Source organism: Globicephala melas, chromosome 2 (genome assembly GCF_963455315.2).
Source record: "Globicephala melas chromosome 2, mGloMel1.2, whole genome shotgun sequence".
Taxonomy (NCBI): domain Eukaryota; kingdom Metazoa; phylum Chordata; class Mammalia; order Artiodactyla; family Delphinidae; genus Globicephala; species Globicephala melas.
In genome coordinates this window covers 10,889,870-11,095,441 of record NC_083315.2, presented here as the reverse complement: position 1 = coordinate 11,095,441, position 205,572 = coordinate 10,889,870, and the positions used below count along the sequence as shown (strand labels likewise).

Here is a 205,572-nt window from a genome sequence, read left to right as displayed (position 1 = left end):
AACAGCATATATGACTTCAGCTAGAAAAGTTAAATATTATCTGTGTATACGAGTGAAGTTAGGCCAATGGAAACATTTACAAGAGATCCCTGCCAGACACGGCCAAAAAGAGAGGGGTAATGTATAGAGTAGGTAAATTTATTTTTGGCGGTACGCGGGCCTCTCACTGTTGTGGCCTCTCCCGTTGCGGAGCACAGGCTCCGGACGCGCAGTCTCAGCAGCCATGGCTCACGGGCCCAGCCGCTCCGCGGCATGTGGGATCCTCCCCGACCGGGGCGCGAACCCGTGTCCCCTTTATCAGCAGGCGGACTCTCAACCACTGCGCCACCAGGGAAGCCCTAGAGTAGGTAAATTTTTAAAAGTCAGAACCAGGGACTTCCCCGGCCGTCCAGTGATTAGGACTCTGCGCTCCCACCGCAGGGGGCACAAGTTCAATCCCTGGTCAGGGAACTAAGATCCTGCGTGCCGCACGGCAGCAAAAAATTAAATAAGTACATAAATAAATGTCAGAACCAATTAAGCCAGTTATAAATGGATGGCATTTAAATATATATATTAGAATAAGTTTCAAGCCATGCAAAGTTCACCAAAACAATTTTTATTTCCAGTGTTTAATTGGGTATGCACACAGGCATGACACAGGTTTGGATCCATTAAGTCCTCATGCAGAATTATATTCTCCTCCATAAAGAAGCCAGTTCCAGCCAGGTCACTATCTACACACCTATGTTACAACATTTATATCAAATCTGGTATCTGAAGAAAAGATACACATATAATATGTTCATTTAAGTTACGTATTTTACAGAAAGATTAAAAATTCAAGTCACACAAAACTCAAAAACTGTATTAAAAGTTTGAATAGAAAACTCAGAGATCCACCTGGAATGACTAGAGAATGGAAGTTCTGTATCTACCTGTGTTAAAACTGGTAAATGTGATGAAATTTGTTACCAATAAAACGCATTTGTTTACTCAGTGTAAGTTATCTAATTTTAACAACATGGCACCCTAAAAACCAAATGTATTTTTATGATGAGGCACTTTTGTTAGTGATGAAACCAAAAGAACACGTTGGCTGCATACTAATGCCAGCTATTTTCTTCAGTAATGTTGGGTGTACGCACTATGGGGTGAGTCGCAACAAATAACCTTGCTCATTTGTATACAACTATCCAATATATTTTTAAATATATATATATGTTCTTCTGGCTGTAGTAATGCACTGTAAAGCTATTTCACAGTGCAAAGTGATGAAACCAGCCCAAATGAAGGCTGCATAATAACAATTCTGGTACAAGAAAATATTTACAGAGTTATGGAACGTGTAACAGTAGCTTTTATTCGCTGGAGTGGACGTGCCCCCAGTTTAAAGACAGGGATGGAACTGTGCTTTGTTGCCTGGGGTTTCGGACAGTTGATGAGGTTGGGCCGTCGCTGCAGAACTGGCGTTTTGGCTCGTGTTCTGGAAGCTTTCTCCATTGATTTGGTCAGGTGGCTGTGGTGGTGTGGAAAGAGGGGGCCTGTTAGTTGAAGCCAGGGTGCTGGGAGAACTGTCTGCATCGGACCAAGAAGACAGGGCTGGGTCCGTGGTGGGTATTTCTAATGTGCTCAGGCTCTGGGGCTGGGGGTCCCCCGCGTCCCCTCTGCTCAGGTCAGCCGTACTGGTGCGTAGCCGCTCCCTGGCCAGCCAGTCTGAGATGGACAGGTCCTGGGCTGAGCATTTGGGCTTCAACCGTGTCACAGCTGAAAGTTCGGATTCTCTGTCCCCACTCTGCTCCTGCGCTTTCCAGAAATTCAAAACACTGATTTCAGTAGCATCCCTGTGCCCTCCCAGCGTGTGTCTGCGTTTGATGTTTTTCCTTTTGGCAGGATCCGCGTTGGTTTTTTGATTTCCTACTCCAAACATGTCATCTGCCGGTGCTTTGGGCCTCAGTTTTAACCGATCAGCTATTTTCGTTTTCCAGGTGGGCTCCTGTTTCTCGGATTCGCTTCTGGCTGGTGGTGTCAGTAAACTCCCCGTTGATTTTCCTTTTTTCATCACCTCGAACACTTTCGTGATGGAAGGGGCTTCTTTCTCATTCTTGGCATCTCCTAGAGCCGCGCTGTCTGACTTGAATCTGGCGGATTTTTTCCTGGACAGAGTGTCACACTCAATCAGCTTATGGGAACTGAAGAGCTGTCTCCGGCTCTCTAAACTCGGTGTTAAACTCCCCTCCGTACAGCTGACTTCACTGCCTTCGGAGTCCCGCCGGCTCGTCTTCGTGGCCTCGTGCAGTTTTCCACGGAGGAGCCTCTCGGAGGCCAGCGCGGCGGGGAAGACGGGGAAGTCGCTCTCGCTGTCCGTCTCCACCGGCCGCCCCTCGCTGACCAGCTCGCTTCTCTCGTCGTCGGCGTCGTCGCCCCTGCTCTCGGCCACCGACTGCACTTCGGGGCTCAGCCGGCTGGAGTCGAGGCCGGTCACGGAGGGGGCGGGCGACGTCGCCGAGCAGTCGGCGGTGATGGTGCCGACACTGACCAGAAACTCGCCGACTCTGGGTTCGGGGCTGGTGGATTTCTTGGTGGAAAACCTCGCCAGAGCGCCGGAATCGGGCCCCGTCTCGTCCGGGTGGGAGGCCTTCTGGGCCGCGAGGGCTCTGGGGCCCTCTTTCAGGATGGCCAGGCGACAGCTCGGGGTGGGCGACCTGCTCTGCTTGGCGCCCTGGGGGGCCGGGGGCTCTGCGCTCTCCCCCCGCAGGGCTCGCTGATCAGCTCTGGTCGCGCTGCCGTCCTTCTTCGCGTGATTTTCTTTGCAAGCCACAGTCCTTTGTTTCCTGCCCGGTGTCTCGCTCTCTTTTTTGGACTCTTCTTTAATATCGTTGTGACCCTGCTCTGCATTTTCTTTCTTAAAAAACACATTGTCCAGTTCGTCTTCCGAGCTGCTGGGCTGTGCTTTTTCTTTTGGTTTCTTCCTCTTGCGACTGGCGGCCGCGAAGATGGACGACACAAGCAGGTCCCTGCTATACTGATCTTTTCCGGATCCCCAAGAACCCTGGGGAGCAGAGACACGAGACTTTGAACATAAGAACGTTATTGAGTTCACTTTCTGAAAAGGTCCCCCCCACCCCGCACCAATATTTCTTTTGCTTTTTTTCTTTTTTTGTGTGATTTCCATTGCTTTGGTGATTATTTTTTATTTTATTTTTTAACTGAAATATAGTTGATTTACAATGTTGTGCCCATCTGTGCTGTACAGCAAAGTGACTCGGTTATACACATAGAGACATTCTTTTTTTTCACATTCTTTTCCATGATGGCTTAGCACAGGAGATTGAATATAGTTCCCTGTGCTGTACAGCAGGACCTTGTTGTTTATCCATCCTCTATATAACATTGAATCGTTTGCATCCGCTCATCCCAAACTCCCACTCCTTCCCTCCCCCTCCCCCAAGTATTTCTTAACCACTAAAGCTAAATAATAACAGGGTGTAGTTTTTACACCCCCTTTTAACTTGTACCTAAGACAACTTCTTATTTTTAATCTGTCCCATTTCTTGCCTGGTGGTATTTATCTGCCATGTCACAGCTGACATACACCTGTCTTTCAGGGACACCTTCTGTGCTTGGGGCCCTCTCACACTCCTATTCTTCTTGACTTCCCTCATCTACAGACCGTCCCTGCTTCTGCTACCCTCAGAGGGTCCTCAGGTTCCTTCCTCTGGAACACGGGTCTCATAAAGAGTCAATATTCTGACTGAGTAGAATATAATATTCTGACATTGGTTAAAATTTTATGACTAACTTCAATCTTCCAATTACAGCTATCACATGATACAGATACTGTATCAGATAAGCTGATTAAGATAAGGGAGCTCCTGGGTTCTCATTAGTTCAGGCAGGCTCGATCTGCAGAGACTGGCCTTAGGTAAATCAAGTTGGCACTGTCTTCACTGATCTCAAGTAACAACCAAATCATGAAGTTCAAAAAACATAAGGTCAATTAAAGATCTGAAATCCTTACCATAGAAACACTGCAGTGCCCTGTACTGAGAAAGTGGCAGTGCGGCCAATTGGCTTTGTCAGCTACGCCTAATAGGTTCTTGATGATGACTGTTTAAGTGTTCATAATGTACCTACAGGCTAAGTAAATTCAGGCCGGGGAGGGCGCGGTGTCAATAAACACTAGCTGGTGTAACACACACCATTTAAGTCAAGCAGGCAGGCAGGAAGTATGCAGAGTAACAGAAACTGAGTGATAGTTTCTCTGTTGTCATAAAAATCTTAGACAAGCTAGAACTACTATACTGAAGACTTGAAAATTACAGTAAAAATTCAGGCTTTTGTATTAAAAAGGATTCACCAAAATGAAATCACAGATTGATGGAACTTTGTTTTTATAAGTTATAAAGGATTTTATAATTATACAGGACCTTTCTAAGGGTTATTGACATTTAACACATTCTGTTGAAGACCGTAGGGGATGATGGCTGTGACTGAGCTCTGAATTAGAAGACCTGGTGTTCCTTCCCTAGCTTGATGTGTATGACACTGAGCAAGTGATTCACTTTTAAACACCTCAACTTCATTGTTGATTTAAGTGAGAAGAAATTAGATTATACTATCTTTAAGATTCCCAATGGTTCCCTTCAAAATTCAATGTTTCTGTGATCACTATGTGTTGGAGCAAATGACTATATTATTTTACAAGTGAAAAAAATTGTTACAAAGGATTATATCATTTGGACATCCATTATATTATAGGTGTAATACAAACACCACCATAATTTACTTAAGATGAAGAGACTGCTATAACCACAGGTTAAGAATATGCATCTAGTAAGAGGAAAGGAGGGAATTGCAAACAGGTATGAAATCTAAAACCTAAAAATCTAAATCTAAAATCTTATATTCTGGCAAAAAGAGGTGGGAAACTGTTCCAAAGTAAAGAAGTCTAAGGAGACATGACAACATAACGCAAGGGGCGATCCTTGAGTGCATCCTATATACAGGAAAAGAAAAAACAACACACATTATTGGGACAACTGGCGAAATTTGTGTAAAAACTGTACATTAGAAATAATAATGCATTGTACTCATGTGAACTACCAGAATACAATAATTATGCTGTCATTACATAGAAGAATCCCCTCGTTCTTCGGAGATGCACACTGAAGCATTTAGGGGCAAAGTGTTACCACGTCTATAAGTTAACTCTCAAAGGACGCAGAAAAAAAAAATTACATATATATCAAGATTTACCAACTGATAAATCTAGGGCAAAAGGTTTGGGTGCTATTTTACAATTTTTCAAAATGAAAAGTTGGGGTAAAAAGATGGTAAAAATCACAATATAAGTGACAGCAAATGACAGATCATTCAATATTTTATGATATTTTCTGCAAGAAATTCAATTCTAATTTAGTCATATGTGATCCCATTATGTTTAGAAATGATATGTAATGATATGTATGTCTCATTTCCAAATAGAACATCTGAACAAATTTATTGACAATTCTACTTGCTACAGTCTCAGAGGAGCAAAGCTGGCACAAACTGAATTAATGAAGGACTTTCGAACTGAATGTCTTAAAAACTACTAAAAAGTGTACTCTGGTGGTGGTGTCAACAGAACACAAATTATGTAAACAAAAATTGATTATAAAAACAAAATCAGGGACTTCCCCGGTAGTGCGGTGGTTAAGAATCCGCCTGCCAATGCAGGGGAACACGGGTTCGAGCCCTGGTCCAGGAAGATCCCACATGCCGCAGTGCAACTAAGCCCATGCGCCACAACTGCTGAGCCTGCGCTCTAGAGCCCCCGAGCCACAACTACTGAGGCCCGTGTGCCTAGAGGCCGTGCTCTGCAATGAGAAGCCACCACAATGAGAAGCCCGTGCACCACAACGAAGAGTAGCCCCCGCTCGCAGCAACTAGAGAAAGCCCGCAAGCAGCAACGAAGATCCAGTGCAGCCATAAATAAATAAATAAATTTATTAAAAACAAAACAAACAAAAAAAAACAAAATGAGTGATCTTGTTGAAAAGAAGGCAAGAATATATATTTTCATAAAAAATGTATAATAATAATAAAGTCTATATTACTACTGAAATGTTTACAGAATGAAATAGAATGTTTGGGATTTGCTTCCAAATAGTCCCGAGGGACTTCCTTGGTGGTCCAGTAGTTAAGACTCTGAGCTTCTACTGTAGGGGACACGGGTCCCATCCCTGGTAGGGGAACTAAGATCCCACCTGCTGCGAGGTCAAAAAAAAGACCAAGAAAACCAAAAGTCACGAAGAGGAGGAAAGTGGGCGGGCGCAGATGAGACAAACTTGGCCATGTGTTAATTGTTGAGCGTGGATAATAAGGGCTCATTATATTATTCTCTCTGCTTTTGCATATGTTAGAAAATTTTCACATTAAGAATGAGGGGGTAAATGCCTACTTCTTTGAATTATGCTAAACTACACTGAGATAAATCCAACACCCCACCTCACCATCCAGTATTCCTCTATCATATTCTATTTTAAGCATTCATTTTTCCCTTTATAAGACTCTGCTGGTCTGTCATCAGACACAGACACGGGTGCATCTGCATACCAAGCCACAAAGCAATTCCCCTCTGAAATATTCCAAACTGTACAAAACAATTTACCTTAGATTTTGTTGAGTCACTAGTAGCTGAATCTGTGAGAAGTTAAAAGAAAACATGGTCAGTATTGGTCAGATTCTTTACTGCTTTCAACAAACAATGCAAAACTTATGGAAAAGACAGGCACAGAACAAAATGTGAAAGCAAAACTCAAAAACAAGAGAACACAGTGGATAGTCAGAGCTCACAAAGATGCAGGCTGCACCACAGAAAGCCACCGCCATGAAAGGATGCTGTGAATTGTAGGCAGAATCAGCTCAATGATAGGGATGGCAAAGGAGCCCTGTACTAAACGAAACAGAAACACTAGTGTTTATTAAATGTGCTAAGCGTTCAGTCTAGCAATAAAGCAGCTTGAAGACCTTTGGAAGAACTGCACTATGTACCACATCCTGTATCTGAAACTGATACACAATGTAGAACGTTTAGGATTGTTGGCTGCCCTCGCTACAAATTGAGATGCTCAGACTCAGTGTATTTATGTTGATTTTTGTCAGACTGTCAATGTTAAATTTTAGAAGCATATACTGTGTGCGTAAGGATGCATTAGGATAACCCTGCTTCTAGGTCACTTTGACGTTACGTTAAATCATGCTGATCTCTGTGCTTTGGACCCCGGTTTCACATCTGTGCAGTCAGGGATCCTTTAGACTAGTTAAATTGCTACCAGTTTTCCAATTATTTATTAACAAATGCTATTATGGAAATGGAAAAATGGAAAGCATCATTTTACTGTCTGGCAAAAAACTCAGATTATACAAGTATAAAGAGGGTAGGAAGGGGCTAGCACTCTTCAGGACAACACCAATTTGGAAATTTCTCTTTCAACTTCAGGGAAATGGATTTTCAGAATTAATGAGCTGAGCCCCATGCCACGCCCCTTTCAACACATGGCTCAATGCTTTATGACTTTAAGAACTGGTAGACCATACCATGCTATTTCTCCTCACGGTCTGCTTCAGAAATAACAAGAAACAGCAGAAAAACCTTTAAGAAAGTAGTAGTGATCTGTTTACAATAATCGTAAGCGAAAATGTACACCACAGATCAACTCGGTTTGCATTTACAGGAATCGGGGGTTTCTGCAGACAAGGCAGCTACAGTGTGGACAGCAGTCCTCCTTCTTCCTACAGTTCCAGCTGTCCATCAGGGACACCACAGAATCCACTAGCGACATGACCGTGTGATAGACTCCTCCCATCTCGCCTGTGCAACATCAGTATAGATTTGCCTGTGTCAGTAAGTGCTGGAAAGAAAACCCTTTAGGACTAAAACAAGAACTAGAGACAAAGGGAGAACATGGTGTAAAACATGCTAGGTTAGTGCAACAGTTTGGCAGGAGAAAATTTGCATCGAAAGAGCCTATTAGAACTGATACTTCACCGAACATGAGGGTGGCAATAGAAGACAGAAGAAAATGTCAAAGAAATTGACTTTTACGGTGACCTCTGTAGTGACAAGATAATATACTGCATTTATGGGAATGGTGCCCACGAGCATTTTACGTATTTAATTGGCTGCCTTTTCAACAGAACGTCCAGCTCAAGAGTAAGAACTACTCATACAGTCTAGACCATACTTTCTGCCATCACAGCAACCACATACTCAGTAGCGTGTATCTGTTTTACCTTGTGATGACTATTACATGGAAACTGTGAATTAAAAAAAAAAGAACAAAACAGTGGTTTGCATGCTCATTTTCCCTCATATTTCCTTTCTGACAAGCATTACAACTCCATGCACTGCCAATGGCATTACAGTCACTGGAAGATAATTCAGATCAATCAGAAGAGGAAGATTACATTATTTTTATTAGTGGAAAGGGAAAAAAAGAAGAGGAAAAGGAAAAAAAATCATAGTGAATTGTTACTTATGATTGATTTGCTCTTTCATGTTATAAGAATTTAGCTTTTAACCTAGAGATCAATACTGCCCAGGCAAGAGTTACCTGATACATCTCCAGGGGAGACGCCTGTCCTTCCAATGTTGGTGAGTAAATGATCTATGTTTGGCACTGGCTGGGAGTCTACTGTGTTTTCCTCCTGCACTGTTGTCTATGGTTAATAAACAAAGATCTCTTCATCATCTCTTCAAAGATACTTTCTTTAAAATTCAAACAACATTTAGTAAAAGACACATTACTGAGTGGAGGACATATGCTTAATTTTTTACATTATTTGCATATAATTAATTACCAAATAAGTATCATACTTGGATTTTCATTAGATCAGAAACTGAGGCGCTATAGACCTGCTTTCGGGGTGCAAAGCAGACAATAGCATACAAAGCAGGAAGGTGACACAGTTGTAGGATCAGGATCTTTTGTGTCCCAAATGAGAAGAACAGAGTACAAACGCTGACGGACAATACTTACAAGAGGTTCTTCAGCACCTTCTTCTGTGAAAAACCAGTCATGCTAAAATTTAAAATAAAAAAGGTGAAAAAGAGAAATTAAATAACCCCCTACAGAGATCTATATTTTGGAGGATAGCACAGAAAAAAAGGTAATTCTCTTAGGAAAAAAAAAAAAAAAGTATAACCAAATTCTGCCCTACCAACTATCAGCTGCTCATGAAAAAGAATGTTCTCGATGAGCCGAAGCCTGGACTTACGTGCTGGATAAGCGTCTCTACGATCTTGTACTGGTCTGGCATGTGAGTGACCATGTGCGTCATGTTATCTTCAGAGGTCCTCACGAGAGTTGGACCAAACACTATGGCTAGGTTTCTGGGTTCCATCTGCAACAGAGGATGATATTAGAAAATATCACAACTTTTCTTAAGAAAGTAGGCTTAAATTCCCATTGCATGTTTGGCATTTTACTTCTGAAAGACTCTTTTGATGAAAAATAATTCAAAGAATGGTTGACTGATGTGTGTAAAAAAAAATAATGCTTTTTCTTGCTTTAATGACAACATACAATACTTAATTGGCATTTGTTTTTTCCAGGAAGTCTTTGATTGAAAACAATTGATCTGGTTCAAAACTAGTATTACGGGAATTCCCTGGCAGTCCAGTGGTTAGGGCTCCACACTTCCACGGCAGGGGGTACAGGTTCCATCCCTGGTCAGGGAACTAAGATCCCACAAGCCGTGCACCTCAGCCAAAAATAAGTATTAATAAAGCTGGATCAACTGACAAAAATATTAAAATCAAAGGGAATAAAACTTGCAAAAGAATAGGGAAAACCTCTCCCCTCAAAAACTGAACAAATGGAAAGAGATACATAAAAATTTCCAAATTTGCCTGAGTAGTACATTAAGATCATGAATATGTAAAAACTAATGTCTGAAAATATTCTTTTGATAAAAATTTTACTTCAACCAAGACTTCCAAAGCTTGTTGCTTATCCTTGTACCAATGAACACCTCAGTATTACATGCCTATATGTTTTTATGTTTCCTTCCATGATAGTTTGTATTCCTGTTTAAGTACCTGATTGTCAAAGGTGTGAACCTTTTGTTTTTCTTTGTTATATCTTTTAAGTATCTGGTGTAATTTTTTGACCTTAGGATTTGATTAAAATATTAAATAACCAATCCCAAAAACATACTAGAGGGTAAAAAACCATTGTGGAACTCAAAAAAAAAAAAAACCAAACTGGTCTTGGGATCCACACCAAAAATTTAGTTTCCATCCATCACCAGACAGTTGATCCCCCTTACCCTTTCACCCTCCCCTGCACCCCTGCCCCTTCCCCTCTGGTAACCACTACTCTGTTCTCTGTATCTATGTGTTGTTTTTGTTTGGTTTGTTCATTTATTTTGTGTGTGTGTGTTTTTTTTTTTACTCCATGTGAGTAAAATCATACAATATTCATCCAAAAGATATTTCTTTAAACCAATCAGGAAAAGCTACACGTGAACAGACTACTAGATAATACGATGGAATAATAAATTTTGTTGTGTTTGATAAAGGTAATATGGTGGTATGAAAACAAAACCAAAACAATTTATCTGCTAAATCTAAATGAAACAAAACAAAAAAAGAAAATGTCTGTTGTTTTTCACTGTATACCATTTGATACATTTTCACTGTTGTTTGTGCAAATATTGCCCATTCAAAATATTAATATACAGTTGAAAAATAGAAGAAGTAAAATTTCTGACTTTTTCATTTTTCTTGCTGGATAAACATAAAAGAAAATGTCTTGAAAAAACAACAATTCATATTTTGGGGACCTTTTGCTTTTAAGAGTGATCTTTAGCGGGACGTGATCACCAGTATGATGTATTTTAGAGCTTCTGTTTAATTATAACCTATTTTTGACTATTTCGCATGAAGCAGTGAAGTACATCTTTTCAACTAAAGCCACTGAAAGTACATCTCTTCAACAAACAGTTTACACACCTTATTTTTTTCTGAATTTTCTGCCACTGTCTTCAGATGAGCCGAAAGAAACTTGAGTGTTTCATAATGATGTTCGGGCAAATCATGAATCTGAAACATATTATTTTCATGATGGATTTAAATGCTGAACTTTTGTTGTACCTCCAAAAATATAAAATAATACCTACTAGTCTTTTTAATGTTTTCAGACGATCTAGAGGATCTTCCTTACGATTGGCTTCAATAAAGTCGGCATATTTATCTGACAACAGTAAGAACAAAAAAAAACAAATTCATCTTAAATTGTTTAGGTGAGCTGTAATCTAGTTTCCCTTTAAGGTTCAATTTCAAACCACAATTAAAAAGAAAAAAATAGTAGGGAAGACCCCAAATAGCCTTTGAAATGTTGTCCTAAAACTACTATAGGGGCTTCCCTGGTGGCGCAGTGGTTAAGAATTCACCTGCCAATGCAGGGGACATGGGTTCGAGCCCTGGTCCTGGAAGATCCCACAGGCCACGGAGCAACCAAGCCTGCGGGCCACAGCTACTGAGCCTGCGCTCTAGAGCCCATGAGCCACAACTACTAAGCCCGTGTGCCACAACTACTGAAGCCCACGTGCCTAGAGCCCGTGCTCTGCAACAAGAGAAGCCACCGCAATGAGAAGCCCGCGCACCGCAACAAAGAGTAGCCCCCGCTCGCCGCACCTAGAGAAAGCCTGCGCAGCAATGAAGACCCAACGCAGCCATAAATAAATTTATAAAAAATAAAATAAAATAAAACTACCATAGTTTTTAATGATTCCTCTAGGCCTTATCAAACAAAGGAAATTCCCTAAAATGTGAGTTCTCTGAGGGTACAGCCTGTATTGACACAGTCTGTCCACTTTCTCTCCCCGCACTGCAACATCTACTACAAGGTCTTATCTAAGTCAAATAGTTGGCTTGGCTGAAAAAATTCTTTTCTACTAATTGTACCTTATTATGCCTGAAGGCTTTTCACTGAGAACAATAATAACATATTTTCAACTCAGCTGTAAACATGAATGAACAGGATAATATATATTTTTACTGAACTTTAACAACGTTTTATAAACTGTTTTTCACTGCAATGTATCAGGAGGAAAAAAAAATCCAAATGACAAAAAATAGGACATGATTGTGCTTTGTATACAAGTAAGAACTAAACAAAACCTCCTGTTTCTTTTGATAAAAATATTTTCCCCTGGTTCCATTTAATATGCTGTGGTTTCCCAACAATGTAATGTTCAACTGTTGCATCAGTGTCTTTGGTGGGGTTAACTCACCATTTGTGAAAAGTGGTTCAGGGAGTTTTCTGAAGAAGGATTTTAGTAAACTGCTTATCACATTCAAATCTCGCCATTTCTAGGTATGCAAAATAAAAATACCGTATTTTTGTAGTCAATACCACAAAGGAAAAAAACACAGACCAGTTATTCAAATAGAAATACACAAACTTACATCGTCTTGTATATCAATATCAGCCATTCCCTTGTTGAGTTCCTCTTGCATACTTGAGATGGCTGCATTGTTTCCAGGAACTCTATAAATACCTGTATATTCAAGACCTCTTTCTTCAACTAATTTGCAACATATGTCAACTATTAATGGAATATACTGCAAAACAAGAAATAAACATTTTATTTAACACAGCATGAATGTTTATCTTCAGTTAGTAGATACATATCGTAGCTACAAGGCCCTTTTCATCCAAAAGGAAACAGTATATAAATTGTTGTTATTTGATACAGAGAAAATAAAGAATAGAAACACTGGAGAACTGGGAAGAGACAAAACCAGCAAGAGATAGTTGAGTCAGTGGAAAGAGAATGAATAGGTCAAGACTGAAAGAGGAGGCCCCACAGGGAGATAATAGTCTAAAGAAGAAACAAGAGCTAGTAGGGAGAATGTGGCAACAGTTCAGTTGAATAAAAGAAGGGGGACGGGGAAGAGGAGGGGGAAAGAATAACATCCATCCACTCATGATATGAATCCTAACGTGGGCATTGTAAACACGCACACACACGCGCGCACACACACACACACACGCGCACATGCACATTTACATTTATCATACTTTCTTAATCAGATTCTTGTTCCCATCCTTCTTTTAAAATGCTGAAAACAGAAACACACACGACTTGAAAATGACTTCTTACCGATAGTTTCAGATACATTCTTAGCCGTTGAATAATTATTCTATTTCAGAGTCAACACATTAGAAAAAAGCATTATAGATAAAATTACTCCATACACCCGTACAGGTCAGACATGCTTAGAGAAACTAAGGTCTGTTAAGAAGAGGAAAATACTCAACAGATGGACAGATACCCCCTGTGACCTGCACGGCTGTGTACTCGGGTCCTGTTATGACGACGGCTGAATTAATGGCTTTAGGAAATCTGGCGGGCTGGTGTCTTACCCGATTAGTATGAGCTGGTGGGCAGTCATCCAGTCTGACCCCGAACGTTCCTGTAGCAGTAGGCTTTTTTTCAAATGTCTTTCTCATAATACTTGGAATGCCTTTTCTCCATGTGCCTTTGTCTTTTGGGGGACTAGTGTCATCTTTTGATCGTTATTCAAAAGAAAATGACATGAAAAGAAAATAGAAACAAGAGTGTTTAAATCATGACTTTAAAGATCCTTTATCAATATTTATATAAATCAGAGTCCTGTACTATAAATAACATATCCTTTATGTATCAAACATATTCTATTCTATTCTCTTCCTGATATAGCACTCCTTTCAACCCTCCATATAATTTAGTACAAATCAATTCTGCTTCTTCACCCTTTGACAATCTGTACCATGATTTTCTTTAAAACAGTCAAGACAATAGAATTAATGTGACATCTTTACAGTGAGATTTTAGCAAAAGGAAACATAATGGTTTTATTTAAAAACGAAAGCATCTGGATCCTCTGCATTTATCAAATTGGTACTTTTTGACATAGATGTATGTGTTGTATTTTCCTTCACTTGATCTTTATTATAAGAACTGGTGTGTTGGGCTTCCCTGGTGGCGCAGTGGTTGAGAGTCCACCTGCCGATGCAGGGGACACGGGTTCGTGCCCTGGTCCGGCAAGATCCCACATGCCGTGGAGCGGCTGGGCCCGTGAGCCATGGCCGCTGAGCCTGCGCGTCCGGAGCCTGTGCTCCGCGACTGGAGAGGCCGCAACAGTGAGAGGTCCGCGTACCGCAAAAAAAAAAAAAAAGAACTGGTGTCTTGGACCCCAGCTTAAGGGAAAGGCCCCACCAGCCTGGACCAGGCCCCCAGTGATCTCTGGGTTAGCTCACCCTGAGCTGAGGTCCGCAGAAAAGGCACAGAAAAACATGAAAACACCTTTAAAATCTCAATTTTATTTAAAAAAAAAAAAAAAATTTTTTTTTTTTTTACTTAAGTATAGTTGATTTACTACAAACCCAATTTTAAATCCTAAATTTATCTAGGAATGCGGATATCAGTACCTTTACTGAGAAGCTTCCTTTCTGACTCCTCCTTGGGGGAGTGTGGACTCTGAGTCCGAGGCTCTGCTTTAGCACCAAGCAGGGTCTGCCGGATGCTGAGACTCTGGCGAGGGGTCTTTGGCAACTGCTCTGCTTTGCTGCTGAAAGAAAGGAACGTTTCTGACCAAGTACGGATTTTACGTCCCAGTTAACCTGCAGGCATGGTGGGATTCTCACCTCATCAGACTGTTGTATTCTTTTATTCTTCGACTAATCAGATCCCTGTTAGTAACTCCAGTGTCCTACAGAATAAATAGAAGGTAAAATTAGAAAGTCAATTCTCAACTCCCTAAATAAGGATCCTACTCTTTCTGGGGGGCAGGGGGGAGCTCTACACTGTACTACTTTGCTTATTCAATACAGACTCCATGGAGTTGTTTTAAAAGCTCTATTCAAATCATGACCTAACTTCACTAAGTGACAAACGTTCAAGGGCCTCTGCCACCGCCAAGAGTTTCCTGTTTACTTTCTGTACCCCAGCAACACCTGGACTAGTACCAGCAAGTAGCCAGTGTTCAAACTTACTGAACTGATCTGCCGTTTTTAATAAATGACTGGGAAGCAGTGAGCCAGTTTTTTCTCTCACTAATACCAGAAAGAATGATCAGCGTTTCAAAATAATACAGTTGGATAAAAGATGGAATACTGCCAAAATGTGTTAATGATTAATTGATAGGAACAGTGAGACTGAGGGTCAATTAGTATCAGAAGTGACAGTTATATTATCAGAAGAAAAAAGCTCAAACCTGGTTTTATTAACCTCAACAGGTTAACCTCAATAATATGCTACATGGAAAACTCAGAGTTGACCACAAGGAGATGATTTTTTTTTTCCCCTATTGGTTCCAATTATAAATTGACATGTGTTCGCAAGTATTTTTTTTACTTGTCTCGTTTTGGTCATAGTGAACGTTACAATTTACAAAGAATACAGACTTTATAAATTCTCGAATTCAAACAGATTCTTCTCATTTACCAACTGAAAGAGGATATGGTTAAGATCTAGAATAAGACTGCTTGACAATTCTGAGCTATGTGACCCTGGGGAAATTACTTAACTTCTCTTTGCCACAAAGTTCCCTTGTTTGAAACATGGTGATGATAATAAGAAGACACATTCATATGGCTGCTGAAATTAACTGACATAAAATGCTTAAAAGAGTGACTGCCATATGGTATATGCTCGGTGAATTATTACTTTCTTAGCTCTAAAACTTGGTGAAAACACCCGTGTCTCAGAATCAGATGGTAGTGATGATGCTATAATGGCTGACACGAAGTACATGTTCATGACCTACCAGGCACTGGGGTGCGTTCTTCATAAGCATCACTTCATTCAATTTCTAAAAAAGCCCTATGTCTCAAAGATGAAGTCATCTACTGCCCAGCAGGACACCTGGCATAGAGCAGGGGCTGATCAAACAGGAACTCCTTTGAACTGCTACTTAAAGCTGAAATCTACACCCAAGTTGTGATTCTCCCTGTTTACTTTGCCAAAACTCAGGTCTGATGTCTCTTTATAGCGGTGGTTGTAGAAAAAGGGCTGTATTGATATGGATCTGGTATTCGTTGTTCACAACAAACAAGGTAGAGTGTAAACTGTCAGACGAGAAAAAGTACAGGCGTTTTCCTATGTTCTAAGTTTTCATGACTTGAATTGGATATAATGGAAATGACAGAATTCGAGAACATAATTTGCATAACTTCATGGTTAATGTAGGTGTCCCTGCATACTGTATGGGAAAGTAGGGGGAAAGAACCTTGTGGGGTTTTTTTTTTGTCAAAACAACGGGCACGTAAATGAGAATAACGTCTAAGAAAAACTGCTGATGATATGAAAAAGGCACCCTTGAGCAAAATCTAGACTTAATCATTGCTGAATCTGCTCTGTAAAGTTTACAGTTATGTACACTTAAAAAAAAAATCTTGGGCTTCCCTGGTGGCGTGGTGGTTGAGAGTCCACCTGCCGATGCTGGGGACACGGGTTCATGCCCTGGTCCGGGAAGATACCACATGCTGCGGAGCGGCTGGGCCCGTGAGCCATGGCCGCTGAGCCTGCGCGTCCGGAGCCTGTGCTCTGCAACGGGAGAGGCCACGACAGTGAGAGGCCCGTGTACCGCAAAAAAAAAAAAAAAAAAAAAAAAAACTTCACTTAAAAAAAAAATCTTCACTACTGAAAGTTCTGCTGTAAAAAATAACTTGATGGTTGTGAGTCAGAAACTCTCTTTATTAAAAAGAAAAAGTGGCTTATAACATGATTTCTGATACTACAAGTTTTCTTAGAAACCAATTACTGTATTACAGTAGGCTATATTATATTCTTGCCTGCATAATTTCATTAACAAGAATCATGCTATCAGGGTCTCTGCATTTACACAGCAATTTGTTTGGAGATGCATTTTCGCTGTAACTTAAGCCCACAACAACGCTGGTTTTGACACAAAGAAACAGATCTGGAATTATTCAGTCACAAAGGTAATGACCAGGACTAGGAACCTAGGTCTCTGCTCAGTGCTTCACTGCTTCTGAGAAGGTATGCAGAATGTATGAATAATCTGCTTTTCTAGGTCAGTAATGGTGATTTTCCCAATAAGTGAAAATAATATAATATAGGTACACTTGAGTTTTCCTTTTTTTTTGGCAGCACCGTGTGGATGGTGGAATCTTAGTTCCTCAAACAGGGATCGAACCTGTGCCCTTGGCAGTGGAAGCACAGAGTCCTAACCACTGAACTGCCAGGGAAGTCCCTGAATTTTCCTTCTGATCAACTATTTTTTTCTTTAATTAATTTATTTCATTTATTTATTTTTGGATGAGTTGCGTCTTCATTGCTGCGTGGGGGCTTTCTCTAGTTGCTGCGAACGTGGGCTACTCTTCGTTGTGGTGCAGAACCTTCTCGCTACGGTGGCTTCTCTTGCTGTGGAGCACAGGCTCTAGGCACACGGGTTCAGTAGTTGTGGCTCGCGGGCTCTAGAGCGCAGACTCAGTAGCTGTGGTGCACGGGCCTGAGTTGCTCCGCGGCATGTGGGATCTTCCCGGACCAGGGCTCGAACCCGTGTCCCCTGCATTGGCAGGCGGATTCTTAACCACTGAGCCACCAGGGAAGCCCTGATCAACTATTTTTAAGTGAAGATAGCACGTTATGATTTTTTTTAAATGATGTATCAGATTCTTTCAGTCTCCTTTAAAAAGAAAATGTTGCGACAGCGTCGGTTTTATCAATGTCGTTTTGGACACTAACCTCCTCATTTAAGTTGCTGCTCTCCTGGATGCTCTTGATCCAGGCTAGCATGTCGTCCCTGTCTTCAGCCTGAAACAGGCACTCGCAGTCGGACGTGGTGAGTCGAAAGACATTTTTCCTCTTGGTCTCGCTGTAAGAGATGTCTATTAAGCAAGCGTTAACACTGATGGGCTGCTCTTCTTCAGACGGAGTCGTCTGTTCTCGTTTATCTTTGTACAGGTACAGCGAATGGCCCCGAAGTACAACATACATCTGCTTCCATGGTCGAATACTTCCACCAACTCGCTGGAGAACATGAGACAGATCAGGCATACTCAACACTTGGCTAAATCTTAGTGAAAGGACAGATGCATCTAGCAACACTGTTAACACGCTTAAATGTATACCCAATGTGGCAGGTGCCTGCTTTACGTCAATATGTATTTGTTAGGGCAGGAAAGACAAAAAGTGTGGAACGTAAACCAAGTTGGGTAATGTATTCCTATCACAATCAAGGGCAATGAAATCTCAACTTTAATTGGGTTGAGAAAATAAAATGAATAAAGTTAATTAGGATAAAGCGAGTGTAGCAAAATATATAAAAAATGCTAAGGGAATAGAAAATAAGGAAAAAGGTCAGTCAGAAAAATCCTCTGAGTGAAAGCAAGGCTTAAGACAAGTCTTAGATCATGCAAATGACAAACACTGAAAAAACTAATCCCCAAAGGATATGCAGACGTAATGAATTTAGTTAACAAAACTGATCAACTTTATATGGTCAAGCAACAACATGCAAGATGGGTTTTCTAAAAAAAATTTGATACTCTTTTGACAGTATTAAAGTTTTCTTATAAATTAAGCTACACAAATATTGTACAAAATTTTCTGGTGAAGTTTTTCTTATATTGTTATCTACTTAATGAAGCATATATTGATATTGATATTCATTTAAATACCTCTATATTTATAAAATAAGGGGAAACAATAAAATTATTATAAAGGCAACTTGAAACTCTGCAAGCCAGAAGGAAGTGGCAGGACATGTTTAAAGTGATGAAAGGGAAAAACCTACAACCAAGATTACTCTACTCAGCAAGGATCTCATTCAGATTTGACGGAAAAATTAAAACCTTTACAGACAAGCAGAAGTTAAGAGAATTCGGCACCACCAAACCATCTCTACAACAAATGCTAAAGGAACTTCTCTAGGCAGGAAACACAAGAGAAGGCAAAGACTTACAATAACAAACCCAAAACAATTAAGAAAATGGTAATAGGAACATACATATCGATAACTACCTTAAATGTAAATGGATTAAATGCTCCAACTAAAAGACATAGACTGGCTGAATGAATACAAAAACAATATCCGTATATATGTTGTGTACAAGAGACCCACTTCAGACCTAGGTACACATACAGACTGAAAGTGAGGGGGTGGAAAAAGATATTCCATGCAAATAGAAATCAAAAGAAAGCTGGAGTAGCAACTCTCATATCAGACAAAATACACTTTAAAATAAAGAGTATTACAAGAAACAAAGAAGGATACTACATGCTGATCAGGGGATCTATCCAAGAATACTATATAACAATTATAAATATTTATGCACGCAACATAGGAGCACCTATATACGTAAGGCAAATGCTAACAGCCATAAAAGGGGAAATTGACAGTAACACAATCATAGTAGGGGACTTTAACACCCCACTTTCACCAATGGACAGATCATTCAAAATGAAAAAAATTAAGGAAACAAAAGCTTTAAATGATACATTAAACAAGATGGACTTAATTGGTATTTACAGGACATTCCATCCAAAAACAGCAGATTATACTTTTTTTCTCCAGTGCTCATGGAACATTCTTGGGTCACAAATCAAGCCTTGGTAAATTTAAGAAAATTGAAATCGTACCAAGAATCTGTTCCAACCACAACGCTATGAGACTAGATATCAATTACAGGAAAAAATCTGTAAAAAATACAAACACACAGAGGCTAAAAAATACACCACTATATAACCAAGAGATCACTGAAGAAATCAAAAAATACCTAAAAACAAATGAAAATGAAAACACGAGGACCCAAAACCTATGGGACGCAGCAAAAGCAGTCCTAAGAGTGAAGTTTATAGCAATACAATCTTACCTCAAGAAACAAGAAACAGCTCAAATAAAAAACCTAACCTTACACCTAAAGGAATGAGAGAAAGAAGAACAAAAAAACTGCATAGTTAGCAGAAGAAAAGAAATCATAAAGATCAAATCAGAAATAAATGAAAAAGAAATGAAGGAAATGATAGCAAATATCAATAAAACTAAAAGCTGGTTCTTTGAGAAGATAAACAAAACTGAAAAACCATTAGCCAGACTCATCAAGAAAAACAGGGAGAAGACTCAAATCACCAGAATTAGAAATGATAAAGCAGAATTAACAACTGACACTGCAGAAATACAAAGGATCATGAGAGATTACTACAAACAACTATATGCCAATAAAATGGACAACCTGGAAGAAATGGACAACTTCTTAAAAAAGCACAACCATCCGAGACTGAACCAGGAAAAAGTAGAAAATATGAACAGACGAATCACAAGCACTGAAATTGAACTGTGATTAAAAATCTTCCAACAAACAAAAGCCCAGGACCAGATGGCTTCACAGGCAAATTCTATCAAAGATTTAGAGAAGAGCTAACACCTATCCTTCTCAGACTATTCCAAAATATAGCAGAAGGAGGAACACTGCCGAACTCATTCTATGAGGCCACCATCACCCTGATACCAAAACCAAAGATGTCACAAAAAAAGAAAACTACAGGCCAATATCACCGATGAACATAGATGCAAAAATCCTCAGCAAAATACTAGCAAACAGAATCCAACAGCCCATTAAAAGGATCATACACCATGATCAAACGGAGTTTATCCCAGGGATGCAAGGATTCTTCAATATATGCAAATCAATGTGATAAACAATATTAACAGATTGAAGGAGAAAAACCATATGATCATCTCAATAGATGCAGAAAGAACTTCTGACAAAATTCAACATCCATTTATGATTTAAAAAAACCCTCCAGAAAGCAGGCATAGAGGGAACTTACCTCAACATAATAAAGGCTATATATGACAAACCCATAGCCAACATCGTTCTCGATGTTGAAACACCGAAACCATTTCCACTAAGATCAGGAACAAGACAAGGTTGCCCACTCTCACCACTATTATTCAACATAGTTTTGGAAGTTTTAGCCACAGCAATAAGAGAAGAAAAAGAAATAAAAGGAATCCAAATCGGAAAAGAAGAAGTAAAGCTGTCACTGTTTGCAGATGACATGATACTATATATAGAGAATCCTAAAGACTCTACCAGAAAACTACTAGAGCTAATCAATGAATTTGGTAAAGTTGCAGGATACAAGATTAATGCACAGAAGTCTCTTGCATTCCTATACACCAATGATGAAAAATCTGAAAGAGATATCAAGGAAACACTCCCATTTACCATTGAAAAAATAATAATAAAATATCTAGGAATAAACCTACCTAAGGAGACAAAAGACCTGTATGTAGAAAACTGTAAGACACTGATGAAAGAAATTAAAGATGATACAAACAGATGGAGAGATATACCATATTCTTGGATTGGAAGAATCAACATTGTGAAAATGACTACAGTACCCAAAGCAATCTACAGATTCAATGCAATCCCTATCAAACTACCAATGGCATTTTCCCCAGAACTAGAACAAAAAATTTCGCAATTTGTATGGAAACACGAAAGACACCGAATAGCCAAAGCAATTTTGTGAAGGAAAAACGGAGCTGGAGGAATCAGGCTCCCTGACTTCAGACTATACTACAAAGCTACAGTAATCAAGACAGTATGGTACTGCCACAAAAACAGAAATATAGATCAATGGAACAGGATAGAAAGCCCAGAGATAAACCCACGCACATATGGTCACCTTATCTTTGATAAAGGATGCAAGAATATACAATGGGGAAAAGACAGCCTCTTCAATAAGTGGTGCTGGGAAAACTGGACAGCTACATGAAAAGAATGAAATTAAAACAGTCCCTAATACCATACACAAAAATAAACTCAAAATGTATTAAAGACCTAAATGTAAGGCCAGACACTATAAAATTCTTAGAGGAAAACATAGGCAGAACACTCCATGACATAAATCACAGCAAGATCCTTTTTGATCCACCTCCTAGAGAAATGGAAATAAAAACAAAAATAAACAAATGGGACCTAATGAAACTTAAGCGCTTTTGCACAGCAAAGGGAACCATAAACAAGATGAAAAGAGAATCCTCAGAATGGGAGAAAATATTTACAAACGAAGCCACTGACAACAGATTCATCTCCAAAATATACAAGCAGCTCAATATCAAAAAACACAAACAACCCAGTCCAAAAATGGGCAGAAGACCTAACTAGACATTTCTCCAGAGAAGATATACAGATTGTCAACAAACACATGAAAGGATGCTCAATATCACTAATTATTAGAGAAATGCAAATCAAAACTACAATGAGGTTTCACCTCACACCAGTCAGAATGGTCATCAAAAAATCTACAAACAATAAATGCTGGAGAGGGTGTGGAGAAAAGGGAACCCTCTTGCACTGTTGGTGGGAATGTAAATTGATACAGCCACTGTGGAAAACAGTATGGAGGTTCCTTAAAAAACTACAAATAGAACTACCATATGACCCAGCAATCCCACTACTGGGCATATACCCTGAGGAGACCATAATTCAAAAAGAGTCATGTACCACAATGTTCACTGCAGCTCTATTTACAATAGCCAGGACATGGAAGTAACCTAAGTGTCCACTGACAGATGAATGGATGAAGAAGATGTGGCACATATATACAGTGGAATATTATTCAGCCATAAAAAGAAATGAAACTGAGTTATTTGTAGTGAGGTGGACGTACCTAGAGACTGTCATACAGAGTGAAGCAAGTCTTGAAGAGAAAAACAAATACTGTATGCTAACACATATATCTGGAATCTTAAAAAAAAAAAAAAGTGGTTCTGATGAATGGACTTGAGGACATGAGGAGGGGGAAGGGTAAGCTGGGACAAAGTGTGAGAGTGGAATGGACATAGATACACTACCAAATGTAAAATAGATAGCTAGTGGGAAGCAGCCGCATAGCACAGGGACATCAGCTCGGTGCTTTGTGACCACCTAGAGGGGGGGATAGGGAGCGTGGGAGGGAGATGCAAGAGGGAGGAGATATGGGGATATATGTACATGTATAACTGATTTACTATGTTATACAGCAGAAACTAACACACCATTGTAAAGGAATTATACTCCAATAAAGATGTTAAAAAAAAAAACAACTCAAAAAAAATAAATAAATAAAGGCAACTTGAGTAAACTGGGAGATACTGAATAAAAATTTTTAAATTATTAATATGGAGAACTGCTGGTCCCTAAAGTACTACTCTGTAATAATCCATGGGTAATAAACTACTTAATAAGAAAATCAGAGTTCCTTCTTAAATACTCCCATGTCTCTTTTACACTGATAAGACGCAAAACAACATATTCCATATGTAATTGATATAAAGGATGAAAAAGGTATAAAATTAAATCTCTGATTAGAATTTGTAAAAATAACTTTTCCTTTATGTAGAGAAAGATGCTTATAAACGTTTTCCACGCTTTATTCTGGCTATTTTACCGTTTTATGTATAGAGACTTAATGCTTTACTTTTCAGGGCCTGCATTTCACACGCTCACAGTAGCTGAGAAAACACACTACCTTGCCCCTATCAGTGACAAGTGGCCTGAAATGAAGCCACCCTTCCTTGGCAGCATCGCTGAAAACCTCTGAGGAAGAATCTTTCCGGGATCCAGAATCTTCTGATGACTTTTGGCTGTCTGTGATCTATAGAAAAGGCCAAAGAAAACATAGCAAATGTCAGCTTTTTTCTTTATAAGTATTTGCATGTTGAAATTGTTTTGCTGAAAAAGACTTTTACTAAATCTTCGAAATGAAAGGCTGTTTTTGAAAAACCCTAACTTTATCAATTACATTAGAAAAATTTCTGGTTTTGCTTTTTTAAAAAAATGGGTATTGACCACCATCATTTTTAAAGTCCCCTGAAGGAATTTTTTTAACCACTAAAAAATAATAGAAATAGTATAATTTACCTACTCTCAAGAGCTCACATTTAGTGGGAAAAGGCGAAGAAGAAAGAAAAATAAAACAAGAAAATGATCAGATTGTGATTAGTGCCATTCGGAGAATGAAACAGGGAGATGCAATAAGGAACAACAGAGCAGCAGCTATTAACTGGTGGTGCTGAGGTGAGACCTCTCTGCAGAAAGAACATGTGAGATGAAATTTGGAGAAAACATTTTAAAAAGAGGCAACCACGAAAGATCAGGGGAAAGAAAAATTCAGGGAGAATATATAGCTACTGAATGTACATTCATTGTTATCATTTTTTTTTTTGGCCACATCAAGGCATGTGGGATCTTAGCTCCCCAACCAGGGATTGAACCCGTGACCCCTGCAATGGAAGCGCAGAGTCCTAACCAATGGACCCTGAGGGCATTCCCTCACTGTTATCATTTTAAATGTTCACTTTTCCACGGAAGTAAGAGAAACAGCTAGTTATAGATTGTTCAGGGTACTTCAGGCTGTGGCAAGAGTGTGCGGGAGGCCATGAAGTGATGAATCAGAGGAGTAACATCATCTGATCATACAGCTCAAAGGTTGCTCTGCTTGCTATCTGGAGAACGGATTTGAAAGGGACAACCATGAAAGGAGGTGGTACTGTGGGAATCCAGGTGAGGGACGGTGGCAGCTGGGACTAAAGTAGCGAAAGTGAAGACAGAGAGGAAGGTATAGGTTCAGGGTATGTTCTGGAGGTAGAGCGGACGGTACTTGAAAGGGAAAAGAAAAAACAAGCTTCATTCCTAGACCTGGTGCTTGAACAAGTGGGTAAATTGAAACGGACTTAGACAGATGAGGGAAAAGGAGGGATACACATGTCTGGGGGGGTCGGTCCCTGAGATCTACTTAGTCATGGAAACCTTGAACTGCTTGTTAAACATCCAAATGGTGATGGTGCAGGGCAAGAGCCCACATGAGCCTCAGTATGGGGAAGAGGTCAAGGCTGGCAATATACACTCGGGGAGATCTCTGGGTAGGAGCACCAAGGAAATGACGGTAGGTGGAGAGGAAAGGGGAGTCAGAACCAGCTCTAGACTTTCCAACATTTTAAATATTACACAGAGGCAGAAATGGAAACCAGCAGAAGAAGGTGTTTCGGGAAGTAAGTGGGAAATTACGTTGGATACTCCTGAAAGGTCAAGTAAGTGAAAAACCCAAGCAGCCAGTTGTTCTGGAACCTGAGTGTCACTGGTAACCTTGGCCTGAACAGTGTCATTCTGATGCGTGTGGGGTGAGAAAGACGTGATGTGGGAAAGTAGAAACTACCAACAATTTTTTTCCCAAAGAATTTTGCTATGAAAAATGGAAGAGTAAATCGGAGCAGTAAACAGAGGGGGATGTGGATTCGAGGAAGGTTTTTCTTTTAAATACAGGAAATCACAGAACATGCTTCTATGTGATGGTGACTGAGCCAATGGAAAGAGTGATTATGCAGAAGAGACAGGGGTCTTGAGAAAGTGAAAAGTGATGGAATCCAAAGCAGAAACCTGGGTGTTTGTGCTTAATAGGATAATGTGCCACGTAAAAAGATACTTATTAAGATAAGAGTAAGGAAGGCAGAAAGTGTGGGTATAAATGAAGGTCCTGGTATTTTTGGAGAAGGTAAAATAAGGAAATTCCTGTCTAACAGCTTTTATTGTTTCACTGAGGGAAGGATAGACAAGAGAGGACAGGGCGGATCGTATTGGGGGGAATTGGGGGGAGGCAGGAAATAATAATGTTGAGGATAGAAAAAAAAACATACTGCTGGGCAGTTAAATATTTGTCCGTAAACTTACAAAATAAGAAAAATCAGCACAATGTGTGTAAACTGCTGTATATTTGATGAATACGTTTAGAAATCACAACTTAGAGTGATATTTTCCAAATGCACTTGAAAGTTATAGAATAGGAGATTATGATATTTAAATATGAAATACCTAATGGATAAAAGAAATAATTCTCTATGAAGAGCTAAAGTAAATTCAGGTAAATAGAAACATTTATCATTTACCGATATTTTAAAAATACTGAATACCTACCTTGATTCCCTTCAGGCTAGATACATGCTTAAAGGACCTGTTGGAAAAGAAGTCTATCAATATTTGCAGTAAATGCATAAAAATACCTTAAAGATGTAAAAGTAGTTTGACTATTACAACTACCCTTTCATTAATAAGCTGACATTTCATCGTTACCATGTTAAATGATCAGAGTTTGATGCAAATGAGGAAAAACAGCTAGTTTTATAAGTACCTAAACTTTATAAGTACTTAAACTTTCTATTCCATGATAGAAGTTTTCTTAAACTGTAAGTTAAAACCATCTCTGAATAAAAGGTGAGATTTTCTTATCCTTTTTTTTTTTTGTATCAAGGAAAAAGCTACTCAGACTAAACACTGGCCGTTATGTTATTATTTACCCACAGGTGTGATGCTCTATTAAGGATTTCCACACTGTCAATAATGACTGGTCAGTGGTCACCATCAGCGGTCAGATAGAGACAGGCACTTCCACACTTGTCCAGCTTGTGGACACGGCGGCAGCAAGTGCATTGTCAGGGCTGGTCATGGCCGCCACTCTTCCCTCTGACCATATTCTGGATGTTTCCGTACAGAGAACAGCAGCTGACACTGAATAAGCTTAGGGCTTCAGAGGACAGGTCCACATTAATTATTCAAAAACAATTTAACCTTATGGGACAAAGTTGTTTTCTTGTTGTTTTAATTCAAAGTTCATTAAGGAACTTAGGATTTTAAGGTGTGATCGAAGATGGCGCTGTCCTCTCCTCTCAGAGCCCCCCACCCCCCAAAAAGGCAACCAGAAATAGATACGCAAACTCATCTTCGACAACATCAGGAGACGCCTGTAATCTGAACTACAGCATATGAAGAAGTGGGGTTAAATGCAGTGAAGTAAAAAGTGGATACGGGGAGAGGGGGCGCCAGTGCTTACACGTCTCCAACAAAACTGCAGAGCACTGTTTTCTGAGAGATCAAAACCAAGCTTTCCTTGTTGGAACAACAGGAAAGGGGGTACCAGTGACAGGAGCCTCACTGATCACCATGGGGCATCAGGGGAGGTGAGGATGAAGGAGGAAACACACGGTCCTGCCATCTTTGCAGGAAGCACTGTGTAGCTGGGGTAAGGTGAAGGCGACTCTGAAATGTGGCTGTTTACTGATACCTTTTAATGAGGGAGAGTAAAGGCTAAAACGGCTCACACATCCCACTCTGCATCATTAGAAAAATCCCTGCTAGCCACTGCCACTGCCCTTGGCCACACCTCACACAGACTCCCCTCAGGCAGCTGGTTCAGGAGGAATAAATTGGAAAGCAACTGACAATAGATATTAAAGTAAAAAATACACATACCCTTTGAAGTAACAATCCTTTTTCCAACTGTACTCACATATATGCTAAATGAACTATGTACAAATATAGGCACCGAAGGATTATTTGTTGTAGCATAAGATTTGATCAACCTAAACGTCTGTTAGAATACAGAACACCAGTTAAATATATTATGGTATAACTACTCAGTGGAAAATTAAACAATCATGAAAAAGAATAAGCCAGGCATACATGCACTGAATGCTCTCCAAGATCAGTGTGTAGAGCACCTATCATTTGTTTATAAAAACAATTAGCACACAAACGCATACAAGCGTACGTAAATGTGTGTATGACTTTATGCACAGAATAGCTCTGGAATTATATAAAAGAAAATGATGGCACAGTTATGTCTGAGAGTAGAACTGGGTGACTGAAGGCCTAGAGCAGAAGTAATTATTTAATATATATATTTTTATATGTATTTTTGTATTATGTTTGTGTATTACTGATTTTTAAACATTAATTTTTTAAAAAATTCAATTGAATGTATTATCATGTCACAACTTTGATTTTTTTTTTTTTTTCGGTACGCAGGCCTCTCACTGTTGTGGCCTCTCCCATTGCGGAGCACAGGCTCCGGACGCGCAGGCTCAGCGGCCATGGCTCACGGGCCCAGCCGCTCCGCGGCATGTGGGATCCTCCCAGACCGGGGCACGAACCCGTGTCCCCTGCATCGGCAGGCGGACTCTCAACCACTGCGCCACCAGGAAAGCCCGCAACTTTGATTTTTTATTTGCATTTCTAATGTCATAAAGTTAGAAAATATAAAAGACATCAGTAAATTCAGTATTTACATGTCAAGGCCATACTGAGCAGCCACTAACAAGTATTTAAGATAACACGCTTGAGACTTACAGTTTTGCATCTTCTCTGTAATCATCCAGGCCCTCATCGTATGATTTTGATCGTTCTGTCTTTGAGCTGGGCTGGGCATCCAGGCTGGGAGGTCCAACAGATTCTGCAATCAAAACCCAACATTTACACATGTGCACGTGGTTTCCAGATTCTTTTTAAATGGCGAGGAGATCAGGGGGTGTCACAGTATTTTAAATGGAAAACTGAGAACATAAGACAGTTCACATAACCGCTCCTTGAAACGTACCCTGGTCATGAGAGAGCTGACGTCGAATTAAAGGAGCTGACGTTGTGAGGCTGGGAGGGGCCGCTGCTATGGAGGGTACCTGGGAGGTGGAAGCAGAGATGACCGCAGAGGCGGGGATGTGTGGGATATCGTGATCGATGCTGGGGCTAGTAGGCTCATCTGTAAGGTGAGAGGAAATAGGTATCGTCAGTAATGATACAATAATACAACAGTGATCAGTATTCATTATTGAAAGAACCACCGGGAATGTGTCACAGTTACTTGGCTGCATGTCTACAGGTTCATGGGTCAGACAAGTTAACCAGAGGTTGCAAGATTTCATGGCTTTGTGTGTATGTGAGAGGCGCATGTGTATGAAAGATGACCCAGCTTGCCAGCTGACAAATGCTGGAAGTACTAATTTCAAGGAATCCAACATTTACCTTAGAAGAAATTAATAACTATTAGGCACCGATGTCATAAATCCATCTTCGGACGATTTATTTTAGCACACAGAATAAGCCAGCTGTTAGGAATGGGAAGACCGAGCAGGGGAGGGGGCAAAGGACTTGTCTTGCTGGACTTCGTGGAAGCCACTTAATTCCTCAGGGTATTAAATTCATTCCCTATAAAGAAATTGGACTAGGATTATCAGGGTCACTTCTAGCTCAAGGGGACTACAACAATAAATCCACAAAAGGGATAAAAGTATCTGTTTAATTTATGTAAGAATATGAAATACTCTGGGGCTTTCATAAGCCAAGGAATTTTTAGGGGGCTTTTGAGGTTTGCATTTATTTTAAAAACTGACAGATCTGGCTGACAGTGTAGTTACTATTGGATCTCTTTTCAACACTAAAGGAAGTAGCTGAAAATCCAGAAAGTCTGCTTTAGGGATACAATTCTATAATTTTTATAAGTGTGAAGTTTAAAAAATTTTTATTTCCCTAAGGAAATAAGCATAGTATTCTATAAGGTGTGCTACAGATCAATTTGAAATATTTTGGGATAAAAGCCAACTACCAAAAGGAAGATAAATGAACATCTAAAATTATTCTGTGGTGAGCAGTTTCGTTAAACTTGGAACACAGAAATTTATCTAGTAAGAAGATGCCAATTCAAACTTGGGGAATCTGAGCTAAGAAGAGGGAATATTAAATGCAGAATTATTATTTAGTCACCCAATCACCCAGTCCCAACCCTTTTGGGTAAATTTCAGATAGCTAAACTTACCTACAGAGACACTGTAATCAAGCTATATCCTACAAAACTTCTAAATTGGTTTAAAATGCCAGGGCCAGCATGGCTGCACCAATCAAATTCAATTTTAGTTAGGCTAATCCTAATTAAGTACACACATACTGGCCAATTTTAGGGTGAGAAGAACAAGAAGTAGTAAAAGTACAGCAAAAAAGAGGGGAGAAGGAATTTGAGAGGAACTCGATGCGGGTAATACAGCTGGTTTCTTTATATTAATAGTTATGAGTAGTAAAAAGAAAGATAGAAAATCAGGATTGGAGAATACACCTTAATACCTGCTACTATAGAACAAATTACTTAGGAACTCATTACTCGTTTTGTGTTTACTTGTGAAAGATGTTGAAATTTATTTTCAGGACTTACTATGAAGCTTTACAAGAGCATGTATGTGTGGGAGTGGCCATAAACAAATTACTGCTAATGACCAATATTCCTAATTAAAAAAAAAAGTCGTTTATTTTCTTCATTTTTCTAAGTCTTTGTGACCCCAAAGGAATATTAGATATTAAATGTGTAACGAAATGTTGGAAAATTTTCCTTCTGCAAGACGTTTCGTTAGCTCTGTATTACACAGATAACTAAGTAAATAAATTGGCTCCATTCTGTGATATTTTGGGAATAAAGCCAAGGCACCTATTTACTTACTTACTTATTTATTTTGCATTGGTTATAATGTTTTCAAGTAACAAAAATAACTATTAAATTCACAGACTATTAAAGACCCTGTAAGGTGACGATACAACAGCAAGCCTTAATTCTTTGCTTTTCTTCCTTTTAATTTAAATGTTCCATAAAATAGCATAGAGTATAGACCAACATTCTCCAAAGTGTGTTTTATGGTATACTAAACTGAAATACTCTAAATGAAAGAAAGGATTCATGGTCAAATACTTCTAAGACAAATTGTACTACATCCTGTCTAGAAAATTCACGACATATAGGAGCATGTTAACGATGCTGAGAGTTCTATGGTGAAGACAGACAAAACTTGTTTAACTTTCAAAACCCAGCATTTCTCAATTTATTTGACCACTGATCTTTGTTTTTCTCCCTTTATCAAATGGAATTAGTGTTCCTAGAAAATACTTTGAGAAACATTGCAAATAGTCTCTTTTAGTCCATTTCAATGCTGAAGTCATCCCAGTAAAGCACATATTTTTAAAAATAGCTAGATTGGGGCTTCCCTGGTGGCTCAGTGGTTGAGAGTCCGCCTGCCAATGCAGGGGACACGGGTTCGTGCCCCGGTCCGGGAGGATCCCACATGCTGCGGAGTGGCTGGGCCCGTGAGCCATGGCCGCTGAGCCTGTGCTCCGCAACGGGAGAGGCCGTAACAGTGAGAGGCCCGCGTACCGCAAAAAAAAAAAAGCTAGATTGGAAAGACAAATACCCATTGGTCAGATAAAACTCTGAAGCTCAATAATAAAAGGATTTCAATATTAAATTTTGGAACTTAAGAACACTTACATCCATAGACAGCATTTACATCTGAACAGTAAAATCAATACTGTGTTCATATCTCCATTCTGTATTCTACCCTATTCCGCTGGTACTGTTCAAATGACATACCAGAGTAACCATATGCAATATATTAAAGTCCTGGGAGGCATACAGGAAATAAATGGATTATAAAGACACTTCTATGCTGGGGGACTTTTAAGTCATGATTCATAAAACAGAAGATGTCATCCAGTAGGAACTAAGGCGACTCTAATAAGTACTTAAAGTAGAATGTGATCAGAACAAATTAGTATTTTTATTTTTAATAAACAAACAAAATGGTCTATTTTAATAATTATTCTAAATCTTTATGTATATAGAATAGATTTTTGTTTTATATTTTAGCCAAACTTCTCTTTAAAAGCATAATTCACCTTTTGATTTATTCCTGTACCTAGAAATATTAACAGATATAACTAGCGAACTTATTATTACTCCAATATAATTTCATTATATTATTCTTACTAAGTAGGAAGAAAGTATAATGCCATTATTCTGGTAACATCTCACAGGCCTGGGAAATACAGCCATGGGTTGTAGGGCTTTGTATGTTTAAAAAAAAAAATCATAAAATCATAATTTCTATAAAATATCTATCATTTCCATCTACAATGGAAATCTACTACTCTTTGAGGCCGGCCTTAAGGGTACAGATACAAATATGAGCACAATTTAGGTTGAGAGTCCCTGCAATGTTTACAACTTGAATACGCCACATTTATAAAATATAAGTTATGTGGGACTGTTTTAAAAAACTGATTCTGACAGTGTCACCTGACAGTCCAAGAGCTCAATGGCTTTAAAAAGTTTCTCTAGAAGAGAAAAAGTCTGAAACAGTACTGACAGAGAATACAATATATTACAAAATTATGGCAAACTCTTCCTGAACCTATGGGGTAACAGGTTGAGTGAGAGTATGGCCTTGGCCTCAAAGCAAGCCTTGCATCACACACCTCCAGAGGGCGCTGTTCACAACGCATTCTGTATAAATGGTGCCCTCTGGAGTTGTGCTCTGCAATGAGGCTGAATCAGGGAAGTCTCTATTGCATACTGACTGTGTGACTTTGGGGAAGTTATTTAACCTCTCAATAGCTTAAATTTCTCATTTATTAAATGAAGAGAATACGAAGGACATATATGATGATCCTGTTAGCATATGATATCTTAGAGCTGCACAGTAATCATGATGAAAATTTGTTTTGTTTTGCTACACATTTAACCATCAAATCAAAATTATCATTCACCTATTATTTCGACAAATATTGAGTGCCTTCTCTATGCCAGGCATGAAGGACACAGAAGTGAACAAAAGATCTAAAATCCTGGCTCTCACGTAGCTCATGTTTTAGCTCTGCAGAGAAACATGTAATAAACAAAAAATACAAATGCCAAGTGGAAACAAGCGGTATAAAGATAAATAAAGTAGCTTAAGGAGATAGAGAATGTCAGGCTCTGTGTGTATTTTAGATAGGCTGGTCTGGAAAGGCTGCTTTGATAAGGTAGTATCTGAGCAGAGGCCCAAATGTACTGAGAGCGCGCGAGTCTTGTGAATATCTCTGGAATGCACTCCAAGGCTTGGAACTGGTGCCAGGGCGCTGAAGCAGGGTGTGCTTGGCGCGTTTCAGGACTGCTAGGAGGCTGGCGTGTGTGAAGACAGCGTGCACAGGAAGACGGGAGGTAGGGGTGAGAGGTGGAGTAGGGTTGTGACCCAGATCACAGAGGGCCTTGTCCACCTCAGTCGGGTTCTGGGTTCTATTCTGAGTAACACGGGAAGTAAAAAAGGGTTCTGATCAGGAGTGAAATGATCCTATTTATATTTTTAAAAACACACTGGCTGCTTTGTGGATAATATACCTGGGGCATGTGAGCAGACTAAAGCCTCAGTCAACATGATAGGTGTTCTGGATCAGGGCACATGCTTGTAATTTAAGTAATTTCCCCCCATCTAGTCGAGGATTGATTCTAAGACAAAGTAATGTGACAACAAAGAGGTCTTTTCAGTTGGCCCACAAGTTAAAATTTACAAAGAAATAAGCTTTAGAAAGTAAAAAGCACTGTTTAAATGAAAGGTTGATTACTAGCGGTCAAAGCGGTTCCACTTGGCTTTTGTTTCAGCTGAATCAACAACTAAGCACAATCTGGTTTGCTGATGGGTCTCCTGACCCCACCCCAGACGGTGGGGATTTGTCTCATTAAAATCAAAATGAAAGGGCTTCCCTGGTGGCGCAGTGGTTGAGAGTCCGCCTGCCGATGCAGGGGACGCGGGTTCGTGCCACGGAGTGGCTGGGCCCGTGAGCCATGGCCGCTGAGCCTGCGCGTCCGGAGCCTGTGCTCCGCAACGGGGGAGGCCGCAACAGTGAGAGGCCCGCGTACCGCAAAAAAAAAAAAATTAAAAATGAGTACTGAGTATGTAAAGTTTAAAAACAAAACAGGAAAATGGATACTAGAAATAATTTTTGAGAGTAAAAGCTTATGGCTCTGGTTTTAAAAGAGTGTAGAAAATGTGGAACAAGTGTTTTAAGATCACAGTGTAAAACTCCTGTACCTGTTGAACTAGAAATACTTTGCTGAAAAGATGTGTTAATTATGTGACGTACTAGCCAATGACCATTAAGTGAGCTCACCTATAAATGGGATGGAAGCCAAGGAATCACCGGGTGGACTGGTACTTGAGGCCTTCCTCTCCTCCATTCTTTTTATATGGACCTCGCGGCGAGCATCATTAGGTAGCCAGCAAGTGGTGTCTGAACCGGGCTCTTGGTCATTCACTGCCAAGATGTAAGACTGATGCCTTAAAGGCTGCGGCGTTTGGCGACCACATGGAGGTTTTTCTCTTAGGATGACAGTTTCTTTATTATCTACAGCATTTGATTGCTGAATTTCAGCCTCTTGTAAATTTAAATCTTGATTCCTTTGAGTGACGGATAATTCCAAATCTGGAGTGCCAGCGTTCTCACTCATCGGAGGGGCGGGCTTAACAGAAGCTCCGGATAGAGAGAGGGGCTTCCCAGTGTCCACTTGGTGATCGCGGGCACTTTCAGTCCTTAACCATGTCTGCTGATTCAAGAGACTGTTTTGATGCAAGTGATTTACTGGTCTTTGGTCTTTGATGGAAACAAACGAGTTCTGGCTGGAGGGTGGTTTTGTGACGTGCGTAGGTGCTTTCAGAGAATTATTTCGGACTTTCACAAGAGGTGACCTGTCTTGTGAAATACCTCGAGGCTGGGACATTCCGCAGGTAGTTTGAAAATTTCTGTTGGGCTGCAGTGGTTTCAGATCTGCTGGAATTCTTTTAAACTGAGACACCAATTCCACCCCTCTGCCACTCACTCGCCTGTTGTCAGAATTCACAACACTTGGAGCCACTGTAAAATTGGAACCTCGGAAAGATTTGTGAATTTCTTGCTGCCTATGCCTTTCATAAATACCTCGCCGATCATCCTGCTTGGTAAATCCACTCCACTTGTAAGTCTGCTTTCGTTCTCCCTTTACATCGGGTGGTGGGCATTCAGAATGGACGTTTTCTAAGGTTTCACCCTGTCCCTGGATAAAATCCCACGAGCGAGTTCTATGGTTACTAAAACTAATAGAAGGAGATGTCAGCGCTCCTTGAGATGCACTCCTTGGACAGTACTTCATTAACACAGAGTCCTCCAGCCTCTCCTGAGACACGCTGCGTTGCCGGATCTGAACGGACTGGGGCACTCGGTCCTGAGAGGTGCTCCGACGTCGTATCTGCAAGGCAGCGCGGTTCAGTACCACCTGGTTATAATCTGTTGTGCTCTGCGAGGCTGCTCTTAAACTATCTAACCTTTCTTGAATTGTCCGACAACCCATGTGCAACCGCCGGTTATCAATATACTCTTTGTAAGTTTTATAGTTTTTCCAGTCTATGTGCTGATGGGAGTTTGGAGAATAGTGATTGACAGATACGGGAGGAGAATCCACAGCTGGAGACCTGCTGCTTGCCAGTCCTTCTGAGTGTCCACTGTAATGGCCTGATTTAAGTAAAATGCCAGAAGGTTCCAACGACCTGGAGCCGGTCTGATGGATTAGATGGGACGTGGGAATCGAGGATGGTGGCGATGTGGTTCTTGATGCTGTTTTGAAAGAGGTCTGCTCGTTCCTGCCGTACCTCACTTCCTCAGTTCTGTGGGAGGGAACCGTGTGGTTGCTTCTACTAGGTAACAAATCTATAACCTTCTCAGAAGGTACAATGACGGTCCTTACGCTTTCACTGCAGACACACACTGCCGTGTTTGACTTGGCCACCTCTGGTGGTGACGGAGGCACTTGTATTTCCATCCTGTAGGCCCTGCCGGGCTGCGTCAATACTGGGGGACTGGTCTGCGGTTTGCTCGTGGAGGAGTCTGGAGGAGCTGTTTCAGGGGGCGGCACCGGGGCGGGAGGGGCAGGTGGCAGCCAGGGGTAGCAGACTGGTGGAGGTTCAGGTATGTTGCGGGCATTGCCGCTGTAGGCTTCGTTGCCCTTCAGGTAGGCATCTTGAGAATACGCCTACATGAAGATGAGAGAAAGGGGTCACTTCAGAGTCATCAAAGGAACACTTGTTTCCATTCTTGCGATGCACTATGTTATTTTACGGTGCCCTGCTCTTGGGTGGCATTCACTAAAGCATGCAGGCAAACACAGTGTAAGGGTACTCCACAAATTCAGAAAAGGGCTAGTCTCTCAGAAATCAAATAAATTGTAGAATTTGCAAAAAATATAAATTACAACTGCTTATTTTCTCAATAGACCTGAAACGCAGCAAACTCCGCCCTGCCCTCGCCACCATTAATTAGATACGGACGTCTTGCTTCTAAAAATTTCCCCTTTCGAGTTTTATGATTTTTTTCCCCAGCAGTTGGCAGGTTAAATGGCTGCCTAATAAATCTCAGCAAAACAAGACTCTGATCTTTTGCCAGAGTGAAGGTGAAAATATTTAAAATCTTCACCAAATACATCTTCACTTTAGGCACTGCTGCTATCATAAATATTACATTGAACACTGTCTTGCCAAGTAATGATTACTGAGTCGCTAAAAATAATCCATTTTGATAAATTAAATCCTCCAACAGCCAGGAGAAATAGAGAATATGCACACTTAAGAAATTAAGTACATATTAAAGGCGTAAAATATGAAAAAAGGGAATTCATCTTCCTGGTATATAATTTATATTTTTTTATTTTACGGTAATGCAAAATTGTATCGTACAAATTTATTTGGTCTCTTTTACCTGTTATAAGGAGACATTTCTCTATTACTAACAGGCAGGCATGCAGCTCCAATTATTTTTTATCAATTATTCACGAAATTATCTAGGAATGTTTTTTACAACTTAAAAATAACAAATTAAGTAACAAGACTCTATAAAACAGAGCTAACCGATATAATTCAGGACTATGTCCAACAGCTGAGACAGTTAGGTGTGGTGTCATGTTACACACCCTCCCCTAATCCAAACAAGCTTAATTCAAGACTATCATCACATCCTCTCTTTGCATTAGACAGCTTGCAAAGCTCAGGTGCAGCCACAAACATAACATAACAGCAAAGTACTAGGAGAAGAGAGAGTGTGAGATAATTAAAAAAATACAGATGCAGATAGATGTTATGTTTTAACACCAATTATGCACAGGATACGAAAGAAAACCAAACATAAAAGGAAAGAAAGAAAGAAAATAATATATCACAAACACATTCTGCAGATTAGTAAGATTAACACCACGGAGAGATTCCTCTAAGCAAACTTACAGTTTTAATAGATTGGCTTATTACAAATCTCTACAAAACATGATTTATAAAGCAAGGAAATGGCTTCTGTGCAGTTCTTACCAGAGCTGTGACATCCTTTGTAAATTGTAGCTAGCAGAAAATAGGAAAACATAGTAGAAGCTGCTTACTGATATAAAGACAGAATCATGTTGTCATATTGATGCTGGAGAACAGCAACCTAAAAATACATCTATACTGATTCCTCTGGAAGGTACCAAGAGAAGTAAAGGGCAGTGAGGCATAAAGAGTAACTTCAGTATCCTTCTGAGCATCTTTTTCTCACGCTTTTATCTGGTTCTTATTTGATCTGTCTACCATTCTCGAAAACAAAATACATCTGGTGACATGCATTCCTAACAGATATTTTCTTCAATATGCACTGCTGTCTGATAATGTGCCACAAAGCTTCCCTTCCACAACAGCAACATTGATGCCTCTCATTTCCCCTGAGTTTCTTCCATCTCTGCTTCCAGATGACAAAACGAATGCTCTATTATGCATTTAAAATAGTACAACCTCCTCCTTCCCCTGTAAATCAGAGCATAACCACAAGCTGTCAGCTGACTGCAGCTGCCTGTACACTAGGATTTGGAACGAAAGAATGGCTGTTTTATCAAATGGGTTTCCCTCAAAAATTAAGATCTTCCAATGCTGTACCTTTTGGCCTATTTTATTAAGCTTATGAAAATAGCTACTGGATGGACATAAAAAATATTACTTCCAGAGTAATTCTTTTTAACTTCTAAAGAATATTATAGAACCTAAACCAGGATGCAGTGAGAAATGAAAGCCCAGTAGCTAAAAAAAACATGCATGCCATAATATTTCTAAGGTATGAACACAGTCAGTCAAAATACACATTTTGGCTATGTGCCACTGACATAACAAGCTTATCTTTTTAATGCTGATTGTAGTAGCGCCAGCACTGTTCCGTGACAGGAAACCTGTGTGTGGATGAGTGGACTCGCTGGTACAGTATTGTTAGAGCGTGTTTGTGCAATTTTATTAAGCATCACCTGAAAGGGGTGGTGTATTCCTTATGCCTGATGATGTAGGGGAAGTTTGGCTGGTGGGCTTCATGACTTCTCAAGACCTCTACTACGTTAATGTACGCTGTAAAACTTGACGTGAAATTACAAACTTATTTGGCCACGGAACCCATTTTTTTCCCGGGGTTTTAACACAATTAGAACTTCTGCTGGGAAATGCTGTTCTAGAACTAATAATTTAAAGATACCTCCTTTATTCAAATTTGGGGAGGAATATTATCTTTTAGTAATAAAAGTATATGACCAGAGCTATTAAATACTTGAAAAGGTATTTGACATACTTTAGATATTGCTAAGATTCCTAAATAGTCTATATTCATGGGTCCCCACTTCTGGGTAAAATCATGGCAAAGGGGTCCTTAAATATACACACGTGGACCACGCGTTAACAGTGGACGGACTAAACAGAATACCTTACACATACAGTACTACTGTCTAATGCAAGCAGATATGGTTGAGATAAAGTATGAATTCATTCAGTAGTAGTACTGAATTTCCTCACATATCCTCTCAGTTCAAGGACACTAAAAGAGCTTGTTTGTTTATCTATCTATTTAAAAGTTTCTCATTCTCATAAAGTTTGAGAACCAATACCATTCAATTAACATCCATGGGGAAATCAGCAGTGCTCCAAAGGCCACTGTCGCTTGGTATGTGTTCCAGGTAAGTCATGGGAATAAACTTCTACGGCTATGCTGAGAGGTGCGGTGCAGACACAAATTATCTCCAGAGTAAGCGTAGGCATGTAAATTAGGAATAGATGATATGACAATTTTAAGGAGTCCCCTTCTCCCAGGATGCCTTTAAGTGTTCCTCTAGAAAACAAACTGCCTACAGAGGAAAGCCTTAGACGGGGCTCGCGCAAACACTGGGGTGGATTACGATATTCAACTCTTTGAGAAGAACGTGGAACCCATTAATGAGGTTTTACACTCTGAAAACAGAATTTTAAACTCCATAAGTTGCTCATAGCTGTGACTGTGGCGTGCTTTCTCTTGAGTCAGAAAGTACTCAGTCTTTCACTGAGACACCATGGTCAGACATTTCAATGGTTTAATTACCCCCTGGGAATCTCTGAATTGTCAATAGGCACCAATTAAACAATACAAAATATCACTTAAGGTAATTTTTATATAATGATGTCAATTTATATTCTTTTATAATGACATCAAAATCATCCTGTATCAATAAGTTTGCCTGAAATGGCGTGGCCCAGAAATTTTTGAAACCAATGTCATAAGAATTGCATATTTGGCTCATAATAATTTTTATTTTTACGTTTAAGTCCAAATGGATACTTCAGAGTATCGAGTTGGCCGAAAAGTTCATTTGGTTAATGAATACGCTGTTGAATAAAGTTCTTGGTGAAAATGAAAAAATGTGTCATTTTTACTTAAAACTGAACGAACTTTTTAGCCAACCCAATATATATCCGGAAGTTTTGATGGAATTAGACAACACTCAGATTTTTCCCGACTGATTAGCACTTGGGAATTCAATAGGATATGACAAAAAAATCCTTAGCCAATTTTTTTTTTCATTAGGCCTTTTATATATCACTCTACATTTTTTCTTGAATTTCCTTTACCCTGTATTAAAGTTTTATATCTTATAGTAGCTTAGTAGTTTAAAAATTAATATTTTAAAATTCAAGCCACACCTAATGAAAACGAAATAGTAGCAGCCCCGTCATGCCTACAGATCCAAAATGTTCTTTAAACGGGGGGGGGGGGGGGGGGGGGGGGGGGGGGGAGGAGAGGGGAGTAAGGAAAGACGCCTCACGGAAGTCTTCATTTGGAATTAGAATTGTAAAGAGCATTTAAATAAAATGTAATGTTAACAGTCTGGATCTTGACTATATGTATTAGTGCCTAACAGTAGCTAAATAGTCTAAAAATAATCTTTCAGTTCAGTTTTAGTAGACTTGCATCAAAATCACTATTACCATACCTATTACTATTGCGATAGTATTACTATTACTGTACCATATTTACTGTCTAGTAAACAGGAAAAACAAACAAAAAAGTGCAGAATAAATAAGCTAGTAAGATTAAAATTCCTGCCTACCAGTTTGCGTTCACAGGCTGACCTGTTAATTTTATACCATTACTTATGATAAAAGCAAAAGTAACTACATATCTGTTTGGATAATTTTAAAACACACGTCAGACATGCCACAGTGGGACGTGGGAGAAGCGGATGTTGTGGATACTTTATACCTTTCTAAATTATTTGAAACTTTTCTAACAAGCAAGTACTATTCTTATAATTATTTAAAATACTTTTTTAAAAAAATAGAAGTAACTGCTTCAAACTTGCAAAATATGAAAGAACCCTCCAGAATTCCTGTTCTCGCTTCCCTACTCTAAAGCAAGATTACCTTGATCCACACATGACAAATGGATACCTAATTTTAAATAGAACAGTATACTGATTGTGGAACATAATAAATAATTATTTTGAAAGTAATTCTAATAAATCTAAAGAAAAATTGGGGTTAAATTACATTTTTCAATTTATATCGCACATTCATGGAGTGGTAACTAGGGCAATGGACACAGATCTCAGAGATGAGTTTGCCTAGCAGCTCTGACCCTGACCGGCAGTGTGAAAGTAACAGCCACTGACACTCTTCATCTGGACCCAACGACAGTATGGGACTGTGGTTTAGTTTCAAGTACAGGCTACATACAGTCTCAGGCCTAACTGGGTTCAAGTCCTAGTGCCATCACTTTCTTCCCTGTTACACGAGAAAAGCTGTTTAACCTGGCTGTTAAAACACAAAGTAGGGGCTTCCCTGGTGGCGCAGTGGTTGAGAGTCCACCTGCCGATGCAGGGCACACGGGTTCGTGCCCCGGTCTGGGAAGATCCCACATGCCGCGGAGCGGCTGGGCCCCGTGAGCCATGGCCGCTGAGCCTGCGCGTCCGGAGCCTGTGCTCCGCAACGGGAGAGGCCACAACAGTGAGAGGCCTGCGTACCGCAAAAAAAAAAAAAAAGAAGGCTCCAAATACCCTCGTCAAACATCAGACACACCCGAGGATCTCCACAGCCATCAGAACTGATCTACTTAAAACTGAATTTTGAGTCCATGGATCTAAAGGCTTAACGAAGTACCTTGAAGTCTGCACAGAAAAGAACACCCAGCTCTAGCGCTGAGAGCTACCATGGGTCCATTGAGGACATATTTTTTTCAGTCAGCGTCACTGTTTAGGTGACTTGACAGGTGGTGGCTATTTCATTCACTCTCAGTGTCTGAGAGGGCAACAAAATCGTTTTGTCTTTTTACAAATGCAACAGGAAGTGCTTTTTATTTTGTAGTATCACCTTAAAAATATGAACTTGTCTAAGTCTATGATCATGGTCTAAAATATAAGACCACCAAATGACTCAAATGAATACAATACTATTCTATTGTTAGTTTAAAATGTATGTCACTGTACATACATTTTACAATGTATGAAAATGTATGTTAGTTTAAAAAATGAGGTTGCCAAGTACAGGAGTGCTATTACCAGCACTAGTTTAATAACATAATAAATAATTCTTAATTTTACTTCATGTTTTTCAACCTCATGTCACTGTCTTCTGTGAATTATGAGATTTATTATTATATACCTGTCCTTACATGACGTAAGTTTTGAACCAAATTAAATTTTCTATGCCACCTCTCAAAGATGAGCTGAATACCTCTAGAACAACTTGATCTATACATCACTTGAGGAGCAAACGCTCATGGACACCCAATCCTGCCGTGACCCAGGCAAATATATAAAAACTGAGACAGGCTTTCTCTTGGGTAAATGATGTTTATAGTAGCTGTAAAAATGTTCATGTTTATGTTTTCTTTACAATGAATATTCAACCTCACAGGGACAAATACATCTTTAAAAGCATATATTTTAAGTAACAGATTTAAGACCAACATAAATACTTCTGAAGGCCCCTTATAGAACATTTTCATTCTAGAATCTGTTAGAGAGAAGTATTTCCACATATGGTTTTTTAAATCCCAGATTCTCTTTGGGTTTTATAATAGATTTTTAAAATGCCACTTGTAGATATCCCAGCTAAAAGCATTGATGTGGAAAAGAAGTCACTGCATTTCAGTGTCCTTCAGGGAACAACAGAGAGTCTGCATTAACTATATATACTCCTTCAATTTCCTAACGCAAATGTGAATGAAGACTGGGTTTAAAAGTGAGGTTTTCTTTTATCATCAAGGATATGGGCTTTTAATTTCTTATGATTAAAATAACTCAACAAGTTTTAAAGATGAATTTTCTGTTACAATATATCAGGATCCTGAGGAACCTTGAAGATCTGTGTGCTCAGGTCACCCCAGTGAACCAACTTCTCCCTGTGTTGCAACACTTTGTATTTTCCCTTTATCTTAAATAAAACACAAGGAAATTAATTAACCTAATTTCCCATTGATCACATCCTTAGAACATGATTCCTTGCACTCTTGCTCCCCTGCATCACCCACACAGCAGGCTAGGATGGCAATTCTGTGCCTCATTCCTGGGAATTTATACAACGTTTCACTGTTCTCAACGTTTATAGAACGTTTCACTGTTCTCAACAGTGTCCAACCGGTGCCTTCACCTTGGCAAGCAAAGAGACTACTGAAGATGAGATGTCAGTTCTGTTTTGGAAGTGCCCTCTGTCTCTGAGTCAGGAGAATGCAAGGGTTCAAGGTAAAGTTCGCCCTACCGTGTGGGCATCACCTCCTGGTCCTTTGCATAAGTGGAGCCCTACAGGAGGACCCCCCTATTTATTTTCAGTCTAGTGACTTCACTGCCTTCCATGGTTGTCTGTTGTTCTCTCACTGTGCTGAATGATCAGGGGAGGACTCTACAACTAGTGCTGCTTGACTGAGAAAACCACCACAGATGGTTGCAACTTCCTTGTTGAGACACTCAACCCCAACAGAACTGTGCATTTAAGAAGGGTAATAACCTGTTGTCGGTAAACATGCCATTTTGAAATAAAATCAGTATGCCTTGAAAACACAAGGCTGATCTCCATGGATTTTGGTTAATTATATTTTATGTGTAAGTGAATAAACTGAATCACTAGGATTGGCTTTAGTGATTTTTTTGTAAAAAAAAAAATGTTTACAGAAGATTATTTAGGACTTTTGTTGAGCTAAGTTCAAATGAACGCCTTACAAGTGAAAAACATTCCGATTTCCATTCCTACCACAAGGATTCCATCAGTTCTGAGTAATAAAACAACAGCAACAACAGCTATTCACTAAAAGGAATTAAAAAAACAACAACAACAACAATCTTCAGCAGCCACTGCTATTTCCTAGCTCTAACTGTTTTATTCTGCTGAACTACAAAATCAACTGAGGGAAAGTATTATTTTCCTGAATGAAATTTATTTTATCATCTTTTTACCCTCAGCAATATCTAAGCTTAATAAAGGAGTTAAGTACTCCAGTTAATTTGTTTTCTTTCTCAAGAGGAGAAAGATATTTTAAGATAAATGCTAAAGATTTTCAACTATATAGTTTCACTCCCTCTCTAAGATGCTAACCTATTTTTCCCTTAAGGTGCAGACTCTATTCATTGTGAACATTACTTCTAATGGAATGAATGGATACTGTTAAGAAAACTGCTCGGTAAGTTAATTTACAGACAGTAACGCTTATTGGAAAATTAATAAATGGCTTTCATAAAATTTCTGACCTCATAGTTTAAAAAAAAAAAAATCTAATTCCTGGGGATATGTACTTGCACCCTGAGGCTTGGCTTTTGGTTGAAGGAGTATCTAGAATGCAACATTTGGGCAAACAAACTCTTTTGGAATCTCATTCCAAATGACAACAATAAGAGTTTACTGCGGAATCAATAAAATATTCTCATGTTGCTTAATTGTAAAAAATGGACAATAGTCTCTCTCTCCCTTTGTTTTGGTTTTTTGGTAAAATGTAGAGAAAAACAGAGCGTTTGAGTTTTTTTTCCCTAGAGTCTTTTAAAAAATGTTTAATCCACCTCCATCTTTAAAGAATTTTTATTAACATTCATGACTATAAAACAATCCACATATTTGAATAAATAAAACTCACCACTTGGAGAATGTCTTCATCTTTTGGCATAACACTAAGTTCCAATGTGGTATCGCTGAAATTGAATAGACACATACTATTTTAGGGGAGGCAGAAGTATACAAGAAAGACATAAAGGAAAAAGAGTTAACTCACAAGTATTTTTTAAATTGCTTATGAGTTTAATATGGGGGTTTTAAAAATCTTTACATTTCAAATCCGAATCATTAAAATGAAAAGAAGTCATTTATATATATAGGCTAATTATGTACAAAAGAGGGCACCCTGCCGTATGTTTGAGCTATTCATAATCAGTCATGTGTTCTTTATAACATGTTTCTAATTTAAAAACATGAAGTATATTACTTATATTGAATACTCCTGGAACAAAACTCATCAATATATAATTGTGTATTATTTTCTTTCAGGTCACAGAACAAATTACAAATTTTTACCACCAATTCTCTGTTTATCAAGTTAAAAATACATTAACATAAAAATAATCAGAGAACCCTCAAATTTAACATTTTAGGCAATATTAAACATCCTAATTTTGAAATATTCCCTCTTGGCCTCAAATGGGAAGGAAATCAGAGTTCACCATCACAACCATCAAAATGACTCATTTTTTAAAAACCATATAGCATCTCAACAATTTACTTTCTTCTCCGTGATTTAATTTTAGAGCCTTTACAGGAATAGCTCAAAGTCTCATTTTATTTTGGTACTGTAAGTGTTCTGTTAAAAATAACAGAGAAGTTTCTCTAGGTTTAAAACAGTTCAAAGGGATAAATTATACCAAGTCCTGTGATCTGGAATTAACACTTAGATACGGCAAGAACACTGCTATCCCCAGCAAGTGCTTCAGTATCTACCCTAACAATATCAGATAGATTTTCCCCCAATACAATCAAGAGATTAAGAAACAAACAACAACAAAAACAAAAAACCCCAAATCTAATCATTTACTGGTGTCTCTATTCGAACCCTTATTTTTAGGTTCATAAATGCTGAGAGAAGAGTAAAACAATTAGAACCACAGGTTCAAATAAATTCTACGAAGAAAATATGTAGGTACTTGTATTTCAACATTTAGAGTTGGTAGAAAATACATACTGATGCTTAGATAAATTCTTCTGCAAGGATACATTTTTACATTAATACACTGCAGAATCTCAATGGCTTTGTGCTGCATTAATCCATTTGCTACCAACTGCAGACAAAAGGAACACAATTTTTTAAAAGAAAAATAAGATCATGAAAAAACAGTATTTATTTTTCAAATTGCTTTATTGGTTGAAAAATTAAGACTGTCATTCCAAAGTGTTATTATTATTCTGAAAGATGAACTGCACCAGTAACAAAAAAAACAAACAAACAAAAAATTAATGTGGATTTTGAGGAAAACAAAGATTAAGTTATGGTTGTTTGGAAAAATAGTACTTTTAAAGAAGACATGTTAACAAATACACTAAAAAACCCTTAAACTACAGGCTGACAAAACATACTGGTATATTTATCATGATCTAAATTATTTGCAGTAAAAGAAAATTTGGGTACATCTCCCCACTGCCTCCAGGGAGGCTTTCAATTCTTCACCAGTGCCCAGGTCTCCTCAATATTTAAGATCAAATAGGGCTCACTGTCAGGAACACCTAGAATCCAACAGTAAGGAGAATACTCTGAGATCAATAAATCATGATCACATCACTAACTGTAAAAGTGACAACATATTAGGGCATTCGTGTACATAAGTTAGATTATAGCATGAACAGCTTTAGACGTGGTTAGAGGAGCTTGATAGAATTCTTCAGAAAATAATGAACCTCAATTTAATTACAGACAGGTGAGTATGGCTAATATAAAGCAACAGATCATCCAAAAGTTACTGTATTTGAATCTGGGAAGAACCCCTTGTGGTGATGAGCTGGAAATCAGATCCCAGAGTCATGGCTTATGCTTGACAGAAATTTAATACAGCAACCTCTTTGGCTTTCGATTTCCTTATTTGTAATTAAAAAAAAAAATTCTAGGTGTGTGATAGAGAGAAAGAGTAGGACTAAATTATTTTTGCAATCAGTCGCTCTATAAATATTTATTTACCTTTAGAACTCAAAATCCTATTCTGTAGAATGTAGGCAAACGGATTAAAGGACGATTTCTTGCTGTCTTTGTTAAAACAAATGAATCTGAGCCAAGAATATCATTCAGTAAAAGGTATTTAAGATAAGTTATCCTTAGTGGTTTTAAAATAAATTATATATGCATTTATATATATATTTATTATAAACAAATTAGAAATTTGATTATCACTTCAAATAAAAGTAGGAAACTTAATGGTAAATCTAAAACGTATGCCTCTCAGGCTCTAAAGGATTTTAATTACAAATCTGATAAACTTGCCAAAACAAAGCCACCAAATACGCCATCCTCAGATAGTTTGTGCTTGGCAACTTTCAAATGCATTTTCCACTTTAAGGGAAAGTTTCAGATTTCCACAGCACATCAATTTCTTATAGGAATACAATATTGCATTAAACCTACTAGTTTCAGTGATTTATAAAACCCATCTTTGGCCAAAATTAATCCTATTTCAAGACTCTTACCTGTTCTGGATTAAAGCGATTACTTGGGAATAGGTCTTTCCAATAACACTTTCTCCATTGACTTTTATAATTCGATCACCTTCAAAGAGAAATTAAATAACACATGAGGAATTCCTTTAAAAAGTCACTTGTGAGTACTTTTGAAAAACTTCTTGAGTAATATACTTATTTTTAATATATCCTTGCTCGTTTTTTAAAGTGTCTTTTTACAAAAATGAACCTAAATTTTAATATATCTAGCTACTTATGAAATATAACTATATTTTAAATAAGAGTCCAGCCATCAATGAATTTAGAAACCTCAAGAAGTATAATCACCAAGTGACCACAATTATACTATTTATGCCCCTATCATTTGTTTTCTGAGTTGTAAAACTACTATTTATTCCTCCATTTACCCTGTCCTTTCTAATAGAGAAACACTGTTTAACAGCCTTAGACAATTATTTTTGTTATCTCAGTGGTCTCTAATTTTAGTCCAACTGATTTTCTTTGTTGTATTCTCTCAGTCTATTTAGTTTATTGATTAGTGCTACACTGCAGAACTTAAACATGGCTATGGACATGGTTTTGACTTTATATCTATTAACTTGTTCTTCATTTTAATGGGGAAAAGGATGTTTGGTTACTCAGAAAAATCAGTAGAGCAGAAAGGAAAATAATGAGAGAAAGGACAGAGGAAAACAGGAAAAAACGTATTTTTTGTGGGCTTTGCACAGTCCCTCAACTTCATCTTCCCAACCCTGGAAAGCTTAGAATATGAGAGATGATACATTCTAGCTAATAGAATGTTATGTGTTCACTGATGTACATTTTATATATACTAATGATATTGAAATTTGGCTTACTTTAACTATGACAAAAAAGATAATTAACAAGTTAACAATGCATTCTAATAAATCTTACCAGCGACACCCACTATTTACATGTGTAGCTGCAAAGATAACATTTTATTCAAAAGGCAGTAAAAGATAGTTTTTCACTAATTCCCTTTTTAAATTATTTCATGTTTAGAAACAAGAGAAAAGGGTAACTGTTTTAGTGTGTGCATTAATCTAAACTAAATCCTACTTAGTTTTTTTAATTAAAGTCACAAAATATTTCAGAACAGCTACCAGACCACATCCACTGACAGCTGCAGATGAAGCTGGGCTTGCATTGCACTGGAGACTTAAACTACTCTTTGTGGTGGACGAATTCATTCACCTCTAGCAGGTCTGGCTCTTCCAGAACTTGGAGCTCCAAGATGATTTCATTTACTTCAATGAACATCTCCTTCATTTGCTATTTTATTAACCTTTGTCAAAATTAAATGTACGCAAAAGAGGTTAAGAGGGCCTCTGAGGGTCCATTATCTGAGTGGTAACTAAAAGTGTCCACAATGTATCAATTACGGTATTTCTGCCCACCCATCCATTTGGGTATCAAAAAACATATAACTAACTAGGTCTCAAAAACAGTAATAACTGATAGGAAGAAAAAGGAAGAAACATACAGTAGGAGACAGAAGGAAAAACATGGAAAATGAAATGTGGTAAAAATGAAGTAGAAAAGAAATGAAAAGGTAGGTTTAAGTAAGACTATCGAGCACCTGTGCACAATCCAGCTTCAAAAGCAGGTCCTCCCTCCTTAACCTGTTTGACGAAGATGGTATCCATGGGCTCCAAGCGGTTTCTTTGTTTTCCTGAGCGGAAGAAAAGAGCCAAGGCATAATTTTACCTCAAGATATTTTCTTAAAATAGCAAAATAAAAAATGATATTTAATTGAGACAGTGAAGCAAAGATTTTTTAAATGAAATGTTAGACACGTATCTTAAATCTGGATGCTAAAGTCATCATTAAGAGGGTTCCAAGAACTCCAACATTTATTTTTCTTCTTCCATAACACAACCACCACAATAGCAACGATTTCCATTTACTGGGAGCATTCTGTATGTAAATTATCACACTAAATATTACACATACCTGAGAGCTAATTTCCATAACAAGTAAGTATTTCTACCACCATCGAATAAAAGAGGACACCGAGGCTCAGAGAGACTAAGTAAATTCTCTTAAGGTCACACAGCTAGATTACACAGGCGGTATTCAACTCCACTGCTTTTTAACACTGCATCGTGTTAAGCACTAAGTCACAATCCTAAATAAGACAGTTCTTTCCCTTCAGGGACTCTGGAGGGAGAAAGACATATGAACAAAGAATGGTACTACAGGGGCTTCCCTGGTGGCGCAGTGGTTGAGAGTCCGCCTGCCGATGCAGGGGACACGGGTTCGTGCCCCGGTCTGGGAAGATCCCACATGCCGCGGAGCGGCTGGGCCCGTGAGCCATGGCCGCTGAGCCTGCGCCTCCGGAGCCTGAGCTCCGCAGCGGGAGAGGCCACAACAGTGAGAGGCCCGTGTACCGCAAAAAAAAAAAAAAAAAAGAGAGAGAGATACAACATACAGTCATGGCAATGAGGAGCTCGTGATCAAATCTGAAAGCCAGCACTTCACAAACTGCTATCCATGGATCATCTGCATTAACAGCTCAGGGGTTTGAAAAAAATCAGTGTTTCGGGGTCCAATCAGAAATCTGCTTTGTCAAGAAGTTTCCCAGATGATCCTTCTACACACTAACATTGGAGAACAACTGACAGTTTCAATACATAGAAGTCAAAGGAAGAGTCACAGGTGAGAGGACATTTAAACTAAGCGACAAGCACCAAGGTAAGTACTGAGAGGGGACAAACAGGTAGACAGTGGTTCTCGGAGTGTGATCACCAGACCAGCAGCATTAACACAACCAGGGAATGTGCTGGAAATGCAAATTCACGGACCCCCCACCCCAGATCTACTGAATCAGAAACCCTCATGTGACCGTGATGCATACTCAAGATGGAAAATCAATGAACCAGAAGACGCAGCCCTGACCCTTAAAGAAGAATATAACTGAGAAAATAAGGCGTATATATGTATGGAGTTCTTTCATCATACTTGTTAGACTGTGGCGCTGGGCAGAATATGACTGTCAAATACAAAGAATCCATAATTATTGTCATATAAAACCAAATTTTTAACCAGGTATATCACAAAGGTGGCTCAAAAGAAGTAGAAACCAATAAAGGAACGTCTATCAGCAACTCCCCTTACATATTTAGCTGTTTACTCTGAAAGACATCCTCTAAAAGTAGTGAATGGCTAACTCTGCTTAAAATGCAACAGGGCACAGAGGAAAACTGCTCATGTTTTAGACACCAGGAGACAGGGATCCAAATCCTTGCTGTGCCACTGGATAGGCCAGGTGCAGGTAAATAAACGTTTTTACTTAAAAGAAATGATTGCTTGTTCTTTTATAGTACAGAGACATGTTTTTGCATTCTTGAAGGGTTTCTATGAAGACTCAATAAGATAACATGCAAAAGCGCTCAGCATAGCTTGTAACTGGAGCAATTCCTTGGTAGATGTGTATTTCCACTCTCCATGGTGCTTAGCTGAAGACTAGTCTCATATTCTTACGTTTTCAAGCATGAAAAATTTGCAAGGTTGTAAAAATATACCTGCAAAGTATCTATCATCCAATTTTCAAAAATATATATCAGCTCTCTTCCCAAGGAAACTCTATACAGCTCTCTAAGTTCAGAAGACGTGAAAATATTATAAATCCTTTGGTCACTTCTGATTGGCTATGACAGACAGCCCTGACTGCTTTCTCCATGAGGTTTTGGAGGAAACAGAGAACTAATGCTAGTTAAATCCCTACTGTAAGGAAGAATGTCCTCATTCTTAAGAGATGTTTGCCGAAATACTTAGGGACTGATTGTAATCTTATATTATCATATTTTATTATTATATTATTACATTTCCAGTATTATGATAATGATATCTGCAACTTAATTTTCAAATGGCTTCAGAGAAAAAAATAAGCCAAGATATCCAAACACCCAGACACATGTATGGATGGACAGATAAAGCAAATATATACTCAACATTAAGTTAATTGTTGAATCCAGATGGATAAGGTATTTGCTGTACTTTGAAAATCATAATACAAAATTTGGGAAAACTTTCTGTATGTGCCAGGCTTTATTTTTCTTCGCAGAACTTGTCATCCGCTACTTAAAGTTACATGTTTATTTGCTTTCATGCTGGTTGGTTGTCTCTTCCACTAAAATGAAGAGCAGGGATTTTTGCCACGTTCACGGATGCTCACAGCACCCAGAACAATGTGTGGCACAGAACAGGCATTCGATAAAGCATTATGCAATAAATGAACACATTTATTATTTAATTCTTACATCAAGCTGTCAAGAAAGTCGTTATGATTTTAAGACTGTCACTATACTGAGGAGGAAACAGACTAAGTAACTTATGAAGAGGGAGAGTAGGGATTTGAATCGAGATCCAAATCCAAACATGGTGTGTTCCCTCCTGCTTCAAATGTAACCCAACTACTTATTCAGTTGTCAAGCTTTACCAAATACAAGGAGACAGTCCACTTACAACTAGTTTGAAAGGGAAAAGAAGGTTTCTTTCAATGTAAGTCACTTAAAATGCAAATACTTAATGCCAATCCAGCTGGTAATCAGGCTAGGTCCTTATGCAGCCAACTCAACATTTACAACAGTTGGTATTTAAGGAAAACCATCTATTTTTTCTAGGCTAGAGATCTGAAGGTTTAATAAGTTTTGCTGTGCCAAGTCACTGCTTTCATGGAAAGATTTATATAATTAAAGAGAGGACGAATTTTTCTTTTTTAATTCGGTACGCGGGCCTCTCACTGCTGTGGCCTCTCCCGTTGCGGAGCACAGGCTCCGGACGCGCAGGCTCAGCGGCCATGGCTCATGAGCCCAGCCGCTCCGCGGCATGTGGGATCTTCCCGGACCGGGGCACGAACCCACGTGCCCTGCATCGGCAGGCGGACTCTCAACCACTGCGCCACCAGGGAAGCCCCGAGGACGCTTTTTTTTTTTTTTAATTAATGTCTTCTAGTCCACTATGTCCCAAACGTGATTATACCGTACTTATATTTAAAAATACAAAATGTAAATGAGCATTAATGAATTCTACAAAATAATAAAAAGCTGGCGGGGTAGCAACGTAGTGACTTCTGAAAGTTCTGATAGGCACTTTCACTCACACAGAATAAATTGTAGTCCAAAATAATTTGGTTTTGATTTCTATAAAGGAAATACTAACTTTGCAATGACTACCATTATAAAATCAGAGAGACTTTGCCACAAATTGACAAATCCTTCAATACACTGTGCCTGAAAATACATGAAGATGGAATAGACTAAAAGAAGGGCCAGTCTTACAGCAAGCACTACCACATCTGCTGAGAGCTGTACTTTGATTCTTCTTGTTCACTTTCCTTTCTGGACTGTCTCCAAAATTCTGACTTGCTATTACTACTGTGGATTTTAACCAATTCCTTCTGGACAACAGAAAAATGTCCCATAGGTGTCCTTTAATTACAGGCAGGTTTAACTAAGAAATATCCCTCTCTTCAATTTCTATATTCCTTGACTCTAAGTCTTGTGTTAAACACGTGGTTCAGTAATTTTAAGAGTGTCATCTCTTTAATATATGCTCTCTGTAATTCCACTGGAACTGGAAAATCACAAGCATCAAATTTAAAGTGTGTGTTATTCAATCTCTTACGTCTTTAGTTTTTTACAGTCGGTTTCTAGATATGCAGAACAAAGAGTCCGATCCCGAATTGTAATTAATCAGGAACAAGTATTCCCTGCTTCCCTGTAGGACCATTTGGCAGAGCCAGGTGGCTTCCCTGGCAATTCTTAGTAAAAAGCCTCTTTCAATTCTACATGCGTATTTTATAATTTCTCAACTTTTTGAGAACACATAGGATGTGTTTCAAAGAACTGCTAAAGACCTTATTCAAGTATTATTCCCCTGACCTTATCAAAAGAAAAGGGAAATGTGTCTTTCTAGCACACACATGTAATTAAATCGTTCTGTATTTGAGAAAAGGAAGAAGACAATGACCTTACATGAATGAGAATGGCTAAAATTAGCAGGTACTGAAAAGGTCCCACTTTGTGCTATTTAGCATACAATTAGTAAAGACTTAAATAAGAAGCTATAAAAAGCATACATGAATTTGCCTGAAGTTGAATGTTACACTTCGAAATCAGAGAGAATGTACATACTTTTACATTATAGTAAACATAATCAGCTGAGGAAAAATAACTCAACTAAAAGAAATAATAATATATAGGTAGTAGCTGCCATCCAAACACTGGATGAACATCCAGGTGGATATGCTTTTTATTCTCCATTCCTAGTATAAGGCAGTGGTTAACAGCTTGAGCCCTACGACCAGATTACCTGGTTTAAAATCCCAGCTCTACCACTTACTTTCCAAGTAGGGTTACTGGATTTTGCAAAAATGACTGACTATGAGAAATTCAAATTTAATTGGGCACCCTGTAGTTTATCTGGCAACCCTACCCCCAAGTGATGTTAGACAAATGATTTATTTGTACCCCAGTTAACTCAGCTGAAAAATGAGGATGATGACAATTTATTTTTACCTGGCAGGGCTATTGTGAGGATTAGAAGAGAGAATCCACTGAAATACTTATATGATGCCTAATACAAGTAGGTATTTAATCAATGTTGTTACTATGCTAATCTGATGATAAAGCTTTAGAAAGTTTACATAGAGATCAGGGATGAATGAGGCCACACTGCTTGTGCTTGATTAAATACTGGTCCAAAGAGTAACAATACAGACTCAACTGGCATATTGGGGGGAGTTGAAGAGTACAAACCGAAGAACACCAAAGAACAGAAGGAAGAAGTAAGAGACTATACTAACAAATTTCCAGTAACTGACACAAACAACTCATCTGTCTTCAAAGAGACTGGCGTCTAAAAGCCAGAGTGCTCTAATGACCCTCTTCTTGGGAGAATGCTAAAATCCAAATCACTTGCAACATTTAAATTGTTTCAAAATTTGAAATATGAAGTATACAAAGCAAGCAGCCTAAAGCAAACAGATTATTTTCAGAAGTAATATTCTTAGAACTATACCAGTTAGAAACGAGACACAGAGAATGAAGATACACAGAGAAATAATAGGTATAGATCAGGGAATCCTATAGTTAGTTCTAGGGACAAGAGAAATGTATCTATCAGAGTTAAAAAAAAATTATACTTTAAACAAAGAAATACCATCTTACGTTTTCACCAAAAGCAAAGCAGCAGAAAATAATGGCTATCACTCAGATTGAGATTTTTAAAAATTTTTCCTTCTCTCTCACAGTTCTCATAGATGCTACCGAACAACTTTTTTAATGGAACCAAATCTCTGTTTTTATAATGACAGTTTTTTTAAGTATTCTTTTTACTGATTTCTTTGTTGTAAAAAAAAGAAAGAAGACAAAAACAAAGAAACCCTCTATCTATCTCTACACTAGAAAAGGCTGTTGAAATTAAACTGTGCTTCATATGAAAGTTAAAGTTAGATAAGCCTCGGAAGACGTGTGCTCTCCACAAAGGCGGAAAGCTATAGAGGTCACATAATGGAGTTTTTTTTTTTTTTTTGCAGTACGCGGGACTCTCACTGCTGTGGCCTCTCCTGTTGCGGAGCACAGGCTCCGGACGCGCAGGCTCAGCGGCCATGGCTCACGGGCCCAGCCGCTCCTGGGCATGTGGGATCTTCCCGGACTGGGGCACGAACCCGTGTCCCCTGCATCGGCAGGCAGACTCTCAACCTCTGCGCCACCAGGGAAGCCCCATAATGGAGTATTAAAGCTCCAGGCATTCATTATTTAAAGAAAATCAATTAAATAGCTTATTGAAATTAATATCTATTTTTCAGACCCAAAATAATTGAAACCACAATGTAGATTGAGACAGACAGATATCAAAGTTAAATCTGAATAATAAAAAATGATCTTTGTTTCTCTTTGCTGGGTCACAGATTGACACAGAAAAAACAGGGCATGGAGAAGCATTTATTGAGCAAAAGTTAGGAATTATGGATCTATTAAGGCAAAAAACAAACAGAGGGAGTGATAAATAGCAAATTCAGGCTAGTAGTTACCTCTGGGGGAAGAGAATAGAAAAGGAGTGGTATGGAAGGGCCTTAACCATATTTATAATCATTCATGTCTTAGTGAGAGAGAAATGGAGGAGGGGGGTGTTAAAATGCTAGGATGACAAGGACAGGTGGCCAGCATTTGGAAGTCACATTTCTTCCCTTTATTTTCTGTTTGCCTGAAATATTTCATAGCTGTTTTTTTTTTTCATTGTTGAAAACAGGCTTCTAAAAAAAGAAAGAAAAGAAAAGAAAACAGGCTTCTAATTTTTATTTTAGGGCTTTGGTTTGCTAACAGCATACAAAACTATCTTAAGAGCCTAAGAGAGGCATTGTCTCACATCAAAAACCCGTATGTATTATATGAAAAATACTGATACATCCTATATGAAAATTAAGTACAATCCAATTTAAGAAGACTGCCATGGCAGATTATTGGGTCCCTTTCCCCTTCGGTAAGGGCAGAAGCACTAAGGAAAAAAAAAATGCATTCCAGCTTTTTAAACCTAGGTGGTCCCAAATTTCCACTTACGATGCTCTCATTTCCAGAGTGATGGCTAGTACTTTGAAACTATACTCCCAAGCCTCCAATCTGTAGCTCCAACAATTCTTATGAGCTCCAAACCCCAAACTCCAATAGTCTCTAGACAACGTCAGCAGAATGTCACCTGTCAGGTCTCAATCACATTTCATCCATTATAAGCAAACACACACTCACTACTCAACCTCATCTTTAAGTAACATCAAATGGAACAAAGTGAAGTTAAGAAAATCTGCTAAGTATTAAAAAGCAGATCATGTTCTAACTTAATCATGACAAACTTCCTTTCAGCCCACACCTGTCTCATGTTTTTGGTTTACTTTTTAGTGTGGTAAATGCCTGGCATATACAAAAATAGAGAAAAAAAGTAGCATAACCCCCCCCTGAACATAATTTAAATAATTATTAAAAATCTCTCATCTTGTCTCATTTACACTCACATTTTTTTCCTAAAGTTATTTTAGTGTAAATCCCAGGTATCACGTCAATTCATTTACAAATACTTCAAATAGTTCAGTGTGCATCACTAACAAATCAGGACTTTACTTCTTCTTCAAGGAAAGAAAACAAAATCTGTTCACAGTTCTCCATATTATGCAGTATTTTGCACAATCTGGATCATATAAACTGACAACAAACCCAAGCCTTCCTTCTACTTTCTTCTATCTTCCTAAAAGCCTACTTAACATTAATGAAAAGCAGTATTTCATGACACAGGAACGGTAGCACCAAAAGCTATGAAATAAATTTAGAAAAGGTCTCACGTGTAAAACCACAATAGAATCCTAAAATTAAGTTCTAGAACAACTTTCCCACTCCTAATGGAATGCTCTGCCTATCTATTCAAATTCAGTGAGGTCACCTATGCAAGAGAACATCACTACATGAAAATCTCTGGCACACAGAACAGTGTCTGGCATATAGTGGATGCTCTAGAAATATTACTGCTGATTGATTCAAATTAAAGTCCTAGTAAATGCCAACAGCAAGACTGCCCAAAACCAACTTGGAGACATGTTTCAGGAACAAAGCTATTATTGTACTGCAACTGATCTATAGGATTTCCCTGAAATAGAAGGAAAATGCTGCCACTTAATAGTAATTTGAGTACAATACCACTAGGTGTCAGACGTGAACCAAAATTTGCTGGCATTATGAACCACCTAGGCAAGAAAGACTCTGGAGGATGTTATTCATTCAACAAATATTTAGTGAGCTTGGACAACGTGCCAGGAGCCTATCACTCTACAACGAACAAAACAGTCCTGGGATCTGTCTTCTGGAGTATCTGAAGTTCATGCAGCATCGTCTTTTTCTCTCTCTGAAAGTTTCAGGAATTTCACAAAGTATGTATCACGTGTAGATTCAGAGCCGTTATTCCAGTTGTTCTAGATTTTAAGTTCTCTGCAAAGCCGGAAAAATGTGTTGCAGTGTGCTAACCACGGGCAACTATCTTTCCATGTCTGACCTTACCACTGCCCGACCCCATAACTGATTAAACCTGCCCCTCATCTTTCTCCAAACCCTTTAGTCCTCTCTGGTCTCCAAGACTATCAGTCTCCCTCAGAAAACACTTTCTTATAAGTTTACCCACAGATCAATATTACAACCAAATTCACCAGTAACCTCCACTTCCTTTCCCCCTTGACCTTTCAAAGCATTCCACTTGCCAATGTCCAGCCATGGACAATTCCAACCAGACCCTCCCTCCGCTCTTGTTCTTGGCCTGCAGTGTCAAGTGAGTAAAACTGCGTGACCCACTGATTTAGAGTTTCCAAGTTCAGCTAAGTGCTTGACATTACTCACTAAAGTCTGTTGCTTGTATTTTAATCTCTGTTCCCTCAAGGCTGCAGTTTCAAACTTCTAACACCCTTCTTGGACTTGTTCTGCCATCTGGATTTGTTCACACTATTTAGATAACCTTCTTTCTTACTTTACTGTCTTTCAACTGCTGAATCCTCATCTTTTTCTTTTTTAAATCTTTGTCTATCCTTACTTTCCTTTGCTCTTTCTCAGTTGAGGATTTAGTTACCAGCTTTCTTCAGGACCTTGTTCCCCAAATGGTCTCTTCTCAAGTGTAAAACCAATCTCTCTTCTTCTCTCCAGATCTCACAACACACAAAAGCTTCCCAAACTTAAGAGAACAACAAAACTTCTCCCTACCCTGCCACATAGCTTTCACCTCTCATTCCCCATCCTTTCATTTTCATACTTCTTGAAGAATAATCTATACTCACCTACTCTCATTTCTTTACTTCTAATTCAGGGTTTCTCAGACATTGACAAGTATCCTCTGGGGGACAGCATGCATCCCCCCCTCCCCACTGTTCCCTGTTCTAATTTATGTCACAGCCCACTGACGCACCGGATCCACTCTGCCCACCACACTGAAACTATTCTTGGTAACTTTACCAATTTGCTACTTGTCAGGGCAGGTCCAACAGTATCTTATTTTTTCTTTTTTCAATATTTATTTATTTGGCCGTGCCGGGTCTTAGTTGTAGCATGCGGGATCTAGTTCCCAGAGGAGGGATCGAATCCAGGACCCCTGCATTGGGAGCACAGGGTCTTAACCACTGGACCACCAGGGATCTCCCCCAACAGTATCGTTTTAGTCTCTACCCTAACGAATTCTCTAGGGCAAATGCAAGTTATCCACCCTCCCCTAAAAATGATCGCCTCTTAATTAGCAAGCCACCAACTCCTCCTGGCTGTCCTTATACCTTCCAAACTTATTTTCAGATTTCCTTTCTGATTCTCCTTTCTCTGACCAGCTCTTAGATGTTGTCTTTCCTAGAGTTCTATCTTTATGCTGTGTGTCTTCATGCTCTCCGTGTATGATTTTATTGATGCCTAGGGCTTAGTTATAGCATATATAATGATGACTTCCAAGTTTATTTTCAACCCTACCTCTCCCTATGAGCTCCATACCCAAATTTTCAACTAGGTACTGAACATTCTACCAGCATCAGAAACATAACTTATCCCAGACTGAAATCATTTCCCCGGGGGAATGAGGTGGGTGTGTTTCACTTCCGTATCCCTCAGTCAATGATACTTCCATCCATCCACTCATTCATGCCAGGAAAGCCAAGCATAATCCTCCACAAGACATCTTTAACTGGTGACATACAATCTACCCCACGTCCTACTACCAAATCTGGGCAAAAAACAACTTCTAAATACCTCCGAAATCTGTTCTCGAAGGCTGTTTTTTCCTTTGTCCTGATAAAATCCTATTCAGCACAAAGTACACCCCATCTGAGAAACCCTTCCCTGGTGGTCAGATGACTTGCCATGCTGTGATCCTGCCACAGTTGTGCAGACCTCTGTTTCTGCACTTATGTAATTATTTTACACCTTCATCTTCCACCATCCTATATAAAGATTCATCAAATGCATATAGGCCAGGAATTGTTCTGGGTTTAAAGAAAAAAAAGTAATAAAATAAAGTTGGGAATTTCCTGGTGGTCCAGGGGTTAGGGCTCCGCGCTCCCACTGCAGGGCGCATGGGTTCAATCCCTGGTCGGGGACTAAGATCCCGCACGCCGCGTGGCCATAAATATATACATACAAATCATTTTTAAAAGTACAAAAAAATAAAAATAAGGTTCCTGCTCGACAATCCACCTGAGGCAGAAAAATGTTCAATGAGAAAAAAGCAGCATGAGAGATGGTGAAAAGTGTGACAGACAATAATAAGCGGAGTGCGAAGGGAAGGGAGAGGGAGAGGCAGGGATGTGATACTATTTTTAGGAAATGGTCAGGGAAGTCCTCTCTAGCAGGTGACATCTGAATCACTATCTAAAGGAAATGAGATTACAGGCTATATTGCTCCCTTCCCAACAATTAGTTTAGTGACTGACTCTTGGAAGTGACTCAACAAATGTCTGCTAAGAGAATGAATAAACAACAGGAAATATATTTCTAGACTTAACGCATCTAGCATTCATAGGCAAATACTTCTATTGCAGCTCTACACCAGAGATGAAAAATTATCTGTTAAATTTTGAAAGCAGGGACCATCACAATTAAATTCACTTTTTATTAACTGGATCTATGAATCATGTATTTTGAGTATAGACTAACTGGAGAGCAACCAGGAAGAAAATGAGCCTATTCAGCTAAGTGGTGTCTGTGATCACGGTCTTAAGTTATGGAGCAGCTAAGAAAAGACAGCTCAAAATCACGTAATTACAGGTCATCTCTGGAGCAACAGTTTCTATAGAGAAGTGATTTCTAGGGCAGTCTAGAACATTAATACTCCAACCAGGTACTTTCCTGGACTTTCACCTTTATAGCCCTATTGTTCAGTATCCCAATTAGTTCTCTAAAATCCTAGATCGCCTATTTCCTAAAGGTTTTAGAACCATTAAAGAGATTTTTTAATCGCCTTTACCCTCTTGGCTGCCAAACTACCTTCATGCAATGTCTCACAAAGCCTGAAAATCTACTCCAAAAATTGGATTTCTGACAATACCTACTTTAATGCAATCAAATTCCCTTCATTTTAGATTTCTGTAAGTATGATTTCCTGGGACCTTTAGAGTGAAGTTAGATTTTTTTTTTAAACCTCTCATCTAACTTTACCAGTGTCCCAGTTTATTTTACAAATTCCTACTAAGGTCCAGGATTACCGTGTTTTTGTTATTAGTGTTCCAGCTTACACACTTAGCAACTGTGTGAAATAAGATTTCTAAATTTAAAAAGTGTCACCGAGACTTTGTGTTCAAGGGGGACTGATGGGAGCAAGGTGAAAGAAAAATAGGAAGGAAGTAGAGAGACAATAATTCCTCAACAGCTGAGGTCAGATACTAACATGCTGACTTTTGCAGCTTCGGGAACAGTCATTTGGGAATAGCACCAAGTGAAGGTGGTACTAGGGCGGTACCCCCCTTTACTCAATACATTTACTCAACAAACATTTGTGCTCCTACTATGTACCATGAACTTAGCAGGCACTGAAAATTCAACAATGAAAGACAGTGTCCACCCTTAGTGATCTTTGTTCTTAAAGTAACACATAAAAACATTTTTTAATAAACGTAATGACTAGTTTGGGTATGTAGGAAAATTTTACTTCGAACATTCTACTGCCCAACTCTTGATAAAAGACAGAATCCCCCTTCTTATTTTTCTATTTTCTGTTATCAGATCTGTATTACTATCATCACCTCCCAGGAACAGGTATATTAGGAAGTAGGAAGTTTTCACTTGTTTACTACAATCACTCAGATTAACTGTGTCCAAAATATGAGTAGGGATTTCCCAGGAGAAAATCAGGGAAAGAGCCTACCTGCATCTTTCACTAGTTGTGAAACAGCACTCTACTCCCTCTTGTACAAAACATCCTTTCAAACGTTTGGAAACTACTGAACATACTGAAAGCTATCACTTTCTCCCCCGTGTGTATATATATCTATATATCTGTATCTATATCTATATATGTCCTTGTCATCACTGTCCTTTACATCTGGCACTCCACAGTGTTTTGCTTTGTCCTATTTACTCAGAAGACCCTGAAGCCCTCCTTTCCCGTGTTTCCTACCTGTCAAATGAAGAGAAACAAAATAAATATATTGAGTTAACCTGTTGCTAGCAACATATAACATAAAAATCACTTATTATCTTTGTGTGTGTACACGTGTATGCAAGTTTATACATGTGTGTATATATTTTTACAGTAGGAAACATTGCCCATAATAGCAGACTACAAATAACTTGGTAATTTTATTATAACTATGTTGATAGAATAAAGTTATTTTAATAAGACAAATACATGGGCAGCAAACCATTCACTGAAGTATCCATATATTAGCAAAGTGAGTGAGTACAGGGAATACATCACTTATAATTGCGCCATAGTGTATACGCATACGAAGTCCAGCTACTAGAAAACTACCTGCCAGGACTTCCCTGGCTGTCCAGTGGTTAAGACTCCATGCTTCCACTGCAGGGGGTGCGGGTTCAATCCCCGGTAGGGGAACTAAGACCCCACATGCCACACGGTGTGGCCAAAAAAACAACAAAGAACAAAAAAAGAAAATTACCTCCCAAAATTACTACTAATATAATATATTTCCAGGTTAGAACTTCCATCTTAAGGGCTTCTGCACTCAGCAGGCAGAGGAAAAAGCCCAAGTCTTGTCCAGTTAGGAATCTGTCAGGAGACTTTCCCCACACTGAAGAGTAAGGGTTAACTGGAAAGAATGTTCCCACCAGCCCAGAGGCTACCTCAGTTTTAACTAAGCAGAGCAGGGGGTAAGGGAAGGGAAACCGATCTCTAAGAAGTAGCTAGAGGCCGAACTTCACATAGATTTATAGGCTAAATCAAGTAATAGCCTGGATCTGGATAAAGCAAACAACAATCTTTTATCCTAGATCTCAAAAAATCTTCAGTAATGATATTTGAAGGTCAATAAACACAAAATAGTCAAACATCCACAAAAAACACAAAATACTCAAGCATCCACAAATAATAATAATAACAGCAACAACAACAAAAAAAAACTCCAAAAACACAACACCCTCTGAGCTAGAACCACCAGGAAAAAAAAGAGAGAAAGAGATCCACAAAGGCTTCTGATAATGGAATCACCAGACAGAGATTACAAAACAACTTTGCTTATCATGTCTGAAGAAGTTTTTAAAATAAGCCTAAAAATGGTAAAGAGGAAACTATAGGAAGTGATCAAGCATATTTGGTGCACTACCCTAAAGAACTTCTAATAATTAAAATGTAAAATGCAAACAGCTAAAAAGAAAATTATTGAATATACATAGGGAGAAATTACCTGGAATGCAGACACACACATGCACACACACAGAGAAGAAACAGAAAATTCAGGAGCCATGGGGGGTAGAGTAAGAAAATCTAACATATGTTTGATTGGAGCCCCAGAAGAAGAGAGCATTGGGTTACAGGAGGACACAGGTAATATGTGATGAGATGCTGGCTGAAAATTTCCTAGACTGATGATAGACATCCATCTACAGACACAAGAAGCTCAATGAATCCCAAACAAGAAAAATAAAAATATATCCTCACCTAGACTCATCATTACAAAATGGCTAAACATCAAAGATATAGAGAAAAATCTTATTTATTTATTTATTTAGGCTGCACTGGGTCTTAGTTGTGGCACATGGGATCTTTGTTGTGGCATATTTAGTTGTGGCAATGCGGGATCTTTAGTTGTGGCATGCTGATTCTTAGTTGTGGCATGCATGTGGGAACTTAGTTCCCCGACCAGGGATTAAACCTGGGCCCCCTGCATTGGGAGCGTGGATTCTTACCCACTGGACCACCAGTGAAGCCCCTATAGAGAAAATCTTAAAAGCAGATATAAAAAAAATTTGCGTTCAAAAAATCAATAAACCAAAATAGGAGAATGAAGTCCAGGGAGCCCCATGTTTTGCACTGCTTTTCGCCTTGAGGCAAATTCTGCTTCCAAAGTAAAGGCTGAGACTGAGAAGCTGTTCACGGCCTCCCTCAGTCTCCAAGGGTCAGGGACACAAACATGGACGTTGGGGTCCAGCAAGGAAGAGGGCCCTGGAAAACACTATATGCTTTCAATTGGGCCTCCCAAGGAGTACAACATGTGAGTAGGGCTGCAAAGGCAGAAGCCCAGCCCTGTTCTGCCAAAGAGAACACAGATGACTGCCAGCCCCAGCCTGGACCCACCATCACGTTCACACTTGCCACTCCCCCGCCCTCCGAAGCAGGACTCCTCTAAGGGGCAGTGTTGGTCTGGGGACTCCTCTCTGGCCCAGCACCTTCTGAGAACTGTGCTGCAGTCAGGGCCTTCCTACCAAATCCTCTTTTCCTCTCTTCTTTCACAGGCGTCAGACCCGTATCACAGTCTTAAGTCTTCCCCGTCCTTTCCTGCTCCTTTCTGCAGGCCTTTCCCCCAATAAATCTCTGCCGTGTCTAATCCTGTCTTGCCACCATTTCTGTCTTTGTGTCTGCTTCTCAGGGAACCCAAACTGACACTCCAAATATCAAAAGGACCAAAGTCCACCTTTATGTGAAGCAATCCTTGAACAGAGATGCAAAAATTCTAAATAAAACAGAAAGCCAAAACTTGTAACATATAAAAAGTACATACATTAGGAACAATCTTGGTTTAGTTCTGTAATGCAAAGTTGGTTTAACATTTAAAAAATAAATCAATATAATTCACTATATTGAGACTAAAGGGGAAAAAAAATCAAATGTTTATTCCAAAAGATGCAGAAAAATTCAAAACTCATTCATGGGAGAGATACACCACATTCGCAGATTGAAAGATTCAATACCTCAAATATTTTCAAATATTCAACACTGTAAATAATATAAAACCAATCAAAATTCCAGAAGAATTTGTTTGTGTGTGTGTGTGTGTTACTGTAAATGGACAAGAAAAGCCAATCCAATCTTGAAAACAAAATTGGAAGACTTACTCTACCTAATAGCAACACATTATATAACTACAGTAATTAAGATCACAGTTTTGCAGCAAAGAAAGTGACCAATGGAATAGAACGGAGTTCAGCAAACTTTTCTGTAAAGGGCCAGATGGTAAATATTTTAGCCTTTGCAGGACTCATACAGTCTCTGTCGCATATTCTTTTTTTTTTAAACAACCCTTTAAAAATATAGAACTATTCTTAGTTTGGAAGCTGTACAAAAATGAGCCACATGAGCCACATGCCGACCCCTGGAATAGAATATGGTCCAGAAACAGACCAAAACATATATAAACACTGTATGATCAAGGTGGTATTACAGAGCAGTAGAAAAAATAGACTTTCCACTAAATAGTGCCAGGCCAAATGCATATCAGTATGGGGAAAAATTAACCTTGATCCCATACCACATATAAAAATAATCAATTACAAGTGAATTGTAGATTTAATTGTGAATGACAAAACCGTACAGCATCTCGAAAGATAACACAGGAGAATATCTTCGTGACCGTGGAGTAGAAAAAAATTTCTTCAATAGCACTCAAAGTTTTAACCATAAAAGAAAAGACTGATAATTTGGACTACATTAAAATTAGGAACTTCCCTTTATCAAAATTACTAATAAGAAATTGAAAGGCAAGTCACAGCTGAATATCTGCTAAATATATAACTAATAAAATCTTCATCAAAAATATTTAGACTCCTACATATGAATTATTTTAAAAAGCACTGATAGCTAATAATCAAACAAAAGGTAATCGACTTCATCAGTGTCAAGAAAGTTTAAATTAACCCACTCCACTACACACTCACTAGAACGGATAAAATTAAAAAGACTGACAGGGCTTCCCTGGTGGCGCAGTGGTTGAGAGTCCGCCTGCCGATGCAGGGGACACGGGTTCGTGCCCCAGTCCGGGAAGATCCCACATGCCCAGGAGCGGCTGGGCCCGTGAGCCATGGCCACTGAGCCTGCGCGTCAGGAGCCTGTGCTCTGCAACGGGAGAGGCCACAACAGTGAGAGGCCCGCGTACCGCAAAAAAAAAAAAAAAAAAAGACTGACAAATGCCAAGTGTTAGTGATGATATGGAGCAAGTGGAATTCTCATACCCTGTTAGTGGCTGTGTAAATCGGTATAATCACTTTGGAAAACTTTTTAGCAGTATCTACTAAATGTGATTGTATGCATACCTATGAGTCAGTAATGCCATCCCTAGATATATATACCCACCAGAAATGAGGACATTTGTGTACAAAGTACGTGTAGTAAGATGGCTCACAGTTGCACTGTTTGAAATAGGTAAACACTGGAAAAAATCTAAATGTCCATCAACAGTAGACTGAATAAATTGCATATGTTCTTTTTGTTTTAAATCAACTTTATTATAATTTACCTAAGATAAAATGTACCCATTTAAGTACACAGTTCCTAAGTTGGACAAATGTACACACCCATGCAACCACCACCACAATCAAGATATAGAAGATTTCCATCAAGCCCAAAACTTCCCTTGTGCCTCTTCCTAGTCAATTCAGGCAACCACACATTTGTTTAGATTTGTCTTTCCTGGAGTTTCACATAAATGGAATCAGACAGTATGTACTCTTTTTGCACTTGGCTTCTTCACTAATCAAAATGAGTTTGACAGGAAAAGCGTGAGCAATAAACATAGACAAATTAGATTTCATCAAAAGTTAAAATTTTGTGCATCAAAGGACATTATCAAGAAAATAAAAAGACAACCTACAGAATGAGAGAGGATCTATGCAAATCATGTATCTGATAAGGGCCTAGTATCTAGAATATATAAAGAATACTTCCAACTCAAAAACAAAAAGACAAACAGCCCAATTAAAAAAATGGGCAATAGATTTGAACAGACATCTCTCCAAAGAAGATATAAAAATGGCCAACGAGCCCATGAAAATGCTCAACATCATTAGTTATTAAGGCAATGCAAAGCAAACCAAAATGAAACACCACTTCATACTCGATAGGTTGGTTATAATAACAAAAATGGAAAATAACACGTGTTGGTGAGGATGTAGAGGAACTGGGGTCCTCATATATTGCTGATGGGAATGTAAAAATGGTGCAGGTACTACGGAAAACCGTTTAGCGGTTCCCCAAAATGTTAAACATAGAATCACCATATGACCCAGCAATTCCACTCCTAGGTATATACCACAAAGAATTTAAAATAGGAATGCAAACAAACACTTGCACATGCATGTTCATAGCAGCACTAATCACAACGGTCAAAAGGTGGAAACAGCCCAAATGTCCATCAGTGGATGAATGGATAAACAAACTGTGGTATATACCTACAATGTAATATTATTCAGCCATAAAGAGGAATGGAGTACTGATATATGTGACACACAGACAAACCTCAAAAACATTACACTAAGTGGAAGAAGCCATATGAAAAAGGTTGCATATTGTATGATTCCATTTATATGAAATATCTAGAATAGGTTAAATCCATGGGGACAGAAAACAGATTGGTGGTTGCCAGGGACCTGGGGGAGGGGAGAACAGTGAATGACTGCTTACTGGACATGGGTTTTCTTTTGGGGTGACGGAATGTTTTGGAACTAGATAGAGGTGGCAGATGCACACTGCATACATGTTCTTTAATTCTCTACTAAATGTCACTGAATTGGTCACTTTAAAAGAGTGAATTTTGGGGCTTCCCTGGTGGCACAGTGGTTGAGAGTCCGCCTGCCGATGCAGGGGACACGTGTTTGTGCCCCGGTCCGGGAAGATCCCACATGCCGCGGAGCGGCTGGGCCCGTGAGCCATGGCCGCTGAGCCTGCGCGTACAGAGCCAGTGCTCCGCAACGGGAGAGGCCACATCAGTGAGAGGCCCGCGTACCGCAAAAAAAAAAAAAAAAAAAAAAAAAAGGGTGAATTTTATGTTAGGTGAATTCCACCTCAAGAAAATAAATGCTTTTGAGACTGATCCAAGATGCCCTGTGTAGTCCATTATATGGATATACCACAATTTGGTCATCAATTCATATGTTGATTAATATTTAGGTCGACTCAATCCAGTGCTTATTTAATATGAATAATTTGAACATTTCTGTACAAATATTCTTGCAGGCATGTTTCATTTATCTTGGGTAAATACCTATAAGTGCTCTTATCATTTCACAAAAATAAGTAAAAAAAAACAAAACAAAACAAAAACAAAAAAAGTGTTGTCAGTCATAATACAACTGAATCAAAGATGAAAACCAACTGCAGACATTAAAGCAACGATGCTTTATCCTTAAGCCCAGCAGATTTAAGCCAACAGTACATATTCAATTATGAAGATAAAGAAGAAAACTAAAGAGTAAGTATGATATGCTAATTCTATGTTAACAAAATTATACCTGAATTTTGAATCAGTGATTTTTTTACTTTTCTGTTTTTTTTTGGCTGCATTGGGTCTTCATTGTGTGCACAGGCTTTCTCTAGTTGCAGCGAGAGGGGGCTACTCTTCGTTGTGGTGCACAGGCTTCTCATTGCGGTGGCTTCTCTTGTTGTGGAGCACGGGCTCTAGGTGCACGGGCTTCAGTAGTTGTGGCTCGCGGGCTTAGTTGCTCTGTGGTATGTGGGATCTTCCTGGACCAGGGCTCGAATCCATGTCCCCTGCATTGGCAAGCGGATTCTTAACCACTGCACCACCAGGGAAGTCCCTCAGTGATTTTTTTAATACTGCTTGACTTTCAAGGGAACAGAACCCTCTTTCTTTCACATTTTCAAGAATGAATTATGTGAGAGTAAAGTTCTTTCTGAGAAGCTGGGGTGGGAATTGAGAGAAAACTCTAGAATCAAACTGTCCAACTCTACCACTTGCTAGTTAGACACTTTGTGCCTCAATTTCCTCATCTTAAAAGTGGAGATGAGGGCTTCCCTGGTGGCACAGTGGTTGAGAGCCCGCCTGACAATGCAGGGGACACGGGTTCGTGCCCGGGTCCCGGAAGATCCCACATGCCACGGAGCGGCTGGGCCCGTGAGCCATTGCCGCTGAGACTGCGCGTCCAGAGCCTGTGCTCCGCAACGAGAGAGGCCACAACAGTGAGAGGCCCGCGTACCGCAAAAAAAAAAAAAAAAAAAAGATGATAATAATATCCACCCCCAGAAAGTTGTTGTGATGATTAAATGAGTTAATCCATGCAGAGTCTTAGAACAGCACCTGGCACATTGTAAGTTAGCTGCTTCCGCCACCCGGTCACTACCACCATCATCACCATCACCACCATCATCGTCCTCATCACCACAATCACAGCCATCATCACCATCACCATCATCACCCCATCACCATCATCATCACCCCATCACCATCACCCCGTCACCACCATCACCAGCATCATCTTCATCATCATCATCTCCCCATCACCAGCATCACCACCACCATCATCTTCATCATCATCATCATCATCATCATCACCACCACCATCATCATTTCTACTTTGTAAAATATCTTCAAGACAGTTTAAGACACCTGTGGTTGTTCAACTGAACAGCACTAGAAGTTAATAAAAATATGCAGCTAATTAGTATATTTACCTAACTACCAGAGAAACTCAAAGCTCAAATAATTTACCTGTCAATACAGTTAAAAATGGATCCTAAGGGGTTCAGTTAATGTGCCTTCCCAAAGACATCATGAGATCTGTGAAGCCCACTCGGTTAGTATTGCTACATTTCAAAAGTAACATGAACACAATTCTGACACCCTACCACCACACCACAGACCACAGACCTACCCATAATAAGAATTTCTTCTTCCAACCAATTTTCAGGTCCATAATTTAGCGTTATATTATCCTGAGGGAATAGGTTTTCAATCTATTAATGGAAATCAATGGCATAAAATATACTCAATTTTCTCAGCTCTACAGAATTTAGATCTTCATTAAACTGAAGAACATTTGATCTCTAAACATAGTGAGTGCTGTTCATTAAACGATGAACTAGGCCAATTACATTTCTCTCTTAGGGAATTTGGAATTATTATGATGAGAGAGGAAGGAAGGAAGAAGATACAGTTAGGGTTGTTCCTTCTACAGAGGTCAGCATATGAGACAATCATGTATAATCAAAATTATCTGTGAACATCATTTAAACCATCCTGTAAGTAGCAGAGTTTAGGCCCTTGGAGGATCATATGCCAAGATTTTGTTGCTGTTGTCTGTGTTGTTACTCTGCATTTAGTTACTTTCCAGGTCCTAATTCTGGTGTCTGGGGCACCCTGGGTATCCTACAGCACTTGACTTTGAATTTGGAGATGTCTTATTTGTTTCTTAGAATTAACACATCTTTCCTAAGGTGGCCTGGCAGGGGCGGGGGGTTCTATGTCTTGCCACTAAACTATCCTTCAGTAGAAAACTCTAACACGGACTACAGAGCCGTTTGTCAGAAGTGACCGCAATCACAAAATACAAATTTTTACTACTGAGAAAGTATACAGAATTCCCAGATACTTTTTTTTCCTACTATTAACATGCTTGAATATACAGTTTAATGCCAAAGTAGAAATCCACCAGTTATCGAGCATCTAACAAAATGACATACACACTTTAGAATACTGGAAGTGTCCCTACAACTAAGCTGAGGTAGACTTTTTCTCATAGAATAAGTAAAGGAGAAATAATGGTAATTACAAACCTTCTATTATTCTTATTTTGATTATTTATGAATTTATGATTTAAGGGACAACAGGACGTCAGCAAGATGGCAATTATCCGCCAGCATTATTATCACCAAGAAGTATTTTTCTACCTTGATGGCCTTTCTCTTGTAAACAGTATTTGCATTATAGCGCAGAAAACTAACCAACAAGAAAGAAAAATAACTTTTAAAACACAAGAGAGGACACATATATACAAGATATGAGAAATAATATATAACAGAATGGAAAAGCTGGGTAAAGAGAATAATCGGAAAAGTGACTGGCAAGAGACTCCACTGAGGTACCAAAGGAAAGAACACCAAACAAGACCTTTCAACCGTTCCACAGAATTCTGGCAACACAGCAGGATCTCTTAGGAGCTTGAATAAAATTCTGGGAATTCTTTTCTCTCCAGTGATTCTAGGCTCTGACTCGGATCATTATACCGGAGGTTGGGATTCTATTTCATTAAACAAAATTCATATAAAAGGATCTCGTAATCTCAGTACGCTTGAAAATAAGTCTGAAAAGGAAATGAGACTATAAAATAAATATCGAAACATTCAGGTGAGTCAAAATAACAGATTACGTGTCATCTGTCTCTAAATAGGTTGTATTTTTTAAACGGATCTATAAATAATTGTTCACAAGTCAGAACACATTTTTCACATAGAATATGTTCTGACGGATGATCTGATCAGTTTATCTGAAATGGTATTATGAGTACTAAACGTAAGCTAAGTAGGCCTCTGTAGACCAGCCTGTGACTCCCACTGCCAACTGGGATGACGAAAGCAAGCCTGGCCCAGGGAGGCAAAAGGACACAGAGAACTAGGAACTCTTTAAACTCATTTAACTTTCCAGGTCCACTGCCAGCCAGCTATTCAGAGTCCAGTAACAAGTGGTGGGTGCTCCTATAAGATGTCTGGGGCCTCTGAACTTGGTGTTTCCCTGACTTTGTTGTGAATTCTTTGTCTTTAAGTGTTCACAAATATGGAACAGGCTTCCTTGTTTTTTGGTTTTTTTTTTTTCGCTTTTTGGCCGCGCCATGCAGCATGTGGGATCTTAGTTCCCCGACCAGGGATCGAACCTGCACTCCCTGCATTGGGAGTCCTAACCACTGGGCCGCTAGGGAAGTCCCCCATGCTTCCTTGTTTTTAACTTTCTCAATGCGGAGACATTTCACAGAGTTAATTTCCTAGCATAGTAAATATACCCTATATTTATCTACTAATTCTTGACCCTATGTAAGTCAAACTATTTTTTTAAGTCAACAGATATAAAATCGCACAGTTTAAAGAAGATGGGCTTCAGAGTTATACATGCCTGATTTGGAAGTCCAGCTCTGTGACTTAGCTGTGTGATCTTGGGCAAGTTACTTTACGTCTTTTTCAGCCTCAGTTTCCTCGTCTACAAAATGGGAATACTGTCTCACACCTCACAGCATTACAGTGAGGATTAAACAGCATAATAACACATATTATGATTCCTACTATAGATTAAGTCCTCAATCAGATATTAATTTCTACCACCCTCAAAAAATTAAAAATCAGGGCTTCCCTGGTGGCACAGTGGTTGAGAGTCCGCCTGCCGATGCAGGGGACACGGGTTCGTGCCCCGGTCTGGGAAGATCACACGTGCTGCCAAGCGGCTGGGCCCGTGAGCCATGGCCGCTGAGCCTGCGCGTCCGGAGCCTGTGCTCCGCAACGGGAGAGGCCACAACAGTGAGAGGCCCGCGTACCGCAAAAAAAAAAAAAAAAAAAAAAATTAAAAATCAAGTAGTTCTCCTTTCAGGTATATTACAAACATATCATAAAATTATTTCTTTAGGTATTCTCATATCTTTTTATAGTGTTCTTCTTAGGAAGAAAACCATACAGATGTTCTGAACTTTATAAATAATCTTACTTTGATGGACCTGCTTCGTAAGAGGTAAGGTGCTTGAATTTGTATTTTTCTTATTTTAAAACCTTAGTTACATTGTGTTTATTTTAATTCTTCTATTGGCCTTTTAAATTAAATTGTTAAACTAGCTTATAATTATTTTCTCCCTCAATCTGTTGGATTCCTAATGATAAGATTATTACATTTCAATTATTTACATTCTTTGATTTTTTTTCTTTTAGCTATTTTATCTTCTAGTTATTAACATACTGATTGACTCTATATTTTCTTAAACTAACATTTTTCTTACTCATGATTACTCCTTCATTGACAACATGCAATGCCAGTAGAATGGCCAGATAATTTAACCTCAAACTATAGCGGTAACTCAATTCAGATCAAAATTCAGTTGTGAGGTATAATAATCATGAAAGATCACTGGATATGTAGTCCTTAATATCCATTCTTCTAAATGGTCCGAGTATTGTCACCAGATCAAGCCAGACTCTTGGGGACCTGTACAGTCGGGCCATTGTTTTGGCATCCATCACTATAACCCAAGGTTTCTCAACACTGGCACTATTAACATTTGGGCCGGATAATTCTTTGGGGTGGCGGGGGTGGGAAGGGGGGTGTCCTGTGCATTGTAGGATTCTTACCAGCATCTCTGGCCTCTCCCTGCTAGATGCCAGCAGCACACTCTCCCCCCACCCTAACTGCGACAACCAACACTGCCATGTGTTCCCTGGGGAGCAAATCTGTCCCCAGTTGAGAAGTTCTTTACACTAAATTGGACCGTGGGGTTTTGAAACAGCTTACATTGAGAAATCTCTTTAAAAATAGTCATATAAAGGGATGGTACTGAGGATGTTACCTACTATATTATTCTTTGTTTCCATTAGGAGGAACCATAGGAGAAATGTGTCTCAGACCTCAGGGCAAACCAGATGTTGTTTTCTTATGGATAATGTGAATCCTTGGCTAATCCTTAAATAATAATCCATCCTTCCTTCCTCCTTCCCTCCCTTCCTCCCTTCCCCTCCCCCTCCCTTCCTTCCTTCTCTCCTTCTTTCTTTCTCTCGCTCTCTCTCTCTTTCTTTTTTTCTTGCCATTGGAAAAGCTCAGAAGCAAATTTATAGCCCATTTTTGATAACAGTGTAGGATCTGCAGCACACATTTATGTGGACTAAACCTCTCAAATGTCAGTTTAATTCATTTTTCCCCCATGAACGTTTTAATCTTATTTTTATCTTACTATAATACATGCATGTGTACACAAACACTTTTTTGAATGAGATTAAGTATAAATTAATAAATAAAATGGTATTTAAACTGTAATTTTTCCCAGCAGATGACACCCTTTAGTCTCACTTTATCATGCCTCTCCAAATCTCCTTCTATTAGATCTAGATCTTCCAAGTTTTCCCTTACAAATGTTTAAGTCTATTATCTCCAGTCAAAGCATATAATGAAATGTCACTTCAGTGAATGGATATGTCAGAAATATAATCATCTGCAGAATAAAGTTTTATAACTAAGTCCCTCTACATTTATTAGCAGTATATCTCTCCCAGTAGAAACTAGAACATGACAGGCATGAAATTCTAGGCGCTGTGTGTCTGGTAGGTAGTCCAGGCATCAGTACATCACTCTGTAGGATGATGGGGAGACAGAGGACCCACGTCTTCTTTTCTCTTGCCTATCGTGGTTTTGTCAGTCTTCCCTTTCCCCACTAAGGCCAAGTAACATTTGGAATCCATCCTGAGCCCTGGTGCACGACAGATGGTGACCTTGTGCAAGGAGTGGCCCATCTTGCACAACGGTGACAACTATGAAGGGTCCTACCTCACCCTACACACTCATTACTTTTGATAGTGCTGAAAGAAACCATTTTCCTCTCAGTTTAACCCTTAACATAATCATTCCAAGACCTCAAATCAGAGATGGGTATCATAAAGGTTCATCAACAGGTGAGTGGATAAACAATTTATGGTCTATGCAAGCAAGGGAAAAAACCACTCAGCAAAATAAGTAGTACTATTAGTACCTACACTTACAAAGTGGTGAATCTAAAAACTACTACGCCAAAGAAGACGGGCTGAGAAGACGTATCTTTGAAAGATACAAAGAGTACACATTGTATTATTCCATTTATAAGCAATTCTAGAGGAGGCAAAACTCATCTATAGTGACAGAAAGCAGCTCAGCGATTGTCTAGGGCCAGCAGAGTGCTGACAGCAAAGCCATACAAGGGAACTTTATGGAATGACTCAAAGGTTCTTTTTGATATCACATCTTGATTGGAATGGTGGTTTCCCATTACATATTTATCACAACAAAACCTGAAGTATAACAGTACACTTAAATTACGTGCAAATGGGTACTCTTGCTAAAAATGCATCACTTCAAACTAATAATAAGAAAACATCAAGACAAAACCAAACTGAAAGACATTCAAAATAACTGATCAGTGCTACTCAAAATTATCAAGCCCGTGAATTACAAGGAAAGACTGAGGCACTGTCACAGACTAGAAGAACCAAGGGGGTGTGACAAATGAATGCAATGTGAACTCCGGGAACAGAAAAGGGGAAAAATCCAAATAAATCCTGCAGTTTAGATAGGAGTGCCTTAATTTTGTTAACTGTACCATAGTTACGTTTTTAACACTAGGGGAAGTTGAATGAAAGATATATGGAAACTTTTCACTATTTTTACAACTTTTTAAACATCTAAAATTATATAGAAATGTTTTCTAGATGGGTGCTTTTTATTGTGTATAAATTTTAATTCATTGAAGTTCATACAAGATTGAAACAAAAATAAATGGCAGTTTTTAAGAAATAACCCCATCCCCAGCCTTTAAGTTCATTAAATATGTTTAAATCAAGAGTAAGACTAACTACAAGAACCAAAATACTCTACTTCTCAATATTTGAACCAATAAATCTAGCAGATAAAACACACACTAAAAGAATCACTAAATTTAAAAGATTACTAATTGAATAAAAAATCTCAGAATTACTTCCCTCAGAATCATGATACGTTCCCCCACATAATCACTAATATATAAATGACAATAAAATCGTCACACAAATTATGGTGACACAATGGAATCCATAAAATTTTGAAGTCTACGGTAAAAACGTTTAATTTCTATGACTCTCACATCTAAGGACTGTTGTTATATATTTGGACTCCAAAAACTATATCATCTCATTGAATATTACTTAAAGACTGGAAGGGCATGGGTAAAAAAACATTCAGAGAAAAATTAAACCTTTTATAACATACCTCCTCTGTTGCCATTTTCTTCATCCTACAAAATAAAAATATATATATTCATATATGAATAATGTTTGTAACTGGTAAAATCACAGTGAGGCTCAATTCAAGTCAAACTGCCCTCCCCAAAATGTGCCAATTACAGTCTCACAAACAGTGCCTCTTGCCAGAAGGAGGAAGCTGTCACACACAGAGATGCGAAGGCTGTAGGTAAAGCCAATTTATGAGGACAACAGAAGCTTCTGACATACTGAGTGTAAGATGTCTAAAACGGACATCCGCGGAGAGCTGTCAGAAGTAAACAGCTGTACAGAGAGGGCCAGGCTGGTCATCACTTATGTACTATACATCGAAAAATGGGCCTTTAAAGGCTATTACAGGACCCAGAACTGTCTTTGGATACATTGGCTCCAAATTGGTATATATTTAAAACCTTGAGCTTTATCTATTTGGTTGCTTTCATTGCTACCAGGCTGTCTTGCTGCCATGTTATCTACCTCTAGCTGGGAAATTAGAAAAGCAACTTTGAAAAACTAGCATAAAAATACATTTATTCAAATATTTGTTGAGCCTCTACCATACAAAAACTACAATGTACTGCAGAAAGAAAAACAGAGATTTAGTGAAGGGCTGATAATTTGTTATACAATTTTTGACCTTTATTTTGGCTGCCCAAATACATGGTTTTTTCCTGGTTATATGCTCTGTTCTGAGACTGCCAAGGTTGCCAGATACATAATAAAGACGTTGTATTAGCTGCACATTTTCTGAAAGCTCTACAATATTAATTTTTATATACTCCTTTGAAGTGAATGATCAAATTTTTATAACTGAAAAGATTTCAATAAATATTATCCATGTAAAAGGTACAAGACAGACCTATTTGCAAGAACATCTGTGTTAAATAACAGCATTAATAGCTGAGGTTTAATGAGCAATTATTGTCTGCCAATTCCTGTACTAACTGTTTTATATGTATTATATCACTTAACACAGCCACAGTGAGAAAAGTGCTGTCACTGTCTATTAGGAGACTAACCCAAGGTCACAAAGCTAACAAGGGCAGAGATGGGACTCAAACCCAGGCCCTTTTGACTCCAAAGATTGTGTTAGCAGCTACACTGTGCCTCTAAAATTTCTAGAAATATTTTCCGATTATAACAATAATAATAATGCATTTGAAATCCGTGTTTAGTAAAATCATCTTATAAAAACTGTACTATCTACATCATCATGATCCAAAGCTCTTCTTCAAAACAAAACCAAAAGACAAAAAATAAAATTCAGTCTTAATATGTAATTAACGCAAGGGACTTAAATTTTCAACTACTCTCACATGTGACCTAACACCTAAGTTTTACTATTTAAGACATTTAAATATAAAGGCGATTCTTAGGGAATCCAGTTCAACTGTTTTATACATTTCAGGAACACCAAACTGGTCAATTTTAATTCTAAAGATAGAAATTATTCAATTCTTAAAAACTCTTTAGTACTTTTAAAAGCTTATCTTATAAGACATTTTCCTAGATAGAAATATTTAAGAAAGATATAATAAAAAAAGTGTGGCCTCCAGAAGCAATTTGACACTATGTTTTACAAGACAGCCCAAGATTCACAGATATTTAGAATTAGAAAGGATTTTCTAATCTTCTAGTACAATCCCCTCGAATTAGAATGGAAATCTAGAAGCCAAAAGAAGTTAAGTGGCTTGGCCAAAGTCTTCGAAGTCTTCTGAATGCCATTATTTGCATTACACTGTTGAACAACAGTTAAGCATCAGGCATTCACGTTGGCCAAGTTCAAATCCTAGGTCCACCACTTACTCATTATATGACTCAGACCAGTTTCCATATCTATTATATGAGGTTAATAATAAACTGATATAATGCTCATAAAGAATACAGAACAAGTACTCAGGATGTCAGCTGCCATTATAATGATTCCATCCGCTGCTTATTAGACCATGTTCCTATATGTTGAAACATATTAGTGTAATGCACTCTAGTGAGAAGCTGTGTTTTTAAATTCTGACTTGCCATCATATTACCTATCTGAAAGTTAAGTATCAGTCTAATTCTAATAATTTTTTATAACTGTCCAAATATTTTAACGAACTATAATATTTCCTCTGCATGCTCAGCCTAGAAAGCTCAACCACCTTTCTAGATATTAGAAAAACAGCTACACATTAGAAAAAGTAGAGTGAAGTTTAGAATTAGAAGTTCTAGTAAAAAAGATTTGGAGTTCATAATCAGTATGACCTTTCAGAGGAGATTAAAGTGTTTGTTCTAGAAGGTAAAAAATATCTAAAAGATGGAAAAGAATATAATAAAAATGCAGATATGACACGATTCTTTTAAGATAGAAAGAAGGCAGGATGAGAGGAAGACAAGAAGGAGACAGGATTTGCCTTGTGTTCTACTTTAATTACTTCTCTTACCTTATATGAAAATTGAATTGCAGACTCTGGGGGATAAACAATAAAATGCCTTAATGTAAAACCAAAGCCTTGGGATGTTCTTTTCAACATAACTGTTTTGGGACCTGGCCAGGAGAATGTTTCATCTTCGGATGGTGATACAGTTTCACTTTGTTCTTTTCCATCTTTACTTTTTGATACCTAAAATGAAAGATGTTTAAAAGTTAACTATGTAACACAATATACTTCATCATTTGGGGAAAAATTTATGTGTAAAAATGTAATACCTGAGTGCAGAAAGGAACTTACTGGAGAACAAGAACCATATTCTGATGCATGAACTATACATGGTACAACAAATCATGCGGATTACCAAAAACTCAATTTTTTTCCTCCAGTGGGATGCTATGAAAAGTTAATCAGAAGCAAGAAAGAACTCTGGGAAATGAGAAATATAATGGCTAAAATTTTAAATGCAATAGATGGAATGAAAGACAACACAAAATCTCACAGAGCACTAAGGACTAAGAAACAGAAACTATGAAAGAAGAGACATGAAACTGTTGCAAGTAAGAACACTAAACATGTTATCAGTCCAATGGCAGCAAAGGATATTAGAAAATAAGAGCTAAGGCTTCAGGTTCTGAGCGTAAATTCGGTACCCACATAGATAATCCTTCCAATATCCTGGCTTTCCAGTTCTCTGCTATCTCTCTCCAACTCTTGGCTTTTATCTGCTCATGAGTAAAAACCCTCTGCAATCTCAGATCAAGGAGCCCACCCTGCATCCCGCTCACATGCCAACCCTTACGATTCTTCCATCTGAAGCTGACCCTACACCCGTCCCTCACTGCCCCATGTCCTCAGCTCTCTCTTAAACCAGCTTCAGTTCACTCCTTTGCCTTTCCCTCACTTCCTCAAAGTCACCTGAGAAGACCTCACCCTGGATAAATCAACATGACCTACTCTGGACCTGCATGCACTCACGTGGCCAAACATGGGTGGAGAAAAACAGAAAATTAAGCCGACGGCTTTCCCTCTAAGTTCATGACCGCTAACCTCAAGCGAGCCTTCAGTGTTGTCTGTCCATTTCTCTCCAGTCCATTCATCCAAGACGACCATTTCATCCCTTCTCCCCCGCCCTCACTTGGGGCTGATGACCTTGCTTTCATTACACCGAAAACACACAAGCAAGACAGTGAGAGCTTAGTCGCTGGCCACATCTCCCCGCCTACCTGCAACTGTGCCACGTTCCCGTTTCCCTCCTGTGACAACGGCTGCACTGCCCATTGTTCTAAGGCCCCAGCACTTATGGACTAGATCCTATTCTCTCTTCCTAGACAAAGACATGGTCCCAGCGATTCTCCCCTTGCTCTTTTACATCATGTTTTCTCTTCACGACATCATTCCCATTGGTGCATGTGTACATTTTCTAAGTTCTTTAATCTTAAAACAACAACACAAATCCTCTCTTGACCACAGCCCTCGCCAGCTTCCACTTTGTCTTTCTGCCTATCTTTACAGGAAAACCTCTTGAAAGTTGTCTACTCTGCTATATCTCCAATTATTTTTCTCCCATTTGTCTCTTAAATCCCCTTAAATCAGGCTGTTGCCTCCCTAATTCCCAGAAACTGCTCTTGTCAAGGTCCCCAAAAACTTCTATGTCTCTGAATTGAATGATCAATTCTCAGCCCTCGTCTTCTGTGACCACTCCTGCCTGGAAAACTTCCCCACGTGACTTCCCACACCGAATCTCCTCCTAACTGCCGGGATTCTGCTCAGTCTTCTTCGCTACCTCATCAACTGCTCCACTTCTGAATTTTGGAATACCTAGGACTCAGCCATGGACCCTTCTACCTCTGCTCTGGCTTTCGGTGATTTCCCCAATTTTTATCTCTAGCCCAGACATCTCCCCAATCTAACAGGCATCTCAAACTTAACCTGTCTACCTTGCTGCTAAGATTTTGTATGAAATTACAATTCCAAGTTCATCTCAGCAGTTTTGAAATGTCACCTTTATCAAACGACAAATACTTGAATGTGCTTGATTCCATTACGTTTTTTATTATGCTCCTCTAGTGAATCTTATCTATTCTTCCACAATGATTTGCTTAACATGAAGGTATTTAAACTTAAAAATGCTCCTGGGAGCAATTTTTCAAGAGACTTCTAAATCCTGAACATTTTCATCATTCGTCAATATTTGGGTTGTTACTAGTTAGCTATTTTATCAATTTCATGTTCTTTTCCATTTGGGAAGACACTAGATAGTAACATTTCCCAGCCAAACCTGCAATAGGGGAGGCTGTGATCAAGTGCTATCCAACAGAATGGAAGTATTATAAATATACAAAAATGAACAGTATTTCTACACACTGACAATAGGCACTTGGAAACTGAGATGTTTAAAATATACCATTTAAAATGTGAAAAACTAGGACCTCCCTGGTGGTCCAGTGGTAAAGAACCTGCCTTATAATGCAGGGGACGCGGGTTCGATCCCTGATCAGGGAACTAAGATTCCACATGCCGCAGGGCAACTAAGCCCACATGCCACAACTACTGAGCCCACGTGCTCTGGACCCCACGTGCCACAACTAGAGAGAGAAAACCCAGATGCCACAACTAGAGAGAAATCTGGGCACCGCAACAAAGAGCCCACGTGCTACAACTAAAGACCCGATGCAGCCAAAAATAAATTAAATAAATAAATAATATTTTTTTAAAAAAATAAATAAATAAAATGTGAAATACTTAGGTATAAATATGACAAAAAATTTGCCAGACCTGTACATTATAACTCCAAAACACTGCGGAGAGATTTAAAGAAAATCTAAATAAATGGAGAGATACACCATGTTCATGGTTCAGAAGACTCAGTATTGTTACAATATCAACCCTCCCCAAATTGATCTATAGATTCAATGAAATCCCAGTCAAAATCCCAGGAGATTTTTGTGTAGCGTTGATAAGCTGTTTCTAAAATTCACTTTGAAATGAAAAGGACCTAAACAACCAAAACAACTTTGAAAAAGCAGAATAAAATTGGAGGACTTACAAGACTTCATATAAAGCTACAGTAATCAAGACTCTGAGCCACCGATGGAGACGCTGTACATTTGAAGCTCATTTATCGTAAACGCATTTGAGTTTATTCCCCCTTCTAAAACTTGGAGATTTTAAGGGGGAGGGGGAGTAACACCAAACATCAACATGGCGGACTCAAGCCGAGTCTCAAATAACTGCAAAAGCAGTCACATACTCAGGTAGAATTTGTAGCATGAAAGTTGCTATTCTAGGCTTAACTATCCAAGTAGTGTAGCCTAAGCTTTAGGCAGTGACTGGATCCTCCTTTTGAGATCCAAATGAGAGAATTATTTGTATATGCACGCAAGTTCATTCCCTCCGTGTGTGTGTGTGTGTGTGTGTGTGTGTGTGTGTGTCTCTCTCTCTAAGTTTCTCTGCATCCTCGAGGGCATTTGGTATTGTCATTATTTTTTCTCTTAGCCACTGTGATAGATGTGTGGTGATATCTTGTTGTGGTAATATTTGCATTTCCCTACTGGCCAATGATGAACATCTTTTCCTGTGCTCAGTTGCCATCTCCTTGTGTAATTTTAAAGCACAAAAGAATCTAAGCTATGAGCAATATAAGTGAACCTTTTCCTGTTACATATGAGGAAACTGAGGCCTGGATTATTTAAGTGATTTGTCTAAGATTATTGTTGGCTAGTATCAGGGCAAGAATTAAAATCATGGTTAAATTAAGATCATGGTTTCCTGAATCTGAGGCTAGAATATTTCCCCTGTGTCACATTACTTTTCGTCATCTCTTCTACTGTGCAGTCTGCATAGACTTTTCCCTCCAATAGGTCTTTGATCTAATCTATTATTTTTAAATTTTATTTTTCTGCAGGACTCTAATTTTACTTTACAAACACTTTACATGTATTAAATTTATTTCTAATGTATTATTATGACTTGGCCTCACAGCTCCCAAACATATTCAACTTTTCTTTCCTTTTCCTTTGAACCATATAGATAAGGCTCTTGGATCCCGGTGTCATGCTTCAAGTTTCTGTGTTGAGCCTGTTCTGTCTTGTTCTACTGAGTTCTTTACAAAAATGGAGAAAATGGGATGAAGAGTAAGCAATTTCTTTTTCGCTCCCTGCAAACTAAGATTTCTTGAGGCAACAAAGCTTCGTTGTCTCAATTATTTCAGCCTCCCAAGAACATCACATTGAATCCTCTTTAGTTTCCTTACCTTTTCCCTACAGGAAAGAAGGGTTACAATTCTTTCTACATAAAAAGAGAAGATGAAAAGAAATACACATATGTGCCTTTCTCCCTCCTTCTCTTCCTTACCCACAGAGGCTTTTGATCTGTTGGATTTTATAACAAGGGCAAACTGCAGGCACACAGTGAAGGACACAGCAGTCAGATTTCTCCACTTGAGAAGACCCTTAAAACGTTATCTCTACACGTGTCTCACCTTCCCACCATGAGCACCAATTCATGTACCAACAGCCTCAGCGTGCGAGAAGCCAAGAAGTGGCTGGAACCATAGCAGTCACATTCCTGTGCACTAAGAACTGACATCTGATTCCCTGAAAAGACTTCATAACAAGGTCACCTGCTTGAATAATAACTGAAGGTTAAAAGAAACCGAAATAAAGATAAAAACTAGATATAACAACCAGGCAAAGCAAAGAGGACAAAAGTATAGGCGAAAATGCTAATCATATAACAATAAAGGTAATTAAAACCTCACAGAAGGGAATGCACACTGGCACGACAGAGCCCTTTGGGATAATGGAAATGTTCTAAAAGTGGATTGTAATGAAAGTTTCACTACTGTATAAATTTACTACAAGCCACTGAAATGTCACTTAACAACAGGTGACTTTTATGGTTTGTAAATTACACTTCAACAAAAATGCTTTAAAAAAAAAAAAGTGGCGCAGGTAAAAAGTACAAAGTCTAAATGTTTGCCAGAGGTGAAAGACGCAGGGCTGTCATGAAAGCAAACACAAGAGAGTTAAGAAACAATCCCTGTATACACAGTAACTATATAACCCCTAAGCTATCTTTTGTAATTACTTGTACCTTAAGTAGAATGGGATGGCTTCCTAGTATATTCCAGGAATCATTCACGATAAAGCATAAGAAAGTATTATGTTCATCCGAGAAGATCCTAACATTGACTCCATCATATTTCTAAGTTTATAAGCCCTACTCCTATGGGTTACTTGAAAATGTTTTGCTATTTTTTTTAAAATCTTACCACTTATAATATTAGTAGTACCAGTTGCTTAAAGTAAGATTTTTCTGCCTTATTTTAGGGCCATTCTTTCTCGCGGTGATGATTTGAATATGTGAGTCCTTTTCCTTTTTTATAGTTGAATTACTGAACTCTTCTAGTTATGACTGTTATCTGGGCTTGATGTTTTTTCTTTCATTACATGGGGAGATGGCACACACAGGGGGGAAGAGCATGGACTCTGAGCCAGAGTCCCTGGGCCTGGGTCCTTGATTTCTCACCAGCTGTGTGCCTTGGGCATTTGGACCTCGGTTATTCATCTTCCATACGAGGGTGGTAATAATAGTGCCTACCTCATAAGCTTCTCATGAAGATTAAATGAGTTACAGTTTGTAAAGTGTTTAAAACAGTACATCACACATAGCAAGTACTCTTTTAACTGTTTTTCTAAAACCACAGGGGTCACCAATACATAAAGGCTTATCTCAAAAGTGTATTACACAATAACACTTTTCACATACTCAGGAGAATACTGTGTAAAACATAGTTTTGTCTGAAGGGGAAAACAAAATCTTGAATAGCCACAAAACTTCCTAGATTTTTATGTACCACAAGAAGTCGGATGGAGATATGGGTTCACTGTGGTTGAGTAACTTGTCAAAACAGCTAGTAAGTGATAGAGCCAACCTACTCTTTCCATTCTATGCCATGAGTGGAGAGGAAACACCATGTGGTTTACATATTTGGACACTGCCTATCTTTAAGCTTCTGTCTCCACAGTCCTAACGCCACAGAGAGTTAATCTCACAGCAAATTATTCCTCACATACTGACTTTCTGTCATGAGACAGAAAGTCTCTACAAATTTTCAGCATGAGGAGATCTTGTGTGTTTAATTAAATAGCTTGTTTGTTGAATTCCAATTGAGTTAAAAGAATCTTGAATAAAGCTCTTTATATGCTACATACACCTGGCAACTCTTGACTTGGAGCTTCTGTTGACGGGGAGTCTCTTTCTTAAAAAGTAAAAAAAAAAAAAAAATTTTTTTTTTTTTTTTTGCCAATCCAGGTTGATAACAATCGAAACTACTTTGATGTTGAATATCTAGATGTGTCTAGATGTACTTTTCTAAGAATTAATTCTAGTTCTCAGTAGATATTTTAATATTTAAGAGATGAAAGATGATGGCCAAAGAAATTCTAACACTTTCATGACTTGAAGTTAAAAGATCTAGATGACGTTGGTCCAAAATATTTCAATTAAATGCTTGGGCTTAATTTTTAAACATATAACTCTTAAGTTTTAAGTGTATTATTTCCTCAGACATTCATTTATACTATCTTTCATGTAAGTTGATTGGTCATATGGGTCCTTGCTGCTGCTGTTACCTCTGTAGGTTTCATTTATGGATTGTTTTGAAACAGCTGGTATTTTCCTATGTGATTTCCTTCCCTATTCAAGGTTCTGGTTTCTAATGGAATTTTTATCTAGACAGTACTGTTCTCTCTTCTCTCTCTCTCTCTGATTTACTTTCAGATCCCACCATGTCAAAGACATGAGGTCTTAATTCCACAATTTTAGAACTTCACTCTCATAGAAGATAGGTATTTTAAAATCTGAAGTAAATGAAAAAAATTGGAAAGAATGGTGTAAACTTTCTAGAAATGTTTTATAAATAGCTTAGTTTTGACTACTACTATGACTTTGGAAAGTTATCTCTAATTTTCTTCTGACTATAATCTGTCAATATTATCAGTCTCACAAAATGGTAAAAATCAGAACGTACTTCTCTTCATAAATTATCCATTCAGACCCATTTTCTGGGCATATTCTTGCAGTTGTCTTACTAGTAGTGATGATGGGATTAGATTATACTTACTTCTGTCCCTTGGACCTCCTGTGACTAACAATAAATGTCTTCATGATATTAGAGGAAAGTCTGAGCTTGTTTCCTAAAATAGAGAAATCACTTTCAAGATGACACATTAATGACAATCCTCACTTGTCATTTTTATAACTTTCCATATAATTTGAAAGAATTCATCTTTATTACTGATTCCAGAAGTAAATATGACTGAATCTCACTGGCATATTGTCTGCATTCATTCTTTCATCTTTAATAGCTTCTGACATTACTTCCTAATTCTGTTATCAAAAATATTCACCAGGGCTTCCCTGGTGGCACAGTGGTTGAGAGTCCGCCTGCCGATGCAGGGGACACGGGTTTGTGCCCCGGTCCGGGAAGATCCCACAGGCTGCGGAGCGGCTGGGCCCGTGAGCCATGGCTGCTGGGCCTGTGTCCGGAGCCTGTGCTCCGCAACGGGAGAGGCCACAACAGTGAGAGGCCCGCGTACCGCAAAAAAAAAAAAAAAAAAAATCACTAAAGTAAGAGAATCTGGGAATGTGATTAGCTGTTTACCAGAAAGAGGAGGAAAAGGGTTGATGAACAGCTAGCCAATCTCTGCTGTGGTTCATTGATGTTCACTGGTGTATAAAATTTCATTGTGAATATACCACATTTTATCTATTACATGATCCTCTAAAAGGAAATAGGGTTTTTCCCAGTTATTCTGCTATTACAGAAAAAAAAAAAAAAGTTGCTAAGAGCATCTCCTGTTTATAAAGACATCCTTCACACCATAGTTTCTTAAGGTATTTACACAGTAGTCACATGGTTTCTTTATGGTATTTACATATGTTTACATATCATTTAGATGGTTTCTTTAATGTGTTTACCTGGTACAGGATAGATGTTTATAGTATAATAACAGACGGTGGCTTAACATAGTTAAGTGTCAAACGTCTAATTCAGAAACTTGACCTGCACCATCATCACAAGCGGCCACTACACATCATCTATCCCATCATCCTTCTCCATCAAAAGGGGCACATGGTTAGGAGACCACCCGCCTTCGCACGTGCAGAGACTGTCAATGTCCCACTCTCAAAGTTTCACGGGTACTCCCCTAGTGCTATCCTTGGGGATAACAAAAAAGAATCTTTCATTTTTTTTAAATGGTTTATACATTGCAGGGTTGTTTCCTAAAGGAGAGGGAGCCTACATTCTACTTTATGTAAGGGGAATATTTCCACTTCAAAATACATCGCTATACCAAAACCTCTCTAATTATTAACCATAATTAAATATGAGGATAAAAGTTCAGCTAGCATCCAGCGAGCGTCTACTGAGTATGACCCACGTGTTCCATCAGAATTGCCGTATTGAACTATTGTGACATCTCTGATAGGCATCTATTTACATTTTTTTTTAAATGAGGCTCAAAAAAGTGAAGTGACTTTCCCATAGTCATCAAACATACAGCTCCAATTCTAGAGATCTTTTATCTAAAAAACAGCTCTTTACCCAAAAATGTATAAGAACTCAGTCTGATTCTTAGATATTCCAATGAAATTTTTACTTACTTTTCTGGGACTATGTTTTTCAGAAAAAGAATGTTTTCTAAGCCTTTTAATACTAATGACTTCTAAACAATATTTTGTTTTTTAAACAGTGTTCATCAGTCCATTTATTATTAGCAAATAAAACTAAGTACACATGAAACTTACTCAAGTATTTATTTCAATAAAGTACTCTTAACATTATGTGGCAGACTTAACTCCACACAGAAGAATCTGTACGGAAGAATGATCTGCTGTATATCTCAAGCATTTTTTTAAATGAAGTCTTAAATAACTTAGATTTTGCAGAAACAACAATTCCAAACTAAATTCCTATGAAAAAACAAAACTCCCAGAAGTTTATCAGTTTGTTGAACATCTGAGCATATTAGAGATGGGTCTGTAACAAATAATGACTGATATCTGGATGGCCAAAACTATTTAAATCTGCTTTACATAAACTTTTATTTACCTTTTTTCTTTCCTTTTTTCCTTTTTTTTTTTTTTTTTTTTGTAAAGGAGCATAGAATAGAATGACTAAATGAAATACACATCTAAAATGAAAAAAAAAATTTTTTTAATGTAACTTTAGCCATTCAAGTACTTCCCCAACAAACCATGTAGCAGCACTATATTAATGAGTTTTAACATTTCTGCTTAATTGCTTTTTTCTTGCCTATATTTTAATAAATATGAAACTTCCTACAGGCAGGAAGAGAGCCAAATAATAGAAAGAAAGAAATAAGCTATTAAATACACATTTAAGAGTACAGTGGTGGCCAACCCCATTCAGCACACACCCAAAACAACAATTGAGCATTACATCACTATAGATACTTGCAGCCTAACACGATTTATACTAGCACAAGCATCTTGTCCCTATGCTCAAAGCCTAACTAGCTATACTGAGCATTTATAATCTATTTCTAAGCATGTCTACTAGAATCAGGGAACACAGTCTTAGTTACTTTCCTCATTCGCTGCTAACGAGCCAGAAAGTATCTGCTAATCACAAAAATGCAGTGATAGAATGACCATGTAGTGCAACAACAACAAAACTTCTTCTAAAAACTTAATACTATACTGATAGAATAGTCTTCTTAAATATAAAGTTCCTAAAATCTCATTCCATGCCAAAGATTCTCAAGTTATAAAGATATTAAATTTCCAAAATATTTTTCTGCAAAGGATTTCTGAAGAAATTACTTTACTAACCTAAAGTTTAGTTAAGTCTCTCATTAACAAATATTCTCTACTAGCAGAGAAGGACACTGAAGAAAAGATATTATTCCAAAATCAATCAGGAAAACCCGTGAGAATTCTCATACCCTCTACTGGGAGTACAATCTTTCTGTAAACGCTCTTGGTAACATTTATCAGTTTATCAATTTTATACCTTTTAACCTAGTAACTAATGAAATAATAAGAGACATGGTGAAGATCCATTTTACAACATGTTCATTCCAAGGTATAATAAACTCAACTTGGAAACTATATCAAAGTCCAACAAGAGCAACAAAAAGGAAGAGTTAAGTAGATTATGATACAGCTGAAATATGAAAAAATTTTAATGACATGGGGAAATGCCCAAAATATAATATTGAGGGAAAAAATAAGATTAAAATATCACAGTATGACTAAAGTTGTTTTAATCTCACACACACACACACACACACACACACACACACACACACACACAGAGTTTGGAATAAGAGGCCAGGTTTTTTTCCCTAAACAAGTCATTGATTTTCTGTAAGGAACATGCATGGATGCTAACTTTTCACATCAGCCGGTAATGCTGTGCAGCCCATCCCTTGCTGACAAGTTGTGCTTTGAAAACTTCATCTGTGCTAACGGAATAATCCACTCCTTTCTTGGTGCCAAAGTGCCTTATGGCAGAAGTCCCCAACCAGTGCACTGCAGTACTCAGAGGCAGTCTCCCAGGACCTGCATCTCACAGAGCACCTTTCGTGTAGGGCGTACCCTACCACATTACAATTACTTGTTTATACATCTATCTTTTCAATCTTAGAGCAGCTTCCTGGGGAGAAAGGAGAATAATGGCTTATTTCAGTGCCCACCACAAATCCTGACAGAAAGTAGGGCACAAAAAAGAAATTAAATTTAAATGAATTAAACAAGTAAAGTTTACATAAAACAAGGATAACAGAAAACAAAACGATGACTTTAAAACTTTGTTGGGGAATTACTCCTGTTTACCTACTTCCCCATTTTTCTCATTTGAGACAGTAAGTACATATAGGTCTAAAAGACATAAACTCAAATACAGATGTCTATTTTTACACATATTTTCTTGTAAAGAGGCTCTATGACCAGATAATAGAGCTGTTTTGAGAAGCTACTTATTTTCTGATATGAACAAAATTTTGTTTACTCTGAATCAGAGAACAGATTGTATTTTTAGGTTAAAAACAATCACCTCCCTATCCTTTGAGCAGACAGGAATCTCCAAATTAAGAGGCAAGCTTGAATTTCAGTTCATCCTAGCTACCAATGAAATAATGCAGTCCCCTCTGAGCATGCCTGGAGGCTAGAGGAGATATGGGTACAGAAGGTCAGACCCGTATCACGTGGTTTCACTATTTTGTTTGAAGCACTGTAATGACCTAGAGTATCATCTTGCTAAATGTACATACAAATAAGTTTTCTGAATCTATGTTGATTTTAGATGATCAAAGACACTACACTGGCAACCAATGTTAATAGTTGCCTCAAGTTCACTAGACTGAACTACGGGAAAATTTCACACAATTTTATATAGCTAAGATGGAAACGTGCAGATAATGTAATGCAACTTAATCATTCACCATTTTATAGAACACTGAGTCTCCAAGAGGTTAAGTAACTTGCCAAAAGTTACAAGTTACTGGCAATCCAAACTATTCATTAGGGTCCAATTGAAGGACAGAGCAGGCAGAGAGTACTACTCCAATGGATCAGGAGCAAATGGGAAAATAATTCATAAAAGATGCTGAAATGGTTTTTGAAATGTGTAAAAAATAGGTCTCTCTATGTCAGCTGGGGTGAAGGCACCCCATACCACATGAATTATTCATTTACCCACAAGCTCTCGATGAATGTAGAGAGCTAGGGAGTGAATGAATCACAGTCTGATACTTCCAGGAGAGCAAGGGCATCCTGGTACATAAGGCCAGCTCTGTCCTACTGGAAACTTGCCCTAGTGAACAGGAAGAAGGTGGGAAGCTAAAAGGGAGTCACATAGACCGTACTTAGAATTACTACATCTCGGAAATAGGATATTCTCCCCCCACCTTTTCCTTACCTTTTGCTGAAAGATAGCTTAAAACAGAAACTCAATATACAGAATATCAAATATACAGAGTTGCTCTGTCTGGGGAGGGGCAGGAGAGTTTGTACAGAAACCTGCTCCATTTTGCTAGTTTCCCAGAAGCCCTAACAGTCTGTTAAGGAGTTTAAAAATCAGAGATGTAGTTCAACCAACTCACTTTAAAAATACAAAAAACGGAGGTCCAGAGAGACTCGCTGATGGTCTCATAGCTAATTAGTGACACAGCTTAGGCTAGAACCTAAATTTCCAATCTCCTGATCCTGGAACTTTCCCACTATACTACACCACGACCAGATTGTTTCAGCAATTTGAGGATCATAGCTTCTGGGTCATGCACCCTTAGTTTTTTCCTTTATAATTGATATTTATCAGATACATATTTTCATTAAAGACAAATTAGAAAATAAAGCTAAGCAAAAAAAAACCAATAGTAATTTAACTTACCTACCTTTACCCCTCTAAAGAAAAGTGATGCCAATATTTTGGTGTATATATATCTTTTCAGACTTTTTCATATGTGAATATATACAAATACACACTTTAGAAAAATGCTCTTCTAATCTATTTATTTTTATTTAATACATTATGAATGTCTTTCCATGTTAATATAACATATATCTACACGTTATTTTTAAAGACTGCATGGTATTTCACCATACAAATAGATCAAATTTTAGTTATTCATTTTTGTCTGTGTCATTTAGGAATGCACACTGTTGTTTAAAATTTTTTTATACTACTACTACTACTGTTATTATTGTTGTTATTGTTACTACTATTACTACAACTACCTGTAGACCAATCTCCATGAAAAACCATGAATAGGTCATTAGGATAAATTCCTAAGAATGGAGTTGCTGGATCAAATCATCACGTTCTGTTTCTTTGTCTTATAGTTTTATATACAAAGTGTCAAAGGGCCATCAATAAAATGGGGAACCAAGTCACAAACCTACGGACAGCACAGCAGACTACTTAACTATGGATATATATTCTAGCCAACACTGGGTAGTTATTTTTTAATCTTTTCCAATATGCTAAGATGAAAATGGTTCTTATTATTTTTTTGTTTCTTTCATTAGTAATGAAGCTAAACATCTTTGCATGTAACATCCAATTCTTAAAGACCTATAATATAAATAATATAGAAAAGAATATACAGATATTCAGCTTAGTCTCCAGCTTAAGAAGGATAGTCTCCAGCTGAAGAGTGAATTACAAAAGAACATGTCACTGGAGTTCAGAACACAGTTCTCGTACAAAATGAGGGTTGACAGCAATGCCTTGAAACACAGTAGTAGAAACCAAAGCAAAATCCCTGGGAACTCGAAACGGAGCTTAAAATACACAGGAACCCAGGGGTGATGACCCAGGGAAGCAGACCCCAGATCTCAGAGAGGAGAGAAGCTCCCCAAGGAAGGAGGGTCAAACCAGCTCATGTTCAGATTATTCTGAGCACTGAGATGCACCCTAACTGCAGGACACCAGGCACCAGAGCAGGTCCAGCTTTGGATTGCCAGGTCCAGCCAAGGCAGATGACGTGAAGCGAGCTAACTGCATCCACGGTTCTTGGGGGGAAGACTGGGCTTGGAAGTGGAGCGACTTGGCTGCCATCCAACTGCTAACGTGGTAATGTACCGCCTTGTGCCCTTTCAGGTGCATCGCAGTTTCTAGGTCGAACTCAACTGTGTCTTCTTTATTTCAAAAACCCTGCTAAGTAAAAGTTTCCAAATGCAGGAGGTACTTGTTTCATAATTTGTTCATGAAAAGTCATGATTAAATATCAAGAAGTATCTTGTACACATTTTACAGGCACTGGTGGAGCTTACTATTTAAAAGAACGCTGGGATAAGGCCTTTTGGAAGGCTTTAAGTTGTTTAAATTGGAAGCAAGTGTTTAAATTGGAAGCAATAAATTGTTTTAATCACTCCGTAATTTATGTCCCATAAATACAATTGCCTTTCAATGGAACGTTTTTCTGGAAACTATATTATAAAATGAATCACTTGAGTAGATAATACTTTTACATAGAAAAAATGCTTTAATTGGCTAAAACACAGAAATGATTTAACAATACATCAGAAAAGCAAAGATATAACAATTAGAAACCTCTCAAATCATTTACAAATGCAAACTGTCACAATTTTTAAATAAGCATAATTATACCAGCTGGATATTATATAAGGAGGAGCTTAAAGTATTATAAAGTACATGCAGCACTCATAAAAATACAAATCCAATATACCGTAAATTCTACTAAAAGTTTATAAGGCAGAAATAAGAACCATTAATCATTCAGATCAGCCTGAACAGCCCAAAGGGAATTCTATATTAAAAGAAGGGCTTTCTACACTCCTTTACATTCTTTTGCTTTGGCTACAGTGCAAGTAGTTTATGGTTGAGTTGGATGCCACGGGGCATTTCTTTAAAAATCTTTATATTCAAGTAGATATTGTCATTGCAGAAAGTATTTAATAAGTAGTTCTTAAGGACATGTGGAAGATGAAGTTGCATGAAGGACACTAACTTGCTTTGGTCACTCAGACGATTCAAAGAAACTGAAAATTAGATGACATTATTCCTCTTCTAATGTATTGCTAACACTGTACCCAAAGAAATTAGGTAACTTATCCAAGTTCTTACAACTAGTGATGATGGGCAAAAGATCTGAACACTTTACAAAAGAAGAAATCCAAGTGGCCAATAAGTTTAAGAACAGATGCTCAAACTCATTACTCGTGAGGCAAATGCAAACCAAAACCATAATAAGATACTACGACACATACGCCAAAATGGCTAAAAGAAATATTTTTTAACTGGCAAACAATGACTGGCAAGGATGTAGAGTAACAAGAGTTCTCAAATACTGCTGATGAGAATATAAATTGGTATAACCACTTTGAAAAGCTGCTTGGTAGCATCTGTCAAAGTTGGGCCATAAAACGTACACATCCCTTGTCCCAGTAACTCCACTCCTAGTTAAACACTCAGCAGAAATCCATACATATAAAGCCATGTGCAAAAATGTCCATAGCAGCATTATGTGCAGTGGCCGAAATTGGAAAGACAAATGCCATCAAAAGTAGAATGGATAAACTATGTTATATGCACATAGTGAACTGTTATCAATAAATTTTTTTAAGTTTACAGCTAATGCAACAACATGGATGAATCTGAAAGCTAATCCTAAGTGAAAAAAAGTCAAACATAAAAGTGTACTTACGGTGCAATCATATTCATAAAATTTTTTTTTTTTTTTTTGCGGTATGCGGGCCTCTCACTGTTGTGGCCTCTCCCGTTATGGAGCACAGGCTCCGGATGCGCAGCCTCAGCGGCCATGGCTCACGGGCCCAGCCGCTCCGCGGCATGTGGGATCTTCCCGGACCGGGGCACGAACCCGCGTCCCCTGCATCGGCAGGCGGACTCTCAACCACTGCGCCACCAGGGAAGCCCCATAATAAAATTTAAAACAGGCAAACCAATACATAGTGATGGACGCCTAGATAGGTATCATCTTTGCAGGAGGGGAGAATATTGCAAAGGGCATAACAGAGGCTGAGGGGCTGTTAATGCTCTGTAGCTTTATCAGAGGAATGATTCCACAGGTGCATTCACTTTGTAAAATTCATCAAGCTATGTATTTATGATTTAAAGATATTTTAGGTATTGCTATATTTCTAGTTACAGTTTACATGTTTGTTAAAATGTGTTCATGTCTAATTAAACATGAATCCGGCTGTCACTGTCATGCTAAACACCCTACAACAGGCTTCCCATCACCCTGGGAAGACACTCCAAAACCCTCCTCTTACAGACCCTCCTAGGACCTGGTCCTGGATATGCCTGATTCCCTTAGTCCTCTCCCTCCGTTCACGATTCCTGCCACACCAGTCTCCCGGTTGCCTCAAACACACCAAGCTCCTTCCCATCTCGGGGACCTTACCTGTGCAATCCCTCTCCTGGAGGGCTGATACTTGCACGGCTTTAGGATTCTGCTGACACATCATCGACTCAGAGAAGTGACCTCAGAGGGACTTTTCCTGACCACCTTTATCTAAACTAGTCTCCCCATCGCTCCATCCTATTTTTCCTCATAGCACTTGTCACCATCTTGTCACAAATATACAATATTGTATATTTGATTATTGATTGTCTGAGCCCCTCCCCTCCCCCATTAAAATGTAAGGTCCATAAGAGCAGGGACTGTGTTTTGTTCACACCAGAATAGCAGCACAAAGCAGGGGCATAAAATATTGTAGCAAATGAATAGAAATTGAGTACCTTCTCCCGTAAGGGAAAGTTTGCACTTGTAACTACATATTTATTTCTGTGCATTTGTTTCCTATCTGTCTCTCCCACTCCGTTAACAGTCACCATCTTACAGACAAGGCCTAGCAGAGCAGCCATACGCACTGAATCAGCATGTCTGGAAGCAAAAGATATAGTACATTAATGCACCACTGAAACTTCATTTTTCTCTAAGCTCACTACAAATATGCATTGTAACAGCCCAGTCAGGATCTAAACACTGTGATTACTGCCTGAGTTAAACTCCTTTAATCTCCAGGCCCTAAAAAGCACCATTTCCCCCTCCCCACCAAGCGTAGGTCCAGAATCATCAACGTAACGGAATATTTTGACTGATTGCCATTATTTATGGTAAACCTAACCTGTTCCCTCCCGTGCAGAAAAGAGTTACCACAGCAGGCCTGAGATTGCTATCCTCAGAAAGGCCTGCTTATGAGGTTGGCCCTTGGTTAGAATCTGGACTTCAGGAGGGCTCCCCCCATTCTCTAACAGAGAAGACTGGCCCACTGGGCCTCCACTGTTAGTACAAACAATGTGGTTTCTGCTGACCGCCTACCTTCCTTCTGGGAGTCTGGAATTTTGGCATATGCTAGTCACATGACCAGCCCCCAATGAAAACCTTGTCTCGAACGAGCATCCCTCATAGACAACATTTTACACGTGTTGTCTCAGTTTGCTGCTGAAGGAATTAAGTGCATCTCGTGTGACTCCACTGGGAAAGGATCCCTGGAAGCTTGTGCATGGTTTTCTCTGAGCTTTATCTCATTTTGCTAGTTCTGCTTCGTATCCTTTTGCTGTAATGAATCATAGTTCTGAGTACCACTGTGTCGTGAATTCTGTAAGTCACTGAACCAGGAGGTGATCTGGGGGATTCCACCCCACATCTCCCAGTTCTGAAACGGATGATGATCAGTCACAACTGTAGAAAAACAAAGAGGGGCCTCCCTGGTGGCAGAGTGGTTAAGAATCCGCCTGCCAATGCAGGGGACACAGGTTCGAGCCCTGGTGCAGGAAGATCCCACATGCCACAGAGCAACTAAGCCCGTGCGCCACAACTACTGAGCCCACATGCCGCAACTACTGAAGCCTAGAGCCTGTGCTCTGCAACAAGAGAAGCTACTGCAATAAGAAGCCCACGCACTGCAACCAAGAGTAGCCCAACTCGCCTCAACTAGAGAAAGCCCACGTGCAGCAACGAAGACCCAATACAGCCAAAAATAAAATAAATAAACTAAAAAATAAAAAAAGAAGAGAACAGTGACCCCTGCCTTCTAGCATTCCTGCCTCTGTGCAGTCCCCTCCCCTTGAGTGTGGGCTGGACCCAATGATTTGCTTCTAATGAATGGAATTCGGCAAATGTGATGGGTGTCACCTCCAAGATCAGATTACAAAAGACTGCAACCTCGGCCTTGCCCACACTCTCTCTCTGGCTCTCCTCCTTTGCTTCTTATGATGTAAGAATAACTTTTTGTTACGACTGGAAGAAGGAAGCCCTGAAAATCCTCTAATCAGATTATAGATAAGAACACTAAAATCCAGAGAATTGACAGAATTATAAGCAATCATGAATTGCTTATATTTACCAACGCATAATGTATTTATGTTTATATTTATATGTATTAATAATGCTAAAGTTTCAGTATCAGAAGGGCTAAGAAAGTGACTTATCAACTAACCATCATTACAAAAGGCACCTAAACCTCGGCAAAACCAAATTCTCCCTTTTTGTTTCCTTATCTTTCTTTTAACCTTTTATCTCTTCTTCAATCCTGTGTATCCATCATTCCAGACATTCCTATCCCTTTTTCCCCTTCCCTTTTTTTTTTTTTTTTTTGAGGTCGAGTAGCCTTTTTTCTGGGTGGCCAAAGGTCTGATTCCCTTCTCCTTTTTCACTGTTTTTCTCTATTGCGCCCTATATTGGTCATCAGTTGGAAATATATATATATATATTTATATTCCAACATACATACACAAATTCTTTATCATTTACTCTACATTCTTTTTTTTTTGTTTTTTTTTTTTTTGCAGTACGCAGGCCTCTCACTGTTGTGGCCTCTCCTGTCGCAGAGCACAGGCTCCGGACGCGCAGGCCCAGCGGCCACGGCTCACGGGCCCAGCCGCTCCGCGGCACATGGGATCCTCCTGGACCGGGGCACGAACCTGCGTCCCCTTCATCGGCAGGTGGACTCTCAAGCACTGCGCCACCAGGGAAGCCCAGCCCACTACATTCTTAATACAGCTTTAGAATTACTAGTTTTAAAAAAGCTGATGAGTTGCTATTATCAGTATATCAACTCCTTCAGTGCAGAGTGAGAGGTAAGGGCAGGGACTCCAGAGCTTGACCCCCACCCCGCCCACCCCCCACCCCTCACCCCCCACCCCCTGCCCCGAGGTTTACATCCCATCCTGCTCTGCAGCTTCTAGGCTGTGTGGCCCTGGGCAAGTAACTTAAGCCCTGTTTCATCTGTTTCCTCACTTGTAAAATGAGAATATGAAAATAATATCATCTCTGTAGCGTTGTTATAAGAATTAAAGGAGGTCAACTACGTAAAGTGTCTGGCATACATACTAAGTGCTCGCTAAACGTTACCTATTTTTACCTCTCACAGAATATTGAACTAAAAGCGCCTTGTGACCTTTTTTCAGCATTTTAGAGCCTTGGTATTATAAGGCTAGTCACAGGGGCACGGGGATGGTTTTTATCTCTCCTGTCTTAGACCAGTAATTCTGAGAGTTACAATTTTAGGTGAATGGTTCTCAAATACTACTGGTGAAATGTAGAAATGATCTATCTGCTTGGATTTCTCCTTAACAATGATTAAGAGGCCTCTCTCCTTGAATCCTCAGCCCCCCTGGTTTCACGTGCAAGCTCTACCTGTGGAAAATTAGCCATCTGTGTGTCTTGGCAATGTCAGTGGTATCCCGGAAAGCGTGTTTCTGCTAATCCCATATTCAGCCCGCCCAGCAGCAAGCTTCTTCCGGCTGGTATCACCTACACATCTCCAGGCCCAGGCCACGCACGTGGAAGTGGCCAGTGCACATAAGTGAGAGAGAAGAGGACAGAAACAGCACACCGCAGGCCACACAGATGGTTGAACGGGAAGTCGAGCCAAGAGAAAAGGCCATTTACACTATTCTGCCTCGCAAGGCAAAACCCTCAGGGTCCTTAACCTGAAGTCCTCCTTTTCAGGCTCCCTGAATTAAAATAATAAAAGTTAAAGGTGGTTCCAGTTTTTCCCATCTATGTCAATAATGAAGCATAAAACAAGAACAGTTGAGTTCTTGTTCTTTAGGTTCAGGTATTCTGGATTAACTGGTCTCTTATCCAGTGATTAAAAATGAAGCACTTAACCCCTTAGAATTCTTTTTTTGCCTTAATTTTTAAAGGAAGATACAATGTGAAGTAATATTCAAAGAAAAACAGTTCAATTAAGCATCTCTTAAAAAAACAAGCAAACAAAAACCAGCTTTAACTCTTTCCAGGAGCTTTAAAGTGCAGAAGAATCACCGGAGGATCTTGTTAAAATGCTAATTCTTAAGTCTGGGCAAAGTCTGCATTTCTTACAAACTTGCTGGGAGCACAGACACTACTGGTCTGTGGACCCCAGAGTAGCGAGAACTTAAGATACCTTAAGTGTCAAAAGGCCTATTCCCAATTCCCTAGGTTATCAAGTGAAAGCCTCCTTCCACTGGTGTGAGAAGCAACGGCTTGTCCTAACAGCTCTAAGGAACAGAGTGAGCCCTAGGCTACCAACTGCTTCTTAATAAAGGAAAGGAGCTTCAAGGGGGAGGGGGAAGCAATTTAAAAAAAAAGTTCTCCACCGTGGAAGAGAGGAAGAATTTAAGCCTGGGTCCTCAGTGTGGCTCTCTCTTGGTTTCCAATTCAAGGAAACAATCCAGCATTCCTCTCTGGCTCTCCTTCCCTGAAATGGACTTATATACAGAATGACTATTTCTGGGAAATAATAAAGTTGCTAATCATTTTTATAATCTTCTTTCAGAGAAAACAAATGGATCTTCTTTAAGGGTATGATTATTTTTCCCTTCGTAACATTTTATAACAAATTTGAATAGAACACTTCATTGGGAAGGGGACGAGTGAGTAAGAACCTAAAGTGACACGGTGAGCCATGCGGAGATCTGCGAGAAGAGCACTTCAGGAAGAGGGAACAGACAGCAAGAGCAAAGGCCCTGGGGTTGAACAGCAAGGAAACCAGTGTGGTTAGAGAAGAGTGAACAGGGAAAGATCTAAGTGGAAACAAGGTCATGGTGATGATGAAGGGAGGGGGACAAATCACATAAGGCCTTGGGCTTTTATGCTGAGTGAGCCGGGCAGTCTTTGGGGGCTTTGAGTAGAGTAACTACGTTCTGACGTTGATCAGGATCAGACTGGCTTCTGAGCTAAAAACAGACTGTAGGCTCTATACAAACACAAAGAAAGAATGACAATGCCAGGACCTCCCTTGCTTGGTGCTTCTCAGCTTTCCTTCTGAGTTGTACAGTATCAGTTGCACTGGATTTGTGGGAAAACCAAGAACTGGATGATGGGCTCTGTCATCGACATGAAGCTTTAACGCCCAACTCCTTGGATCTGACTCTGCTGCCCGCAAACAGTCAGCCCCTAGTTCTAAATGTTGATTAGAACATTTGAAATTTCTCACATACCAACATGGAAAACAGGGAAAACATGGAAAACACAGGGTTCTTCTCTTCCTAATGCTGTTGTGGGAATTAACAATATTACTTACTATCTATAAAATTTAAAACTTCACTCATCTCTCACAAAGTCCAAGAATACTCTCTTCTCAAAGATTGTCTTAATTAATATAAGATGTATTTTGTTAAAGTTATGCATCACTGACCCAGTAATTTCGCTTCTGAGATTGTATCCAATGAAAATAATCCTAAACAGGAAAACAATTTTAATCACAGACATATTCACCATACTTTATTTCTAATAGCAAAAATCTAGAAGCAATTTAAATGTTCAACAACAGTTAATTATATTGATAATATACATAAAATATTAAATATGTTATATATGCATGTGTATATCCTCTAGCTAGAATATTATGCAGCCGTTAAAAATGATGTCACAACATGGCAAAATGTGCATAATACGATTACAACTCATAAAATACACTCTCCCTCCCACCACACACACACACACACACACACACACACACACACACACACACAGAGGGAAAAAACACTGTGCACAGGAAAAAGAAACCTGGCAGTATACGTATCAAAATATTAGCAGGAGTTGTAGTGAACTAGGTAAATCAACTTTATATTTTCCAATTTTTACATGTGACCATACATTTTATTTACAAGGGTTTTTTTCTTTTTTTTTTTTTTACAACTTTAGAAATTAAATTAATGGAACCACTTTACTCCCATCTTTTTATTTCCAATATAAATGTCACAGAGCATCGCCTCTAGGTCTACTGTATTAACCTAATACATAAATAACAGCAAGCATGTACTAAGCACGTATCATGCCAGCCACTGTGTGAAACGCTGTATCCAGTTGGTCTCTTTTAATCGTCACAACACTGCAGGACGCAGGTACTGTCAGAAGCGAGGAAGCAGAGGTGAGTAATGCTAGGGTCGTCACAGAGCCAGCTCCTTCCTCATCCTGCCTTTTCATCTGCTCCTTTTCTTTCTTTCCCATGCTCCCCTACCAATACCATAAGCCTTCCAAAGGTGCCCAGCAACAGCCCTGGGCACTGCTTAGCTTCAATAATAAAACTCAAATAAATCCAGCTGCTGCCCTAAGTCTTTCTATAAATCAGAAGTTACACACGGGAAGCCGAGAGCCACATCTGGCCACAGATGTGTTTTGCTTAGATCTCAGTATTTTGAAAAACTTGAATTAGTCATCTCCTGAAGCTGAATCCCCAGTTAGCCACAGTCTTCACCAGCCCCTGTTGTCCTACACTTGACTCTCCCCAGCTCCCTTTACACTTTTATGGGACCTGCCTAGTCCCAAAAGCATTGAGTCGGTGACTTCCACCAAATACTTTAAGTGGTGACAAAAAGGCCACAGGACATGTGGTCACTTGCCATTTTTACTTCATGCTAAGTTCTGCAAACTCTTCTTCTGAGAGATGCTAGCAACTAAATGGCCTACTGTCAGATCTAAACCACAGGGTAAGTAGCAACAGCAATCTTGCAAAACCCCAGGCCAAGGCATGTCCAAAAGCACTTTCTATTGCTGGCTAACTGGATCAACTCATCCCCAGATTCTGTTGCAACCACAAAATTCCTTTGGGATTAGCTAGAATGAAGAAGTCTTGACAAGGTCCCGGATCTTAAAGTAGAAAGTTTTCTGATGACATCAATAAGTTTAGTAATAGGGTCAAACTAAACACTATTTTTTTTTACATGCTAAGATAACTGTAGTATCTATCTTCTTTTATTCTCTAAGTAGCCATTCGAAATCCATATTTTTATGGTAATGTAAATCCATTAGGGAAAGAACTAGAAAGTGCATTGAGGGATCAATCTCTTGTTGGAAAAAATATAGATGAAATGACCTTCTCCATCTCTAATTTCTCTGATAAATTAGTCTATTGTGCCCAACAGAAACTATGAAAACACCTTGTCACCATTCCAGAATAAAGAGAATATGGCATAAAGAAAGGTATTATGGACCCAAAAGTCCCACTTGGAACTAAGTTCATATCTCATAACGTTCTGTTCATGCCATGGCTATGGGGGAACCGAGAAACAGCAGGGTGTGTGTGTGTGTGCGTGTGTGTGTACGTTGGGTGAGGTACATTTCACTTATCATTCACTGCTTTCAATATTTTAAATTTAGTTTTTCTTCTAAATTTCAAACAATACTAAAGAACTTTTTAAAATAATGAAGACAGAAATCCACAAAGTGATTAATAACCCTACAAGGTAAATAATTCATAAGATTCACTGATAACTGGAACAAAAGATATCAATCAGGTTTCTTTCTATTTTCTAACAGAAGCTATTATGCTAAATATGTACAATATTATTTATGAATTACAAAAGCAGACTGTACTTGATAATAACAATGCTGATTGAAGGTTGAAGGGAGAAATAAGAGTTTTTGCTTCTTAGGGGAGAAAACTCAAAAGCATATAATAACTGTCATTAAAAAAAAAAATACCCAGCAAAGTTTCTCTATCGCAAAATAACTATTTTTCTCAAAAGGCTGTCTAGTAGTCGAATATCAGATTCTAAACAAGAACTTACATTTAATACCATAGTGAAAGAAATCAAGAACTATATTTCGTTAAAAATGAAAAACTAGTTAAAAAGCAGCTCATTCCAAATCTTGCCTACCTTCTTATAAATATAATGTTAAATGTCTCTAAAAATGTATAACATTTGCCGAGTCTCAATTTATTGCTTTAATTTTTCCTAGTTTTATTTTTTAAGTGATTTGTTCTAACTTCCCCCCCCCACCACCACTTAAAGCTCTACAAATAAAGTCTCATCTGGGCAACTTCAGAGTTAAGTCTTTTAGAGGAATTCAGATGATGAGACTTGAGATGCACCATGCTACACAAGTATTTCAATAAACAGCCACAGTCTAAAGATTACTTTTTCACTGTTAATCGGAAGACAGTGACTTCATAGCCAGCATTTTCACCGATGTTTTTTTTTTTGCTTTATACATTACAGTTGTTTTGAATTAAAAAGCAAATATATATACTTATCCAACAAACCTGACCACTCCACGCACAATACAGGTTGCACAATAAACTCCAATTGCGGTTGATCATGCAGTTTAAGATCCTGAACTGGGCCATGAGTGCCTAGAGCGCAGCCTGCGCATCTTCTCTGACTCAGCCCTCATCAGCACCGAGGGCTGTTACGGGAGCTCTGCAGTGATGTGATTGGCAAATAGGATCTTCCCCTCCTTTTCCTGTCCAAGCAGCAATAGCTCACTGGCAGAACAACATCATCTTTCTAAACGCTGGTACGTTCACACTGTTACATCGTGAAGGAAAGTCTTTTCCTAAGTCTTATTCTATATTTATGATTATTTGCTTTTTAAAAAGATGATTGCTTTTTCCTTCTTTCTGGGTATCACAGGCTAGCCTTTATACATTCAATGAGATCACAGCTTAGGGAGGTGGTATAATAAATCAACCATGCCGACCGCATCCCACAAGCCAGCTCCCGACGACTCGAGGCTGAGGCAGCATCAGTGACCCTGACGCCGTGCTCAATCCAGAGGGTACCTCTTGGTCCTCTCTTCATCTCTCAGGACGTCTTACACTGTAACAACCCCTTGGATGGCTCTCATCCTGGGTACCGTATTACCACTCTTGGTTTTCTTCCTATTCTCTAACCATTCCTTCCTTGTAAGAAAGCAGATTTCAACTGCCACCTACAAATGTATGACCAGGAGCCAATGGCTTAACTTTTGAGCCTCGACTCATTCAGTTGTAAAATGGAGACAATTTTAACACCCGCTCTCATGGAGTTTTTAGTATGAAATAAAATAACATCTGTAACGTACTTGAAACAGTATCTAACAGACACCTAATAAATAATTATTACTATTCTTAAGAGGGGCTTCCTTCCTGTCTAAATTAGAATTCTACCTCATGTCTCACACTATCCCTAGATGATGTCATCCTCCAGTCCCATGATTTTAATTATGAATTACTTCCAAACCTCTCTTCAGCTCCACCCTTTCCCCCAAGCTCCAAATCTGCATGTCTGAATTCTCGCTAAGCACATGCATCTAGAAACCTTAGACCACATGTCCAAAATGGAATGGGTCTTCCCTTTCACAACCTGCCCCAGCTCTGTACCATCTCATTTGCATAATGGCAGCACCGTTTGTCCCCTTGGTCAGGCAAACAGAAACCAGAGCCCTCCAGACTCCCTCTTCCTTACCTCTCACATCCGGTTACCAACTCCTGGCACTGCAACTAAAATCTGTGGTAAATCTGTCCCTTTGCCATTCCCACTGTCACTGCTGATATGGAGACCCCCATCAGCTTGCTCCTGTACTCTAGCTGGTCTCCCACACATTCTGCCTCACTGCTTCTGCGACCTTGCCCACAGAGGGCCACCTAAAGGATCTTTGAGAAACACTGCGATGGCAAATGCGTTCAAAAAGATGTTCAAAAAGACCGCTCGGAGTCTAAGCACAAAGGTCAGGTTCAAAGGCCTCAAAATCTAAAAAGCGAGCCTCCTGGAAAGCTTGTTTTTAACCAGATCTTCTTAAAAACCTTTAGCTGGTTTGTCTGCCTCTCTCTCTCCTTAATTGGTGGTGGTCCCTAATGTCTTACCCTCGGCCCTCTTCTCTCTCCTCATCCGTCTCAACGAGCTCATCTCATTCCCCAAACTGTAAGCATAGTCGGTGTTGGTTTAATGGACCTCTGCCTAACATACCTGCCAGACAAACCAGGATTCTCAGGTCCCGCCGTATGAACGCATGCTGGCTGGCCCCACGGCAAGCTCACCTCTTATGTTTGCGAAGATTTTCTCTAGCCATTTATTTCTCCTCCCGCCAAGTGAGACTCGCTGCTCCCGCCAAGTGAGACTCACGCTTAACACAGTTTATTTCTGCACAAAGCTCTTTATGTCAGTTTTACTTTTGGTATTGCTATTATGTAGCTTATATGAAATGGAAACTGATAAAATATGAGTAAAAATGAGAGCTGCTATTTCTATGAAAACTTGAATGCTTTGAAAAGACCCAGTAAAGGGTAGTGTTCACTTCTACATTTTTCTCTTCCTTGGTCTTCTACACATCTCTCCAGTGAGATGTTAGAACTTCTCCCTAGCTGGAGCCATGGGGCATATTCAGAAACTAAGGCTGTTCCCAGAACATTCTTCTCTTCTTTCTGCGTAGCTAACTCCTACCTGACTTAGCGCAAACACAATCTCCCCAGGAAGATTTTCCCTGATCCCTACACTAGGGGAGCTCTGCCTGCTGTGTATATTCATAGCTCCCTGCTCTTCTCCACTCACTGCACTCTATTATAATTGCTTGGTTCAACTGTTCCCACTTCCCACCATCCAAGTACATCCACGAATGCAGGGACCAGATCACATCTGTAATTTTTTCACTGCTGTATCCCCAGTGCCTGGTACTTAGAAGGTGCTCACTAATATTTGTCGAATGAGTTAATAAATATGGAAGGACAGTTCTAAGTATAATGCGAATCTTTGGCACTAGAAGCAGCAAACTCGAATCACTTTAAGATAGAATAATTTTTATCTTGGGGTCTAGGGGGGTCATTAACACCACTTGAGGGCAAAACACAAATTGCATCTCTCCTCAAATGATCTCACTAAGCTCTTGGAGCGGATGGGATTCTAGCAAAATCCCTAAATACCTACACTGACACCGTATATTCTATCCCCATCTTGAGATTCTGAAAAATTCTGAAAAAATCAGGCACCTGATTTTCAGAAGTTCTCAGGGGATTCTGACACACCTTAATAGTTAAGAACCACTAAACAAAAGTTTGGACCCACAAAAAGGACTTGGAGACGAAACACACAGCTGCGATCAAGCTTTTACAAATCATTCCTAAACACAGTGTGTGATTTAATAATAACGGTGCAGCAGTACCAATTTCCCCATTTTGATTATTGTACTGTGGTTATTGAAGATGTTTACAGTAGGGAAATCTGGATGAAGGATATAAAGGAACTCTCTGTACTATTTTGCAACTTTTCTGTGGGTCTAACATTATTTCCAAATAAAATGTTAGTACAAAAAGGACCATGCACAGTGCAATCCAGTAGCAATGAACATCTCTAACTTCCAGACATGATCTTGGATATCATCTACCACTAAAGAAAAGCAGGGCTCTTTGGAGGAATGGCTGATTCCAGGTCTTGAGCAGGAAATACAAATAAAAGATATGCTGGAAAATCACACTGGACAGTAAGAAAGCTACCAAAAACAATTAGGTTCATGTGTAAAGGACCCAGGAGAAAGCTTGAAGAGGCTACCACTATTCAAAACTGGGAGAACTGGAGCTACAATAAGAAATGAAACGTCTACCAGTTAATACTAGATAGACACATACATACATACACATATGTACACATATAGTACACACATAGGTCACCTTTGAAAGCTGATCAGGGTACTGATTCATTTCTATAAGTAAAGAGAAAGAATGAAAAAAAAATCGTAGTATCATATTTTCCCAATACATAGTTTATACTTCTAAAAAATTAGGTAATACATATCTATAATCTTATATTGACACTTCTGAAATTCAAACAGCTCTGAAAGTCAAAACATTTTTGTAACTCATCAATAGCGAAACCTGCCCTGCCCTGACCTGACACAATGTTCTTTCTAAGCCTTTATGTGTTAGTATGAATATTCATACATTTTACAGCAGAAATTACTACTCTGATAGTTGCGGGCTATCCCACAATCTGCATCATCTTACATTTCTAAAACCTGAAAACTTCTGATTTCTGAAAAACCCAAGGATTTTGGATAGTGGATTATCTGCACAAACAGCACTGGAAATAAGGGTAACTGGACAGCAGGAGTCCAGAAGAAACAGACAACAAGGGAAGAAGATTACAGAGAGCAACCATCTCCCCCAGGACTGGGAACACCTTCTCCACCCACAATCACTGCGGTCAGAGGGAGCTTTCTAAGCAGGTAAAATGGGAGCCAGGCTTTGAAGCAAGTCTGGGATTTACATAAATGACAAGACATGGGAAAAGCACTTCAGGCAAAATGAACATGAACAAACATGAGAACACTTCAGACTTCACGTACATTCAGGGGACAATGGACCTGCCATTTGCTCTGAACCAATGTTTCACGTGGGACAGTAAGACATCATGTGGAGAAGCACCTGTACCTTCAATCCTGTTACAGCCTCTCGACTTTAAATGAACTGCAGGCTCTCTTCAGAAAAACATATTTATATATGACCAACTTACCACTCTAGAGAAAGGATAAGCAGAAACTTAAGACACCTCTAGAAAATTTGCCTCTAAACCTTAGTCTTAAAAGACCATCCCTGAGACTCAATAAATTCGGCACATGGCTTTAGCTCAGTAATTTAAACCCTGAAGCAACAGAAGATGCCAGTCATCTGTGTACCATAGTTGACACTTTAAAGATATCAAGTCATCAAGTTCCCTGGTTGCCAAGAGACAAAAAAGAGGGTTGACAAAATTTTCAAGCTGTCTATCAATCTGCCACTGAACTGTTTACCACTTAGCTAAATGAACACAAACTATTTCCATCTAGGTGAAACCAGTAAATCTGGATCAAAGTAGAGACTTTCTCCCTGAAATTTTTTTCTTCCTTCTACTAAAGCTGCTATGGTCATGTTAACACTCTATCCATTAAATTTCCGTCTTCCCCTTCTGGCTGTGTAACCTTGGTTAAGTTAATTAAGCTCTCTGTACCTCAGTTTCCACATCTTTAAAATGAATATAATAATACTACACACCTCATGGAGTTGTCTTGAGGATTAAACAAGGTAAATAATCAGTGTTATGGTACTTAGTAAGGGTTCAGTGTTCTCTCTGAAAACCCTAAAAAATTATCTAAAGTCTACTTTGCTTCACTGTATGTTTCCAGGAAACAGATATTACAGCCTAGCACTTACAAACGGTATATTAAGATTAAATAGGGACTTTCCTGGTGGTGCAGTGGTTAAGAATCCGCCTGCCAATGCAGGGGACACGGGTTCAAGCCCTAGTCCAGAAGATCCCACATGCCTCAGAGCAACTAAGCCTGCGAGCCACAACTACTGAGCCCACGTGCCACAACTACCGAAGCCCGTGCGCCTAGAGCCCGTGCTCCGCAACAAGAGAAGCCACCGCAATGAGAAGCCCGCGCACCACAACGACGAGTAGGCCCCGCTCACCGCAACTAGAGAAAGCCCGCGTGCAGCAAAGATGACCCAATGCAGCCAAAAATAAATTTTAAAAAAAAAGATTAAATAAATATTAAGGCTAGTAAATGTCAAGAGCATAAATACATAAATTATAACAGGAATAAAAAATATTAAAAGGGTGTGACACTCAAAACTGAAGACAAATAGATACATATTGTATGCCAGAAATCAAATGATTACTAACTTTTTATCCTAATTTACATATCTTAGGCAAAATAAAGTATAAACTATACAACCTCATCACCCTTTGCAAAGCCTTAATGACTCTTTTATATCCAGCTATTGGGAATCTATTCTGATGGCCTGTATTTTCAGTCTAAGACCAAAAATACCTAACTAGCCTCTTTCCCTACGAGGAGTCTGAGACCATCCTGGCAGCCAAATTGAAATATATGTAGTTAATCTAACAAAAACAAATTCTCTTTTCCTGACCTTGCCTGTTCGGATTATCTATGGAAAAGCAAAACCGGACTTCCCTGGTGGCGCAGTGGTTGAGAATCTGCCTGCCAACGCAGGGGACACAGGTTCGAGCCCTGGGAAGATCCCACATGACAGGAGTAACTAAGCCCGTGCGTCACAACTATTGAGCCTGCGCTCTACAGCCCATGAGCCACAACTACTGAAGCCTGTGCACTGCAACGAAGAGTAGCCCGCCGCAACTAGAGAAAGCCCACACGCGGCAACGAAGACCCAACAACGAAGACCCAATGCAGCCATAAATAAATAAATAAATAAATTTTAAAAAAAGAAATGAAAAGCAAAACCACACCATAAGACCCCAGAAGTTTCACAGATTATAAAATAGTAGAGGAAGGAAATTAGCAGAAGCAAAGATTAAATAAATGAAGGAAGCTACAAAACCAGAATACATTAAGATATTTAAAAAGGAGAAGAACTATCTGATTTAACTCTTTAAAAAGGAAAACTTGGGCTTCCCTGGTGGCGCAGTGGTTAAGAATCCACCTGCCAATGCAGGGGACACGGGTTCGAGCCCTGGTCCGGGAAGATCCCACATGCTGTGGAGCAACTAAGCCCGTGCACCACAACTACTGAGCCTGCACTCTAGAGCCCGCGAGTCACAACTACTGAACCCACGTACCACAACTACTGAAGCCCGGGCGCCTAGAGCCCATGCTCCACAACAAGAGAAGCCACCGCAATGAGACACCGGCACACCACAATGAAGAGTCGCCCCTGCTCGCCACAACTAGCGAAAGCCCGTGCGCAGCAACAAAGACCTAATGCAGCCAAAAATAAATAATAAAATTTTAAAATTAAATTTAAAAAATAAAAGGGAAAGCTTAAAAAAAATACTATCACCAATATCACTGTTTCTCAGGGTCCTCAGGCCAATCTGCCTGTGAGAATTAACAGATTATACAGGTTGCGTTTGTAAAAAATTACTCGCTTACAGCTAGCTAGATCTAGCTTTTATAAAAAATCAGATTCTTGTCACAAAATATACTAGCGGTACCCCATGTAGAACTTTAATCTATCAAAAACAGTTTGAACCAGAAAGAAAAGCAGCAAAAATAAGTTCCGGACTCCAAGCTGTGTGTTTTACTCATACTATATATACTCCTTACTCAGAGGCAATGGCAGAGAAAAGTCTTATATGGAAATTGGTGTACAGACTACCAAATGTTTATTTTAATATGACTTATTCTTCCTTAATTTTTTGGTGGATTTCCTCCTTAATCATTCTCTCACACTTTGCCTTTGCCATACTGTTCTCTCTGCCTGTAACATTCTGCCACCACCTGCTTCAGAAATTTCTACATGTCCTTTAAGACTCCACTCAAGGGCCACCATCTTCCCTCCCCTCTTCCAGGCTGTTAGACCCTCCTGTCTCATGCTCACATGGCCACACGTGTATCCTTAGTTGTCGCACAATACCCTAACTGAAGCTTTCTAATCTGTCTCTTCCCCCTTAACAGTGAGCTCCATAAGGGCAGAAGCTACTGTTTTTTTCTATCTCTGTTCCCCTAGGGGGAACTCCCTGGCGGTCCAGTGATTAGGACTCCGCGCTTCCACAGCGGAGGGCCTGGGTTCGATTCCTGGTCGGGGAACTAAAATCCCACAAGCCACGCAGCAAGGCCAAAGAAAAATTAAAAGTTCCCCTAGGAACTTCCTGGCATAGTCATAAACCTTCAATAACTTTTTGTTGAATAAATGAATGGATGCAAATGAGGCAGCAAAACAGAACAGAATGAACAGTTCAATGAATTCTAACCAGTGTAGACATCCATAAAATCACCACCACACAATCAAAGTACAGAACATTTCTATCACCCCAAGCCCCTTGATGCTTCTTCGCGATCGATCAAAGCCCTGCCCAGGCCCAGGCAACCGCTGATGTGCTCTCTATCACTATAGGTTAGTTTACTCAGTTCTGGAATTTTAAAAAAGTAGAGTCATACATTACGTACTCTGCCAAGTCTGGATTCTTTTCCTCAACGTTCTGAGATTCATTCATGTTGCTGAGTACATCAATAATTCATTCTTTTTAAATGTGAGTAGTATTCCATTACATGGACATACCATAATCTGTTTTCCATTCACCTCTTAATGGGTATTTGGGCTGTTGCAAATTTGGGGATATTATGAATAGAGCTGTTATGAACATTCACATACAAGTCTTTTTGTGGACACTGTTTTCATGTCCTTTGGGTAAATACCTAGGAGTGGGTCACACGATAAACATATGTTTAACTTTCTGAAACAGCCAACATGTTTTCTTAAGTGGCTGTGTCATTTTACGTCCCTATCAGCAGAATGTGAGTAAGAGGTCATTTGCGCCACATATTCAACAACCCTTAGTATTTTTTATCTTCTTAATTTTAGCCATTCCAATGGGAGCATAGCAGTAGCTCATTGTATTGATAGTTTTAATTTGCATTTTTTTCCCTGATGACAGTACTAGTGAATATCTTTTCATGTGCTTATATGTAATTCATATATCTTCTTTTATGGAGTTCACTTCTGCCCATATTTAAAGTTAGGTTGTCTTATTATTATTGAGTTTGAAGACTTCTTTATAATATATTCTGGAAGCAAGTCCTTGATCAGATACATATTTTGCAAATATTTTCTCACCATCTGTGGTTTAACTTTTCATTTTCTTAATGGTATTTTACAAAGAGCAGAAGTTTTTAATTTGGATGAAGTCCGACATAATTCTTTTTCCTTCTCCGGTTAGTGATTTTTGTGTCCTGTCTCAGAAATATTTGTTTACCCCTCAAAGCCATGTATATTTTGTTCTTGGCTAGAAGTTTTATTGTCTTAGCATTTACATTTATATCAGTGATCTATTTGGGGTTAACTTTTCCGTGTGATGTAAAGATGGCGGTTCATTTTTGTTCCAGCACCACTTGAACTCACCCCACAGAATTCAAATGATCATATAGATATGGGTCTCCGAACTCTCCATTCTTTCATTGTTCTATATATCTATCATTACACCATTCTATTCTGTCTTGATTTGAGTCAGTATTATAAACTAGTACTGTAAGTCCTCCAAACTTTGTTCTTTTTCATTATCGTTTTGGCTACTCTTTGTCTTTTGCATTTCCATATAAATTTTAGAAGCAGCTTGTCTATTTCTAACAAAAAAAAATTTTTTAACTGCTAGAATTTTAAATGGGATCGAATTGGATTCACACAGCAATTTGTAGTGAAGTCCCATCTTAATAATATTGAGTCTTCCAATCCATAAATACAGCATATCTCTCAATTTATTCAGGTTGTCTTTAAAATATTAAAATCATAATGCTATTATTTTCTATTTCATTTCCCAACTTTGTTGTTAGTATACAGAAATACACTGATTTTGTATATTAACCTTGTATTCTCGTCTGTAGTCTTCTAACCCACAACCTTGCAAAATTTACTTATTAGTTCTAGGATGTTTTCTTGGTAGATTCCTTACAATTTTCTGTGTGCACAATCATGTTGTCTGCAAATAAAGAGTTTTATTTCTTCCTTCTCTTTTTCTTTTTTTTTTTTTTAGGTAATTTTATTTTATTTTTTTAAATTAATTTATTTTATTTATTTATTTTGGCTGCACTGGGTTTTTGTTGCTGAGCGCGTGCTTTCTCTAGTTGCGGCGGGCGGGGGCAACTCTTCGTTGTGGTGCACGGGCTTCTCATTGCGGTGGCTTCTCTTGTTGCAGAGCACGGGCTCTAGGCACACGGGCTTCAGTAGTTGTGGCTCGCGGGCTCTAGAGCGCAGGCTCAGTAGTTGTGGCGCACGGGCTTAGCTGCTCCACAGCATGTGGGATCTTCCCGGACCAGGGCTCGAACCCGTGTACCCTGCATTGGCAGGCAGACTCTCAACCACTGCGCCACCAGGGAAGCCCTTCCTTCTCTTCTTCCTTCCTCCTTTTATTTCTTTTCTTGACTTCCCACACTTGTTAGGGCCTCCACTATGAGGCTGAATAGTGGTGAGAGCAGACACCCTTACCCTGTTCCTGCTCTTAGTATGAAGTGCTCAGTGTTTCAACAAGCGTGAGAGCTGTAGGCTTTTTCGTAGGTCCCCTTGATCAAACTGGGTTAAGTTTCCTTATAGTCCCACTTTTCTGAGAGTCTTTATGATGAACGTTATAAAGTTTATCAAATGCTTTTTCTGCATCTATTGAGATGATCATACAAATTTTCTCCTTCATTCCATTAATATATTAAATGGTTAATATGTTGTTATGTTAAAATGATAAACTAATCTTTCATTCCTGGGATAACTCCAACTTAATCATGATGTATTCTCTTTTTCATATATTTCTAGATTTGATTTGTTGACGTTCTGTTAAGGATTTTTACATCTACAACCATGAGGGTTATTGGTCTGAATTCCTGTTCTTATACTGGTTTTGCCTGGTTGTTACTAGGCTTATGCTGGCATCATAAAAAGAAGATGGGAAGTGTTCCCTCCACCGCTATTTTCTGAGCCTGTATAGAACTGGTATGATTTCTTCCTTAAGCATGTGATAGAATATGTCAATGCAGCCATCTGGATCTGAAGTCTTCTTGGTGGGGAGGTTTTTAATTCTAAATTCAATTTCTTTAACACATATGGCAGGGTTTTTTTGCTTTTTGTTTTTGTTTTGCAGTACGTGGGCCTCTCACTGTTGTGGCCTCTCCCGTTGCGCTCGGAGCACAGGCTCCAGACGCGCAGGCTCAGCGGCCATGGCTCACGGGCCCAGCCGCTCCGCGGCATGTGGGATCTTCCCAGACCTGGGCACGAACCCGCGTCCCCTGCATCGGCAGGCAGACTCTCAACCACTGCGCCACCAGGGAAGCCCCAGATTTTTTTTTTACACCTCTCCTTGTGGCAGTTTTGGTAATTTGTATCTTTCAAGGTGTGATAGTGTGATTTATAATAAGAAATACATATTTGGGCTTCATCCCCATTTCTGGCACAGAGCCCCTAAAACCCTTGGAATTTCCTAAGTGAGGAGAGCAACCAGTGGTGTCTTTTGTTATGATAATAAGGTGACATCAGGAACACACCTGAGGACAGGGGCTGATTGCCAGGAGAACCAACCAACCAAGTGATGAGAGGGTCAGAACACTGAATCCCATCCCAACCTCAGGGGAGGAGAGAGAGGCTGGAGGTTGATTCCACCTCCAATGGCCAATGATTTAATCAATCATGCTGATGTAATGAAGCCTCCATAAAAACTGAAAAGGATGAGGTTCGAAAAGCTTCCAGGTTGGTGAACACATGGGGATTTGGGAAGAGTGGAGCACCTGGAGAGGTTGTGGAAGCTCCACACCTTTTCCCCACACCCCGCCCTACGCATCCCTCCTATCTGGCTGTTCCTGTGTTATACTCTTTATTATAAAACCCGTGATCTAGTTAAGTAATGTTTCTCTGAGTTCTGTGAACCACTCTAGCAAATTAGTTGAACCCAAGGAAGGGGTCGTTGGAACCTCCAATCTACAGTCAGTAGGTTAGAAGCTCACGTGACAACCTAAACTTGCAACTGGACGCTGAAGTTGCGGGTGGTAGGGGGCGAGGGCGGGGAGGGGGAGGGCAGTCTTGTGGGATTGAGCCCTTAACCTGTGGGATCTGACTCTATATTCAGGTAGACAGCATCAGAATTAAGTTGAACTGTAGGACACCCAGCTGCTATCGGAGAATTGCCTGGTGAGGGAAACCCCACTACCACCGCCCCTACCTAACATATGCACACACAACTCTGAATTGGTACTAGAATCCTTACGCAGAATTTGCCCATTTTGCCTAAGTTGTCAAATTTACTGGCATATAGTTATTCAGATATTCCCTTTTTTTTTTTTTTTTTTTTTTGCGGTACGCGGGCCTCTCACTGTTGTGGCCTCTCCTGTCGCGGAGCACAGGCTCCGGACGCGCAGGCTCAGCGGCCATGGCTCACGGGCCCAGCCGCTCTGCGGCGTGTGGGATCTTCCCAGACCGGGGCACGAACCCGTGTCACCTGCATCGGCAGGCGGACTTTCAACCACTGCGCCACCAGGGAAGCCCCAGATATTCCCTTTTTATCTTGTTAATGTCTGTAGGCTCTGAATGGTGCCCCCTCTTTTACTCCTGATATGGGCATTTTATGTCTTCCCTCTTCATTAATCCTACAGACTGATTTCTGAGGTTCAAAATCCTTTTCATAGACTACCAAAAGATCCCTGTCTTGTCTGCTGTCAATTCAAAGCCAACTGGAAAAGACATACATTTTTCCTGTCAAATATATGCTAAACACTTCACCGTAGTTTGCAGAAATCAAGCAGTATTCACTTTCTAAGCCATGCGTTTTGGGGTATCCTTATGCTTCCTGAATATGTGTATATTTTAGGCTTTATATATCTGCCTTTTTCCTAGAGATCCCACTTGATCCAAAAACAATGTTTCAGTAACTTATTTGAAAGTGAGAGTTAGATAAAAAGATTATGGTGGTCAAATAAAAGGACAGCCAAGAATGGCAGCAGTATCCAAGGATGAAACAGGGAAAAATGATTCTTCTTCCAAGGTCCTCTCCTAAACTGAAGAAAATTTGCATTCGCCCTTGGTCTAGAGCAGATGCACTTCTAGTAGCCATAAACTACGAAGCTCTGTCGATATCCTAAGGTAGGGATTGTAGTGTGGCTCATACACCCCCAAGAAAGATGTCAGCGGTACCTAGTCTCTCCCACTAAGTCTACAGTGTAACTGTTCCTACTAAGATGATTTTTAATCAATTGCCCATTTTGCTAAGGCATCATCGTGCTTTTAGGTAGCAAAGGCTAGTGAGAGTCAGAAATCAACACAGCTAAACAAACAAACAAACAAATAACCCAATTTAAAAACGGGCAAAAGACGGGAACAGGCATTTCTACAAAGACTTACGAATGGTCAATAGGTATATGAAAAGGCGCTCAACCTCACTAATCAACAGAAAAATGCAAACCAAAACCACAAAGAGATTGCCTCACCGTCTTAGAATGGCTACTGTTAATACAAAAGATAACAAGCGTTAGTGAGGGTGTGGAGAAAGGAAACCCCCTGTACACACTGTGGGTGGGAATGTAAACTGGTGCAGCCATTATATGGAGGTTCCTCAAAAACTATCATACGATCCTGCTATCCCACTTTTGGGTGCTTATCCAAAGGAATTCAAATCAGGATCTTGAAGAGAACATTATTCAGCCTTAAAAAAAAAAAGAAGAAAATCCCACCATTTGCAACAACATGGGTGGATCTTGAGGGCATTACGCTAAGTGAAATAAGCCAGATACAGAAAGACAAATCCTGAATGATCTCACTTATATGTGGAATCTAAAATAGTCAAACTCATAGAAGCAGAGAGTACATTGCCAGGGGTTGGGAAGTGGGGGAAATGGAGAGGTGATGGTCAAAGGGTACAGAGTTTCAGTTACGCAAGATAAATAAATTCTGGAAATTTACACTACAGCACAGTGCCTGTAGCTAACAATACTATGTAGTATACACAAAATCTGCTAAGGGGGCAGATCAGGTTAAGTAGGTTTTATGTACGTTACAATAATAATAACAACAACAATAATAAGGAGGGTGGGAGGAAATTTGGGGAGGTAATGAATCTGTTTATGGCCTGTTTATGGTGAAGATAGTTTCATGGGTGTATACTTATCCACAAATTCACTGAGTTGTATATGTTAAATATATACAGCTTTTTACATGTCCATTGTACCTCAATATAGAAATTTTTTAAAAAAAGAAATGGGGCTTCCCTGGTGGCGCAGTGGTTAAGCATCTGCCTGCCAATGCAGGGGACATGGGTTCGTGCCCTGGTCTGGGAAGATGCCACATGCCACGGAGCAACTAAGCCCGTGAGCCACAACTACTAAGCCTGCGCGTCTGGAGCCTGTGCTCCGCAATGGAAGAGGCCGAGACAGTGAGAGGCCCACACACCGCGATGAAGAGTGGCCCCCGCTTGCCACAACTAGAGAAAGCCCTGGCACAGCAACGAAGACCCAACACAGCCAAAAATTAATTAATTTTAAAAAAAGAAAAAAAGAAATGAAGGCATCTAAAATATTCAAACTCTCAAGTATCTTTGCATCTAAGAACTATTACAACAGCAGTGCCTTTCAAGACACTACTCCTTGACCTCTGTTCTAACAGCTTTATTTCTAAGTCAATTAGAGAAGCTAGGATTTTCTAGTCACTCTCAGCTGCACTGTCTCTACTAAGAAAAAGAAAACACAAGAGAAATCTGTTCACTGCTGCTATTCCTTCTAGATCTACACCCACTTTTTAAGGTCTCCTGGCAAACAGCTTAAGGCATGGGGTCCAAACTAAACATCACTTCCTAGAAGAAAATGTCACTTCCCCATACTTGCAATTGCCCTCAAGGACATCAGTTTTCTCAAAAGCTTCTCTTAATCCCTAGAATTCAAATCATTCCCTTTTGAGATACCTATCAACTTTGATGCTTTCTGCATCTGTTCACTGGTCTCACTCAGCTCTTTGTCAGTGACTTTGCTCCTTCTGCAACATCACTTTAAGAAACCCTGCTTCTTTTGCAGAATTGGCAGTTGGACACTGTAATTAGTTTACATTGTCTTTGCAGCATAGTATCCAATGCATCTCACAATCAGTGAGATTAAAAGATAAGATGGATTCAGTGAACAGATAGAGTAGCTGTTGCTGTTAAATGAAGAAGGGTGTGTAAAGTGAAATTATTTTGTTAATGATTAGTTTATTATTATTTATGTTAGAATGATTTTTGAAACCCTTCACAATGTATACTTAGGTAAAGATAGAATATATCTTTTTCTTTCACTGTAACTTTTCCTATTCTTGATAAAAGAGTTGGTATGAACAAATGATTACAAGATGCAAAAGAAACCATCCTAACAGCTATTTGCTTAAAGAAAATATGCCCTTCGAGAAATGACATGAAACAAATTACTTTTATAATAAATCTAAAAAGTAACAATAGCTTTGATATAACCAAGATCATAGTTCTATCACTTTAAAATATGTAACTTTTGATTAAAGTATAACATACATACAAAAAAGTGTAACACCTATTACTGTAGAATTTTAAAGTGCTCTTTCAACATAACATTTACTTTATTTGAAAAGAATATTATTTTGTTATATTAATGACATGTAGAGGGACTTCCCTGGTGGCACACTGGTTAAGAATCTGCCTGCCAATGCAGGGGACACGGGTTCAAGCCCTAGTCCGGGAAGATCCCATATGCCACGGAGCAACTAAGCCCGCGTGCCACAACTACTGAAGCCACACACCTCGAGCCTGTGATCCACAACAAGAGAAGCCACCGCAATGAGAAGCCCGCGCACCACAACAAAGAGTAGCCCCTGCTCGCCGCAACAGAGAAAGCCCGAGGGCAGCAAAGAAGACCCAATGCAGCCAAAAATTAATTAATTAATTAATTTTTTAAAAAGAAATACATTTAATTACAATTAGAAGAAAATAATTATAATTTTAAGCTTGAAAATTTCACTGATTTACAGTCATTTAAATTTTTTCCCCATATTTTTGCTTTTTCTTTACATTGATTTCAATTTGGTCAGAATAATTCTAAAACCAGGCTGCCATAAGAACCTAGACCTTGAATATCATTTTATTCTGCTGTTCTCAAATTCAGAAGATCACCAGGGGACTTTTTTAAAAGCTAAGGTTTTGGGGTCTCATCCCCCAGGATTCTGATTGGTTAACTTAATGGTGGGGACACGAATCTGTAGTTTGAAAGGCTGTCCAAGTGATTCTTAATGATCGTCCAGATTTGCCTGGTTTAAATTTCTACCAGGGCTTCCCTGGTCGCACAATGATTAAGAATCCACCTGCCAAAAAAAAAAAAAAAAAAAAAAAAAGGAATCCACCTGCCAATGCAGGGGACTCGGTTTTGAGCCCTGGTCCAGGAAGATCCCACATGCCGCAGAGCAACTAAGCCCATGTGCCACAACTACTGAGCCTGCGCTCTAGAGCCCGCAAGCCACAACTACTGAGCCCACGCGCCTAGAGCCTGTGCTCTGCAACGAGAGGCCACCGCAATGAGGAGCCCGCGCACCACAACGAAGAGTAGCCCCCGCTTGCCACAACTAGAGAAAGCCTGCGTGCAGCAACGAAGACCCAACACAGCCAAAAATAAATTAATTTTAAAAATAAAATAAAATAATAAATTCCTACCAAAGGAGGAATCCTCTCTGGAGTCCCCTAACTGAAGGTCATCCCACCTGTGCAAAGAACACATTCTATTCCGATTAACTTCTAATTTAACAAAAAATTTTCCTTGAATTCTGGAAATTGGCCCATCTGTCTATCTGCTGATCCTAGTTCTGCCTTTTACAGCCACACAAAATAAATCTAATCTCTCTTCCATATTACAATCCCTGAAGATATCTTTGCATAATGCTTTTTAAGAGTTTCTTTTCCTCCATTTATAAAATTGACATATATATGTGTGTGTATGTGTGTATATATATATACATATATATGTGTGTATATATACACACATATATATATCTCCCTTATGAGCAGAGAATGGTGTCTATAAAATAGTATTAAATGAAAAATAAGTAAACTGAAATGTTTTTAGTTTCCTAAAAGCATTATAATAAAGATCTGATTTAAACTGGGTGCCCAGAGTACTTCCTCCCCCTCACATTCACTAGGTATGTAATGTTTCCAGAAGCCAATATGTAAAACCCAAAGGAGAAAGTAGGTCTCACTGATCTAGTTGACACAAATTCTCTTAAATGCAGAATCTGTGTTTATTAGGAAGATACTGGGTATTAAAGATATCTAGATATCTTAAGGTTAAGAAAAAAAAAAAGATGCCTGTGAATCCCCAAGATCACAGTAGCTAAGACATATCCAGAAGAAATGTAATCATAAATCTAGCTTTCTAGCTTCTGATATTTAAGGATATTCTCCATTCTAAGGAGGGAGAAAAATCAAAAGGTTCTCAAGAAAATAAGTCTTGTTAAGATCTATTAAAGATGAATGCAGTGAACCACAGTTCAAGTCGAGAGGCTATGTCTTCATTAGGTTATAAGAAGGAAAAAGAACTTGTGGGATTATAAACAGACTACTGCTCATAACTATGCCCAGTGTCTATTCAGAACAGAGATAAGCAACAAGGGGAAAAGGCAATAAGTAACCAAGTCTGAATCAAGAACACACCCAGTATCCAACAGAAGGAAGGTTCAACAGGAGCTGGTCTAAGGAAAAATAAAGAAATTCTTTAACTCGCCATTTGTTGATAATAACAATTTTTCTGGTCTGCCTAAAAATTTCCCTAAGATAAATGAATATTTCAGAAATATCAAATTTGGGTTTTAAATCTATTCCCTTATTCACAAATCTACATGGTGGAATTTTTTCCATATTAATAAATAACTAGAAAGTAGAGGACTTATCAAAAACAATTTCCATCACACTAAGTTTCTTAAACCTATAGTACAGTATATCCATTTGTCTTCAGATTATCTTCGAGGCACAAAAGGCCATCTTCCAGATTTTGTTGTGAAATAAGCTATCTGCACAATACTCCATTTTTTAAAAAATACGACAACTTAAACTAAAAAACTATTTTGGTAAAAGCAATCCAAAACTGAGCTTTTGAGTGAAGACATCTTCCTACTTCAAACCAACAGAACATATTGACGGCTCGTAATATTTTTAACATACTTAATTCCTTATGGTCAATTAAAATTAAATAAATACTAGGACAATCTAAGTCCAATAACCTTTCATTTTACTAATCTAATCACATCAACCAGAAAGAAAAACAAGTGCCTACCATATGGTCTTTCTGTAATAGAAAATAGCTGCATTCGACAACAGCATCTGTGCATCTACATCCAGCACTGCCCATACTTAAATCATCATGTTAAATATAATAAGATGACGGGTCCCTTCACAAAGCAAAGAACAAAAGAAACTGAGTATCACGTTTGTACCTGATTATGTGATCTGGTAATAGCTAAAGAAATGAGGAAGGAATTAGAGATTCTGTAAGCAAGGCACAAGGACTTCATAAAATGTTTCATTTGGAAGAAATGAATGCTACAAAACACTAACAATGCGTGGAGAACTCTTCTTAGACCTGGGTACTCATTTTGTTGATGGCTCTTATCTTGAGATGGGTTCCACTCAATACCTCCAAATCCAGAGTTCTGCTGCCGCTGCTCTTCATTCCAACAGGCTATACTTTTAACCCTAATTTGCAGGGTAAAGCTTTTGACATACAATGGTATTCTGCCATTTAGATTCAAGTATATGAAGGAACACACGTTTCAAATTAAATAACAGTGTTATGTTATACTGTACTATCGCTAGCCTGCAATGAATCCTCCACTGAAGAAAACATGTTTTTTAAAAACTGTTTAAGTACTGTTTTGAGTAACGCGTATCCTTTTCAAAAAGCGTCTAAGTATTATTTTAAGCAGCGTAGGTAGGTTTGCTAGAAACCTGATTTTCACAAGACTGGTAACATATTACCTATTTTTTAAACCTGTAAATGCTGTCTTTTTATTGTAACTTTGGAATTAAACAAAAAAAGAGAAAATACAAAAATAATATAATTCTGGTATTCTCCCCATCCAGAATTAACAACTGTTAACATTTTGCCATAGTCAATGTTGTGATCATTTTTTAACTTACAGTGAAATATTCATGACATTAAAAAAATTTAAAACGTAAGGAAGATTCCTATACTGGCCAATTGTTTTAAGAAAGAAAACATCAGACATACAGTTGGCCCACTGTACCTAAAGGTACTGCACCTGTGCATTCAACCAATGAAGGATCAAAAAATTTGGAAAAAATTTTTCCAGAAAGTTCCAAAAAGCAAAACTTGAATTTGCTGCACACTAGCAACTATTTACATACCACTTACATTGTATCAGGTGTTATAAGTAATCAAGAGATAATTTAAAGTATAAGGGAGGATGTGTAAGGGTATATGCAAATACCACCCCATTTTACATAAGGGACTTGAGCATCCTGGCATCCATTGGGTGGGAGTTCCTGGAACCAATCCCCTGTGGATCCTGAGGGATGACCCTATTACCTTTTCATAGTTTCACCACCAGTTTGATTCCCCTCCCTTAGTCTGTTCATTACCATTATCTCACCTTAGCACAAAGTATTTCATACATTTGTACTACACACTGCCTTGGTTACTGTTACTTGGTTACCAGCTTCCCAAAAGGTAAGAAAGATGCAAAGAAAACTGTGAACAGCCATCCCAATGGAAATGGAGGTCTAAAGAAGAACCTACAATTCACACTACACATCGTTATATAATCTAAACTACCTAGATGCAAACTCAAGAACATTTTGGAATGGAAATTTTCCTTAGGTCTTCCTTCCTTCATTCATTCATTCGAAAAAAATATCTGAGGGCCTACCACGTGCTAGACTGCCTTCCAGACACAAGAAATACCAGGTGAACAAAACAAACTGTACTCTTAACACTTACGTACATCATCTGTCCAAATCAATAAGCAAAATCAAATGGAGGAGCACGTCAGATGGAGAGTAAGTGACAGGGAAAAAAATGAAGTGAGGAAGGAGGGCAGGGTGTGTCCTGGGGAGCAGGGGAGGGAAGATCCTCCCAGAAGGTGACTTCTAAGCAAATCTGGAGGAGACAAGGAAGCGGGCCCTGCAGACACCTGGGGGACAGTGTCCCAAGGAGATGGAACACAGCGGGAAGGCTCTGGGGCATGCTGGGCTCGTGTGTCCGCAGAAGTGGGGAGCGCCCAGGAGGTGAGCTCAGGGAGGAGACGGGAGGCTGTCCAGGGGTCTGCGGGCACTCCGAGAACTTCAGCCTTTCATCCTGAAGGAGAGGAGAAGCCAGTAGAGGAGCCGAAGCAAAGCAGTGCCAGGACCTGACTCCTAAAGGGTCCACCGGGATGACTGTGGGGACAGACTGCAGTCTGGCAAGGGCTGAGCTGAGAGGCCGGTGGCCAGATTTGCAGGTGATGCACGAGAGAGAAAAAGAGGGATCAAAGGTCACTCCCAAGACTCCACCTGGGAGGGTGGGAATGCTCTTGCTTAAGAGGAGGGAGACTGTGGAAGGAGCAAACAGGGAAGCTGGGCGGGCGGGGGGAGGGGCTGTAGAGAAGGAGGAATTTGGTTTGGGACGTGGCTTCTCCACAGGCGAGTGGAGGTTCTGAGTGGGCAGGTCAGCTAGATGTGGGCATCTGAATTCAAGGGAGAGGTCAGGGTGGAGAGACACACACGCACACAAATACATGTGTACATATGCATATATGTGAATGATCAGTTTACACCTGATATTTAAAACCATGAAACTGAGTCTGGAGAGGATAAAAGAGGGTCAAATAGAGCCCTGAGGTATAGGAAGACTTAGTAGGTCAAGAGGCTGAGGAAACTTCCAAGGCTGAGAAGGAGGGGACAGTGAGGCAGGAGGACCATCAAGACGGTACAGTGTGCTGGGATCTAAATGAACGGTTAATAGAAAACTAAAGCCTTTCCCGCTATGTTTATTGGCTATTTTGGCATATATTTATTGAGCACCTACTATGCGCCACTCACTGTAGAGACAAACATGGTCCCTGTTTTCATGGGACTTGCAATCCAGGGGAATACAGATAAATAAACTAGTAAGTGCTCTTCCTGATAAAGTACAGGGAGGGTGTTTGAGGAGAAGGCAGCAGGGCCAATTAATCCAGTCTTGGAAGGTCAAGGAAAGCTTTCCTGAGTGATGTTGAAGAAAAGACCAGAATGATAGTAAAAATCAGCCAGGGAGGGGTGGAAGTGGAGGAGGGGAGAATGGAAGGAAGGCTGGGAGAAAACAGGATTTATAAGGACCTGAAGTAAAGAGAGAGACATTGTGATGCCCTTGGAGGGGGGCGGGGTGGTACTGACAATACAGGAAGTACAGAGAGAGGTCACAGATGCGATAGGAGAAGGGTGGGTCAGAAGTCCTCTCAGACTTCTCTCAGGAGTTTGAGCCTTATTCCAAAGGCAATGGGAAGCCAGAAAACTGTTTTAGGCCAGGGAATGCAATGATCAGCTTTCTATTTCAGGAGGAGCGCTCTGGTTACGGCAGATCGGAGAGCTAGAAGGGGGCAAGGCTGGGAGCCTGGGACGCGAGTTAGGAAGCCTGGTCCATGATTCATCGCTGAGATGCAGCTAATCTGAACTCAGGGAGTGGCAGTGGGATTCAGAATGTAGGACTTTGACAGGGGGAAGAAGGAGAGAGAGGGGTCAAGGACTGTAGCCTGGTTTTTAACTTGGACAGATAGGTACCTAGCAGTGCTACTCACTAAAAGAAGGAAGTCAGGGAGAGGGCAGGTTGGTGGTCAGGGCAGAGAATCTGTTGAGTTTGAAGAGCCTGTAGACTATCCAAAAAAACTGTATGGTAAATAGGCAATTGGCTATCTAGGTCTAGAGAGCAGCCATAAAATCTGTGATACAGTTGTAAATTAGGAATCACGGGCATGTAGATTAAAGCCCTGGGAGGATGTAAAATGAAACCTAGGGAGCGAGAAAAGAGTAGAGGAATGGAAAGGCCTGGCTCCTGTAAAAACCAACAAGAAAGAGGCAGCAGAGGAATAAGAAGCCTAAAGAGAGAGAGAGAAAGAGAGACAGATGGAGGGAGAGAGCGCCTGAGAAGGAACAAGGAAGTCTGGGATAAAAGCAAAGTGTACAGTATTCCAGAAAGAAGAGCAAAAGTATGAATTTTTACGTGAATGAATTCACGCACAGAAAATGCCTTTATTATTTACACTGTTCCAAAATCAACAAATAGTTTTCATCAGCTTATAATACGTTTTAGTCACAGGATCATTTTAGCCTCGGTGAAGAAGCAAAACATAAAATGAACTAAGTTAATTAGCATGAGTAAATAGGTTTGTTCTAATAGTAGACAGTGAAAGTGCTAAACACGTGTACAATCCTGTGGACTAGAGATTAAAAATGAAATAAATGTTAGAAGTGGAAAGAATAATGTGGATTAGAAAGCTTTGAAAAGAGAGAGAGAGAGAGAGAGAGAGAGCAAGTCGAACCATAAAGAAGAAACACTATATGATGTGAAAAGGGGTGAAAATACCACAGAGGATTCAGAGTCTATACAAAGTGATTTTGTGAGCAAAGTTATGCAAGGCTAGGTGTCATAGATCAGCCTGTACACATGCGTGCACAACACACACACACACACACACACAAAAAAAACACTTACCTGGCTCAGTGAGTGAAACCAATTTTCAAAAATACATATTTAGATGTGAAAGGGATATCATTTTGTGTGAACACAGCTATGCTATCCTTACTGTATAATGTCAAAATATATTTTACTGAAGTGTCACAATTCTTTATTTGAAGAGGACTGTTTGTTATTTGTTTGTTTTGGGCCCTTCCAATATAGTCTTGGGAGGTGGTGCCTACACTTACTCATATAGCAACACAATTAGATTCTAACAGTTAATATAAACAAGAAATTCCTGATGGTTTTTCATCAAAACAATAGACTTTATTCACAGCAGGTGGAATTAGCCAATTAGATAAGGCGTAAAACAGGGACTCCTTTAATTCACTACATTGATTTCTTCTGTGCTACAAAGTTAGTTTCGGCTAATACCATTAATATTAAGATATATACCATCGTTTCTTGGGTAGGAAAAGCACACACAAATTTATTATTCAAATATCCATTTAGGAACATAGCAATCGGTTTTTTGTTTGTTAGTTTTTTAGCTATTGGTTTTTAAAATTTTGAAAAGAATGTCAGTGCTACTCTAGAATGTAATTCTTCTAATAAAATTAAGCACAAAAATTAAGTGCAGTATTCAGAGACTTAAATATCTGTCAACCCAAAACTGATACCCGAAGTATTCCAGTGGCAACTCTTTTTATTACTAATAAATACTCCCAAGATTTAATGTGCCTCAGAAGCATCAATAAGAGACAACTAAACAGAGCCAGTAAATACAAGTTACCCTCGCGCCTCACCCTGAGACTTTAAAATGTTTTCTGACAGCATACAGCCCCTTTATTTCTATTTCCCACACAGAATCTAAGCAAACTATCTGTCTATTCTTTAAAAAGCCAAGCAACACCACAGTTTATTACCGAACCCAACTACTGTATATAGTCTCTAAATGAGCAAAATACAGACAATACAGTGTTTTCTTGGATCCCAAACTAGAAATACTACGGCTATGCCAGCAGTAAGGTCCAAATGAAAGCAAATTTCACAGCCCTTAAAAAAAATACATAATTGTCATTGTTAATAAAAGCCAAGTTTGCAACTGGAAACACTGCCTTCTAGCCAAGGACAAGATGTGTCTATTATAAATTCTTGGTTTCTGGGATATCCCTTAAATGACCCAAAAAAAAAAAAGTCAAATAACACTAGTTCTTGCAAATACAATGCAAATAGCATGCTAATTAAGGTACTCACAAGTCAATGACAAATAAGGCTTTAAGACCACAGTACCTATCATTATGGAACTACAATACACATTAAGCAATCACTAAGCTGTAGGTAGGCCTTCCAAAAGGAGTTATTATGGTTCACCATGATCAGAGAATTGTGGTGTTATACTTAATCACGTTTTTACCTGCAAGCAGGTGTTTATAGGTGTCAAAAAGTAAAACACGGTTTCTAACTGTAAACCTATAGTTTAATAAACTGTACGGTAACGGCACACTGTACCCACCTCACTGATTTCTGCATAAACTTTCTAGTGCAGTATGAAGTAAGCTGCGTGAAGCAAGCTCCTCTGCCTGCTTTATGAACAAAAACTTAACTTCTGACTCATTTTTATTAAGATGCCAAAAATCACACACTGAGAACTAGACCCCGTTTCAATGACCATGAAGTTAAAATGTAACACAAGCACAAAATAAACAATGAGAGTGACGGCTCATTGGGGGATGTTACTGTTATCTAAAGTAATCTTCAACCTTTCCTTAAAAATATAGGCAGCTCAAAAGCAAAATCTAAAGGAAAACAGTATTCAGTATGTTTAGCAAAAGCAAATTACAGAAACCATCAATAACAAAGTAAACACAAAGGAGCCATTATAGAATTAAACTCCAAACATAAGGAGGAAAAAAGATAGAGGCAACAGGGCATAGGGGTGCCACAGATCAATGGATTTTCTATTTCTCTCCTGCTTTGCTCAAAAAATTTCCAAAAGCCTGGTGTAAAATCTTCTGAGCCCTCCCAAAGATGTTGGTCTGAAGGCAGAGTCAACCCACCTGACAGCTCAGGCTGACACTCACAGGACTTTTGAGCAGTGAAAGGAAGGGAATAAATAAAAGAACAGGAAAGGCAAGACATTTTTAAGGGAGTTGGAATTACAGCTCCATTAAGCAGTCTTCCAAGGCTGTGCCTAAACTAAACTGTCCACGGGGAAAAGACTTGTTTCTCTACCCAAAGCAGATCTCCATAGCAACAGCATCAGTGTCGGAGAGAGATGGTGGTCCAGGAGCAACAAGCGTTCCAGACAGATGCCCTCTCTCCACCTCCAGAGCAAACCTTGGATACACACTCGACAGGTACAAAGCACCCCCTAACCAGCCCAGCTCCAAAAATACTGGAGAATGGGAACTGTAGGAAAACAGAAGCTTGTAGTATTCCCAGCCACCTAAAAAGGGAGAATTCCGTGCCCTGAGATGACCAAGATGGGGACATTTCAAAGTAAGTAAGGAAAACGTCCTTGCAGAAGAATCACTGGAAGCTCCTCGAAACAAAAATGGCCAAGGCTTCATCTCCCTACCGGTCAAGCTGGGGCACTCCCACCATTCAGTCCAAAGCCCCAAAAACCTCTTCTTAGGCCCGGTGGCAACTGACCGCCCACATGCAGGACACCTCACAGACACAGGCCACTGCGGGCTACACCGCGATGCTGCCGCTGCGCTTACCTCACAGGCGGGGGACCCGCAGGTCTTGAGCTTGTTGTCACCATCTCCCTCCGGCAGACCAGTCCGACGTGTGGCCATCATTTCATTTCAAATTACAAAGAAGGGACCAACCCATGGGAGTCCACATTGGGGGGGAAATGCCACACCAGGCTCCTAGAAGGTGCAGTGCCGGTGAGACAATTAGAGCGCCAGGGAATGAAGGTTTTGATGAAGCGCCTTCGAAATGCCCTGATGATTATTTCTTCGGACTTCAACTGACTTCACCGTCTTCGTCCATTTCTCCAGACATAAAAAACAAAGAAGAGAGGTCTCCTCGGCGGCTAGAAAGCGGTCCCCTTCTTCCTAGCGCTCCTCCCAAGTCCAAGAGCAAGGCGAGCGCGTCGTGAAGACTCTCCCAAAGAGATCTTTCCTAGAAGAGGGAAAAGTTAAAGGGCATGAACTTTCTCCATACACTGACCTTAGGCTTGCTCACATGCCCACCCCAAGCTCGCCTTTCCAACACATGGAAAGATAATTCGGTCCATGCTGATGAAGTATGAAAGATGAAAGAATCTTCCCATACAAAAAGATAGAAAAAGGGGGAAAAATCCTATAAACCAGGGGGGAAAAAAAAAGCGAAACATCAGAACTGCACGGTGGTTGCCTCAAACATGCCCGGCCGTTGTGCAGCCGTCAAGAAAAACCGTTCCCTTTTCAAGTGCATTTTAATTCATGTATTTTCTGGGCAGACGAGAGGGAGTCTATGTTCTTCTGCATCACCCGGATAAGCAGACTTAAGGGAAGTTTGCTCCCCGCGGGACTAAAATGGGATAATCCTTTCTCAAAAGCCCTCCTTGCTCCCCGCCATCTCCCCAGCTCCCCAAAATAAAAACAAAAAGTCCTGCTCGGACGCGACCGGCGGCTCTGCCGGCGTCTCCAGGCGGCCTGGGGTACCCGGGGCGCCCGCCCTCCGCCCTCCGCCCCGGCCCGCCGGTGTCTCCGAGGAGGCGGCTGTTTTCCTTGGCCCGCGGCGGGGCTGGGCGGCGACGGCGCGGGGCCGGGTGGGGAGGTGCGCGCGGCGGCAGGAGGGACTCCCTCTCCGGGGCATTATTCCGGAGCTACAGAAATGAAGCCGCAGCCCCGGCCACTTTTAGTTGCCGCGCCCCAAACTACGGCTCGACACGGTCTTCCCCGTTCCCCGTGGCCACCTAGGGAGAAAAAAAAATAGGAAAAAGAAAACCACCACCCACCGACCACTATTTCCTCCGCCCCTTCCAGAGGCGGGTCGGGGATCTCGATCTCCCGGGAAGGGCGGCCCAAATATGTACTTTCCAAAACGAACGGGGACACCCGGGGGAAAGGCCCAAAGCGAGGGGGCTCACCCTGCGCGCCCCGCCTGGCCCGGCTTCCGAGGCGCGGCGCGAGCGGCGGCGGGGACGCGGGCCGGGCGCCGGGCCCAGCCGGTACGCGCTAGGCCGCAGGCTCGGTTAATATTCATGAGCGGACGGGAGCCGCCCCTCCTCCACGGCCGGCCGGCGGGACCCCGGCGCCCGCCGCCGGCCTTTGTGCCCTTCCCTCCTCCCGCCGGCCTTCCCTCGCTCCGCACACGCGGGCGCGGCCCCTCCGCCCCCGCCGGGCGCCCGCCGCCGCTCCCTCCGGCCCCGCGCCAGCGCCGGGGCGGGCTGGCCCGGGGTGGCGGGAAGGGAGGGAGCCAGCGGCGAGCCCGGCTCTCCCTCTCCACCCGCCCGCCGGCCCTGCGCCCCGTCGACCGAGGCGGAAAATAAAGCAGACACGCACCGGAGAAAGCGCGGCGAGTAGATCCGCACCGAGCCGGCCGGCCACCGGACGGCGCGCCCCTCACGCCCGGCGCGCACTGGACCGAGCGGGAGGACGAGCCAGCGCTGTCCTCCGCCGCCGCCGCGCTCCGAGGCCGCCGCCGCCCCCGGCCGGCCGCTCCCAGGCACCGCCGCGACCTGCCCCGGCCGGCCCCGGGCTCTCGGCCGCCGCGGGAGGGCGTGGGGCGGGGCGGCGGCCGCCGGACTCTCCCCTCGCCTCGCCGGGCCGGGCCGGGGCCGCGCTCGGGCGCCCACGACCGCCAAGTGACAGAAGTGCCTGGTTCCGCTGCCGCGCCGAGCTGTTTCCCGGGGGCGGATTTCTCGCTTCTTCCTCCCTGGATCCACCTCCTCCCACTCCACCTCCTTCCCCTCCCCTCCCCAGGGGAGGCTCTGGGGTTGAATGTTTTCTGTCTTGAATAATATGGTCCCGGGAACCGACGCTGGAGAAGAGGGATTAGCCTGGGGCGGGGGCGGGGACGGGGGGTGCTCGCCAACCCCCCCAATGTGTGTCGGGACCTACAAACCCTCACCACCACCCCGAACACCTCCCCAAAAACCAGACACACAAAATCCTCCCCGCCTTCTCCAGTCTCCCGAGCGCAGAGCGGGAGCGGCCAGGAACCCGGGCTTCCACTGGGGAAGGGACTAGGTACTTGGCGTCAGGGCCGGGGAGGGGGTCGATCATACGGCTAGACTCGCAGAATTGGGTCCCAGACTGCGGGGGACACGCCCGGGTGAGTTTTTGACCCTTTTTGCAGTGGGAGGGGTGCGATGTGGGACTTCAAGGTAAGGGAGTGTCCTCTCACGCCCGACAGACAGTAAGACAGCTTCTCATTTGGGGTGGGGGGGGTTGGGGAGAGGTCGCAGCCAAGCGCTGTTCATTCAATTCTTTGCCCTTTTTACATCTTCAGGGCAGCTGAACAATTCGGCGCAGCTAGCGGAACTGAGGAAAGGTGGCTGCGCTTCTCCACACAGCAGGTCGCAGCAGCGCGGGGTCCTGGGCCCAACCGCCGCCCCTCCCCGCCCGATTCCGGGGCTTCGCCCCAGACCCCCGGCGGCTCGCTCCGCCCCGCCGCTCCTCACAACATCTCCCGCTGCAAATGGCCCAATCGGAAGACGCGACGAGAGAACTCCAGCCAATCAGGGGCAGCTGACTCAGGCGTCCCTCCACCCTTTGCCCGCCCCCAGTAGGAAAGCCACCGCCCCTCGGACTCCCCTTCCCACCCCGCCCCCCTCCGGGGAGGTGTCTCACAGCTCCTGTCCTCGCCGGGCTGGAGTGGAGGACCCCGCCGCGGTGGCGGGGTTTGTCACCTAGTCACCCTCATCCTCGCCTCCTCCCAGACACACCCCTCCTCCCTTTCCCAGTCCTCCTGCTGGTGCTGTTGAGGGTCATTTTTATCTTCGTGCCGGCGGGGGACTGCCAGCTATTGTGTCTGATCAGCTGCCACCGCCCTCCTAAGGGGAAAAATAAAAGAACAAACCCGAGAAGCTTTGGGGTCTGCGTACCTTTTCCTTCCTTTCTTACCGCACTCTCCCCAGAAGATTTAGAGACACCTCCCCGCTCCACCCACCCCGGCCTCCACACCCAGCTCTCCGTCCGCTGCCTCGGGTCCTGTTTTTCGGTTGTTCGTGAGAAAAAAAACTAAAAACCACTCCCTGGGGCCTGAATACCTGTGCTGTAGTTTTTAGATCTGCCTAAGAGTGGAAGGTGCCGAACATCAGAATATACAACTAAATCCTCCGCCTCGATTAGGGGAACGACTCTGACTAGATCATTTTTATGTGGCCACGAAATTTGCATGTTCTTGACAGCCCCTGACAAAACTAGTCAGCCAATAACAAAGGAAAAAAAAAAAAAAGAATAAAACAGAAGGAATTCCTGCCAGTCAGTCGGTAATTTACTGAATAGCCCACTGGGCTATCCAGTTCTGGATGCGATAGGGTAAATGAACTAGAAGTGAATAGAAATGCAGGGTTCAAGTAGTGTACCTCTAGTGGGCTTATAGAATATGTCCAGAAAGGAAAAACAATTTTAAGCACAAAACAGCTCCTTACAAATGCAAATGCACGTGCATGGCATAAACTGAGTACCTCACAGCTGAGGACGTCTAGGGTTAAGGTTTTTGTCATGGAAATTTTTATAAATGTTGATTTTGAAAAAGGCTTTCAGTTTGGTAAAGGAGACTACATGTTGGCCATGGAAGGAGATATGAAAAGGAGGTAAAACACATTTTAGGAATTGTGGGAAACTAATGTAACCTAGAAAGACATTTCTGTAAGAGGTAAAAGCAGAAGGACCAGGATTACAGTCTAGCTTCAACATTTACCGGGTGACCTAGGGTAAATTTTTACTTCTGTGTATAAGTACTAGAGCTATCAAGTAATAGTAGTGACTACAGTCTATAATAGCACTGCCTGCCTGCTGAGTATTCCAGAGCTTTACACACAATTTAATAAGACAGGTACACTGCACAGCCAGGATTCAAGCCCAGGGGGTAGGGTCCAGAGTCCATGCTTCTCTCCACACCACTATCCTACCTCTAACACAGTTTTTAATAACAACAACAGAAGCTAACATTTACTTAGCTTTTCCTCTACTGATCATTGTGCTTTGTGGGTAAATGATTTAATCCTACCTCTGGGATCGGTAAGATTACGGTGTTCGAAAACTTAGGATTGTTTTTAAGAACCATTATAACTTGCTGCCATATGTATCTTATGTGTATTAGGCTATCTGGATGCAGAAGAGCAAAAGCACATAACTGAGATTTGGGAAACCTGAACCCTAGTACTCTCCTGGGACCTCCAAGTATGACAGACCCTTCCCTCTCTTGCTGGGATGTTGAGAGCATCAAATAAGACAATAGATGTAAATATTATTCCTATTAAAGTATTATGATGAAGGAGGGGTTTGTCCTGTTTTTCCAACAGGAGCCCTATGTTTTTATAACATTTCATTGGTATTTATTAGGAACATATTAACCCAGTGTAAAAAATTAGGTCTATTCCTATCTAAGTCATGAGCAGTAACAATACTTTAATAGCTGCTTGAGCTCTCATTTAGATGCATTCTGAGTAGACCCAAGTGGATGCCCTCTAGGCATCTGGGAAGTGGCAGCCATCCCTCCTCATTCTCCGTTCCAAAGGCTGACGGTATAATTGGTGGAGGATGCAAATCAAAGCCTTGGCGTTGTCTTCAGCTGCCCGTCTTGGGTGTTTCACTCATTAACACCTCCACCAGAGGGAGGGCAGAAGAAAGGAAAACCAGCCAAACCTAACTCCTGTGGCTACTTGTTAACCATTCCAGGGAGAGATCTGGTGAAACAGTAGGTTTGGGGATCATTGTAAATGAAGAGATATGGAATTAACCGTGGGTTTCGCAGTTGATATCTTCGTAGTATTCTTTATCCCAAGTATCGTGGATAAGCAAGAGCTCACAGTAATTCTAGCTTTGTTTACTTTGAAAGGCTGATATTTTCCTCTTTTGAGCATAGCTAATAAATGTATGGATTTCTTAGAATCTAACTTCTGAGAGATTTCCTTGAAACAGTCTCAGAAATTACTACAGCTATATTAGTAACAACTATAAGACAACCTTGCACACTATAATTCTTGCAATGTAGGCAAGACGTTCTTAAAGGTGGGAACTATAACCTTAAAATGTTCAGTTTTGACTTTGTTAATGACACAGTAATATTGTTTTGGTGAACCATCATCAAGGAAATATGTCAAAGCCAGAAATAGAACCGAAATGCCCTAGCCCCTGGTCTAATGTCATTCTGTAATAATCTATGGATGATTTCTACTCTCAATATAGAAGTTGGCAATTCTAAGAGGCACAAGTGTTTGCCAGCGAATTCCACAGATGAAATGTGTAATTTGCGATGGAGCGTTTGCCAAACTATATGTCTGAGGCAGTTAAGACCAATGGCCCTCAGAGGAGTAAGGCTTTTCTTGGTTTTAGGACTATACTGTAGATTTCATTTCTTATTCATACAATAGTAAAAAGACACATTATCTACTAATATTTCTTTGAAAAAGACTTTCTTGTTGAATAACTACAGAAAACTCATCTCTCTGGCAAGGCATTAAACTATTGTAATCAAGGGAAGGGAGTGATTTTCTACAATAAATAATTTCTACGGAATTCCCTGGTGGTCCAGTGGTTAGGATTTGGCGCTTTCACTGTCAGGGGCCCAGATTCAATCCCTGGTCCAGGAACTAAGATCCTGCAAGATGCGCCATGGCCAATAATAATAATTTCTAAGATTCTTCTTCCTTCATCACCTCTTTTTTTTTTTTGCGGTACGCGGGCCTCTCACTGCTGTGGCCTCTCCCGTCGCGGAGCACAGCTCCGGACGCGCAGGCTCAGCAGCCATGGCTCACGGGCCCAGCCGCTCCGCGGCATGTGGGATCTTCCCGGACCGGGACACAAACCCGTGTTCCCTGCATCGGCAGACGGACTCTCAACCACTGCGCCACCAGGGAAGCCCCATCACCTCTTTTTAATTAATAATGTAAACGATTTACTAATCTAATTCTCTGCATCTGCCAAATATATGATTTAATATTTCTGTCCACATGATTACTATCTTCGATTATTAATTTCTAATCTACAGGGTATTGATGCTGTTTTATTCCAAGTCTATAGTGCCTAGCAAGCACCACACACAATAGATACACTTGAATAATTTCTCTGCCCTCCACTTAACCTGGTCTTTCCTTTCTCTGGACTAGTACTCTGCTTGACTGTTTCTTTTTAGTTTGTTTGTTTGTTGCTATTAATTGGTTACTTGATCAGAAACAATTTTATATTATTATTTACCTGATTATTATCTCCTTTTCTATCTAAATTAGAAACTTCTCTAGGGCAGATTCCCAGGGCATTTAGTTCTTTTTCAGACCTCCATAATACCTACCACAGCTTTTACACATTTCACTGGAAAATTATTCAAGAAAAGAATGATGATTACATCACTATTACTGATAAATATTTATACCTCAAGAAATTCCTGGCTGTCCGACAGCTCTCTGGGTTGCTGGAAGATCTATGTATATGTCTGTGTGCATATGCCTAAAAGGGAAGGTATAAATTACAAGAGGTGTCCACACAGAGGACACTTGATGTGGGCCTCAATTTCCAGAAATGACACATTTTATCTCTTTACCTACCTCCACCTCTGGTGACTGAGCTGTTTTTTGGCCACGCTACCATGCCAAAAACATAGCACTTGCATTTTGGCAATAATTACAAAGCCCATAGTTTAACCGTAATTGTGGAGCAAACATTTTCTTCTGGGTTCAAATTGTTTTTCAGCACCAGCACCTCCATAATTAAAATTGAGTGGTTCGGTGTTCATATGCATCAGCATTATTAAGAGTTTATTTATATATTTTGAGAAAAAGAAAGAATAAAAATGTACACAGTTTTCTTTTATCCTAAGAATCGTGACTTCCATTTATAAGCATTCCAATTTTCCTTAAAAATATGAGGCCAGTTTTTTAAAGGTTTCCACCCACCCAACTAAATATGGGCTGGAACATCCTGTGAAAATACTGTGCAATCTGGGTAGAAACCCAGATTCAAACTGGAGAACTGAAATGTCCTCATCATCTTGGAATAGAACACTAAATTCCAACCATTCCAACTAGGAAATTGTGCTAGCAATTGATTTTGATATTACAGGCCTAAGCCAGAGCAACCAAATCTTTTTCATCAGAATGAAAAAAATATCTTAGCCTTCCCTTTCACCTTTACAAGGCAGAAGTAGGAGAGACATCAAAAGACCCCTCCACTCCTTGATTCATTGCCTGCATTCTCTTCTTTTTTTATTTATTTATTTTCTTTATTTTTTTGGCTGCGTCAGGTCTTAGTTGCAGCATGCGGGATCTTTCATTGCAGTGCGCGGGCTTCTCTCTAGTTGTGTCCTGAGGGTTTTCTCTCTCTAGTTGTGGCACGTAGTTTGTGGCATGTGGGCTCCCTCGTTGAGGCGCACAGGCTTAGTTGCCCTGAGGCATGTGGGATGCGGGATCTTAGTTCCCCGACCAGGGATCGAACCCACGTCCCCTGCATTAGAAGGCGGATTCTTTACCACTAGACCACCAGGGAAATCCTGACTGCATTCTCTTCTAATCCAAAAGTCAACTAACCAAGGGTTCTACCTTCAGATAGGAAAGGTTTGCAGGATAATATGTGGCAGTTCACATCTGGGCTTCAGTAGGATAGATGCAGGCTTGCATAACTTTTCTCCCAAAAGATTTTTTCAATTACGTTTTAACTTTTAAAAATTGCAACACAGAAAGAAAAAAGTAGATATTGCAACTAGGAGAGAGCTCAATCTTGTGTCACATCCTATGAACCCACCCTCTCGCCCTCTTCCAGCCTCCTACTGTGGCTCTTCATTGGCTGGATCCACTCAAAGATAATTCATTAGCTGTGTCTTTATATACATAGAAAATCTAGATAGCAAATCTGATCACAGATGGATGGAAAGAAAATAAAAGGATTGATGTAAACGTTTTAATTTGGAGAGGAAAAGGGGAAGATGAAATAAAGAAGCATATTATTCTAAAGTGAAAGAAAAGATGTATTATAGAAGACAACTCACCACAGTAAACAGAAGAAAACTAGAGACAAATGTTTTCCACCCAGTAAACAAGAAAAATAGAGACAAATGTTTTCCACCCTGAAGGAAATCAAATATGTCAAAAGTGAAATGACAAGATGGGACGTCCCTGGTGGCGCAGTGATTAAGAACCCGCCTGCCAATGCAGGAGACACAGGTTCGATCCCTGGTCCGGGAAGATCCCACATGCTGCGGAGCAACTAAGCCCATGCACCACAACTACTCAGCCTGCGTGCCACAGCTACTGAAACCCATGTGCCTAGAGCCCGTGCTCCACAACAAGAGAAGCCGCCGTGATGAGAAGTCTGCGCAGCGCAACAAAGAGTAGCCCCCACTCACCACAACTAGAGAAAGGCCATGTGCAGCAACAAAGACCCAATGCAGCCAAAAATAAATAAATAAATACATTTATTAAAAAAAAGTGAAATGACATGACAATGAATGAGATCTAAAAGGAGACGGGAAGAGCTAAGGGTAGATACTGAGAGGGAAAAAAAAAGATCATACCACTGCAGAAGTAATAACTGAATTATAAGGAATAAGAAGAAACATCTGGCAGAAAATAGTGGGGTAGATTACAGGCTTTTAAAAAGCATTTCAAATACAAAGGAAAAGGACAAAGAGGTTAAAGTGATTAGACAGGAGATAAAAAATATGGAGGACAAGTAACCAAAATCCAATTTAGAGAAATTGATGCCTCTGACATAGAGTTTAGAACTAATGAAACTAGAAAAATTATTAAAAGATGTAAAATGTCCTCCTATATCTGTTCTCTCCTTCCATAAAAATAGTGTTTGAGCTGGCCACATGGTGAATAAGCTAGACTTGATTTCACAGCCTTTCTTCTAACTAGGTGTGGCCCTAATACTAAATTTTAGGCAATGAAATGTGAGCAGGAATGGGTGTCTGCCACGCTGGAGGCCTTCCTTAAAAGACTGAACCTGTGCCTTCCTAACCCTTTTCCCCCTTCATGATGGCTGGAAAAAAGGATTCCCAGATTTAGCAAATAAAAGTAAAGAATGCCCCGTTCAGTTTGAATGTCAGATAAACGAAGAACACATTTTCAGTATATTTCAATTATTGTGTGAGATATACTTGTCCTAAAAAATTATTCATTGTTTATCTACAATTCAAATTGAACTGGGTGTCCTATATTTTATCTGGGGATCTTCCTTTAGATACTGAGAATGGGAGCATCTCCTTTGATCCAGAGATGGAAGTCACCTGTGGAAGATGCTAGAGACATTGCCACAGGCCTGAATTGCCTACTTCTGGCTTGTTACCAGAAACAGACATAACCTTCCATGTAACCACTTCTATATATAAGAACCACTGTATTTTTAAGATCTTTTTGGTATAGGAGTTTAGCTTTTGTCTAAACTATATGTGAACACTATTTTGCAATGCCAAAGATTAAAAAGACTTACCATGTTTCAGGAATTATTAAAAGAGAATAATTACTTGGGGGAAGTTGTTAAACTCTGATTATTCAAAAAAAAAAAAGGAATCCTAAAAGTAAACCAAAGTGAATCATTTAAAGCAGGGGATGACAAACTATGCCCCACAGACCAAATCCAGTCTGCTGCCTGTTTTTGTAAACTAAGTTTTATGGGGATACAACCATGGTTATCTGTTTACTTGTCTACGGCTGCTTCAGCACTGTAATAGCAGAGGCAGGACACTGCAACAGAGACCATACTGCCTGCAAAGCCTAAAGTATTTCCTATCTGGCTCTCTCCAGTAAAAGTGTACTGACCTGTGGCCCAAAGGAAAAACATTATTAACCGCAGAACTCTTCTCAGTATGAATTGATATAAAAGAGTTTTGAAGAAAAAAAGGTGCCTTAAAGATGACACACCCACACTTAAAAGCCGCAGAAAGACACTCTCAACTATGTAGATATTTGGGAAATGTACCACCTTTCCTCAAAACAATTATATGATATGACCCTATAATCCACTAAAACAGGGTTCAGAGTAAGTATAAAAGGACTGAAACAACTGATTATATAGAATGTACACATTATACATCTTGAAAGAAAGGTCCTACAATGAAAAGTAATAATGCTGTCAGTATAATATATGAGAATCAAAATGAGGGTACAAAAACTTGAGAGGTGGAAGGACAAAGAAAGGTGAAAAAGTGTTAATTGCAGTAATTTCCTCAGTGGTTATAGGGAGTTAGTATTCCCTAATAGTATTCTTCTGGTATCTAAGGCAGAAATGTTGAGTGACTAAATAATTAGAAATAATGTGAAAAGACAAGCCACAGACTAGCAGAAGATATATGTCACTGATATAACCCACCAAGGATTTATATCGACAGTTTATAAAGAGCCCCTATAAACCAATAAATACAATAGAAAAGATAAATATGCAATTCACAAAAGAGGAGACACAGGTGGCCACTGACCATAATAAAAGATGCTTGATATCAATGGAATCAGCATAATGCAAATTAAAATGATAATGAGACCATTTCAAACCCATCAGCCTGACAAAAAATAAGTCTGATGACATCAAGGGCTGAAGTGTTGATGAAAACAGAAGCTCTTACACACTGCAGGTGGGAAATATAAATTCATCAAACCAGTAAATGGCAACTCTACTTGCTCAGTCTCCAACCCCTGGATTGTCTGCAAAAGTTGTAATGACTATTACCTCCACCTTGATACTCAAAAGGGGTCTCAAGTGTAAAATGCCTTAATCTGCTTTTCCCATATTAACCGGCAACGCTGTTTATTCTGTTGCTTCAGACCAAAAACTTTGAGGCAGCCTTGACTTTGCTTTCTCTCACATCCCCCATCTCACCACCAGTAAGCTTTGTTAGCTCTAATATTAAATCGTATCCAGAATCTGATCACCTCCACAGCTATCACTCACGTCTAAGCCAAGTCATCTGTCACCTGGATGGTGATGACAGTCTTTAACCAATCTTGGAGTTTCTGCCCACAACTTTGCTAGTGCCTGCTCTCAACACTGGACCCAGTGTCACCATTTTAGTATCTAAGTCAGGTCGGGTCACTTCTCTGCTTAGAACCTTCTACTGGCTTCCCATTTCCCTCAGATAAAAATCCCAAATTCTTACAATAGTTCCCCTTTGTTCTATGTTGAGCCACCTCCTGTCTACTGGTTCCAGTGCAGCCACACCTATACCCTTGCTGTTCTTCAAACACACACACACACACACACACTCACCTCCTGCAGCTCACCTTCTGTTTGCACCTGCTGTTTCCCCAGCCTAGACTACACTTTTCCCCAGATATCCACTTGGGTTCCTCTCCCTCATTTTATGCAGTCTTTCGCTCAAACATCACTTTACTAGACAGGTCTTCCCTGAGTCCCCAGCCCGACTTAAAACGGTACCATATCTGCCCACCCCACCCAAAGCCAACTGCTCTCTCCCCACTGCTTACACTTTATTTAATTTTTCAAAGCACTAACCCTAACCCTAATTGCCACCTGGTGTTTAATATTGTTATTTATTGTCTCTCTTCCCAGATTAGAATGTAAACCTCAGAAGAACAGGAAATAAGTCTCTTGTTTATTGCTAAATCCCTGTGCCTAGAACAGGCCTGGCATACACTAGACACCCAATAAAATATGTGCTGAAGAGTAAATGAAAACCACTTTTCAAGCACATTTTAAAATATAATAGCGAGGAAAATTGAGGATGTACACACTCTATTCTAGACGAAATCTACTTCTGGATATCTACCCAGAGAAACTGTCCCTTTTAAATCCAAGCAGAAAGTATAAAGTAACCCTTTCTAGAAAAGCTGAAATAATACGCTCTTCAGTAGGTAAACAAAAATCAGTTTTGTTTAAGTGATCCAAATCTATTTAGCAGGTAAAATGAAAATATCAACAAATATCAATTTATATCAAAAGAATTACGTTGAGTGAAAAGGCAAATTGTGATAAGATGAGCAGTTTGATGATGTAAATATTATATACATATGTATCCATATATGTAACATATATTGTTTATAATATACACATGTGAATGAAAAGTATAAAAATCATGGAATGATACACATCAACTTCAGGAGGGAAGGAGGAAAGAAAGAAAAGAGGGATGGGGAAAGGGTTTAGCTGAAACATTTTGGGTCTTTAAAATAAAAAGCTCTGAAGACATATCATAAACATACTTTACCCCACACACCTATGGTCACCTAATCTATGACAAAGGAGGCAAGAATATACAATGGAGAAAAGGCAGCCTCTTCAATAAGAGGGGCTGGGAAAACTGGACAGCTACATGTAAAAGAATGAAATTAGAACATTTCCTAACACCATACACACAAATATACTCAAAATGGATTAGAGACCTAAATGTAAGGCCAGACACCATCAAACTCTTAGAGGAAAACATAGGAAGAACACTCTTTGACATAAATCACAGAAAGATCTTTTTTGACCCACCTCCTAGAATAATAAAAATAAAAACAAAAATAGACAAATGGGACCTAATGAAACTTAAAAGCTTTTGCACAGCAAAGGAAACCATAAACAAGATGAAAAGACAACCCTCAGAATGGGAGAAAATATTTGCAAATGAAGCAATTGACAAAGGATTAATCTCCAAAATATATAAACGGTTCATGCAGCTCAATATCAAAAAAACAAACAACCCAATCAAAAAATGGGTGGAAGGCCTAAATAGACATTTCTCCAAAGAAGACATATAGATGGCCAAGAGGCACATGAAAAGATGATCAACATCACTAATTATTAGAGAAATGCAAATCAAAGCTACAATGAGGTATCACCATACACTGGCCATCATCAAAAAATCTGCAAACAATAAATGCTGGAGAGGGTGTGGTGAAAAGGGAAGCCTCCGGCACTGTTGGTGGGAATGTAAACTGATACAGCCACTATGGAGAACAGTATGGAGCTTCCTTAAAAAACTAAAAATAGAACTACCATACAACCCAGCAATCCCACTACTGGGAATATACCCAGAGAAAACCATAAGATACATGCACCCCAATGTTTATTTCAGCACTATTTACAATAGCCAGGACATGGAAACAACCTAAATGTCCATCAACAGATGAATGGATAAAGAAGATGTGGCATATATATTCAATGGAATGTAACTCAGCCATAAAGAGGAACGAAATTGGATCATTTGTAGAGATGTGGATGGACCTGGAGTCTGTCATACAGAGTGATGTAAGTCAGAAAGAGAAAAACAAATATTGTATATTAATGCATATATGTGGAATCTAGAAAAATGGTACAGATGAACCTATTTGCAGGGCAGGAATAGAGACACAGACATAGAGAACAGACATGTGGATACGGGGAGGGATGGGGAGGGCGGGATGAACTGGGAGATTAGGATTGACAAATATACACTACCATGTGTAAAACAGATAGCTAGTGGGAACCTGCTGTATAGCACGGGGTGCTCAGCTTGGTGCTCTGTGATGACCTAGATGGTTGGGATGGGGGGATGGGAGGGAGGTCCAAGAGGGAGGGGATATATGTATACATATAGATGATTCACTTCATTGTACAGCACAAACTAACACAACATTGTAAAGCAACTATACTCCAATAAAAAAATATAAAGTTAAAAAAATAACATATATATTTAGACATAATATAGTATGTAATACAATCTATCTATTTCCACAACATATATTGAAACCAGAAAATCTGAACAGCATTTGTCTTTGGGGTGAGGAACTGCGAATGGCGAAGGAGAGGAAAAAGCACCTTGATCACCATTTGGAGTTTTTTTCCTAAAATTATTTATGAGAAAGCATTACTTCCATTTTTTAAATGACAAATTTAAAATGCCTTTCTTCAGTCCTTGTTGGGGCAAACAGATAGGAAAATAAAAAACACTGAGGACCTGAATAACATAATTAACAAGCTTGAAATTATAAGTATCTATCAAACTCTCTCTCTAAAAATAAAAGACTACCTTCTCTCAAGGCTCCCATGAAACCACGATAAGAATTGACTATATGTCAAGCCATAGAAAAGATTTTGGTACATTCTACAAGGCAGAAATAGCATAAAATAGTTTTACCACATACAACTCGAAATTGGGTTTTTTTTAAGTGGAGGCAAAGCCTTCAACCCTTGGGAATTATTCATGTGCTCCCCTAGACAACTCTTGTATTAATTACACAGGTGACCAAAATCCAAATGTCAGAGTACCAACAAAAGAAGGAAAATGAGAACAGTAGTTGTCAAAGTCTGAGGAATGTGAGCAAAGGTGTACTTATAAGAACATTCATAACCTCATATATTTTCACTACCAAAAAAGAAACAATGAAAATGATTTTTAGAAATCAAGAAATTAGAAGAAAAGTTAAACCTAAGGAAAGCAGAATGAGAGAATTAATAAAAGTAAAACACTGCATCAAATAATTGAAAAGCAAAAAGCAGTGCAAATTACAAATAAAACTTGTAATAAAAGCAACAACACAAATAAATCATTTGATTATTTAATAAGAAAAAAAGAGAAGAAAACATGAATACCTGGAAATAAGAATAAGAAAATAACCACAGAAATGGAGGAAATGTAAGAGAAGTAAAAGCAAGAGCTTGATAATATATCTGAAAACAGGGAAAATATAAAATTCCAAAAGTTGACTGAAGACAAAGCCTACGTGGACTTCCCTCATGGCACAGTGGTTAAGAATCCGCCTGCAAATGCAAGGGACACGGGTTCGAGCACTGGTCCTAGAAGATCCCACATGCCGCGAGGCAAGTAAGCCCCTGTGCCACAACTACTGAGCCCGCATGCAACAACTACTGAAGCCCGCGTGCCTAGAGCCTATGCTCTGCAACAAGAGAAGCTAACACAATGAGAAGGCCGTGCACCGCAACGAAGAGTAGCCCCCGCTCACCACAATTAGAGAAAGCCTGCACGCAGCAACAAAGACCCAACGCAGCCCAAAAAAAAAAAAAAAAACAAAACAGCAAAAAAGTGCCATAAATAAAATGCTTTCTGGATACAGAAATTTCTTGTACAGCTCTTTAAGGAACAGATAATTCCTATGCAATTTAAATGGCTCTAGGGCATAAATAAAGAAGCAAAAAAATTTAAACAATTTTCTAAAGCCTGAATGATGAATATATGCCGGAAGAAGAAAGCCATGAGCCAATTTCAGATGTGAATAGTGATTTCTAAGATTTTTCTTAAAATACTGGTATTAACTTTAAGCAAAATATTAAATAATATCCCATGATGGGAGGCAGGGGGGAGAGGTTCATTGAAAAAATCGAAATATTGTTAAAAATTAGGACATCTGGGCTTCCCTGGTGGCACAGTGGTTGAGAGTCCACCTGCCGATGCAGGGAACACGGGTTCGTGCCCCGGTCTAGGAAGATCCCACATGCCGCGGAGCGGCTGGGCCCGTGAGCCATGGCCGCTGAGCCTGCGCGTCCGGAGCCTGTGCTCCGCAACGGGAGAGGCCGCAACAGTGAGAGGCCCGCGCACAGCAAAAAATAATAATAATAATTAGGACATGTCCCCATTTTAATACATCAGGTTAGTTACAGTTGAACCATTCCGTACTTACTCGATAAAATTCCTTAGACTTCAGTTTCCAGGAAGATGGAGTAGACATACTTTTCCCTATTCCTCTTACTAAGAATAGTTAAAAACCTAGACATCTTATACCTCAAAGGTTTTTTTTTCTTTGCTCACTTCACATATCCATTATGAATCAGTTGTACATCATTTTCTCTACATCTTTTTTTTTTTTTTTTTTTTGCGGTACGCGGGCCTCTCACTGTTGGGGCCTCTCCCGTTGCGGAGCACAGTTTCCGGACGCGCAGGCCCACCGGCCATGGCTCACGGGCCCAGCCACTGCGCGGCATGTGGGATCTTCCCGGACCGGGGCGCGAACCCGTGTCCCCTGCATCAGCAGGCGGACTCCCAACCACTGTGCCACCAGGGAAGCCCTCTCTACATCTTCTTAACTCGAGAACACAGTTTGATGGAACAGCCTTTACCTAAAATTTTCTGGTCTCACGGAAGAGGATAAAGCAAAATAAATTAGAGTGTTGGGAAGAATATTCACTATAAACTTTGATATATTTTCTTTTGGTGGTGTGGGTAGGATTAAAGGACAACATGGCTACTATTTTCTGCTTTTCATATTTTTGTAACATTACAGGATTTTGCAACAAATATGTATTAATTTTAAACTAATATTTGAGTTAAAAAGTGAAAAAATCTGATTTCAATCTCTCTGCCTTAATTGAAACACATGCTTTTTCCCCCCAGTCACTAGTGGACATGGAAAATAATGTGTGATCATTCATGTAACAATGCTTGAAAACATTTACTAAATAAATTTATAGTTTTTAAAAACTAATCTTGCTTGAATCAAACACACCATTGAGTGAGACGTTCTGTATATACTGCATCAAGCTATAAGAAAATTCAAAGCCTAGTCAGAAAAAAAAGTACCCATGCATCAAACAACTTCAGAGCATGACCATATATGTGATGCACTGCAGAATTTTATTAACCAGAACTGAAAACACAGAGACAGAAAAATGGTATTTCCTAGGGGATTTTATGACTTTTCCTCTATGTGAAGAAAGCGAAAAGAGCCGGGGTGGTGGGCATAGAGCCGCAAGTTCTTCTGGCCATCGTAGAGTGGCTTGGTTCTGCCATCGGCCAAGAGTAAAATCCCAGTGGACCATTTTCAGTTTGGAGGATGTATGCTATGGGGCAGTGGAAGAGAGTGAAGTGATAGGAAAAACAGAGTGGTGATGAGGATGTGTATGGCTGAGAAAGAAGAGATACTTTTAGCATATTTCCGTAAAAGTGAAGGAGGACTGTCTAAAGAGGACAGTGGTGTTCCTTCTGTGTGGTGTTCTGGGTAAGACCCCATACTGTCCCCATGAAGAAAGTCTTCTATAAAGAGTTATAGGTGCTTGTCCCAGAGATAAGGATCCTCCCTACTCCCATGTGATATCAATGCAGCAAGCCCTTGGCATCTTCAAGAGACACCTACTAATAGGTTAGCCAACCCCCAAATTCTCAGGAGTAACTCAAGGAACCACATGCACATACTGCTCTGACCTCTAGGGACTGACCGCAGATGGAGATAAGGGTAGGAGAATACATTTTTCTACAGCTCCTCTTTCCTGAGACACTTAGAGGGAGCTTGTATGTAGTTTAAAACAAAAACGAAAACAAAAAACGGTAATTTCAAAATCCAGGCAGTTGTCCTTTTAGCCATGGGGTTGAGGACTGTATTGTTTGGAAAGACATCGTGAGGGACCTCATTTCCTACTGGCATGGCTGGGAGGGAGAGAAAGAAAATAAGAATATTGAACTTGCCCTGCGATATAACGTAGAATATGCTCTCTACTGTAAACAGGGCAGCTGTGCGGATTTTGTTGCTTCTAGGAAACTCTTTCTTTCCTTTAATGTGGACGTAGACAAGTCTGTCCCTGAGAATTGCTTGTTCTCGGGAGAAGAAAGTGTGAATGTGTGTGAGGGGGCGGAAGTGGGTGTACCTATGTAGGAGTGTGTTTGAGTCTGTTTCCTCAGAGTTACTCACAAAGACTGGTAGCCTCAGAAGGAATGGGGACTTTCATCTCATTTTGATGCAAAGATCTCAAACACCAGGAGCCCTGGACTGCCACAACCCCAACCTTGGACAGTTCACCTGTCAGAACTCACCTGGATGATTCTGCTGAGGCCTCCAAGTAGCCTCTTATGTGAGGGATTGTCTAAAGCAGGGGTTGGCAAGCTAGGCCCCAGGGGCCAGGTCTGGCCCACTGCCTGTTTGTGTAAATAAAGTTTTATTGGAACAGCCCCGCCCATTTGTCTACATATTGTCTACGGAGCAGCAGGGTTGAGTAATAGTGACAGAGACCACACAGCCCACAAAGCCTAACATACTGACTACATAAACTTTTGCAGAAAAAGTTTGCTGACCCCTGGTCAAATGTCAACACTTCCAAAGGGAAAATTCCATATAAACATTATCCTTGAAAATCCTTTAGGAAGTGAAGACAGACACATTGTCACCTAGTAAGTCCCAACCAGTGTTTCCTCCAGCAACAGAGGACGTCATTGTTGCTTCAACTGGATGACTAATTAAGTGGTTGGCATATGTTTAGGGACTGTGTTATGTGAAAAATGCATGTACCTAATATCAGAATTTCACTTAGCACAGCAAAATGAGAAGCTCAGAGAAATGCTACCAACAGAGGGCACGCAGACTCATGGCTCCCAACTCATTTTCGCTTTTGGCCAAAAGCTTTTTAAGAAGAAGGTGGGCAGAGTCATCTGCACTCTACAAATTGTCACTGCTCACTTTTTTTTAATATATAAATTTATTTATCATATTTATTTATTGTTGGCTGTGTAGTGTCTTTGTTGCTGCGTGTGGGCTTCTCATTGAGGTGGCTTCTCTTGTTGCGGAGCACGGGCTCTAGGCATGCGGGCTTCAGTAGTTGTGGCTCACAGGCTTCAGTAGTTGTGGCTCACAGGCTCTAGAGCACAGGCTCAGTAACTGTGGTGCACAGGCTTAGTTGCTCCACGGCATGTGAGATCTTCCCGGACCAGGGATCGAACCCGTGTCCCCTGCGTTGGCAGGCGGATTCTTAACCACTGCGCCACCAGGGAAGTGCCTGATCACTGTTTTTAAGGAGGATTGTAGAGTCGATTTTAAGTGAGTGGACGCATCTGCAACCCCCTTTTGGGAAATGGACTGAGAGTTGTGGATGCTACGGATTGCCCTGGTTACGGAGGCGTCATTTCAGAGGGAGGGAAGGATTTTTCCAGTACTGTAAAGAATTGGAGAAGGGCCTTTCTACAGAGAGAGAGAGGGACAGAGGCAGCGAGGAAAGTAGATCTTGAAACAGGGAAGACTGGCTAAGCACTGCAATGTGCCAGGACAGGGCCCTGTAAGGAGTGTTGTTTCTTTTCCTTTTGTCTTAGACTGAGAACAGCTATATTTTGCCTCCTGTTTAAAGTTCCTTTGCCTACATTGTCATCTCTCCAGTGAGTTGCAAACTTTCAGTAAATCTTCTCACGGACTCAGTGTCATGGTATCATGGTACTAGGGGGAAGCCAAGGATGGGGCGGAAGACAGCATCTGCCCTTCCCCACATCACCCCTCCGCCTAGCATGGCACGACAGCGTTTTATTAAGGAAGGCTGGGAGTGCCAAGGTTTGGGGCAGCAACCAGCCCCACATTGGACAGAGGCTCAACACAAAAGCTGGAAGCCTTGGGAGGGAACAGAGGGGAGCGGAGGTGCAGCTACACGGTTACATGATTGCGGGACAAACAGGAGATAAACGTGCTCCTCCTTTCCCGGCAAATATACTATCGAAACATGAGTGGCTCTTGAAAATGATGGAAAATATGACTGTGTGTGTCGGGGGGTTGGGGGTAGGGGGAGAGGAAGGTAAATACATGAATTACAGAAACATGGGAACGTTGCACAATGGAATGTTTCTGATGGATATCTTCACACCAAAAGTGAACTGCTCTCTTCACTTTCACCAGCATCTTCCTTCTCACCCATAGGCCATTTTTAAAGGTTCACATAAAGATGTTATACAGTGAGCCCAGCCATGACAAGGGGAAAACTGCAAGACTGAATTGAGAGGTACCTGCCCTTGCTCTCCAGCCTGTAGCGCATCTCATTCAAATTTGTGCTGCAGCCCAATTACAACCTGCTACATGTCAGAGACCTCCAGTTTGTTCATGAACACCCAAACTGCAAAATCTAACTTACTAGTTTTTTTTACTAGTAAAATTTAGGAGCATTTAAAAAAATTTTATTGAGGAATAATTGACAAATAGAGCTGTATGTATTTAAAGGGTACAACGTGATGATTTTAAACACATAGACATGGAATGATTACCAAGATCAAGATAACTAATTTACTAATTAAAAATTGAGCTAACGGGCTTCCCTGGTGGTGCAGTGGCTAAGAATCCGCCTGCCAATGCAGGGGACACGGGTTCAAGCCCTGGTCCAGGAAGATCCCACATGCCACGGAGCAACTAAGCCCGTGAGCCACAACTACTGGGCCTGCACTCTAGAGCCCACAAGCCACAACTACTGAGCCTGCGCTCTAGAGCCCGTGAGTCACAACTACTGAGCCCGCGCACCACAACTACTGAGCCCGCGCGCCTAGAGCCTGTGCTCCACAACAAAGAGAAGTCACCTCAATGAGAAGCCCGCGCACCACAACGAAGAGTAGCCCCCTCTCGCCACAACTAGAGAAAGCTCGCACACAGCAACAAAGACCCAACGCAGCCAAAAATAAATAAATAAAACGAATAAATTTATTTAAAAAAAGGAAAAAAAATTTAAAAATAAAATAAAATAAAATTGAGCTAATTACTGAAGAGGGAACTTAAATCCTTGATGTAAAGTCTGATTTAGAATTCCAGTTACATTTTTGAAAAATGCAGCTTCATCAGGCTAGGAATTGAGCTGATAAAAACAGCAAATTAAATGGCACCTGGATTTGATCAAACACATAAAGATTTGATCAACCCGGGCTGTATATTTGAAATTTCTGGGAGCTCTAAAAACTCCTGAGACTCAGGCCACACTGGAAACCTATCAATTCAGCTCTCTGGGGGTGGGGCCCGGGCACCAGTGTTTTTGAAAACTCCTCAGGTGATCCCATCCTGCATTCAAGACTGGACATTGCTCTGAATGCAAGTAGAGAAAAAGGGAATGGTTACATCACAGAAGCCTGCAGAGGCCTGACACTTCAAGAAGTGCGTAAAGCTTTGCATCTCTGCTTTCTTTTATTCTAGAGCAGAAGGCGTTTTAGGAGTTCTGATTGAGCCCAGAAATGTGAACTGTTCTATTTAGACTTCATGAAAGCACATGTGGGCGATGTTGCCATGAAATCACTCTAACCATCTGGCAATGCAACAGGAAGTTATTCTGGTATCGAATAAAGTGAAACAAGTAGGGTGAGGCAGCAATTCAAACTTATCAAAATAGCTTTGATTTTCTGAGTGGTAGAGAAGAGTATTCATCCTTTCCAAAGGGATTTTTTTCCTTCTTCCTTATTTCTATAGAAAAGATTTCTTAAGCTAAGATTTAATTTGGGTCTATTATTTTAAGAAATAAAATAAACCCTAATACTTCAAAGGCTTTAATAAAAACATAAAGCTCTACTTCTTAGTCTCATGGAGGAGAATGTATAAATCCAATTAATGGGCATTTGAAGTGAATACTGGAGCCCCATTAAAACTGAAACAGCTTTAAAATGTATGAAAGACTTGACAGGTACAGGGCCAAGTTGGGAACAGGAAGCATTATTGTAGGCAGGGGGGTGAGGGGAAAACGGTCTCTATATTATGCGTTTACCATCACTTAGGGGGTGAGGCATCTCGAGGTAATCACCATAACATCAACTGTTCTGTCTTGACACTGTTTTATTTTATTGGTCACGCTGTGTCTTTTCATAGACTTTTCATGTGCTCTCATGAGTTCTATTTTCTTAACCTCTCCATTTGAAGACTTTCTCTAAGCCCTGCCATCACCCTACCTCGCCCTACCCATGCCACCCCCTCAGCCATAAACGATGTTAGAGTGGTAAGTCTGAGTGTGCCTTTTTGTTGCCTTTGAACATAGAAATATGGTTTTCCAGATTTAGGAACATTATCCATTTCTTAATTAAACATTTTATTTTGGGGAAATTGTGGCTTCACATGCCATTGTGAGAAATGATGCAAAGAGAGACTGTGTTCCCATTACCTCGTTTCTCCCCATGGTAACATCTTGCAGAACTATAGTAGACGGACTTCTCTGGTGGCGCAGTGGTTAAGAATCTGCCTGCCAATTCAGGGAACATGGGTTCGAGCCCTGGTCTGGGAAGATCCCACATGCCGCAGAGCAACTAAGCCCATGAACCACAACTACTGAGCCTGCACTCTAGGGCCCGTGAGTCACAACTACTGAGCCCACGTGCCTAGAGTCCATGCTCTGCAACAAGAGAAGCCACCGCAATGAGAAGCCCAGGCACCGCAACGAAGAGTAGCCCCCGCTCACCACAACTAGAGAAAGCCTGCAGCGACAAAGACCCAACACAGTCAAAAATAAATAAATTAAATAAATAAATTTAAGAAAACAAACAAAAAAAAACTATAGTAGAACCTGGTACATATATACAATGGAATATTACTCAGCCATAAAAAAGAGTGAAATAATGCCATGTGCAGCAACATGGATGGACCTAGAGATTATCATACTAAATGAAGTAAGTCACACAGAGAAAGACAAATACCATATGATATCACTTGTATGTGGAATCCAAAATATGATACAAGTGAACTTATTTACAAAACAGAAACAGACTCACAGACTTCAAAAACAAACTTATGGTTACCAAAGAGGAAAGGTGCGGGGAGGGATAAATTAGGAGTTTGGGATTAACATATACACAGTACTATATAGAAAGCAGATAATCAACAAGGACCTACTGTATAGCACAGGGAACTCTACTCAATATTCTGCAATAACCTAAATGGGAAACGAATTTGAAAAAGAATAGATACATGTATAGGTATAACTAAATCACTTTGCTGTACATCTGAAACTAACAACACTGTAAATCAACTATACTCCAATATAAAATAAAAACATTTTTTAAAATGACTTAGGAAAAAAGATTGTGAATCACTATATTGTACACCAGTAACATATAATATTGTACAGCAACTATACTTCAATTAAAATAAATTAATTTAAAAAAACTATAGTAGGGCTTCCCTGGTGGCACAGTGGTTGAGAGTCCGCCTGCCGATGCAGGGGACAGGGGTTCGTGCCCCGGTCTGGGAAGATGCCACATGCCGCGGAGCGGCTGGGCCCGTGAGCCATGGCTGCTGAGCCTGCGCGTCCGGAGCCTGTGCTCCGCAGCGGGAGAGGCCACAACGGTGAGAGGCCCGCGTACCGCAAAAAAAACCCCAACAAAACAAACAAACAAAAAACTATAGTAGAACCTGGATATTGACATTGGTACAGCCAAGATCAAGGACACTTCATGGACGCAACCAAGAATCCCTCAGGTTGTCCCTTTCTGTGACCCACATGTCTCTCCCACTCCACACCCCTTCTTAACCCTCGGCAACTATAATGTCCTCCATTTCTATAATTTTATCATTTCAAGAATGTTGTATAAATGGAATCATACAGTCTGCCACCTACCGGGACCACCTTTTTTCACTCAACGTAATTCTCTGGTGATTCATCCAGGTTGTCGTGTGTATCGATAGTTTGTTCCTCTTGATGACTAAGTAGTCCTCCACAATGTGGCCATCTCACAGTTTGTTTTACTATGCACCCGAGGAAGGACATCTGGGTTCTTTCCAGTTTGGGGTTGTTATGAATCAAGTGGCAATAAAAATATTTGTGTACAGGTTTTTGCATGAACATAAGTTTTCATTTCTCTGGGATAAATACCCAGGACTGCAATTGTTGGGTCATATGCTAATTACAGGTTTTTTAAGAAACTGCCGAAGTGTTTTCCAGGGTGACTCTACCTCTTTACAGTCCCTCCAGCAATGTGCGAGGGATCGAGTTTCTCCACACCCTTGCCAGCATTTGGTGTTATTATTTTTTATTGTAGCCATTCTGATAAGTGTGTCGTAATAGCTCATTGTGGTTTTAATTTACATTTCCCTAATGGCTGTTGACATAGAACACCTTTTCATGTACTCTTCTTATGTTTGTTTTACATATACTGTCCAGGTTTTCAGCTGCATTTAGCAGCAACGAGAAGGGAAGTACCACATTATCCTCTATGGTGAGTTAAAATAGAACAGCAGTTATAAGGGGGCAGGTTCTGCTCTCACACGGCCAAGGTCCAAATCTTAGCTTAATCAAATCCTGGCTTTGCAAACTTGGTCAACCACTCTTTCCTCGGTTTTCCACTCTGCAAAACTGGAAGAACACCTATCTTGTTTTGAGGATTTAATGAACTACTGCAAAACACTTCAAGTAATATGTTCAATCACTTCTAGTTATTATATAGAATTCATATGCCTTGTATAAAATTGATTATATGATTTGACAAAATTTTAATATTTGCTTCACACTCATCTAGTTTTTAATATTACAGAAAACTATTTTGATGCCAACCTACTTTTCCTTTTTTAAGTGACCTTTTCTGGGTGTGTCAAGACTGCCTGACATGAAGACCAAGGGATAGTGAAATCTTTGTTGAATCACCTTCATAAATATCTGTTTAATTTATCTCCTCATCTATACTAATGGAATGAAATGGCTGAATGAGGTTTCTTTCTGTTCATTCTGAAAAGTCAAGAAATGAAAAAATAAGAGAGTTAAGGTTGAAAACATAAAGACTGATACTGTATAATAAAAACATTTCTGGAAAACCACACAACGAAGTTCTCTAATCAAATTCTATTCGTAGTTTAAAGTTCTATTTCTAGTCTTTTTTAATGGATAGCTCAGTATATGTCAGTGTCCTCTAACTAAATATTTGCTAAGCTTTCAGTTATTTGGATCAATTGTATGCATGTCTATTAATTAATGAGTTCAACATATAAAATGATCATTTACTCTTTGTCGGGCACCGTGATGGAAGCTATGAACACCCACAGGTGAATAAGCAAAGTCCCGCAGGGAATTTATATTCTGGTAGAAGAGACTAAAATTTGTCTAGAAATGATCATGCTTTGAGGTAGAACATGAGGTACCAAAGGACACACAGAGGAAAACCTCTAGGTATAGGCATCAGTTAGAGGTGAAATGAGGTTAAAAGGTGGGGTAGACTTGGGATATGCAGAATTGGAGGAAAGGGCATTCTAGAGTTAGTAAAGTAAGATCACGTAAGTAGCAAAGTGGGATGCATCCCTAGGGCCCAGTGAGCAGCTCAGGTTGACTGGACCATAGTTTGCAGAAAGGAGTTTAATGAGAGAGAAAGCTGAGAAGACAGGTAGGGACTAAAAAGTGCAGGACCTGGGCTTCCCTGGTGGTGCAGTGGTTAAGAATCCACCTGCCAATGAAGGGGACACGGGTTCGATCCCTGGTCTGAGAAGGTCCCACATGCCGCAGAGTAACTGAGTCTGTACACCACAACTACTGACACTGCGCTCTAGAGCCTATGCACCACAACTATGGAGCCCGCACGCCACAACTACTGGAGCCCACGCACCTAGAGCCCGTGCTCCTCAACAAGACAAGCCACTACAATGAGAAGCCTGCGCGCCGCAATGAAGAGTAGCCCCTGTTCACCATAACTAAAGCCCACGTGCAGCGACAAAGACCCAATGCAGCCAAAAATAAAGTAAATAAATAAATTTATTTTTTTTAAAGTGCAGGACCTTTTAACAATATAATCTAACAAGCTTAGAGTCTATTTAGTAGACAATGGGGGGGGTCACTAAAAGTTTTGAGGCATGTGACTGACACGACCAGGGTCCCTTCACGGTGGTTAGTCAAGTAGTAGCATGGTTGGCAGAGGGACTGCTGGATGGAGCCCACGTATAGAGAAGAGAATACAGTCAGAAATCTGAGCAAGGACCATGGCAACAGCTTAGGGATAGGGAAGTAAGAGCCTGATTAGGGGAGCTGTAATGGAAATAAAAGTATTGGGCAGTTTGAATCCATCTGACGTGTGATTTAATTGATTTTATGAGAGCTATTTTGGGAAGGGGAGCTTTGGGCGTGTTGACTTCAAAGTTCTGGCTGGACTTCATGTCCACCAGCAGGTGGAAAGCTGAGTCTGGATGTCAGAACAAGATCAGAGCTGAAAATACATTTTTTACCTTGTATCCGTCATGAGTGATAATCTAGTAAAGCAAGCCTCCGTCTTTAGTAACATTTTTCTAATTTGATCTTTGGTTATTCTTGTTCGATGAGTCGTCTCAAAAAATCTCATTAAGATTTTATTCAAATAGTATTAAATGGATAAATTAACTTGGAAAGAATTAACTTTCATTATATGAGAATAGAATATTGTGCTGTCCTATTAATGAACATAGATTTTTCTCTTCAGTTATTTGTCTTCTTTTATCACCCTTGGTGAAGTTTTATAATTTTTACAATGTCATTCCCACCTATTTCTTTTTTTCTTTTTTTAATAAATTTATTTATTTTTGGCTGTACTGGGTCTTCATTGCTTCGCATGGACTTTCTCTAGTTGCAGCAAGCAGGGGCTACTCTTAGTTGCGGTGTGTGGGCTTCTCTTTGCAGTGGCTTCTCTTGTTGTGGAGCACAGGCTCTAGGTGCACAGGCTTCAGTAGTTGTGGCACACAGGCTCAGCAGTTGTGGCTCACAGGCTCTAGAGCGCAGGCTCAGTAGTTGTGGCTCACGGGCTTAGTTGCTCCGTGGCACGTGGGATCTTCCCGGACCAGGGCTCAAACCTGTGTCCCCAGCTTTGGCAGGCAGATTCTTAACCACTGTGCCACCAGGGAAGTCCCTCTACCTATTTCTTATTGCACTTATTCTTAGGTATTTTATACTTTATAATGATTTGTGATTATATATTTTCAAACCATTTACTGGCATACAGAAAAATAATCGATTTTGCATATTTATTTTATAATCAACCAACTTACTGAACTCTCTCCTCAATTCTAAGAGCTTCTGTTTCCTCTTCTTTCTGACATTTGTATCTATTTATTTTTCTTATTTTATCAATACTTGGTGACTAGAACAATCAGAGCAATTGTGGAAAATAGCAATTACTAAGTGAAGAACTTCTAGATATTTCCTTAGTCCTTGCATATTCAGAAAAGTCCCTATGTCTTCTTCATAAATGAAAAAATGACTTTATTTTACCTGTGTTATCTGTTTTTCCTTTTTAAAGTTCTCATTTTGCTTTTTAAATCTTGCTTTGCCTTTTTATCCCATCCTGTCATCTTTTTGGGTTTTTTCTTCCTTCTTTGTCTTTCTGCTTTAATTCATTGAGACAGCATCTTCCTGCGCTTTGTGGAGGAAGGCAAAGAGATTCCTGAAATTCTTCAAAACTTTGTGGAGATTATTCTTTTCCTCTAGCCTTATACCACATTTTATAGACCCTTACTTTTCTTCTGTTTCTCATTCCTCAATCAGTTGAGATCTGGTCATACTTTTTTATCAACAGATAGAAGCGTGGACTGTCCTGACCCCACTCTGCAGATTTGTGGGAAGATGGAGGTCATTTCCTGAATCTACTGTTTGAGAGCAGGTTAAAGTGCTACTTGGCCACTTGCTGGTTTTTAGGGTAATTTTTTTTTTTTTTTTTTTTTGTGGTACGTGGGCCTCTCCCTGTTGTGGCCTCTCCTGTTACGGAGCACAGGCTCCGGACGTGCAGGCTCAGCGGCCATGGCTCACGGGCCCAGCTGCTCCGCGGCATGTGGGATCTTCCCGGATCGGGGCACGAACCCATGTCCCCTGCATCGGCAGGCGGACTCTCAACCACTGCGCCACCAGGGAAGCCCTAGGGTATTTTTAATTGTTGTGATTCTCCTCATGACATCTTATCTCACCCCTTGCACTTTGAAACTATGGAATGGTTGAAAAATTAATATCCTCACTAGGTACCTGTAATGGTTAATTTTTGTGTCAACTTGACTGGGCCATGGGGTGCCCAGATGTTTGATCAAACATTATTCTGGGTGTGTCTTTGAGGGTGTTTCTGGATGAGATTAATATTCGAATGAGTAGACTGAGTAAAGCAGATTACCTGCCCCAGTGTGGGTGGGCCTCATCCAATCAGTTGAAGGCCTGAATAGAAGAAAAAGGCTGAGGGAGAAGGAACTCCTTTTGCCTGACTGCCTTCCAGCTGGGGCATTGTTGTTTGTTTTTTGTTTTCTGTGCCTCTGAACTGAATCTGAAACACTGGCTCTTGGCACCTGCCAGCTTTTAGACTTGAACTACATGAGCAGTCCTCCTGAGTCTTCAGCTTGCCAACTGCAGCTCTTGGGACTTCTCAGCCTTCAACATTGGGTGAGTCAACTCCTTATAAAAAAAAGTCTCTTTCTATATACATTCCATTGGTTCTGTTTCTCTGGAGAACCCTGACTAATATAGCACTCCTACCGGCATTCCCTGATCTTGGCCCTCTCTGCCTTTGGAGCATGACACGTGGAGTCTACACCGGCCATATACTGATACTGCCACCAGTTTTCCTGAGCCCTACTTTCTGTGCCATCACTCTCTGGAATCAGAATCACCTCTGAATTAGAAAAATAAAAATGATAATGTAAATGTCTAACATTAATGGGAACTTACTAGGACTCAAGGGCTATGCTAAGAACTGTATACCTATTTTCCAGCTAATGCAAAAATACAGCAAGATGTGGGGCAAGGAGGAGTGGAGAGTGAGATGAGCAAGAAGAAAGTATCAGTGCTCTGGCTGCCAGATAAGGGTCTACAGACTAAGTACCACCTGCCCAATATTCCAGCTGGTACACGTACAGGGCCTCTGAGCGCAAGAATCACTGGAATGGTAAAAGTCATACTCCTGCCTCCTTCCAGGTGGTTTAGGCAAACTGTGAAGCAGTGTCTGGGAGATTATAGCAAGCTGAGCTAGACGGTGAACTCTGTGAGGCTGATTACAATTGTATTTATTGACAATATATTCCCAGTACCTTGCACTGTGGCTGGCATCAGATAAGTGCTTAGTATTTCCCATTAATGTTTGTCAAATCTACTTTTCCATTGGTCAAGATTCACCCCAAATTCTAATAAGTTGTATAACTGTCTTAATTTTCCTTGGGATAACTTTTCTTCTTTATTCTGTAGTTTCCTAGCTATTTTAATGGGCAGTTGGGAGAAATTTTATATTTTTTTAAACCAGAAGTCACCTTAATGAATTTTAAATGATATTGTATCAAAGCTGAGGAATGGCTTTACTACAGATCAATAAGACTACACAGGTCACAAATGGAATTAGTTGGTTAATGCATACGAGTCAGAAATATGAAGTGGGGGGGCTCCCCTGGTGGCGCAGTGGTTAAGAATCCACCTGCCAATGCAGGGGACATGGGTTCGAGCCCTGGTCCAGGAAGATCCCACATGCTGCGGAGCAACTAAGCCTGTGTGCCACAACTACTGAGCCTGTGCTCTAGAGCCCACAAGCCACAACTACTGAGCCTGCGTGCCAAAACTACTGAAGCTGGTGCGCCTAGAGCCTGTGCTCCGCAACAAGAGAAGCCACCGCAGTGAGAAGCCCACGCACCGTAATGAAGAGCAGCCCCCACTGGCCGCAGCTAGAGAAAGCCCGCGCACAGCAACAAAGACCCAATGCAGCCAAAAATAAATAAATTTTAAAAAAAGAAAAAGAAATATGAAGGAGGAACGTGGTTTTGTGACTGAGTAAATACCTCCATTGGTCAGAGTCCATTTCTCATCTGTGCAATGAACAAAATTACAGCCACCCCCTTGGGGTGTGTGTGTGTGTGTGTGTGTGTGTGTGTGTGTGTGTGTGTGTGTGTGTGTGTGTGTGTGTGTGTGTGTGTGTGTGTGTGTGTGTGTTGGGGGAAGAGGGGCTACAATATGTCTATTGCATGGCTACAAAACTGCTTTGCAAACTGCCTATCCTATATACATGTTAGATGTTTTGCCTGCTATCACTATGATCATTTTCTGTCTCGTGTGCTAATCTATGGACAACATCTTTCTGTGACCAAGATTCCAACCACATATTTTATCCTGTCGTTCCCAGAAGCAACAGTACAGTATTATACTCAATTTCTCTACCAGATTCAAGGGTCATGATCCCTTTGGCAGGGAGAGAGTTACTGTCAGGAATATCCTGTTGGATCCAGGACAAACCATTAAAAAGTTGCGTAAGTCTTTGTCAGCTCTGAGTTGTTATCCTGCAGGTGTTTTGCTATGTTGACACAGCTCATGTTTGCCCTGCTTTATTTATTGCTCTTTCTTTTGGAGGAAATCATAGAGAAAACAGGACTCATCCCACGGATGGAAACAGTTTCTCTATTTAGCTGCTGAACTCCTCGGGAAAGAGGGAAGAAATCAGTAAGAGACGCACGAATGAATAAAAAATATTCACCTTCAAAACACACTAAAAGAGCAATGAAGGATCCAGATTAGAAGAACCTGTGCCTAGTGGGAAGCAGCCGCAGAGCATCGGGAGATCAGCTCAGTGCTTTGTGACCACCTAGAGGGGTGGGATAGGGAGGGTGGGAGGGAGACGCAAGAGGGAGGGGGTACGTATACATATAGGTGATTCACTTTGTTGTACAGCAGAAACTAACACAACATTGTAAAGCAATTATACTCCAATAAAGATATTAAAAAAAAAAAGGAGAAGAACTTGTTCCAGAGGGACTCTTGAGCACCTGGAAATGCAGAGGAAAAAGTAAAAGCCAATTTGATTAATTTTAATTGAGTAAGTAATGCTTAATCACCAGTCATGTTCAAGGCTCTGACAGAGATACATAAAGGAAGTAAGATGCAGTTCCTGCCCTCATGTTCTTTATAGCTGAACAGAGACAATGAAGTGAGCAAACGATTCTAATATAAAGCAAACCACGAGAAAGTGGCTGTCGCCAACGTGACACCCCCATTCTAGTAGGTCTTTATTAATTATATGAACATATTTCTCAAATTATGTATTTTCTTGAAAATCATGTTAAAACCTTGTTCTCAAATACAGCACTTAATGAGTCCACTGAATAAACTTTCAGAGAATAAGATATGTGTTTGGGAAGAAATAAAGGTTTTAGAAAACCTAAGTAGCTTCTGTCCAGATGTCTGTCCCTGTGCTTGTTGATGGCCACTGGAAAGGCCGAGCATATAGGAAATAGTCTTCTTTCTAATATGAAAGGCATATTTGTGTCCCGTGGAATGAGCGGTATGTGTGGTATGAGAACAGGACCCAAGGTCACGGCAGGGCTCCCAGTTCTAACGCATATTTCCTGACTTAGGTCCCTCTGCATGGATCATGGCTTGTTGGGTATTCACACTCACAACTTCTACTGCATTTGTCCTAGGATGCTTAATTATTCTTGTAACTTTTAATTGTTCTCCCCTTTCTTCACAGTTCTCTGTCTTTGTTATGGTGGAGTTTCATTTCAGCCTTGAAACCCTTTCCATCTCACCTCCATTTCAGTAGCATGTTTTACAACAAAAATTGGTTCAGCAATTTTTTATTTCTTGAAACTTTTAACTCTTTGATGAAGTAAAGGCTCAGAATTTTTATACAATTCTTATAAACAGATGCATTTTAAGTCTGAAGAGATGTCATATATTTAATGTTTTAACGAAGTAGAAATTTAAAGCCTACTTAAAAAATTAAATATTCAGAAACACAAGCTTTATGAACTGTCACTCATCATCTGTTACAAGATTAGTATTTGTCTCATTTGTAAAGAACACGTAGGTAAGAATAAAATGCAGAAATCGAAAGCATACATCTTGAGCAAGTTCGATAAACGTATAATAAACCCATGAGACCACCACCCCAGTCAAGACAGCAAACATTTCCATCACTCCAGAAAGTTCTCTCATGTCTCTGCCAGTTACTCCTCAACACCCAGGGGCAACCACTGATCTGAATCCTATCACCATGGATCCATTTTGCCTGTTCTTTCACTTCCTGTATGGAGAGAGACAGTTTTTACGCTTTTGTGACTGCCTTCTTTCCACATTCTGTTTTTGAGATTGGTCAATATGGTTGAGTATGAATATACTGCACTATATGAATATACCACAAACTGTCCATTCAACTGCGGATGGATATTTGGGTTAGTTCTAGTTTTCGACTATTACTAATAAACATTTACAACTAACCCAAGTCCACTTTCAAGTAGTTTCCTCACATACATCCACTGATCAATTCTCTGCAGCATACCTGAGGCGGACCTTTCTCTTTTTGTGCAAAACTCTCCTCCTTATTACTCTGTCCTGAATACTCCAGCTCCCACAGTCTCTCTGGACTCTGAGTGCCACCTCCTCAATTCAAGAAGTCACTGGGTTTTGCCTGGTTTTCTCTCTCTGTGCTGAAACCTAGAAGCTCCCAAACTCTCGCAAGCTCATAAGCTTAGGCAATCATAGCGCTCCCCTTTCTTACCTTCTGTTTCTCAGGGATCACTGTCCTTCATTGCCTGATACTGTGTCTTCAAAGTCATTGTTTCATATATTTTGTGTGGGTTGATTTACTGATTTATTTATCGATTTTTGGTTGTTGCTTGGTTGTTGCAGGTGGGAGAGTAAAACTGAGCTGGAAGCAGAGGTTCGTATTTCATAATTTTATTTTTTTATAAATTTATTTATTTATTTTTGGCTGTGTTGGGTCTTTGTTGCTGTGCGAGGGCTTTCTCTAGTTGCAGCGAGCTGGGGCTACTCTTTGTTGTGGTGTGCGGGCTTCTCATCGCGGTGGCTTCTCTTGCTGCAGAGCACGGGCTCTAGGCGCATGGGCTTCAGTAGTTGTGGCACGGGGGCTCAGTAGTTGTGGCTCACAGGCTCTACAGTGCAGGCTCAGTAGTTGTGGGGCACGGGCTTAGTTGCTCTGCGGCATGTGGGATCTTCCCAGACCAGGGCTCGTACCCGTCTCCCCTGCAATGGCAGGTGGATTCTCAACCACTGCACCACCGGGGAAGCCCTTCATAATTTTTGATGCTATTTCAAATGGATTGTTATTTTCTTTTTTTCTTTCTTTTTTTTTTTTTTTTGTGGTATGCGGGCCTCTCACTGTTGTGGCCTCTCCCATTGCGGAGCACAGGCTCCAGATGCACAGGTTCAGCAGCCATGGCTCACGGGCCCAGCCGCTCCGCGGCATGTGGGATCTTCCCGGACCGGGGCACGAACCTGCGTCCCCTGCATCGGCAGGCGGACTCTCAACCACTGCACCACCAGGGAAGCCCTGTTAACTATTCTTTTTCCATTTGCTTGTTTCTAATACTTAGAAATACAACTGATTTTTTTTTCCATCTTAACCTCCAAACAAGTATGGTTTTAACAAGATCATTGGATCCCTGGACCACTGGATTAGGGAGGAAGAACTCACAGCTGAATGGAGAAATTACTAACAAGGCTACATGGAGGAGGTGGGACTTGAAAGATATGTAGAATATAGCATAGATAAAAGCTTCAGCATGAACAAAGCACAGAAGAAGGCATAACCAAGGATTCCAAGTTGTTCCATTTGAATGAAAGATCGATTGTGAGTAGAGGATTTGAGAAAAGGGAAGTCTCCACATGTATGATATACAAACATAAAACTTCTGTGGGAAAGCCTTCTCTGAGCCTCCAGATCAGGGGACGTTATTTGAAATAACCTTAACTTCTCATTCATAAAGTGCTGACAATTCGAATTAACTTTTCGTTTGCCCATTCATGCAATATTTGTCTGCCATACGAGACTGAAAATTCAGTGAGGGCCTGAATCAGGCCTGTTTTTCTCATCACTGTATTTCCAGCACTTAACAATGAATATTCATCGAAGGAATGAATAAATGGAACCAGGATAAGAAGTCTGAATTTGATTTCATATGCAATCAGAGTCTTTAAACGTATGTGCTGTAGGAGAATGATTTGTCCAGAGTTGTGTGTTAGGAAGATTTTTCTGGCAGCATGTAGTGAATGAATTAGAGGGAAGCGAGGATGAAGAGAGGCTACGGGAATAGTTTCGACAGGAGGCAAGGTAAGCCTGAGCCATGGCGGTGTCATAGAAATTGGAAGGAAACAGATAAAAAGGATTCTGTGGAGGGCAAACCCACAAAATATGAAAATTGTGGAGGAGAAGGAACAGAGAAGTCACATATACCTGACATTTTGAGAGTGGGGAATTAGGAGGAAAATGGTGCCGTTTATAGAAATAGCAGTCTATTAGGAAGAGCTGGTTTTGGGGAGGGAGCTGTCAATCTTGAGTGTTAATCACCTACGGGCTTTCTAAGTGGCAACTGGAAACAGTGTGGATCTCGAAACAGAGCTGTGGATTAGGAACGTAGACATGAGAATCGTCCAGCTAAAGGGGATACTTAGCCAGGTGAGATTGGTGAGAGAGACAGAGAGAGAGGGAGAGGGAAAGGAGAAGGAGAAACCCAAAGACACAATTTCAGGGGTATTAACTTTAGGAGGCAGGAGAAAGTCTACAAAAGATAGGAATGAAGAAACTTTTCTAAAGTAGGGAACAGAACCCATAGAGTGTTACATTGTGAAAGGAGAGCGTTTGAGGCTACTTAGCTAAATATATAGAAAGCTTGAGTAACACGAAGACAGAAAGGGCCATTGGCTCTGATCATTAGACTATGAACAAACTTCAAGATAATAACACATGTATTCTAAGAATCACTTGGCTCTTAAAATAATCCATTAAGGCAAAGGGCGGGGGGCATTATTACCCCCACTATGTAGATGAAGCAGCAGAATCTCAGAGAGTTCAAGTGGCTTCCTCAAGGCCACACAGACATGAAGCATCAGAGCTGGATTGTACCCCAGTGCCATCCTTGATATCGTCCTCTAATACCACACTGCATCCGATTCTTTCTAAGATTCTTCAGAAAAATGTGTTTGTTCTCAGATCTATACTCTGTTTTAATTCACCTCATTATTGTCTATTTCCCTAGGAAGCTTATAAAAGCACTTGGATCCTGCTAATATAAAGATTGATATCAGTAGCTACTGTCAATAACTTAGAAGGAGTAAAGGCTCAGAATCCTTGTTTACCATCAGAGGGTGTTGTTTCTTGAAATAACACAGGTAAATAAATATTAGGGGATTTCTTTTTCTGTTACAGCAGCGAACACCAACTAAGGAGAAGGTCAAGTTTTCCTCATCAATTCTATAAGTTCCCTTAGGTTCAAACTTGATTAAGGACTCAGGTATTCACTTACTTCATCTAATTAGTGACTTACAGTTATTATCCTAAAGTCATATAAGAACATCAGTAGCATTTTAAATATCAGTAACACTTTATTAGAGTACTATAAGGCCCAGAACAACAGGCTTGTTGTCCCAATGTTATCAAATATTCATCCTGAAAGGCACAGGTGTGTGGTGAGGGGTGGAGAAAAGGCTCAGAGGATTCTGGTTTACTAATTTACTATTTTTTTTAAATACAGATTTGTTATTTATTTATTATTATTGTTATTTGGCTGAGTCAGGTCTTAGTTGGGGCATGCGGGATCTTTATTGTGGTAGGCGGGCTTCTCTCTAGTTGTGGTGTGTGTGCTTTCTCTCTCTAGTTGTGGCGCGCAGGCACCAGGGCATGTGGGCTCTGTAGTTTGCGGCACGCAGTCTCTCTAGCTGAGGCGCAAGGGCTCAGTAGTTGTGGCTCGCGGGCTTAGTCGCCCCGCAGCATGTGGGATCTTACTTCCCTGACTAGGGATCGAACTCACATCCCCTGCATTAGAAGGCGGATTCTTTACCACTGGACCACCAGGGAAGTCCCCTACTTTTTTTCTTTTTTTTCTTTTTTTTTTTATCTTAAGAAAGAAGAAAGACATCGGAGAGAATTAAGCTGATAGGCTTGGTCACTGTCTTAAATAAGAAGCTAATATGAGATGATAATATGAACAATATGTGCTGTTGTCATCTTCCAAAACTTCTATAACAAATAAACAAGAAAATAACTGTTCTACCTGTAGAATCTGTTGTTAGAATCTGTGAGTAGAGTCTTGGGGCTGCTGACTTCTGTGATGGGCATTTACATGTAGGAAGAATTGACCCCATAGCAATCAGTGGTCATTAAAATGCTTCCTATGAGTCCAAAGAGGCTGGTTCATTTAGTTCAGAGAAGAGTTGCAGTTACTGTCCTGAAAGGCTTCATGTCAAGGCCTCACAGAAGGAGGGCAGCCCCTCTGAGCAAGAGAGAGCTCTTTATCATGAGCAAATAAAGGTGTGAGCATGCTCTGAAAGGTATGCATAGCTGTCTCACTAGTGCCTCAGAACGTAAAGCTCACACCGCAGTTTTGGGTAGTTTGTTCTTTCTTTGAGGGTCTCCATTTGGTGGGTATGCTGACCCCTTTGACTAGGACTACAGTTTCTTTATGAATTGGTATGATTTTTCAGAAGAAAATGAGGACAATTTTAAGAGCATCTCCATGGATATTCACTTTCCCCTTTTCCAAAAAGTAATGAGACGAGCCTACAGGCTTGGTTCCATTTTGGTCAAATTGCAAATATGTGACATTTTAGGAATCTTGGGCTGTTTTATTCTTCACACCCACTTAACCACAGTTTGGTGACTGGGGTATGATGGAATAAAGCAGTTCTGTAGAATCAGTGCAGTTCTGTTTCTGGGATTTTGTAGCAACTATGGTTTCAGGAGAGAATGGAAAAAATAAACACACTTAGCAACTCAAAGGCCAGCTGCTTTAAAACTGGCTTGGACATTCTGGACTCATCACCATGACGGTTTCTTTTTTGTTGCTGTTGTTCTAAATTGTAAACAGACTTGTGTGGATTCTTCTTTTGTATATTTATATTTGGGGAAGGAGCAGATGGGGGCATTCCTCTTTTCTACATTTATATAAACTTCAGAAATCTAAAAACGTAAGGCCCAGATTTCATATTTTTTGAAAACTAAGAGAAAAGACTTGACAGAAATGTAATTGATGACTACTGGTACCATTTCCTTCCACTTTAAGGGAAACTGGATAATAGTATCCTCCCCCTAAGTAACACTCTCTAGCCTAGAGTGTCAAAGAGCTTTAGAAAACATTAATTTAGACTCAGAGACCTCAACTGTACTGACTTGCATTATAAGGAATGCAAGAGAAATGTGATATAGAAGCTTAATTAGTAGAGGTTAACTGAATTACCCAAGTTTATACAGCAGCATGCCTGGAGGTTACCCATTCACTGAGTATCCCCTCTTTAGGTCTGGGTAAAGCTCTTGAAATTGAATTCCCATTACTATGGTGCATCCAATAATTTTGTACCTTCTATGATACCCAAAGATATATATCTTTTATATATACATCATGATGGGGCACCCTCACAATATGGTAGAAAGTGTGCTGCCTGGAAATACAGAACCTAATCCCAGCTACACCATTGCCTGAGTTCTGCGACCTCCAGTATGGCATTTTCACAGAACCCTAGACATCATTTTGGAGAAACCGTAAAAATAAAGGGTATAGTAGATATTTGGGAGGTAACTCACCAAAATTTATTCTTTTCTTCTGCTTAAAGTACTCTGAGGTTTTTTTGGATTTTTTTGCAGGGCGGGGGGGGGGGGGAATCTCTTTATGAATCTATTGTATATTAGTCATGAAATTATAGTAATTACAGTGGGATTGACCCAGGCATGGGCCTGATTGGCTTAAACCCAGAACGTTCTATCTCTCTCGCCACAGGATTACTGAGAGATAAACATAATTAAATTTGGGTCAGTGAGACATGTCCATACAGAGGGTAAGACTTCTGAGAAGTTATTTCCCTCACTCTTCTAAGTACTCCCCCCACCCCACCCACCCAAGTTCTTCTTCCTCTGATGGGAAGGTCTGGAACTACTAGCTATTGTCACCATGAATGGATCTGACCTTAAGACAAGCTGAGGCACTGGGGGGAGGGGAGGAAGTGAGGGGAGGGTAGACATGAGAGATAAACAGGAGGAGGAACCCACATGGCTTTAAGAACCCTGAGTAAGTCCTGGATTATCCAACTATGTGAACCAAAAAATTCCCCACTCTCCCATTCTTTGGTTAAGTCATTTGGGGCCAGGTTTTCTTCTACCTGCAACCAAAAGCATCCTTATTGCTACAAAGGGGTTGAATTAGAATGTAGTCACTACAACCACACTGGCCAATAGAAATTTCTGTGATGGTGAAAATATTCTGTAAAGGCACTGACCAACATGGTAGCTACACGTGTCTGTTGAGTTGTAGCTGGTGAATGAGAAAAGCAGTTTTTGATCGAATTAGTTAAAATTTCAATAGTCACATACAGCTAGTGGCTACTACTCTGGACAGCACATCACTGGATAGACTTTAAGATCTCTGATAGTTCTAACATTGTTTGATTTTATGAGTGTACTCAGTGCCCGTAACACCCACGAATAGATCCAAATGTGACTGAAACTAAAATCTTTTGCCAACACACACAAGACATCTGATTTCCAGTAAGAAGGGAGACATGAGGTTTATGTTTTCAATTAAAGCTGCTATGGCAGCTAATTTATGAGCAGATGATAAAAAGATCAATATGCACTACTTCTTTCCACATTAGGCATTTTATAGCTGGGAGGACTTGGACAAACTACATGAAATCTCTAATGATATTTTGAGGATTAACTGAGATAATGCATGTAAAGGATTCAGCACAGAATCTTGCCCAGAATAAACTTCAGTGAATGGCAGTTGTGCCTGCTGCCACTACTGTTACTCAAGACAGACATTGATGACCAAATGTCACCACCCCTTAGTATCTAGAACCGCCTCTATCTGACTGAGTAGACCAGTGATAGATCACTGACATATTGAAGTTGGAAAAGGCTTAGAGAGCAAGTAATCCAATGAGATATAGTTGCAGAGGGTTAAACTAAGTCTCAGTCATCCAAGTGACCAGGAAGTTAGTACAGGAGAGAAATTAAAACCAAGACCTCCTGGTTCAAAATTCAGGGCCCTGGGTATTTTCTTTTACTGTACTTTATTTTGCTTCACATTTCCCCAGATTTTTCACACTTCCTGGCATTTTCTATTCAACTTAGCAAACAAGTTAATACTGGTGACTTATAGAAAACTCCATTTGCATTCTAGGCAGTTTTACAATAAGATAATCTTTTCAAGATCACTTAACCTCATGGTTAACTCTACCTTCACTCTTCAAGAAGTGATGGGGGGGCTTCCCTGGTGGCGCAGTGGTTGGGAGTCCGCCTGCCGATGCAGGGGACACGGGTTCATGCCCCAGTGCGGGAAGATCCCACATGCCGCGGAGAGGCTGGGCCCGTGAGCCATGGCCGCTGAGCCTGCGTGTCCGGAGCCTGTGCTCCACAACGGGAGAGGCCACAACAGTGAGAGGCCTGCATACCGCAAAAGAAAAAAAAAAAAAGAAGTGATGGGAAGGCTTTGGTTGTCAATGTTATTCAATGTCTGGAGCATAGCTGTTTAAAAGATTTCAAAAATTCAACACTGTTTGGATCTCTTTCTCTATTTCCTTTTTTTTTTTTCTTAGCAGAGACAAAAATCTTTTTCTTGAGTTTCTAGTATTGTATTAGTATGGTCAAAGGTGGAATCGTGGTATAAATTCCTTACCGGATCACAGATTTTCCTCTTTACTTCCTTCTCTTGTTCATGGGCTGCCATTTTGTCGCTTTCAAAATGGAGCAAACAAGGCTTAAAAACAAAATCCCTGCTGATTCAACACTGAGTTAGTTCATCTATGGGTCAAGGTGACAGGACATAGCTCACTAACAATTTATCACTAAATAAGCAGATACGGTTTGTTCTGCACCTCCAAGTTCAGAAGTTTCAAAGTCATCTCAATTCTGCCCATGGCACTAGAGGGATGAACTGGTTAGAGTGTGAATTTTGCAGCTGCACTACCTCATTAAAAAGTTATTATTAGGGCTTCCCTGGTGGCGCAGTGGTTGGGAGTCTGCCTGCCAATGCAGGGGACGCGGGCTCGTGCCCCGGTCCGAGAGGATCCCGCATGCCGCGGAGCGGCTGGGCCCGTGAGCCATGGCCACTGAGCCTGCGCGTCCGGAGCCTGTGCTCCGCAACGGGAGAGGCCACAGCAGTGAGAGGCCCGCGTACCACACACACACACACAAAAAAGTTATTATTAGATTGATATTCTTATTAGTGATCAACACATTACGGCAGAAAGTCAGAATGAAGAGGTGAGACCCCATATGAGTTAACTTTGCATTACATTGCTTCTACATGGATCTATACCTTTTAAGCTATTGTATGAAATTATCTACAAGTATTTTGAAGGAAAGATATGATTTACAGAGACTTTTTTTGTCTTGCCATCCATCTCAGGCCATACCAGATGTTCTAAGAGGATCACCTCAACTACCTGAAAAGGGAGAAAGAGTCCTATTCTTCCATACTCTTAAAAAAAAAAATTATATGTATATATATATGTGTATATATATATATATACACATATATATATATAATATCAGTAGACCGTTCTTTCCATGGCTGTAAGAAAGAGAAAAAAGGTGTTCCTAGGGCTGCTACATCTTTTTCCTGTCTCATAAGGAAGTTTAGGGGAACAAACATTTTCTCCAAATAAATGTGTGCCTTTTTTGATGCCAAAGAATTGGTTTTCCCAAACACTGTTACATATTAGTCTTCTAAGATGACACACACAGACTATATATATATATATATATATATATATAGTCTTCTAAGATGATACACACAGACTATATATATATATAGTCTGTGTGTATCATCTTAGAAGACTATATATATATATATATATATATATATTTCAACTACTTTAGGGTTTAAATTGGCTTTGGGTGGCTAGGGTGGAAACTAATCATGGATTTCAAAATTATTTCTAGGAAATATCACCCAAGCTCCAAAAAGGAGACTACAAATTTTCAGAACAAACTCCACTGGAGAAGCTGGGAACTTGCTATATTTCAATCAGGTTTAAAATCTGAATGATATTAGCTCAAACATTTTTTAACAATATAATTAAATTTATGAGCAACAGTACAAAATAAAATAACAAATTCTAAAAATATAATAATGAAGGTTATATGAAAAACTTTAAAATGTAAAGCATTAATGCACACGAAAGGCTACCAGGCCTCTTCAGGAAGGCATTTGAACACTGGTAACCAAAAAAATGTCCTATTGGAAAAATAAATGTTATGGTTGATATACACATCCAAAAGATGCGATAGGTCAATGTTAATCATATCATCCATTGCAGTTTCTTCACTTTGAAAGCACTGAGAGATCCAGTAGTGAGTCATAACTGTTATTTCCAAACTAGATCAATTCTGAAGGAAACCTATTCCTGAGACTAACTGATAAATGTCATTTGTAATGGGAAACATTTGCTTTCTGGCTAGTTAAGTGCATTTAGGTAGACAGTAATGAGTTGCAGCTGAAGGGTGGAGCGCCTCTAAAAGGAAGTATACTTTTTCTTTGCCAAATATAATGAAAAAAGTATGACTTCCAACTGGCCCACTATTGATATTCATTCAAGAAAGATTCTTGCAATATGACTCTTTCACAGGAAAAAAAAAACACTGGAAAATCAGAAGAGTGGATTATTACAGTTCAATAAACAGTGAGGAGATGTAAGAAGAATAATCCCGATTTATCACTATAGAAACGAAGACACAGATGAAAACAAAAAATAGACACGGCTTAAAGTACAGGAAAATAAGTGTATGATAAACCACATATTAGAATGGGCTAATTTTTGTTTTAGTTACAAATAAATCCAAAATCTCAGGTGCTCAAGACAATAACGGTTTATTTTTCACTCTGCTCCACGTCTGGCATGGGTTTGCAAGGGGGGGTTTGCTCATCCTTAAAAACACTGACTTGAGGGAAGTTTCTAGTTGGTATGCCGCAGGGATCTAGTCTGTTAAACATTTCTCCTGGTGATCTGATTTAGGACACTGACTGAACTCCAAATTATGTTTGCAGACAAACGATGGCAGACTGGAAGATGTAGCTAATATGGCCTTAATAGGCTGTAACAATGGGTCCAAGAAAACAAGTTGAGGTTTCAAAGAGTTAAAAGTATAACCCTACACTTGAGTCTAAACGATGTAAACCATATATCCCAAAGAGGGGACATATTAAAAAAAATTTTTTTTTTCTCGTAGGAGGTATGGTTTAGAAAGAGAACGTACGGGAAAGATTTCAGGATTTCAATTTACTATAAGCACGATCTGAGTCATCAGGGTTAAGTGATTGTGAAAATAACCAGGTGAAACTGAGTTGAAAAGCAATCACACGAAGAGTCCCTGAAAGTCTTTCTTGAGGCCAGAGTTTACCAGGGGATTTGCATTTACTTCTCAGGACCATATTTTAATCAGGGGACAATGACAAATGAGAACAGGGTCACTCAGGATGGCGGGGAAGAATCACATCACATGAAGGATAGTTGAAGGATCTAAGGGTGTGGAACCTGAAAATATAAGACTAAAGAAAAGGTGGTCTTCAAGTATCAGAAAATCTGGTATGAAATCCCATGAAAGAAAGATGACACTTGCTCCCTCTTCTCCCAGAGGGCAGAATCATTCATTCATTCATTCATCATTCAACAAACATGTATTGAGCACCTATTACTTTTTACTAAGCAAGATTTTAGAGGTACAGGAATAAAAGCAACCCCAAAAACACAGTCTAATGCAGACGAAGGACAAGTTCCAGCTTTCTGAGACTTGCATTTATGTCTCTCATGGCAGCACTGTTCCTTGGGCTGGCATAGCCCCCGGGCAATGTGCTGTCTTCTGTGTGGGACTGGTTTATTGTTCAGACTCATGGTCTGTATGGTGTACCTGACCCTGTCACCATCCAGCAAAAATCTTTCAAAAGCTCCCAGTTACCTTTACAATAAAATCTAAAATCCCAAGGGCACCCAAGGCTGTTTTCAAAATCTCTGTTTTCATCAATATCTCCTGCCACCCCTAACGCCAGCTATTTTACTTTTTTTTTTTTTTTTTTTGCGGTACGCGGGCCTCTCACTGTTGTGGCCTCTCCCGTTGCGGAGCACAGGCTCCGGACGTGCAGGCTCAGCGGCCATGGCTCACGGGCCAGCCGCTCCGCGGCATGTGGGATCTTCCCGGACCGGGGCACGAACCCGTGTCCCCTGCGTCGGCAGATGGACTCTCAGCCACTGCGCCACCAGGGAAGCCCTCCAGCTATTTTAAATTAATTTCAGTTCCCTAAGTGTGCCGTGCTTTCTCGCTGCCTTCACAACGCTGTGTGCCCTTCCTCATTGCCAGCCCCCCAGCTGACTTCTGTTTTTCCAACATGACAACTCAGTCACTGCCTACATCGGGAAGCCTCCATGACTCCCACTGGCGGTGTTCCATGACCCTTCCTCCGGGCTCCGTGGCACACAGTGCCCCTTCATTACTTATCCTAGTGAACTGTCAGTTACCTAGAAACTCCCTGAAGACAGGAGTGTTTCCTCTTGGTACGTCAGCACCAGCTGCAGTGGGTGGCACAGAGCTGGTCCTCAGAAGTGCCTGTGAAACGTATCAACGAATGAAGGGTTCCGACTGAGGCAACAGGTAAGTATTCCCTGTAACAACTTTCAACGAAGTATAATCTATAAAAACATTGAATCACTATGTTGTACACCTGAATCTAATACTGTAAATCAACTATACTTCAGTTAAAAATAAACAGATCAGTATTCCCAAAGACTGAGCTGTTCACTGACTTTCAACTTTTGAAAATGAAGCTAAATAAAGGAAATGTGAGAGAGATCTTCAGAAACTCACTTCTAAGGTCAAGACCACCGTTGACTTCCAGGCAACAGGCATCCTAAATCAGCCAGGTAACAGGAAGCACTCCCCGAAACTTGCTTCACAGGGACGCAGGGAGAGGATGAGGATGGATTATTGACAGTCATCATCAAAAGGTGATATCCATTCGCTGCTTTGTAAGTTGTGCTGGCGTCGCAGGGGGCATCCAGCATTTCTCTCCCGTGTGAAGGCTGGCACCAGGCAGTCCATGCGTCGGGGCAGTAAAACAATCTCGCATGAAGGGCAGCACGTTGTCCGTGGGCAGTGCCAGCCCAAGGAAACAGTGCTGCCTTTGAGAGACACAAAGAGCCACTGTCCTTGCCTCTTTTTTTCTTCTTCGAAAACTGTAAGAGTCCAAAACTCGCTGTGGAGATAACAAAGGCTCCTCGCAGGCTGAGCAGAAGGCTGTAGTCAGTTCACCTGTAGAGCCCCAGCCAAAACGAGCCCATGGGCCACAGCCCACAAGATTAAGGTAGTCAAGCATCCTTTTCACCTGGACTGTAATCTGAAAGAAAAATAAGCTTTGCAGAAAAAAAAAAAGAATGTCCCTTTTTTTCTCTGCCTCTATCGGTTCTGGACTGCCCTGTTCTCAACAACAAAGAGAACTGGCTCCCACAAGCCAGGATGTCTTCTTGGTAATGTTTACCGCACATGCTGGTATCTTCCACGATGCTTCCATTATATTCACTTACTATAAAAAGACTTAGCAGTTATTTCAGCAAAGACTGAGGGACCATCCATAGAGCAGGTCCTGCACTAAATGGGAGGTTGGACTGACTGACCACTGAGATCCCTTCCTGGTTCTGTAATTAGAAGGCTGGGAGAGGGAACTTGTAATTCATTCAAACCTGTGGTCACCCGGTAGTCACATTAATAGCCAAACGGCTCAACTGTGGAGAGTGCCGCCAAGGATTCAAGTGCAGAGGGCAAGAGAGGTTAGGAGAGAACAGAGGGAAGAGGAGGGCTAAGAGACAGGGCTGAAGCAAAGAAGAAAACTGACTTCAGTCTACACTGGGCACTCGCTATGTTTCACGCAGGAGCTCGCAACACAGAGATGAAATTCACATTGCTTTGAGGCAAGGAGTGAACAGAGACCTGTACCCAGGCCACTCCGACGCAATGGAATGGGTGCCACGGTACTTCTGTGCCGTGCAGGTGGCACAGAGTGTCTGCAGGCAGCATAAAACAAGACTTCAATGAGGTGACGAGTGAGCTTAAGCTTAAGAATGAAAAACAGCTGATTTAACTTGGAAGGAGGGCTTGGGAAGATAGCCTACATAGAAAGGATTGCAAAGGCAAAGTAGTGAAGCATGAGAGAACGTGGCAGGCGTGAAGAGCTGCAGGTGGTCCCTTGGCATGGTTGGTGTAGAGGACACCTGTGAAAAGACGGCAGCAGTATTGAGAAATCGGTGGCTACCAGACTGTGAAGCTCTTTCTTGCTCTGTGTAGCAGTGGGGCTCACTGTCAGTGTTGAGAAGATATGGGTCCCAGATCCACGGGGAAGAAGAATTGCTTCCTGGCAGCGACCTGGGGAGCAAGTGGGCAAGACTTCAGACAGGGAAAGAGACTACAGGCACTGGACTTCTCAGCCGGAGACAGGAGGGAAGGGGGCAGGGCACAACCTTTAAGACAATGACAAAGCCGTTAAGGATGCAGCAAAAACTGGGTAGAGGCTTCCCTGGTGGCGCAGTGGTTGAGAGTCCGCCTGCCGACGCAGGGGACACGGGTTCGTGCCCCGGTCCGGGAAGATCCCACATGCCGCGGAGCGGCTGGGCCCGTGAGCCGTGGCCGCTGAGCCTGCGCGTCCGGAGCCTGTGCTCCGCAACGGGAGAGGCCACGACAGTGAGAGGCCCGCGTACTGCAAACAAACAAACAAAACTGGTTAGAACTGACGAGGTCTAAGATGGCGGAACATTCAACTTCCAGTGGACCTGGAGCCTCATTATTCACTCACTGTAATACATTCGCAGATGCTAAATGACACACCCACAGGCGCCACTACAGTTCCAAGCCCGACCATAAAAGGCCAAAAAGTGGGCTGTGGCCCAATTCCTAGAAATCCCCACCCCTTCTCCAAAAGAGCTGGAATAATCCTCCCATTCATGAGCCTGTGAAATTACCCAGGGACTTCCCTGGTGGCGCAGTGGTTAAGAATCCACCTGCCAACGCAGGGGACACGGTTCGAGCCCTGGTCCGGGAAGATCCCACATGCTGTGGAGCAACTGGGCCCGTGAGCCACAACTACTGAGCCGGTGCTCTAGAGCCCACGCTCTGCAACAAGAGAAGCCATTGCAGTGAGGAGCCCATGCACCGCAACGAAGAGTAGCCCCCGCTCACTGCAACTAGAGAAAGCCTGTGCACAGCAACGAAGACCCAACGCAGCCAAAAATAAATAAATAAATAAAATTTATAAAACAGAAAGAAAGAAAGAAAAGAGCAATTACCCAGCCGGTAAAAACTAACCACTCCATATTTCAGGGCCTCTTGCCTTCTGAGATGGCCCACACTCTGTGGAGTGTGCTTCTCCCAGGGCCGTTCTTGCCTTTTGAGAGGAACCTCGTGCTCTCTATGGACGTGTATCTCTCTAAATAAATCCACTTCTTACCTATCACTTTGTCTCTCACTGAATTCTCTCTGCGCTGAGACATAAAGAACCTGAGCTTCATTTAAGTCCTGAGACCAGGTGTGTGATTTCAATTAAAAGACAGTGGGTTCAAGTCCCATTCTGGGTTTTGGCTGGGTCCGAGTCCAGGCCCATGGGTTCAGAATAGTCCCAACCTGAGGTGTGCGGCTGCATACTCACAGATGCTCTTATCTCAAATGTGGACGAAGAATGTCATCTTGCCATATCAGCAAACAAAGCCCACTGCAGCCTCTCCAGCTGTGCACCCTGAGGGGATTCAGGATGGAGGAACATAGGTGGCTGGCCCTAGACAGCTAAGGTGCCTATCAAAGCAATGATTTCAATGAGCCCAGATTCTTGCATCTTCCCAGAGCATGAAATTCATTAACTTGAGATGTCTGGGTTTTCTTTAATTAACAGTAATCCTGTGATGTTTCCACTACTGGTTTTTGTTGCAAAAACTCCTATATCTCCTGGCTTCTCCATTTTCTCTTTGGAACAGTCCCTCAGAGCGATCTGAGAGGCTGTCTCCCGGGCTTTCGTCCTTAGTCATTCTGCCAAATAAAACATAATTCTCAACTCTTAAGTTGTGCATTTTTTTTTTCAGTCCATAGAAGCATGGCAGGAGAGTGACTGAAAGGCCCATGTGGGCAAGGGCAAGAGACACCTCAAAGACAGACTAGAATCCCTCACCCACAACTATATCCTGGTGCTGGGTAAGGCCCTGGAGCTCTGTCTGGGGATGTGGGGAGAAAGACCCAAGAAGATCTGAAGTTAAATTTCTAGTAACCCAGAGGCCTAGGGCTCGGAGAGCACGTGATTTTTAGAAAGTTGTATATGTGGTTCTTTTACATCAGAATTTGTGGATTGAGATCTTCACCTCCTACTTGTGTTTTCTCATTTAAGCCCCACAATAACCTACATGTGAGGTATTATTCTCCCAAGTTTACAGTAATTAAACCTGGAGGCTACATAAAGAATGAGAACATAAAAAGAAAATATTCTCATTCAAGCACCTCACTTTACAACTGAGGTTTTGGAAAAGCTAAATGGGTCTTCAAGTTCAAAGACCAAACCTGGAGGAAATGCCGGTTATACCAATGTGCATCTTTTAAAACTTGAACACTGCCATTGTTGCTTCTCCGTTTGTAAGGCAGGCATGTTTGAAAGACAAATTTCCTGGAGATTTTCTACTTTTGAAACATTAATTGCAGCCTAGGATAACAGGAGCATGCTGTAAGGCGGCGCTGGGTCACACTGGGTTAACCTCTTCCCAAAATTCCTCCCATCCCAAGTTTCCAAGAGAGAGGCAGCAAGTGTAGTGAAGGAGAGGGAGGGAAACTTCTGGAAGGGCTCCTGCTGCTGGGGCAGGTAGGGCGCCCATGCGTGTCCAGCCTATAGAGCAAAACCGGCAAGGCCAGTCGGCCGCCAGGGTCAGTGGAGCTTGCCCAGGGGTCCAGGGCATCCTGCTTGGAGGCAGAAGTTCCCTTTCTGCAGTCAATGTGCTGTTGGCTTAAGGAAGAAAATGCTATTTCTAAGAGTCTACTGTGTGCCAGGAACTCTTCCCTGTGTTACCTGACTTTATAATTGTCGTGAGATTACTGTCAGAAAGGAATTATTTCCATTTAGAAGGAGAGGAAGATCAAAGAGTTGAGGGATCTTGCCAAAATCAGAGCGCTAGAAATCAGAATGGTGAGATTCAAAACCAGACCTTTCCCATCCCCCAAACCATTTGCTTCTGTTTTTGTTCCTCTACCCCAACCTCTCATTATTTTCTATATCACCCTCCCTTACTGGTTTTCTTTTCCCCATTTATAAGAAGAACCTAGGAAAGGGCTAGTAAAATATCCCTCACCTTCATTAAAATTGAGAGAACAAATGAGAAAGTATTTGTAATGAATAATATGCAAAATATATTTAAAGGATACTTGCAGTAAAAAGAAACGTGGCTTCCATTACCAGGGAGCCTCAGCTTAAGTCCTGACACTTAGCATCAACATACAAAATCATTGTGAGTCCATTAATGGTACAGGAGGGGCAGGGAGAGGGGGAAACACACTGTATTTCCACGTGACTGTTTTTGGGAAAAAAAAAAAGCTTTGGTGAGCTAATCTTGAACTTGAGGCACTGTTCCTTTGTTGTCCAGCTGCTGCCTTCGAATCCTGTGTTTGTGTTACCGACAATTGCCACGGAAGCGTTTCATTTCATTTATTTATTATTCATATCCCTCCAACCTCCAAAGATAAATGCAAAGCAGGGAAGGGAAGCTTTTTCATTTTCGTACACCAGGTTCACATCTCAGCTGCCTTGTTTTGCTGATATGTCAGCGTAAAAATTACGGCGCTCCTACAACCACCAGTTCAGAGGGCTAGGCAACACTGGTTACTCTAAAATTCAAATATTTGGATTCGATGCAGAGGTCCAATGCCAAGGACACGCTGATCTGCGATTGAAGAGCTAAAACATGAAAGTCCCAATCTTACTCTCCCCTGACTGTGTCGGAGGGATGCACTTTGGATTTAATCTCTTTAATCTGCCTTGCTGCTTCCAAAGCCACAATTATTCTGAAATCAGGCAAGGGCCAGCAGTGGTGCCGGCCCGCCCCTGAATGCAGGGCGAGGCTGGGACCACAGATCCCCACGGACTCTTTGTTCCATAGCAGAGGATTCTCTCGGTGACCAGCTGAAGGCCTTTTCTTTGTGTCGTGATTGACAGACATGAATTAAATATCACCCCACTGGGCTTTCTGATTGGTGAATGGCCATGGCTTACAAGAATGTCTTGGGAAAATGGCGTTTCACGATAGGGAGACAAGACCAGAAAGGCAGGGCTTTTCCAGCTAATCCTGAACTTGACAACAGCAGAGACCTTGATTCTGGGCTCTGCTGCTTTTCTTCTCTCTTTTTTTTTTTAGCTTGATTATGTCTTGTTCAGGTCTGGGAATGATGGAGCCTAGAATGGTCAAAGAGAACAGGATGAAGCCAAAGGAAGTAAAAAATTGGGGGAAGAGAAAAAAGACTGTTTTCTTTAAAAGACTGAAGTTTCTGGAGATGTGCTTTAAGGAATCTATCCTTCAATGGGTCTGGCATTGTCCCTGAGGCATTTCTTATTTCTCAGTTTATCAGCATGACAATTAGTGTTCCTTAGGGCAATGCTCCGTGGCTGCATCCACGCTATTCCCAGCATACAGTGCACAGCCTTGGGCATAAACAGATCTGCACACACAAGCCTCTGGTTTTGAATTAGCAGAAATGGTGCAATCAGAAAGCGCTAAAGTGCGGGGAAATGGAGAAGCAGAGAAAAGCATCCCAGAATTCTAGGTGGCACAGTACGTACGTGGCCAACTGGAAGAGGAAGGAGGAAATGGGAACAAAAAGGACAAAATGACAGAAGCAAACCTATCATCTAGTCTAAGAGCTGGTGAGGGGTTTAGACGAGTGTTGATTTCAAAGAAAGGAGGTTACGCTGTTTCGACTGATGACCCTCAGAAACAGAAAGGGGTGATTCCCAACAGAGGTTGGGGGCAGCATTCTTTTTTTTTTTTTTTTAAATATTACTCAGCCATAAAAAGGAACGAAACTGGGTCAGTTGCAGAGACGTGGATGGACCTAGAGACTGTAAGGCAGAGCGAAGTAAGTCAGATGGAGGAAAACAAATATCATATATTAACGCATGTATGTGGAATCTGAAAAATTGGTATAGACAATCTTATTTGCAGAGCAGAAATAGAGACACAGACGTAGAGAACAAACGTATGGATACCGAGGAGGAAAAGGGGGAGGGTGGGATGAATTGGGAGATTGGGATTGATATAGATACACTGCTGATACTATGTATAAAACAGATAACTAATGAGAACCTGCTGTATAGGCCAGGGAACTGTACTCAATGCTCTGTGGTGACCTAAATGGGAAGGAAATCCAAAAAACAGGGCATATATGTATACGTACAGCTGATTCACTTTGCTGTACAGTAACAGAAAGTAACACAACATTGTAAAGCAACTATCCTTCAATAAAAATTAAAAAACAGAAGAAGAGGAGTTCTGGACACAGACACACACAGAGGGAAGACCACACAGGACACAGGGAGAAGATGGCCGTCCACAAGCCAAGGAGAGAGGCCTGCAGATCCTTCCCTCCTGGCCCTCAGAAGGGCCCTGCCAACATCCGGATCTCACCCTGATCTAGTCTTCAGAATTGTGAGAAAATAAATTTCGATACTTCAGTCAAAAACAACAAAACAGGGAGCAGCATTCTTAGTCTTAGTTTATATTTTGTGAATGATGTTTTCTGATGCCTCTAACATACATTCCAACGTGAGAGTACGCTGGATTCTTAGGTCTGCTATCAGTAATACTGTGGGAAGACAGCATCAGGGAAGAATCTTTTGCCCGGCTTTCAATAAATATCAAAGCTGTTTTGCCATTGAGTTGAGCACAAAGATTCCTTCTACAGGGACTTCCCTGGTGGTCCAGTGGTTAAGAATCCGCCTGCCAATGCAGGGGACATGGATTCGAGCCCTGGTCTGGGAAGATCCCACATGCCGCGGAGCAACTAAGCCCATGCGGCACAACTACTGAGCCTGCACTCTAGAGCCCACGAGCCACAACCATTGAAACCCGCTGCCTAGAGCCTGTGCTGCGCAACAAGAGAAGCCACCAAAATGAGAAGCCCGCACACCACAACAAGGAGTAGCCCCCGCTCACCACAACTAGAGGAAGCCCGCGCGCAGCAACGAAGACCCAACACAGCCAAAGAACAAAACAAAACAAGAATCCACCTTCCAATGCAGGGGACGCGGGTTTGATACCTGGTCGGGGAACTAAGATCCCCCATGCCGCAGGGCAGCTAAGCCTGCACGCCGCTACTACTGAGCACACGGGGCACAACTAGAGAGAAGCCCATGCACTGCAACGGGGAGCCCACATGCCGCAGCAGAGGATCCAGCCTGCCGCAACAAAGATTCCACATGCCGAAACTAAGACCCGATGCAGCCAAAAAAAAAAGATTCCTTATACAAGATGAGAAGGGAGAAGTATTTAAATGTTGGCCAGATTTGGGGCAGTTAAATAGCTTTTAAAAAAAAAGGGGGGGAGCAAAGAGTTTGTTTAGCCTGGGGAGTTCTTACTAGGTCTAGAAAGGTAGTCAGTATTAACCAGGGCACCAGTGACAGGCTTGTAACCCTCAAATAGGAAAACTCATGGGCACCTTCCAGGTGAGCAGATGAGAATTGGAAGCTAATATCCAAGTGTCAGGAGAGCAGCCATGGGCATATCCGGAGTGGAGGGGCGGTTACAGGTGCACACAGGGCATAGGGCTCAAGAAATTAGGGAAAAGCTGAGAAAACAGATCCAAATCCTGGCAAATTTGGGCGATAGGTAGAGTCCACAGCACCAGAATCATGCTTGAGCCAGAGAATCCTGCTCTAGGCAGCTCAGCCCGGAGGCTGTAACGTTCCCCAAAGAAGCAAAAGCGAATCTTGGCATGGCCAGGCCGAGTGGGCGGTACGGCCATATGGCTCCTCCCGTGGGGTGTGTTGGATGCGGTTGTGAACGAGAAGAAATATAAGGCAGACGTTTTAGGAGTGCAAAACTCAGGAGCTACCCGTCTACATTCTCTGGCTGCTGGAAATGGCATCCTTCTTTTGGGATGAAAGTTTAGGCGTTTTCATGTTCATGTAAATCCTAATTAAAGTGAGGTCCTTATTTAGAGGACACTGTCCTTATTTAGATTGTTCACGGCACAATCTCAGTGAGTTGCTTGCAACAGGGGCGAACAGATGCCTGGCTGTTCAGCTTGTAGTGCAGCAATGCCAGCTCCGGGAAGCCTTCCTAAGCTGGAAGAGTCCTACTCTGGGAGGAAGTGTGAGTAATAACAAATCGGCTTTTTCAGTAGATCCACAGCTTGCTGAGCTGTAACGTGGTGCATCCCCACCCCTTCCACCATGTTGTTTTCTTCCTCAGGCACACGGTGTTGCTAGGAAGATGTATGAGCTGTGTGTTCCTTCGGCTCCTTCATGCATCCAAGCAGTCCCATCCTAGTGTCTTGGATATGATGTCACTGAAGGGAATGGGATTATCAAGGCATCAGAGAAGTGGACTGGGCAATGATGGAGTGTATCACTGCTAGGGCTGCCATAACAACATACACAGACTGGGTGGCTTAAGCAACAGACATTTAATTCTTCATAATTCTGGAGGCTAGAAGTCTAAGTGAGGGCAGGGTTGGTTTCTCTGGAGGCCTCTCTCCTTGGCTTGTAGATGGCCGTCTTCTCTCTGTATCCTTACATGGTCTTTCCTCTGTGTCTGCGTCCTAATCTCGTAAGGACACTAGCCATGTTGGATTAAACGCATCTTAATGACCACACCTGAAGTTAATTATCTCCTTAAAGACCTTATCTCTAAATATATTCTGAGGGAGTGGGGGTAAGGATTCCAGTATATGAATTTGAGGGGAGGGGACACGATGCAGCCCATAAGATGCCACTAATTGCCCCCTGAATACCTTGGAGATACAATTGCTTCGGGGTCTTTAAGACTGTGGTGAAGTAGTCTTCATATAAAAGCAGAATGTTTATGGACCTATAACCAGTGGATTTTCACTTAATCAGACTCATTTATTATCATAACCCTTTTATTACCACACACCATGTAACTATCCTACCAATATCAATAAATATTTATTGAATTAATGAATAATTCTTCTTTCTTGAAAAGACTCACCCTTCCTAGTAAGAAGGATTTGACAGTTGAGAGGTAAGCCAAGGTCTCAGGTTATTCTGCCGATGGCCTCCTATTGCGTGAATTGTGGGCAGTCTCTAGCGAACCGTAAACCATCGTAAATAATTCAAATTAAACAGCCCTTGTCAAAATGCATTAATAGGCTGCTCTTATGACACCATCACTTCAGTTTCTGCAAGTCTGTTGGCTCGTTCACCGACTTGAAAACTCTGAGGGTGAGGTCCTCTCCTGGGAACGGAGGATGGAATGCTGGGCAAATAGCCTCTTTCAAAATGAGTTTCTCTAAAAATGTCAGATTGGCAGGAATGGGGACAGGGGCCGTTGACTTCAGGCTCAGTCCAGACTACAGCCAAACATGCTATTGGTTAACTGATGGGCCTGTGCCCTGCAGGTTTATGGGCAGATGAGACCACGAGTGGCATGTGAGTCTCGCCCTAGAAGATTCTAGCATTAGTTAGTTGGCTGTGGTCCCTGAAGACAAGTCTCTGCTCTGGGAACACACTGGTTAACGTTTGTCACTGTCACAGCAGCCCTGAGACAGCCCTGTGTCAGGAGTATCTCTAAGTCAAAACAGGCCTTAAAAGGAACGGCAAAATTGTAGATCAGAGCCAGGAAAAGGGGTGAAGAATTGAATGCTGTACTATCTAAGGGCCGAGGATAAGCTGATGCTTTTTTTATTGTAGTACAAGACACGTAACATAAAACTTATCATTTTAATCTTTTTTTTTTTTTTGCAGTACGAGGACCTCTCACTGCTGTGGCCTCTCCCATTGCAGATCACAGGCTCCAGACACACAGGCTCAGCGGCCATGGCTCATGGGCCCAGCCGCTCCGCGGCATGTGGGATCTTCCCGGACCGGGGCACGAACCCGTGTCCCCTGCATCGGCAGGCGGACTCTCAACCACTGCACCACCAGGGAAGCCCAGGGCTGATTCTTAAAGCCAGGCGTCTCAGGCTATTTTCAAGCTCAGGAGGGAATGATAAGGACAAACAGGGACCCACACCGAGCAGTGGAACTGAGTTGGTACCTGGAAGAGACTGCTGGGCAAGTCTGGTCAAGGAACCTAGACAGTAAGAGCTCTGCCCTCAGCCTCTTAAGATAGCGTTTATTGGGAAAGATTTCTGTTTTTAGATTATGCATCTCCTTTGGATCCCCTAGCTCCGTATCTGTCCTATTCCATCATCTCTTACACTTTCTACGTTGGAGGTTATTTATACGTGTATCTTAAGTTTCCTACTAAACTGTAAGCTCCTGAGGGCAGCAACTATGCGGCTTTCATTCTCGAAGCCCCAGTAGCATCCGGTATAGTCTCTGGAGCACAACTTGTGGTTATTAAATATTTACTAGAGAGATGAACCTAATAGTAAACATTAGAGAAACAGACCTACTTACTCATTTCCTGGAATTCTTCAAGGAAAGCACCATACTCATGTCAGCTTAGATGTTATTAATAGCAGTTGAGTAACCAGAGGAAGTAATAATATTGCTGTGGGAAAATTAGGCCACATCTGAAATCTCATGTGCAATTTCAGGCTTGATTTAAGTAGCCTCTATCCTAGGTATTAAGAATCATCAAGAAAGAGCAGAAGAATAAAGAGTCTGGAAGCTGTCAGATAAAAACAATTGAGTGAATTGACTGTTTAGCTTGGAGACAAGAAGACTAAAGAGACAGACATCATAAATGCTTGCAAATACTTGAAAGGCTTTCTTGTAGAAGAGGAAGCCAACTTAGTTTTGCTTCAGCGGAAGGCCCAGGACCAATGGGCTTGAGAGCAAACAGACAAGATTCGATTTAAGAGAGGACTGTTCAACTTTTAAATTCGTGCTCGCCTACAATGGAATAGACTGCTTGACAAGATAGTTCCCTGTCCGTGAAGAGACAGTCAGGAAAGCAGTAGAAAGGGAAATACAGACTCGATCCTGCAGATTCTTGTTTTGACCATCATAGTTTTTATGTCCAAGCTTTTACTAATTTTCTTTAAAAAAAAAAAAAAAGGGCCGTCAGTTTCAGGGATGCTATATCCCCTGTAATCTCTCACAAGGTTACCCTAGGTCCTCAGAAGAAATACTTCCACTTATTGAGTTTGGTACCACTATTCAGGATACTGTTGGTTTTTTTCCCCAAATGACTGACGATTCTTAGCTGGGAGCTCATCATTGTAGCTGGAATCTCCTTGGAGCCTGCCTATGAATGCTTTCTCTGCTTCCTAGTATTCTCAAGCAGGAATGAGACTTACTGTCAGGAGGGGTGTGCCAGTAGTTAGTGTTCTGGGTATAGGGATTCCCCATTCTTTCTGGATCTTTCCAAAGCATTCTTCCAAAGCTCTCATTCACTTCTCCTGCCTGAAGGCAGAAATCTCTCTTTGGCAAGGAGGGGTCAGAGCTTGTCCCATCTGACTGCTCCTACTGTATTTCTGTAACAGTCACGCCTACGTTAGCCTCTGGGCTCCCCTCTTGCTTCTCATAACAGCCATCTCCAAGCTTGGGGTTGGAGGCTTGGAGCATTCCAGAACAACCTGTTCCTTCTACAACAGCCTTTTGCTTTTTGAAAAACATCTTCCTCTATTATCCCAATCCTGCTTTCCTTCTCTCATTCAGGAATTCCTTCTCATTTCTAGTCCACCAAGAATTTTTCTTCTAGCTTTTCCAGTTATATTGTGGGTTTGTTATTTTATTTTATTTTTTAATTTTTAAAATTTTTATTTATTTATTTGGTTGCTCCAGGTCTTGGTTGAGGCAGGTGGGCTCCTTAGTTGCAGCTTGCAGGCTCCTTAGTTGCAGCACATGGCCTGCTTTGAGGCAGGTGGGCTCTTTAGTTGTGGCACATAAACTCTTAGTTGTGGCATGTGAACTCTTAGTTGTGGCATGCATGTGGGATCTCGTTCCCTGACCAGGGATTGAACCTGAGCCCCCTGCATTGGGAGTGTGGAGTCTTATCCACTGTGCCACCAGGGAAGTCCCCATGAGATTTTAATCTTAAACACGTCATCTCTTTTCTGTCATTTTTAGGTATCTGTGCTCAGGTCACCATTTTAATTTAATCTCCTGTCCCTCCCAATTCTAAAAACTTATAATTTTATAAAAGCAAAAGGGAGAGTAAACAGAAAACACAGTTTTTATAAAAAGAACTCATTTTAAAACTGTGTTTTTTCTAACTATAACAATAATAGCTCATAGATGAAATTCAAGATCATTCACAATACCAGTATCGGCTTCCGGGAAGATGGCGGAAGAGTAAGACGCGGTGATCACCTTCCTCCACACAGATACACCAGAAATACAGCTACACGAGGAACAATTTCTACAGAACACCTACTGAACGCTGGCAGAAGACCTCAGACCTCCCAAAAGGCAAGAAACTCCCCACGTGCCTGGAGAGGGGATTAAGAGCGCTGCTTAAAGGAGCTCCAGAGACGGGCGCAAGCCGCGGCTAAAAGCGCGGACCCCAGAGACGGGCATGAGACACTAAGGCTGCTGCTGCCGCCACCAAGAAGCCTGTGTGCGAACACAGGTCACTACCCACACCTCCTTCCGGGGAGCCTGTGCAGCCCGCCACTGCCAGGGTCCCGGGATCCAGGGACAACTCCCCCGGGAGAACGCACGGCGCGCCTCAGGCTGGTGCAACGTCACGCCGGCCTCTGCCTCCGCAGGCTCACCCCGCACTCCGTGCCCCTCCCTCCCCCACCCCCCCACCCCCGGCCTGAGTGAGCCAGAGCCCCCGAATCAGCGGCTCCTTTAACCCCGTCCTGTCTGAGCGAAGAACAGACGCCCTCCAGCGACCTACACGCAGAGGCGGGGCCCAATCCAAAGCTGAGCCCCGGGAGCTGTGCAAACAAAGAAGAGAAAGGGAAATCTCTCCCAGCAGCCTCAGAAGCAGCGGATTAAACCTCCACAATCAACTTGATGTACCTGCACCTGTGGAACACATGAACAGAAAACGAATCATCCCAAATTGAGAAGGTGGACTTTGAGAGCAAGATTTATGATTTTTTCCCCTTTTCCTCTTTTTGTGAGTGTGTATGTGTATGCTTCTGTGTGAGACTTTGTCTGTATAGCTTTGTTTCCACCATTTGTCCTAGGGTTCTATCCGTCCATTTTTTTTAAAAAAATTTTTTTCTCTTAATAATAATTTTTTATTTTAATTATTTTATTTTACTTTATCTTCTTCCTTTCTTTTTTTCCTTCCTTCCCTCCTTCCTTCCTTCCTTCCTTCCTCCCTCCCTTCTTTCTTTCTCTCTTTCTTTCTACTTCTACTAATTCTTTCTTTCTACTTTTTCTCCCTTTTATTCTGAGCCGTGTGGATGAAAGGCTCCTGGTGCTGAAGCCAGGAGTCAGTGCTGTGCCTCTGAGGTGGGAGAGCCAACTTCAGGACACTGGTCCACAAGAGAACTTCCAGCTCCACATAATACCAAACGGCGAAAATCTCCCAGAGATCTCCATCTCAACACCAGCACCCAGCTTCACTCAACGACCAGCAAGCTACAGTTCTGGATATCCTATGGCAAACAACTAGCAAGACAGGAACACAATCCCACCCATTAGCAGAGAGGCTGCCTAAAATCATAATAAGTCCACAGACACCCCAAAACACACCACCAGACATGGACCTGCCAACCAAAAAGACAAGATCCAGCCTCATCCACCAGAACACAGGCACTAGTCCCCTCCACAAGGAAGCCTACACAACCCACTGAACCAACCTTAGCCACTGGGGACAGACACAAAAAACAACGGGAACTATGAACCTGCAGCCTGCTAAAAGGAGACCCCAAACACAGTAAGATAAGCAAAATGAGAAGACAGAAAAACACACAGCAGATGAAGGAGTGAGATAAAAACCCACCAGACCTAACAAATGAAGAGGAAATAGGCAGTGTACCTGAAAAAGAATTCAGAATAATGATTGTAAAGATGATCCAAAATCTTGGAAATAGAATAGACAAAATGCAAGAAACATTTAACAAGGACCTAGAAGAACTAAAGATGAAACAAACAACGATGGACAACACAATAAATGAAGTGAAAAATACTCTAGATGGGATCAATAGCAGAATAACTGAGGCAGAAAAACAGATAAGTGACCTGGAAGATAAAATAGTGGAAATAACTACTGCAGAGCAGAATAAAGAAAAAAGAATGAAAAGAACTGAGGACAGGCTCAGAGACCTCTGGGACAACATTAAATGCACCAACATTCGAATTATAGGGGTTCCAGAAGAAGAAGAGAAAAAGAAAGGGACTGAGAAAATATTTGAAGAGATTATAGTTGAAAACTTCCCTAATATGGGAAAGGAAATAGTTAATCAAGTCCAGGAAGCACAGAGAGTCCCATAAAGGATAAATCCAAGGAGAAATACACCAAGACACATATTAATCAAACTGTCAAAAATTAAATACAAAGAAAACACATTAAAAGCAGCAAGGGAAAAACAACACATAACACACAAGGGAATCCCCATAAGGTTAACAGCTGATCTTTCAGCAAAAACTCTGCAAGCCAGAAGGGACTGGCAGGACATATTTAAAGTGATGAAGGAGAAAAACCTGCAACCAAGATTACTCTACCCAGCAAGGATCTCATTCAGATTTGATGGAGAAATTAAAACATTTACAGATAAGCAAAAGCTGAGAGAGTTCAGCACCACCAAACCAGCTTTACAACAACTGCTAAAGGAACTTCTCTAGACAAGAAACATAACAGAAGGAAAAGACCTACAATAACAAACCCAAAACAATTAAGAAAATGGGAATAGGAACATACATATCGATAATTACCTTAAATGTAAATGGACTAAATGCTCCCACAAAAAGACACAGATTGGCTGAATGGTTACAAAAACAAGACCCATATATTTTCTGTCTACAAGATACCCACTTCAGACCTAGAGACACATACAGACTGAAAGTAAGGGGATGGAAAAAGATATTTCATGCAAATGGAAACCAAAAGAAAGCTGGAGTAGCAATTCTCATATCAGACAAATATACTTTAAAATAAAGACTATTAGAAGAGACAAAGAAGGACACTACATAATGATCAAGGGATCGATCCAAGAAGAAGATATAACAATTGTAAATATTTATGCACCCAACATAGGAGCACCTCAATACATAAGGCAAATACTAACAGCCATAAAAGGGGAAATCGACAGTAACACATTCATAGTAGGGGACTTTAACACCCCACTTTCACCAATGGACAGATCATCCAAAATGAAAATAAATAAGGAAACACAAGCTGTAAATGATACATTAAACAAGATGGACTTAATTGATATTTATAGGACACTCCATCCAAAAACAACAGAATACACATTTTTCTCAAGTGCTCATGGTACATTCTCCAGGATAGATCATACCTTGGGGCACAAATCAAGCCTTGGTAAATTTAAGAAAATTGAAATTGTATCAAGTATCTTTTCCGACCACAATGCTATGAGACTAGATATCAATTACAGGAAAAGATCTGTAAAAAATACAAACACATGGAGGGTAAACAATACACTACTTAATAACGAAGTGATCACTGAAGAAACCAAAGAGGAAATAAAAAAAATACCTAGAAACAAATGACAATGGAGACACAACAGCCCAAAATCTATGGGATGCAGCAAAAGCGTTTCTAAGAGGGAAGTTTATAGCAATACAATCCTACCTTAAGAAACAGGAAACATCTCGAATAAACAACCTAACCTTGCACCTAAAGCAATTAGAGAAAGAAGAACAAAAAAACCCCAAAGTTAGCAGAAGGAAAGAAATCATAAAGATCAGATAAGAAATAAATGAAAAAGAAATGAAGGAAACGATAGCAAAGATCAATAAAACTAAAAGCTGGTTCTTTGAGAAGATAAACAAAATTGATAAACCATTAGCCAGACTCATCAAGAAAAAAAGGGAGAAGACTCAAATCAATAGAATCAGAAATGAAAAAGGAGAAGTAACAACTGACACTGCAGAAATACAAAAGATCATGAGAGATTACAAGCAACTATACGCCAAAAAAATGGACAACCTGGAAGAAATGGACAAATTCTTAGAAATGCACAACCTGCCAAGACTGAATCAGGAAGAAACAGAAAATATGAACAGACCAACCACAAGCACTGAAATTGAAACTGTGATTAAAAATCTTCCAACAAACAAAAGCCCAGGACCAGATGGCTTCACAGGCGAATTCTATCAAACAATTAGAGAAGAGCTAACATCTATCCTTCTCAAACTCTTCCAAAATTTAGCAGAGGGTGGAACACTCCGAAACTCATTCTACGAGGCCACCATCACCCTGATACCAAAACCAGACAAGGATGTCACAAAGAAAGAAAACTACAAGCCAATATCACTGATGAACATAGATGCAAAAATCCTCAACAAAATACTAGCAAACAGAATCCAACAGCACATTAAACGGATCATACACCATGCTTAAGTGGCGTTTATTCCAGGAATGCAAGGATTCTTCAATATATGCAAATCAATCAACGTGATACACCATATTAACAAACTGAAGGAGAAAAACCATATGATCATCTCAATAGATGCAGAGAAAGCTTTTTGACAAAATTCAACACCCATTTATGATAAAAACCCTGCAGAAAGCAGGCACAGAGGAAACTTTCCTCAACATAATAAAGGCCATATATGACAAACCCACAGCCAACATCGTCCTCAATGGTGAAAAATTGAAAGCATTTCCACTAAGATCAGGAACAAGACAAGGCTGCCCACTCTCACCACTCTTATTCAACATAGTTTTGGAAGTTTTAGCCACAGCAATCAGAGAAGAAAAGGAAATAAAAGGAATCCAAATCGGAAAAGAAGAAGTAAAGCTGTCACTGTTTGCAGATGACATGATACTATACATAGAGAATCCTAAAGATGCTACCAGAAGACTACTAGAGCTAATCAATGAATTTGGTAAGGTAGCAGGATACAAAATTAATGCACAGAAATCTCTGGCATTCCTATACACTAATGATGAAAAATCTGAAGGTGAAATCAAGAAAACACTCGCATTTACCACTGCAACAAAAAGGATAAAATATCTAGGAATAAACCTACCTAAGGAGACAAAAGACCTGTATGCAGAAAATTATAAGACACTGATGAAAGAAATTAAAGATAATACAAATAGATGGAGAGATATACCATGTTCTTGGATTGGAAGAATCAACATTGTGAAAATGACTCTACTACCCAAAGCAATCTACAGATTCAATGCAATCCCTATCAAACTACCACTGGCATTTTTCACAGAACTAGAACAAAAAATTTCACAATTTTTATGGAAACACAAAAGACCCCGAATAGCCAAAGCAATCTTGAGAATGAAAAATGGAGCTGGAGGAATCAGGCTCCCTGACTTCAGACTATACTACAAAGCTACAGTAATCAAGACAGTATGGTACTGGCACAAAAACAGAAAGATAGATCAATGGAACAGGATAGAAAGCCCAGAGATAAACCCACGCACATATGGTCACCTTATCTTTGATAAAGGAGGCAGGAATGTACAGTGGAGAAAGGACAGCCTCTTCAATAAGTGGTGCTGGGAAAACTGGACATGTACATGTATAAGTATGAGATTAGACCACTCCCTAACACCATATACAAAAATAAGCTCAAAATGGATTAAAGACCTAAATGTAAGGCCAGAAACTATCCAACTCTTAGAGGAAAACATAGGCAGAACACTCTATGACATAAATCACAGCAAGATCCTTTTTGACCCACCTCCTAGAGAAATGGAAATAAAAACAAAAATAAACAAATGGGACCTAATGAAACTTCAAAGCTTTTGCATAGCAAAGGAAACCATAAACAAGACCGAAAGACAACCCTCAGAATGGGAGAAAATATTTGCAAATGAAGCAACTGACAAAGGATTAATCTCAAAAATTTATAAGCAGCTCATGCAGCTCAATAACAAAAAAACAAATAACTCAATCCAAAAATGGGCAGAAGACCTAAATAGACATTTCTCCAAAGAAGATATACAGACTGCCAACAAATACATGAAAGAATGCTCAACATCATTAATCATTAGAGAAATGCAAATCAAAACTACAATGAGATATCATCTCACACCTGTCAGAATGGCCATCATGAAAAAATCTAGAAACAATAAATGCTGGAGAGGGTGTGGAGAAAAGGGAACCCTCTTGCACTGTTGGTGGGAATGTAAATTGATACAGCCACTGTGGAGAACAGTATGGAGGTTCCTTCAAAAACTACAAATAGAACTACCATATGACCCAGCAATCCCACTACTGGGCATATACCCTGAGAAAACCATAATTCAAAAAGAGTCATGTACCAAAATGTTCATTGCAGCTCTATTTACAATAGCCCGGAGATGGAAACAACCTAAGTGTCCATCATCGGATGAATGGATAAAGAAGATGTGGCACATATATACAATGGAATATTACTCAGCCATAAAAAGAAACGAAATTGAGCTATTTGTAATGAGGTGGATAGACCTAGAGTCTGTCATACAGAGTGAAGTAAGTCAGAAAGAGAAAGACAAATACTGTATGCTAACACATATATATGGAATTTAAGAAAAAAAAATGTCATGAAGAACCTAGGGCTAAGACAGGAATAAAGGCACAGACCTTCTAGAGAATGGAGTTGAGGATATGGGGAGGGGGAAGGGTAAGCTGTGACAAAGCACGAGAGAGGCATGGACATATGTACACTACCAAACGTAAAGTAGATAGCTAGTGGGAAGCAGCCGCATAGCACAGGGAGATCAGCTCGGTGCTTTGTGACCGCCTGGAGGGATGGGATAGGGAGGGTGGGAGGGAGGGAGACGCAAGAGGGAAAGAAAAACTAAAACAAAAAAACAATACCAGTATCAACACCATAATACCCATCACTGCTAACATTTTGGAATATATGTAGAATATACATATATACACACATATATGTAACTTACTATAAATATATATGCATATATATACATATATAATATGTTATTTTTATATACATAGATATATTTATATGGAATGAGAATAAACTCTCCCAGTTACCTTAACTATCTCTTGAAATCCCTCGTAAACTGTTATGTGATTATTTCAGTAATTAAGACAAGTATAAACTGCTGGTTACCTTTCCTCTTCTTCCAACTTTTTGTTTTTTCTCATTTTTGCGCGTTTTGTCTTATCATTGTTAGTCTTTCACTTTGTTCATTTCCCTCAGTGTAGCAAACTCTGCAAGGCTTAACAAACACAGAAACATGGCATCTGCCATCTTAGATGCCTGGAATGGCACATTCACAGCGCCTTTTTTTTTTTGGCTGTGGTAGGTAATCTGCCTGGCTATACAGAGAAAATGAGAGCAGCCGCACTGTGTACACAGTTTTTCATCCACATTTTCAGTTCCATGCCTCACCAACCTTCCATGTTACTTGATGACTTCAAGACCAGCCTTTCTAGGGCTCCAGGGAGCAAACTGATGCTCTGTTCTTTGTGGTTTGCTCTTGCAGGGGTTTAGGTGGCTGAGTCTCCATTCTGCATCATATCTTACCCATTCTTTTTTTTTTTTTTAATCTAAAGAGATGTTATATCATTCATTTGGTCTTTTGGACTATTGACTTATTTATTCCTGACATTCTAGTACTGACATTTTATTACATGTATTAGGCTTGTGTTAAACCCATCATATCTCGCCAGAAATCTAAAGAGCTTCTGGAGTGAGTCTTTGAAGCAAAAATGGCCATAGTTTGCTGTGAAAGCAGTTATTGGGGAGATGTTTCTGAACAGAACAAAGAATTAGGAATATCCTGTTTCTCCTGCAGCAAGTGATATAAATGACGACAATCAATTCCAGCCTTTCCCTCTTACCTGAAGTCTTATCTATTGCTGTCTTCACCAGTCCCTGCTTGGTTGCTGACAATGAAAGGATCTACTGTTTTACACACTTGGACTGATCAAGGGCCAGGAGTCACTCTGAGTGCCAGTCTACAAATCTGACCTAAATACAGAGATTATTAGAGTAGTTAACCTTAGGGACCAGATGTTACTTCATCTTAAGGGCACTAGACTCTGAATTCCTTCCTTTTTTTTTTTGTTTTTTTAACAGTTTCAGCAAAGGCAAGAAGAAAGATGCGACACAATGATGCCACCACAGCTGTGTTGTATTTCTGATGATGCATTTGATATTCTTTCTATAATATCCTTCTAACTCAGAGAACTATTGACCCTCCCAGGTTCTGTATCTGTGGATTCAACCAAACGCAGATCAAAAATATTCAGGGGCTTCCCTGGTGGCGCAGTGGTTGGGAGTCCGCCTGCCGATGCAGGGGACGTGGGTTCGTGCCCCAGTCCGGGAGGATCCCACATGCCGCGGAGCGGCTGGGCCCGTGAGCCATGGCTGCTGAGCCTGCGCTTCCGGAGCCTGTGCCCCGCAACGGGAGAGGCCACAACAGTGAGAGGCCCGCGTACTGCAAAAAAAAAAAAAAAAAATTCATAAAAGGGCTTCCCTGGTGGCGCAGTGGTTGAGAGTCCGCCTGCCGATGCAGGGGACACGGGTTCGTGCCCCGGTCCGGGAAGATCTCACATGCCACGGAGCAGCTGGGCCCGTGAGCCATGGCCGCTGAGCCTGCGCGTCCGGAGCCTGTGCTCCGCAACGGAAGAGGCCCCAACAGTGAGAGGCCCGCGGACCGCAAAAAAAAAAAAAAAAAAAAAAAAAAAAATTCGGAAAAAAACTTCAAAAAAGCAAATGTTTGCCACACTGGCAACTATTTACATAGCATTTGCATTGTATTTACAACTATTTACATTGTATTAGGTATTGCGAGTATATGTGAGGATGTGTGTAGGTTATATGCAAATACTAAGCCATTTTATATAAGGGACTTGAGCATCCACAAATTTTGCTATCTGAAGGGGAGGAGGGGAGGGGAGTGGGGGGATGGGTGTGTCCTGGAACCAATCCCCGTGCAAACTGAGGGACGACTGTAGCATGTCTCTCCTAGACCTGTTAGGTGCACACACTGGAGTCAAATTGCCTAGGTTTGAATCCTGGCTCTACCACTTATTTGTCCTGTGACTATGGGCAAGATACTCATGCCTCAGTTTCCTCATCTATGAAATGGGGATACAATAGTAGCCAGCTCATAGGGTAACTGTGAGAATAAAATCAAAACAATGCCTCATGCATTGTAAGTACTGTATAATTGTCAGCTATGATTATGGCTGTTGTTATTTCAAACGGCAGGATGTCGGGATTGTTACTTTGGTTTTAAAGAAACTCACTGGAGGAAAAACAAAACTGAATGGTCTGGAGTCGCAGCTGTTGATCAAATACAAGATTTGGAGCTGATTCCTTAGCAACCACGCCTCAAATGACATACTCCTTTTGGAAGACCCACCTTGTTCCTTTTCTATATTAATTGTTTTCAATATTCCCAAGGTGAAAGTTCAAGTTCGCCTGATGAAGCCAGTATTGCACATGTGAACAGAGCGAGTCCAGGGGACATCCCTAGATTTCCTTTTTCCTTCTCTTCAGGAAATCCCCTTCCTTATCAGATTCTTTTTCTATAAATAGATGCAATATGTTTGGAAGACCATGACTAGCTCCAGATTTGGATGCGAAGCTTTTGTGAGAAATGAGAGTCTTTGCCGGGGCTTTTCTGCTGCACTGAACCATTGCCCAAGGCTGAGGGAAGGCGAGGGGCTGGCAGGTAGGGGGACCTGTATGCAGGACCAGAGGCCAGGGCACGGAGCAGGACTGAAGATGCCCTCCCCTTGACTCCTCTCCCTAAGGAGGATTGTGCTGCGCCGGAGACAGCCCAGGATCCAGAGTCTTTCAGATCCAAGTTCCAATTTTACTCCGGTTCAATTCCTCACGGCTTTATAAACTTTGGTTTCTTCCTCTGTAAAATCAACAGTGCTCAGTGTTGTAATGCAGAGCAGATGAGTAAGTTAGCATAAACAAAATTATTTTGCAGATCACAGAACCTCCCGTCCTTCTCTCCTTTTTCTGCTACACACGATTATCAGTCCAAAAGCACATCTCCCAGATTCCCCATGCAAGGCACGCTCTGTCCAGGCAACACCAGGATGCACGAGGCCCTGGTGATTATCCTGTAGGACGTTCACTTAAAGGATGTGCAGAGGTCAGGTTTTCAGGGCTAACCTAAACGACCTCCAGCAGTGGAATCACGTGTACCTAATCAATTTAACTATTCACTAAGACCTGTCCTGTGCCCTCGGTGCTGCAGAGGACATAACGAAGAAAAGAGCTTATAATTTAGCAGAAGAAACCCAACAACTGGATAAGTAATCTAGAACTAACCCAAGAAACGGACTGTGGACAAAAGTCTGCAGGACTTGTTGAAGGTCAAAGTGGGAGAGATTTAGCTTTGATGTATATTTGCTGCTCCCATACCAGAGTCAAGCATCACCTCATCCCGGCTAAGTGGGGTTTAGGGAGTTACATGCCAATGCGGGTCAGGGTCTGGGGCTTCTCGGCAGTACACGTGCTGACTTGTCTTCAGGAGCCAGAATGTTTTCCCAGCCCAGAGCTGTTACAGTCCAAGGATTTCTCAGCTTCTTGGGAAAAAACCAAAGGGAGCCTGCAAGTGGATACAGCAAGTTCTTTTCAGAACATGTTTTGGCCAGGCTCAGCTGCCTACTGATTTTGAATTTTTGGTGATTTGCTAGAAGCAGGGCCTCAGTCTTCGAGCGTGAAGTCTTTCCCAGAGCACGGATCCTCTTCCTGCCCACCTCCCCTCCCTCTATTTTGTGCAGAGAGGATGGAGACTTGTCCTGGGCATCAGTAAAATACTTGGCACACCTATATGACTTCTCATTCAGAGGACATCAGACTTTCTGAAAATACAACTGAACTCAGCTCAGTGTCCTTCAGTTAAGGTCAGGCTATTTTCTAGGCAGGAACTCTCTAGTTCTAGTTGACTAGCAGCAAATGCTCCTTTATTTCTCCTCTTGTGTGAGAACTGGAAGGGAGGCCTTGACAGGCTAACTTCTGCTTTTCTTTACTACTTCGTACTGATCTGACCTTCACTAATATCATTTCTCCTTAATTAAGTTGGGTCACCTCCCACACTGGAAAATGCCCAGTTTGTGTCTTACAGAATGAGTAAAGGCAAACCAACCCTCAGAGCTCGGAGGGCACTTTGGGTTAAACTCAGATGCCATCCTGACACCCTGAGGCTCAGACCCTTCTATTTCCTGCGGCTTATCTCACAATGATGGACTGGCCGGTTGGAAGTTTTGGAGAGATGCTGTCAGACCTCAAGCTTGCCCAGGCCACAAACACCAGGGCTGCGTTGAGAGCAAAGCAGTACTTCCTGCTCCTGGCTTCTCTCTGCTATTGCAGTACCTCTGGGACTCTTGAGAAGTTCATACCAATGTTTTTGATGGGGGCCCAGCTGGTATTTCACATGGGTTTGCAAATAAGTCTTCCCCGTGTTGGCCATTGGGCTCCTTCAGGGGGATGCTGCCCTGGAAGTTGCAGCAAAGCCCCTCAGCCGGGCAGAAGACCTGATACTTGGTTGCTCTCATTAGCTGCCACTGAAGCCATGGCCACCACCCAAGGCACTGCTGCGCTGGGGGCGCCGTGCCTGATGGCGGGGTGTGTCTGCCCAGCCGGGGCCATCATCGTGGGCCTGCCCATGGGGCTGCTGCCCACAGCAGCTGTTGCCCTAGTGCTGGTTCGGGGCTGGGTTCTCCCACCCGCCGTGGGGCAGCCACCACCAGAATCAGGCTACAAAGGCTGATGTGCACGCTGCTTCCCAGGGCTGTGTCCATGACGTCCAGAAATGGCCTCACTGAAGCAGGGACAGACCTTTTCTCCCACTTTCAGGCCAAAGTAGTGCTGCTTTATGTTCCCAAAGTCTTACAGAGAGTTTCGCACGATAACGGCACTTGCAGTTCTTACTGACCTCCTCTCACCCCCTGAGACCTCACAGCTTATTCACTGGGGATGAACCAGAGGAAACATCTAGGTCCCGGCACCATGTTATTTGCTCCTCCCTTGAGCATGACCTCGAACCCAGCTGGTGAGCGCTTTCCTAGGGGTGCTTCACTCTCCTGGACCATAAATCTATCTCCAACCCTCCTTCCAAATTCCAGCCAGAAGCATAGTTTGTAAACCTATTTTGTTGCAGAGAAGCCTAACAGCATGATTATTTTTGTTATAAAAATAAAGGACATAGCATTTCCAGATATTAAATAAGAGTTTTCACGTATTTTTTTTTTTTAGGGGATGAAAATGAGTATCAAATTGTCTAGATGTTTAGATTCCTGCAGACACATTTCAAAGTGATGTGTGTACTTTTTGTTTGAAACAACATTTACAATATGCTGGGAGTTACGCCCTTGGCAACCACTGAAACTTACATTGAAAAATTTTGAAAGTTATCTTTAAAACAGGAGAGAAGTGCAGAGTTTTTCAAAATTCTTTCTTTGGAGGGGCAGGTGAGTTGTGAGCAAAACTGTTTGAAGACCTCCACTTTAGAGCGTTTTGCAAAGATGCTCTTGACAAGTGACTGACGCCTATGAACTTTATTTCACAGATTGCTTTTACATTGAAGTATTTTATGTCGTGTTGGTTTAAATTTGTTTTTCACTGGAAACCCTAAAGAACAGCAATTGTGTTAGAGAATTAACGTTCGTTTGGGGCATTCTCCATCCTAAGGGGCTCTCCATCTACTGCTATGAGGTACTGGACTTAAGCAAGTAGACCTCAGGTTGCCAATCACTAGATGAAGGAACACGCCTTGCAGGGAACCACAATAACACTTCTATTTTAAAGCCTCATCTGTTTCCATTCTCTGCTGCCTTCTCCTCCTTCCGCTTTTTTTTTTTTTGCGGTACGCAGGCCTCTCACTGTTGTGGCCTCTCCCGTTGCGGAGCACAGGCTCCGGACGCGCAGGCTCAGCGGCCATGGCTCACGGGCCCAGCCGCTCCGCGGCATGTGGGATCTTCCCGGACCGGGGCACGAACCCGTGTCCCCTGCGTCGGCAGGCGGACTCTCAACCACTGCGCCACCAGGGAAGCCCCTCCTTCTGCTTTTTAATGTGTAAAAAAAAAAAAAAAAAGTTGGCGAAACTCGAGATTGGCAAGAAGGATGAGTGGGAAGGAAACATAATTAGTGAGTAATCCTTAGTCTTCTCTGTGAAGTTATTTTTATTGCTCTTCCAACCTTCAAATAACAGTGGGGAGGGAAGAGTTGGGAAGAAATGGGTAACTTCGATTATCAAGAGGACCTTTTCCTGATTGGAAAAATAACTGTCCCAGGAAAAACTGGCTCCCAGGGATGCACTTTCCTTGAACATCTTTACACGCTTTTCTGTTGGTTACAGGAGAGGCAGTATTCAGAGGCTGGAAGTGGGAAAGTTCGTTTCCTCCTTGGTGCTGGGAATGAACAGCAGGGTCACATTGAACAGTGAAAACTGGAAATGTAGACAGAGAGGAACTGAACTGATATCTATGTATTTGTATTTATTTAACTCACGTTCTATACTACATCCACTCAAATTTGTTGGCAAACATTGAGAAATTGTGTTTGTTAGAGATTTATGCTGATAAGTCTGTACACACTGTTTTACATCCGTATCTACACACTTACATTTTATGGGAATGTTTACCTTTTGGCTCCTGTTAGATGTTCTGATGATCAGCACTGCAGTCCCAAGAACAGCCCAGATGGTTGTTCCACATTATACAACCAAGCCTTCAAGCACCATCGTTTATCAACCAAAATCGTAGGCACTGTGCCTCAGAGGAAATGATCAAGGTCTCCAGGTCTGCCCTTGTTGACCCCAGGCTCAAGGTGAGGGCAAGTGCGCTGTCACTCTAAACACACAGAGGGGGTGCCTGCAATGGCTGAGCCTTGAGTAAACGTCTGTCTGCGAGCTCACTGCCCCAGTCTTCCCGGACACCCATGTCTAGCCTGGGAGCCAGTATTTCTCGTTCCGATGACCCAAATGTGTGTCCTCTGGTAGGTGGGCCAAAGGAAACCTGAAATAACCACGGAGTTTTCATCGAGTCACATGGCGCGCTCATCTCACAGCTATCGTGGTGCAAATGAGAGGTTGACACCCCTCCACCGCTGACGCAGAGCTTCACAGTGATTAGACCGTCGCCTTGGGGGAAAGGAACATCCGGCAACCGGGCATCACTGTTCCTGCCCTGGGTCAGAAAGTTGTGAATGGAGATTCCACATGGAGACTGGAACTTATTACCCAAAAGCCCCACCTCTGAAGAGCCCAGAGGTACGTTCATCAAAGCAGGCCTCTATCTGCTTGTTGTTCTTGGCCAAGTGGGAGGAGGAATGTGGGAGAGCCCAGGACGTTCCCATAGAGAAGCAGGGCCCTGACTCGGTGCGTTGTTCGCAATTGCTTTCTGAGCTAATTCTGTGGCAGCTCTGCTGGCGTGGGCACAAGCGTTCACAGCTGCACGAAGAGTGTTGCAGGGGACATAATGGCTGCTGTGTGTGCTGCAGTACAAACTGTCCCACACAGGCCTGGGCCGGAGAAACAATGCGGCAACAAACAGCCTTCAAAACAATGCATTCATTTCCTGTCTTAACACTGGGCTGAATGAGGCCCAGTAGGCTGGTTCCACCTCACCAAGAGACCTCCACTGACGCCATCATTTCAGAAGCCTGCTGTTCATCAGGAACGAAAGACACACATGCAGAGAAAAGAGACGGCAAGCATTTGGGTTTTTTTCCCTTCAGAGCAAGATGTAATTAAAACTCTTTTTTTTTTTAATGTCCTTATCTGGGCATAAAAAATACAGTGTGGTAAAAATACTGGAGAGGTGTTAGAAGCTATTTCAGTTTTAAGTCTTTCTGATGTTAAATGCTTGTGATTCACTATCTCTGCTAAAAATACTGGCATGAGGCTCCCTGGGCTTCTCTGCTTCTCAGCAAGCCAACTGGCTCTGCCATGAGCTCACCTCTCCACCCTACCTGCGCTTCCATCCTCCTGCAGGGGAAAGTCCTATTGAGAGTTGGTTTATGCCAATACTAATGATAATGGTAATAATAATAACAGCCAACAGCTACTAAGCACCTACTAAGTAGCAGACCCAGTTCTAATTCCCTGAATCCTCACTAGAACCCTATGAGGCAGGTTCCATCATTAGTCCCATTTTATAGATGACGAAACTGAGGCATGGAGAGGTTGAGCAACTTGCCCAAGCTCGTAACTTGTAAGTCTTTCCAAATACATACCCAGAGTCTCCCGTGAACCCACCTGTGCAGGTGATTGCCTCACTCCATGTTCGTGATGGAATGCACCCATAGCTCTTGCATGAGACAGGCACATCTTGGGGGGGCATTGAGAGGGCTTCTAGGGTAGGAAGTGTTCTGAGGAGACACGAGAGAGGAATGGGAACAAAGCCTTGTGAGTCTGAGAAGGGAATGCATTTGGAGCGGCAACCCCAACAAGGATGCTTACTTCCATGGCTGCCAATTATTCAAACACGAGGAGACCCTCCGTGGACCTGTTCAGAAAGCCATGACCCACGCACAGAGTGCTCCTGACTGTTGAGGCTGGCTGGGCTGAACTTGTGCATCAAATATGCCTCAAGACTGTTCATGGTGTTGGGAGGGTCTCAGAGGGGTCAAATAATGGCAGCGGGAAAGGACAGGGCAGGCTGGGGAACATCACTAAGACAGAAATATACACATGGGACTTAGGAACTGGAAGAGCCTTTAGAGATGGTCCAGGCACCTCCTCATTTTATAATCGAGGGGCCGAGGGGCAGGAGGGTGAAGCCCCAGTGGATACCACTCAGGTGGTTCAAGGCAGAGCCAGGAGTAAAACCAAGGTCTGCTCTCTCTACCTGCAGAAAAGAACAAACCTGTTAGGGAAACGTTGACCGAAACCACCTGCCTTGGCCAGGTACAATAATAACACCTTGCATGAGTTGTCTCACAACAGGAGGTCCCACTAAGGAACATGGTGTGGCGGCTGAAAACTAACCAGGAGAATTCGGGAGGGGCCACAAGGAGGGAGGAGACACCAGCCTGTAATATCGATGTTATGGAAAAACCCGAACAAACTTTTTGGCCAGCCCAATATAGCCTACCAACCTCCCAGAATCCTTTGTGCTGGAATCTGTCTTGGCTGAGCGATGCGTGTACCATCAGGAAGGGCCCTGAGGCAGACGACGGGTTAAGAAAGATGATTGGCCAGAGACAACTGGGAAACTAACCCCATCACTATAAAACCCGAGACTGCGAGCCACGTGGCAGAGCAGTTCTCCTGGGTTCCCTCACCCTCCTGCTTTCCGCCCGGGCGCCCCTTCCCGGCAAGGTCTCTTGCTTTGTCAGCACGTGTGTCTCCTCGGACAATTCATTTCCGAGTGTTAGACAAAAGCCCACTCTCGGGCCCTGGAAGGGGTCCCCCTTCCTGCAACAAATCCAGTTAGAACCATCTGTTACTTACTGAAGACCAAAGGCTGTGCTAGTTAACTTCTTGGCAGAGATGTGATAGGAAAGAGATAGAAGATGAGATTCCTCCTCTCCCGAGGCTTACAGTGTCTCTGGGGATACACACGATACATAAAAGCGAGCACTGGTGGGCTGACCTCGCCTCTTCCCTCGTGAATCCAGCCACAGGTAAGAACAGAGAAGACACGAGTTCAAGGGAGAATCAGGTTAGGGCAGTAGAACCCGGGAAGGGGTCCTAGAAGCGCACCCTGTTCCATACTGAGGTAGACAAAAGGGGTGTCAATTGGTAGAGAGAAAGTAAAAAACATGCAACGTGGAAATGAATACCTCTTGTGCCGAAGGACAAAGGAGCAATGAGTGAGAACCATCACACGGGCTGCAAACAGGCTCGTCTGACGGGCATGGAGAGCGTGTGTCCACAAGTGGTGAGAAATGATGCCATGAAGTGACACGGGCATTAAAAACGTTCCTGTCACACCATAAGCAGCTGGCCGTCTGAGGAATCTGCCCTGGTTTGACGGCTAAGGAACAAACGAGTTGTACGCAACACCACGAGATGAGTACATGCGATGTTTCCCAGCACATCGTCACCTTGACAACCAGGAAGCTACCTAACGGTGTCATGAATGATGATGGCGTTTCTCACTGTCATCTAGGTGTGACGCTGGGCTCAGATGATAAGTTGAGCAAGAGAGACTCAGCCCTGATTGGGCTTTTCACAGGTGCGTCGGGTCACAAGCGTTCCAGCAGAAAGTCAGCACTTTTTCGTCATTCAAAAGTAAGGAGGCCTAGCAATTCTCAGAAGCAGTAAACAATCAGTATATTTCGCGGATGTCTAAATGACTGAATAAAATCCTGGGCTTATTCTGCCCTGACACCGACTCAAGTGGAGAAACAGGCATCCGTGCATCCCTCTTCCTGCTCTGCTGGCTGGGAGCCGGGGCAGCATGTGGCTGCTTTCCTATGTGGTACCCCCCATTTCTAGGTGTGCTGCCTCCCTGTAGAGACTGTGGAAGAAAAATGTCTCCTGCCACATGGCACTGGTATACCTGAGGTGTATTAGTTTCTGGTCGCCGCTGTAACAAACTGTTACACATTCAGTGATGTAATACAATACAAATGTATTATTTTGAAGCTGTGGACGCCAGCAGTCCAAAACAACTTTCACCAGAGGCTAAGTCAAGGTGTCCCTTTTAGAAGCTCTGGGGGAGAACCCATTTCCTTGCCTGTTCGAGTTTCTAGAGACCTCCTGCGTACCTTGGCTCATGGCCTCTTCTGCCATCTTCAGAGCCAGCAGTGGAGCGTCTCCAAATTTCTGTCTCCGACCCCTTCTTCTGCCATCACATCCTTCTCTGAGTCTGACTCCCCTGTTCCTCTCTTATGAAGACCCTTATGATTACAATGACCCCACCTGGACAATCCAGGATAAGTTCCCCGTCTTGACATCCTTCATTTGATCAGCTGCAAAGTCCCTTTTGCCATGTATGGCAACGTATTCACACACTGTGGGCATGAAGGCGTGGATATCTTTGGGGAACCATCGTTCGGTTGACTGCGGTAGGAGTGAATGAACAGCACGTCGCATGCACATCAGCACTTCCTTCTAGAGCCTCTGCTCACCATGTGACTTTGCCCAGTTTGTCTCATGCTGAACAACTTTGCCCTGGACCTTTTATACATTCAAGGACATTTGACTTCACAATGGAACTTTCTAGAAGCAAGCTGTTTAGCAGCCTGGCCTCAGAGAGAAGGGCAGTGTCTGATGGAGGTAAACAGCACAGGGTATCTCTTTTTCCCAAGCTAATTGTAAGCATCTTAACATTTGCTATTGACAATAGGCTTACTTGTCTTTTATTAACGAACTTTTCCTCATAGCTACACAATGAGGAGGCCTGTCTGTCTCTCCTGGGCTTATAGATGAGGAAAAGCAAGGCCTGGAGAGGACCAGCTGGGGCCTGGAACTAGAGCTCAGTGTTGCAAAGTCACAGTTACTTGGGTTCTGAGTTTTGGCTTCAGCATTTCACGTCTTTGTCTCTAACTGGAAGAGTGGAACCTCTTGGGTCTTACTTGTTCAAGTTACAGCTTAGAGTTATGACGAGGTCAAAATTCTCTTTCTTCCTCTCTCTGTTGGCACACTTTCTTTTTTTCAGTGCCTGACTTGAAGGTTGCTATAAGAGGAACCTTGATGAACTTGTGACACTAAACTAGCAGGGACATGGCACCTCTCGGGTGATTTCTCCCCAGCGTGGAAATGATTTACCAAGTCCTTCTGGCTTTCTGATTCAAAACTGGAACTTATTTTCAAAGTTTTAATGACAGCCAGTTCAAAGTTTGTTGCCAAAATAATTTGTACTTAAAAAACAAAAACAAGCCATCTGTTCAAGTTAGAGCAGCACCACAATTATTTTAACCATTGTTTTGATTAGGATAAGTTCAAAAACTAAGATTTTGTACCCTTGTAACAAAATCAAGGTTCAGACAACTATTACTTGGCCATAGAAATGTGGAGTAATTATTTAAAATATGTTGTAAAGTACAAGGACTGAGATGAAGTGGAAGGGACTGCATGGAGATGAAGGACAAGAAAAATGCCAGCATTAAGTATCTACAGATGATCATATGTTTGTATATTGCATATGATTCTTGATTAATGCTAAGTGTGAAGAACTGTACATATGTTGTCTTATTTAAGCCTTACAACAATACTAGGAGATAAGCATCATTTCCAGCCAACAGTCATGGAATCTGGAGGATGGGTACAGCCTGGAAGAAAGGATCCATTAGAAGATTAACAAAACTAAAGTGGTTTCTTTGGTGGAGAAAAAATAAAAGGTATTAGAAGCAAATAAAATATGGAACAAAAAGAAGAAATGACTACATACACAGTGAAATTTTTTAAAGTAGTACAAATGTCAACATATGGAGAATCCCTATCTTATACAAGTTGTTCCAGAAAACAGAAAAAAAGGAAAGGCTGATGTCTTTTTTTTTTTTTTTTTTTGGGCCACGCTGCGAGGCATGCAGGATCTCAGTTCCCCAACCAGGGGTCGAACCTATGCCCCCTACAGTGGAAGCATGGAGTCCTAACCACTGGACTGTCAGGGAATTCCCTGATGTCATTTTTTTAAAAAAATAAATTTATTTATTTATTTATGGCTGCATTGGGTCTCTGTTGCTGCACCCGGGCTTTCTCTAGTTGTGGAGAGTGGGGGTCACTCTTCATTGCGGTGCCTGCTCTTCGTTGCAGTGCCCATGCTCTAGGCACACGGGCTTCAGTAGTTGTGGCTCAGGCTCTAGAGCACAGGCTCAGTAGTTGCAGCGCATGGGCTTAGTTGCTCCACCGTATGTGGGATCTTCCTGGACTAGGGATCGAACCCGTGTCCCCTGCATTGGTAGGCGGATTCTTTTTTTTTTTTAATTAATTAATTTATTTATTTTTGGCTGTGTTGGGTCTTCGTTTCTGTGCGAGGGCTTTCTCTAGTTGTGGCAAGTGGGGGCCACTCTTCATCGTGGTGTGCAGGCCTCTCACTGTCGCGGCCTCTCTTGTTGCGGAGCACAGGCTCCAGACGCACAGGCTCAGTAGTTGTGGCTCATGGGCCCAGTTGCTCCGCGGCATGTGGGATCTTCCCAGACCAGGGCTCGAACCCGTATCCCCTGCATTGGCAGGCAGATTCTCAACCACTGCGCTACCAGGGAAGCCCATAGGCGGATTCTTAACCACTGCACCACCAGGGAAATCCCACCTGATGTCATTTTTGAGGCTAGAATAATCCTGATTCCAAAACCAAATAAGGATAACAGAAGAAAAGAAAACTATAGGACCATTTCTTCTTTGAATGTATTGTAGATGCACAAAAATAGTAGCTAATGAAATGCAGTTGTCTGATTACCCAGAGGTCATTGGGCAGAGCTGAAAATTCCAACCCTCTGATCACTGTTCTTTGAGGCCATCTAGGGTTCCCACTCCAAGTCACCTCATTAACATAAAGCCAGGTGTGATCAAGAGGCTTGTTATGAATAACAAAAGACACTCCTATCACCTTGGAAATTCCAAGGGTTTTAGGAGCTCTGAGCCAGGAACCAGTGGGAAAAAACAAATAGATTTCCTATACCACACCATCCTTTCTTATACTCATCTAATTGTAATCCATAAGTCTGCAGACACACTTTCTAGTGTCCATGAACTTAGTCCTGCCTATTGAGTACCGACTCAGGAGTCCAATAGCACTGCTTCAATTTTTGGCTTTGAACAAAGCTGTGTGACCCTGGGTGAGTGATTTCATCTCTCCGATCCTCACTTCCTTATCTCTAAAATGGAGATGCCAATTCCTACCTCTGAGTTTTGTGCTAAATGTTACATTGAGTTATCCTCAAGTGTTGGCCTAGTGCGTGATCCACTGTAGTTTCAGCCAAATCTTCCATGAAATGTCAACACACCCAACGCCTGGGCTTGCATCTTGCACGAGATGCTTTGTGATGCTCATGACACGTCTCTTTTGAATACAACGATACGGATTTGTGCAACTACCCAGTAGCTGTATAGTGTAAGTCATTTTCTCAGGCTACTGATGAATATTCTTCACGTGGCAGAACCCAAATCCTTACTAAAGAGAAGACAAATTACGTTGATTTCTTTTTCCAGTCAACCAATTCTGTCGTTCAATATGAGATGAGATAAATCAGAGCAGTTTTCATTGTAAAATCCTGTAGGTTAGTACTGAGTAATTTGTTGTTTTTAAAATTGACTTGATGAGTATTGTTTCTAGTATAATGTATGTAACATATATATGTAATTGTTCACCTAGTTACATTCATTGTGTTTTAAGGGCCCTTATCCTGAATCACTTTCTTGGCCAGATGATGATGAAACTTTTTTCAAATAAAAATGGAACTACCAAAATTTCAGTATGAATTTACATCTATAGGGCATTTGCCAAGCAAAAACCATTCTACCGTTTTTTATATTTCAAACTTAAGCACCTTAATAGAAATAAAGCTGCTCTTTCAAAGTCTTCTAATTTATTCCAAATACTCTCAGTGGGAAGACGTGTATTTCTATCTTTGTAATCAAGATGTGCTACTGCACATCTCATATTTTCCCACGTGGCTAGGTAGTATTCTGTAATCTTTAAAAATCTATGCAAGCAGGCTTGTTTTCAATTATGCATTATAACCAGTGGATAATCAACTCCTTCACTAACCTAATTAGTAGGGAAATGTGCAGGGCACATCGCTTTTCTGTGGCAGATTTCATCTGCAGGTTTCTGAAGATGGCCACAGCAATATATGTGCCATTCCGCTTGACCATCTTACAATATGATGATTATGCTAATCTACCACTGAGTGGTGGCAGTCTATGTTCCTTCCCCTTGAACTCAGACAAATCCCTGTATCTGCTTTGACTCACAGAACATGGTGGAAGTGAGTCTGTCAGATAAGAGGCAATGTGGCTTCCACCTGCTTCTCTCTGTCTCTGTCTGCACTTGCCTTGGGAACCCAGTGGCCATGTTGTGAGGAAGCCCAAACCACATGGAGAAAGCACACAGAAGAATGTCAGCCTCAGCTAAGGTTCAGGCTAACAGCCAACATCATCCGCTAGACAGGCCTTCAGATCAGAGCTACCCATAGAACGTCCTGCAATTATGGAAATTTTCTGTTTGTGCTAATATGGTAACTTACTACCACATGAGGCTACTGAGCAATTGTAATGTAGCTAGTGTGAATGAAAAAGTGAATTTTAAATTTCATTTAACTTTATTTCATTTAAATTTAAATAACTGCATGTGGCTAATGGCTGCCACACTAGACAGTTTAGCCCTCAGGCTCTGAATCTTCCTGCAGAAGCAACAAACATCACGGAGCTGAAACAAGCCATCCCCATTGTGCTTTCTCCATATTCCTAACTCTTGGAAGCATGCGAGATAATAAAAGAATTACTGTTGGTTTAAGCCACTCAGTATTGGGGTGATTTGTTACACAGCGGTCAACAATGAATACATGCTACTATTCTGTTTGATTTTTTTTGTTCTCTACAGCGAATAAAGATGCACAAGCCTCTTCCATCTTTTAAAAGGCCTCTAGCTATGGTTTTGTGTCTCTTCTCTTCACAGCCAGGTTTCTTGAACAAATCATCTAAACTTTACCATCCTCACACACAGCTTATTCACTAGTCAACACCCACTAGGATCTGGATACAGATGAGGTCACAGTAACATTGGTTCAGGCTTATTCCTATCACTTGGAAATTGCAGGACTTCAGAACCCACACCCTGTCTCCGTGCTCTCCCCTACCTATTTCTGAGCAAAGCTCACCCTGGCAGAAAAAGCCACCCTTTTGTGGATGAGAAATTGCAAAAACATAACCTTTTCTGGTGGCCTAGAAAAAGACACCCCTTTAAGAAAAGGACACGCCTACCTGAAGGCTGATGCAGTCCATGGCTTGACAAGTGGTATGTGGGCTGGATTTCAGCTCCTCCTTGCTCCCCTCGGCCAGGCATCCTTGCCTAGGGTACCAGCAGCATGGACGGTACGACCCATGCAGTAGTTGTGTGTCCGGGATGCTCAGAGCTTTATCATGTGTGGCCATCAACATTCCTCCCATGGGCTGCTCTGGTCCCCTGTGGAAGCCTGTGGCCTGTGAAGTCTCTGGAGGGGGCATCTTGTGAAGCGCCCTGAATGTGGACACCCTTCCCAGCCCAAGAACTCCCCTAACTGCAGAATCCTTGGGCTCCTCCAACGGAGCTGCTTTCCCAGGACTTCTCCCACTCTAAAGCTGCACCAGGATCCCCACAGAGATGTGGAGACCAGCCTGGCGGCTCCACTGTGTGGCATGATGGCTACTAGGAAAACAGCTCTTTCTGCTGACATCTTTGCCTATTTCTCTCCACAGGGTTCAGAACCACTCATGGGGTACGGCTGGGGCCATGGAGCCTCACGGCCCTCTCCACATGCATCCGCTTTCCGTACCCCGCACACTTCCCAGCATCAAATCCCAGGTGTCCCTCCGTGATCCTCTTTTCCCTTTGTGAAACTCGCCGGCCCAGTGGTCCTCAGACGTCATCAGGGCACCCAAAGGAACTTTACGATGGTAAACTAAGTAAAACTCCCAAATGCTGTTTTTTGCCCAAATTAGCCAGACATCTGGGTCGAGAGTGTGGTTTAGGGTTTCAGTTTCCTAGAACACAGTAACTCTGTTACGGAAGTGGGGAAATGTTTCCACGACAGCAGGTCTTTAGAAGTGGGATGGGTTACCTTCTGTCTCCATTGGGAAAATCCAAGCTCACCGCACAGGAGGCTGAGGAAGTGGCTGCGTGTGCTCTGCAAGGCTGTTTTCAGTCTCCGGAGGCCTGAGACATGGCAAAACAAGTGACATCCAAAGACATCCAAAGGTTAAACAAGGCACATCAGGATCTGACCTTCACGCAGCTCACCCTGGGGGTAGTACATGGTTCAATATGGGATATATTCCAGTCCAATAAGAAAGGGCCAGTTTGTACTGAGGGATTCCGA

At 41.0% G+C, this 205,572-nt stretch overlaps 1 protein-coding gene across 10 annotated transcripts; it reads right to left on the bottom strand.

The window, feature by feature from the left end:
- Positions 1–577: 577 nt before the first annotated feature.
- Positions 578–169,469, bottom strand: ARHGAP21 (Rho GTPase activating protein 21). Of its 10 annotated transcripts, none has more exons than XM_060292800.1 (26): positions 169,242–169,469; positions 125,471–125,879; positions 76,936–77,115; positions 74,502–74,526; positions 48,216–48,308; positions 46,625–46,703; positions 44,040–44,094; positions 36,974–37,003; positions 33,762–35,652; positions 28,402–28,560; positions 28,155–28,257; positions 25,947–25,983; positions 23,506–23,631; positions 17,728–18,012; positions 14,664–14,728; positions 14,448–14,587; positions 13,401–13,543; positions 12,440–12,595; positions 12,265–12,343; positions 11,149–11,222; positions 10,982–11,071; positions 9,244–9,369; positions 9,006–9,047; positions 8,580–8,685; positions 6,635–6,666; positions 578–3,031 (listed from the first exon to the last, which is right to left on the bottom strand). In XM_060292800.1, exons 2-26 carry the CDS (start codon positions 125,549–125,551, stop codon positions 1,370–1,372), a joined length of 5,859 nt encoding a protein of 1,952 aa, XP_060148783.1. In that variant the 5' UTR covers positions 125,552–125,879; positions 169,242–169,469; the 3' UTR covers positions 578–1,369. The 10 variants fall into 10 exon arrangements, with proteins under 10 accessions (XP_060148783.1, XP_060148807.1, XP_030693048.2 ...); XM_060292824.1 differs by having other exon boundaries at positions 14,448–14,584; XM_030837188.2 differs by lacking the exon at positions 169,242–169,469 and adding an exon at positions 127,247–127,385.
- Positions 169,470–205,572: the final 36,103 nt, after the last annotated feature.

Coding starts and splice junctions, on each gene's coding strand:
- ARHGAP21 (XM_060292800.1), bottom strand. CDS start 125,551: ATGATGGCCACACGTCGGACTGGTCTGCCGGAGGGAGATGGTGACAAC. Junction 77,116..125,470: donor GCGGGTCCCCCGCCTGTGAG/GTAAGCGCAGCG, acceptor CTTTCATTTTAG/GTATCAAAAAGTAAAGATGG. Junction 35,653..36,973: donor CAAAGGATGTCACAGCTCTG/GTAAGAACTGCA, acceptor ATCTTCATGTAG/GCGTATTCTCAAGATGCCTA.